Raw genomic sequence first — 213853 nt, 5'->3', positions numbered from 1 at the left:
GGCCGTGTGGAAACAGTAGAGGACTGCGCCCCCTTTTCCTCGTTTTGGGCCAGTCAAGACTCTCTCACAAACTTGTGTATTGATTTCTTGTCAGGAACTGTCTATGCCTCCTTTTTTAACCAGCTGTTGTTTTTGTAAATAAATTATTGTATCTTTTTATCATCTTGATTGAGACTGTGCACAATCCTTGCAGACTATTATTTTGGTATTGAGACTAAAACCTCTCGACCATTACAGAGCCACAGTCTGAAGTGCGCGGGAGCAAAGTGATTGGAGTGATTTTTCACATCTACCACCAAGCAGAGCATCAGACACAGAGAAAACCTGCCTTAACACCAACCAGGGGAGTTTGACAGTTCTTTTTTCCTAGCTACCAGGGTGTGTGGGGACCAGTGGTATGGATGTTGGTTCTCCAGAACCAGGGGTTCCAGCCAAGCTCCATGTGGGATTTGAGTGTGTAACACTTACGACGTGTTAACAGTTAAAACAACAATAATAGGACCAGTGCTAGGTTCGGCTGCTGGAGTGGAAATTGAGCAAATATATAAATGACCACAGACAAGGGAAAGTAAGTTTAACTGCCGGATTATTATTAGTTGAAAAAGGAGAAGAAAAAAAAAGAACAATAGACAATATAAATACAGACAATTGACAAACAATAACACAAAATCAATTCAAAATAATTTCCTGTTCTTCCAGATTAATCCCTATTTGAACTTTTAAACCTAATGTTACGTTTAAGGGATGCTGTTTATTTAACCTAAATTGTAGTTCTAATTTAGTTCTAGCTAAGAAGGTTAATCTAATTAATTTTATTCTTTTAAAATCTATTTTAGGTGTTTAGTTTTATTTTAAGAGATTATGATATTTAAATATATTTTTAATGTCCTATTTTAACTAACTCTGGTGTCTATTTTCACCCAACAAGAAAAATGTACAATCCACACCAATAATGCGCGTGAATACAATTCAAAAGAAAAAAATAAAACACAATAATAATAATCCAGTAAATCACTGAACAACTTGTGCTCCAATCAGTCTTTCCTTATGGTGATTTTGAAGGGTTGATTCTGGTTCTCTGGGTCCACTTTTCTGGGTTCCTGGGTCAACGGCTCGCCATCGTAGTCCAATTCGGCAATTTGGCTCGGAAATTCCCGGTCCGGCTTCAGTAGGACTTCATAAAAAGGCCTGGTTTAATAACCACAAGCACAAAAGTCCCTTTTAACTTTTCTGTGTGTCGCGCAAAGCAACACACTAGCCAACTCGGCTCATTTGTTACATTAACGGCTTCCAACGTATACTAACGGAAATATGTTGCTCCGTTTTTCCGTTTCGGTCAATAGATTAACTTTACAAATAACATTTATCACAGAAATAAAATACAGTCTTTCACTCACCAAGTCCAACAGACAACACTCTTAAAAAACTCCTCCAAAAATGAGGAAAAAGTTTTCAGCTGTTTTTAGCCTTGCTAATCGGCGGTTCGCTTTGATCTCCCTTAGCTCGGCACGACTCTTCACTCCTTCGCGCTCTCTCTCGGTCTGTCTCTCTCTCTCGGTCTGTCTCTCGCTCTCTCGGTCTGTCTCTCTCTCGGTCTGTCTCTCTCTCTCTCTCTCTCTCGTTCTGTCTCTCTCTCTCGGTCTGTCTCTCTCTCTCGGTCTCTCTCTCTCTCTCTCGGTCTGTCTCTCTCTCTCGGTCTGTCTCTCTCTCTCTCGGTCTCTCTCTCTCTCTCGGTCTGTCTCTCTCTCTCTCGGTCTGTCTCTCTCTCTCTCGGTCTGTCTCTCTCTCTCGGTCTGTCTCTCTCTCTCTCGGTCTGTCTCTCTCTCTCGGTCTGTCTCTCTCTCTCGGTCTGTCTCTCTCTCTCTCGGTCTGTCTCTCTCTCTCTCGGTCTGTCTCTCTCTCTCTCGGTCTGTCTCTCTCTCTCTCGGTCTGTCTCGCTCCCTTCCCCTAGCGCAGGGATGGGGCTAGTCACCTTGACTACACAACCATGTGACCCTTCAGAATAAGAGACTTTTTTCTTACACTTGACCGTTTTAACTGCTGACAAAATAAATAAACTTCACACAGTTTCAAATAAAACAAAATAAAATGCATGAATATAAATCACACTGTCTGTAACTTTTATTTTATTCTTTTATTATTATTTATTTATTTGAAACTATTTTGCCCTATTTATTCTTTCCTATTTATGCATTTTATAATTATTTATTATGAAATAGTAATTAGTTAATTCGAATGAAGGCTATTTTAACCTGGGTTACAAGTGCACTAAACCTGGCAGGATTAGGGTAAGGGTTCGGTGGCAGAAGGTAAGTCGGTGGTCCCTGGATGAGATCCAGGATCTGGGAACCGTGTACCCAGAATGAAGCTCACTGGGGCTTGGCCAGTTGCAAGGGGGCCAGGCAACTGGCACCGGGCTGGGCGTATCCAGGGGACTCCCTGGGACGGGGCCCAACCTTGGGAGCCGTCCTTTGGAGCCCCCGGCCGAGATCAGGTACCTCTGTACTCTGATGTTGGTCCACGAGGATCGGTACTGGTTGGGACAAGCCTACGGACCAGCCCTGGCTCTGGTTTCAGCCCTGGTTCTGGTCACAAGGCTTTGCGTCCATGGCAGCACAACACTCAGACAACCGGTTGGATGAGCTCAGTCTCTCATGTCTATGTGTGGGATAAGGCAGCAGAGGGACTACATGTTCTTAACGTGCTGCACCTAAATGGATTTCTTCAACTCATCAGGTTCTGGTTTTCTGCTGTGTAATGGTTCCTGTGTGGCCGGTTGGTTCCCCTGTAAGGGATGGACGTGAAGTCTGAGGAATCTGTGTTGCTGTTTCTTATTGGGCTCTTTCAACTTCCCCACCTCCTTCTTTGCTCCCTCCAGGTGGCCAGAGCTGCTCCTTTGGTGAGCATCTTCCCTGCTTGGTGGTAGATGTGAAAAATCACTCCAACCACTTTTTTTTCCTTTTTTTTTTTTGTCCAGGTTTCTGAAGAACTTAGGGTCCAAACATTATTTTCTTAATTACAGGTTCATTCACTCTAGTTTGATGGAACCTACTTTTGCAACAATGGTGCAATAAAATATTAAGGCTTTTATTTTGAAGAAGTATTTCTATGCCTTATTTTAAGAAAATTTGGCTGATCTAATGCAGACGTCCTCAGCATGGAGCTCCGGAGCTACAAATATCTCTTCAGTCCTTCCAAGGTTCAATAATAATAATAGTGAATAAAAATGTGAAATAACCAAATGATTTTTTAAAATAAAGACATAGGTAATGACAGCGGGGTGTCAGAGGGAGGGGAGGGACACATGCTCATCAGACATAAACAGGGACAGGGGCTCAAATGTCAAAACAATTAACTGTTTGTTTACCCATGTAAACATTCAGAGCCATCAGGACAAAGGACGTCTCTTTATGCGATTCTCATAGTTTAATACATTTGTTTTTTTTTTTTTGCAGGGTTTTGTCAGACTTTGAAGTAGAGGGAAAATAGTACAAAATGTTACCTCATCTCTAAGAATAAAGATTAAACTCCATGGGATCTGAGGGGTAGGAGTCGATATGTTATTCATTGATTCTTGAATAAATTTTAGGTCCAGACTTTGGCTCATGTTTAGGGTTGTTCTGCTGATGAAAGTCACTATGTGGATATAGGGTGCTCAGTTTGATGTAAAGTGTCGGACAGGCAGTCAAATTTTGTGCCTTTTCCCACATTTTGTGTTGCCCCCTTACACGTGGGAAGCTATCACAAGAGCTGGCTTTTTATCATCTGACCCAGCTCTAAACTTCACAACTTCATCCCTGACCCGTCTGGTGTGTTCTCAAGCAAACCTCTGAAACCTTCAGACCGCTGACAATAAACTGGCCACAGCACCCCATGAAAACTGCTTACCATTCAGGCAACGGCTTCACACACTTGATTTTTATTTCAGCATCTCATGGGCAATGTCAAAGATAACTGCTCACTTGGCAGGCATTTATTTTGTGGAAATGTTAGATCACATTGGATCAATTGTACAGAATCCCCCCCCCCCAGTCCCCAAAACATGGGGGGGAAAACAACAAAAACATTTGATCCATTTACTGAAATTAAGATTTTGTATTTTCAGGTCCTTTTTTTTTTCTCAGACAAGTGTAAAAAGTTAAAAGCTTGAATTTCTTTTAGCTGAAATGTCATCAGATTAAAACTGATTTTAAACACAATCCAGTTTAATATTTAACACATTCAACTGACAGCAAAAACACGTTTTTTAGGCAAAAAAGTGTTTTTGTCTAAGTGTTTAGAAATGATGATTGGACGTGTTTCTGTGAAGTTGCTGGACATTAGTGCAAAAACATCAAAGTTTGATCTCAGCCACATTAAAATAAAAGAACAGGAATCATATCATCTGATTTCACATATCAAGCAGGCAACAAAATAGCTCATCTATGGAGCATTACCCATTGTTTTTTTGTTTTTTTTTTTTTTGCAGTTAGCCTGGAAAATGCATGAGGACTGCAATAGTTTCCTTTGGTATCTTTGTGCTCTATGATCAACACACATCCAGAAAGACACACACATACAATTAAATCACAGCATTTGTTTCACACCTGCCCACATTAAATCAGTCAGTCACAGCCAGTGTCACCAGTGGCTCTTGCCGATTTCATACCAGGATGGGCAAAAGGGACTCAAAGTAGCAAGCAGAAATTTCAGACCTTCTTTCTCCTTGGCTCCTCCTCTACAGCAGGACAGGGCAGAATCAGGTCAACCACAAAAGAGATGAAGAGTTTCCACTGTGGAAAACTGTGTCATGAGTCTTTATGCAGACTAGGAAGAGACCTGCTGATCCCTCACCAGTCCCTCGACGGGAGCGGGTCAATAGGATCGTCGTCTCATGAATTACAAACAGATTGTAGTTTACGACAGGCTCCGCCTGCTTAAAGCGCCTTTCACCAGGCCACACCAAGGAGAAAAATGTTTAAGATGTTTTCCTTAGAAATCAACGGAAGACCAAAAGGAGAGAAAAAAACAAAAAAACAGCACAAAATGAAAGTCAAATTAAAGGTTTGACATCCCAGCTTTTTTGAAAACATGAGAACGTACTGAGAGCAGCATGAAAGTTGAAATGAATCAGGAAGGAAAACAGAAGAGGTCGACAGAGAACACATGAGGGGTCACAGGCTTTGACAGCAGTTTGTGTTCCCCTCTGCCCATCCATGGTTGGAGGGACACTGATGTCCACGACGTTGTTGCCTGGAGAATCGTCGTGCGCAGATCTGTCTGATATTTGCCTCTGAGATACAATCCGGTAGATTTCTGTGGGGAAAATAAAGAAAACAACAAGGATGTGACAGAGTGGAAATGGTTTGTATCAAACTGAATCATTGGTGAATCCCTTCTCCTACCTGTGAGAATATTCTTGAATGCTTCTTCTACATTAGTGGAGTCCAGGGCTGACGTTTCAATAAATGACAGAGTGTTCTTCTCTAGATATGAAACAAAACACAAAGAGATGAAAATACATTTTTAAAGTATGTTTACAGTCATGAACTCGGTGGTTTAAACAGGAATGGATGGAGTTCAGACAAGTAATAAAGTTTGAAACAATTCTGTCCTCCCAGTCAATAAACAATGCTCATTATGGCACTTTAGCATCTAAACACAGCTGAGCCTGTAATAACAAAGCTACTTATTAAACAACTAACCCGAAAAGGCCCGAGCCTCGTCGGTGGGCACGGCCCTGAGGTGGCGCAGGTCGCTCTTGTTCCCCACCAGCATGATGACGATGTTGTTGTCGGCGTGGTCCCTCAGCTCCTTCAGCCAGCGCTCCACGTTCTCGTACGTCAGGTGCTTGGCGATGTCGTAGACCAGCAGCGCTCCGACCGCACCCCGGTAGTACCTGGCGAGGGGGCAGAGTCAGCTTCTATCTTTGGAGGGTCTGAGGGGGTTTGTCAAGCCAAGCGCTGTGATTATTGTAACCGAGGCAACACTCACGCTGAGGTGATTGCTCTGTAGCGCTCCTGTCCCGCTGTGTCCCAGATCTGAGCCTTTATCGTCTTTCCGTCCACCTGGATGCTGCGGGTGGCGAACTCCACCCCGATGGTGCTCTTGCTCTCCAGGTTGAACTCATTCCGGGTGAAACGGGACAGCAGGTTACTCTTCCCCACGCCCGAATCTCCGATTAGAACCACTAAACAAACCAGGTACACATATTAAAAAGCCATGTTGTTATGTTGTGGAGGGCTGGTGGCAAACACTGGTTAAATTCAACTCCACCCATATCACATTGGCAGATTTAATGGGTTTTCTTGTAAAAGTGTGATGACAGCCTCGTGCTCATCTCATGGATGTGCATTTATCACAGCATGTAACATAGTTGAATTTAGCTCCACACTCAGAAACTGTAAAGCTTGCATGATGTGTGCTTAAATGCACCAATCAGTGCACAAAGCGATCAAAATCAGCTAATTTTTCTTTACTGCCTCTAATCTGAGAGCAACACATCAACTACTGGAAAAATATGCCAAAATTGTAGGAATAATATTGTAATTCCTTCCTTGATGCTTGGTTTACAAAGTACATCCTCTGTCGAAGAACGTGCAGCACACTTTCATAATGCATTACAGCCATAATGAGCAAAATCTGCATTGTGTCACTACCTGTCTCAATGCACATGAGAGTAGAAACAGACTTAGCAATTTTTTTCCCATTGTGATTTTTGAACCATTTCTGTGTTTAAAAAAAAACAAAACACACACACAAATGACTCATTAGTTATATCAAAATGACAAAGTTTGGCTTCTTGGAAGACATGAATTTAAAAAAAATGAAGGATGTGTCAGGACTTCTCATAGTACCGTAAGAAAAGATGAATCAGTCAGGTTTCTGTAACAATCTCTCAATATTTTTGAGGTTTGAGATGACAGCTTTGATTGTGACTGGACATATAAAAAGTGCCCCTGCTCATCTCTTTCGTTTCAGTTTCATAAGAAAACAGGACATATGTTTGGAAATTAAAGATTTTGTCCCTGACAGCATTAGCAAACAGCAATCTGGTTTCTTCTCATGTTGCTTTAGCAATAATGGCTTCTCTGCTGAATGGCAATTGGTGTTGGAATCATTCTGGATTCAATCCTCTTTCCAGTTTCAGCAGGAGAGAGAATGGATCTTTAATAGATCTTTTAACCCAAATTTATGGGTTTGATCCATAAATTTCACACCAAACAGAGAACACAGAATCATCTCCTTCCTGAACAGTGAGATGAATAGATTCTTATGTTTTCTTCTACATCTGCATTGTGGACAAATGAGTGAATAAAAACTTGATTTTGAAGAAAGTAATAAAATTCTCTCTCATTTCTCAAGTATCTGAAAATAGACCTATCTGACCTAGAACGGGAACTGTTTAATCTGTTTCATGTCAAAGATAAAAAGGTAGTGTTTGTTTTGATACAATGTGTGTCAATATCTAGTTCTAACTGTACATATCAAAGCTGATAAGATAACGCCTTAAATACATACTTTAATCATGCTAGTAAGGCTTATTAAAGGCGTAAAAACTTCACTGAGCAACAGCATGTTGAACAGAATGAGCAGTGTCGAAAATCGAAGCGTTTCAAAGAATTGTTTTTAAGATGAGAAGCAGCTAATGTGTTAGCAAACAGCTTTGCATAAAATAAATTACGACCAAACATAGGACATCACGGGACTTCCTTTACAGAGACGATAGCTCACTCTACAGCCAAGCACTTTGAAGACAATGTCGAGGCAAAGACTATGCGATTTCTGTCAGAAAATGCTAGAAACCGAATTACTTAGTTGTATTTTCTGATGTCACTTATAGTTCAGGCTAACTTAGCATCTCTACAGCTGACTTCCTCACAGTTTGCTAACATCATGGAGTCACAGTAAACACGGTCTGTTCGCCGCCTTTCACCCACTCCCCAACAACCAGTTACCTTTAAACAAATAGTCGTATTCATCATCTCGAGTTCCCATGGTCGACGAATATTTTTTTCAACTTTGTATTTCCAACAAATGTCAACAATTCTCTCCGTCTGCCGGGCAGCTAGCAACCTGGCACCGCCTTCAAAGCAAGCTAACAGCACGTGAGTCTGGAATCCTTCCGTTTGACCAATGGGAAGGCTAATCCTGTTGACGGACAAATCTATGAACCAATCAAAACAGTTCTTTTGAAGCTGCCACTCAAACTACGTAAACAACGGAGAAGACGGCAAGGTATTACTGCTTTTGTTCTGTTGACGTCCTGACACGTTCCTGTCAGTTTTTCCCTCAGATTAAATCGAGTTAATTATCTGAGAAGACGTGGATGTTTATATTATGACTGCTTTCTTTAATATTATATTTTATTTTATATATGTATATATTGCATATGTTACCCACTGGCAACCCAGTGCTCTCACTGAAAATCAAACATTTGGACCCTTTTCAAAATGACATGGTATTTAAAAGATTTTCACAGTCTTTAAACATTTTGGGACGTCACCACCACAAGCCTCGGTGATTTTATATACATTTAGTGTAACAGGCCAATTTACATGACATGACACATGATTTTGAAAAATGAACATTCACAATTCCCTCCTCCCCCCAGAACAAGCTTGAAAGTGTGGTGGGCAAATGTTTCTAGTGTCCTTTTAATGTTATACCCAGAAATAAAACTCAGTGGAACCAACTGCATTTGGTCTGTCTGTCAATTCATCTCAGCCGAAGTAAAAGCAAAGGTTCACTTCAAATAGTTCAAATCAAAACATGTTCATGTTTAAAATGGTTATGTCAGACCAATTTAACATCTACAGCAAGACCAACAAACAAATGTTTACAATCTCCCTCCAGCTTAATGTGAAGTATTTTACAAAGGAAGAAGAGGTAAAAATGTTCAGTTTCTGCAAAGCTGATTAGAGATGCATGCGACTTGCATTCTTGAATTGGAGCAAAAAGTTGGTTCCAAGAGGTATTGACTTTTGGGGTAGGTTGCAGCTGAGTAGTAGCACACACTTTTCATACCTTTTAGAAGTTCACAAGTATACAGCACTTTCTGTTGGTCTGTCACATAAAATCCCAATCAATTAAGTTTGAGGTAATGCAAAAAAAGTTCTATTTTCAACTATTTTATTTGCATTTGTATGAGTGCCGCTTGCTGTTGTTGTTGTAGTTACATTTTTCTACAATTCAGTTAGTTTTTTCTTCTGAGATAAAGAAAATCAAAATATTTTCAAGCATGCCAATGACTGTTGAAGAGACATACGCTCACAAATGTAAGATAACAATAATTCCACTACTGTTACCTTTGTGCTTTATACACCGTTTTCATACGACTACATCCCCCTACAACACTCTATTACAAATTAAATTATAAGCATCAAACCATCTATTGTGACTCTGAGCAAATTATTTCCCTCAGGAATAAATGCACAACATTTTCTCCATGGACAATTCATAGAACTGCTTTATTTCATATTCATTCTGATTGAGTCCAAACACACGCACACACACAGCCATCTATTTACTCCCATATATAAATAGATGAATGTACACAGATATACATAAAATACACGTTTCTGATATGCATATTTATTTGTGAAATCATGCTATGTCTTCTGCAACGGACTCTCCCTATCGGACGAGGGCACACGGCGATTTGAGAACACAAACACAACACGCCTGAACAGTTGGAAGAATCCCTATTTGATTTGCAAGTAAGATAAAAACCCACAAGTCTTTCAGTTTCCAGAAATCATACAAAGGAACAGCTGTGGGTTTTTACACGCCATGGATGTACAGCAGCTGCATCTGAACAGACACACTGAAGAATGTGGTTTAAATTATGTGGATTGCAGCCATGCAATCGCTTCTTAACCATCAGCAAAAATAAAACCAAATAAAAATAAGATTCTCCGATTCAAATGGAAAATATATTTGTATATCTTTATATATGTATTTATAGATTTATGTACATATTCTCAAGAAAACAGCAATGAGGAAGGAAAAAAATAAATAAATACAGGAATACAGGTGAAAAAAAAAAGATATACATAAACAATAGACCCACGTGTAAAACGTTCCAATAAGGCGAAAAAACAGACTGTACAAAAATAAAAATGCTGCTATGGTGTCTTCATCTGATGAACAGCACACTGATAACAACTGGCCACTGCACATCATGAGAACAAACTGATTTCTATTTTGCATCGCAGACGCTGAACCCTCCTTTACGCTCACAAGTGCATCTAGAAACCGACTGAAGGAAGGAAGTCGCTCTCGAGTTTGCACAAATGTTTTTAGTTGAAACCCAAAGATGTGAAGCACAGACCTTACAGCAGACACTAACATTTAGAATGATAAACACACAGTGGTAAAATAAATGTCAGCATCTGAGTGAGAGAAAGAAAAAAAAGAACTACAAGTGCATCTCAGTAAATCGGAACATTATGGTTCATTGATTTAAGCTGTGACTTTTGGTTCATTACATGAACAGTGATGTATTTTATGCGTTTGATGATTATGGGTCATAGCTAATGAAAACTCAAAAGTTCAGTTGGGAAGTTATGTATGTCTAAAAGAAAATTAAAGCATTTGATTCCCAACCGAACAGCTTCTACATGCATGTATGAGTGAAATGCAAAGGTTTTCTTTGCAAAAGTTACTGCATCGATGCGGCGTAGCATGGAAGCAATCAACCCCTGGCTCTGCAGATGTGAGAATATGTCAGAATACACAGAAACTAGATTTTTTTTCCCCAATATCTGCGAAATGTAACCTTCAAATTTAAACAGACAAATAGATGTAGAAGTAGAAATGTAGAAGTACATTTCAAAATGTACAAAAACAAACTCTTTGACGATGTACTGATTTACTGAGATGCACCAGTGTGACTTCTGCGTAATGTGGTGTGTGTTTTATTTGACCTCTATCACTGGTTCATCATTCAGGTCCCCCGTATTAAGTGCAAACAAAGTTTAGCTCATTCACAAACTGCGTCAACACGGCGATGTAGTGCGTTCATCCAAATATACAAATAACAGCTACAATATTGACTGCAAATACTACAACTGATAGTCTACAACTACAAAACGTCTAAACCGTTCACTCGGTGGGTTTCTGACGCGAGGAGGGGGATTGCTAAGAGGAACAATGTCACTGATATTTACCCCCGTCATCCGCCGTTCGAACTCTGAATCTTTTTTTGTGCATTTGTCCAAAAGGTGGGGCTCCAACTGGAAGACACTGCAATGGAGTTCATTTTAAAAATCCTCTCTTATGACAATATCTGTCGCTTCCATGTGGCAATTGACGTCGGCTGTGTGGAAGAAAAATCCCCAAATGTACTAACACTGTGTTTAAATGCCAAAAAATAAAAGCTCTTTGGGTGCATTTAAGAAAGTTTTTTGTGATGGAAACCGCCCTCCACTGTGGGCGAATCCTAAAGTGGAACACTTAAAGGAAGATATGGAGAAACTATTAGAAATTAAGTAAAAATTACATCTATTGTGTAAATTCACCAAAGACTTTAGCTAAACCTCCCGTTTTGCTCCTTCTCTTATGAACTACGCTGCATATTTTTCTCTTCTAGGAATGTGCGGGCGACAGATGGATCGATGCAGAGCCCGGCAGGTTTTCTCACTGAATTCTCTCAAATCTGTTCCGAGTTCACGCCATTTTAACCCCGCCACAACATTCGGAGTTAAAGAGGCTCTCAGCTGGAGCACTTGGATGGACACGAGGCTGCGGTCAACTTAAGAACCGTTTCGCTCGGAAACCGTCCATCGTGTGACGATGCACCATTTGGAGATGGTTGTTTTCTTTGTGTGATCTAATGAGGACTTTTGTTTGGCCGTGCCTGGCAAAAGTATGTACACTGAGATTAAAAATTAAATGACACACAGATGGGCTTTGTTTACATGTTATTTGAACATCTGATTACACAGAGCTAGGCTCACATGCACGCCACAATTTCCAGACTGTTATTCGAACCTTATTTTCTAAATCATGTATCAATTTACCTTCCACTACACAATATGCAATAGACATATATCAAATACCATCCAAGTAAAATTTTTGGTTGTTAAGACACAATGTGGGGGGCGGGAATGCAGTCAAATGGACTTCTGCAACCTCTGGAGGTTATATAAGGACAAGTCTAATCTTTGACAGAAACTTTGGTTTAATTCCCGTCCCTTGCCTCTGTAGGAACCTGCATTGGAAAAGGTTGATTGGTTTTGATTGGTTTTTTGTGGTTCTGATGTTTTGGCCCAGTTCATTCTTCTGATAAATTGCAGATTATGACTCCCTGATCAAATCAAAATAACCTAAAGTGACCTCCTCCTTTGGTAGATATTTCAATATCAGAGTCATGCAAACAGTTTTCCTTCCAGGAAAACCGGGGCTCGTCCAATTAATGGCTCTCTATGTCCTCCAAAGTGGCTCTTAGTAACTTTGGTGTTGCGATAACTGAAAGTTTTCAAATATAAAGGTAACAAAAAGATTTTTTATTTTTTTTTATTCAGTCATATATATATTTTTTTTTTGCCATTTGGTCTGAAACAATTTTTTTCCTTTCTCTATTTCCGTTATTGTCAAATGTTACATTCAAGAAAACTGCTCATTTGTCTCTGTTTAGAAATGTGTCTTGCAACCTAAAAATGTAATTTTGCAGGTGCAAAACCTGATGAGCCATCTATTAGAGGACGAGTTAGGTTTTGTCACCCTAATAAGCAAAATTAATCAAGGATCAAAACTGGCTCTTCAGAGTGCGGAGGTTGCTGAGCCGTCCAGAAAATGACCTTAAATCATCGGATTGAAGCAGGTGGAAATTAATATGCAAAACGGTGAAACATGCGGACCCTCGGTCATAAAAAAAAAAATTAAAAAATGGTGACATTGCTGGAAAGAGCTCATTAAATCTGTTAAGACCCAACATTGTTGGCTCAAATGTAAAACTGGTGCTTGAAGAGAGCACTTCTTAAAGGTGAACCCCTGAAATTTGTCACCTGCCTTCTTCACACTTGTCTTTACAAAAACTGTGCCTAACTAATTAGCTGTATTGTGTACTGCGGATGCCTAAACGCATCAGGGCATAGAAGCACGGATATGTAAACAAGGTAGGTTTCAAATGTTTCCAAAACCTCCCAGCCTCTGTAGATTCAGTGAGAAAATCTGTTTAAAGTCTAGAGGGGCCGATTCAGAAGTGGTGTTGCATGTATGTCAAACATATACTACTACAGCCTTTCACAGACTATGTCACACATACACAGAGATAGATCCTTAAATTGATATAATAAATTTCATCTGTCGAGGGTGAAAGGCAGGGATGGTTGGACATCAGTGAAGTCATCACTGTCAGGTGTATTTTTTTTTCTCCTCTCTCCTCAGGTGTTCATGTCACTTTTTCCTCGGAATTTGCTTACAATCCTGCCGCACGCAGAGATCGTGCTTCTGCTGTTGCCGCCTGGACTTCAGACTGATGAGTCTTCTCTTCCGAGACGTTCACTCCCCTCTTTCTCTCGCTCTCCGTCTCTCTCCACCACAAAACCAGGGTTTACTGCAGGAGACAGGCAAGAGACATTCGACATTACCTAAATGCGAGTCGAAGCATAATCTGTTCTGGGAAAAACAGGAGCAAAGAAGTCAAACGTTCATAAAACCTCAAGGAAATGGGAGGGTAGGAAGGTGAGCGCAGGAGCATAGTTAAAACGAGGCATGCAGGTTTTTGGTTCTTGTCAGAAAACTTTTATTAACCTTCGTGTGTCAACCTCTGAAGCATCCAACATTTTAGACCCGAAAATCATGTAAAGAACAAAGTCATGGAGGCTCATAAATCTGTGAACACTTAATTCAAATGGTGACTAAAACCAATTTGAATGATCAGTTATTAGTTGGACTTTTTGTGGCTCCAAACCAAAGTCCTGAAAGGTGACAATAACAGCATCCCTACAACTAGTGATCGTTTGGGCTTTACTCTGATATATGAAAGTTTTAGTAAAACCCTACGTTAGACTGACTCCACCCTCTCATATGGAGTCACACTCCCTTGAAGAAAAATAACCTAGAGTTGGTATCAGCAGAGATCAGGAAACAAAACTCTGATCTCTTTTCCTTTACTGTAATTATTGGTTACACTTGATACAATACTGGAAAGAGAAAGAAAACTTAAATATATTTATGTATGCTTTTAAAAAGGGGCTCAAAATGCCTTTAGGCGGCATGTTTAAGAGAAGAAGATGATAAACAATGTTGGGAGACACGTGATGGCTGACTGTGGACTAAATGATCAGGCAGGCAGGCGGGCTGTGACCATTTCCATCCGTTTATTAATGAGAAATGAATGTAGGGACTGGCTGGACACGTAGCAAGCCTGTTCGTCAGAGCCTAGAGACCTGTTCCAACTTTCAACGAGCCATCCTCTCCATCACCGCAACCAACACCTCATTGCTGATCTGAGGGAAATCCCTGAACTTTTATGTAAAGAGATTTTTCTTTTTAAAGTCTGATGCTTATCACTTACTGTCTCTCTTTCCCAATCCCCATCTGGCAGGGTCTTAGACTCTGAGCCATAGTGTAGCGGAGAGTACACCCAGGTCCTGTCCTCTGGAGGCTGTTTTTACACGCCCGCCACAGCAGAGGGGGCCAGAGGGACAGAGGAAAAGGCCACAGGCACAGAGACAAGCAGCGGGGGCAGGCAGGAGATAAAGACACCGGAGATCACAGGAGAAAAGACAAGACAGGAAATGAAAGATTAGGGATGCATAAAGGAGGAAATGTCTGAGACAAATCAGAGTGTGAATCTGACATGCTGAAAGAGCTAATCCTAAAAAAAACATGTCGATGTTAATAAGGTTGTTAGAGAGCAAGAGACAGAGAGAGAGATGCAGTAAAAGAGTAAATACTAAACAAAGCGTGTTTGAATCACATGTCTTTGTGGCTTTTGCCCTGATGGAGGGACACCAGGTTTAGGATGAGCTTCGGCGTCGTGCAAGCAGGCAGTATGAGGAGAGAGGAGGAGGAGATGGGAGGAGCCAGGATGCCAGGACAGTCAGACACAGAAAGCATCCTCAGACAGAGCAAAGCAAGTCAACCGGCGGCTTGTTTTGTTTTCCCTCCACCCCCCCCAAAATATCTTCACAGACCAGTGACTTTTCCACATTACAATCTCAAATGTATTTATTTATTGCTCCAACACTAACTCAGTGAACCATCACAAAGTTTTTATACGATTGTGAAGTGGACAGAAAATATGCTACACGGTTTTCCAACGTTTTCAACAACATGAAGCCTGAAAGGCACCGACTCACTAGAACTCCCTTTCACTTCAGGTTTTTGTGGGGAAAATGTCTCCGCTATGTAGAAACTGGACTTTTTACTCAAATTATGTTTGCAATAATGCTCAGGCTTGGTCAAGTTAAATGGAAAATGTCTTAGTAAGTCTTGCCACAAATTCTCAGGTGTATTCAAGTCACATGAACCGGTTTTAATCACTCCTCTTGGGCTTAAACGATTCATTGGATTAATCGTGATCAATCGATTATAGAACTAAAATATGATTAAATGCAGTTACTGTGTCCAGCTTAGTGATGGAAATCACACTTCTTTTTGTGACTGGTGTCCGGAAGAAACGTGTTACAAATGGGAATGTTTTTTAAGAGCCACATTTGTGTTGTGTAGTTATTTTACTGTGACAAATTATGAAAAAGTCACACTGTACATGTCCTGTTTACGGTATGTAAAGTCGCACTGAGTCCGATTCTTCTTGTCATAATGTCTAATGCACAGGAGGACGAGTTGTCAGTGAGTGGGGAATCAAGCAATCAACAGATGTGACGTGACTAAGGACAGCAATAAAAAGCCTGTCTTTTGTCTGCCTTCCTCCTACTTTTCACTATGAGGGGAGATGGCTTTGTTTTTACTGTCAACATCATCACCAATCCTCCAGCAGTGCAAAAAGAACAACAAAAAGGAAATCTGACAAGCAGGTCTCTAGATAACATTGTTTCTTCTCACCACATCCTGTATGAAGCACACAGGGTCAATCTAGGCTAAGGTCAGGGAAGCTACACGGGCAAGGAGGCTGCTGGCGCACTTACTGGCCAACGCGACTGGCATTTCCTCCTCTGCCTGAAGGGAACGACCACCCAGGTGCTCCCGTTGGGAAGCTGAGATGTGTTGCGCACGGCGGGCAAAACAAAACAGAACGCACGGCGGGAGACGGACAGGCAAAAAAAAAAACAAAAACAAAAAAAAAAACATAAAATAAAGTAAAACAGAAATTGATGTGAAATGAAGTGAGAATGGATGACAGTCCTGAAGGTGAGACGTCCCTGCAGGGATCCGTGGGATGAGTCAGTGGAGGGGTGGGGAGGGAGTGGTTCCCAACTTCAGCGTCTTTTTATATCCTGCCTTCGTTCATTATCGCCGTCTCGCTACTTTCAACAGTGACTCATGAGGACAAACACACGACTGAGACAGTGAAGACAAAGATGGAGTACGGTGCATTAGAAGGCGACAATAAATCTGGTGATGGCAGAAATAAAAAGAAAACTCAACTACAAGCCGTTCAAATTAACTCCTTTTTTTGTGGTTTATTAATCATACATGTTCTGTCTCAGTAGTCAAATGTTCTTTTTATAAGAACATCTTATAAGGTAAAAATCCTCCTTTAGCACAATTTGAATATAAAGGAAAACTTTGACCTGAAGGAATTTCTTTTGTTTGGTTTTTGGCTGGGATATGTTTTAAGAAATGTGAGGCACAATAAGATAGAAGATAAGACAAGATGACTAAATTGCTCATGATAAGGCATATAGCCAGTTGTAACACTCTCTTTTTACCTGTTGTCAAGGTAAAACCTTTAAAAGTGCAGTGTGCATTTGTACTGAGCCACTTTAAGCACTTAATGTAGGTAAAGTGACGGTTGTGAAGTTAAAGATGGAAAGAGAGCAGCAGCAGATAGTGGATTATAGTATGCTGTCATGAAAATAAACGTGACACTCAGATGTAAATAAATTACTGAAGCCTTTTGGTGCGTAAAATAAACCAAATGTAATAATGGAACAAAAATTTCCAGGGCAAATTAGGTTTACCCACAAACATCTGTCCACATTCATTTTGTATTTGTTCTTTTGTTTTAAAACATCCAGGTTTAGGGCATTTGTAGCAAAGGACGCACCTGCAAAAACAAAAAAAGAAAAAGAAAATATATAATATACTAATCTGTTTATTTTTTGGATTAATAACTGGGTATCAAAAGGTGCTTCATAGAAGATTTATTATTATTATTTTTTTTTTACAGAATTTGAAAGAGGTGAAACTAAAAATGTAGTTTTGGCTTGAACATATTCACAGATAAAGAAGGTTTTTTCCATCTCAAAAGCAAAATGCATTCAGTTTGGCCTGAATTTCTGCTCTAACTGTGTCATCCTTTCAGCAAATAGCCGATTAATCAAATACTATGATTAATCGTTTCAACCCTATCCAGGGAGAATCTATATGTGTGAAACATGTTTTCTTGTGAGCCTGCCTGGACTGACGCTGCTCCCAGAAGCCCCTCCTGAGCAGAAGGCCGCAGCATGTTTCACTGTGGTTACACTTCACTGTCAGTGTCACTTTGCTTCTTGCAGAAAACAAACTCCCCGCCGCCGTGCACGCAGTGAGCCTCTCTTCTCTCCTCCCACTGAAACACGAGCCGGCCGAGAGCGCTGTTAAATAACCGAGGAGCTCGTTAACTAACCTGCCTGTCATTAAGCTCTCTCATGACACATTAGGGGCGTTTGATTCCTGACAGAGGACGGCCAGCGGGAGTTCAGCTCAGGTGGGAACGGTCCTCGTCAATCTCACGAATATCTTTCAGATTAAAGCCACAAACTGTGATACAATTTCTCACAATAGTTCACAGAAAAAAGGGTGTTTACTACAAAGCCACATATTTTAGATTTTTGGCTGAAGAGAAGTATCCCCACAGGATAATGCTGCCACCTCCATGTTTTGGTGTTTTCTGGGTGATGTGCAGTGCTTTTTTTTTTTTTTTCCTCTTTCCTAACACACATACTGTTTTTTATGATGCTGTTTGTCTCCTAACAATCCTCTGAGGCATTCATATTCATAATTCAATGAAATACAGCTGGACCCTAATATCTAATGCAAGGTCTTCCAGCTGAGTTTTAGGATGCAGATCTGTCTAAAGAAAGCCTGTTGCTTCAACAGGAGCAGGCATGAAGACCATACATGCCCAGAATGCTTCAGCTGGTAATTGACGGTAATCTGATCAATTTACTGCTACAGCCTTGTTGGAAATCACTTTAGGGAGGAGCAGGAAAGTAGAAGTTATCACAATCTAGGACAGCTCAGATAAAGGAGCTGAACAGTTTGCTCAGAGACAATCTGGGGAAAACACTTCCTTGCTAAAAGGAGGGTGAGAAAACTGAAGCTGCCAAAACTGGATCTGTCGTGGGTTTTCTAACATTTCTCTTAGTGTAGAAAGTAAATTAACTAAAAAAAGAAGAAGCTCAAAACACAGCAAACAAGAGCTCAGCACCCATTTACTCCCATACCAGGCTGAACTTCCACAGCTCCCCTCAGTGCTTCTGTGGGACGGCATCACGCGGCTCGGTCAGTAAAAATGACTTCCATCGTTCACATGATAATAAGCTGATCAACTAAAAATAGAAAACCAAATGATGAAAGCTGATTTTCAACTTACAAAGTAGATATCTGAGACTGGCACGTCGTCATCATCGTCGACCGAAGCCTGGCTGGTGCAGCCCGATCCGGACATCTGGCTGGCCCCGTCGGGATCCACCACCACCACCACTTCGGGCCTGGGTGGGGCTTCCTCGGCCGGCTCTGGTGGAGCCGGAGCGGCGTCCTTCTCTTCTCCGGCAGCCGCTGCCGCCTCCGGACACGCCGACGAACTCGAGGGCGCCGTGGCCTCTTCTGCGACGGCCGCGGCTTGAGGGTCACTGTGGTGAGATTAGACGATTTGGATTAATCCCGCTGCAACTCAGTGAATCAAGATCTCACCAGAAAGTTGGTCTGATTCATTCAGTTGAAAACAAAAAGTAAAACTTTTATGGCGTAAAATATGTTTGACATATTTTTTAGAAAAGATCATTTCAGTTATCTTTGATGAGGTAAAAGTTTTAACAGTTTATGAGCTGAAGCCCATTTGGGGCTACTTAAAATCTGAAGTTACAAAAACCGGATTTCTCTTAACAGAGAAAACAAAATAAATTATTCTCAAAACTCTTATTACCAGTTTCTTCCACAAGGAGTATCAATCACAAAAATATTGCTAAAGAGCCCGACTCTATATCCACGCTAAAAACGTAGAACGTTTAGTGGAAGGAAAAAGTATAACAGAAAATGGAAATAATCGATTTGCAGATATTCATAAGGCAGATGAAGTCGGCGCTTCACACACAGACGTATCCATGTTTTAGGCTACATCGATCAGATTCCTTTGGCTACGCCATTTCTAAAGCAGAGATAAAGTCTCTGAATCCTGAGAAGAGAAGGACCGGGAAGTCCTGCTTCACGTGAAAGGACTTAATATCCTACATTTCTGAGAATTTTGGTATTTCAATAATCACTAACATATCCTTGTGTATAAGGAACCTATATAACAATCGAGATGACAGTTTTTTTTTTTTATTGAAACTACTTTTAATTATGTAATTTATTAAGTTGCATGTGCACCTTCTCTGACAGCTAAGACTTAAGATTTAGAAGACGATTATAAAAAGTAAGGAGCATTTAGGATTTTTAAGCTGCTTCTTCTGCCATTGCACCTCTCTTCATGACTCTCTTCTTTTTGTGTTACTTAAATCTACGTGGATACAGACAATCCATCAGCCGTTGCTGACATTAAGAGCTCCTCTTTTAGAAGAGCAGGGGAACAAGCCGTGAAAAGAAAAGCGCCGCCGCCGCCGACTAAATCTCAGCAGCTGTGTGTGTGGGTGTTTGCGTCGTAGATGTGTGAGCTCGTAGATCTGCCAGCTGGCTGCTTGCTGCCACCATCCTTTATTGTTCCCGGCCAGATCATCAACTATTAGGGAGGATTTAGGCGGTCCGGCTCCGGTTATCTCGCTTTCTGCGTTGTAGTTTAGTTGCGTTAGGGAGACACGGCGGCAAGAGGCCAGTAAATCAAGAAGAAGAAGAAAAAAAAAGCAAGGAACAAAAACAAACACTTGGAAAATCAAAGAGAAAACTGATTGGCTGAGTGAATGACCAAGACAGGCTGATGGTTTCCATGCAGAAAGACTCCTCTCATCCTGCTTTCGCTCTCCTTTCTATTCTCTTCTTCTTATGTCACCCATTTCTTGACTTTCTTTTAATCGATCACGCCATTCCCTTTACCCCACCTCTTCTCATGTCCATCTTTTTTATTTTTCCTCCAGCCCTCGGGCCATACGTCTAGCCACTGCCTTCTCAGCAACAAACCTGATTATTCAGTTGGTTTCACTTGAGCACAACTCTTACACGCCGCCTGACCCGGCTCAGAAAGACAGCCGAACCTCGCTCAAATGGCTGACTCTGCTTTTCCTCTGATCTTATTAGCTGCTTGTGTGTGTTTTTTAATGTAAGCTGACTTAAAGGTAAAACTAAACAACACAGAGATGCACTGATAGATCAGCAAGAGATTTAAATCAGTTCTCCTTTGACCTGCAATCAGCAGGTCCATTTACAAAAAAAACCCAAATTCTTATTTTCCTAATAATTGCTAAATGGATCAGTACTAATGCTGCGTTCCAGTTCTTCTAGAGAATGGGAAATTCTGACTTCTTAGTAGGAAAATATCAACTTAACCGTCCCAGGTTACGACTTGAAAGGCCCGACTTCTTGTTTTAATATGGCCGCTCCTCGCATCAACAGAAGTGAGCTGTTGTTCAAACATGTTTATTCTGTAAGACACACGTGTAAAAGTGCATCTAAAATTCATGCTACATGTAGCGCCTGCAGCTCTAAGCCGAACAAATTAAAAGTGGTGTTTTTAATTTAGGATTTAAAAGCTTTTACGCTTTATTTATAGAAAATAAAGCTTAAAATACCGTTTCTTAGCTAGCTCCTTCACTAGAGCATTATTTCTTAGGGTTTGACGTCAAATCCAGCTTCGAAGTTCAGACTTCCCAGGTAACAGGAACGCAGCATAAGAACCACCATGTTGATCAGAAGATAATCGACATGCACATTATTGAGTTCATTAGAAGTCAAACAAAGGTTAGGGACAAATGCTTTGCTGCATAAATTAAGATACTTATGTAAATCCTTTATTTTCTGCTACGTCATTGTTCTTGGAATTAAAAAAAAAAAAGTTTCCCTCAGTCTCAATCTGAACTGTCAGGTCAGAGCTCAAAGAAAACCTGATCTCTATTAAAAACCAATATCTGAATTGAAACGATAAAAAAGGTCGTCTTGGCTACATGGGAGCAGCTTCCCTCAGGCCTCCTGGCCCACTGTCCTACTTCTGCAGCCCAGCACAAATAGACATATGCCCCCTCCACCCCCATCAAAAAAAAAAAAAACGATTGGGGCCTCCGTCAGCCAGAGTCTGATCCAAACAAAACAAACGCACTCTGACGCAAATTTACATCCATGTATGCTGTTCCCTCACAACCCAATTACAGTAGAAGCCCCACACAGCACCTGCAGCATGTTATCCACTGAGAACAATGGACTCCTCACTCTAATAAACAAGTGGGCTAAGCAGATTAGAGATGTGCATGTGAGACAGGTGTGTTAATCCAGCAGCCGTCGGCTCTGGGTGAAACTCTGAGTGCGGTGCCGTGTCAAACTGAGCCACAAAGAGTGATTGACTGAGGTTTTATTTATCAAAGTTTCAGAGTAATGTCATCAGACGGTCTCTGCTAAACAAGAACGACAATGTTTTTAATGCTTGGTTTGTTTTATTGTTTCAAATATTGAGCACAATAAGTGTCAATATAGAGCCAGACCATCGTCTGTGTCGCTCACCTGGCTTCAGGTGAGTGCTGTGGGACAGAGATGGTCGGCTCGCTGTCGTGTCTCTTCAGCTCCACCTCCACTGTGATGGTCTGCTGGTCCTCCTCTCGCACACGCAGCTCCTCCTGGGTCCTGAGCGCACGCAGGACAACAGGAAATGAAATACGCAAGCAGAAATACACACGCAGCCACATCTTGGCAACAGGAAACAAGGAGCACCCTCGCAAACACACAAGCGTTCACATTTTCTCTGCACCACTCCACCCACCACACCCAGACACGTTTAATACTGTGAAAACACGCGGCTCCAAAGCGGTCCGGCTTCATAAAACTCACCTTCCGTCGTGGCTGAGAGACTGGGTGTGCCTCCTGAGGACAGACAAAACACAGTAAGCACGGGATTTAGAGGAAAACTGAAGGAGCCGGCTGGAGCGTGGAACTAGAAAACTATTTACCAAGCTGATAACCTGAGCAGACTTCTTCCATCGCTACTCTTTTAAAAAAAAAATCTTTACATTAATGTTTTAGGTCTTCAATAAAATGTAAATTGAGTAAATAAAATAAACACATTTGAAATGACTTTTGCCTTTACTCATAAAACATGTAAATATCATTAAAAAAATAAAAAATAAATAAAAAAAAAGAGTAAAAATGAGAGATATAAGAGGGAGTAAATGTTTCCAAAGCACTGTGGGTCCTTCAGTGGTCACATTAGAAACTGCTGACATCACAGCATACAGTTAAAGGTCGGTCTAAAGGACTTCAAATGACCTTTTACTAGGAAAGAGAAAACAGCTTAGCAGGAAAATAAAGGAAAGTACATTTCTCTGCCTCATTCATTTCAAATCTATGAAAAACAAAATTGTTCTCTAAATAAATTAAATTTGATAAACTATTATGGAGAAAAACCTGTGAAAATGTCTGATAATCCAAAATAAATATAATATTTTACAGCTCTGGGGCTCAGTATTTCATAAATCTTTTACACACAAACACGTGATCAAATGCTCTAAGTCAATCAACTTATTTATAAGTTTCAGTTGTTTAGTAGTTTTCTGATGCTTCTTCAGTCTACAACTTTAATACTTTAAAACACGCTGGAGAAAAAAATGGCCTCTGGCTGCTGATGTAGAATCAAATGTGTCTGAATACAGAAGGCTGGTGTTAGCGTCTGCCAGTGTGTACCTGTAGCGCGGATGCTCTGCCGTGTCAGACGGGGATCTTTCGGGGATGGACAAAGACGTTGTGGACGACAGAGTGGTGGCGATCGACGCAGTGGTGGCCTCCTCAAACGACGGGGGAGTACACGGAAGGAGATCCGGTCGACCTGTCAGGGAAAGGAGGCAGCTTGATGTACTGCACTAAACGTTTTTCTTCTCCAAAATCACAGGAGACAGAAGTTATACATTTTTATTATCATTTTATTTACCAAAGATCTCAGGAATCATATCGAATCAGTGATGCTGTGGAAAGACTTATCCATTTTAACCAAATTTTTTGGAGTCAAAAAGCTTTGATAGACTTTAAAAAAAAGGTAATTCTTCTCAAACCAATGGACGTGATTGCAGTGATTCACCAAAGTGATTCACAAAACATATTTGTCCATGTAAAGCATTTGTTGAAATGTTCCACAGTCATGAGATTTATACATTTATAAAAGAGACATTTGAAACACAAACTCTGAAATACATTTGATCAAAAAAATTAATGGCAACATCCCGACCCCTTTTATGTAAGGGAACAGGTTTCCACTTTTAATATTCCTGCACCAAACTATCTGCTCAGCAGATTTTTTTTTTCCCCAAATTTAATCTGCCTAATGGTAAAACCTGTGATTTTAGAGAATATGAAGCTTTTTGTTTTTAAAATACTGCACAAATATTGTTCGATTTGACAAAAAATGCAGGCGTGACATATATTTAAATGTGGGCAAAACAGCGCTAGTGCAGACAGAAGATATTTGCTCAGTAGTTATTTTAGGAGCTTGCGTGCTGCATTTGGGCGAAATGAGATAAAAGGACATGTTACCTCAGATTGGCTCAGATCGTTTAGCACTCACAAATGTCTTCATGAGCATTCACCTTCGTCCTCCAGCGTTGGGAAGCTGCGGGCTCCTCTCAGGTCGTAGATGTTCTCGTCTCTCTCAGAGGCGAGCTGGCTGGCGGACCACGCCGCACCGGGACCGGCGCATTTCGGCACCGACAAAGACACGCGACCCTTCTTAGACGGAGAGGACTTCAGAGCTGAGGCAAAAGGCACACAGAAAAGCAATCAGGACACATTCAATGATTTGTGTTATGAAAAAAACAAAACATCATCAATGAGGTCTACATAAGTTCATGTGATTAAAATATTGGCCCAAAGTTAGAAAGAAAAGAAAAAACCTGCAACAGCAATTTTACGTACATTTCAGAAAAAAACATCCTCTCTTTAAGTTGTGACAAAATCTTAAAATATGAAGCAATACACTGTAAAAACACTAAATCTTAGAACTTAACGCAAAATCTCTGCAAAACAATTATTTTTGTTGAATTTCTATGCAGCTGAAATAAGACAAAACTAACTTACAAGTAACTTTCTAGCAGGAAATAGAAACTTATCTTATATCAACAGCTGTTTAATATTGATGGAAAAAAATGCTACTTCCACTGGCAGATTATTTCACTTTTGGCATGGAAAAGTGTCTCGTTATAAGTGAAATAATCTGCCAGTGGAACTCGTAATTTCTCATCGATATTAAGGAATTATTAGCATAAGATAAGCTTCTATTTCCTGCTGAAAAGTTACTTTTAAATTAGGTTAGATTTTTTTCACGTGTACGACAATATTTCTACTAGATACTAGACCAAAACTACATGGTAAGATTTGTTGTTTTTCATCAAAGTGACATTTTCTCCCCTTCACACGACACTAAGCAGCACCTCTCAAGGCTTTCACCTTCTGCATCAGATGTTCATATTGAGAATCAGCTGGATAGAAATAAGAGTGTGAGAAATCTGTGTGTTTTTGTGGCCCTTCCCACACACAGCTCCATCTGACAATTTAAGGGAGTGTCTGGGTGATGAAGTGAACTCACATGAGCTCTTCTTGAACACCGTGCTGCTCATGAACTTGAAGAACCTGTCGGCGTAGAAACCCGGTCGGTGGACCGACACGGTGTCCTGAGGGAGAGACGAGGAGAGTTCATCAGATAAATGGTGTGTTAATAAAGTGATCAGAGCCAGATAAAGCCGCCTGTTTGTCCCTCTCCGTGTCCCGGTAATTTTTTTTTTTCTCTGGATCAAGCTGCTCTCCCGAGCATCGCACACGAACGCGTCTGCCACGAACGCTCTGAAACACCGTCAGACGAGGCAACAGACACTCTGCTTCATTATTTATGTATCAGCCCAGTGGGATAACACTGCCAACAGACTGACAGATGACACTTGGTGTTTGGTTTAGAGTAACAGGGGCCAGAAGGAGACCGAAGGAGACGGAGGAAGAGAGAATCCGCGCTATTAGGTTTCTGCTTCAGCATCACTTTTACAAGGCATGAGTAACATTTTTTTCTCACATTCATCAGCTGCGCGTAATATGAAGAAAGTTTGGAGTGTTCATCATAGTGACGCAGAGGAGGCGGCTTGCTCTCCTACACACGTCTTGTGAATTAGCGTGGCTCGCAGTGGGAGAGAGTGGGAGGGAAGACTGATGAGTCGGTTTAATCTGGAGCGTAGAGCCTAAACCCGAGGGCTGGATGACAAGCAGAATATAAAACACACGGGAAAGCAAAATAATCTGTCATCAAACTCATCTGTTTGACTTGCACTTCAGGGGAAAAAAGCCCAAGCAGCACACATATTCAAACTAAACAGAGTTTTGTTACATGGATTCTGCAAATACACAAAATCTCACAAAAATTTGTCTAATTTCTGGAGAAAATTGTCTACATTTGAAATAAGAGAACTAACTTACAAGTAGCTTTTCAGCAAGATAAAGGATCTTATTTTAAGTCAATATGTCCTTAATATTAATGAAAAAAAAAACTAATTTTACTAATTATGTCACTTATAATGTGGGAAAATGTCTTGTTATAAGTGAATGTCCAAAAATATTTCCACACGAAACTAAACCAGAAGTATTTAAACTTTGTGTTTTTGCAGTGAATATCAGTGAAGCTTTCTAGCTTGTTTTTAAGGGTTGCTCTTCATCCTTTGAGTCAATATTCATAGTTTTTTAGACCCATATATATCCAGACTTCTCGATCCACTTTGGATATTTTTAATGTAAAAAAGCTGAGCAGTAATTTCCATTGGACATCATTTACAGAGATCAGCCATAAAATCGCTATCAGTAACATTAAGTGCATCTTCTTTTAGGGCTGGGACTTTAACACATTCATTTCAATTAATTAATCACACAGATTGATTTTAATTGTTTAATCTGCAAGTAATTTTTTTTCCCTTTTTTTATGCAAAAATCCTGAGCCGGGATTTTTGTATTTTGTTTCTGGTAGGGCGGCAAATTTGACACCCGCGCGATGTCCGTAAAACAACGTTGATGGTTAAGAAAGCCGCTTCTCGGTTAACTAGAGGGTTCATTTTTGTTTCAAAAAAATAATCTGATGGGATGATTGAAAGAACATTGTTGTGTTCAAAAGGAGTTGGTGTATCTGACACATAGACGTCTGTGAGGACCTGATAAACTCACCCCGTCATGAACCAAAGCCTTCCACGTGTGCTCCAGTTTCTTTATTAGCCTGGAGAAACAAAGCACAGCGGAGGTCAAAAGATGTTAAGCAGGTCCAATATGGGAAACTCACCAGCAATCACCAAGTATAGCACTGTAAATGTGTGGCATAAAGCCATCAAGTCTGAGAAGAGACAGTGTAAGGCTCACTGACTTATGATTTAACTATTGATCATCGCTCGATTTCAGGGAGGATCACCTGTAAGATTGTAAAATATCGATGATCCCGATGTAGAGAAGCAGCCTTTCTCCTTTTCCATTTACTGCTGGAATGCCACCCATCCTGGAATCAGACAGGAAGTAAAGCGGAAATGAAACGTCTGTCATTAAAAGCATGAAAACAGATCTTGCTGGCGGTCAGACTGAGCGGCAGCCTCGGCTCTGTCAGTCTGCGTCAGGGCAGCTGCGGTGCACCTTGGTGCTACAAAATCTCCATTTAATTGCTAGATTGAAACCCGGCTAAATGTAGCAAGTGTTTTCAAACGACTTACATCCTGGTTTTTACTGCTGAGAACATACTAAATATATTTTTGCTGGATGTCTTTCAGTTAACAAGGAAAACGTATAAAACCATTTGAGGTTTTGGTGCTACAATCTCTTTCCAACAAAAATATTGGTCTAATTAAAGTAGATCATGCTACTTTATTTTTTTTTATTGTGTGGGTAATTGTTTTCTGCTTTAAATCATATTTTTGGTAATGTTAGTTTTTAAGTTCTTTTTTGGCTCTTTTGCGAGGACGGCCCTTTAATGGGCTTGCCGTTAAAACTTTAACCTTTAACAACAAACAAACAAAAACAAATGAATTATCTCATTTTCAGTTATCAAGCAGGAAATCATGGCTGATTTCCTGCTTGATACCAGGATTTACTTTGTCCTAAGCACTGATGAGAGAAAATGAAACTTAACTTTACATTGTTAATTTTTTAAAATCATATTAAAAGACACAATTCCACAAGTTTTTCTGATTTTTTTTTAAGCTATGGTTTTCTGGTACACTTGTCCTTCCATAGTACAAAGGCGGCCATTTTGTCAGTGTGCCGGTCAAACTCACGTGTCGTCGGTGTCGATGGACCCTCCGCAGGCGGCGCCGCCCTGGATGGACTCCATGGCGGTGGAGTAGAGGGCCTTCTGCTGGGCCACGGGCCTCTTCTCGTCGCTGCCGCCCTGTGACCCCTCCATCTGCCTCTCCCTCTCCGCCTGGTCCATGTTGTGGACCCCGAGCAGCAAGCTGTAGTCCATGATCTTAAAGCTTTCCAGCACCTGAGCACAGAACAAATACGGACACTTTTAAACGCGCAGCAGCTGATACTTATGTGACAATAAAGAAGTTGGGAAATATATTAAGCATAGGGACAGAATAAAGGCTCTCACTGAAAAATTTTGAAATATCAAACCAGGTAAAAATGATTATTTTACTGCAGACACATATATAATGTCTGTGGTTGGATTATCAGCAAAATGAGGTTTTGGAAATTATTAAAAGAAGGGATACCAGTAACTTTTCCACTGGCGAATTCATTTCAAGCAATCATTTCCCAGTAAGGGATGAATTTTCAGCAAAAGTGTTCAGAGTTAGAATGTTGCAGTAATAAAAGATTATTTCCATACACACCGGTACCAGAGGTGATGATAAATATGTCTGCACCTGTATATAAAAAACAATCTTGCACAGACACACTTTTCCAAACACAGAGACACTAAATGTAGCTGATAAAAATCCTGCTCATAAAAGAGGCTCTGTTTAAAATAAAGTCTTCACCTCCTATGGATGAAAGAATGAAGCATAAAATTCTCTCTCACCAGACAGTCTCTCTGTAGAGTTTTAACCATGGCGCTGTACGTGTCCTGGTCCAGCATCAGTCCGTCCGGCATGTCCTGCATGAAGTCCAGGTCTTTGAACGTGGGCTTGGCCTTCTCCCTCTCCTTCTTGGACGCTCGCCTCTTGTAGGTGGAGCCCTTCAGGTCGTATTTGAGGTGCATGCGGACCACGCGGGGCAGCACGTTGTTCATGACAACCACGCGGATGTTCTTCCCGCCCGACTGGACGCAGTAGAGGCCGAAAAACTTGGGCAGCAGCGTACGAGGGTTCTGATTCAAGTTCTGGAGAAGAGCAGAACGGACAGGGGGAGGAAAACAATGGGTGACGCCTTTGTTTTAGAGGATAGGTGATGAGGAAGAGGCAGTCTGCAAATAAGAAAAAAAAAATACTCCAAAAGAATAGACTTATTGTCATTAAGCCACTGGGTCATTGTCTATTTGAACAATATAGCAATATAGGTAGAAAACAACGGTGCGTTATTTTTTTAGGATGACTTTCATATGAGTTGTTGAGTTTATTCACTTATTTCAAAATTTCTGATTTCATGCATATTTTCTCAGAAGATCTCATTGTTCACAGGACCAGTTATTAGCTCCTCTTTTCACGCGATTCAGCCTTTTCTGTCACCGCGCAGCGCTCGTCTCCCGTCTGACCCGTGCTGAATATTTCAGTAGTCAGTCCACACAAATGAGGTTAGTTGGACTGGGCACGCCAAGAAAAGCCCTGTTTCGACCTTGGGAGCTGGGCCAGATCTGTCCCATTAGAGAAATGAGAGCTGTGAAAGAAAGCGAGAGCGCTGCTCCCATAAAGAGACGCCGCTCGGCATTAAGGAGCGGAGAAGGAGAGGGAAGATGGAGATGTGGCTAAGACTTCTGATCGCATGCCGAATGACTTTCATCTGGTGGTAGGAACCGGTGGAAAGAGGCGTCACGATGATGGATGAGAACACATGGGGAGAAAGAGCGTCCTCCGCCCTCAGCAACACACGACCCTTCCTCCGATGTTAGGAGGGTAGGGTGGTAACAAGCCACCAGCGGAGGCACGTGAGGAAGAGGAGGGAAGGAGGACCAGTGTGAGCGGAAAGATAGAGTGACAAAGCACGAGGGAGAGAGGATGGAAGGGACAAAGCGTGTGAAAGGAACACAGAGAAGCGGCAGCAGGGAGTCAGTAACTGTCTTTAGCCGGCTGCCCAGAGCCAAAGAACCGGCTCCAGATCAGCTCCTTCTCCATAAAAACAGCAGTTTGCAGATTTTACTCTGATGTTTCTGCTTTAAGTCTGCAGAGAGCGTGTAAAACAGGCTGCTGTCCGCCCACGTGAGGGCGACTGCCAGTGCGGCTCATTAAGCCGCCTCCTTACAACCCATTAGACCTGTGAAATTGCTTCAGAGCACGACCGCCATCATGGGAAGGTCGCAGTGACCGAGCTGAGCCTTTAACATCTCCAACTGATTAGTCATCACGTTGGTTCTTCTAGAGGTGAAATGATTAATCGGGTTAATCATGATGAATTATTGAAGTAATCGTCAACTAGTTTGGTAATTGATTAATCGTTAACTGGAATATACAGACTCAGAGAAAAAGGCCATTTGTTGAAAGAATAACAGGAGAGCTGTAATTAAGCCAAAACTGTACAAAAATACATACATTTTACATTTAAGATTAAAAAAAAACCTTTGCAAAAATGTTCTATTCAAATTCTAGTAAAAAAAAAATTCTATAAAGAATCTTTAGCCAACCATTAATTAGTTACCCTCAAAAAATAACCACCAGATCAGCCCAGACTGTACTGATATTCAGTCAAGCAGAAAGAGTTGAGTTCCTAAAACACCACAGAGGGGTAAAATTATTCCAACACTGGTTTTTGCCTGAGGCTGTCAGCACATGAATAAACACCAGGCTGAGGGTTCATGAACCTGAGAGGCTTAAGGCATCGCATGGACATACATGGAGCTGCTTCGTTCAGGAAGCAGCTCGTGGACTCGGCCACTCTTGGTCAGAAGAGTCGTGCTCTGTTAGGCTCGACTGGCGAGCAGAACATCCGGCGAGAGCAAAAACAGCAGCCAGTGGCTTATGAAACCGCCTGGCCGCGGGCCCCAGTCAGAGCTGATAAGAGCCGCTAATGTCTGTTTTGCATGAAAACCGACCGCCGGGATCTCCGGGATCTTACATAAACCTCTGATCTAAACTGCATCATCAGCTAAGATGAACGCATGAAGGGTTTAATTTGGTTAAACTTGAAAATTAAGGTTCTCCTGCTCCCTGTAAAGCAGGAGAAAAATACAGATTTTTGTTGTAATTCAGAAATTCAAGATCATTAGGCATAGTGTCTAGATGTTGTGGTTTAAAGTTCTGAAAGCTGGTTAATCTTAAATTGTGAGTTCATATAACTTAGAGCTGTGATTTAAACAAAATAATTGTTTCACATTATGAAAGAAAAATGTCCTCACCAACCTGAACAAGAACACAGTTCAGTATTATTGTGTTCACCTTTAAACTGACTCTGCTTAGGAAACTTTGCCTAGAAAAACAAGTTTAGTGATATATGTGCTTAAATCAGTGAACCAGATTGATTTAATCCCATGAAATGTGTCTCATTGATTTGAAAAAAAAAAAAAAAGGCACCAGGTCGGAATGGTCGGGGTTCTGAGATTTACCCCCACCATCTGTATTTTTCAAACTTTTCAGAGTCGTTCCCACACAAACGCCTAGACTCAGCTTACCATGTAGTATCCAGGCAGCAGCTTCTGTAAGAACTCAGCCTCCTTGTGCATCACGGTTTTGATGATGAACTCGTCGTCCTTCGTAAGGTAGAAGACGGAGCCGCTCGCTCCGGGGTTGGACAGCTCGATCAGGGGCTCGTTGCAGAGGGAATACTGCAGGGAGACAGAAACCGAGCGCACTAGTACATCTTTAAAATGTATCATTGTTCATATTCTGGGAAATCAACATCATTAAAGTATATCCTTAATATCTTTCATCCTTTTTTTTAAGCATAATTGTAGCTTGATTTGTTTTTTATTTACAAGTGTTACAGGACTGGACATGTGTATTTGATAAGGGAAGAAAAGACGTCATCCTTTGATAAAATAACTATATCAAATACTCGTGTATCATATCTGTATATATTGCGTATCATATCATTCTGACTTACAGCCAAGATTTTAATGGTTTCCATACGCTCACTGTCACGGCACCTGTTGCCACAGCCACGAAATATGTGAAATATCCATCAATGCAGACCCCTCGTCTTTATTTCAAACTGGATAATCCTGCTTTATCTAAATGATAGCCTTTCATCAAACAGGGTTTTACACAAGCTATAAAAGTCAGTACTCCATAAACTGTGATTAAAAAGTCTGATCTGGTTGTAGTTGTGCTTATGTACCTGAATATAATACAATGTAAATGACTTAATTTCTCTAAGATTTTGTACATGTTGCTTCCAAGGAACCAGATTTTATTAGACTCTGTTAACGTGGACCTTTCTGAAATTATTTAAAATTTTAATCCAAATTCTAAATTTCTAAATAAATAAATAAATGAATAAAAAAATAGGTGGCCAAAAGTCAAATTTAAACCTATTTATTTCTACTTTGAGGAATGACTTTAGTTAAGAAAGTGCAAATGTGAACCAATGCTGTTTACCGACTGCTTTGCTCATCATATTGTGAACTTTATGCCTTCATATTTTCATTTAGCTCTGAAACGATCCAGGTACATTTTACCTGTCTATTGGTACACAAAGGCTTAATATGCTGCATGTTTGGAGTTGCAGTAGGGGAAGCACTTGTAAAAACATATAGGCCAATTTATTTTTCAAGCTATATTCATCTGTCAATGTGGGAAAAAATAGAAACCATGTTTCAATCAAGCCTGTGTCCAGTCCGTTGGATCTGTGCTGTTCGGCTGTAATAAATGAGGCATGAACAGAAAACATCGGCCGTCTGTCAACACGAGCTCAAAATCACCCGGAGCGTCGAGTGAGTAAAGGTCAAAGTTGTCAACCAAGAGTCAGCGGAAGACAGAGGAAGCCTAACACGACGTTTATATTATTGGGATTAAATGATATTTAATAAACCTGAGCACTTTGCTTGGGGATGATGCTGGTGTGAGCCTTCCATCATTTTATGAAGACTATTAATATGAACAGCCAAAATATTTAAGAGGATTCCACTGAGAAAAAGAAACCAACCAGTTGTTAATGCAGAATCTATTGCCCAGAGAGCTAATTAGTTGAAATTCAGGAAAATAGCTGGTCATTTTAAAAATGACTTGCATAACCATAGCTTTAAACTAAAACCGTCAGACTGCATTATGTCCTTTCTTCCCATAAAAAGAATGTAAAAAAATCTGTTCTGTATGCAGAACATTAAGTTGTTCTGCAGGGCCACACTTGTCCATTCCTGTTGGCATCTTAACAACAAAGCTTGGCAGGCTTTATATTTGCTCCAATATTTTTCTTAATAGGACATCTGCTTTATTACTTTTGCTACATAATTGAAGAGATTTTCCCCTTTGCTTTGGATCATGTATTTCTTGTTTTATATATAAAGTTTTCATGATGAGAACAAAACTGAGCACGCTTGACCTCATACTGTCGATGGACGGCCTTGTTGCAACTCAGTCTGACAGTTTCAGAGCGAGAAGCATGACTGTGGATCTGTCAGAGACAGTAATAATGTGCAGGCCATCATCCTGTTCTGGCACACTCAAAATAATGTGTGTGCCAAAAGGTTGTCAGTTTTTAAACGGGATCGTCTGGCCCCGACAACTCACCCTGGACTAATGGGATGGTGCCTAGCTGTGCAAATACGCCGATAATGTCCGCTGGACCTACTTTAGAACCGATTAGGTGATACTGACAACTCGTGTTTTTTATGAAAAGCCATGATATTAACATAAAGTGCTTTGTCCATTCCTGCACAACTAACATTAGGGAAAGTTGACACGTTTTTAAAAGGAAAAAATATTTAAGAAATAGCCAGTAGAGGTAAATTTACTGATTGTTTACGCTAATGCTCATAACAGTCGTACACCATCTTTAATTTGGAAGAAGGCCCTGCAGGAAAATGGCTCTGAATTTTGTCTAGTGATGCTTTACTGATTCTCTACAAGCTTTCTGAACCCGCTGCCATCGGGCTTATCATACCGCAACAACTTGAAGCAGAACCACCAGACTGCAACACAGCTGTCTGCCAAAAGCTGATAAAATGCTGAACTGCTGTTAAGATCACACTCCCTATTTAATTATGCTAGTTTTGTATTCCGTATTTTTATTACTGAACAATTTGTTCTTACCAACCTGTTGAAGATTTCAAATTAACACCGTCTTGTTTGTCCATAGCTATGCAGTTAAATTACACATGTGCAAACAAGCAAACACTTAACTAAACAGTGGTTAATTGTGCTAAACAGGGTGGTGAATCAACATTGGTTTTTATACTCTGATGGAAAAAGACAATGTGTTCCTCTTGGGTTTGCAGCCTGACTGACTCTGAAACTTCGTCTTAATAAATCTCTCTCCGTGACTGAGAATGATTACGTGCATACGTACAAAAACAAAATCGACTACAACAACATTGGAAGTAAAAACAGCGGATCTTACCAGGTAGTCGTCCGGTCTGATGCCGAACAGTTCTCTGAAGTAGCGGAAAGCCACAGGAGCGTACGTCTTAAACCGGAAGTCTGGGAAATGATGGGCTGGAGTGAGGTTGCTCCCTTCACTGGAGAGCAAAACAAAACCAGTAAAAAAATTATTAAAAAGCATTTCAGATAACAGCAACTACAAAAGTGACATCAAGCAGCTGCAATTAAGGTCTAGTTTGAGTTCTGTGTTCACTTGTAGTTCTCGTTTTTGTTTGATAATTTGTTTTTACTGCACACTTCCTGTCCTCCCAGAAAGCCCTGTTCCAGAGTTGTGTTGATAGTTTTGGTCTTTTATTTCTGGTGGCTCTTGTGTTTGGTCAGGCTCTGTTTAGTCACAGTTTTCTTTTATCCTAGTGCTTCATTGTCTTTGCTTCAGTGGCGGAGCCAGAGGGGTGGCCGGGGTGGCACTTGCCACCCCCGACAGAGCCCTTGCCACCCCTACTGCCACCTCACTGGAAATGGTTATTTTAAAATATAATACTTATGAGATCGGCAAAGATTTGCCAGGAAAACTGTAATTTCCGACTGTCCCTGAAGGCAGCCCGATGCCCGAAGCTGTTCATTGGCTAAACTGACATGCGGTTCCTGCTTGATCCAAAACACATCCGCGGCTTTAGAGTTACAGCGTCGAGGAGTTTTGCAGGTATTTACATTTTACCGCTCAGCGTAACCGCTGTTACCTTCCTAATGAGAGGCGGCACTTGTCATACATTTCTAAAAAGAAAAAAAATGGTTGTGCACCGCTGCTTGGTGCCTCGTTTATTATATTAGCCATGCTAGTGCTGATAGGTCGTGTTTTAGACAGATTCTTTTAAGATATGTTTTAGTGACATGCTGCCCTGTAATGTTTTATATCTCCCAGCTCTTGCTTGAAATGTGTAGTAAGAATATGTGAAAAACCATTAAGTTTAATAATGACTGAAATGTAAGTAGGCTATGTCATATGAAAGCTTTGAATTATGACCTAACTAGTTATATTAATTAATTTTGAACGAAAGAAAAAATATATTTTTTTTCCTTTCGCTCCGTGGAACGGTCTATTTGTATATGGACCCTCTGATAAAGCCTTGCTCACCCTTTGGCCACCCCTTGAAAAAAAGTCTAGCTCTGCCACTGCTTTGCTTGTGGTTTGTCATGTTCTTTATTCTTTCTCGGTTGCCCTTTGAGCCAATCTTCACAGCCGTTTCATGTTCAGTTAACTAGTCTCAGCTGTTCCTTGTTTAAGCCATTACCTTCCCAGCACATAAACCTCTAAGTCTCGTCAGCTCTTCCTATTGTGATCCAGGATTAGTTGCCAGGTCCTTCAACTGTTCTCACGTCTCACTCCCAGACTCTCCATGTCTCTTGTAGTTTGTTTTTGTTTTCCCATTTTCCTTCATTTTCATGAAAACACAAAGTGACCTCCTGTCTGAATTAGGGTCCAACTCAGCCACATGAAATTGTGCAGAGTTCTTCTATTGCATTCTGGATTTATGAACGTTTAATTGGCATCTGGGCTACAAAAAGTTGCATAAAATATCTAGAAGTGCATCATTTTGTAAGTACTGACCTGGGGAAAAAGATGCTTTCCACCACATAGAAATCTTGCATCAACACATCTCTCTCTGGCTTGGAGCTCAAGTTGCCGACCGTGTAACCGATTCCCAACTGGATGGCACCTTTCAACGCCGATGATGTGGTCTGCAGTTGGTGACGGCCGAAGAAAAGACATAAATAATTAACTTGAAAACAAATCAAAATGCATCGAGGGGTTTTCCAGAGTAGCAAAGTAATCTCTTAGCATTTCACAGCACCCACCTTCTTGTACGTCGTTTCTCCTGATGCGTCCACCCCTCTGTGGCCAATCTTCTTTCCTTGGCCAGGCTGGCCAGAAGATGAGGGCATCTGAGAAAATGGACAAAGGCAAATAGGTCTAAGATTGGTATTTGTAGCATTTCAAACGTCAATAAAGGTGATCGTCATTATTTTTACAAGGTATAGGAGTGTAGAGGCTCAGGCAGAAACTATGATGACAGCCAAACTAACCATAACTCAGAACTCGGCTTACAGAACAACAATGTTTTCATTAAATACAGTTACAGGAACAATATTAAATACTTTACATCTGACATTTTTATGTCACAAGTTAAAATTTGAACTGGGTGAAGTCAAAGCTTTTCACAGGTCAGATTTTCCAAGTCTTAAGTCTTTCAAACATAATTCAAAGTCGAGACTTTAGATTTTAGAGGATGAGTTCAATTCATGTCTCGTCTTTCAAATGTTCTTTAGGTTCCAGTCAAGTCTTGAATCTTTTAAGAACAAATCCACGTCAAGTCTCTAGTTTTTAAATTAAAGGTAATCCTTCTGACTTTAAGGTGTAGGTGTAAATTATTGACCTGAATCTATATAGCACAAGTAAGTCAGTTAGTTTACAGTGCAAGTCAAAAAAAAGTCTTGAGGTTTTGGTTTTGGAGTCCAATTTAAAGTCAAGTCAAGTCTTCTATTGTTAGGGTGAAAGCCCAAAGTATTTGGATTGTAAGTCAAAACTCAACCATTTTTTTGTGCTATTTAACTGTAACCTGAGTCAAAATCTCAGACTCAATTCCCATTTGTGGTTTTGCTATCATGAAAGACATTTTACCACTTTAGTCAGTCACACCCAAACTGTGCATTGCATATTTATATAATTTAGAGGCTAAACTGGACGTCTTAAATGTTATCCAGGTAATAATATGTCTGACATTATTGCAGGAAATCCCAATTGAACTCGAGGATTTAGTTGGCATTTAAGGAGAATTAAACTCTCAGCAGAGTCCAGTGAGACGAATTGTGATGTTTTTTCATCGCTTTGCCTTAATGAACTGCGAAAGGGGGCTTTATTCAGAGAATTTGTAAATTTGACATGGAAAATACTTAACATGTCTGATGTTAGTCAGCGCTGATCACTATGGTAATAAAAAAATATGTATTTATAATACAAATGGATCTAAAAAGGTTGATTGGATATGTTACAATAAAAGATTTTAGCTCACCTCTGTGATGAAGGCTTTCCTGGCAGCTGCTTCTGCAGGACAGAAAAGAGAGAGAGATAGCTGCGTTAGCTCCTGCGTGATGAGGCGGTCAATCATCGTGCCCTATAAGTGCTCTCTGTGACAAAGTTGGATCCCCAGGGATGCAAGAAGCCACCTGACATTATGCAATAACAGCGTCAAAGACAAAGCGAGGCCTCCAGGAGCAACTACTGCAAACAAGAGACATCAGCTACAAGGACGCGCAGTCCTGTGTGACTTCATGAATTTGTTTCTGCTCTGTTGAAAACAAACCACACATCATACTGAGTCATTTAAAATAATCTCCAACTTTCTGACACTTCATAATTACTGTGTGAACTTCCCATTTGCCTGTAAAAAGCATAGACACCTTTTTTCAAGTTGGATTGCAGATATAAATGATATGACTGTTGCAGTCGTGCGGTCTTAACATCTGCTGTGTTATGATCATCCTTACTTTAATAACAGGATGTAAGCTGTAGAGAAAGGCAATCAGAGGACTGTTTTCACCAGGAAGCCCTGAAATAGCTCTATAATTATGGACACATAACACTCAGCATAACGGAGGAAAGGGTGAGGAAGATAGGAAAGAGAAAACGCAAAATGAGCAAAAGGAAAGAAAGCAGAAGAGGGGATGAGAGAGGGCTTCAGACAACGACAGAATTAACCAGCCTGTTCTGTTTTCATTTTAAAAACTTAGTGGGTGACATTTATGAAGGAACTGAAGCAACTGCAAGCTGACAGCGAAGAGGAGCGATCTGGTGATTGGACAACTTAAAGCATACTTTTCCAGCAACGTGACACTATGGACGATGCTGAAGCAGCCCAGGGCTTTCAAACTGTTAAAATAGTTTTTCAAAAATTTGCCAACATTTTATTTCTTAACTGGTTCAGTAGTAAATAACTTGTATTTCAAATAACATTTTTGAACTGCTCTTCCAGAGTCAAAACACTTCAAAAATGATATCTGAGCAAGACTTGTAACCTCTAATGCACCAAAAAAACATAAACCTAAGAGGTCGAAGATCGTCACGGCTTGATTCTGTTTCTGAATGAGCTGCTGGCCGGCCTCCTCCTTCTGTCTGCGGGCCACTCGTGGACGTCCATGTGACAAAGCTAAGGCATTGCCACTTTGCCACTGCTCAGCTCTCCCCTCGCTCTGCCTCTCGCTTTTCCACATATTTGCACAGAGGAGAGCAAACCGAAGCGTGCCAATGAAGCTCCAAGCCAACTGGAGCACTACAGGAATAAACGTGAAGCAAAGATGAAGAGAAGGAGGAAAAAAATTCAATGAAGGAATGCTTGCAACGCAGATAATTAAAGACACGCCTCTGCTACTTTCTACCACAGATTTGTGCCTGTGTGTACAACTGAGTTGTGTGATGCAGTTTCATGTTCTAACAGTTTTTCCAAGCTTCTTTTTATGAACTAAAAATGTCCATGTCTCTGCTCCTTTTAAGAAATCTAGCAGTATGTCTGTTCTAACCGAGCCTTTTTATCTGAAAAAGATCTTCCGGATTCATAGAAGTGTTTAAGCTGTGAATCAAGCAATCAGACTCAGCGATATGTGGAAATATATTTTGTGACAAATATTTTACAATAATAACCCATCCATTAAACATTGCATGCATTGTTGGATATAATTCATGGATAACATTCGTTCGTTCACTTCCTCCGCTGCCATTGCTACACTTACATGCAGACAACAATTCTAAAACAGTGTAGAAAATAAATGTCAATAGTTGAAAACTTTTCCTTCGGTTTGTTGATTGGCCTGGTAGAAAGTCTAGTGGGGAAATTCAAGTGACGGGGAGAAATCCCATATTTTGCTGTGAAGGGAAATGAGAACTGAGAGGAATTCAATAGGAAAGCTACGATCTTGACAATATTACACGACTTTCAAAAACTATTTGCACTTTTACATATTTCTTCTGTTTTTATTTTTATTTCAAATTAATAATCTAGCACATTTTGATGACTTAAGGCCACAACGCAACTCCTTTTTTCTGTTTTCAAGCGGTGAACCTGCTGGTCTGCTTCATATTATGGTCCAACCGTATAAACTACAAGTTAAGTTTGAGATGAGAAACTTCTTCCCAGATGAACTCCAGCAGGGTTTTCTGCATGAGAGTAAAATTCGTAATTTTACCAATTATACCAAGTCATTCAACTCCTAAACAAGCTTATCATACATCCATCACCATGGTTGACTGCGAGTATGATGCTGTCTTCATGGAATATGGTGTTAGTTTTGAAATAGCAAGTATAATTTGCCTCTTATGTATTGGGAATTATCAAGAGGTTTTTTCTAACAAATGTGAGACGGGTGACTGTGTTGTTTGTGGGCAACAAAGGATTTAATCTTGGCATTGATACTGTTTTGTCTATAGTCCTACGTATTGTTTACTCGACAATTCGTAAATTGAAACACAGGAATTTCAATTTATAGCATTTAGTTGATGTCAATACAATATGAGCCACTTTACTAGAGGGACACCAAACCAAACATCGGTGCAAAAAAAAGGAACCTGAGATATTTTGGAGCTATTAGAGAAAGTAATAACTGCTGCACAGAGACATTTACCAAATACATTACAGAAAGTCAGTGAAAAGCTGAGAACCAATATGTTTTATGAGCAGGAGTAAAAATATTTTATCATCATTTCTTCATTTCCTTTTAACAGGTTCCCTTGAGATTCAGTTATAGGAGTCCTTTGAAGGATCACATGAGGGGAAATGAATCCTCCTACACCGTTATGCGGCGGCAGGCTCTAAAGTTCTTCAGGGATGGGAACAGCAAACAGGACCTTTCAAATGAATAGCTGCTTGCACAGTGCGTTGCCTAGCTGGCCTGCTATGCCTTGGTTTACGACTCATTCTCACAGCCCTTGAGGGAGGAGTCCATTACCAGCTGGTAATGGCAACGCATGGCAAAGTGAGACCCAAGACTCACAACTGCACCATTCTCACATACAAACCCTGCTAGGGACACATGAAACTAATTATGTGTTGAACCTGTTTACAGTAGATGGACGGAAAAATTTGCAGATACACACATTGCCTTCCATAAAAATGCCTGACGAACCACAGAGGTGCTATATTTGCTTCAGCTCACCCGTTTTACTTCTCATGCAAGTGCTACATAACCCAAAAGAAGCTAAAACCATCTGAGCAAACACTCCATTAATCAAAAACAACTTTCAAACTCTAGAAAAGGAAAAAAAACCACTTAAAGTAATTAAAATGTGTCTGTGTAATGTTATATTACCTGCCAGCTACAGACAGAGGACAGGCACATACATGAAGGATGAATTCCTGTCTGAACTTGCTTTGCAATGTGCAGGGGTTGTGCAGGCCTCCATACTGTCTGCTCATGGATAACTGGGATCCTGCAAAGGAGGACAGCATGTTTCGTTGTTCCTACATCTGCTCCCTAATCTCCAAAAATCTAAGTGATCCGACATACAAATGTCTGAAAATCTGACATTATTCCCAATGTGCTGACATCGAGCTGTCAACATAACCTGCGGTACTGTCTGTGTCCTTGACAATTTACTCCTGCCTCACGCACGTTTTTTCCACTCACAAGCGCACCATTCCTCCCTCTTGTTACCATGGCGCCCTGAATTGAGGTCAACCAGCATTTTTATAACTAACGCACGTGTGCCCAGATTCAACAGACAGATGCCGTCTCCATGTCCTCACGTGATGCTGAATAGGGCATTAGCACAGCCACGGAGCGATATTTGGTACAGCTTGCCCATACACGTGGATCCAGAGAGGGACTGTTGGCTCACAGTTCAAAATAAAGCCAGAAGTGAGAAAAGAGACGGATGAAAGACAGAGAGATTAAATAAATAGAGAGCGCAGAGGCCTGCATTAGTGCAGTAAGAACCAGTGGTCACCAGTGGATTGAAATAAAACATATGTTGTCCACATATCCACATCTATATGCAAATTCTTTCTGTATAATTTCCCTGTTAGCCTATGGAAAAGCGTAGTGTTTATATTTATGCTTGCATATGACACAGCAGGATGAATCATGAGGTTTAAAACTCTTAATCATTGTTAGGATTTTTATGAAAAACATGCTGCATCGAAAAAATATATATGACGTGGATTTATGTCAGAAATCATTTTTTTGGTTGCATTTGACAACAACATGCCAATAAAATCCTACCAGGTGACGTTTCAAAGAATACTTTAGATTTTTTAAGTTAAAAAATCTGGAGTTTGTTTGTTTCTAGAAAATTTTTGAGCCTGTTGTCATAAATTTACCGTATTAAAATTGCTATCAAATTTGGTCCTAAATGGACAATTGTTAGGTTTACAATGACTGAAATAATCACTAAAATAAATATGTTTATTTATTACAATTTTATGGAGTTTATACATAGTATAAACAGGTCAATATTTATTTTCTTCAGCACTGTAAAATTTATCCTTCCCGTTTATTGATTAAATATGTACGTATCCTCGGCTTTGTTTATGTTTCTACTACAGCTTTGTAAACCGCAGACCCAATCGATACCGGGACTCTCTGAACATGAACCGAGCCGTTTATGTGTGCGTTATCTCGCTAAGCGATGGCTCGCCAGCTACTGATTGAGACTTCATTTTCTGACCATAACAAAGCAACAACTCATTACCGTGTAAACATATGTCCGACATAATATCTAAAACTCAGAAATAATTGTGCTTTCTTAAGACAGAGGAGAAAAATTAATCAAGTGAACAGAAGGAAAATAAAACAAGCAGCTCCTCTCAACTGTGTTCTGCTGCTTTAGCACGATCAATGCCAGCTTTCCAGAGGGCCTCGTTTGTTCTCTCATGTCCAGGATGCTAAAGAGAATCAGACAGACACAGCTACCTTCAGGAGCTCCCTTTGTCAGATGATGTTAAGTTATCTTTCACCTCGACTGAGGTCACTCCGCTCACAGCGGTTCTGTTCAGATAAGCAGAAGGCAAACTGATCCTGAATCAGTGTCACCGGGCTGCTCCACCCTTGATCCTTGGATCTCAGCTGCCAGCAGGGTGACTGCTTTTCCATGACCACACCAGTTCAGACTGGGGAGGTTCTCATCGTCTCTCTCTGGCCTCGGCCCAGAATGAGGAACAGGAAATGTCTAAAAGAACCACACGAAGGCTACAAGTCTTATTTTTCAACCATTTGACATGTTCGTCTCATGACTATGTTTGTGTTTCAGTTGGTTTAAACACAACAGTGCCTGAAATCTGAATGACTCAAAATGAAAAGAAAACATGAGGGAAACATCTATTTCTACATATTTGTAAGTTGAGGTCTTTACAAAAATAAAGATGTCATGTTATTATAAGACACCATAGAAGTCTGGTTTAAAGAATTTCCTTTTAAGTCATTTGTAGTCCCAAACTACAATTTTTCTCAATTCTTGGACAGGACCACACATTAAAAAGTTGGCAACTTCCTAATGACAAGCTTTAAAAGCTTACTGCATTTACAACACAGCAGCAGAATGTTTCTTCTGAGAAACTTGATGAGAAAACATGACCTAAACATCTACTTAGGCTTATTTTTTTCAAACCCACATAATAACAGGTCCATAAGCAGTGTGTTACCAGCACCAATCATCAACCAATCAGGTAGCCTTTTCTTGTGTGTCCAAACATTTTGCAACATGGGCCACATTTAGCAAACCAATATTAAAATGAAGGCAAGAAAACTAAATACTAAATTAAAAAGTATATATTATCTGTTGTGCCGAACATTATTTAAATATTTTTTTCTATAGAAAGTTCAAAAAAAAAAAAATACAATTACAATTAAGTTGGTTTGTGAAAGGAAATGAGAAATACATTTTTCAAAATGTCTTGAATAAAGAAATTTTTCAAAAGATGTCTTTTTGAAAAAAGACATCTTTTGCAATTTTTTTGCAAGTCATTTTCTTGCAATTAATGTAAAACCAAAAAATCACATGTTGAAAAGTAGCTACAACTTCTCAATAATCAATTGAAAACATCTTTCTATGCACTGCAGCAACCAGATCCTTTGTGATGACTTACACTGAGTCGGTCCCTCTAAAAATCCCTTCATGAGTTTTCCCAATGTTTGCTTGAGTCATTGAACAAAGCAGACAGTGAAAACACCATGGTCCATTATTAGCAGTGCATATTCTTCATTTTATATCACGCAGTAAAAGGGTAAGAGAAAGCAGACTGTTGGGAAGAAATCCTTTAACCATGCCAACCCATCCATTAGAGTCAATAGCCTCAGAATTAATAATAATAATAATAGACACTTCTTGGCTATAAATGGCTTATAAACTGATTCCTTAGAGAGGCTCAGATTGTAGTTGTGCTGACTAATGCAAAGCAAACACAGTAGATTGAGGAAAACAGAATTATAAGAGACTCTGAACTGACCGTAAGTCAATTCAGGCTTTCGTCCCTTCATGGTTGATGTTAGGGTTGATGGTCAGTGAATCAGCTTGTCTGATGCTGTGGATAAGATGGAAAAATCCCAATACATACTTGAGGAATAGTAATAAAATTCGGGACACAAATTCCTGCTTTTCCTGGGAAAATGATGCATGGACCCATAAATACAAGAAACTGGAAGCAAGTGCAGGGCAGTGCACTCTTTTCATCCAGGACCGGGACAACTGCGGCTAAATTCAGTCATCACATTACCAACGCTAAAATGTACATTTCTCTGCTGTTGACGAATCGAACATATGTTTTATGAAAAATAAATAAACACTACAGCTGCTACTATTCTGTATTGCTCTTCTCCAACTATTTTCACATTCAAATTGAGTGGAAAGTGGCTAAAATGACTACTTTGGTTGTTACTGACAGCAGCTAATGACTATACAACATTTCGCCACGGTTGTGAAGGAACTCTGATGATTACGTATTAATTTCACACCATGGAACAAACTAATGGACCAGGTGGGAATTGAAGTGTAATTATTTTTACCCTCAGCGAGGCTTGAAAGCTCACTGGACTTTAAAATGAAAATTTAAGTTGAAGGAGAACAGAGAGGGATGTATATGAAACAGAAACCTGGCAGTTCGTCGGATCCACGATTCGTATTGTATAATAATCAACTTGTATCCAGCTGACCGACACAAATCAGTGCTTAATAGTGAAGTGGAAGGAAAATGAGCCATCGTTTCCAGAAGCTTTGCAAATATCTAAATAGCGAGTAGCTCAGATCTAAAAAGTAATGAAAAAATACTTCTAAAAACGCAAAAGCTACCTGATTTAATAGTTCAAACACCCATTAAGTACCATTGCGCCAATCAAGTAAGTATCAGCTTCCCTATATGCCTTTTCTGTGAAATATCTCAGATATGCTGACAAAAAAAATCCACAATCGGGGGAATAAATAGTTAAGTTTGGCAGGGAAATTTGAGATAAGCTGCACTGGCAAATACTCAACCACGAACAGGCGGATGGTTCACTGTAGTGCGTTGCGTCACAGTTTTCCGGAGTTTTTAAGGATTCTCAATATGATTTGCGGAAGCTGGACCATCCTGACAGAATATTTCCACAAACTCCACCCGACTAGCAGCAGCAATAGTTTGTATGAACTTATCCTACAAACTACAAGGCTTTGTTTCCCCCACATGGAAAATAGCAAAAGGCAAACAGGACTTGGTTCAGGTTTCGTATCACCAATCTTAGTTAGTATACGGCCTTTCAGCTGCTTTTCTGATTGATCTAAATCTCTAGTTTAAAGACGTGTCTTTGTGGAGCTGCACATGTCCTGAGTTGTATGGAGGAGAAAAGTAAAAAAACAACCTTCACTTTACAAATGTTCCGGTTTTCAAACATTTTCCAATAAATGTATTTCCTTTCTTCCACTTTATGCACTATAATGTGTCGGTTGGTGAAAAAAAAAGAAAAAAAAAGTGAGGTTGTAATTTGCCAAAATGTAAAAAGGTGTTCAAGCTTTACAGATGTGTAGCTGTGTGTTTGTGAGACTGCGATACCCTCCCATGAGTAGGTCAGATCGTAAAAATACAGCTAATGAAAATAGACTCTCAGACTGATCTATTTTCAAAAAACCCACTATAACAATTCATCTGGACTACTGACTCACAGATATCCCCTCAATGCATCTTGATCAACAGCCTGGTTTTCTGAGCAAAACTAAAAACAGCAGCAAAACAACGCACACACGCAAAGGCACACATAATTATGTAATTTCACTATGTTGTCCATTACTGAGGTTGTGGGTCAGAATCAAGCTTGATCCTCGCTGATCCTTAAAATACAGCTGTCACTCAGCCAAGAGAAAGAGGCCCTTATTTGGACATCTGAGAGTAGAGAGAGAGGGAGTAAGGGACTGATAATAGAAATAAAGACAGGGTTGGTCAGCCTCAGCCCTTTGTCAGTGCTGAGAGCAGCACCTTCTCCAGCCGTGGTGACTCAGTAAGGTAATCTGCTCAAACTACAGAAGGAACACAGAGTCTGCACGACAATACGGGTTCACGTTGGCGCCATGCAGCCCATGCAGGCAGACCGAGATCCACGCTGATGGCTAATCGCAACCTGCTTTAATTGTGATTGAAATAATTGTTGGCCAATAGTCGATTAATCGCTGACCAGCTCAACTGCTAAAAGAACAACATGCTAAGTAATTAAACTAAAACATTTTCATTTAAGTTAAAAAAAAAAACATTTAAATCTTGTCTGTTAACATGCTTTATCCAGAACTCTTCAAGTGGCAGTTTTATCTTCATCTCGTACAATTTCTGTCAAAAATATCTCCTTTTAAGGATCTTTTACTACACAATCGTTCATCAGTCAACCCAGATCCGCCCTACACTGTACTGACGTTCAGTCAAGCCCGAGCCTTTCACATGTTGATGTCAGAAGTGAGTTTTTATTAGCTGTAAATGAGTCTTTTGCTACAAATTATCAACCTTTCACAAAAAAATAGTGTGAATACATTTCAGGCAATAAAATGATCATTTATTCTTACTGAGAAGCCAACTGAATTGTTTAATTGCATCTTTTAATGCATATCTAATATTGTAGGAAAAGGATTAAGCTCTCAAATGAAAAATCTGCAGAATGACGATTAATCGATTCATGTGATTAATCAATTACTAAAATGATTAGTTACAGCCCAACACTGTTCATCAAATTATTAACAGCCAACACTTTGGTCACATGCTTCTGGATCTTTCTCTGCTCTCGTCCCAATATCGATTGAATTCTTTCTTGCTTCATGTTCTGACCTATGATCGCTGACATAATGAGAACAGAGTGAACATGATCTACAGTCTCAGGTATTTTCAGGTATTTGATAGTAAGATCTGCACAACTTATCAATCTGTAATGTTCATCGCAACATCAGTCTGCCCGTATTTGAAGTTACTAATGTGACATTTTGTAAGTTGCTTTGGTTTTTAAGGGTCACGAGGGTCACACTCTGCATGCCGCTGATATATTTGTGTTCCTGGACAGACTCTCCCTATTCTTGATATCAATTTTATTGTCAAGATGCGAAAGCCAACGGAGAGCAGTGTGGATACGGTGATGAAGAAGAGGAGGAGAGAACTGTGCCGTGATGATATGGCAATAGCATGTTTCCCTGTTATTGTGCAGCATCGCATTGGCTGCCGAGCAAGATGCACTCCATGAATTCATCACTCCCCCCACTTGAAAGAAAGCTGCCTCTATCTGCCTCCGTGCAGAGTGCGGCTGCAGTAAGTGTGGCTTAAGAGGGAAAATCCTTCCTGCAGCTGCTGGAGGTCAAGATGAATGCTCAGAGATAAGCCAAGAGCAGCCGCCCCAGACTTCTGCAAAAATACAAAATAACCGAGCCATTAACTCGGTTTATTGCTGCTTATTTAGCCGTAACTCTACCCATAAACAGAAACTGACTGCAGAAAAGCAATAATCATATATACTGAGGTAAAAGTACAATAAAGCGGCACAACAACTTCATACCCGTAGAAGTGGTGGTTAGCTGAAAATATGTGATGGGAACATTTATATAAATTAGGGCTGCTAATTCCTGGCCTTTCTGCAGCTACAACCAAATAGCTAGCTACTTTCACTTATATTTCTAGAAAGAGATAGTCATGTTTGTCAAAGACAAATAGATGAAACTTTATTAAGCTTCAAACAGCAAGAAATGAACATATTAGCAAACTGTACGACAGATTTCTGACACAAAATGGTTTTTGTTTTGGGCCAGAGAGAGTACAACTGATATTACACAGGTTGGATACTTTGGTGAAAATGCAGGACTCCACTCACATCAGATACAGATTTGCCTGTTTCTTTGTATTTTTTTTTTCTGAAGTCTGACCTTTGAAAATCTGCATTCAGACAGGTTTGATTTTCTGCCTCAAGACCACAACCCAATAACTCAACTTTGCTTTAGGGTGCATTCACACCAGTTCTGTTCAGTCTGCTTCCATCGGACTCTCGTTTGTTTGCCCGGAAAGTCTGATTTGTTTTGTGAGGCGTGAACTCTAGTTTGTCTGAAAACCTCGGACTCGGAATGCAAATGTGAATGCCAAGCGGACCGGAGACCCGAGAAAACGAATCATATCCCCACTGAAGCGTGAACAAGTAGAATGATCTGTGTCGCTCTTTTCTCCCAATCCACAGCACCGTCGCACGAAATACGAGAAGACTAAACTTGCCAACTAGGCCCACACTGTTTAATGAATGAACATCTTCTGTCACTGCTCAGATCATATTAAACATACATGAACCCCGCAGCATCTTTCTCTCTATGAGCCCTCAACACTGCCAGCAGAGCTGCAGTCCAAACAGGCAGACTTAGTCGAAGATTCCCGTGAACATCTGAAGGTTTGGTTTAGCCGACCGGTGATGCATCTTAGTATGTTGTTGAGAAGTCAAAGATAATCCTTGTAAGAGCAAGAGTTGAAAACTTCAAAGCAATGTAACAAAACCAGAAACTTTTTCAAATTTGCAAAGCTGGACCTTAATGAGATTGAAAACGTTCCCTTAAGGTTAGAAATGCAGATCAAAAGGCAGAGTAGATATATTTTAGAGCAAGAAAAACTAAAAAATATTGAAAGTAGAAAGCCTCGATAAATTACAATTGACCTTTCGCCGTTTGTGCTCATTTTCCATCTTTCAAACTTTTCATGCATACTTATCTTGACAACGTTGCGATGGGAATGACTCCAATCGTCAAGATTTACAACCACAAAGACAAATGAAAAGTTGTACAAACAATGTGCGCTCATCAAAGATAGACTTATACTCTCTCTCGTAGCTTAAGCCTATCTTTACTTTGCATCAAGTGGCCGAGACATGAGGTACGAGGTACAGTTCACAGTCTAAGGGCTGAAAAACACGACCATGACCAAGTGAGGTTGTGAGCAGGCAACACTCACATAATTACTTTGAATTTTCTGTGGGTTGTTCAGATAAAACAACAGTCTTTGTGCTCCTGTGTGAATGCTCTTGTGCTCCAGGTGCTTCTTATGAAATAATAATAGCCTGCACAGTGGGCAAGTAACTATCCTAATTGAAAACAGCCGGCCTTCACTGTCTTTCCCCTCGAGGGAAGTCGTGACAGTGCAGCCATCTATGAGTGAAAAACTGAGCCGGAGCCTCAGTGGGGGTGCATTTCAAACCTGCAAAGTCCCCTTAACAGACATTAATACAGCCAGTTTTATTCACTTTCTCTTCTTTCTGATTTTTAATCCTTTTTTCACATCGGATCATTGTGCATCAAAAGCTGAAAAAGGTCAAGTGTGGCTCCTACTGGTTCGCCTCTCTTTGGTTCCTGTCTGCAGCACACATCCCCCCACTTACACTGAAAAACAGAGCACAAAAAATGTAAAGGAACCGCGTCATCGTCTACGTCAAGTATTCTGACGTCACATGCCCTGGCATACGGACAAAACTCCCAGTGCATGCTCCTTGGAATGAGCCGCTTGGATGCAAATTGATCCTGGTGAGTGTAGCCTCGAAGATGACAAGGAGCGCGCACAAAGACCTTACCGACGGAGGACCGGAAGGAGGAGTGAGCAGATGGATGTTGTGGCATCTTTGTGCTTCTGTCAGCAGTTCTGGCAGACCAAGGCTAAGGAGGAAAACAAAAACACCTCTTACTTCTCCCTTGTATGTGAGAAGTAAGAGGCAGAGTTTAGGGAGTCGCTCACCGAGGAGGAGGTGGACAAGATGCAGGGAGTAAAAGAGAGGAGAGTTTATAACGCTGAAGGTGAGAGGAGGTGAAGCTGTCAGTGGGGTTTGTGAGATCAGAGGTGTTCATGCTGTCAACGCTGGCAGAACACAAAAGGGACAAATTGCAACCACCTGAGGAGCAGAAGCCTTTGAGGAGGTCTAAATACCCCGGCAACTTTTTAAACAGCCAGCTGTGACTCTTACTCACTGCTGCATTCACACGTTCAGAGCAAAGTCATAATTACACATGAGAAGGACCTGATGTCAACCACATGCTCATGTCGAGTGCCGTCACGAGCTGAGTGAACGGTAACGGCTTTGATAATCATGTAAAACGCAGGAAGGACCTTGGCTATGAAAACTCCCGTTCCGTTCCACCGAACCGATTTCAAAGCCCAACCTGTTTCATGACAGACAGAAGTTGGGGGCTCAAAGAATAAAACAGAGCAATGTTTCCGTACTCGCTCTCTCTACACCTGAATGAGCTGCAGACGTACCTGCAACAGACGTGTTGTGGAAAATGTAGTTTTCTCTTAAATACCTTTTCTGTGCTTCTTTTGACTGAATCACTTCACAGCATCCATGCCTCTATAGTAAGCAACCGTGTCTCAATAGCCAAAGGTTCAGATCCTCTGTGCAAGCAAACCATAAAATATGGGGCTTGTTTTTACCAGGCAAACATCAAGGGTGCCACTGGCAGCGAAACAAACCCACAGAATGATTCTACCACCACCATGCCTGACAGCTGGGACGGTGTTTTCTTAGATTTCAAAAAGCCCTAACCCTCACTTTGACTCTTCAGTAAAAACATACTTTGAGAATCTGGCTTCCATAGCTCAATCCTCCAAGCACAAAACCTTCTACCAGAACCTATTTGGATGATTGTCAGCTTCAAACTTCACCATTGCTTTTGGGTCTGAATTTTAAAGCAGGGTTTTCTTGTGACAATGGTATTTCAACCACTTCCAGTTTGTGACTGACTTGATCGTTGGTGGTTTCCGGATTCTTTTGGATGTTATGGCAAATTTTCTTCATCCAGAGAGTGACAGTTTATTTCAGATACTTCAGATAGACCTCAGACATCCAAGATGACTTTCGGATGAATAAACAATGCCAAGACGAAACTTCGGAGACACTTCCCACCTCACCCTCACGGAAAATGTAAGGACTTTGCCTTGTGCAACTCAGAAAACAAACCATGTCAAATGAACTCCTCCAACTCTGTTGCTAAGAGCGGTCAAACATCAACAACAACAAACTGATTCGTCTTCCTTTCAAATTAGAAGTTACAAGAAACCATGGATTCTTATCTAGAAAACTATTGAGAACAAAACTTCAGGTCTCTGTTTGCTGTGAATAACAGCTTCAGTTAGAATCTGGGCTTCTCTCATAGCAAAACAAATGCATTGTTTGCTTTTGTTCATTGAATTGAGCACAAACAGACCTCATCTTACCTGACTCCTCATGATTTTACCTGATTCCTAACATGCATAATATGTATCAGAAACCTGCAGCAGAAGCGTTTCTTCCCCAAATCTCATCACCAAGCACAGGCATTTCTCATTATGAGGGTGCTGTGGAGGTCCCCTGCAGGGGGTAGCTGATTTTATTTTCACTGCAGTTGCCGCTGAGTTATCTCTAAATAATGCCTAAGAATACGCTTTGACTATGCAGCTTGGAATGAGCAGCCCAACAACAGAATTAATAGTGACAAAAAATATTTTTTTCCATCAGTAGATCTGAAGGTTATACGGCAAGCTGATAAACATGTAGGAGCTGACGTTTTTGAGTATAAACCCCAAAATGAAACATTTTAATATTGTGAGCGTCAAAGAGGAGGATTACAGAAGCCAAAGAACAATATGCAGGAATTATGGTGGATAGTAAAGTCACAGCTTACATTTAATTAATTATTACGTTTGTCTTTCTTCTTCCAAGGAGCTGCCTTTGCTACCGTGAGCAGCCGTTTGTTGTTTTTTCTGGTGTTTCTAGCTGGTTTGTCGTGAGCAAACCCCTACAATTAAATTTTTACAGTGTACCTGTAAAGTGTGCATTAGCTTCGGTTTTTCCTGGCTGCAGTAAGCATAAAACCTTAACCCCAACTCCCAATAAACCCATTATATTTTACAATGTACAAACCGCTGGGGTGGGGAGTTCTTTCGCAAAAAAAAAAAAACCTTGGGTTTATGTTGTTGTGACATTACACACCACAGCTCACTTTCTTTTTTGCTGGGTTATAATAAACATGAAAATGATTCGTTTTCAGGGAGGGTGGCGCAAATGTCCACACTGTTGCCTCACTGAGAGACGATGCAGGACTTTCCGTGTGAGGTTTGCATGATCTCCTTGGGTATACATTGGTTCTTTATGGGTACTCTGGCGTCCTTCCACCATGCAAAAACAAAATTTGTCACTTCTCACTTCATGCTCAGACGTCAGAAAAGCAGCAACACCTCCTCAAGTCGGAGCTCCAACCTGGAAGGTTAGGCTGTTTTCCAACTTGGACCCGAAACATCCCAGAGCTCTAACTTTTGAGTCCAATTGAACGCAGCTTGTCCTTAAGTGAGGACAGGCTCAACTGATGTGGCCTCAGTTTAGGCAACATCAACCAGCAATCCTGCAAGATGTACAGAATGAGGTGGATAAAAATAATTCATTTTACTTCATCAAGTGTTTTGGGTTGAAAATCTGAACCTATGGCTCAAATTCAAACCCTGCTGTGTTAAATCAAAGCGGGGCATATTTCACCCTGAAGTGAATCTGGGGAAAATAACACAAATTTGGTTCGTTTTCAATGCAGTGGCTTGTACAGTTCATGATAGAATGATCTTCTTCATATATATACATATTTTCTAATTAACAAGAAGCAGCAGAGTGAAACATGCAGCCCCTGTTGGAGAGGTGCTCTCATATCCTAGCAACGCCTCTGTCTGTGTTTTATTTCTCCCAGCTTTACTGGCGCGTTTATCAGCTCATAAATACATAATACCGGCCGTTTGCTCGTCTAATCTTGCCCGTGATTTGCTGTGTGTTTCTCGGCGCTCGGGACACGCAGACGACACGCTGCCCACTGCCAAAGAACTGCTTGTTCATAACTTCACCTGCTCTCCTCTCCCAGCGCCGAGCTGCTAGCTTAGCTTCCCAGTTCCTGAGGCTAGCGGAGATGAGTCGGGACTTTCTGCTCACAGCGGCAGAAAGACAAAAAATCTAACTAATGGCAAGAATACGGGGGGAAATAAGCGAACATTACAGAGGAGGGGAGGTGAATGAATGCGTGATGAAATACCCATGTCTGCGGCGTCCATCCCGTAGCTGACTCCCACTACCGTCTCCCCATCATCGGATGCTGTGGCCCCGGATAGAGGGCTCCCTTCCCCGGCCTCCGACAGCCCGACCGCTCCCTCGGCTGCTGCTTCCATTCAGCCTCCCGGAGGAAACAGAAAACAGGCACGTCCTCCGAAAGACAGACCCTCTGAGCGGCGGTGAAATCCCGGCGGAACGACGCGTCGATGGATGTGTCGCGGTAATCACCAGGAGCACTGTGAGACGGCTGTCGGCGACGGTCCCCTCATCAGTGCCGTGTTCCCTCACGAAGCAGCGTAGAGTCCGCTTGTCTCGGCTGCACTTGCTGCTGCCCACTGAGCAGCTCCCGCTGCTGGTGCCCGGTTGGTGCTGATAAAGGAGCTCTGGCTCCATCTGCAGGCGTGTGGGGGAACTGCAGCCAGGAACTCATTTTCAGTGTGAATCCTGGAGTTAGTGGCATCTTTAACTTTATTCATTGACTTTTTTTTTTTTTTATAAAAAGACCATCAGAAAACTGCACTGTGGATTGAAGTAAAGTGATTCTAATAACTCAAGTAAACACAAGAAGGTTTTTGTACAGTTCAAACAGTTTTTAGCTGTTTTTCCAGGTTAAGATTTGGAAAATCTCAGAGCTGCAGCTCCTCACATTAACAATATCAATAACAGTACAGTACAACTGGGATGGCACAGCCTTTCACAGATGATATTCTCATTGGTCAAATTGAGGAATTAAATAGATTCTAAAAATGTTGCTATCATTGCATTCTACATGCACGGTTTTTTTATATGTTGCAAGTCACTATATTCAAAATGGGAAATGTATAGCTTCTAGATACAGAAGTTCTGCCCACAAAGATTTCTGTTTCATATCCTGGTGTCCTACCAAGGCTTTAGAAATCTATTAACTGTTTTCTAAAATATAGTCAAGCAGTTTTAAACTCTTCCCTCTACACATTTAACAGGCACCCATTTAACCATTCATTCACAGAAAGTGAGAACCCAGCTGTAAGTAAACTAAAAAACATTCAGAGCCTGGTTTGGAGCAAAAACATTTATTTATGAGCTTTTTAAAAGCAATTATTAATTTACTTTTGACCTAGAATTGTTTTCATTTGACCTATTCGGAGAGGAAATACTGTCCAACACGTCCTAAACTGGTAGATTATTGTTCCGCTATCAGGCAAGAATGTGATTCATTTTATTAATTCAACTCCAAAGATAAATAGGTGAAACTGTTTTTACAGAGGCTACAAACTAAATGCCAACTTCAGTCTATAAAGAGACAATAAGCCAGTACTATTTAGCGAAATTGTAAGTTGTGGAAAATATTAAAAAATTAATCTATAATCATAAGATACACACGAAAATAAAAACTTTAAGAAACTGGAAAAATTTTAATATTTCCTTATCAGTGAAGTGTTTCAGTTGTGTTCATTTGTTTCACTGATATGTTTGAATTTTTATTTTTTACAACAGAGACAGTCAGCCAACATTTTCTTGCTGTCATTTATTTCTATTTCTTGTAAGGGTTCGTTTTTTTAGTTCTCGCGGCAGCGCTCCCTCCAGAAGTTGGCGTCCTGAGAAAGTGCCAATATTGCCATCTATGGCCGTCATTCAGTGGTAGTTATTTAATAAGTAATGTCGACTACACACAGTTGGCATGTTTTATCTGCGGAATTTGTAATCGATTAAGCCCTATATAAAAAATGTTAGTGTGTTGGTGATGGCGTCAGCTGTAAATATGGCCCCCAATAAAATTCTGCTTTGGGCCCTTTTTGATCTCTGGCCGGTTGTGAAAAAGGCAACACTAGACAAAAACTACAATTTGGATCTGAGCAAATTTATTAAGGAAAAAAAAAAAAGGAATCTCTTTGTATAGATTAAGAGAATTATTGATGTGCACAGGAAACCTTGTCTCTGTCTCTCCAGTGAACCAGATTCATATCAGTTTTGAGATCCTTCCAGAAGGTTGGCACGCCGTTTTCATCAGGTCTGTCCTGTCCGCAATGCGGGTTTTGGAACAGACCGTCACTGGTCTGGGACGGACCGTAACCATATGAATCGGTTCTTGGAGAGGTAGAGACACGAAAGGAAGCATTGGAGATGCAATATGATAAGCCTGGCATCAGTAGTCGAGGAATGATTGGGGTGTATTAAAGGTATTTGGGAAGATCCTTCTCCACCACCTGGAAACAAAGAAAGAGTAAAATGTCATCTGGAAATGTTCCAGTTCCTATGAATAATGTCACAGAAATTTGATCAAGGTTCCTGCAAGCCTGACAGATCAGATCAATTCAGTAACAGGATTTTGTACGTACACTTGGATCATCCAGGGGTCCGTATCTTTTCACCACCTGCCCCTCCTTGTTGATCAGAAACTAGGCACAAAAAAAATAAAAAAAATAGAAAACACAAAGTAACTTAGAAAAACCCAGAACAGTTAAGTAGTAAAAGAGTTTTCTTATTACTTTAGAAAAAAGAGGAGACAATTAGTTGGGATTACCTTAGTGAAGTTCCACTTGATGCTACTGCAGGATTGACAAAACAGGCATGTCAGAAAAATCATTTCTCATTTGATTGACCTTCAATTCAGCTTAAATAAATCCCTGGTACTAAAGTTGATGTTACGAAACATGATCATCTGCAGCTGTGATTAACTGGTCTCCAACTTTTACTGAAGTAGTTTTTTTTTTTTTTTTTAATCAACGTACTTTCCGAAGGTCCCCTTCCCGTGCGGCTGCTCCTTCATCCACTTCCACAGCGGGTGAGCGTTCTCACCGTTCACTTCGATCTTACTGAACATGTCAAACTGAGCATCGTAGCCCTGGGCGAACTGCTTGATCTGAGTCTCGTTACCCGGCTCCTGCAGATAAAAACCAGAAGGCAAAACGGATATGACGGAGACCGGTTAGTTTAAAAAAATATCAATTGAAACTGGTTTTCATGTTTTCATTTTGTGCCAGATTTCTTAAAAAGAACAGAAAAAAGTAAGTTATTGATTCCCAAACTATAAACTACAATGACGCTAATGAAGACTGTTCAAGTTGCTGACCGGTACTGTCAGCCACAGAACAGTCCTGAGTCACAAGAAATATTATAATGACTTCTTTCTTGACCTTGTTGACATAGAATTTTAAGTTAGCACAATACTGCACAGGATAGCTTTGACCATATAAATATAACATAGAAAGTTAAAGTACACTCTAGGTTCATATAAATTTAGATGAAACTAAAAACAACGGCTCAATCTCTGAAACGCAGATAAATTCTTAAAAGGAGGATCAGACAGAAGAAACAGAAAACATAGGCCTAGACTCCTTGGATCTCTTGAGATAAGGAGCCTGTATGCCAGGCAATTAACAAATTCCTGAGCATGGTTCAAAAGTTCACTAGGATCTTAAAACTTTTTATAAATAATTTTATCTATATTAGAATTAACTATATTTCTTTAAGCATGTTTTTAAATAGTTACTTATTAGATCCAAACTTATAGTCATTATTTAGCATTACATTGTGTGCAAGCTTGGTTAAAATACAAACGACTTTTTTGTAAAAAACAGCTTGAGGAAGAGATAGCGCTGCAGCTGCAATCATATATCAAACTGGACAGCGGCTGATACGAGAAGGGTTTGCCGTGTATCTGCTTTTGGGGCTCTTTAGCAGGAGGTAATAAAATTAACATTGAGACAGCCCACACAAAGGAAAAGAACACACCTCCTAATGCATATATTTAAATGAGGAGAATATGCAGTCTATAAAAAATGGTTTGTTTCACAGCAGAAGTTGGAATCTCTTTGTGCTGAGTGAGAGTTTTCCCGGAGGATGCATCTTCTGTTAATCTGTTGTCTTTTTTACTCAGTTCTTTGTCTCTGTTTTGTAATATCTTGGACTTTTGCTCTAGGTGAGAGGCTTATTGTAAAGTTCTTCTTGGATTGATTTTCTCTGGATAAAACTCTGAATATCTGAAGTCTGACGTCGTACGATTGCTCTTTTCTCTCTGCACACTTACACAGACACAGGAATTCGGGACTAAGAATTAATTAACGAGCTAAGATCAAGTTCTTCATCTTTTTAATTCTTAACAACCTGAACCTACACCGACTTGAAGGTATCTTTCTTTGTTTACCTTCTTATATTACACCGAGCTTCATAAAGCTGGCAGCTTCTGGATAATTCTGCTGACTAACAGGCAAGATCCAAAACAAACGCATTCATAAGAAACTGTAGTTGTGTAAATTGTAAAATCTGTCATCAAAATCTATTCATTGTAGCATTAAAAAACTTTTTCTTTTGGGTTGCAGTACAGCTGTGCGTCAATACAATACAATTGAAGTGAATTTAAACGTACCTGGTTCCCAAACTGGTTGGATGGGAAGGCAAGGATGCGTAAACCTCTCTCAGCGTACTTGGCGTGCATCTTAGCAAACTGAGAGTAGTTTACAGGAGTTTTACCTCATTTAGAGGCAACGTTGGTGATGATGACAACATTTCCTCTGAAGACACACACACAAAAACACATTAAAGAAAGATACTGTGGCTGTCACATTAGAAGAGAAATGATCAGACTTACCTGTACTTCTCAAGGGACACCAAATTCCCATCAATGTCTGTTGCGTTAAACTCATAGATGGATGTAGCTCTCTGCCAATCCTCGGTTGGGATAGACTATTGGAAGAAAGGGGTTCAAAATTATACAAGAGCCACGCCAGCATGTCTACTTCGAACTATGTGTAAATAGGGGTACAAGTACTGGAAAAAAACAGCAAAGTTATGAACAAAAAATGAGCATAAGATCCACCATTTAAGCCCTAATTTGATTCTGTCTTACCATCGCCTGCAGCAGGACAGAGAGCAGCACTGTGCACCCTATCAGGCGCATGACTGCCTCTTACTTTGTTCCTCTGAAGACAGAAAGAACAATCAGCTCCCTACGCCTCGCGATCTGTGACTAAAGCTTACAGCCTCAGACTGACAGACAGAGCACACACCAGGTTGTTCACAATCTAGAAGGGGGAGGGCGCAGATTTACAGAAACGACAAGCTGTGACTCCTTGGTTCTAAACAAATAAATCCAGATCAGAAGGGCACGTGTCCTGCAGTCCATAGTTCAGTTTTTTGATAATCCTAGGCAAAACCGAGCTGCATGCGGCCCCCGGGGCAAAGAGCGGTGGTCAGAGCAAACACACTCAGTCTGTTTGTGTAATGCGATTTAATTAAAAGAATCTAACTGGAAACCAGTCAAGTTTGGGGAATCATCTGATTGCCAGAGCTTGAAAGCAACCAAATCGTAAACCTAGACAACAAAAGAGTGTGTGTTTCAAGATGTTTTAAAGCAGCGGTACACAAGCTGACGTGGGAAATCTGCAGCATGAGTGCCAAGCAAAACATTATACAAGAAAAAGCTCAATTATCTTGATTTGGAAACATGCTCAAAAGATTTAGAAGGATTTTTATTATACCATGTTGAAGCAAAATTGCACCCATTATCAAATGGGTGCAATTTTCAACCATTTCATAACAGTAATTTACTAATACAGAAAAATGCATACAACTGGAAAAGCTGTACTGTTGGATTTTTACTTTGAAAAACCTTTTGCCATTCCAATTGCAATTTATTCCATCAAATATAACTGCGATAAAACACATTCAAATTTATGGTTGGAATGTGAAAACAAACAAGGGTCTGAATATCTGTACTCTGCGATTCTGTTATGCAACATGACAAAGGGCACATGCAGCTGTGTTTATAAATGAGGAGGTTATCAGCAGGTAACATGACCCAGAGGGCAAGAGGGATATTGACTTGAGTGTCATGAAGTATAATCCTGTTAGTTTGAATATTTGTCTAAGCCAAAGTGCACTGTCTGTGCAAACTGTTTACAGGGAGGAGCAGTACAGCTTCTAAACTGTGCAGGGGCAAAGCCAACCAGAAAACCAAAGGCTCGCAGCGTGACGACACCAAGGAAAACAAGCGAACAGAAACTGTGGTGTTACAGCTGTGGAGGTTAGCTTTGTCATTAAGCAGATTTGACACTCTCACGCACACGAAACACGTATCAGAGTTTTACGTTACCGTTGCGGGTAAAACAAAGTACAGTATCAGCGCCAGCAGCGACCCACTGGCCACCAGAGCCCCTACTGCAAAAAAGACATACAACGGCCTCATTTTGGGCAGTTTTGAACAAATACGGGGTCCATTTCCAAAGCAGCTGACCGTGACTCCGCCCTGCTGAGCGCTGAAAGAGCTGCAGAGGGCGGAGCTTATTATTATTATTATTATTATTATTATTATTATTATTATTATTATTATTATTATTATTATTATTATTATGATTATTATTATTATAATCATAATAATAATAATTCACCTATCTACCGTATTTATTCAAATATTGTTCTTTAAGCGCCTCTTTCGTACGTCAACGTCGCCGCCATACTGTGACTGTCATGAGTTATTTACATAACACCATTTTAATATTTCTTCGCAACAATATTGCAATAATAATGATTAATATTAATGCAATATAATAGCAAAGACCGTGACCCTGATTATAACTAAAACTGAACGGAACATAAGTGTATTGGGGAGCTGTATAAGAGTTTTCTGTATTACGAGCACAAGATAAATATAAAATGACTCGAACGTGAACTTCTGCGAGCCTTTTAACCAGAAAAAACATCCGCATATAAAAGAAAACGAAACAAGATACTGTTTCCGAACAATACGAAGCTGCCACTCACAATATGGCAGACGCACTGGCGTATCACGTCTCACAGCACGTGACGTCATTACCCTGCGTTGGTAATGGAAAGCGTGTGTCGCCTTCTAAGACGAGGATCAAAATTGTCTTATCCATAAAAATAAAAAAATAACTATATACTTTTTGTACATTTTGTTCAGTTGGGTTCTTTAATGCGATATGGATGACGAGGAGGAAACTTACAGGCTGTGGAAAATCCGCAAAACCATCATGCAGGTGCGCTATATTAGAAAGTTATCTTCCTTAGCATGTTAGCTTGGCGAGTCGCTCGTTTCAGTAAAGAGCTCTTCTTCGCGGTGGAAATTCCGGCGTTTCATACAGTTTTACACTCTTTCCTTGTTGACATTTAGCATTTTCAGAGAACGTAGCAACCTAATGAAATAAAGGCCGATAAAATGACGATACGGTTTGAGGTAAATATCCTCGCTGTGACGTTCCTGGACTCCACTAACCATCATTATTTGACTATTAGCTTATCCTGAAGTGATGGATAAGGTCAGACTTGATCTGAATAAATAAATCCACCGTTGCTTCTGATTCTCCCACAGCTCTGCCATGACAGAGGCTACTTGGTGACACAGGACGAGTTGGATCAGACTCTGGAGGAGTTCAAGAGTCAGTTCGGAGACAAGCCCAGCGAAGGCCGACCCAGACGCACTGACCTCACAGTGCTGGTGGCACATAACGACGATCCCACAGACCAGATGTTTGTTTTCTTTCCCGGTAAGATTTTGCGTTCACAGTTCAGTCTTTAAACGGTATGCAAAGTGTGCAAAGTATTGGATTTACTTTGAAGGATTCAGAAATTCTCTTAGATTCCTTTGAAGGTTTGTATTAAATATTATTTTACTCTGTCTACTTTTTGTACATTATCTTAACATTTATAAGTTGTCAAAGAAGGAACTGCCACTGATATCTTTAAGTTATACTTGCTTCCCACTATCTGCACAAACACACAATGTTAATTTGTAACCCTCTACTTATTAATTCACAACTGCTTTTGTCAGCATAATAATAATAATTTTAATAATAAGTTATCATCTTAAAATTCCTTCATTTGTTTGGATTAGAAGAACTACAAAATGTCTTTTCCTTTATATGTTCTAGCTCAAAAACCCCCCAGTAGAAATAAGCAGGTCAGATCTTGGCACATTCCAGGAAACGGCTGAGTTGACCAAAAAAAAAAAAAAAAAAAACGAAGTTACATCCTTTACATATTTCAAGTGACAGAAGAAATCTCAAGAAGACTTGAATCATAAATTGAGATATGCAATACTATTTTTTGACAGATTTATCTAATATTCATGAACTGGAAAACCTCCTTTCCAGATGCGTCAAACTGTCCTATCAGGTGTAAACAGCTCTAGTCTTTTCCTGAGAGAAAGATGCAAAGGTATTCAAATTCTAACTTCAACAGAAAAGAAACGAGGCCCAGTAAATATTATCGCTTTATTTGAAATTGAGACGCGTTTGATCTGATGGGTGAAAATATTGGTGTTTGTCGTCCCCGCCAGAGGAACCCAAAGTGGGGATAAAGACCATCAAAATGTACTGCCAGCGGATGCAGGAGGAGAACATCACCAGGGCCATCATTGTGGTTCAGATGGGCATGACGCCCTCGGCCAAGCAGGTGAACAACTTTCACACTCATGCGACGCTTCGCGCGAGAAGGTTTTTTTTTTTTTTTTCTAAATTTGTTTCTTGATATTTGTTGCAGTCTCTAGTGGACATGGCCCCCAAGTACATATTGGAGCAGTTTCTGCAGCAGGAGCTGCTCATTAACATCACAGAGCATGAGGTGAACAGCAATGAGTTATTTTATTTTATTTTTTGACATGAACTAAAAACAACAGCGGTTTCAGTTCTGCGTCCTGTCTTTGACCTTCAGCTTGTTCCTGAGCACATCGTCATGACGAAAGAGGAAGTGACTGAACTTCTCGCCAGATAGTATCCTGGTCGATCTTCCTGTGCAGTGTGCGTTGCAACGTGCTGACCGGTTTGATGCTTTGTTTTCTGTTTGTGCCTCTGTTTGCCTTAACACCTTTTAATTTAGTAAGTTAAAGGAAAGCCAGTTACCAAGGATACAGGCCGGAGACCCCGTGGCTCGCTACTTTGGATTGAAGAGAGGACAGGTAAACGCGCAGACAAGACAGACAAGCACAGTGCATTAAATACGAGTAGAAATAGTCTGCAACACCTCTGAGTGGGGAAACTCCAGCAAGGTGACGGGAAAATCCAAGCAAGATAAAATCATAAAAAAGCAGCTTTGACATTTAATCAACTGCACAAAAGGTCCAGTTAGTTTTGTACAAATGTTTTTCTCACAGCTGCAGCTGCAGACTAACAGTGCACACCACAAAATGTCCTCATTATCAGCCGCCACTCACTTCAAAATGAGCTCTCTGTTTACTGGAATGTTTATGAGCTGTACTGGTGTCTGATTTGAATAAATGTTTGGACAAATGCAAAACACCATCAGCAGTGTTATGGAAACCTAACAGAAATAAAAACGAATGGAAGCTATTTTTTGTGAATTTTACAGGTTGTGAAAATCATTCGACCGAGTGAAACGGCTGGCAGGTACATCACCTACAGGCTGGTCCAGTGACGGACAGGTGCGCCAAACAACTCTTAAGACATTATACATTTTTAAACTCTGAACCATCCATTTGTATTTTAGGTCTTTCAGTATTGAGTTGCAGAATCTGACACACGTCTGTTTTGTTTTCTAGTTCTTCTGAATCGGCATTCAGGACGGATAAAATCCAATTTTTGCCTGTGGATGGAATTTCTCTTTGTTTTTAACTTCTTCAGATTCCATTTTTGTTATTTACTGATTTTTGTAAAATAAAGTCAATTCAAATACGGTTGCCTGAGTCTTTCATTTAAAGCAAGGTTTTACCGGTGTGCAGAGCTGCATCAAGAATGCGAGTACCTACCTTCTTTTTCCTTTTAAAAGGCATGCTGTAGCTGCTGCAGGCTGGAGTTTCTAATGATCTGAATTCTTTTTTTTTTTTTAACCTCGTCTCTTGCACTTCCTCTTTATGCCCTCCCTAAAACCAGACTAGTGACATCATGACGGGGGCAGAAACTACGCACTTCCTGCTCTCCATTGGTTCATTTGATAGGTGAAAAATGCTCAACAGAAACACATGAGAAACATTTAAAAATAAAAATCAACTTTTATTAGAATAAGTCAGACATTCAGGGACAGATGGAAAACATGTCAGAAATTACTAAAGTTTAAAATTTCACAGCACTTTAAAAAGGAAGCTTTTAAAAGCTATTCAGTAGTTGAACTAAATACACACTTATCTGACCAATATTCACATAAAGCTTGTAGGACTACAAAAATGCCAAAAAAAGTACACAAAATAAAATTCCTCTAAGTGAGTTAATTCAAAAGAGCAGTAAGCGAGCAGAAGTTTCTGCCAGATTCATGACCTTTTACAAAACTGGAATAAAAACTCATTTTAGTCTCATTGCATGTCCTCGACTGACTTTAATGTATAAAAGCAAATTTATTTATTTGTGTCTCGCAGACGGTCCAATTCTGTCGATTTAATTTAAAATCCTGTGATCAGACAAACTCAGGCTCTGTGTCCCGCCTCTTCGTCAGCGGTATATTCTTTCTGCACAGGCAGGCCAGCGGGACGCCCGACAGGCTGGCTATGGGGGATCTCAGCTGGTTGTTGTTGTTGTTGTTGGACTGGCTCTCGTTGAGCTCAGCCTGCGAAGTCACGACTTCCTGCTCTGCTGCTGCTGCGTCTTCCTCTGGTGGACCGCTCTCCGGCACAGCGGGGGGCTCTCCCTCTCCGTCTCCTTCAGGATTGTCCTGATCCTGCTCTGTGTCCAGTTCCGGGTCGGTGTGGGTGGCGGAGTGGCTGGACAGGTCCAGGCTGTCCCTGTAGCTCAGCTGCTCGTCCTCCGTGCTCACCACGCTCTCCTGCTTCATCAGCCTGCAGGAGCTGTGGCTGCCCTCGTCCGAGTCGGAGTCGGGGAGCAGTTCGCTGGAGCCCAGCGATCCCAAAGAACTTCCTGGATCAGAAATGAGCATCCAAACTTAAAAACCCTCGCTTACTCAGAGAGGATCTCAAAGATTTCAACAGATTTGAGTTGATACAGAAACTCACCGCAGCCCTCCTCCTGCCTGTCTGAGTCTGGCTTGTTCTGGTCGTCTTTGCTTCCATCCTCTTCTCCATCTCCAGTGCTTTCCATCTTATCTCCAACACTTTCCTGAATGAGTGAGGTGATGCGGGGATGTTTGAGAGATTTGCTTATCTCCTTATTTAACACATTTTATCACATGAGACCATCTTAAAATAGTTTCAGCTGAACAGTAACTGGGATTTACGAGGGTTTCCAACCATGTTTATATGCATTTCAAATGGAAAATTGACGCTTACAACGGATGTAAGGTTGATTAACTTTCTGTGCTCCTTAGAGCAAGTAAATAAAAATGGATCATTTTCATTTCCAGCCGCACCACGAATGTCTTCAAAGAGGCAGAAATTGATAAACTGGTAAAATATTGTACCTCTATGAACAAAATTATATTTAAAGACCAAGTAATTCATACAAACAAAAACTAATTTCACTGATAAAATATTTAAACACATATTTCCCAGCACCCACCTGCTGCGTAGATGTTGAGCGCGCGTTTTTGTTGGTCTGGGAAGTTTTCGATTGGAATATTGAAGAATAGAAGACGATGAGGGCCTCCACAATGCGGGCCTGGTGAGGGTAGTCCACCAGAGAGGACAGGGATATCGTGGCCCCTGTGGGACGGGGACGCATCAGGGAGGGCCCAAACACAATACCCAAGTTGCTGGGGCTCATCTTGTTGTCCTCCTCCAGCTCTGCAATCCTGGATCAACAGAAACTTAGTTTTTAATAATTTAATAAAAGGAACTGAATTATTTAATAGCATTTTTTAATGTATAAATAAAAGGCTAAAACAAAAAATCTGCAGAATGTGGAAAGCAAATTTTAATTATCAAAATAATCGATAGATTAATTGAGAATGGAAATAATCATTAGTTGAAGCCTTAGTTGCCAGCTGACCTTCGAAGGTGACGAACGATGTACCGCAACGTAGCAGAGTTGGGCTTGGGCAGCTCCTTCACCAGCTCTTTCAGACTGTCCACCAAAACAAGGACTTCCGGGTCAGAGTCGGGCCCCAGGTCCACCAGCTCGGGCCCCCGGACCACTACTGGGTTGGTGCTGCTCGATTCGGCCTCCTCTCCCTCGGGCGCGTCTCCCTCGCTGTGCAAACTCTCCTTGGCCAGACCCATCAGTGTGTTGTACAGACGGAAAGGCATGATGGGCTCCGGCAGCTGGAGGCAACAGGAAACAGATGCACAGAACTCAGATAACATGGAAACGAAGACGACTGAAACTAAATACAAGGCAAACTGAGGGCCAAGCTCTCGGTTTTAACAGTTTCTTGAGGTTCCTGCACTGGAATACAAGCAAGAGTGGAGATTTATGCAAAACATATCTATACCCAAGTTTAGCTTAGAGGTTTAAAAATTGCACTTTATTATCCATTTTAAAAAATTGACAGACTTCTGGCCAATCCAGGCGAATAATATAGACACAAATTTTACCCCAACTCCTAACCCTAAGGTCAAATATTCAGTGACCTTATGGATCTAATGTCTTACCATTTTACCTCCGGTAAACACAATCAAACTATGAGAGACTAGAAGAAGTGATGAAGTGTGGGAACTTGTTCCAGGATGCTTCGCGTACCTGTCTGAGGTAAAGCTTGAGGACGTTGCTGATGTCGTGCGGTGAACACTGAGACAGCTCCACCAGCTCCTTGCCGTTTTCGAAGGCCTGACAGAGTTTCTCCACGCGGGTCTTCACGCCGTTCACCCTATAGATGCCCTGCCAAGAGGAAGCAGCGGTTCACGGCCGACACTTTGACGCCGGCCCAAACGTCTCGAACGGAGGGATTGGGAGCCTCCTCACCTTCATCTTGAGGGCGCGTCTCTCGATCTCAGAAATGCACTTTGTGATGATGAAGGGGATGCCGTCGCTGGCGCAGCTCGCCACATGGGTGAAGTCCCGGCCAAACAGCTGCAGGCGGCCCTGCAGCTTCTTATGGCCACACTGGATGGCGAGGGTCTCCAGGCAACGCTTGTGACACGACAGGAAACACTGGGAGGGGATAGAAAAATTAGCCTGAAAGTTTTGGTTTTTTACCGTGAAGGCACACAATGAATAGAAGTGCAGACAAAACCAGAAGTGCTTCTACTTATAATTTCTAAAACTGGAAGCATATGCATGCTCATTCAGAGCTCTCCATCATAAGCCTGATGGTGATGTATGAAAAATATTAAAGTAAACATCGCTGTCACTGCTGTACAATATTGTCTGAATATTTTAGAAATGGCTCATGTTTAAACTGAATCCATTTACTCAATGGGAAAAACAATAACTGAGGCATATCTTTATGCTTTATTTTTTAACGTTGATCAAATGCATCAAAACTTTTAATCATTAATTTACAAGCTTATATAACTTTGGCACTGAAACAAATTTGGCATTAATGTAGGTCTTCAATGTCTCTACATGTATCTCGTCAATGATGATAATATATATTTGTTTATTTGATATTTAAATTACATTTAATTAACTTGAGCTATAAGACAATGAGAAGGATTTTATTGTGTGGCCCCTCGACACCTTTTGTCTCCCGTTAAGTTTAAGAACTGAGCATTTTATAAAAATACATCATTTACAGAAGTTAAAAGCATAATGCCATTAATAGACTGTCACTTTTCCCCAAAAATGTTTGAGAAATCAACACAGATTACCTTATTGATTTGACAAATAAAGTCTAAAAGAACAACTCCTCAGAAAATATAGTTGTACAGCGCAAAATAAATTGCAAATAAATAAATAAAGTCCTGATGAAGGACTCACTTCCTCGCACTCGGCCCCCTGGAAGTAAACGTAGCTGTCACATTCCCGACACTTGGCAGGAGTCCTCAGCTTCCTCAGCTTGTGGGTCTGGGCCGCTTTGGACAGGCCGATGTTCCGGAAAGGTCTGGTGGAGACCGCCACGTCTGGATCCATGCCGTTGATATCTGCACAGAACCGTCGTCACACAGAGAACAGGAGAAGTCAGCCACAGAAAGCGCGGTGGACGGACGAGCCTGTGCTAAAACGTACTTGGAGTCTCGAACGATGAAACGTTTCCATCTTTCTCGTCTTTCTCATCCGCCTCCTCATCAGACGACATCGTTCCGGTCGAGGACGTTCGAGCCATTTTGGAAATGTCACCTAAAAGTTTAACAGATTTTTACAAAAATGTTATTTACCTTTATCCTTTGTAACACTAGATGTTTATAAGTCAGCACACAGAAAACGAACTTTCAAAGGGCTTATTGGTTTGCTAGTGGAACAGTGAAGAAGAAATCTTCAGGTTGCTGTCAAACTGTTCATCACAACAAATTTGTGACTCACTTGTGCTGGCAGTGGGAGAATCCAGCCCCGTGTCGACCATGCTGTCATTGCTCACTGTTGAACCCCACGATTTGTGACCCTGTCCTGGAAAAGTCAAAAACAACAGAATGAGAGGAAAAGTAAACATTGGAATAGCGGCTTAGCTTTAAAGCCTAAATAACGATGTCCATGGTTCTTAGAAGGCATTGCTTACTCTTACGTTGAGCCTCTGACTCTGCAGCAGTAGGATCCACAGTGATGGTGGGACCTTCAGTCTGACTCGTATGGTGGTCGGTGTTGAAACTGTCGTTTCTTGGTCTGTGGCCGTGACTGAAATCATTTGTTATATTTGGTTTAGCATTTTATATTGATGTCTGTTCAACAAATCTGATGCTTTTCCTCGTCTCTTTTCAGATTTTGTCAAAGATTTTAATTTATTTTAGTGGGAAGACAAAGAAATTGAAATCTGACAAATCTGAATTTGAATTCAAATTCCTTTAGTTGGAGAGAAAAAAATTCTGTTGCCCTCACACATTTCCTAATTTGTGTTTTTCTTTAGCATGAACAGAGAAGCTGGTCTCAGGTATGATGTTCAGCAATCTCCTGTGTGTTAACATACATGTCAAACTCGAGGTCTGGGGGCTAAATCCGGCCCACTGTAGCCGTTTATGTGGCCCTCAAAACTCCTCTCAAGACACGGGCATGTGAAGAGAACTTCAATATAACAGCTGTTATTTTGTCAAATCAAATCACTTGTTTTTGGATAGTTTCAAATTAATCAACGTGAAAAGATGCTACATTTTCAGAAATACTTCCCAAATACAGCGAAAGCCATATAATTCAAACAGTTCCGTCAAAATGTAGTTTTTTTTATAACATTCTGCCACAGCTAGATTTTGAAATGAGGAGGAGTTTGACACCCCTCCTCTAAAGGTTATTTCTTTTTGTTTTATGTGAGATGTTTGCTCTGAGAGGATCCACCACCTGGACGATGAGCTGGTCGGGGAGTACGTCTCAAACGAGTAGTGGGCCCCAGGCTGCTCGGGCAGCTGCAGGTCTCGTACGTGGGCCGCGTACTGCTGGCCTGGGTCGTACAGCTTACTGCTCTCACACAGAGTCTGGTAGTGGACGGGCAGCGCCACGGTCTGCATGTGCATGAGCTGGTAGTAGGAGATGGTGGCCTGCAGGAGTGAGGATAGAAAGGTAAGCACACTGTAGCGTCTGCAGCACATACGAGGCGGCGGTGGTGGCACTGCGGCACTGGTTCTGACCGATCGGAGCGTCTGGTCGCTCTGTTTGATGACGTCCTGAAGCTGCCGCAGCACCGTCACCTTGGTGTGCTCCAGCTCTAGCTGCTGAGTGGTGGCATCTGCGATACATGTTCTATAAGTGGCCTCCGCTTCGACTGCCTGTGTAGACATGAAAACACAAGTTTATGCTTTAACTTTTCTAATAAGTATATCAGGGGCATGCAGTTGCAGAGGTAAAGGTATGAATCAACAGAATGAGGTCATGAAGACCTTATTGCGAGCCTCTTCCTCAACACGCTTCTTCTTCTCCACAGACTTTGCTGTAGACCCTCCTCCCTCCTCTTCGGCTCTGCAGGCCGCCGTTTTGGCCTTCTCGTACTCCTCGCAGCGAACCATGTAAGCTTGCTTGGCTTTTCGCAGGTTTGCCTCGCACTCCATCTAACCGAGGGAAGTAATTTTCAATCGCAAGTTGAAATCCAAACCAGCCATGGGCAATTCAAAACAAAAAAAAGGTCCTACCAGTTTTCTCTTTGCTCGAATCCAGAGCTCCTTGATGTCTTTCCGCTTCTTCTCGTGCTCCTGCTTGCGTTGCAGCAGCGGCTGTGTGGGGAAGGCCAGACGTTAGGTCAAGGGTTGGATTGAGAGCGAAAGAAAGGTCAGAGGTGCAGAAGCTGCGTTTATGATGCAGAGACCTGAATAAAAGTCTGATTGTGCAGAGTGGTGTTGGCCTGCTGCAGCCCTACGCTTTGCTCCTGGTCCTGCTCCAGAGCGAGAGAGTAGGTGGAGTAGAGCGGCATGTGGGGCTGCAGGGAGAAACACAACGCTTCATATCAGTGAAAGAAGATTTAACGATACTGCCAGGACTTTTTTATAGCAATTTGTTATATGTGGAAATAGAAAGAATGGTACTTACGTGTGTTATACTGTGTTTGCAGGACTGGTATAATCTCTGAAGGCCTTTGGCGAACTCTGCCTCTGTAACACAAGAGCAGCAAAACCTGTTGGCACTGTAGCTCCCCCTTGTGGTTGTTGAAAAGTATTAGAAGACATAATTCCACACAATACAGAGAATCGTATTGCTGACAGATTAAGATTTGCAATATAGCTTGCTACTTTTAAGAAGTTAAAAAAAGTAGTTGCTTAAAATATTTCTGATTGTTACCAAATTTTTCTCCTGTTTCTCACTTTATTATAGTAGAACTTGCAGTAAAGACGTTTTTCAAGCAATGACTCATTGCCTAAAGAAAAAAAATTGCTAATAGTTGCATCAGAATTTCACGTCAAAGACGTGTTACCTGAACGTAAACATCTACAGTAACACAGTAATATTAAGACTTACTACATCTGATCAGGATTTATAAAGTAACACAACTAAACTTGAGAAATATGTCATGCATTTGTGTTCAGCTGATTTTAGAATAAAATACACAGGTTTTCCACACTTGCTAGTTGGCGAACTGCTGAAGATAGCTGGAAGAAGTGAAATTTATTTAAGAGCATCATAGTAAAGGGAGCTAAATAAAAATCTTTCTTCCACTTTCATAATTATCAATCATGTCAAATCCCCCAGAAAACACATTGAACTTTGTGGTTGTAATGTGAACTATTGTAAAGTTCCCTGTGAAATACTTTCACAAGCCACTGTGACTTCTAGATGACAGAAAACAAACAGAGACAAAAAAAACCCAAACTATTTCTGCTTTTAAATTTCCATGCAGGATATTTTCCTCTGAAAGCCTTAAGTTGAGGCATTTCCACTTACCCAATGTGGTTCTCTTTTCCACATAACTTATCAGGTCCTTCATGTACTTAGATATGGATTTGGCATAGACCAGAGCCGAGTCCACACCTCCCTCACTGCGCTGGAGAATCACATCCACTTCCTCAACTCGGCCTGTGAAATGACACGCAAACCTTCGTCAGTCGACAAAGTCAAAACAAAACAGTTTTTCCTACCAAGTTTGATTTGATTTAAGCCTCATTCTGGTACGTCTAGGTTTGAAGTAGTTTTTAAATATCTCAATGACTAACATTTACTTTAGTTGTTGCCAGTGTTTCTTTTTTTTTTTTTTTGCAATACTTTAAAAGATTTTTAAGCTCATATGACAGTAACAAGACATGAGCAACATGAAGGTTTCTTCAAGTTAGAAAGAAATCATTCCTTTCCACTGTTGCCTCACACAGCAAGTCTTTTTTAAGAATATACTTAAAAATCCCAAATAGTACTAAGATTGATTTTTAAAAAAAAAACAAACTCTGGGGTTTGTTTAACATTTAAAACAGATTCAAATTATCCAATCAATGACAGCTTCATGATGCATCAGCATGCATACAAATTGAACCGAGTTGAATTTGAAAAGTATGGAGGTAAAAACCTGAATAATGTAATTTTTTATAGTTATAGGAGACTTCATCTATGCAGCGCAGGACCAAAGAGCAGAGAGAAGAGGAGGAAGGTCAAACCACCTCTTCCATCGATCATATCCTCACGTCCAATGTCTCCAAACAGCCAAGTGGAGATTAAAAGAAGGTCAAAGGTGAATGAGGTGAATTAGGAGTTCTTGCCAACAACCAATTGTGTCATCCAGGACATGTTACTGTGAAATATTGCGTCTGTTGCCCAGAAATTGAGCTTTTAGCTCAACATGTCAGCCATGAAACTGTGACAGTTTTCAGTCAGAGGCTTCCTGAGATTCGTTGTAAGACTGACTGCTACCAGAGGTCCTTCCTGTCCGGTCAGTCTGAAGGTCACTGGATGTATTGAGTAACATTTACTTCCCTTTGGGATCAATAATTTATTTTTCAATTCATTCAAACAGTAGGAGCGTTGAAAATCTATTCAAACTAGCAGGGAGAGACCGACAATATTTCAGGCTTGAGTCGCATCAGGATCCATATACGGCTTTGAGTTGATTTTAGCAGCAATTGGAGCGGAGGAGCTTGTTACCTACCGTTGTCGTGCAGGTCACTCCTGAAGTGTCCCCCTTCCACTCCCTGACCTGCTGCAGCGTACAAGTTCTCCATCGACTGAAAACACAAAACATTTGGAGGTGAAACTTTCTAGATTTTGGTTTCCATTGGGAACAGTAGTAAATCTGCTTAAGTTGGCATGTTGGATGTAATGGATTCAAACTCACTCTGCTTTTCTCTGTGGGCAGCAGGGAGAGCAGCGTGCTGCTGTCCACTTCCCCCATCAGAAGCTCGGACACACTGGACAGGAAGATGCAGAGGGATTTCAGTAAGTTTTAAAATGATTCTTTTTGCCAATTTTATTATGACTTAGCACAAATAAATAAATAGCAGCGTTTTTTTTAAATGATGCAAAAGTGTTACGGTCTGACTTGTCAATTGTCAAAAGCTCTGCCTTACTAGAAATTAATGTCTCTTTAATAATAATACTTATTCTCTGAAATTACATTTTAGGGTTAACTGTCATTGGGCTGCAGCTACCAATCACTTTAGTGAAAAATTATTCAATCCATTAATCTGACAATTAATCGGATGACAAAATTGGCACATTCTGCATTTCACCATTTCAGTTTAAGTACAACATTAGAGACACAAAACAATTACATTTCTTTTTTTTTTATATGTGAGAGAATAAACAGCTTAGTGAATGCTTGATTGTTTTTAACAAAGAACACATCTGCAGCTAAGAAAATACGTCTAATGTCAACATATGAGAAGCTAAGCTCTTTTAGGTTGATGTAATGTAGTAGGGCTAATTTAACTGATTAATAATTTCTCTAGCTATGAGATAATAAGATGCTTAACAGGACATTTGTTGAAACAGAATTTGAGTAAAGTTTTAGTGAAGCTAAACGATGCCACTTCAGGACTTCTGTGAAGAACAAATTTACAAACAATTTGCTTTCCTAAAATGTAAAATGTCTATATTTTTTCCACAGTTTTGGCCTAATTACTGCTCTGAAAGCATTATTCATTCAGCAAATTGTCTATTTTTGAGTCTGTTTACTCCAGTTAATGATTAATGCATCATTAACTTAGTTGGCAATTAATTCAATTGTTTCAGCCCTAAGTTGTAATTGTAGTGCTAATCTATACAAGATTAACTTTTATAACAGTTATTCAAATACAGCAACTTTTAATAATATTCCCTTTTATTGATGGGAATGTCAGTGAATGAGTAAATTATATTAAACAACACACTGTAGCAGAGGTGCAGAAACTACGGCTCAGACATTCGGTTGGTTTTGTGAACAACTGAGCTTTTAGAAGAGAAAAAAAGGGAAGAGGTCGAAGCCTAATGTGAAACCTTTGCAGGTACAGCAGAGACAGGAAGTGACAAAGATAAAACTTTTGAACCAAGGCATCTCTATCAGGTTCAATCACTTTTCTGAGAACTCAATAAGTTTGTTTCCTTTGAAATCGGGGTCGTCTGGCAACATGTTGGACAGACGGCAAACGCACAAAAGCGGGTACTCCATGTTCGAGTTGTTTTGTTGTGACAGAAAGGTCGGTCGGAGGGAGAGCGGAGGAGGGAATGAGGAAACAGACACGTCAGGCAGATTTCAACTGTCTCTGCCAGCTCACTTCCTCCTAAAACCGACGGCTGTCTAAACCCTGAAAACATCACAGACACTTCAGACTCTTTTCACCTGCTTATTTTTAAGGAAATTAGCAAATGAAAACACATGAACTAATCTCGAATCATTTTTAAATCATTGATTTGATCCGCTTTCCTCCTGTGCATTTAATTTCCGGTGATCATTCTCACAACGTCTCGTTGCCTCAGACTGTGCAATCTGTGCCGTTAGATTTCAGGTAGTCAACAGAAGTTTCAGGTTTTGGTTTTGTGACGGTGGATGAAAAAAACAAAAAGAAACAAAAAAAAGAAGCAAACAAAAAAAACAAGCCACTTCCTGTTTTCAGCTTTGGCTCATGCAAATGTGTCACCATCAAGCACTTCTCTCTGCTTCCCAACATCAGACTCAGCTCACTACTAAACACACACACACCCCCCCACACACACACCATTAGAGTAATCTGAATGTCAAATACATGTGGACACCGTTATGAAGCAAGACCGTTATCTCCAACGGCAACAAACACCAGCTTCACTTACAGCTGCCAAATATGACATTGCTGCACTTACTTGCTGCTGAAGGCGACTGCAATGGTCTCGATGGCCTTCTCAAAGTCTTTCTTGTCCGTCTCGTTGGACGCCTCATAGTGGAACCCTGAAGCAACGTCCAGATGTTCACTTTGCAGCAGTTTCCCCCACAACACTGATACCCTCCTCCGCCTTCTCCTCACCTTTGACCTTGGAGATGAGCTTCCCAGCAGCAGTGAGGATCTCCACCGTGTTCAGGAGCGGGTACGTGTTGATGACCTGACGCAGGTTTCGCAGCACCTCTCCCAAACACTCGTGTGCCACGGGCCGCTGGCTCTCCTTACCTGTGTGAAGGAAGAGCTGGGTGAGACGAGCGCATAAAAGACCGCAAAAAAAAAAAAAAAAAAAAAAAAAAACGAAAGAAGAAAACGAGACGGTGCCACAGGTTGTGAATGTTTCCGTTAAACAATCAGCATCTCTGCCGGAGCCGCTCTCAGACGTTTGTTGTGACCGGTCTAGCTGAGACTGATGTGGAAATGTTTAGACTCTAAACCAAAAGAGGTTTAAAAATTGATTCTGGTACAAGTTAGCAAAGCGTTAAATGACATTTTCTCTTTCACTGTTAGTTTGATTTAAACAACTCGAGGTGAAGCTCATACAGATGTTTTCTTCATTGTGCACACACTCCCCTCAGCTCATTGTTCTATATAAAAAAAAGAAATCTCCTCATGTGCCAATCTCCAGCCGAGAAGACAAAAAAGAAAAATGAAAAACACTGAAACATTTTTAGCTCTAAAAAGGTGCTGGCCGTTCCACTCTGATTTCATTTTCTACTTTTACTTTCTGCTGTGAGGAAATATTGAATGTGAATAATATCCACCAGCAGGAGGTAACTCAATTATTCTAGTTGGATCAGGGATTATAATCTGTCAATCGAAACAAACAGGGATCAGAATTAATGAAAACAAGAAGCAATACAAGTTTGGTTCAATATTACATGGCAGTATATACCCAACTCTCGAGAAAAATGAATCGATACTGGTAAGTGTGTTGGTACAAAATGGTTGGCTTGTATTCAGGAAATGAAAGCAGGTTGGGATAAAATAGCAGCTCTCTGGTAAGAAAATGTGGCCATCAAGAGGCAAACAGACCCGGAGCTTCTCTGAAATCTCGTGATCAACAGGAAATAAGACATGAATGAACTGATTAGCATAAATGACTAAATAAACCCGCTTTACTCATATGTGATTTGTAAATGTGTTAAACGCTCCAACACTGCTCAGACTAATTAGACTCTGATTAATTGTTGACTTTGGTTGTTCTTGTTTGGCCTGGAAGCCAAAATACTCCATAAAAGTATTTATAGCCACTGAACTTTTTCACATTATAAATCAAACGCTTTGGAGAATTGCATCAATAGTCAAATAAGTATAAATCTGGAAAACAAAAGAAGCAGCGTTTAGTTTTATTCAGCCTCCTTCACCACATATCTTGATATAACATTTAATTCAACCAACTGTCTTCAGAGGTTAACTACTTAGCAAAAAGATTCAACCTCAGTTGCTTTGTGAAGCGTTCACAGAAAATTAAGAGCACAAGCTTGAAGAAAAAGGAGCACCACAGAGGGGTCAGAGAGAAAGTTGTGGAGAACTTTTTCAAATCAATACCCCAAGCTTTGATTATTAAATCCCACGGTTCCCGGGAAAATACGTCCACATAACAACTGTAAAGTCTGGCCTTTATCGGAGAGTAGAAGGACGCAAACATCAAGGAGTTTTCCACAATTCATGTTGAGGACACAACAAAGAGGAAGAAGTTGCTCTGGTCAGATGAGACCATATGTTATGTGGCCAATAGGCAAACCCACAGTGTGACAAAGCACACAGCCCTGAATGCAGCCTCCCCTTTGAAACATGATGGTGGCAGCCTCATGCTGCGGGTTGCTTTTTTGTAACACGGACAGAGAAGCTGCTCAAAGCTGATGGAGAAATTGCTTTGAGCTACAAATCCAGGATGCAGAGAAAATGATTTAGATTTTTTCCTAGATATGAATCAATTCTTTCCACTTCACATCCAGTATTAATGAAGAACATTAAACTTTATGTCATTTAATTTATATAGCACATTTTCAGCAACAAGGCAGCTCAAAGTGCTTTGTAATGAGAGAGAAAAGAAAAGCGAATAGTTTGAAGGGAATTTCGACAGAACAAGAAAAACCCCAGCTGTCTAGCTTAGCTTCACAACCAAAAAAGCCAAGGCAGCATATTTAGGAGGCAGCTGAGTGACGGCAATCGCTTTATTTCCCTTTTGACTAAAAAGCAGACACATACCCTAGTCACAAGGTGTTACAAAACAAAGATTACAGTCAGTGTGAGACATTCAAGTAAACAAAAGGTCAGCTTTGATTCCAGTGCAGCCACCTCTAATTACAATCGTCTTTTGCTGAAACTTCATTCTCCCCGTCAGTCGAATTCAGTCAAAGGTGGAGGAGCACCAGGTGACCCAGAAGGGAACAGTTTTGCAGCGGTGCCACAGAGGATGTGGCCCTTTCTCAAGATTTGCAAGATTAGTCTTCAGCTCTGTTAGTCTGCTGTAACTGCTTCCTGTGGCTCACGAAGGCAGGTCACCTTGATTGCAAGTGAAAACTATAAGGTGAGAACACAAAGTGGCACCATAAAAGTAAAATAAAAAGCTTCATAATAGTTGCAGGATTATGAGAATCAGAGTGACGGTGATGTAGGTCGACCCATCAGAGGAGGAAGTGTTCAACAAGGCTTTTCTGACTCTGAGTTATCCATCATGGCTTCCTGTTTAGAAAGCCAACATGGGTGGAGAGCGTGACTTAACAAAAGATAGCAGGAGACAGAATAATATTTCAGGATGTGCCATAATTAAATATGTTGTAACTAGATTATGAAGGAAGCTGGACGAGATGTTTTGCTGGTGCAGGCCGGTCCAACTGTGGGCTCTGCTGCGTAGCAGGCTGTTTCAGGCTTGGCTGCGTCTTGCAGGAGGGGCGCAGAGTGCACCAACACGACTGCAGTAAACAAGAAGCTGGCTTCCTGCAGGAGACAAGAGCGCGGTCGCGTCTGTGGGTGCAGCGGAAGCGCACTCGTCAACTCGGAGAGAGGAAGCTGCACACGAAGGCTCCGCCCGCCGCTGCTGCCACTCACGTAAAACACACGTGTTTGGGCTGATGTAAGAGCGACAGGAGGCCCTCCTGACAGATCGCTCGTGAGAAGTTGTGGAAAGTCACCAAAAACAGCAGTGTCCTGCTTGAGAACTCCCCACCTCCCCGTGGGAACAAACATACCTGTCTCCACAATGACACAAAAATGTATTTTGTCTGCCCCAACGTGAAAACAGACAATATTTCATAATATTTCATGCCGATTATGGCACAGGAAGCGGATATGCAAAGTTAACTCGAATAGAAAAGCTCCAAAATGTTTGGACCCCTCTCTCTCTTTGCTCGGGGGTCTGCCTCTTACCCTCAGCCAGCACGACATCCTTGAGCTTTTCCACGGCCTCGGCGAAGCGCGCCACGTCCCTCAGCAGGGCTGGGATGTCCTCCACCTCGATCACGGTGCTCTCCGGTACCTCGGACTGGGGGGACGGGCTCAAGGCCCCCTTTCCCTGACCTTTAGTGTGGACCCACGATGGCAGCGGGAACCCTGAGGAGACATGGAAACACAAGACGGTCAATTTTTCCTGAAATATTTCACCTCTGAGACGTTCTTAAGAGAGTAACTCCTTAGCGACGGTTCCAAGAAAGCTCGTCACAGTGGACACAAACTACCCTCAAAATTAGGGTTTAATTGAAGAATATACAGAATAAACACAGAAAATTTAAAGGTGCAGTTAGGCGTAGGATAGATTTGGGGTACAACGAATTTAAGAGCTTTGAATGTTAAGATTTCTTTAAGAAAAATCAACCTTCAAGGTTGCTTTCTGTTTAGAGTTTAATCATCCTATAAGAAATAGGATGCACTGTTGAAGAATGTCTACATTCGCACACATCCACTCTGTCCCCTGCCTGTTGTTGACATGGAGGGCCACACCTTCAGCAGCCAGGTGTGTTGACTTTAATGAGGCACTGTTTAAGAGTGAAAGTTGTCTTTGATGCTGACCTGCAGCACTGGCGTGTCGACTCAGAGCGGTGGGCCTCTTCAGAGTCTGGACGGGGGACGGACAGCCAACCCCCTGCATGGCGGCCAGCTTGGCGTGCTGGGGGCTCGGGGTCCCGGGGCAGGACAGGGACGAATCCTGGAGGCCCGCCGCGGCGGGGTTCAAGCTCGAAGAGGTGGTGGAGGAACAGGGCGAGGAGGAGAGGGCGGCGTCTCCCGCATCTTTCCGAGGCTGCTCCTGGAGAATGGACAGCTGGGAGAAAGAAATGCAGATTTTAGGTTTTCCACTGAAGGTTTGACCTACCGATGCCAGTGGTTTTTCAAAAGATTAGACCAGATAAAAGAGGTAGAAATGCTCCAAGATTGTTGTTTTAAATCAAAACATAAAGAGAACAGCATTACCACTCATTAATTCCTACAATAAGTTGTTCATAAATATACATAAATAAAGCTAAATAAATCTGAGGAATACGTTTCTTTACTCTTACTCAGCCAAAGTTCTGATTGAATCTGAATCTGTGAAGGTAGAAGATTAGGGTGATGGCAAGGAGGCCTTCCCACCTCCAAGACCTGGAGCTCATCAGCAAAGACAAAACATCCAAATATTAGTGGAAATGTACAAAAATATGCTCCACAGTTATATGGAGCAGGATAACCTTTGCAAGGATTATGCAGCAGAGTACAACTATTCAGACATGCCAGTCTAAATGTAATAAAAAACAGACTTTTTTTAAAATTACACCCTTTGAACATCGTCTCAAACTTCTTGGTTAAATAATCAGCATTTAATTCTAGATTTATCAAGGGTGTGAGTAAATTTGGGCCCAACTTGATCTGAATCTGTCTTTGCTTGCATTGTTCAATCTGTTTTTATGCTCCTGAAAATGAACCAGACCTTTAAAAGCAGGCCTTTGGTCTGAATTCATCCATCCAAAAGTAACTCGGTTGAATTCAGCTCGGCACACCAACATTCACCCGATTCTTAACGAAGCAAAATACGCATCCAAAGCTCGATGCATCTGTAGTTCTGATCAATTTATCGAACGGGAGAGAAAAAGCACGGAGCTGTGTTAGTATCTGATCGATGGCTTAGAGACCGTTAAGACTCCCTGCAGAGAGGAGTGACCTATGATGCCCTCTGCGGCCCCCGCCACCCTCGCTCTGCTGTTGGTAAACACACATAGGAAGCCTTTCACAAGATCCTGAGCTGCGTTGTGCAACACTTCCTGACTCCAAGCTGCATTGGGTGTGGCAATTTGACACATAGTGTCGAATGTCATGATGGCTGGAGAGGCCACAGTGGAAATTCCCCCAAATGAAACGAGACACACTGAACAAACTTAAAGATTAATATCAAACACATTTCTGATCTGACCACAGCGTCTGGGGCAGATGTTGCTCGTATCCGGATGGTGTTGAGCAGAAGGAGCCTCCTACCTGTTTGAGCCATATGTTGTGCTTGTTGGGCAGTATGTCCAGCTTGTCCTTGCCTTTGGACTCTGCTTTCTTAACTCTCTGAGTGGTGGAGTAAGGGTTGTAGCTGTTTTTATTGCTACGTTTCAGCATTCTTCTCGATCTAACTGCAGCTTCAATCCACTTTTGAGTGCAGTCTCTGAGCCACTGCAGAATGGTCCATACAAAAAAAAAAAAAATCCCACAAGAGATGGACTTCCTATGCAACACTTAACCAGATCTGAGCCAGTGTGGGATCAGGTGCCAGTGAGCGCATGTTGCCCTCATGACACTGCGTTTTGATGATTGCCCTAGAGAAGTTTCCACGCAGTTGACAGTTTCTCACCCCGCGGACACCATGCAGCCAGCAAAGCAGAAGAAAAAAATGACTTTTAAAAAAGCTGGGATCAGGTTTTTAAAAACCTCTCCACTCTCGCACACAAATAGCATCACCCCTGGTTTGGAGATCTGTCCAGCCTGTCCCCTCCAGATGAAGGTTATCTGACTCTACACACACACACACTCACAAGGGAGAAACCAGAAGTGAAGCGCTACTCACAGACGCCGCGCCGCTCTGTGGCCCGGGGCTTCCTGCTCTGCTCTTCTTTGAGATGGACGGCGTCTTGATGAGCTCCCGCGGCTTCTTCCTGAACATCTTCAGAGTGCCCTTCCCGTCCATCCCGACTTCTTTGAGTTTGACGCACAGAGCCCCCACCCACCCCCCGACTCGCCACTTGTTCCGTCTGCCGCTGGCGCTCAGCGGGAACTCGGTGCCATCCGGATCAGCTCTGAGCCACGATGACTGTCTGTGCGTCTTCCTGCTGCTGCTGCTGCCGCTCATCGAGCCGCGCAGGCTCACTGACGCACAGAGAAGCACGGCAGGGCTCACCGCAAAGCTGCGCGCTTCTGGCATCCGCTCTCTGCGCACGCGTGGGCGTGGGGGAGAACGCAGAGGTGCGTTACACCTGCTCTACAAACTTTCAACGGGAATATCTCAACTCGGAGGCAGACAAACCTCTCTCTCTCTCTCCCACTCTCTCTCTCTCTCTGTCTCTGTCTCTCTCTCTCTCTGTCTGTCGTCTCTTCTCGCCACAGCAATTAGCCCATCTGGACACAGGTGCGCGTCCAACACGTGACCCGAGCGCGTTATCTGCGCGAGCGAGATGAAAGAAGCAAATTAACGGAGGTCAGGAGGATCCGGCTGAACTGCGGCCACCAAACTGCAGCCTGGATGAAAGCGAGCTCTGCTAAAAGCTTTAAAGGTCAAATGTTTACCTCAAAAACTGTCTGTCAAATTAATTCAACTCGCTTGTTGACTTCAAATACTGTTCGAGTTATACGCATTGCCATTAAAAAAAATAAATAGTTTGATAATTAGCTTTTTCGGAAATGTAGCGTTATTTTCGGGAATAGAATAATTCGGTCGTATACCGGAAGTCTTTATGTTGGTCTCTAATTGGTCGCAGCTGGTGTCGTGACGCGCCTCTGACGTTCGACTCCAGAGAAACAGTTCAACCAACCACAGTCCAGATGTATTTAAGACTTTTAAAAAATTAATTTAAGACTTTCTAAAGCTGCGTAATAAACAAGCTAAAACATTTTCCCCGGTAAACAACCAGCAGGAGATAGAAAATGAACCCCGGATACCAAAGCGAAATGACCCCGGGGTGAAGAGGCCACCGACAAGGTCGAGGCCATTTTGTTTCTTTGCCTACAGAAAACACCGCTTGGATCATTTTCGGAAGGAGTCGTTCCAAGAGGAGGCTCATTGCAAAGGAAAATGGACGCGAGAACTAAGGCGAAGATACCCAAAGCGGCGATTCTTCTGAGGAGGAAACAAAACAGTCCGAAGAAAGAACCGGATTCAACCATGTTCACCAAAGAGCAAGTGACTTGGGAGGGGAAAAAAAATACTCAAGATGGAAAAACTTGAGTTTAATGAAAACGACGTTGGCTTATGCAAAAAAAAAAAAAAAAAAAGAAAGGATCAAATGCCAGTGAGGACATCCTGGGAAATAAAGGACATTGTTGAAAATAAAGCCTGACCCTCCAACATGCAAGACGCTTCCAGAGGCAGAGATGCCTCCAGAAAGAGCTGGACCAAGTCAAAGACGCAGGTCTAGAGATGGTTCAGAATTATGAAGTCAATATTTTAGCCCTTAGAGAAGAAATACAACCAATGGAGCAGGAACACTGGGATGATAGATATTGTCATGCGAAGGTTCTGAGATTCGTAACGGTAAGAGAGCCAAATTCCTCCACACCGAGAAGAACATGCCACAGAAAGGAACCAGATGAGGCTAAGCTCAAGCTCTTTCTAAATTAAGTAGAATATAAAAAAGCGCTGGATGCATCGACAGCTGAAGTTGAATGCCAACTTGCACGCAATCATAAGCTTTCTGAGGACGTGGAGCATGCAGAAGCAAAGGCTCCCCTCCCAGTAAAGAAGCCATTTCTGAAAAAGCTTCGACATGCTCTGGGTTTGAGGAAACCGGAAAATGGAAGAGAAAGGAGGCTGCTGAAGAAAATGTGTAACGCTCGTTTATGTTAGGGGCCAAGACCATCAAGCTTCTCACCGTTATGGATGGATGAAGATTTGTAATTCACTAGCAAGGACCACTTCATAAAGTTAGAAGTTTAAAAATGTATGAATGAAGGGATAAAGGGAGCTGAAGAGGTGATGGCTTGGTGTACATCCTGGACAGGTCGCCAGTCCATCACAGACAAACAGTCATATAAATCCCTTACACAGGGAATGAAGGGAGGTGAAGGCTCAGTGAAAGGGAATGGACTTTGGGAAAATTGCTCCTCTTTATTTTCCTGAGTCCACATAGGACCCCCCAGATGAAACCTGCAGCAAAAGGAGTAAAGAGGTAGAGGGTTGACGAAACGTAACGGACTGAGAAGAGTGAGTGAGCCAAGTACTCATTGGAAAATTTTGCTGTAAACCTCAGGCCAAATCGACGTTAGCAGGTGAGTCGGTGCTGATGAAAGTACATCATAAAGTGTTTGGGAGTTCAAGGAGCCAACCTCTGCTACGTCTGCCTGGGAGCTCTCCATGATGTTGACACCTTGGCTGCTGATCGTGAAATGAGAGGTGATTGTTAACTGTGAATGTATTTATAAGTGTAGTGTGGAGATGTTAACCTGTTGACTTCAAAAGTGGAGTTCAATATGTTGAACTTAAGTCAACATATTGACTTCATTTCACGAGCACAGACCGCGACACGAAGATATAAATTTAAAGATTTAGTGAGGAAGGCATGATGCAGTGGTGCAGCTGGTAGCACTGTTGCCTTGTAGCAAGAAGGTCCTGGGTTCAATTCCAGGTCTCTCCGTGTACTCCAGCTTCCTCCCACAGTCCGAAAAGGTTCATTGGTTTCCCTAAATTCTCCTTAGACATCAGTGTGTGTGTATGGGGGTGTGTGTGTGCTTGTTTGCCTTGTGATGGACTGGTGCCTTTTTCTTAATATGATTGGAAAAAGTCCCACCATTCTGTGCAGAATGGTTTTTATTCCATTTTCACGGAATGTTATATATACATCAGTTTCTTTTTGCCCTCCAGCATTTCTCCCTTTACTCCAATAGAAACTATTAAAGTAAACTCGAAACCACTTCTTTCTCGCTCTCTGCATCAGCGCAGCTACGTGCAGACTCGCTATGAACCTCGCCGCATGTCACTACGGGGCTTTAACATGGCAGGTGAAGCATCGATGTGTTAAACTACAACTGCATTTTTAGTTAGAAATGCACATCTTGTCATCATCGACACGAATCTCATATTGAACTTAGTCTTTTAATAGAAGACTGGAACAGTTCCTTTTTCGAGGTGAACTCATAAGGCAACAGAAAACACCTCTGACATTTAAAGCAAGCATTTGGTGCACCACTTTATTGGATGTAGTTGAAACCAGAAGTTTACATACACAGAAAAAAAAGACGGGTATGTATTTTTTTTTCTTCCTGAAGTTAAATCAGACCAAACTTCCTTTGTTTTAGTTCAGTTAGAATCAAGTAAACTATTGAGTCGCTGAAGGAAAACCAAAAACATTTGACCCAAGTTGAATTCAAATTCAATGCTGTCAAATATTGAAATGTATTGGTATGAAATAAATCTCCTAATACTGTATTCTCTCTGTTATTGTAGTATTTAGCAAAGCAACATACTTTGGGTGATTAACTCAAAACAAGAGAAGCTTGGTTTGCTTTAATTTCAAATGAGAATAAAATACTTTAGTGTATTTTATTTGTTGTATATAAACTTCTGGCATTAACTGTACTTAAATCCACCCCATTATGTCTGCTGTAGTTTTGCCTGGATATTTGACCTCTATTCCTATCATTATCATTTAATTTAATGTTTGAGCTTATAAATTGGGCAATTTCTGGCACTGTTTCAGATGATTAGTCTGATGTACAGCCAGATTTAACTCTAATGCATGTTGACGCCTACAAAATGTTTTGTCTCTTTGTCAATTGCAAATGAACATTTAGCCAAATATTAGTGAGGGCATACATATATTTAGCTACATGTAATTTTAAACTTCTGTATTAAATAAAATCCATTTATTTATTTATATTTTGCTTGGAAATAAAAAAAAAATTATGCATAATCAAAAGACCCAAATCAGTCAAATATTCCTGTTCATCATCAATACTTCTCAAATAGTGGGAAATGTCAGGGGGGCGCGAGAAGCAGGACTTTATTCAAGTTTAAATGACAAACAAGCCTCCGGTCGCTAGGTGGCAGCAGTGCTCAAACTAATCAACAGGCGACAAGCGCGCGCGTTTGAAATATAGCCGTCATCGAGGAGAGATGAAGTTTAACAGTGAAAAGGAAATCTGCAGCAGGTCAGTAAAGCAAATATGACGGAGTTTTATGGCCAAGCTAGGAGATTATTATTTGCAAATACAAGAATGCAGTCATAATACTAAAAGAAGCCAGTCGTATTAGCAGAATAATTTAAATATTGGCAGTAAAGACGGATTATTGCCGGAAGAAAGTCATCAAGTTAAAAAGCTTCAGAGAGTGACCCGCTCAGGAAGTCTGGTTCTTTCTGCTAAATAAAATGTTTAAATAATCGTTTCAGAGTCCTGGCCCTTCTAGTGCAACATAAGCAAGTGACTGTAAAGGCCAAGAAATAGACAAAACCTGTCTTTTTACTGTTAATGCAGAATGTTATGCACTTTTCAGCTCATCTGTCAAGCTGAAAAATAAGCAATATTTTTGCAGACTTGTGGAAAACTAAACCGAAGAAGCTAAGTAACCAATGCTTAGTTATAACAAGTTTTACTTTATTAAATCTAAAAGTGCAAGTGAATCATTTGCGGTTTTTCTTTCAACTTTCTGACTCTCTTCTTATGAACAAGCTCCATGTATGCAAAGCATCCAGTCACATTTGAAAGGGGTTGCAGAGATAATATTTATATTCCAGGGTTTTTCTTCGCTTTAGTTGGAGGAAAGTCATTCATGTCAAGTTGTCCTTTTTGCTGCAGCAGGATGATCTCTGGTTTTAAAGATTTTTTTTTGTCACATATTTGTCCTTATTACAAAATGTACTGTGGACATCATCCGCAGTGATCATGGTTGCGTCTTACACTTAAAAGACTTCATAAACTCACTGTGAAATCGGAAAAAACACTTTATTAAAACACTTTATTGTAGAAAAGGTTTAAAAACTGGTTTCTTAATTGGTCTCAAGGGTAGGTTGGGGGAAGGTTAACATTGCTGAATGATTTCTAAAAAAAAACTAGAATTTGTACATTACAGCAGTTAAAAAAGACTGAGTTGCTTTAAGTAATTTTAACATAATAAATATCAAAAGGAAAAAAAAAACAGGCACTTTGATCTAAAATGTTTTTGGTGATTTGTCATACCTTGAACAACATCGCCCTCTTTAGAGAAACTAACAATCTAAGAAAACAAGTTAAAGGAGTGAAATAGTTTCTGTCTGTCCTGGATTCGCTGTCGGCAGCTTTAATCCTCTGAGTATCTAGAGTTCAGTTGCTGGACCCCATTCAATATCGTCGGCCTCTTCCTCCTCGTCAAACTCGTCCTCGTCGGAGCTGTCGCTGCCTTGGATCTGTGTGCGTCTGTACTGGACTGCTTGGTGATGGGCCAACCTGAGGAGGTGACGGGCAGAGCGGCGAAGAGTCAGAGTGGATCAGTCTCGTTTTAATCAATGAATCCCACAGAGAGGGAGTCGGGACTTACACGATGTACGGCGGGCCTTTCTTTTCCTCAGGCTGGGTCTGTGGTTCTGCCGCACGCGTCTGGAGCAGAGAGAGAAAAACACATTTAAAACTAGAACAGATTCAACTTTCATCATAAAAGTTTGCTTTGTTGTGTTGAAATTCTGCAAAAACAGCAACGCACTCTAGTCAAGGAACAGCAATACTTCACAGGGAATTTGATTTATTTTCAATTTAATTGCACTTTTTACACTTTTCTAGGCTACAATATTCAGCCACTATTGTTCCAGAAGCTCGTTCAAAGATACATTTTCCAAATATTAGTGAAGTGTATATATATATTTGTGCCTATATTTTTTAATTTTAACCCTGTGTGGATTAGACAAAATCCAGAATAAATTTAAATATTGAAGCCATATTTTGTCTAATACCATTTTATAGAAAAATAAAAATTCAAGAAAACCAAAAAAGTCCCAAACTAAATGGGAACTTCATGCTCTCAGTGAGTGTTTAAGACCATAATAACTTTGTAAATTGTTTTTTTTCCTTTACATAGGTCTTTACTTTCTTATTCCATATTTGATTCCAGTAAGAAGGTAGTGGAGAGTTAAACTGTTTCTCAAATATTGTAACAACCATAACAATTCTAAACTACCATAGATTGACTTTAATAAATAAAACTCAAGTTTCTGTTTGGACAAACCTGCTCCAGTCTCTCCTCAATAGCAGACAGAGGGGCAGGTTGGAAGCTCTCCGGCTGCTCCTTGGCATACGATGGTTCGCGTACCGATTGTCGATTTGATGGGTCGGGGGCTACAAAGTCTGGCGGTCCGTCTGAGAGAGTGTTGGGTTCGTCTACATCGAGACCGTCAAAGTCAGAGTCTGTAAAGCTGCGTTGAGACGGCTCTTCCTGCTCAGCAGGGCTCCGGGGTGGGCTGTAGTCCGGGCGGGCTGACCTGGGCTCCGGCACATGCATCAACGGTGGGACTTCTCTGTTGAAATAGCCGTAGTCACCAGCCTCTTCATCAGCGGCCGGAGTGTCGTACTCTAAGGCGGGTTCGGATGATCGGGCCAGAGCAGCTCCGGGTCCCCTGGAGGTTTGTGGGAGCCTGGCTGCTTCCTGACCTGGATAGGCCTCCTCAAGGTCCTCGTTGTCTGTGTATGCCTCTCCGTCGGTGATGGCCTCTCCGTCTGTGTCCTCCAGATCGCTGGCAGCGCTCAGGTAGTCCATCTGGTTTGGGTCCAGAGCATCCAAGTCCTGCACCCCTCCGCTCTCCAGCTGGACACAAGAGAACATGAGTGGAGAGGTTTTAAGTGAAGCTGAACAGGAAGAACTTTAAAATTGCACCACAGCGCCCCCTAACTAAATCTGTTGTGTGTTATTCAAACTGTGTAGCATGCAGGTTATAACATACATATTTTTAAATGTATTTGACAGTAAGACTAGACATGATTTTGGGTATTTGATAGAAAAAACAAATTCCCCCACTGTGTGATTCTTAAACTAGTGCCTCACTTCAGTCAGTTTAAGATTTGTCCTTGTTTTCTTTTCGACAGGCACAATTTATAAAAATTAAAGTCATGAAGTCACCTTCCTTCTTCAAAACAAACAACCTGGCTTGAGAAACGCCTTGAACACACAAGTGTGTGTAACCACAGTGAAGATGTGGTCAACATGTGCAAACGTCAGGATGTAAACAAATCGCATGCAAACTGACGTTGGTGCAAACTGAGTCAACGTTTGATAATGACGATCATCAAACTGGCATTGCTATTATTGTAGGACAGACAAAATTCAGAAAGAGCTTAAAGGCATCAGAATGTTGTTTAGACAAACACCACAGATTGCTCAATGGTATCACCTTATGTACAAAAAGGAGATGAATGTCCAAAAAAAATCTAAGAGTCAAAGAGATTTGGAGAAGTTTTAAAAGTCCACTTCAGCCTAGAAGCTTATGGGTTGTTGAGCTAAGAGCAGCAGTCTATCCAGGACTGCAGAGCAGCAGTCTATCCAGGACTGCAGAGCTTTATTTTAAGAACACATGTGGTTGAAGGGATAAATAATACTTCACTGGTATAAGTAACACAAGCATTCACCTTAGAAAATCCTCAGATAAATATGTTTTTATGTATTTTCCCTTTATTTACTGCATCTACTTGCTTTTCATGCAGCCATTGGGTGATTGGTGGACAAGCCACCAATCTGTCACAGGATTACTTTGTATTTATTTTGTGTTCCTCTTCAAATGTCTTTTTAACCTATTTTTAGAAAAATGCTGGTATTAGTTCTTGTTCATGTCATTTGACAGTGAGAGAAATGTCCTGTTTGAAAATATTAAATATTGTTTTACTGAACAAAAGGCTGTTTGTTCGGATTATTGGGTTCACAAATGACCTTCCTGGTTGCAGCACATTGGTTTGGATCATTTATATTGAAAACAATTTATGAGTACTCTCATAAATATGAGTCATGTAAACTGAAAATAACATTTAAAAATATTAGATTTGATATTAACATCAGTTACTCTGTACTTAAGTAGCCTGTTTATGAAATATTCTTCACTCTTGAGTGTAACTTTCTCAGATGGTTTTTACTTTTACTTGAGTAAAAATGTGGGGTAATCAATCCACCTATGATTTTTAATCAAAGAATCGTTAAGTATTGGAATTTATTACAAAGTTATAGTGAAACTCGTTCATTTTTGGGTTGGTTTGGCTCAACTTGTCTATTAAAATCCAACTCTCCTAATCTTAATGCAAGCTTTTACTCATTTAAAATAACAGAAATAGAATCAGGAAAGTTATTATCTCATAATTTAGCCAATTTCCTGGTTCTAATTTTTAGTTCAAAGTTTTTGACTGAAATTGAAATACTTCAGAGTTTTCTTGTGTAAGGAGTGTGGAGAGGAAGAGCAGCGTGACATACCGTGACCTCTGACACCCAGACAGGTTTGGATTGCTGGTGCCGGATGCTCTCCTTCAGAGAGTCGTACCACTTGTGGGAGCCGGGCTGCAGGTCTATCCGAGCTGAAGGGCAAAACCAGGAGAAATACCGTGAACATTGCTGAGTCACAAGTGAGAGGAAATCACTTCTGTCCCTACGAATGCATCTTGCATTTAAACGTCTAACACGAGGCATACCTGCGAACAGGTGGTTGGCGTGTTTCCTCATCTTGACGGCCTGGGAGTAGAGGCGTCTGGAGCTCTTGTTGGAGTCGGGGTTGTACTTGTGCCTCATGGCTTTGACGTCTTTGCGGCTGTGGGGGTCTAAGAACAACACCATCGGGTGGTACTGGATGTAGTTCAGCCGCTCCACTGCAGTGGGAGTGATGTCCAGCAGGGGGTGCTTGTCCTGAGAGAAAACAAATAATTCAGAAGAAGACATGGGAAACCAAACGTTTCTACTGTTGAAAAATAAAGCATTTAAAGTTGAATTTTCATGTTTTCTTCTCACCTTCTCTGCTATTCTCCTAACAGTGTCCAGTTTAATGACGGTGGAGCTAGTGTCTCCGCTCCGTGGAACCATCTCTGAAAATAAAGTTCAACACAAATAATAATCAGGAGCAAACCTCAATGTGTGCAACGCCTTTCTGTTATTCATGAGAAAGGTTAGAAACGGTCAAACAATGAGCAGAAACTGACCTGCCACCTCATATTCATCAGGCATCTCATGGACCAGCTTCTCCATGGCGATGTCATTCAGGGGTCCCAGGATGACAATTGGTCGTTTGAAATTAGCTGGTAAAAAAAAACAACCAATCTGTTGCTTTAAAACTGAACCGCATGCGACTTTCTGAACTAACGGTGTCCACGTGTTTGCGTGTGAGAGACCAGTGCCCACCTTCCCTGAGCAGGACCCTCTCGTAGGCCGGGAATTTGCCCTGAATGGTGAGCTGCAGCAGGTCTTCCCGAGTTCGTCTGTTGTTCTTCTCGTTCTTCTTGTTTCCACGAAGTCCTCGCAGTTTCCAGAACTCTGCTCTCGGGCCGGTTCCCTGCCTTTCTCCAGTGGACCGCTGCGTTCGCTCGATGGTGGCCAGCTTCTCTGCCCTGCGGGAGGCGATTGTTGGAAGAAAATCTTAATCAGTCCATCTTCACAAAATCTCTTCGCATTTTGCCACATTACGCCCTCCGGTTTCAGCGTCTTTAATGAAACTTCATATGACATCGAGTGGAAGAAAAATACGGCTTGAATTGTAACTTTTTTTGGTGGCAAAAAGCTGGGAAAATGGAAAGATCAAAGCATGGAAATGCACCTGAACTGAGAATCAGGGAAGAAGAACAATAATCAGAAAAGCTGTTAAGAGACTGAATGCATCTCTGGAGGAGCTACAGAGAACCACAGCTCAAGTAAGATATCATATGTGTAGTTTTTCTGCCCTACCAAATTATATCAGTGTGAAAGGATAATAAATATTATTTAGCTTTAAGAAGAACTCATTGAATGCAGAAACAGTTATAATATTTTAACAGTTCACTTTTGTTTATACATCTTGCCACAATTTGTCTTTTGATAATGTTCATAAAAATGAGTTTGACCCAGCTGGCTTAGATCAAAACTGTTCGTGTTAAAATGGCCTAGTCAAAGTCAATACCTAACTCCAACAGATTTTGTGGTAAGAGTAAAAAAATTGTGGTTGATTGAAATTTCATGCCACACTATTCAACTTTTTATTTGCAAAAAAAAAAAACTACTAAATAGTGCCTTTGTTTTCAGTCTTGCTTTACTTGTGTTGGTTTATCACATAAAACCCAAATGAAATGAAGTTTGAGGTTGTAATGTGGCTGCATGTCAAAGAGCTTAAGGAGGAATAAATCGTGTTTCCTCACCGCTCCTGGTTGGGGATGGTTCCTTTATCCATCTCATGCAGGTCGTTCCCCATGCGGACAGCAAGCCAGTTGCCGATCTTCCCAGTGAACATGGTATCCAGGACCCTGAACACCTCTCCTCTGGTGAAGCTCAGACCCTTGGGGTTATCTGCCTCGTGGTCAAAGTGCGTCCGGACGTAGAAGTTGTCCCCCAGGTTGGACTTGATGATCTTCTTGTAAACTGAAGACAGTAGAAGTTAGGACTAACAAACACTAAAAGTAAATTATATCATGTTTAGCTGCGCTCCACACTTACGGTCCATCTTTTTCTGGGTGCACAGTTCCACTCGCTCTCCCGCTGGCAGATTGAGGAGGTGGTTGGCGGCTTCCTCTCGCGTAAAATGGGCAAAATCAACATTATTTACCTGAAAATAAACAAAGACTTTATTCAGTTTCAAAGCCGATTAAATCGCCAAACAAAAGCGTAAGCAACTCAGAGCAGGTTACCTTGAGGATCTGGTCTCCCTCCTTCATTCCCTCCTCATATGCCGGGCTGTTTGGCTGAACTCCGCCCACAAAGATCCCGACATCGTTGCCTCCGACCAGCCTGAGGCCCAAACTGCGCCCCTTGACAAACCTCACTGTGTTTACGTCAGAGCTGTACCTACAGAAAACAAAAGAATGACGCGCCAAACAGATCAGATCGCTAGAATTATTTTTATAAAGTTTAAACACAGATGGATTTCGTTAAGAATACATTTCTCACTCAGGATTAGACGATGGGTAAGAGTCAGGAGGTAGAAAATAAAGAGGCTCCTCTGCAGGTTTGGCTGCAAGAGAAATCGAAAACATCGCAGTTTAGCTGCTTCCATGGATGGAACGATAAAAAAATTAAAGAATGTTAATAAATTTTACTGTTAAACTTTCTCATCTGGAGGCTTACAGTAGAGCTGAGGGTTATTCACTGAAATCCCAGACCGGACGGTGCCAGCTCCGTTTGCAGCACGAGGAACACTGCAGTCAAAAACAGATCTTTATTCTCCAATCGCACTCCTGCAGCTTTTTTATTTGATTCAAACACATATGTCACGTAGTTTAATATTAATTTGATGGCTGATAAAGAGGTTGGAGAAAACAAGATTAATTAAATCACAGAGGATTTCAGAGAAGATGGATTAACTTCGAAAGAAAAAGATTAATTGAACAAAATAAAACCTAAATCAGCATCCTAACGAGAGTTGAAATATAGGGCAATTTTTGTTTTGTAATTTGTATTTTTTAAGAGGTACAAGAAAAAACTGGCATATTTGATTTAGAAAAACAATTATCACATTTTCTAAATTATCTGCACTTTTTTTTTTTTAACAATTAGGACACCAAGTAATCCATTATAACCTTTTATAAATCTGTCCAACTTACATTAAGGTGAGTGCAAATTAAAGGACTCAATGTATGAATGGAGTGATTTGATTTTTATTGATTAAATTAATTGAACTGAGAACCTGTTATATAACTTCAAATAAAAGTTATATTTACTTCCAAATTCTAATTTTATTTTACTGTAAAAATAAAATGGGTTAAATGAACAGAATGGGTTTAATCTGGGTCTGTTAAAAGCCACCTTTTGTATTAAGTTAGTTAATATATTGCTGTGTTATATTCTTTTAAAGCATAAAAATAATTAAAAATCCATTCAATAAAATGTGTCAAACTCACTAGAATATCAAATCTATTAAAATCAGTGAAGAAAATAATAGGTATGTTTCTGATTCGTCCACTTTAACTTGTTTAAAAAGAGGTGACACATTTTAGGTATATCTGATGATTAAAAAACAAAACAATCCAGTTTTAGTTTAATTAGTCCAGGTATTTGTGCGTTACCTGCGGTGGTCCTGCTCTCGCTCGGAGCTGCCAGACCTCCTGAGATGTGAAAGCTCATCTGACTCTGAGGACTCTGACGGAGAAACAAAAAGGCTTTGGTCAGCGACTGCTTTCACGGTTTGCCTGGTCAAAAACGACAAGAGCTCAACATTAAGGAGTAAACCCACCATCTGGAGGCGGCCTGGCGGGGGATTTGACTCGACGTGAAGGCTCCCTCCTTGCAGCGAGTGAAGTTGCTTTCTTAGACAGAACTCTAACAAAAAGAAACTTATTTGTCAGTAACATAAAAACTGTGGAAGAGAAATTAGTCTGCTTAAAATATTCATTAGTTGTGCTTCAGCTTCTGAAGACTGGGCAGAAATTTAACATAACCAAGATGACAAATACAGATCAACTGGAGTATCATTATGCGAGCCAGATATAATCTCTCTCTGATCCACTTTGCTTTATGTCAAAAAGATTTGGATACCGCTAATAAATATATGTTGACAGATGTATTTAGCAACAAAGACTAGTTTAGAACAGGAACAATTTGTTTGGACGATGGAGTGACGTAATCCTGGTGCATTTTGGATTCTCGGCAGCTGAAACGTAATGTGGTGCAACAGGAACAGGAAGCCGTATCATGTGTACCGGTGTGTGCAGTTTCTTCAATAACAATAATAAAAAAAAAAATAAATAAAAAAAAAGAGTGATGACAGATGACAAGAACCAAATGTTCTTGTTTCTTCTGCTTCAAGAAATGTACCTTCTTGGTTCTATAAGTGTACATAAATTAGGTTAAACGCTCCTGTGTTAGTTTTACTTAAAAATCAAATAAAAGTCTGAAATGGTGTTTGAAGCTGAAAATCTAAAATATAAGACAAAATATTGGTATTTTTGTTCTAGGATCAAGTTTCTGGATACTTTCACTAGAATCTGTAATAGCAGATTTTTCAAGCCAGTTCTAAAAAAAAATTTCAATTTAATAATAATACATTTTATTTAGTGATAATGGATTGAATATCACTTTTAGGAATTTTGAAATATTATTAAAATACACTGGTGTATATTACAAGCATAAATAAGTACAACAGGTATTGATACCTTTGCAGGCCCCTGTGGGGGATCTGACTGTCCACCTGCTCAGGTTTACCGTCAACAGTTAAAGTTAAATTTAGTTTCTTCGAGGAACTGTCAAGTTAATTGTTTTGGAAGGCTTTGTTTATACAAAAGTGCCATCTTATGAAAGCTGTTTGGTGCAGGAACCTAGTGCTTGATAGATTAGACATTGTAGAAAGTAGATGAAGCCCACCTGAGAGTGTGAGCTGTATCTCACCTGCGTCTCGACCCCTTGGCTGTGTTTGACTTTCTGCCCCCTGAGGAGTCCTTATGGGGGGCGGATGCATCGCTGGCATCTGACTCGGCGTCCGAGTTCGCTGTAAAAGTCAGTGAATATATGGAATTTGGTTGCAGAGCTACTTTATGCAATCTGCAAAAAAACAAAAACAAAACTGAGAAGGTTTTTCCATGCTGACCTTTCTTTGGCAGTTTGGTGGTTTCGCTCCATTGAGGCGGCTCGACGCGAGGCTGCAGAGAAACCTCCGGCAAGGTCCTGGAAGAGAAACAAAAAAAGAAAAAGAGGGAGGTGGGAGTGAGGGAGGAGGAAGACAACAAATCTCAGTTATGTTTGACGAGGGGGGACCCGTGGCTATATTGATAATAATCTGAGACTTAAGTGGTAAATATTCACCTTATTACCCTGTGAGGTGAGCTCTCTGTGTGAAGGTCAACTGCTTTGTGACCAATCAAAATGATCCATTTTAATCATGTGGTAGATAAAGCCTCGGGGCCAGTAAATATCTGAACTAACCTCATTTTAAACATCATGCTTTGAAACATGCAGATTTTCAGGTGAATGATCGGTTTATTGGAGCAGCGCTGCTTCATTGATAAGTACTCTGATCAATACAGCCACATACATGTTCTGCAAAGCCACTTTTATTCATTTTATTATTAGTTAACAAAAGTTGTAAACACAAGTGATACACAGTTGAAAAATAAAATCAAGCAAAAAAAAAAAAAAAGGTCCAGAATAAGCAAACGAATAAACGCACACAAAAAAACAAAAACAAAACAAAACAAAAACCCCCAGAGAAGGCTACTTCAATTGTCAAAATCAAACGACAGTTTGTGATTAGCTAAGGGTAAGAGAGGGAGAGCCGTGAAGTCTGGCCAGTGTCCGCTTCGTGAACTCTTGCAGAGTTTCAGGTTTGGGTTTTGGAGGACCATCATCTGTACCTGTATCTGCTGATGGAGTCCTGGCTGTACGAAGTGCTGTGCCTCTGAGGAGGCGCCGACGTGCTGTCCGACTCAGAATCAGAATCTGGAAACGAGGAGAACGTACTGAATAACTCTTATTACACGCTAAACCAAAAGTAGCCTAACAGAGCTCTGCAAACATGCTCACATTGCATGAAGTCCTTTTACATTTTGTGTTGTTGCAACTCCAGTTTATTTGGATTTAAGAGCTTGATTGATAAAGTAGTGCATATTTATGAACTGGAAGGAAAATTATAATGTTTTTTTTCTTGAATTTTTGACGTACATGCAAAAAAAAAAAAAAAAGACTACCAAGAATCTCTGAACAAAATAACAAAATAAAATATGCAACAAGGTGGAGACGGTATCATGCTGTGGGCAAGTTGGGGAAACTAATGACTCAGAGGGTTTAAACAGAAATGCATTAGACATTTTTTCAGTTTCGTTACTGAACAGTGTTTTTACATCATGCTTCATTTTCTGTTTCACTATAATGCATTACTTTGTTTTGGTTTATAATCTAAAATGTCAGTAAAAGATTAACATTCAAGGCAGTTGTGTGCCTTTTTTTTTGTAAATTATTATTCTAATTATAATGTTTTCATTGTGTACTGACAACTAGGGAGCTAATCCTTTAAAGTTAATGTGTATTTATTTAAAGGAACTAGTGAAACACTCATAGAGGTGATAAGCACTTGTGTACTTGGCCATTCCTTATAACACTTTATTTTAAACACATAGCTGGAGTAAATATTGTCAGGGAGGTGTTGAGCTGGATTATTGTGTGTGTGTGTGTGTGTGTGTGTGTGTGTGTGTGTGTGTGTGTGTGTGTGTGTGTGTGTGTGTGTGTGTGTGTGTGTGTGTGTGTGTGTGTGTGTGTGTGTGTGTGTGTTTATACAGACCTGGGGGTGGGATCCTCACAGGGGAGTTGACTCTTCTTGGAGGCTCTTGGCGAACTGTGACGGGGGAGGATTTCAGACTAATATGGGGAAGATCAGAAAGAGATCTGCAGAAACAATGCAAAGAAGATGGGGATAATTGATTTTTTTTAAAATATACATTTAAAAGAGTCACCTATTTCCTTATGTTCACTATTTGATTTGGTTATCTAAATTTTTCAACACACAAGCGCTTCAAATCTCTCAGTGAATTAAAACAGTCCGTACTTGTATCTGGTGTCTGGGAGGCCGCTCTCTCTGCGTGGAGGTGGGGAGGCGCTGCGGTCAGAGTCGGACTCGGACACCGGCTTGCGTGGCTTTGAGGAGGAGGAGGAGGGACGGGTTAAGGTCCAGTTCTGCACAGGAGAAGATCGTGGGTTTGGGAGGGCGGCCAATCCTGGAAGAGGTCTGCAAGAAGAGACAAACATCATTAAAGTCTTCACAGTAAGCATGTTGATCTCTTTACTGTACAGGAAGCTGATAAAGACACACTTTAGAAGAATTATGAATCAGCTTGTAGATAAAGCCAAAATATTACAAATATACATTTAAAAATAACATCTGTTCAAGAAGGAACTTAAAAAGTGAATGTCAGTGAAAGTCTAACTTCAAAGTACATGTCAGAAATAAATTTCAACCTAAATGAACTGACTTGTATTTGCTGGAGTCCTTCATTACTGGAATCTCTCTCCTGGCAGGAGGAGAAGTGCTGCGGTCCGATTCGGAGTCGGATGGAGCTGACAAGAAAATTATTTACATTTAGAAACAACAATGACAATAAATGTATTTCAACTTACTGCCTACTTTTGATTTGTTTAGTTGGTGGTCCTAAAAACTAACTTGCATACAGCTCAACTCATTTAGCTCAAAAGTTGTTTGATTTCCAGATAATCGTATTTATTGCAACAATGAAATGTGTATTTTTGAAAGGAAACTAATTTTCTGGAGGATGTACCTCTGCGGAGGGCGTAAGTTTTCGGAGCAGGCCGGGTCAGTGTGGAGCGTGCAGGCGATGAATCCCTGGACTTGTCTCTGGCTGGAGGCTCAGCTCTCGTTCTGGGTTAAAAATATTAAACAAGTTAAAATCAGAACTAACGAATGAAAGAAAATGTAAGAAATGGTATGGTCTGTACCTGCGTGTTCGTTTCTCTCGGGTGTGTTGACGTGATACCCGGCGAGGCGCGAGGTCCTCTTCAATGTCTGAAATGTCTGATCGGTCACAGGAAGCAGTTCTGATTAAAGTTACCCAGACAAGCTGCATGCAGAGATGATGAGCCCAAACTCTTTCAGATTTACCCTCCAGCTCTGAGTAACTCTTACCCTCCAGCTCTGAGCTGCTGCCCTTGCGCAGCTCGTCCTCGCTGTTTCGGGGGCTGTCGTCCACCTCCGGGATGGTGACCAGGAACTTGCGGTCGTCTCTGAGGACCGTCATGGTCAGCTTGCCCCTGCTCTTCTCCACCAGGTGCTTGGTCTCCAGGAGGGAAAGGTTCTCTGTCGTCATGCCGTTGATCTATTTCAACATGGATCAATAGAAAGCAGTGGTCAGATCCTTCATAGTAGATGGGGGAAGTTTTCATGCTTTTCCAACCAATCTGTACGCAGCATTCAGAAATCTTCACCTTTAGTATTAGGTCTCCTTCTTGCAGTGTGCCTTCCTTGGCAGCCAGGCCGCTGTCGGTCATGTGCTTTATAAATATCTGACTTCCCAGCTTCAGTCCATACTCTGCAAAACAGAATTTATCGATTTAAAGAACCAAGATTGTTTTGGTACTAAAACAACCTCAATATGCATTTTCAACTGGTGCTCCTACCGTCTGTGGCTCTCTTTTTAACCAGCGTGGTTTTGATCGGTTTGTCTGGAGCGTGGTTCTGCGGCAGCTTCTTGTATCCGGACATCAGCGGCAGCGTGCCAGCATGCCCGTTGCGCTGAGGCGAGGGGCTGCGGCGGGTGTTGTAGCGTCCGCCGTCCCTGTTGTCGCTGCCGTCTGAGAAGCGGCGCGCTCGTCTTGGCGGATCTTGATCCAGCAGGTTGGACTGAGAGGCGGCCCTCGTCGGCCTGGAGGTGGCTGGGATCTGGATCTTTCGAGGCCGTTTCACTGTCTGCGGAACAGAAAGGTCAGAAATGTAAAGAGGAGGTCAACCTGTGAGCATCGGCAGGTTATTAACATTTTGTCACAGTGTGAGATGTTCAAACTATGAGATATTGTTTTATAACTAAACTCTGCTTCCTCTCTGACCTTTATGATGCCAATTATTCACTAATGTTCTGCAGCCTTTACAGAGCAGTGGCTTTTATATTGGGTTTAAATTACTAATGATATCAACTGTGTAGAGTTTTATTTGGAGGTATGAGACTATGCTTTCAGTTTCTGCACCACTTTGTAGATTTTAAGTTATTTGAATCACTTAAAATCTTGAGATAAACTGAGGATTGTGGTTATAATGTGACACATTATTGCTATTGTATTACTTTAAAAAAACCATTATAGTTTATCCCAATAAGTTCTGGGACAATTTATCGTCCAGCTAAATTTGTCATGACTGGTCTAGCAGCCGTTTTACTTTTTGCCTCTGTAATTACTTACAATGTTTGCCATCTTGCCACATGACTTGAGGACCTGAATGGTGTAGTTGGAGTGAACATTTTCCATCGAAACTCCATTGACCATGACAATTTGGTCTTTGTGGCTACAAAACAAAAGCACAATAAGCCACATATAAGCCTGTTTCTGTAGTTTGATAAACACTTTTTTGTTTTATGAAAAAATACTTGTCAAAAGGAGAAACCTACTAGAGGCGTCCCATGGCCGGTCCATTAGGCAAAACATCCGACACCACCACAGCTGTGTCGCCGGTGTCTGGGTGAGCCTTGTCCTTCCCTCCGGATAGAGCAAAACCAAAACCCACCTTTGAGTCCTGCCATGAAGAGATAAAGAGGGAGGACTGAGATAAGGAGAAAATTACACAAAGCACATTAAAGGCAGAGAAGGAATGCAGCAAAATGAGAGGGAAGAAATGCAGGCTAAGTGGGAGATAGAGCGTAGCGATAGAGAGAGAAGGAGCACATTCCAGTGCCAGGATGGTGACGAGCCAGTTGGTGCTGCGGGGCGCAGCAGGGCGTGTCTCTCTGAATTCCTGCTGGGAAGCTAAATGTCTGAAGCGCGGTCCACCTTAGACCCCAGAGTTCCTCGCAACGGCCTTGACAAACACCGAAACCACAGCCTGCTTGTTTCCACAGAAGTAGCCAAAAACCAAACAGCATGAAAGCACAGCAGCAAAACATTTTTCATACTCATTCATGTTTTTTCCCCTCATTTATCAACGATTCTTCATCAGGATGACAAAAACAGGCGCTTACTTTGTTTAGTGTTACCGTGTGCTGCTCCCATATCGTTAACTCATCCATGCCTGGTTTCTGAAAAGACAAAAATAACACGCACACAAAAATTACATGAATAACTTGCTAAATGAAAACATGAGCAGTTAATTCAGTCACGTAATGCCGGACCTCACGCGGCGGACAGTCGAGCTTCAGAACAGAAAGGCTGTTTGTTCGCCTCAACCCGATATGAACGTGCTCACACCTGTTTCAATCCTGCCTGACCGGTTAGGAGGAGGAGTTACCTGCTATGTTCATGTATGTATGCACTACTGGACAACAGGCTTTTCAAACCAATAAAACAACATAAAAAATAAAACTAACGTCCTGATCTCCGAGTCTTTCAGTATTACTAATGTGGAGTCATTTACAAAAAAAATTAAATCAGATTTAAGTTTTATTCTAACCAAAACATAAGAAAAGTTTGGCAATCATAGATAGAAAACAATTGCTGGAACTTGTGCAATCGGCTTGATGACCATCCATTTACAGTTTCACTACGTCTCAGTAACGCAGCTTATTTCTGTGTCTGACTATGTAAACAGCCACCGTAGAATAACATTTGATCTCCTCCACAGCTAAAACTTTTGTTGGTTTATGCAAGCATTCATTACTTTTAAAAACACCAGAGCCTCTGTGACAGGGCTGCACATTGGTTAATATGGCAAATATCAATAATAACTGAAGTATTTACAGATCCAGATAATGAGCTCTAATCCAGATCACAGAAAAAAGTCATCATTTCCATTTCAGCAACAAAGTTTTATTGAAAAAATTGTTTCATCTGCCATTTTGGAATTAAAACCACTTAGTTGTTGTTTCCTAATAACTTCATCTTACCACAAGTTTAACTTTTAAATAATTTCAGGTTATATGTCACAATCTATGGTACTTGAATCATTTGCAAGCACTTGTTTGGGTCTAGGCAGTTCAAAGCAACATGTATTCTGTGCTCAGCGATAATAAATTGCAACATGTCCATTTCTGTCCAGTAATTTTTGTTGGGAAGCAGCAGCTTTCCAATAATGAGAACAATGGACTTCAACATCCTGGACAAGCGAGGTGAAATGCCTCAAATGATTTGCATTTTCCCAAACAGGCCAAACAAAGCACAAGCTGAATGTGAGGTAATTTGTCCCCAAGTAAACGGAGGAAGATGCTTGTTACATAAAAACAGGTAAAGCAAGATACTCGCCATCGATGAATCAAAAACAGGTTTGAAATAGAAGAAAAAATTTCACTTATCCAGTAGTTTTATGTTTATTTTAGGTGTCAAACATGTTTACATTTTTATGTCAAAGTGAAACAATTTTGGGATTCATACATGTGAAAGGCCCTGCATGAATTTAGCATACTCACCTAACCAGAGGTTATGCTTATGATAATTACCAAATGCTGAAGGATCAGCAGAGTCTGACCTTTGGACAGGTGGGCGACTGACTACGTTAATCATCAACTGTGAGGATCATCTAAATAAAAGCTGAATGTGACCTGATTTCATGCCAGGCTACTGTCTGAAAATAACCTGACCATGATACAGTTTGATTCTGTGGTTTTATCGTAGTTCATTAGCTTCATTCTCCTGATGAAAGCTCATTTAAAGGTCAAAATGTTTCTCCAGGGAGTCTCAGAACGGCTTGTTCAGCCCATCCCTAAGAAAAAGTACCTTGGAAAATGAATTAGGAATGACCCTCTGTAAAAATCAGAGAAGGAGCAAAGAGCAAACACAAACAGAGCATAAATCTCCTACTGAGAGGAGCGGAAAGGAGGCCAAGGCGACTGCTGAGCAGACCTACATTTACAGCAGAACTACTGAAGTTTAAATCCAGGCTGCGTTTTATCACTGTCCTCTGCTTAAAATAAAACCAACTTTATCAATAAGCTCAACACGGTTTGTCTGTCAGAAATCCAGAAAAGTTAAAAATATATAAGAAAGTACAGAAACAGAGCACGCTTTGTTCATCTTAAATCACACATCTCTGCAATAGGAGTAAAATTAGCAAAACACATAAATCTAAAAGTTCAACAATAATCCAACATATCCTGATGTTTTATAAAAATAAAAGAATGATTGAAAAAATAACTTTTCCTCTTTAGCTAATGAATCAAACATATTTTCTATTCACTTTTAATCCCAATTTTTAGAAGCCCTTCTAACATCACCGTGTTTGTTTTCCACCTCCTCCACTCACCATGTGATCCTTGAACCTTACTTCCATTTTCCACTGGGGTTTCTAACCTGAACCAAACACCTGCGGCCCCATGCTCTCAAGAAGCAGCTCGCTCTTCACGTTCCATCTGCTGACAAAACGCACGAGACGCTCGGGACTTGCAGCCGTCCGGCTGCAGAGCCTCGCCCTCAGATTCACTTGTGTGTGGACGGAGTCTGCAGTCCAGCAGAAACCTGATCCTCCCGCTGAAATTATCTGTAATATGACCAGCAGTTCTCTGCCTCTCCCAGCAAGCGAACGGGGAAGGATTTCAGAGACCTCACCTGGAGAGCGCTCCTCCCCCTGGAGCCTTTGCCTACTCTCTAGGTCTCAGTAGAGCTTTTTAGGGAGAGAGCAATTTAAGGTGGAGCGGCGCCGCCTTTAACCTCAACAGTCTGATATGAGATCAGTGAAACAACTTTAACTGAGACAGCTACTGTAATCAGAGCATTAATCCTGAGGAGGACTTGAATAGCTATTAAAACTTCACCAGAATTGGTTACCAACATTCAGGTATCTTAAAAAAAAAAAGTTCCTGCTTCAAAACTGCTGATGGTTTCTGTCTTATTGCTTTGAAATGATAAGAGCTTTCTCTGGCTGAAGTGTGAAATAATGTAGATTTCCTCCTTCCCCCACCTATTGCTGTGCACTGATTGTCAGCTGGCTGAAAGAAGGATACTATATTTATATAAAGGAAGACAAAGTTGTTTTTTGGCAATGCTTTTGGCAAAAAAGGATAGTCAACATCCATGTTATATTGTTTGTTTTTTTTAACAATAACTCTACTGTTAATTTTTTTTTTTTGCAGTAATAGAAATATGAATTTTTAAAAATAAAAGATAATGTTCAAGTTTGTTGCAACTAAGTAATTAATCACATGATAAATTATAACGAGCTTGATCTTTTCCATTTTGGTTTACATCATCCATTTTATTTATAGTTTCTGTTCTGTGTGATTTTCATGTTCGTTTTATCGATTATTTTTGGTTGTCATATTTTATTTTGAATATTTAAATTATCTTCCTATTTCAGGGTTAAGTGTTCTTTACAAATTTAAAATTCAATTTTCCTCCAGAGGGCTAAGCTTGCATAATTGTTCCAGGCTGAGTGAATTATAGAAACAAAATGCAACTGAAAGAAAGCTGAAAGTTGTAACTTTTAAAATAATGTCAAGTTATTAGTTTACAATTGTTGTGGAGGTTTTCCTCTGCATTCACCAGGCTGTAAATAACTTGTTTACCACAAAATTTAGCTGAGAGCTTGATAATTCAAATGATTTATATATTTTCAGTCTGGTAACAATTGTGTCACATTCTCATGTTTGGGTTTCAGCATTTAAACCGATATTTAATCACAACGGCATCATGGGTTTTGGTTGTGAAACGCTGCGGCATCGCTGTGGGTGCAGCTTGCTTAGAATGCAAATGTAGGAAGCAATTTCTCCCATGGATTTGAATTTGTACTTTTAGAAAAACACAGCAGTCGTCATTTACTTTTGTCAAGTTTATGATTAGATTTAAACATGTTCATGATGCAGTTTATCACAACTGTGATAAATTACACTTTCTAATTTTAACAAACACTAAAAGCTGTATCTTCTTAAAATAACCCTAAAAATAAATAGTAGATGCACTTGATCGGATTAGTAGACTGGAAGATACTTTTAGTTTTAAATCCCCGTTTTGTTCCTCGACTACAAACCGACCTGATCAGATGTTATGTTTCTAACATTTGGAGCGATCCATTCACTTACAGGCACCTCCAGCAGCGGTGGCGGCTCCGGGGGTACAGACCCGAAGTGCTTCAGCAGTTTGAAACGCTGCGTCAGTTTCATGATGAAAGCAGCGCGGCGGTCGTCTGCTCCTCTATGTAATTATCCCCACTTTGTGAAGGTCGGAGGAGAACCTGGTTACTGATGCCAGGATGCAAAGACACTCAAAAGTGAAGAAATTAAAAACTGAAAATCTCTTCTCAGTTTCTTCCATCAAATAATCCACATGCGTCGGCCAGTCCGGTCTAAATTCCCTCTCTAGAGCCAAACAGGTCCACTTGCTCCCAGTGTCAGCACTGCGTGGGCATCCTGGTCAACTTTTCAGCGGCTGCTGGTCCCAAGCTGCTGGCCGAGTTTCAGTCTGCTGGGAGCCATGGTTACAACAGAGGAATGAGACCAGTGGTCTGTTAATAATTGACGGGCTGTTTGCTACAATATAGATCCTCTGGCCTGGAGTTGGGTTTCCTGGGTTCCTACAGTGGCTCTGTTGTGTCTCAGGACCAGGAAATGGCACCGTGGCAACAGCGAGCTTTGATGTTATCTCTGCTTCGTGGTTAGCGTTTATCCACGCCCCGGGGCGTGGGAGTGCCGTCGAGGTGGTGCTGTCTGAATATCAGCACCCTGCCTCTTTAAAGCCACACTGACCTGTCCCTAACCTACATCAGAGGGGGGGAAATAAAGGTACAGAGAACGACCTGCTAGTTCCCTATTCAGAAGAGCTGCGTTTATGACAACACAATGTGTTGGTTGTGTATTGGCAACATAGCAGGTGCAGGAACATGGCGCGGGATCGGCTAGGTGTGACCGCTTGAGGCAAACATTAGTGCAAGTGAGTTATTAATCCGAGGTGAAGAAAGTAAGACGAGCTAGTTCTCTGACTTAAACCAGACATGCAATTACTTATCCCTGGTTTGTCCAGCAGCAGAATCACTCAGAGGATCGTAGGTTTTCTTTCTGAGCCATGGAGGCACTCCTGCTGAACATCCAACATGCAAACTACCTGCTCTCTCTCTAGACACTAGCCAAGAGTTCAACTCAAGACATGGAAAACAACAGTTTGTTTATGAATTTAGTTTGTTTATGAATTTATCGTCATCATAAAAAAGCTAACAAAATAAAAACCTTCTGAAGCATTAGAGATGAAGTGTTCCGAGAGAGATCGGGCTGTGACTGGCCTGTTAGTGGGCAGTGAGGGAAAGCAAGACCTCTGTGTAAATACACACCGATCCACCACAAACACTCCAGAGGTTTACAGAGTGGCTGTAATTACACAGAACAGGACATTTCAGCTTCCACTTTCTTCTGTGAAGTGGGAACTTCACAGAAGGAAACACTGGCAGCAGAGTAAACACTCGTTTCTCCAGCTACCTGGACTGCTTTACACAGGCCTTTATAGTGGTTAGCAGGTCTTGAAATTACTGTAGATATGCACAAATCAATCAGATCATTTCCCCTTGATCAGCTCCGAGAGGCGATTGATCAGTCAAATACATAAAAAAAAAAAAACTAATGGGAGGTACTTCAAGACAAAAATCAATGTTTTGGATCATATTCAAAAGAATATTACCAAAGAAATGGTTTGAGATGTTGTAGTTATTCTTACAGAGCAAACAAACCCCCCAAAAACAAAACTTTAAACTGTGAGGTTCAACCGTCAACGAAACAAAAGCACCAAAAAGCAAATTAAAGTCGGTATTTGCCAGGAAATTTTGAATAAGTTCATTTACTCTAAAAATGCAGCAAAGATAAATAAAAAAATCTTAATTCTTATGCCTCACAGCCTTTAATGCAAACTCTAAACCATATTCCAACCACTTTGAAATGTATAAACATTTACATTTGATTGAAATGTCTGTATTTTTCAAGCTTTGTTATATAGAAACCTTGTAGAATTAATGTAATAATATTCATTTATTAAACTGATCAGGCAACATCCTTTAAATTGAAATAAGATTGGGATTAAATGTTTTTTCTAAAATATAATGTTTTTTCCTATTCTTGAATTGGTTATTAAATTTAAATGCTACTCTCACTGTATTAACCCACACTGCATATATGTAGCATTCTTCTCCATCCATCCTACCAGGAAGCCATCTCTCTCCATCAACCAGTGGGTGAGAAAACTAGAATAAGTGGAGAAATGCATTGAGACCAAGTAGATTAACCAAATAAAGATCCAAAGTGACACTAGAACTGATTCAAACGTAGGACTGATGCTGCAAGGCAAAAATCCTAAAAACAATAAATCGGCTACACTCATTTTAAATCAGTATGTTTCAACATTGATTTCACTCCCTGCTGTCATTTCTGTTTCACTTAAATACCCAGACTTGACAGCTATGACACTCCTAAAAGAAAGAAGTATTGACACAAAGCAGCAATATTCACACATACATGTTTATATTTGTACATTTTATATATTGTGTTCAATGTGTTTGAATAGTCAATAAGTTTATGTTGCATATCAATTGAAAGACACCATCAGCCAGAGCCAAAAAGTCTTGAGCTAATCTAATTCTGATTTCATGTCAAATTATTATGCTTTAAAAATATATATATATGATTTTTCGTTTTAATATTAAGTCAAATTTCAGCAGGCAATTTTATCCAAACGCAGAATCCTCTTTATTCCCAGCGATGTTTCCAGAAACAATCATTGAATCGGATCCAGACTCTGGTCCGGATGGAGGCAGAGGAAGACGCAGCACTTTGGGAATGTAGCCGAAACTATTGCGAAACTCTGCGGCAGGCAGGTAGAAACCTGCACATGTGGCAGAACCAGTAAGGCGAGGGGAGGAAAGGAAAGGAAGAGGGGTGAGGAGGAGAGCTGGGCCTGCAGCTGGCTGTCAGTCAACACGCAGAGCTGCAGCGGGGCTCCACTAAACCCACCCGCATCAGCTCCAACCAAATGTCCGACTCAACCGCACCGGGGTTGAACCCGCACAAACAAATTAACTAATAATTTGGGAAGGAAAAACTGAAATTGGAAAATCTTTTCAACATTGTCTTGTCCAGGTTGGACTTTGTCAGAGCTGAAAAACACAAGACACCTGCTCGACTTCAAAGCGTCGAGACACCTGCGACATTAAAGGGTCGTTAAGATAACGAGCCTTTAATCTGCGACGACAGAAATCACCTGTTTCTTTAGCGCTCGAGTCTCCTTTGGGTTTTTCTTGAAACAAACACAAAAAGCTTGTGAAACACCATTTAAAATGACAAACCTGTTTCTTTCCGCCGTCTTTCTCTTTCTCAAGCAAAGTCCTGAGCTCCGGGCACAAGTCTCCTCCGCGGCGTCGGTTTCTCCCAGTGGCTGTTCGGTTTCTTGTTAAAAGTTTGCCTCAAATCTTCCTGCGCTCAGGTGAGGGCGAGGCGTGGCCTGACTGGACGCTGAGTTTCGCGATGTCATGACGTAGTTTACTGGCCGTAAAAAGACAGGTTTCCGGAAACAGATTAAACACTGGGCTTAAATTTTATAAGGCAGGACCTTTGACTGCAATCACGTTAATAAAACATCATTATGCGTCTGTTTCTGTTTTAAAGAAGAAAACAGGTTATCTAAAGGTCTGAATGGCTGTGAAGTTCACTTCTATCATTATAATAATAATTATTATTATTATTGGTATTAGTAGTAGTATTATTAGTGGTAGTATTAGTAGTTGTAGTACTTGAGTTTTTATGAAACACAACTTAAAATCTGTGTGTACTACAGATTGGTCACACTCCTGAACATTTTCACTTTTATTTTGCAACCATTGTTGCATTGGGACTTTGAGTCACGTGAAGCCAGACAAACCAGTCAAATGGATGGAAATATGTTTTGCAGCAAAAATAAAGAACATTAAAATAAAACGAAATAAACACCTGAAACATTTGGCCAGTGCTTGAACGAATCGTTTTGATTCTTGTTGTTGTATGTTTCCAGAATCTTTTTCCATATTTGTTCAATATTTATCTCCTCTAATCGACTAGATTTCCAGCTGTCCCTGACACATCCCCACAGCATGATGCTGCCATCACCATGTTGCACCGTTGAGATGTTGTGCTCATGATGATCGCAGTTATTTTTCCCCGTCAGACGCAGCAGTTTGCATTATTTCTCAAAATTTGTTGTTCTGCTTTGACCACATCAACTTATTCAACATTTGCCTTTACCTGGTTTCTGTCTTTCAACAACTTTCTTCCTGACACTTTTCAATATGCATCACATTTTCTTCCGTCTGAGCTGTAGTTTTCTTCTTTTCCGTCAGGTTAGACAGGTCTCTGTCTGTTTGAGGTTGTGCTTTATTCTTTACCTTTTTACTTCCTCCTCCAGTGTGGACTGAACAGATCGCTGAGATACTCAAAGTTCTCTGAGAAACTTCTGAGACCTTCATAAAAATAAACATATTCCTGCTGATTAAATGACAAAAAGTCAGCTTTAATGCAGTTGCATCATTTATCCAGGAGAGGGCGATCAGTGCAACTTCTTCTTCATGACCTAATTTAAAATATGAACCCAAAATAATATTGTAAAGTGCAAAACTCCAATAAACAAACACGACTCCGCTTCAGCAATCTTCAAGTTTTATTTGTTTACAAAGTTAAGATTGCAGTTTCATATAGTCCTTCCTTTAATGAGTAGAAAACCTTTTCTTAAAGAATTAGTCGAAAGGCACAAATTTTACAATATATACATTTAGATCTAAATTATAAATATATAGAAAACAAAAGCAAAACCCAGAATAAAAGTGCTGAACACAGTTTTTGTCGTATTTTTTTTTACAGAAAAAATAGGCTTTGTTTAAAAATACATACAATCAGTAGCATGTTTTTGTGTCATTTTTTTTCCGTTAGCAATAAATTATTTCAGAGTGATAACATTTATATAATAATATGCAAATGGTGAAGGAACGAGAAACATGGTTACAGTATACAGAGAACAAGTGTAAAGAACAGGGACGCCAAGCTTGCACTGCTCAATCATAGCCAACACAAACAGTAACTGGATTATGCCATTCTTAGTGCAAAATGATATATGATTAAAGGCCTACCTAAGCAAATAAAATAAGAAAATTGCTGTAAATATATATTTATATATCTATAAATCCCTCAAACACGTAAAGCTTTAACTTTTGTGACAAACAAACAAAGGAAAAAAAAAACGAAGGAAACACAAAGAAAGCTTTTGCAGACGGACGTCTTGGAATGTGCCTGAAGAGAAATACGAGAAAGAGAAATAATTGCTTTGAGTTTTAACCATCTGTGAAACGAGGTGCGAGATTCTTAGATCTGTTATTTCTGTGTTAAAATATATCCCAGGTGTGAATGAAGCTAGAAAAAAAAAAGAATAAAAATAAAATTGTCCGCAGAAAAGGTAAAATTTCTTAAACGAAAGAGGCTTTGATCTTTGCCCTAAGATGGCATAAACATTTAAAATCACTAACATCTTCACAAGGACAAATAAACTAATCACATTAAATCTCCAACATAAATACAGCAAGAGTCACAGCACAGAGTTAAGAAACAAACAAAACAAACCCCAGAAGCATTAGTTTCATCACTGTTACAAGGGGAAAAAACAAAACGATATAATTGTGTGAACGCCCTGACACGGTGGGTTTCTTCCTGAGATTGATAAAAGGTCTCGCTTGTTGGAGCCAGTATCTTTAGGGGTGTCTGTCTGTGGAACACTTTGGTATTTCTGGGACGAACGGGTCGAGAGGACAGCGGGAGCTAAAATAAACCCAGACACTGTACAGCAGTACAGAACAGTGCATTTTATTTGGTGGCAGGTTATAATAAAAATTTGTTTTACTCTTAAGGAATCTTGAACACAAAGTGACTTCCCTGACCAAAATATACCACGGATTACTATAAGAAGATAACATACGTAAAATCTAAATATCCCTTAAATATAAATAACAATAGGTTTCAGGAGAGCAGTAAGTGAAAGACCCAGAACTCGTCATGCTCACCAAGTCAAAATGTACTTTACAAAACGAACGTGACGGAGAAAAAAAGACTCAAACCACGACTACGACTACAGCCTCAAAGCTTTGCCAGCGCGAGAGTAAACTTTTCGGCGTTTTTATTTTATTTTTGTTTTGTTTCCTTTCAAAACTATTGGTTATTGCTTTATCGACAAGTTGAACTTCTGGCAATTTGTCACGAACCAGCTACAGTGCATTGTTTTCACACACGAATATCACCGGATGTCAGGTTTAGGAGACATCATACACGCTGAGAGCTGAAAAAGGACAGCGCAGCTGCTCTACCTTTCTGTTTTCCTATGTCCAAGATGATGGATAAAATGAGAAAACAAAAAACGCGACTTCCTGCGTTTTTTTTCCCCGGGTTTGGAGTCTGAAACGAGGCATGAGCTGGCTACAGTTGTCAAGGTTGCTGTAAGGTACCTGATAAACACATAAATCTAATCGATAGAATCATTTCATACAATAAGAATAAATAAATATTTGACTATGTTTTAGTTAGAAGTCGTTTCTTTTCTGTTTAATTGAAAATTTCATTGTCATTTTTACACGAGAATCTCATACCAGCCCATGCCTGCAGAGGGAAACTAATTCAAGAGGACAAACAGTATTTTACACATTTAAAAACACTCAAACAGAATCTGCATCGGATGAGTGCCACAAAAATCGAGACAAGACGGAGATTCTGAACAGGAAGGAGGCGGATGAAGATGAAGAAATGAGGAGGAGGAGGGCGACAACAGAGAAGAGATGCGATCTGGTGCGGCGGTCCTGGCGCGAAAACGTGACGGGGCTTCTCTGAGCGTAGTGTTTTCCGTTTCAGAGACCTGACAACCTGCGAGCGTCGAGCCAGGTGTTCGCCAAGCTGTCATGTGGGAGTCTGTCCACTCGCTTCACCTCTCGACACCCTGAAATCCTTCCCTGATTTGATTTCCAACCCAAGAGCAGCAAACCAGACAACTTTACACCAGCAAAGATCGACTAAATGGCAGCCGACTCACTCACTCACTCACTGACGCACTCATTCACTCACTCATTCATGGGGTCAAAGTTAAATACAAATACAAGTGTATTAAATTAAGAATAAAACCACCGCTCAAGAGTACAAATCTATACATTAGGCTACATGAAGTATTAAAGACTGCATTTATAGGTTTTTCTCTGAAGGCACTGTTTGTCGCAACAGCAGGCTGATCTTCCTCCCCTTCTTCTTCCTCGCGCTAGTGTTCATAGAAGCAGGGAGAGAACCAGGAGGGACGATGTGGAGGAAATAACAGAAAACGGAGGCATTTCGTGGCTAACCAGCTAAAAGATTTTATGTTTTCTCTTTCACTCTCTCTTGTTGTTTTGTTTCACCCAGCATACTCCTTTTTTCCCCCAGAAAAGTAACAGAAAAAGCAAAAGTTGTAAATGGTGAGAGGCATTTTTAGAGCTTCCAGCAACTTCACTCGTTACAAATCAGCAGCGGGATTTGTTGGGTTTTTTGTTTTTTAAAAAATATTTTCATGCCTCAGTGAATAAGTTTTGTGTTTCTTGACAGCTCCTGGGTTTTTTTTTTCCACTGAAAGGTGGATAGTTTTTTACTTCCTGTGTTTTATTTTTTTGTTTTCTTTTTTACTTTTAAAACAGCTGCCTTTTACTGTGTAGGGCACACTTTGGTGCAGAAATCTGTTATCGACTGAGTCTGCCATCACCTCAGGGGGCCGGGGGCGGGGAGGGGTCCAGCACAGGACAGGCAGTGATGTGACTATAGGCCCTGAGGGGGTCAGGGGTCAAAGGGTCAGGGGAGAGGAAGGAGGGTAGGACAAGTTCTAGACAGCAGCAAACAAGATGTGATCTGCTTAAAAAAAACAAACAAAAAAAAACCACAAAAACCAAAACACCAGAGAAAAAAACAGGACAGACAGTTTGTAACGATTTGAGCTCTCAGTCTTGCTGACGGTACTGGATGACGGACTTGCGGTCGGGTCCGGCTTGCAGCATGCTGTTCAGAGCCTCACGGACGTCCAGCGCCCCCGCGCCGCACTGGCCGTTGGGTAAAGGGTCCGAGAGCGGCAGCAGCGAGTTCGCCGGAAAGCAGGAGGAGTGCGCCGCGCCGGAGTACAGCGAGGACGAGGAGGAGGATGATGAGGACGAGGAGGACGGATTGGGATAGTGGGACAGGGCGGAAGACGACAAGACGGCTTTCTGCGAAGGCGGGGGCGGAGGCAGGCCTGCGCAAAGTAGCTCTAGTATGTCCTGGTGGTTGTTGACCAACAAGTCGCTTTGCTCCTGCGTCTGCTGGTCCTGCTGCGGCCCCGGCGCCCCCTGCAGGTCAAACTGGCTGGACGGCGTCGCCGCCGACTCTGACGTGTGCTGCAGGATGTGCTGCAGGTCAAGCTGGGGCAGCTGCGTCTGGCCCAAGAGAACGTCCAGGTTGAAATCATCCACGAACGCGGCCGGGTTGGCCGTGGTGCTGTCCGGAGACGAAGAAGGCGGGCTCACGGTCAGGTCCAAGATTTCGTCCAGGGGGTTCTTGGAAGACAGATGGGGAGCCGGCGAGAACTGGGTGAGCTGGAGCGGCGGGTTCTTGGATTGAGGGAACGACATGAAAGACGACGAGTTGTAGAACGGGGGGAATCTGTGGCTGGGCTGGCAGACCTGGCCGTTGGTGGCGGAGGAGGAAGAGGACAACGAGGAGGAGGAGTTGTTGGGCCAGCCATTGAGAGGAAACAATGACAGGTTGTGGGAGGACGGCTGGGAGAAGCTGCTGGGCTGAGTCCTCTGCAGAGCATTCAGGTTCTGTTTGGGGAACGGGTTGGACCCCAGACTATGGGCGAGCGACTGGTTTCGGATGGGCTTCTGGTTGAACAGGTTCTCCAGAAGGTGCTTGTTCTCCTGCTCCATTTTGCGCATGCGTTCCTGCTGCTCCTTCTCTTTCCGCCTCCGTTTCACCTCTTCGTCCATCTGCAGCAGCTCCTCGCGCACGCGCGCCACGCAGTTTTCTGGGATCTTGATGCCTGTGTGCAGCGACCGTGGAGAGAGAGAAACCAATGAGTCCTGAGAGGCCGATCAAACGCTTCTTAAACACATCATTAAACACAACTCTCTATTCAGCAACTCCCTTAATTAAAACACGTTACCTTGCAAAACTATTAATTTCACTGCAACTTTTCCACATTTTGTCATGTTGCAACAGCAAACTACATGGCATTGGGATCCTTTGTGATAAAATTACAAAAAGTAGTAATAATAGTAAATTTTTCTGGACAAAAAATAGTACCAGAAATTATTGTGATAAAAGATAATATATTTGTTTTGAGTCAATTTTCGGGTGATATATTGATAATGGTGCAAGTTTGCTCTCTGAAACTTTATACAGAAGTGGAAAATATATAAAAGATCCAAAAACAAGAAATAAAATAAAAACCACATTTAACCGAGTCCGCAAGTAAAATAAATTGAAAAGTCTCTGAAAAAAAGACTGGCCTTCAAGAATTATTTTTAAGATATTTTCAGCTAATTCTTGTGAAAATGAATGTCTTCTCCAAGGACTTCCACGCACTCATGCACACGGTGCTGTAACGTTGGACGCACTCACCGACTTGCTTGTTGTGCTGCTTGGTTTTGAGGCGGACGATCTGCAGAATGCTGGAGCTGGTGATGTCGGACACAACGTCAGAGACCCGCTTCCACACCCGTAACAAAGCTCCACACAGCATGTGATACTGGCGGAGACGCATCCCCGCCAGACACTCCTGGCCCTCCTCGATTTTCTTACACTTCCCATTCCTGGAAGAGGCAGAGAGGAAACGGATTAACATCCATTCAGTACTTGACAAACACTAAGGCAGAAGGCAATTGGATTTCTTCTATTTTTATTGCTTTTTATTTGCTAAGTGTGACATTTATTTATAACTCCGATGATTTTACAACCTGTAACAGTTAGAGACACTGGACTGATCAGAGGAAGCTTGAGCTGATAATCCTCAGGGATGTTGTGGATGTTTTTGTTACTCACCAGTTGGCGTGGCTGCAGTTCTTAAAGGAAAAGGTAAACTGGTTCTCCCAGCTCTCCCTGGCCTCCGAGAAAGTAACCTGAAACAGCACGGAGTCAACATGATAATCTGTCGAAAGTTCAGCAAGTGCAGACTTGCAAAGCACTGACACGGCTTTGGCAAAACAAGTCCACCAGGGGGCAGCAGACTCTAGGCTATGAACATCCATCTTTTTTAAAGCTATTTCCAGAGCTATTAGTTTTTAAATGGCAATGTCAGAAAAAAAATCAATATTTGCTAAAATTAAGGTGGAGAAAAATATAATAGACAAAAATATGATGGAAGTAGAAAAAGTTTGTTTAAGTGAGCTAAACGCAGTGGATAGGAAAGTAATATTTCCATTTAGTTGACTTCTTACCTTTCTGTAACGTTGCTGCAGGTTGCTGAGGCTCTCGGGTTGGGTCTGCTTGCCAATGTTGGGCTTGTAGATGTTGAAGTTTTTACCTCTTCCCTGCTCGGCCAGCAGCACACACGGGCTGTTACCTCGCAGCTGCAGAGAGAACACACACGCACACAATTTTAGTATTTGATCAATTTAAATAACACTTTACGAAGCTTTACGGAGCCTGGACAGAACTGGACAAACGGACCTTATGGGAAAGGTAGAATCCCTCTTCAGGACCGGTGAGCTTCAGTGACCTGCTGTACGCTTCCTCCCACGGCATTCCTCTGTCCACGCTGATCTGTAGGGCAAAAAACACGAGGGTCAAGTGTGTGACATGACTTTGAACTATCTGTAGTGATCTAACAAATATCCACACAATAAACTCACTTTTTCCTTAAAGAAATGAGAACACTACCCTGCAAAACTTAGCATTAAGATTTTAGGTGTCTGCAAACATCTGCTCAACAAATATTGAAGATTAATAAAGCAACACTCAAGAGGATGGCTACAAGTTAGCGCTATGAACTACTAAAACATCTTCTATCTTTACTTTTTCTTATGTTTTGTAATTTCTAACAAAAATGCAATAAACCTTAATATCCCGTGAAATATTTATTTTGGTTTTGCTGTGTAAAACGATCACCTGTTTCTACATATTTCTGCCATTTGTTTGTGTCTGGTTATTTGTTAATCTTTCATAGACACACAAATGCAAGCAGGTAAACCTTTCAGAAATGTCTTATAAATAATTTTTTAGTTCAAGTTTCAGTGGGTTGTAAATAGGACACGACGCAGCCACTGGGTCCTATGCTGGTTGAGGATCCTTATTTATATTGGCAGAACACAGAGTGAACAGGACGCTACGGGGAGCAAAACAATCCTAACAATCTCAATAACAATCACTATTGTCATCATAACTATACTTATAAATTTCGCGACACATCATCCACATGCCAACAACTTATTCGGAAGAGATACCAGAAAACAAAAACATTTCCTGTCCATGAAATTTTGCTGAACTGTAAATTTTCCCAGTAATTATTCCAGTAGACGATAACATTGCTTTGAGATCATTTTCAAATATGTATTGATAACGGCATAATAATGCGAAGACCAATAAACTTTAATTTACTCAAGAACATTTAACACCGGAACTGGAAGATTTTTTAAACATCTAAAAATAAAACCAGGCAATAAATAAAACAGAAACAGAAACCATAAGTAAAATGGATTATGAAGTCTCTACAAATTCACCTTAATTTTTCATTTGATTCATTACTTATTGCGACAAGCTTATTCCTGACCTATCATCACAATCATAAAGATGTAAACTCTTCTAGGACTAACGGGAGTTAATACACTTTAGTCAGATGAGATTAAAATGTTTTTTTGGTTTTTGTTTTTTTTTGCCAATGCAGACCTAAGGTTGGCTTTAGTTATGGTGGATATGTATAACCACATCATGAGTACAGCAGTGGCGCCAATAGATGTACCACCGGGAATATCTTATGCAGAAGCTCCATGTGCTGAAGCCAGACAGCAGAGTTTGACTTAAAAAAACTACAAGCAGAAAAAAATCATTTTCACCACACTGTTCTCTATTATCAGAAGGTCCTCGACTCACACAGGTGAATCTAACCACATGTAACTCCCTCTCCGAGCTTATTAAAACGGTCTCTGTCCGCAGGATTCAGTTTGACTGCCGACTCCAAAATGTCAAGTGTAGGTTAGCCTGAAGCTGGCAGTTAAAAGCGGCACATACCAGTAATTATCCTGTTGCCACCTACAACTAGAATCTGCATGGGCTCCACAGCCCCAGGCTAAGCTTGTATAATCACAGTCTTACTGCTTGCAAAGTGACATCAATCAAAACTCTAATACTGCAGTTGCAACTGCTTGGGGGAAGGCAGGTTACATGGAAAAAGTTCTTCTTTTTCCTTATAACAAACGTTGTTCTGATGCAAAATCCACCTGAAAGCCTTGAAATCTTGGCTGTTGTTCGTAATGTGAGTGGATGACAAAGTGGCTTATTAGAGCCCTATAAATTTACCTGGATTAACAAGAAGAGACAGCAAGAGATTAAAGAGTTTATCCAGATAAAATCTATGCAGAGAACAAAAACACAATTTTCTGTGAAAGCATGCTGGTCATACCTCACTATGACGTGTCTAACGTTATGTTACATATCTGAAACATCAACTCTTTATGATGGATAGCACAGTATTTCAACTAAATGATGTCACAGTGGAGTTTTCCCACAGGAAAATTTAAGCACTTTTCAGGGAACGTTTGAAAACTTTTCCAGCACCACACAAGATTAAAAACAACACAAGTGAATCTAATGAATCTATAGACACTTTCAAACTGTTATCAATAGCAAAGTGTGATTGTATTCTAAATAGCAGGGGCAATGGAAACTAAAATATAGGATTTTTTTGTTGAAAATTCTCTCTCACACCCTATACACCTGAATAATCTAAGAACAAAACACTAAATTAACAAAAACATTCCACAATTTCAATAACTGTAATGTACAAAATGTAAGACAACCTTTAATTCAATTACAAGGATCAATGAGTCAGTAAGAAAATGAAATATTCATTATGTTGAACAAATTGGTTTGCACTTAGTTAAACGACCTTCCTTGTCAAATTAAATGCTTAAACACAATATAAATAATCAATTGACTTACTGTAAAGATGCTTTGCTGCTAAAGGTTTATTATAATTTTATGACAAAACTGTGCAGACAGAATACCAAGCACTTTTGAAACCTTAAAAATACAATGGATAGGAAAATATTCCTATTTTATAGGACTTTAAGGATTGTAAAGTCATTGAAAGTGACACTGAGAAGAGTCTCACAGCAGAAAGCAGCTGATATAAACCATAACACACCGGAGGTTGTGCCGTACCTACCTTATAAAGAACAACCTGTCCATCTTGAGGATTTCCGACTGTTAGGAAAGTTTCCTGCTTCTCCTCATAAATCTCATCATTGCCGGGGGCCAGATCTGGGAGAGTCGCAAGACAACAAATAGAGGATTACACTTTATTACCTGTAAACCAACAAATTATAAACTCCACACCCACCAAAAGATACACATTCGTTGGATTTTATGAGCTATTTTATGTTTACCCAAAAAGTAACCCTGTTGAGACACCGTACCTAGGATTCCCATGTCGTATTTTCCCTCCTTCTTGTCCTTCTCAATCAGGTAGTCGAAGTTATCTGTGAAGTACTGGAAGAGGTAGTTCTGCTTGTGGACCTCCAGGCCCAGGATGCGGTTCAGGAACTTGGTGATGCTGCAGTCTGACATAACACAGCACAGCTTTGTGACGAAACCTGAACGCATGGTTCAAACAAAATGCCTTTTGGAAAGTCTTACCTTTCTCAGTACTGATACCGAGGCGAGGCTCCTTACAGATGATGCCCACGTCCATCATTCCAACTTTCATGTCTAAAATAAAAGACATGAAAACATTTTAGTTACCAGACAACAGGAGACTGTAAGCTGGAGAAAGGTGTTCTCTGAATCCAGTCTGACCTCTGAAGAACATGGCATCGCCTTCAGGGTATCCTTTGGGAGGAGGTACCTTGTTTTCTATGTAGCCATTGATTGATTTGGTGATTTTATCCAGGGCCTTGGTACCATACTGCAGAAAGAAAATGGTTTTTTTAATCTTATGAGTGTATTTCAAGAAACTACATCATTTTAATATATTAGGCTGAGTGTTACATTCCAGTAAACTACTGCTGAAAACACACCTTGTTCTCAAAGTTGTACTTGCTCAGGTCCCTCGATTCAGTGGCTCTTCTGTCACCGTGTGTCAAAGCACCCTGCACACAGGAACAGCAACAACAATTCAGTGTCATGAGCTTCAATGCTCCACCAAACAGCAACATTTTACCACCTTATGCATCTACCATATTCATTTGGACCGCACCAGAGGTTACCTCAATTGAACTGAGACCAAGGATTTTAAGCAGTCCAGAATTAGCTTTTCTGGTCCACATCAGACTTTGATTGTGGATTCACACCTTCCCAAGCAAACCAGATCTTGTAGACAAACTAACTAGAGTTAAGCAGAATAAACACGCCTGTTGTGAATACACCCTGAAATTACCTAAGTCAATGTATCAAAACCCAACTGATAATATTCTAAAAAGTTTAGTGTACTGAGCTCATACTTTGTTCAGCCCTTTGTTTAGCATCTCACTGCAGTTAATACCCACACCTGACATACAGATAACAATGATGCCTATCTGATGCTCTACTTTCTTTGTTTGTCAGAGGAACTTTAAAGTTATTCACATTTGTTCGGTTCTTTTGCTTTCTCTCACACTATAATCACGTTCAAACTAAACTACGTGAGGGAAATGTCAGACAAAGCCAAGTTTCAGGCAGCTCCAGCCAAAATAAAGGCATGATAGGAAAACAGCTGGACCTCTTTGCCAAAACTGATTCCACAACTATTCTCATGTCCATTGGCTGCAAAGCTGTCCAGTTGGGCTCACTGTCTTCGGTTTGAGCACACCGCCGGGTCAGATGCGAACTATTCTTGATACATATTTACCACACACTCAGCTGGCGAAAAGGCAGAAATGACTTCCTGGAACCACCGTTCCCTTTCCCCCCTCCTTACCCTTTTCCCCTAAAACAGCCGTCATGCTGTGTCACTATGGAAATAGATGAGTGCTTGCGCAGAAAAGCATCAATAATGATGGAAAATAACTGTAGTCTTAAATCATTCAGACAGGGGTGCTTTTGCTTTGCTCGCTCGGTTTTCCGTTAGGGGAAAGACCCAGAATGTGTTGAGGTTTGTGAAGAAACAAAGGATCCTCAGGCAAACATCCCAAAGGAACAGGAAGGACAAAGGGTCAAGTCGCAGTGACAACCCAAAGACTCCACAGAAAATAAACACAAAAAGAATATCTTCTTTGTTTACAGTAAAACAGTTTTTTTTCCACAGATTTAAAAAGAGGAGAATACCAGGAGAAGATTTTCTCTGGTGAAAGGAAAAATAAAGATGGAGTACAAACCATGACAAACACATCAAACTGGAGACACTCTGATTTCACCTTAAAGGTTATTACAGAAAAAATATTTCAGATCAGCATAAAAATTATTGCCTTTCAGCTTTCCAGTGGTTATAAAAATGTATTTGGGGAATACTCCATTTTTACTGTTATTTTGAAAACAACAAAATTCTCATGCAGTTGTGATTATCCATTAAATATTTCCAAATTAGCAGCGGCCAGGTGTGTAATCCTGACTAAAATTATCAATTCAGATTTCTAAAACACATTTCTTACAAAAGAACATCCATATTTAAAAAAAAAAAAAAGTCCCACATCCCGGCTACTAAATACAGCTAAGTCTAAGGTGTCTTCCTGCAGTAACAACTTCTACACTGAAAAGTGTTTCGTTATCACTGGTGCGGTCCAAATGAATATGGTAAATGCATAAGAAGACATGATGCTTTCACTGAGGACAAAGATGACTGGATATTTGAGTATCCAGCCAGCTGTCCAGTTGATCAAGCTGAGTTTTTTTCAGGCCATGTCAAATCACTTACCAGGCTCTCAAGTCTTTTGGCCACAATAGATGCGAAACGTCTCTCCCCAGCCAACTCTGAGATGAGGAAGATGTACTCTGGCGCTGTGACCTGATTGGACCGGTGAGTGCGACCTGGAAAAAAAAAAAAAAAAAAACACAAGACGAGGAGAGGTGAGACTGTACCTACAGCTTCTGAAAATGATGACAACAGACTGTTGTTTAATTTGTCCTCAGTGTCAGATCGGTCTAGGTGCATTGTATGTCATGTGTTCACAGGTGAAAAATGATATACAAGTCACAGTCACAAGACTGCAGATTTTAAGGTAAGACGCTCTAAATGGCAGAAACGAATATAAAACAAGTTGGGGATGTTGTTTGTTACATATTTCGGATTAAAAAAACAGTGAAAAAAGTTTTAGTGTGTAAGAGATGATTATGAAGCCTGAACAGATAGAGATGTTTTTTTTTCTTTCATCAACCTTCTGCAACTTGCACATAAATGTTTCATGATGAAATACACTATTTATGCTGGCTCTGAGTAGGAGTGGAAACTATCTGTGTGAAACGGCAAACTAAACACAAAATCCTATTAGAACAAATATATAGCTGGAAAAAAAATAAAGCAAATGAATGAAGGTATTTGTGGGAGTGTGCTCTTGCAGAAACCACAGAGGAGGAAGAGGACGTCACTATTCATCTTATGTATGAAAACAAGCAGTCAGGCCAAAACTCTGCTTATAATCAAAATGCAGAACGATTATAGAGCCACAGCTTTTATATTTTCAGAAAGTTGGGAGAATTTTTTCTCCTCATTTGGATATAAAGGCAACTTTTGTTTAAGTCTCTTAAAAAAAGACCAACCTACCAATTTGAGACCTTTGACCTAAAGTGGAGCTAACTTCAGAGAGCTGACATAACCCTGGGACAAATCTAAAAATTGGGTAGGCGGGCAATCTTTAACATAACCTATATTTGCTGATGATTCATAAACAAATAATCACTCTGAAGGCTGCATATGGGTTATGAGGTCAGTGATGACTTTCTGACAGAGACAAAACGATTCTGTGTGAATCGCAGCTAACAAACAACAAAAACTGCTTCAAAATGTCAAATTTTTTTCTACAAAGTTCCCCAGCTTTGTGTAGAAAGTGACTGATTCTGAGGTTCTTTTCTGACTTACCGAACTGCTGGATGGCCCGGTCTGCACTCCACGGCAGCTCCAGGGTCATGTGGACCCTTCGCCTCTGGTTCTTCACTCGTTTGTCGGCCTGCAATGAAATCCCTGAGCTCGCTGCTTCTGAGATGATGGCCACCAACTGGAACAAACAAGCCTGGATGTTAATGCACGACATGCAGAAGGACGTCTACAAAGCAGCGCCACAGGAAATCATTCCTCCCTGCAGCTATCAAGTAAAACAACAGCCGACTTTAAGTGTCTTTATCTCTAAGTTTACGCTGGAGTTATTTTTTTTATTTATTTATACACATTGTATATTCCTATGTACATACTTATTATTTAATTTATGTATCTTATATTTAGGTTATATTTAATAAACATGACCTATTTATTATATCATGAATTTGTCAGTAGTTAACACTTGAACCGGCGTAGCTTCTCAATAAATAAGCCATTTCCCCTTGAGGATAATTCTATTCTATTCTATTTGCAGTTTCAACAGTGATGGGCACTCATTATGTTAAATTGTCTTTGCTGACCTTTTCTCCATACATGAAGCGGTCCTTCTCCTTGATGTTGATTTGGTCGATGGTGGAGCCTTGCTCGGCCCGGGACTCGTAGCGAACGGTGCCGTCTGGACGCCGCACCACGCGACCTTTACGTCCAGTCATCTGTTAAAATACATATATTTTAAAAAATCAGACTTTCAATTCAAACATTTTCAGAAAACTATAAAAACAGACGAACTTCATACCTCAGAAACTTTATCTGGTCCTCCAAACCTATCTATGAGCACATCCAATGTGTTGAGAGGTAGTTCTTTTCCCAGTTCAGCAATTTTATTGAGCAGGCTGTGCTTCATCTCCTCTATCCTAGCTATGAACGCAAAAAAAAAAGAAGAGCACAGTCAACGTGACTTGTAAAATTCACCCTGTTTGCGAAGCAACAGTGGAAAGACATTGACGGTCAAAGGCTCTACCTGACTGGTGGCTAGTGTGATTAACAAAGATGACGTCATCGTTGTCTTGCAGGGAGTCTGGCGAAGAGTTGGAGTCGGTGTCCATCCCCTCAGAGTCACTGCTGCTGTCGTCAGAGATGTTGATCACACCGCCGCTGTCCACTGTGTGCTTGGGCATCTTTGCCTGGCGACCTCGAGGCTTCCCTGAATAGAAAATTGGATGTGATGATTCAGTAATCACTCGATTGTGCTTTACTTCAAAGATCTGGACTTAAGTCTGTAACTTCGAAACTCTTCAGGCCTTGTAAATAAGGACTGGGATTTTTGTTGTTGTTTTACACTAAATACAGATTATTTAAAGCCAAATTTAGTGAACATTGGAATCTTTGTTCTATTAAAACCAAAGAGTTTTGATGGTTTGTTGTCATTTTACTCGATCACATGTCCTGTTAAAACAGCATTTAAAGTCCAAAACAGTGATTTAATTTTTTATTATGAGTGTGAATTCAGTACCAAGTCAAAAAGCGGAAATACTGAAATGTTTAAAAACAATCATGCTGTTATGAAGCACAATACAGGCAAAAAAAGTTCTTTAGTGTGTCTTTTTCATACTTTTCCACACCCCGGAAATAATAAAACCTAATTTCTTACTCTTCCATACTTTGAAGAAACCCTGTCATGTGTGGTTTTGTGAGTCAAATCAATTCATTGTACTTTGTACCTTTTTTTCTTTTATTCCCTGGTGCCTTCTCTCTCCTTTGTTTCTCAGAAGGAAAGTGCTTTGTTACAAGAGACTGGAATACTCCCCTGGAGAGAAGAAGACAAAAGTCAGACAAGATTGTTTTGTGATGTCAAAGCAATAAAGACAATGAAAGGCAGATTTCCAGCACTGTGCATTCCTTCTCTGGGCTTCCGAAAGCTGGCAGGTGCCGACAGGCAGATGAAGATGCTACTGGACGACCTAATATGACCCGGTTTTCAGACATGTCTGCCGAAAAAAGCTTGGAGTCATCTAAGTTCAGCACCCAAAACTTCCTTCTTTTTTTTCATGAATGAGTCACTCTATGATTAAATACTTGCAGCTAACCAAGAGGTAACGCGTCATCCAAACCAAGCTGCGTGACGCAAGCCACTCACACACTGTGAGGCACAACCTCAAAAATGTAATCACTACGTGATCATTTGATGTAAAATTGACACAAAGTGGAATTAACCCAGACATCAAATAGTGAAAACAAGATCAATACAATAGCCATATACCTAAAATGAAAGTTCGAAACATTACTATTTTAATGCTGGTGTGGTTTTGACTATCAGAAATGAAACCAAACAGCCAGAAAAACTAGGACAATTTTTTACAATTTTTTACTCACTCTGCTGCAGAAACAAATCTGTCAAGATGCCCATCGTTTTCATCCAAGACCTCTCTGGTACGTGATTCTCCAGTGGACTGCAGCCCAATAACGATGCACTATGACGGAATAATGATATAAAAAATTTACATCAGCTTTTCTTGACTATAAACCAACTTAAATACAGACTAATTTCTAGATTTTGTTCATTTAAGGACTTGTTTTGGAACAGAAAGATGCAAAAATTGTGAGTTAAAACTCAGGACTTAAATTTTTTTTTGGTTCATTTTAAAATTTAAATTCAAAGATTCACACTAACGTTATAGCAAATGCCTCCACATTGGTGCATCTTTAAATATGGAACCCAATAAAACTGGACACCACATGTCCAAACAAACAAATAATAATAACAAAATATTAACTGATAATTATTTTCAGAAAATGAAAGTTTTTCCAAAATGTTTTCTTTTCAAATACTTATCCAGATCATAAAATTACAAATAATCACTCTCCATTCTGTTTCACAATGTTTGACAAAAACAACTTGTAGAACAAATTGTGAAACTGCCCCTGAAATTATTACGAACTTAAACAAATATTCCACCCTCTGTCAGTGTGCAGAACAGCAGCTGATGATTTAATCTGTCTCATAACAATAAGAAAATAAAACTTGTACTCTAGGGTGTGTTGTACTGACCTTTCCAGCCTCCAGCTCCTTCTGAGCCAACTCCACCAGGCAGCGCACCTTGGCAGCGATACAAAGGTATTTGAAGAAGCGCTGGTGAGATGACCAGAACTGTCCCCACAGGGACTTCCTGCTGACCAGCCCAAGCTCGTCAGCTGCCTGCATGAACATTTTCAATGCCTCCGCCCACTGCACACAGAGTCAAGATGTCAGCTGAAAAAGCTCAAGATGTTCGTAAAAGAAATTAAGACAAAAAAAAGAAAAGTGAAAGGCAGGGTGATCTGATTCACGTCTGAGAGAAAAGTGAAACTCACCAGCTTGGCAGCTTTGTTGTAGACCTCTTTGAAGTCGCTGTCCAGGCCGATCTCCTCGATGCGGAAAGAAACGCCAGAGAAGCTTAGCTGTCTGGCAATATACATGCCGCTCACTTTCATGTCCATGGCCACAATCTCCATAGCCCCAACCCCTCTGCAAATAAATCATTGACATAATTAACTGAAGGGTGATACAGTCATGGCTCTGTAAGGGTGTTTTACTCTCAGAACTAAAGCATCAAAATGATTTAACAGGGTATCTGCAGGTCAAAACTAAAACTTTGCAAGACCCTTTTAATGCCACATTGAATGAAATTTAAGATTGGAAAACAATACATATACGGGATGGTTGGCAGATTCTAGTGAATTACAATCATCATTGCAATAACCTCCACAGTGCTTAATGGTTCTGCAACTAGCCTCGCTTCGGTTGGCAATAGAAGTGACCCAGTGGCGAAAAGAAACTTTATCCAGCCAACTGGCAATACATTTGCACTTACCCAGGTCAGAAGCAGAAAAGCTGTCCAGGTAGTTAGCAAGGCTACATTAGTAGCTGGCTAATGTACCCTTCGAGACAGAGGCTCGAAAGCATTTTTCTTTCCAAATAAATAAATCACACTCTACGTACCTCTTCTCAATGGCATGCAGAAAGTCATCAAAGGTCCTGAAGGGTGTGCCCTCGCCCCAGATTCCCAGGCGGCTCATATAAATCATGTTCTTTGGCTCAGAGGCACCTGAAAGAGACGTACATTTTCGAACCCTGTCCAATATCCTTCTTGGCATCAGCTGGTGTTCTTTTTTTGACAACTTTACCTGTGGCACTGGCGTACACCACTCTGGCGTGTGGCAGCTTGTTCTGCAGGTCAAGAACTGCCTTGCCCATTTTTGTGGATGTGGCGTTCTTGGCTTTGTGGCATTCATCAAAAATAATCTATGGCAGCGAGAGGTCAAGGTGTGAACGACAGAGATAGATTTACAGTTCAGAGGAAAGCAGAAACAACAATTTGTGCAACATGGGCATCTGTGTGAAAGGATACAACTCCATCAAAGTCCTGCTTGCACCAGTCCAAGATCTGTTTGATTCTTGTCCGGTGCTGGCCTCCTGCCTGGCTCTCTCCGATGAGTGCAGAGTAAGTTGCAAACAGGACTCCTTCTGAGGTAGCTGTGTCTCCATACTTTATCTACAAGAACATTCAAAATGATTGAAAATAAAGAACCATCCAAAATGATGCCCATGTGGACAACAGAAACAAATCCTTTTAGTTTTATGCTCATTGCTTCCCTTCACTGACCTTGTTTAAGGCATGCACCGGGATATTTGGTGCATCTATGTCTTTGAGATCTCTCTCTGCGTCGTATTTCAGGTCATTGGATATGCTGAACCTGAGGGAGGGAGCAGGAGAATAATATGTAACTCTGATAAGTATTGTCTAGTGCACAATAAGTCATGAACTTACTTCATTAAGCCCACCTCCTCCTAGAACTACAGCTGAAGTCTTTTGGGGTATGTGTCTATTATCCAGTTTTTGTCAAATTGTGTTTGCAAAATTCCTTCAAAATATACCCACAGCATGTGTAAAATACCACATCCATCTATCAAAACTTTAAAGAAATTTCACTTAGACACCTTGAAATTGGCCTCTGTCTCTTTAAAGAGACTGGAGACTGCAGCTGTTGGGAGGAGCTTTGTAGAAAAGGGCGGTGCTTTGTCAGGACAAGCGTTTTGAATGGTTGCCACAAGAGATTAAAGAACTTCTCAAACAGGCATGGAAGAATTAAAGCAACTCTCCAGGTATGTCTTTGATGAAGAAATAATGTTATAACATGGTGTGAACAGAAAAAGTCAATTTTACATAATTTCCCCCCATTAAAGATTGCCTATTTATAATTTAATATAGAGCACCTTCACCTTTTTTGCACACATTGCAAACTCTTTTAAGCACACCCTGCTTTTTCTGACTTTTTTAGTAAAACATAAAAAACAAACTTTGACCTTGTTGAAATTGGTCTATCACATAATAGGTTTATAGTTTTAGAATGACAAAAAGATACAGCAAGGCAACGTATTTAGCACCTCTCTGATGTGTGTATCTTCTTACCACAGTGCTTTCTTTCGTCCCTTAAGGTAGTTCTCCAGAATGATTCCTGCCACGGTGCGTCCCTTTCCAACGCCTGCCCCATCGCCAATCAGGAAGCCTGCTCTCTGGTTGTTCTGGAGAATCACCTCGTGTTGCTGCACAGAGAGAAGAAAAACATGATATTAGAACTGAATTTAACTAGTGAGTGATTCAAGATGACTTTGTGCAGGTATTTTCACCTGACAGGCGTAGATAATGGCCTCTAACTGCAGCGCAGACAGCAGGCCACTGTTAATAGTTGAGTCCGGAATAGATAGAGTGTATGTGATGTCCGGAGGAGGGACGCTGGACAGCGTGTTGGTTTCCACGACAATGTCAGGATGTGAAATTCCTATTGTAGCTAAAATAACAAATAATAGTTTTAGAAATGCATAAAGGGCACAAAATGAGAAATATGAAGGGATCAGATCCTAATATTGAGTCTAGCAGCTCACATTTTGAGGGTTTGTACTCTGCGTATGTGTCAACATGGCCGAGCTCCTCTGGTTCCTCCTCCTCGGCTTCCTCTTCTTCCTCTGGTGGTGGTTGTGTTACTGGAGTCTGGAAAGACCAAAAAATTATGTAAGACACATTTTGACTGTCTGAATTTTGAGGTTATACTTGTTTAGTTACAACAGAAGAATGAAAAAAAAAGCAGTGAAACATGTAGGCAGAGAACTGTATAAAAAAGCAACAGGATACTAGAGTCTTGTCACGAAAATATTATCTGCATATCAGAGAGAGCAGAGGATTCTTTTCTGTCCCCAGGATGTGCAAGGATATTTATTTATGAAACGTGGAACATTTGTTACAGTGTGACTGATAAACTGCCGGGTCAAAACAAGATTTCTAGATAAGAATAAACAATATAGGAATTGTCCTGATTTTCAGACACACCCAAACAGGGTTGTATCTGTATGTTAGTAAGAACTGATAATGCTCATTTGGTTAAACCATCAGATGGATGGAGACGGTTGCTACCTGGAGTCCTAAAGCTTGCGTGCTGATTATAGCAGAAATATCTTCCAAACTGGTCAAGCCTTGAAACCTGTCGCCATTCTGCTGTCAACAAAACATAAAATGAAGAAATACTCAAAAACTCAAATGAAGAGCACAGAGCTAAATTCAATAAATAAATAAATAAAAACAAAGAAAGAAACGAAAAAAAATAAAATAAAAGAACACAAATCTGAGAAATGGTTGTACTTTGGGTATGTCTTTCAGAGAACCACTCAACAAAATGCAATTTGTACGTCTGGCGCTGAAAAGCCAACGACAACAAAAAGCAGATAAAGCGGCACGTGTCTGGGAAACATAATGGCTGAAATGAGGGCAGAATGAAAAGGAAAATATAAAAGCTTTCAGTAAGTCGGTGAACTCAATGAAGTCTGATCGTATCAAAAATATCATTGGGCTCATCTAGTTTCATAGGCCGCTAACAGGCAGCAGTGCATGACGAGCACGGGGTAGCAGAGTTGCCGTTTTAAGATCACTGACTTCATTAAAAGCTGTAAAATAAAACTGTAAAATAATTGAAAAATAAGAGAAATGAATAACAAACCAGCTCTTTAATATGCAGTAAAACAAGGTAATAACTCTTGAATCATAGAAATGCTAGTATTGGTAGCATAGTGTGGAAAAAGATTATTTGAATAATGGTGAAATGTCAGATAATATCTACAGTATATTTGTTTTAAAATTTTCCTTCTTTGCTTTTATTAGCTGGAGAACTTTTATCAGAGGCAGGACAGTCACAATCTGTTTTTTTTTTATACCTAATTAGTTGAAGTTTGCTGATAAACATGGATACAAATATTAACAAGTACTCTTAACAAGTACTCTTCTAGGGAAAAAAACGCAACTGAGTTTTACCTCTATTCAATGAACAAGCAAGGAAGGACAAATGGATTTCCTCAACCAGAAAAAAAATCAGTTTAGCAGAAAACTGATCCAATCAAATACTGATAGTCAATTTTTTTTGCCAGTTGATCTTATATCATTAGTCAAAACAGTTTTAGTGCATTTATTTAATAAATAATATTCATACGGATTAGAGTTAGCCTGTATATTGCCATTGACGGCAATATGTAAAAGTGAGCACAGCAGTAATATTTACAAACTGAGGGGAATGTGACAAAAACTTGATGTTTTTCCTTTAACACTGTCCTTTCCAGAACACTCATTAAGACACTCGTTGAAACAAATCTCTCATAATTTGCAAGTGGTTATATTAATAGCAGATTTCTTGCTACTGACCTCTAAATGGCTCTGTGCTTGTGTGGTGGCGGTGCTAGTGTTAATGTCCCAGAGTGTGGGAACTGGATCCGGATGATTGGCAGGGATGTAGGACTGGTTGTCGGCGTACTCCGACAGCGAGTCCGCCGGAGAAGAGAACAAAGAGTTTGAGAGGTCATCAATGCAGGACAGGTCCTGAAGACAAGAAGAAGACAGGAGGCATTCATTAAAACCTCGACATCAATGAACAAAAAATTATAAAAGCTTACACTTTAATCATTTGTATGGTTGAGGCAAACATACAAATGCAGGTGCAAGCAGCATCTCTAGCCCACCCATAAAGGTAAGGTTAAGCAAAAATGAATAAATTAATTTCAATGCAAAATGATTATAAGTGTGAATCATGGAGAATCTTTTAGATTAATATCAGTACAGATGAGCTAAGCGCTACTGGACTGAGCTGACAACAACAATTCATCTGAGTGCTGAAGTTGCTACTGAGTGAAGAAGATAAAGAAGAGCATGGAAGTTAGTTTTCAATTTTTGCTTAAGTGCATATCAAGCTATGTTTGATGTAGGAACTATTAAACCAGGCATGTTTGGAAACCCTTCTCTCCCTGGTTTACTGCATCTGGATCAAATGATGTCTCATTAAAAGGCCTAAGAAGAACATTGACATGCTGAAAAGGTTGTTACCACCACAAGGGAGAGAACTAAAACATGCAGGATGCCGGTCCTCAAGAACAGACTTTGGGCACCCCTGATCAAGGCTTTCAACCTCTTATTTGTCTTGTATGTTTGGAAATATAATCATACTTTTCAGGTAACGCTCTGCACTAATTATGCTAATGACTGACATGAGATGCTAATGAGAGTTTAAAACATCAACTTTTGATGATTTTGTCTTCAGTTTGAAATACTAACCTTCAGTTTAACCACTACTTTCCCACAGATGTGGTGTGACACGGCCTCTGCTCGTAATGTGAATAATTAAAATAATTGTGAAAGAATATCTTGAACAGCTCTCCCATTATCTTATTCTATTATTACAGCGCTTAATAAGAAATCATAACAGACAGGCATGTCAGATCTTTACAATAATTTAAAAAATCCTTCTTCAAACAAAAGTTTCCACGTGCAGATGTGTGCGATATGAAGCGGAGAAGAGAGAGCTTGGTACTCTGGATTTGTGTGTTATTTCAGCTCTGGCTGCCTAGCAGTTCACCCTCCACTCATAGCCCTTTCCAAAATCATTTGCATGCCATACTCTTAAACTAGACTCTCACAGACCACCATGGCCCCCCAGGGACATGTAAACATAGAAGTGTGTAGGTGTGTAGGGGGATGGGTAAAGGTTAACCAAGCTGTTTTTGGAGATAAATCATTATAATAATCTAGCATATAGTCCATGAGAGTAATTTGATCAAAGTCTACTTCCATGATTTGCTCTGAGCCATGTGTGGAAATTCCCACACCCTCTGCTCCAGAAACTCACACATGCAGGCATTATAAGCTTTGTAAATAATAGCCCATCACACAGTGCAGGATATCATTGTAATTATTGTGCCAGAGGGAGCAATGCACCACTTCCTCATGTGATCTCATGAGAGAGGAGATGTAAACAAAATGGAGACTCTTGTGAAACAACTTAGTTTAACGTTAACTATACTTTGCAGAGAGAGAGAAAGAGAGGAACAAACAAATCCAGATGATCAGAAGAATTATGACAGGAAGCAATAGCTAGGGAGACAAGAGTGACCGGTAGTCTTTAGCAAGAAAATGAAGACGATTATTTGGTTTCAATATTTCTCATGAACAGCTTGTTGAAAAGTTTGCTGATGCTTGACAAATGTTCAGCTGCTGGTAGATAAGATTTGAACCATTGTGTGTCTAGCTAAAGAGTTTAGACATTTTTTATGTTAGATTTACCTTTTAAAAGTAAATCTGGACTAAATCTAGAGTAGGCCCTATTTCTCAGTTTCGAGGCATGCAACTGAAGAAATCAGTGAGACAGAGTAGTTTTTTTCTTTCAGTACAAGCACAGACTAGAGAGGCATGTTACAAGGGATTAACCCAATGACTTAGAAACAGAGAAATACAAATTTTACATTGCTTTTTGAAAAACAAAAAGAAAAAAAAAAGCGATTTCTGACCCTCCATTATTATTATATCCAGCTTTCATAAACAAAGCTGTGGTTACAGGCGTATTCACGTCCATTAAATTCTTCCACAATTTGTCCAAATAAAGCCACAAAACTGACAGATCAAACCAAAGAGAGCTAAATGCGATTACCTCCTTTAGACTTACTTTAGCCGTATCAGACTGAACAAACTAACAAAAGAAAACAATCTTTGCACCAAATTACCAAAAATGGCCTTTAACAAAAGAATGACACAGCTCTGAGGATGGAAATGCCTTAGAAACTGAGTGAAATGGTCAGCCGTCACACTGACTCACTGTTAACAATATGCTGGCATTGAAGACTGCCGAGAAGCTGCTAGGACGATTGTCATGGCTACATGTTACTCACAGTTCATCTGACATAGTTTCACAACCATGAGAGGATGAGAGCGAGAGCTCCCAGTGTCAACATGACGACATCATGTAGGAATGGGACACGGCGCGGATGATATGAGGCAGCAACACTGTGAGTTGTTTACATGTAGCTTATATGTTGGATATGGTTCACAGATTTCAGGTCAAAAAAGCCTTTCCTTGTCGTGCAGCATTCAGTTTTCAGTGTTTTCTGGGAACTCTGTGACTGACTCTTTCCTTTTCTCCTTTTGTCTGGGTGTCAGTGTTTGCTTCCTGAGGGCAAGACCAGGCATGAAAGCTCCAGGAAGTCTGAAAGGTTGTTCTATACCCAGGATAAAACAAAGTGGGACAGACCACTTTTCTTTAGTGGTCCACATAACCTGTCGCGTTCTACCTGTCCCATGTCTGTTTTGTTAAAGTAATCTCTGTCTGTCTGTCATTGCAACGTATCCCTCTCTTTGTTGGCATCCACTGCCCTCAGTACTGTGTCCTTTTTCAAGCCTTCATCATGGAAAACGAGAAGAAAACCAGATATTGAATGATAATTATTAGAGGGACAATTCTTTTTTAAATAGGAGTTCAAGGAAAATAACAATTTATTCAGTTGGGAAACTAGTCTTAGAAATGAAGCAGTCAGTCCACATTTTCTTCAAATGAAACATCCACTACTTGACTGTCTGGGTATTAACTCTTCAGAGATTCCAAGTCATTGTTCTGTGCTCAGCGCTGTTATTAACTCGACCAACCTGATGCTGAGGAATCAGAGAGCTGCAGCGGTTTTAACTAAGACATGTCCGCGCTAGGTGCCATGCTAATCGGGTTGTGCAGCCGGGCGTAACAGAGGCAGCAGTGTTTGCCCCGCTGCAGGCCCGTACCCAGGGCTACTTCATTTACCGCCCCTGTGAGTAGGCCCTGCCAAGCAGAGATAAGGCTTGAATTCCAACTGGCCCGATGGTAATCTGTCTGCTTTCACAGCACACAGCTTGCAGTCATCTAACTGCTAATCCTGCCTCTCTCTCTCTCTCTCTCACGCTAAGACTTTCTTTTTTCTGTCCTGCTTTACACGAATTTCATGATCTGCAAATATATGCAAATGTGTCTTTCATTGTTGGGTTCTGGGAAATAATGCTGTCTGAAAGCTTAATGAATAGGTTGAGTTGTTGTGTGTCTGAAAGCCCATCAGCCTGGTTTTTCCTGTCGTTTGTTCACTTTGTTGTTTGGCTTTTGAGTTCTTCCTGTATATATATATATTATATATTATATATATATATATATATATATTATATATATATATAATATATATATATATATATATATATATATTATATATATATATATATATATATATATATATACACACAATGAGTTCATAAAGACAGCATTTTCCAAACGCTACCACCATTTATATGCCTGATGATGATTAATGCATGCACACGGAGACAAAAACAAGCTTGCAAGATATGTGCAAAGCTGCAGTGGCATTTTTTTTTTGTTTTGCTGTGGCAGAAGGTGTTGTTTATCAGATCTAAGAATCAGAGCTGGGACATAAATCACTTTAGTCATTTGCTGTGTAGTAACGGTGAAGCTGCTGAATTAGTACACACACATATAAATGACATAAAAAAATACATATGTAATGTTCTAAAGAATAAAATTATTATTTTTTGAGCAGATGATGCATTATTTTATTCGTCTGGGGTTTTAAGAAGATTTTGAATACAGTGGGAAGGTAACAGTTTCAATAAAACTGCTTTATATGAATAAATTAGTATTAGGTTGTAATTTGTTCTAACAAGTAGAAGATAAATTCAGGGGTCAGTCAGAATATGGAGCTTTATTTGAGAGGATATGTTTATTATCTATTTGTGATCTACTTTAATTTTAAATGAAACACAATTCTTGAGTTTGCTTAATTTTGTTGTATGTTCTTACAAAGACAATGAAAACTCTCTAATGACTGATGTGTCTGAAACCTGAATTTCAGTTCAGGTTTAATTAAACAGCAGCTGCATGGTGGCACATCTATCAGGACTGTTATCTTCCACCAACAGGTTCAAATCGTGGGCTGGGGAGTTCCTGCATCGAGTTTGCAAACACACTGAGAGCATGCACAATCTCACCCATTGACTGCTGGGAAAAGGCAGTTTACATTTAATCTTGTCTTGATATGACAGAAAAAAAATATATTTCATTTCGACTCTTCCTGTTGCAATAAAAAAAAAAAGTAAATTCAAAAAAATATATTTCAAAAAATTAGCAAACACCAAACTGGGAGCAAAGCTTTCAGTTGCCACGGGAGAAGCTGTCTGTCAGGACAAATGAGGGACAGACGTTCTCGATCCACTGACACCAGATATGACACAGTGGCTGTGATAAGCTCAGCTGCTACCGTACATGGAAATGCATCAGCCACGTCTCTTACTAAGTTTTCATAAACCTTTGTTCTCCTTCCTACTAGAGCAAAATTTGCAAGTGATATTTTAAAATTTACAACTGTCCTTTTATTCTCCTTTGCTTACAAAGATCTGTGTATGGACATGACTATATTCTTTCAAAATTGACCACGAGCTTGAATACAAACCCACCACTTTGAACAAGAAATTAATTAATTGTAATCACACAATTTCTTCATCTTAAATATTGAACTTAACTTATCTGTATTTGTGTATCAAATGCAACAAAACTCAGTGCACCTTTCAGTTGTGGTCTAAAAGCACATTACTAGCCACATCAACATTGATGTCCTTTTTCTAAAGTCAAATAAGGCTCAGATAAATGGTCATGATAAATGCTTTAATGGCAACAGTAACCTCTATCAAATCACTCTCAATTTTCTTTTGAGAGTCCTTGGAATCAGTCATATTTCTCAAAGAAAAATGGTAATCTGTACCAGCTATATAAAGAAAAAAGCTTGATTGGTATATCTCTACTGAGATACGAGCCAGTGTTTATCAGTCTTGAGCCACATCCTGTTAAACTCAATAACCTGCTTTGGTGCTCAGTCAAAGACTGAGGTTTGAGTCGTGCTTTGCCCAGGGCTTTCCCCTCCTACACACTGCCAGCTTGGCTGCTTTTCCAAGGTCAGGAAACTAACCACCCTGCCCCCGCCATCTCCCAGCACATCCACTCTGACACACAAACTAAGTCACACCTGAAATGACCTCGCCATTTCAGCTGTACGTCCCTTCATATTTTCATTCCCTCTGCCTTATAAATAAGGTCAAGACCAACTTGTTTTACTAATTTCTGTCCCTTTTTATCTGGTCTATTGGCTTCTCTTTGCATGTGTCTATTTTCCAAAGACTTCTGTCACTGCAGTATTAGACTTAACACTTCACTGGTAATATGTTGTAGTTTGGGAGGCACGGGATGTGAGTGACATCTTGGTCATGAGATCGATATCTAAAAATGCAATGAAGTAGCAGCTATTTGTAGGCGACTTGAGACTTTGAAAGCAAGCCACTTACGTGCCCTGATATCTCATCTGCCAGTTTCTGTGGTTTCCTTGTGTGTTTGAGAAGGACGGTGGAGCCTGGAGCTGAGAAACGTCCCACACCGCCCCCTATGTCCAGCTGACGGAAACTGCTCCCGTCTGACTCTCTGCCCTCAGTGGTCAGCTGTTGACCTTATCCATTCAGTCCGGATGACCCGACTGATGGATTTTGTGTGTGTGTGTGTGTGTGTGTGTGTGTGTGTGTGTGTGTGTGTGTGTGTGTGTGTGTGTGTGTGTGTGTGTGTGTGTGTGTCTTTATGGAGTGAGTTTGGGGTTAGGAACAGAAAATACTGTGTTCCCGTCAGGATTATGCGTTGGTCAGCTGTCGTCTCTGGTCGGTTAAAACTTTTTAGGACAGCGCATCACAGATGTGTCTTAATTTTCACCCAGACTGAAAGTACATCGCAAAGGTATTTATACATAACTTTTTTATGTTTAAAAATCACAACCGCAGACTTAAATTGGAAATTAAATGGCAGACCAACTATTAGTCATTATATCAGTTGCATTGAATGGTGATTGTCTGTGAACATCGACCTCTAAGTTTTGCCACAGATTCTCATTTATTTAGGTTTGGATTTTGATTGGTCCAATCAAACATGCACATTTGTTTCAATCCAAGACCTTCCTTTTATCTCAGACTCCATGTTTAGGATTGCAAGGGCAGCAACTTGCAATTATTTTAGTGATCGGTTATTGTATCCATTATTTTAATTATTAACTGAATAATTGGATTTAAAAAAGTGATGTATTCTGAAGAATACATCAGAACTACTTAAACCTTTTTTATGCAATATTTGATATACATGAACAGATTCAAATAAACAAATAGTTCAATTCCTTTTTCAAATAACAGTGTAAAAATTGTAATGCCTAACATTTAATAACACAGCATCCGTCTAATTAGTGTATGTTTGATTGTCCATAGTAAAGAACGCATTTGCAGCTAAAAAATATTTCTAACATCAACATGGGAAGGACTTAGACCTTTCTGCTTGTTTTTTTGTCTTTTTTTTTTAAATCCAGAATGTTGATATTTTGCGCAGTTTTGTCTGAGTTACTGCTCTGAGTTTTGTTCCTTCTGCAAATGGAATACACCAGTTAAAAATGTATCATTTACTAAATTAGTCTACAATTATTTTAATAATCCGATTAATCTTGATTAATCTCGATTAAGTGCTTCAGTTCTAGTGTCTTTATAGAAAGTGAACCACCACCCCTGCCTCAAATCCATAATACATTTTCTTCTAGTACTGCTTTATATTTCACTCCATCTATTTCTCATCACGTCTGACCAGCTTCCTTCACACCTACTGATGAAAAACACGCTCACAGCATGATGCTGACATCAACATGTCTCTTCATAGGAATGGCGTTTTCAGAGTGATGCACGGGTTTAGTTTTCAACCACACATGGCATTTCACAGCCTCAAAAGTTTATTGAATGTTGGTTTGATCTCACTGTAGCACTTTCCTCTATATGCTGACATTGCTTTTAGAAAAATGCAAAAAGGTAACCCAGGAGTTTTGGCTGCTTCTTCTGTTAAACCTGCCCCAGCCTGCCAGTTTATTTAATTTTGGATGACAGATTAAGTATTGCTCTCTAGGATGTCCAGAGCTAAAGAAGAAATTGAAGTACCTTAATCTGCTCTAAACCACTTCATATCTTTATTCCAGTCCTGTCTCCTATATTTTTTGATCTTTGTGATTTGCTAATTAAGGTGCACTAACAGTTTTCACATCTGAAACAACTGGTTTCATTCTAAAACTGAATTAGACAAAAGTGTACGTTATTTGCAAATTATGTTAGTTCTGAAACAACTAGTCGAAGTAGATTATATTTCAGAGTATCAGACTAAATGAAAATAAAGACATCTGCAGGTTACACTTTTCAGATTCATATTCATATTCCTGAATAATGGATAATTTTTCTTCCACTTTACAATTATTTGTGATTTTCTATAATGTCCTCAATTAAACATATTGAGTTTGCAGATGCATCTAAAAATGTGTAAAAGTTCAAGGGGTATGAATAGTTTTGTGAGGTACTATAAAACGGGGGCTGCTTGTATCAACCAGCTGCTTTTGGTTAACTTGACAGTAAAAGTAATAAAATGATTTGTTGTGGCTTGTGGCGAGTGTCACCCCAAAAGTTTCCTGGACAGTATGAATCATCTTTGATGTGACATAAATCAGGTTTTCCTTTGATGGCTTAAAAGAGCCAATTTGTCTGGCAGCTACTGTTTTAATACACACTGAAGGCTTTGGGTTTGCGCTGGCCCAAAAAAATCTATTCAAGAAAAACATATTCAAATACTTGGTTGTCGTTAATGAAAAGCCTCAATTTCAGCAACTTCAGAGATAAAAAAAACAAAACAAAACAAAACAAAAAAAACTGCTTTCAAATCCTAAAAATTAACACATTTTCATGGGAATAATGAGTGATTATGTTTCAATGTTTAAACTTTTCAAAGCCTAAAGAATCAAATAGTTTGTGTATTTGACCAACGCACAGTGAGTCCAGTCCATCCTGTCCCAGACCTGCTAACCTTAGCCAATCAAAGTACGGCAATATACCCAGTTCAACAACCTCCTGAGAAGCAGGCCTTCATGGTGTGCCAAATCTTTAAGCAGCAGGCCAAGGACAGCTTGCTGCTTACATTCCTCCTTGGAATTTTCCACTGTTTCCGTATGTTCTGGAAAATAAAAGGATTCCATGTCAAGTGTCCCAAGGAGCAGCCGGCTGACGAAGCAAGTTCAAAGACCAGTTCGACAAGTTTTCTAAACAGCAGAGCCCAAAGCCCATATGACAGGCCTTTCTAGCATTTAATTATCTCAAGGGAGGATTTTTAGGGGCAAATATCCAAAATTCAATTCTTTCCAGTGAAAATAAACATTTGAGACATCTTGAAATCTGTTCTTCCTTTTCGCAAGCGACATTTCAGCAATCTCAAACATCCTTTTGACGTTAAATGTGACATATGACGTCACATTTTCTGTTCTTGTGTCGGCTTGGATATGGCAGAAGAGAAACTGACTGTAAAGCAATTGCAACAAGTAGTTAGATAATTATATTAAAATAATTTCAGATAATTAAAATTAAAAACAATAACAGATTTCACTAAGCTAATTTTAGACATCCAAAGATCTTATAATAGTATAATTATAAATTAGATTATCTCTGATTCATATTTTCCATGAGTTAAAAAGCACCTTTAGACCATAGTAAATAATTAGTAACTTGCAACAATACATATATTGATTATTTACAGTTATCCACATAATGAGACTCTGGATAAGTTAAATTAGATTTTCTCCTGGCAGCAATTCTGTGGCAGACATCCACCGCATTCATTCTGGGTAGGATGGATGTATTTATGCAGCTGCAATCTTAAAGCACAAGGTTGGGGAAAGTGATGTCATTTCTTCTTGAAAGAATGATATTACAGCCGTCTGAAATTGGATTTTTAATATAAAAATTTTTACTTTGCAGTTCTGAACTGTTAGTTATTATGACTAAAAACTGATTTATGAACATCCAAATTGAATATTCAAACTGGCTGTTAAATGTTAAAACTCCATAAAACATTTTGGGATTTTCAGACATTCTTGAATGCACTTTGTAACTGTGACAACATTTACATGCTATTTGTACTAGTAAAAAAAGTAGAAGTGAATATCTTTTATTTTATTCTCCACCAGTATGAACGTTATTTCCTGCTTTCTTAGATTTAGAAACAAATTAAAAATCTAAGAAAGCAGGTTTTTCAGATTAAATATTATGATTAACCAGAAACCCACATGCTGTGAATGCCACCAAAGTGAAACGGAGAATAGGCATACTTCTATTTTGCAGTGGTTTCAACCAGTGGCAAAAATATATAAATACATTTATTTAAATAGTAAGCATGTTTTTCCTGACAGATAGATTCCTGAAAGCATCCTAATAACGCTCAGTGAGGATTTATAGATATCAGGGTTTCCACAGCAGCTGCTCTCCAACTAGCACTTTTTGTCACAGAGAGTGATTCCTACACAGTTTTATCTTAAAATTCTCAACAAAACGTCTAGCGATGAATTAGTAAGAACTGTTGCAACTAAATATACACCAAAAAGCCATATCAGCCTTCTCCAAGGATGTTTCACCCAATTAAAAAAAAAAAAAAACTAAGACAGAATCTCACATGTCACAATCTGTGCACCCCTAGAGCTGAAATAAGTGGATGTGAGAGGAGTGTGGACACAGGTTATGGAGTCATAGTCACAGTCACAATCATGCATGACATTTTAAGAAAGAACACCACGCAAAACTTTTGCAACACTGCGGCAACCTCTGCCATTTGTGACAGTTGCAGAGATCACAGAGGAGCTCTTGCATTAACTCTAGGATTTTTGGTGATGTTGAAGAAAACTAGTTCCTAATACACAGTCATTCAATTTTATCAGTATTTCTGGTGAAGCTATATGACAAACCTTATAATCGAAGGTTTGTCAGTTATACTGATAAACAGATACTTTATGTTAATCATTGTGCTTAGGAAATTTATTTTCATAAATTCCATCTTCATTGGCCTCTAATCTATAAATAGGATTCAATAGCGACACCCACATCTCTTTGCCGCTTTTCAGAAAAGACGACAGAACGAGGAACTCAGGAAATGGGTACAAGAAAATGGCAACATGTTTAAGTTGCCCCATATCTACAATTAGAGCAATAATTGGAACTGGAACAGCAAGACTTATCTCACCACAATGCAAAGAGAAAAGGATGGAAAGGAAAATATCTAAAAAGATCTCTGCAGCCGAGTTGCATCCTGGCATTATCATGACAACCATACTTTAAAGATTTTCTTTGTTGTTTAGCTCCATTAATATAGGAGTGTAATATGAGAAATTTATACTATTTAAAAATGTTAAGCATAAAAAAGAAATAAGAATAAAAATAAATATAATAAAACATCTGCTATTTTTCTCTCTCCCTCTAAATGTGAAATCAACACAAACTGAATTAAAACAGGTCAGCTTTAAATATTGCCTCAAATTCCCCTGAAGACTGTACATGGGAACACCCACATTTTCACACGCCAATGGTCAAAGATCCAATGTCTCTCCGTGACTCAGAGCTGTGAGGCCGGTGCCCGTAAGTTGTAACGTTGGACAAAAGCCAAGAATCGCGTGAAAATGGGCAAAGATTTTCTTTTACAAGCTGTTGACTGCTGGGTGTGTGCCCTGAATCAAACATTTTATCCCTGACGGAGCTGCAAGATATTAGATTGAAAAAAAGAAAACATAAAACCAATAAAAAAAAAGGCTTTGCAAACATGAACTGACTTTGTTTAAAACTTCCTGGCGCAAAGGAGGAATTTTCATATTAAAATGTTTTCTTACAGGTCAAGTGTGGAATATCTCACTGAGAAGTCAGACAAAGTTAATAAATGTCGGAGTTCAAGAGGCATCTCAAGCTTTTCAACTAATAGTCCACACACTGTCACCTTCAAGCTACAAGGTACTTCTTTATGTTGTTTGTTGTTTTTTTCCTCCATTGTGCAAACTATGTGAGGGGGGGAAACAATTCAAACACTGTATAAAATATTTCTACCCCGTTTCTGGCACATTTCCCTAGCAGCTGTTCGTTTCTTCTGATGTCAAGCAACACAAACCAATTTGCCGGTTTAACACACTGAGTGTGATTCACGTGGGAATAAAGGGGTTAATCCATCGCACAAATCAAGGTTACGACATAAAACGTTAAAAAGAATCAAAATACTGCTTATTTCACACCTATTCTCCTGACTTCTCTCAGAGAGCAGACCCCGCACCGGCCCCCCCTCAGCCCAATGCCTCTCACTCATCCTCTCCATTATTGTTTATTCACTTCCCGTAAGCTGCACGCACAGGGTCATGCTTGAGGTTTGAAGTAATACCAGGAAACTGACAACATGTGCCCACCTAGACAGTCTACCCTTGCTTTTAAAGATAGAAATTAAGACATTCTCACCACACAAAATGCAAGCAAAAAGGTTTGATTGAAAGTTTGCGATGGGCTACTAATAAAATCAAGTACGCTTTACAAATTGATATGATGTTGACAACTGAATGCAAACAAGAAGAAATTATGTTAAGCAGGAAAGAAACACATACAGGGACATATATGCTACTAATAATATACATTAAACAGAGACACCAACAATCAGCTTCACTTTCATATTTGTTTACTAAATGTATTTTGTACATGTTTAAAAATGTACAAATTATACTTTTTGTTTTACTTCACACATTATAAAAATATAAATGATGACTGTGTCTTGAAATGAGCAGCAAGGAAAGTAAAAATAACTATTGTATGAATAAAGTACAAATAACTATTCTTATTTTGAGAATATAAGAAGAAGAACTCCTTTTTTTAACCAGAAACTACTGTATGAACATAACACCAGACTGCACTTATTTAAAAAAACATTTTTATTGTCTGCCTTATTTATAAATGATTGAATGCAGAAAATTAAGCTCAAACAACCAATGAGAAATGTGTTAGTGTAACAAACACAGACGTGGAGGATATTGCTTAATATGCCGCATCAATAATTCTGTGGAAACAGGCTCCTTGCCCCAATGAAGTCGTATTACACAGATATGAACTGCTATCTAACTAGAATAACAGCTAATGAAGTGGTATGAGAAAAAAAGGAGGCTCTATTTACAACTCATAGCAAAAACAGCCACATTTAACAGCTGATAAGACAATGCACAAGAGTGCTACAACCTGATAGCGTCAGGTTGTAGCACTTACTGGAAGGAAGAAAGGAACAAAGCAGATAATTATTTGCCAAGAGTTCCTGTTGGAAAAGATGAATCTCAGTGGGGCAATGGAGGATGGACTGGCACAGGCTCTGATTACTTACTTCTACTTCAAATCCTATTTAACAAATAATAATAAATGAGCGCACTGTGTTCTTTTTCACAGGGAGTGGACCCACAGGAAAGCTCCGTGTCAGTCTGAAATGAAAACGGACTCTATTCGCAGACATCTACAAGTCTTAAACTGTGCCCTGTTCAATTTAAACATCAAGTAGAACTCAATCGATTCTGTCATGTTCCACTTGCCCTGTCACTTTTGCGGTGTGAGAAACCATAGAAGGAGGAATCCACTGGAAAACTGGAAGACTGTGCTGTACTTTGTTGTAATATGTCTTACACATGGGTTTTCCTTTGGAAAACTCAAAAGTTTTTCCGGCCTTTTTGATGACGTTAACGATGAAAGAAAATCAATGGAGAGAGTGTATTGGTCACTGCAGCGTTCTGTTTGTATGAAGCTATGCTTTTCACAGTTTATTCATTAAAATTAGGCAGCATTTCTTGCAATTATTGATTTGATTTGATTTTTCATGTGGAAAACATGTGGCTAAGGTAAAATTATAGAAGAAGATAAAGAGAAAGATTTTATTTGAAATATTATTTAACATTTATTGCTTGAAATTTGAGCATAATTATCTCAATTACAATTAAATAATCAGATTATTTCTTTAACTATGATCAGACAGCCATGTTTTACACATAAAAACTGCATGTCCCAGCAGTATAGTTTGTCACTACTATTGTTTTATAAACAGTATTGTTTATACCTGATGAGGTCAGGTAGTAAGTGTGGACTTAAGATAAAAGAGAAAATCATCTTGTAACACAGTGAGTATAAGGAAGTATGTCAACAATTCATTCAAGGAAGTTAAAAATTCAAGCACATGATAATGATAATGAGCCATTTCTTAAATGTAAGTTTCACCTTAACAAGTCCTTAACACAAGCAATTTTCATTTAGGAAGACAATGAATCAATAAGCTATACCATTATAGAGATGGCAAAAAGAAGAAGGAAAAAGAAAAAGTAATGAACAGAACCCGTACCTTGGGAAGCGGGCGTCCCAGCTGAGCATATAATTTAGTCCAGAGCTGCATGAGAGACATGGGTCCAACCGCTACGGTACGGCACGGGTGAAAATACACACAACATAAGCTCTTGCTTCACCTCAACTCCCTGAATCCGTCAGCCACTTCCATGAGGAAGCCAAAACGCCGGTGATCACCTCACAGCTGGAGGGCTAGCACCCCATCCCGGACCCTGACTGGCCCTGTGACTGCTTCCCCCTGGCTCACCGCAGACATCTGCCTCAGCGCCCCCACCACACACAGGTGCAGACACGCTCTCTCGCAGACAGAGACACGGGCACGTCTAAAACATGCTACCCTGCTTCGCAGGGAGACAGGCAGGTATTGGCAGAGAAGGCTCACTAATAATGATTGTGGACTAGTTCATTTGAGTGCAGAAAGGTGGTTGGAGAGTGAGTGAGTGAGTGAGCAGGGGAGTATAGGGGAGGGGAGAAAAGGGAGGGAGGAGGGGAGGAGCTTTCAGGAAATGATGCTTTTGTTGGTAAGTGACTAGAGTTACTGGCAGTCAGGCCCATTTTACTGTACATGGTGTAACTCAACCGCATTTGTAGTGTAAACAGTGTTGCGCTGTGGACCTGGCCGCTCCTCACACAGCGCTGCTTACAGCTATGTTTAATGGGCCTGGCCCACCATTTAATGATTATTATATTTAGAGACTGACTCCCCACTAGACTGTGCCTCTGCTTTTTGTTTCTTTGTTTTGTCTGCAAATATTCAATTTCACGTCTGCTGCTCTTGCAATTCATTTGAATTTGAATTTCCGTCACTAACTCAGACGCTGAAAGGCAAGTAATGCTCGATGAGAGTGATTTACAAAAAAAAAAAAAAAAAGTGAGTTTGTGTTTGGATGTGAGCATCCAAACACAAACCCAGGAGAAGATTTAATTTAGAAATAAGTGTCAAAATATTGTCTCATTAATAAAAATCTATGATTGAAGATAGCAGAGCTCAAAATGTGGAAGTGACTCCTCTAAGAATATTCTATGTGCCTTAAAATTGTGAATGAAACAAGTCGAGGCTGAACTGCAAGTTTCCTTTTGCGGAAGAGTTTTGCATGCATCAGCCAGTATACACAATTACAGACAAATCCATCATAAAAAGTCATTCCTGCTTACTGGAACTGAGGGCGTGATTGTAAAAGACATACAAGTGCACAAAAGCTTATTCTGGGAATCTTCTCTTTTTTTGCAAATTGGACAATTCAGACAAATCCAAGACGCTGATCAAGGATGACATATCAGTTTTTCTTGGTGGGGAAAGCAATTTGACTGTTTATGATCCTCGTAAATAAGAATTTAAAATAATGTAATTTGTCTCTTTCATACAGGAGTCGGTCCATTTGTGCAGTCAGCTTCCAGGAACAAATGATATCAAGCTGGGACGGTGAGGTCCTGTAATGTCCATCTCTGCTGGACAGAAGAGGAGTCAGACTCTTAAGAGGCAGCATGGCGCCTATCCATGGTGTCATCGTTCTATGAGTGGGAATCCTCTCAGTAGTTTGTGTGTGAGTGTGTGTGCGTACATTTGTGTGTTTGGAGGAGCACCGGGGGCCATCAGGGAACACTGAATCACTACTGATGAGATTCTTCAGACTCAAACAGCCAAAGCACTCACCTTATTGCATTAAAGAATAAAAATAACAGTATACATAGTTTGAACAAGGTTAAAAAAGCAGCTGTAATGACACTTTTCTATAAAATCTCATATACATTTCTTAAGTCCTGTGAAATTGTATTTTTGTTCAGATATTTGTAAATATGTTTTGCATCTGTGCAAAACTTCTGGTACTTTGTATTTTGCTGAGTAAGTGGCACAACTGTGAACACTTTGCTGTATTAATATGAATCATATTTTTTCTTTTTAAATAAACCCAGGAATATTTCAAACTCCAATTATAAAACAGTGCACAATAAGTATAGAAATTAACGACTTTAGAGTGTATTTTAAACTGGGATTGAAATACACTCTAAATCCACTTAACATACAGACAAGATATATGTCAAGGGTGGCAACTGAGATCAAATTCAAGATGTACCTTGAAGCTAAGTAAATCACGTGTAACTACATAAAAACAGGACGCTTATCAACTTTCAAATTAACCTTTAACTTCCTCCTTCAAACCTGGCCACTAAAAACACTTTCTGTTTGACTAACCTACAGGGAAGTAGCCCAGAATTACAAACAGATTCAAATCCTGACTGACTTGGAAAATGTGAAGGAACGCCCGTGTTAGTGTTCAGTTGGATAAAAATTTCTTTTCCACTTCAACAATATTTTAATTGCCATTACCAAACAATTTCAGGCTGTGTTAAGCAGACTTGAATGAACCCATCTAGCATCTTTTGAGTGAAGTTGTAGTTTTGAGTCCGACAGAAAACAAAGTCATTATAAGATTATCTAATTTATACATCAGAGTTAAATGGACGCTTTTGAAGGAAGTCAGGAACCTTGTTCTGAATGTTACTGTTTCCTGATGTTGTAACAAATGAGAAAAGGAGTTTTCAGTTTAATGCATTTACTAAATTTTTGAAAATTAGATATTTTTTTGTTTTCTTTGGGGGGGGGGGGGGTATTGGACCTGTGGATCATCAGTAAGATCACAAGATCATGCATGAATAATTGACTACTGCATCTAAAAAGAGATTTCTCCAAGTTGCATATAGAATATCTGCAGAGTTGCAAATGTTTTCAAATACAAACACTGTATACTGCTTTTACAGAAACCCCTGTTTACATATTCTCACAAGAGTCTTCCTGTTTTCTGAAGCAGTTTTCTCTTTTACTCCTGTGTGCGCTGGGATAATATCCCATTTTAAATCTATGTAGGGACATGGTAAGAGCAACTGTCACAAAGAATAACATTAATTATCTTATGTGGGTGATAGTGCGCTGTACAAGCAAGGTCAGCTAAAGACAAGCTGTTTTAAATGTGATATATCCTGTAAACTTGAAAAGAGCTGTAAAAAGATATCTGATGCAAATTAACTCTTCCTCAAACAGCACAGAGCAAAAGGATTTGTGTAAAAATGGGAGGAATGACAAAGGAGAAGAAAAGTTTGTAGAAAGACCCTAAAAGGACCATGTTTATATGTGCATACTGCTGAGTAACATGCAAAAACATACAGCATGCAATGTACTGCATATGTCAAATTATGTGCTTACAAAGTGCTCTTCACTGTTTGAGGTTAGCCAGAATGCTGAGTGAATTGCCTTTTTCAGCTGTCTTCCAGTAAATGTTGCAACAACTCTCATTCTCTGCAGAAATATTCACATTTTTAGGGTTTTTAAACCACATTTAAGCCTGGGCAGGTGTGCAGATGTGACTGGGAAGAAGTGTGCCGTTCTTTTAAAACCACAGAGGCATGTGATCGATTTTGCAGTTGTTTCTTTCAGAGTGTTGTTTTTGTAATTTACTTTTGTTCCCCCCTTACAACTGATTCTACATAAAATAGTCTCCTTAAAATGTTATGCTAAACATTTTTCTGCTTATAATTACTTTCCACTGTTTATAATCCTTTACTGCAATTTATAGTGGCTCCTATTTTAAAGGTTACTTTGTGCATGTGTTATTACTGGGGAATTTTCTCACCTTGTTCTGTACATTGGTGATTAAAATAATGTATGCTTATTCAGCTTAAGCATGAGGAAACAGTTTCAGGAAATAGTAAGCTTCTCTCCTCTCCATAGGTAAACTGTCTGAGAATAAAACTCTATGACTCCCCACAATGGCAGTGGGAATAACTATTATAGACTATTGGAATCAGAAAACAGCAGTCAATTGGATCCACTCCAAGCACTCAGAATGCTGAGGTATGTAATCCTTCATCAGTGCAGCTGGAGTGACTGCATAGTGTGTTATGAAATAAAGTGACATATTATTTCATCATTCCTGTGACATTTAAGTAACACTTTTCTCAATTTTATCCTAGAGGGTATTAGTGCTGTCAATAAAACTCATCTACTCACTTTTCACACCCTCCCCCTTCTCTGTGATCTGCTCCAGCTCCTGCTGTGAATGCACACAACAGTTAGCATGCAAAAACAGTTTTTCTGTGATTGCAAAGTATGTGCTGCTTATGTATGAGGAGTACGTACACTAGCATTACTGAAAGTGGTAGGACCATTCTCCTGACTGATCGGTTGTCTCTGGTCAAGCAGTTTATTTCTGAAGATAGCTCTGGAGAAGGCAGAGGAGCTAGATTTTGTCGGCTTATCTCTTCACTAACAAAATTTTGCATGTTTGTTAGTTTTAACAAATAGGTGAAAAAATAAATAAAATTTTTATAAGTTACCTATTGTAGTTTTAAATGTTAAAGTATTTAAACTCAATACCTAATTATTTTGACCATGCACGCAATGTATAATGTAGCTGCTTTTAAGCAGTCCACCACTACTGCTACTACTACTACTACTGCCACTTGAAATCATGATACAATACTAAGTTTGTTGCCTCATTGTTGATGTAGAGATGCACATAAAGAGCATGAACACAAGTGTTTCGACATGTACGCCTACTTAACACACCAAGACTCACCCCTACACAACACTCTGACTTCACAGAAGACATTAACAGTCAGCAGAGACGCTGTAGCGCCAGTCTGTCATGCTAAAAGTGTTTAAACAAGATGTACACTGGGTTCAACAGTAAGTAATACAAGCTGCACTTGAGAATAACTTGTTGATGTAAGCAGTGATGTCGATTGTAAAGATGAACCCAAAGTAGATTTTCTAAAGCTACTTGAAGCTAGCCAAGCTGTCTGCCTGCTACATTTCTTCCAGAAGACGTTTTCAGGGACGCATTTAGATCCACATTCACGGATGAATTATGTGCCAGTGTGTCAATGTGCAAAGTTTATGCAGATGACAAAATAAATGTAAGTTTACTCTCTTTTTGTAACTAAGTGTGTAGATAATGGTGATTTCTAAATGAATTAAGTAACCTTTTTCAGATTGAAAAAGAGGTAAAAAGGTTTAAAATCTCAATTGTTTTTTATCCTAATAAAATGAAGGTTTAATGAAAAAATAATACTTCAACCAGACAAAGACATAGGTAATACATATATTAAAAATAAAGCAATTTGAAACATGCATGGAAATACTAGAGTATCTATTACTGCATTTCAGGTAAAAGGTAGTAATAGAAAGAGATCATTTTTTCCTTTCGAGTTGCAGTTATGGGTGAAAAGCTCCTATTTTTGTTCATTTTCAGTTTAATCTAATGTATGAATACATAGACTTTTTTTATTTCAATATCAAGTGCACCATTTTACTTGTTTTTAGTGTGCTAATGGAGGAACCTTTCACATATTTTTGCATCCTTCATTTTACAGTTTTCTGCTTATATTTTATGTCATGTTATGCAGAAAAAAAAGCCTTTGAAGAAAAATGTGTAAATATTCAAAGAGTCAGTTGCCAGATTCATAAAAAATATTGGTAACTACATACAAAAGCTTTGATTTAGCTAGATGTTTGAATTTCTCTCATTCCCTTTTCAAGAAGCGGTGCTTAACACACTGCTGCTTGTTAGTTAATTAGTCGTGTCATTCTGCTCAGTTTTGAGCCACAAGTGGGTTGTTTATTACACGGTACCTCTCAGCAAGGGTTAATTTTCAAATTTTATCGTGATAGAAGTGGTGCACCAGTCAACAACAAATTAAATGTTTTGTTTTAAAAGTCACTTTTGGATTTTGAAACGTGCTCCTTATTCGGACAGTCTTTTATTTTCAGAAGAAACTAAAGTTCAAATGTTGAATCCAGAAGAGGGATTTCAGAATATATTAGAGTATAAGGGATCCCTGAAGTTTATATCTTTGATTAGTTTTGATAAACAGCTCAAAATGTAGAAACAATATGAGAAAAAAGAAAAATTAAGCGATTTTAAATCTTCTTCGAAATGGTTGTATACTTGAAAAGTAACTTCTGATTGGTGAATAAATGATCTTTAATTAGTTTTTCAAATAAAACAATCTCCTTTTCAATCAGACTTAGCAGAAACTTTCAAACCCATTGAATATTATTGCCTGAAATTATGGCAGAGTTGACCAACATCCCTTTATATTAAAGTGTTACGCAGTTTTACATAGAGATAACTGAAACAAATTTGCATTATCTGATTTATGTGCCAGTGTCCTCAGATGCCACTTCAATTATTGACTTGTTTATCTATTATCTAGTAATTCTTAAGGCGTATACATAGAGGGGAGCCTCTTCATTGTAATACAAAACAAACCTCTGAAAGCAGCAGATGTAAAGAAACACATTCTGTCCACAGACTGCAGCACCGTGGTTGCTAATAATATGTGGATATTCGAAATGAGTTCTGGTGCATGCATAAACAAATCCTCACACTGTGGGAAGCCATGCAAACCAAAAGAGATTCCCCTAATGACTCCATTGCAATAAATAAGACGAGGAGATGGAAGTAAACACAAAAGTCACTTGAGAAACTAAATAACCTCATAAACCAACCGACCCGGCCGCACAACTCTGAATATTTACTTTGTTACGATTCGGTGACTGAGCAGACAGTAGATATAATGCCACCAGACAGCAGACTGGAGAAGGAGGGAAAAATAGGGCAGGATTGGCACGAATGGTGGGGATGAAATGGAAGAAAATACCCTCAGAGGTGGGGCGTTATTAGTCATGATGACCCCATGACTTACATTTTCTCTACATGACTCACATGACACTGTGGGTCCAAATGCAGCGAGAACAGCTGAGAAAGCACAACACAAGCACAAAACGTCTCTTTTTTTTGTTTTTTTCCTTCACAGAGACGCTGACAGGCACAAGAAGGCAGAGCTTGAATGCACTGACCAAAATTGGAAAAGTTTAAAAGAAACTACACAACTGTTTTACAAATAAAGTCAAATGTAGAATACAATATGACTCAACCTGAATGACTAAGGTTTAAAATGACTTCTTTAGGAGAAAAAAACTTAGCCGGACACAACTACACAGGCTGATGCGAAACGAGGGAATCCCCACATTAACGATCCACGTGACAAGGGTGACGCGTTGCTTTTCTCCTTTGAAAACATTCATATGTTGCTTTTGTTCTAGAAATAACTTAGCACTTTGTTCCAGTCAAGCATCACACCCATTCACACACCTGGAAGCTAAAGTGATGTAAAGCTGCTCTTCTTCGACTTTGGAGACACTTCTCTAAACCAATGACAGTAAACAGTTTCAGTGGTTGCACCTGGAAATTGGATTTATTTCCTTTAAGTAAGAAATATGAAAAAAAACATTGTTGTGTTGGTCATATAAGGTTGTAAACAAAATATTTGGAACCTAAATTCTGATGCATTATGCTTCACTTTTGGATATTAGTATTGCTCAAATGTGAATAAGCGGGTTAATCTTGAAAAGATACCAACACACTGATCATGTTGACTGCATAAGTCAGATGCAACATAAACAGTGAAATCCTCTAATATTTGGTGAAAGACTTGTTAGATTCTCCATTACACAGCTAATTTAATAGACTTGGATACATTATGTAACTCACTGCTCTGATGTAGCAAACATGAAAAATATTGTTAGATCGTTTTCTTTTTAATTGAAATAGGACCTATTAAAAAATTTAATCTGAAGTCCTTTTACAAAGCAAATCAGTCTCAGTCATATTCATATAGAATCCAAAAAAGTAAACATGTTGGGAAAACTGGTCACTTTAGATTGGCTATGGTTAAGGTTTTTGGAATGTTCTGCATTATTTAAAGGATTAGAGACAATCAGGCAAAAAAGAGCACACATCAGTCTAAGATAACAGTCAGCTGAAGTGTTTTAATAGAAAAAGAAGCACATTTTACAGACCTTCTTCAGGAGTGTGAATGTGGTTCACTGAGGTGCTGGAATGACAGTGGGTGGACAGTTCCTAATCTCTGGGCCCTGACCAGCTGCTGTACTTCATTCATCTTATTTGTTGCATTAAGGTCCCAGAAATTGTGCTTTTTAATTTGTTTTGCTCACTTCTTTTGTCAGTGTGACTCAGTAAAACACAACTTTTCACGTTTGTTTAGAGGGAAGGAACTGACAATCACAACACAGTGAAGCTATAGTAGCCCCAGGATTTCCGTAGCTTTTCTCTTCATGGTGTTTTGGAGGTGACAAAGTGACCAGTGTTTCCACAGAAGCTGCCCTCCCCAACCTATTACTACACGCTGTAGGCACTTGCTTACAACAACTGGGAAAACATTCCCAGTTGCAAAAGCCAAAGATAATACTAGAGTGGAAACTAAAGAAGCATCCCTTACCATTTATTAAGGTAATCCTGCATTGAAAACTTAGTTAGAAAGTGGCATATCTATTCATTTGACCACTACACACTTTACTGCCACAAAAAGCTGGAATACTTGACCAGCTGATATCAGCTGGTTTTAAAGTTTGAAGAGAAAAGCGACAACAATATCGTCAGCAATATGCTTTTTAGGACTACTGCTAAATTTTGCAGCATCAAAATTAAGGCAGGCAAAAATAATTGAAAAAAATGTTACTGTAACGGCAACAATGAATATGTTGTAATTTCAGCAGTAGCAGAAATATTATGTTTTTTAAACACAAAAGCTGTTCGATTATAGTATAACAGCAAGAAACTGTGGGACTCACCTATATTTGACAAGAGCCTAAATGGATTCAGTTTAGAAATTTACCCGTCTGTCTCATCTCAGTAGCAGCTGTCAGTGTCACTCTAACTAAATGAGCTAAAAAGGCAAGAAGGCACACACCATGTCACACTTCAGTCATAGATGAACATGAAAGATGAGCTGCAGGAGGTGGTGGGTTGCAAGTGTGGCCCTTTCTCATCATATAAAAGTAAAAGCAAGCAGTTGATAGATAGAAAGGTGCTTTTTCACTGTTTGTATTGCTTACATAATCCCATGAAATGTATTTCATTTGCTGCAGATGACCAATGAATATAGTAGTTAAATGGAACCAACCTGGGAGAAGTCTCCATTCCCATTTTTAGGGAGGCTGGGAAAGTCCATGTCAGAGAATCCCGGGTACATGCTCATGTGCATATCAGGAATGTTGGTGGTAGTGCTGTTATTCAAGTGGTATTGCCTGTGGACAAAAAAAGAAAAGACATTTAGTTGGTTCAAAGTACATTGTGTGGAAGCAGAACAGCCTTTGCTGATGTTTTCATTTATTACAGGAAGTGATTTCAGCTAAGTTTAAGCTGCTACTTGCTTTATAAAGCAGTGAAACATAAACCAAAATCAGTTTTTGGTAAGTATACTTAGCAGCAAGAAGACACGTAACAGATCAGCTTCAAAGAATCCCAAACACAGTTTATTGTCACAGAAACAAAACTTATTTAAAAAGCACTAAAGTGTTCAGTTTCAATCATGTAGTTAAAAGGTGACTGGTTATCTAACGAATGAATAGACATAGCATATTCAAAGGACAGAGAGGCAAACAAATGAAACAGTGGCTATTTGCAAGCCAGACAGACAAGGCAGAGATGATAAGGACAACAGCCGGGTATCGACAGCAACCTAAGCAGAACAGAGAGTTCCTACCCTTTTTCACGGCCCACTTTTCCTGAACACCAAACATCTTCTGGAGCTTCAAGTTAACTTCTGCCACAAACGATCAGATCCTGTACCTCTAACTTGATTTGTTTTCAGTTTCCTACTGAGTCGATAAGTCACAAGCCTATGGAGAAACCCGCAGAGCAACAGGGCTGAGTGAGCATTCAAAGCAAAAGCAAAACTAAAGACGCGTAAAGGTGAAACTGTCCTGCTATCCAATCAGCTCCCAGAGCTCAAACAGAAACAACTGGAGCAGAGCCAAAGCTATTCAAAGGATTAGGCTCCTGTGTCCAAAACTCCTGGTCAGAGATCACAGTTACTGATTGATTTAGTTTCAAAACACACTAACCACCATGAGAGGACCACCTAACGCTACTATATGGAAATTTAATTTGACTGTAATGGATTTTTGAGTTGATATAAAAATTATTTACAATCATCTGAGCTGTTCAAATCATCAACTCTGTTCAAAATTAAAACTATTAAAATAACCACAATTTTTACAGTTACACAAACAAATTCTTTGCCAGCATACTGAAAAATCACTAACACAGGTGTTAAATGCTGATGAATAATTTATTTAAGGAGCACAAAGGAGGAAACGCAGTATGATTGGTAAAAATCATCCAGACTGGAAATCCCCTTTGTGGTTTTTCTTTCCCTAGCAGAGCATGATTATTACAGCAGAAGTCTTGGCAGACTTGGTATCAGCAGCTTTCATCAACAAAGCTGGTTAGGAACTCACAGGCACAGCAATGGACTGACCTCTCTGTGTCCCACCAGTTGTCTTCCAAAGTTTTTGAAACCCAAAATTCATTGCTTCAAATCCCATCATTCAGCAATGATGTCTCACTTGAGCCAAAGTAGTAAGCGTTTTATTTTCTGGTGGCGAACGATCTCTATACTTGGCACAAGCATCACATAATTTTAAAAAGCAATTATGCACTTCTCTATTTTTTGTCTTCAGAAATGTCATGTAGCAAAATTACTGCTGTGATTTCTTGGAACATTAATTGGAAAAAGAACAAAACCAAACAGGTTTGCAATAGAAATGACTGGGAATACCAGATAAAAATGAAACAGTCCCAGAAAATTTAATTTATGATTCCAGTGAAAAGAGCAGGTTTGGAAGGTGACAGCAGGAATGTCTTCCTTTGTGGACAAATTTAATGCCAACAATTATCGACAGTTAAGCACTGCTTCCATAGAAATGGTGATTATCAAGTTGTAGCTTATGCGTGACACAACACTGAAGGCGCACGCCCACACAAACTCACACATGCACACACAGAAACCTGCTAAGGTTCCTTGGAAAAACACTTCCTTGTAGCCAACACAAACATGAAGCTGTAGTAATAGAAACTGAATTCACTGCGCGAACCTTTGGTTTTAGCTGTGCAAAGCATGGGAGCAGGAAGTATTATTCTTGACTATTACACAGGAAGAAGCTTAAACCAAATGTAGGAGTTGTCACCAAGTTTCAACATGTACCATTATCACTACCGTGGATCAAAACTTTGGCTTTGTTATGTGAGGCTTTTTGCAGTTTGACCTATTTTTCCAAGATTGACTCTATGAGATCATCAATAAATGCGGCATGCACAAAATATGATTGAGCCCAGTCACTGAGTACTGTTTTGCAATATAGTTGTGGTCCTATTTTTTTTTTTTTATAATTTTTTTTTACATTTTTAAACACTATTTTTGTCTCACTGCATTTTATAATACCATAAAATATTATGCTAAAACTTTAAAGTCCTTTGTAATAATAAATTCAGTAATTTATTTTTTGTCATAATAATTCTTAACTTTAACAAAAATCTAAAATAAATACAGCTGCATTTGGCAGTAGCTTTCGACATATTACTACGCTGAATATATTTTTTTTCCCCCGTTTCTACACTTCCTACAGAGACAGGCTGATATTGGCTGATTAGTTTTGTCTGGCTGCCTCAAGTTGGCTACAGACAAATGATATTTGTAGCTTTCAAATGTAATCTTAAAATGTTTATAATAGTTTTTAAATTACATCATATTGATAGTTTTTAATCCTTATATACATTTCTTTAATCAAAATTTTACTTATGCTAAGATTACTATTCATTTAAACAATTTGGGAGAGTCTAGGTGACATCATAGCTTTACACAGTAATGATTAATTGGCTTTTTATATATATTATGATAACCCCTACACACACTGCTCCTTGGTGTTGCGTCATAGGAAAATTAACAACAGATCATCTAAGATAAAGAGAATTTGACCGCCACCAGTAAGGTTCACCCTTGAGTTCAATTCTAGATGTCTGAAGGCGCTGCTGTGTCCCAGAGATTAACATGCTTTGGTCCGAAATGTGTGACTAAAGCCCAAACAAAAGCAAAACACCATGTGAAGTTGTTGGGCGAAGCTGGAACGAAAGTGAAGTATTAACACATCAATACTACACCAACATGGGCTGGAAGGCTGCTCAGAGAGGAAGAAGCCTTTGCTCGGAAAACAACATAAAAATAGAGATTATGGTTTGCAAATGTACTCAGGAGTGTTTTATTGTTACTGATAATGACTGAAAAAAGGTCAACAATAATTCATAAACTGAATGAAATTGAATTAATCTGCTCAATATTCTGGCACATAGGAAATCTTGATCCTGACCGACCTAAAACAGAAAATATTTAGTCTATAGTTAATGTCAGAAAAAAAAGGTTACAGGTCTCTTTATAAAACTTATGTACATCTGGTTTCAACTGAATAAAAAGACATAATTTATTTCCTCTCAGTACCACAGAGAATCTGAAAAGGCTTGTGTGAACCCTAACCCGAGTTGTGGCGGTTCTGTTGGGAGGTAATGGGACTCAGAACTCCAACAAACTATCGCAGTATCAACAAATGCAATGGTACCGAATAATGAGGAAATGTAGGCAAGCTTGATTTTGAAGACATCAATAAAGAAATCTCTAATCCCATCAACGTAACTTTATTGGGAGAAATGTCACATTAATGAGTCAATATTAAATTGAAAAAACATGTAGGAAATTATCAGCCAACATCTGCCAAGAATTAAAAACTCTGACATTTATTTTACACATGGTATGTTATGTAACTATGTAAACTGTCAACAGTGTGTCAGTCTTTTGAAAAGATAGAGTTTGATCACATACAGTATGCAGAGGTTTCTTTGGTCTGTAGAAGTCTGGTGCTGGTTTCACAAAATACAGCAGCAGATCTGCTGCAGCTTCATGTTGCACAGCAAGTTTTAACACTTTCCAGCACGAAAGCAACGATTACATAATGTAGCATGATCTGCTTGGCTAGCAATTTGAATGCTAACACACAAATTAAGAGAATTAATTATGAAGAGACCTATACAGTTGGCTTTATGGTTCTTATAATCATTCATAGGAACAGTATGTGCTCTGAAGATGTGAGTGGGAACTGTAAGTCAACAATTTGAGCAAACATAGCACTTCCCATACATGTTTTCTCCTCACTGGTGTCATGTGATCATCTCACTTCTCTGCACGTTCTCAACAACAGTCTGAGCAGATTGCACTTTCGAGTCTAATCAGTTTTACTTTGGAGTGCAAAGTCACCCGGGCATCAGACGGCATGGGGGCATCAGACGGCGTGAGAAACAGAAAACCAGAAGTAAACACAATAAAAGGTAGTCATACAAAAATTACTGCTTTAAGTCCTCTGTCCTGTTTTGTGAAAACTTGGCCTAAGTGTTCCAGGAAATCTCTGAAAACAAACATTTTACACATGCAAAACCATTCAAGATAATGCAAATTTTAGGCTTTTTTTTTTAAAGGTTACCTCACTTTAATTGTGCTCCATAAAGTCTAACTAGTCCAATTCTAAAGAAATTGATAATCACATAATTTTTCTCTGAGCCAGACCCTTTTTTTGAATCCCTTCTGCACATAGTAAGACAGAAAGTGAGATACGGTCCTGTACAATGAGCTTGACATCATAAAGCTCCCCAATGAGTGAACTTGAAAACCACACAAAGCGCCTTCACGTCACCAGATGTTATAACTTTCAAAGAAACAGAGCGCACATCGCAGTAACAAAACGAAACATCTTGATGTTAAGAAAAAGTGCTTCATTCATAGTAAGAAGAAAGAAAAAGTTAGAATTAAAAAGAATTAAAAGTAATTTTAAAAAATGCAGCAAATGGAACAAAATGTTATTTATCACGATAATCAGCTTCTGGACAGAAAATTACAACACAGACAAACATAGGCAGAAATATAAAATTAAATATATCAAGTCTTTTTAATGCAAAAAATTCAAACCTGCATTGTGCCATATAAACCATGATCTTTAATACAGACTTAAATTAGCGGTTGGCCAACATTCACATCTGCAAAGCAGCACCGTTTCTGTACACTCTGGTTTCTGCAGTGTTTTCTTGTCGGTTCACAGGAAACAGAAACACAACAACTGACTGATAAACACTGTGTTTTAAATGACACGTCGTATTTAGTGGCAAGATCACTCAAGCAGCTCTAACTTGCAGGAAGTCTAACACTCAACCCCCTACCCCGAATGCAGGCTGACGTCAAGCCGCCCACAGCAGGAAATAAAAGAGGTCTCACAGATTAGACCAATCTGGAGTGAAGTGAGCTGGTGGTGTGGGGACTGCATTAGGTCACACTAAGTGGGCGAGTTTGTGAAATTTAAGTTGAGAAATTTTGTAGCCGTTTCATTAAAAGCTGAAGCATTCCCTTTCTGTGTCCTCACGGTCAAATTTTACTGCTGTGTAATGTCAAACTTTATTTCATTGGCAATGTTTTTGCTGTCAAAACTGGAATTTGAGTCGTGTGAAAGTGCTGTGATTTTAGATCGACTTACTGGTTTCCAGATTGCATAGGGCAGTATCCCGGCTGCTGAGAAAAGGATCCCCAGGTACCAGAGGAGGTAAATATTGAACTCTGAAAAATAAAGAGACAGTTAAGATAACATCCATTCTTTTTGGACTTGCTGAATCCACTCAGTTGTGACCGAGAAGTCAGAGCTGACGTTCAATGCCTGTCATTTTCCGATATGGTTGTTTGTTTGTTTTTTTTAACCAAAAAATTATTACCAGGCAGTTCCATGCTTCCTCTGTGTGACTCAGTGAATTCAACAGAATTTCACAGAAGCAATCATCCCAACATGGTTTCAATTTACTGAGTGGATATTTTGAAAAAATCTCAGTAGTTTCAGACAATAAAGCAGACATAGTAGGATTTTTGTTTTTTTTCTTTCTTTCTTCTTTTTTTTTTAGCAGTTAAACATTTTAGGGAATATTTCTTTGGTCGGGGGAAGTTTAAACTAAGTTTGACTTTGGCTTTAAAAATATTCTTTTTAATTATACCGAAACCAAATATCCACTTTTTATCCAAGCAAAGTCATGAAGAAATATGGTGCAAATACCCTAAAGGCTGCTGGCATAGTCAAATCAAATTATATGATAATTATATCTCATAATACTCTGCAAAGGGAAGGAAAACCCCTTCGTCTCAACTCTGCAAAACTTCCACCAAAGGATTGCTTCCTTTTTCTATTGATTTCAGGTCTCTAGTTTAAATTTTTTTCTTAGGAGCACAATTGATAGGCACACCTGACATTTTTTGACCGCATTGGATTTGACATAGCAGTTTCACAGGTTCACATTAAACAAAAGAATAAAAGTCACTGTCAATAAAGGCTTGTAAATAATCATTTAATGATCCAGCAAACATAACGCTCTCAGAATTGTACCGGATAAGAAACCTACTGAAAAGTGCTTTTGTGTGTTGAAATTTAAACATAAATACAAAAAAAATCTTTACTGTATAAAGAGCTAAAACCTTCACAGTGTCAGGGGGAGTTAGTAATTATACAAAGTGTTTGTCAACTAAATAATAAGAATAAGCTCAATCTGATACAGAATCTGTGAAAGCAGATGCAGATTATGGCGATGACAAAGAGGATTTCCAGTCTGAACGAGTCTGTGCTCTTCACTGAAGAAAAATATTGAAATACCAGCAAAACATGCAGAGATGGTCAGTAGCTAAAAGTGAACTTGAATGCTGTATAAGAACTTCGACATAACTTTTTAAAAACGTGCAATAAAAACTGTTTTTGCTCCTTTTTTAAAATGTTATATTTTGAGCCATATCTGTCATGTTTTCTGCTTATTTCTTGATCAAATTACTTGTGGTCTGCCAAATTCTGAATCATGTTGGACGTAACTTTATTCAGTTTTCATTTCACTACATTTTTGAATGTGATTTATATTATTCATTTTTGTTGTCTATCTCGGCACAAAAATGTTTCACAGGAATAAAGTTGACAGCTGTTTTTCAGGGATTTACTTAGGAAGGTGGGTTTTTGTTTCCAGTAATTAATTAAAGATTTCATGGTCAAAGTTTTTAGGCAGACTTGGTGTTTATTCTCTTGCTAGGAAAGGTGTAAAGTATAAAAATATAAACCACAAAGTGTGTCATCATCAGACATGTCAAACATGAACTACTTTGTTTCTGCTGGCAAATATAAATCAAAGCAAACAAAAGATCACATGAGGTCATATGAGAGGCTCCTCAAGGCTTCATTCTTTGATTTTCTTTATTCAGCATCTGCATGCTCCCCCTAGCCTGGCTTACTGAGCATTGCAACATTGTACTTTTACTATATTTATACTGATGACATGCAACTTTACATTTGCATGTCGACATTGTCAATATCAATGAGTGGATGGGACACAACTTCCTCAGACGCAAGTCAATGTTTTTACTTCTGAAAATTCAACTTTAGAAATGAATAATTAAGTAGACTTAGTAGAGGTAAATAAAAAAGAACAGACTAAAGAACAATGCTTTCCTCTGTACGTCAATGCTTACAGAGGAAAGCATTGACGTAAGCATTGTAACCTCTTACGTCAATGTAAGAGGTTACATTGACGTAAGACGTAAGTAAGACGTAAGTAAAGATTATTTTACATGTGACAACAAAAAAAATTTGATACATAAAATTTCTGGCTCCTACATATCAGCACTGAAAGTATTGCTGTTTATGTCAGCTTTCAAATATAGGCAGAAGCTTATTTTCTAATCTATTTTATTAATTTGAATTTAGTTTATCATGATTTGCTATCTTTAGATTTTGTTGTTGTCATTATTTTTTTAATGTGGTGCCTTCTCTTAGTTCTTTTGGATGCATTTTAAAATTGACCAAGACCAGATGTTTACTTGCAGTCTATCAAAAGAACAACTTTTTTTGTTACAATAATTAGGTCTAAAATTGCCTTGTTTTATGACAGAATTACCAACATTATTTCTGTTGCAAAATGCCCCCATATAATGGAACAGGGATTTTATTTTTCTATAAATTCAGAAGCTTGGTATGAAAATTTGAGGTGCTTCCACAAGATTCTCACAACAGTTTGCTGGAAGTTTATCCCATTACTTCGATAGAACTGGTGTAACTGAGTCAGGTTTGTACCCAACCACACACCTTTTTTCTTCTGCCTAGAATTTTTTTTTTGCTTTTCTGAGACTGGCATTGGGGATTCATGAGGGACACTCCAAACATTGACTTGTTTTTATGCCACTTTCTAACAAATTTTCTGGTTTGTTTACGATCATTGTGCAAGTTTAAACTTTCTGATGTCTTGAGATGTCAAAATTTGAACATATGGGACTTTTATGTTGCTATCTATTTTGAGAAGTCCACCAGTCCCTTCTGCAGAAATTATGGTGCCACTGCCGTACTTCAAAGTTCAGATGGTATTCTCAGCATTACAAACTTCTATTTTTCTGTTATTGTCTAGGGGTTTTTTTATATTGCTTTTGGAATATTGTCATCTTTATAGCTCTGAGATTTCCCTTATACTTGTTTCAACAGATGAAAGCGGCACCTTCAGCCATTTAGACATTGTACCCATCAGTGAACCAGACTTGTAGGGATCCACTGTCCTTCATCATGTATTTTACATGATTTTAACTTTTGCTTTTTTCAGGGTATCACAAAAGGAAGTACAATATTTGATAAGTTGCCTTAAAAAATCCCCAGCTGTTCTTTAAATAAGCTTAAACTTTAACTTCTTAGAAGCCAATTCAAGAAAAGTTGTTTGGGCTTTCCTAAATTATTCAAAATAACATCGATGTCGGTTTATAATTTGTAAGTAAACTTTTGAATTTGAAGAAAATAAAATAAATATCCAGTCTAACTTAATTTGAGACAATGATAGAAACTGTGTTGAACTATATAATGCATGTAAATTATTTTATTTTTTTTGTTTTTGAAACCACCTCTCAGTTCTCTGAACTGACGTCTGCTTGTGCATTTTAGCAATTACTTAAACGAAACCAAAAATTTCAACCAAAACACTTGACATGGATGCGATTCCTGCATTTCTCATTCCGGACTTCAACAACTCGAGTCTAAACAGCTTTCATGCGGATACATGACTTGCCTCCATGTTTGAGGCGCCCACTGAGAACACGCTGCTGTTCAGCTGAGGGCCTTCTGGATGCAGGTAGTTCTCCCCGTCCATGGCCAGCACTGAGGTAAGGGTGGACATCAGACCAGAGCTTCACACATGATGACCAGCAGACTTAGACTACGCACCCCTCTACCGCCACCCACGAGCTGGCTGTGTCTGAATCAGTACTTCAACAGGGACACGTGCTCTCCATGACCTGGGGAGGAGGGAGAACATAAGGAGAATGTGATGTTAGTCAATTATTTATGCAGTACACGATCAACATCATATTTAATACAAGTTCAATACAAGTTTTTGAGTAATTTTTGAAATTTTATTTCTTTCATACTGAGAAACCAAAACAATAAAGGTAATCAAAAATAAAAGGGTGTCAAGTCTCACTTCCATAAAATAGTTTTCGACACAACAGAAGAGTTTTTTTTCTCCCATAATTGTCTAAAATAGCAAATACATCAAGCATGTAGTCACCGACGTGTGTTGAATTTATAAAGCTTCGCATTTACTCTCAGAAAAACAAAGACATAAATTTTCATGTTTATGATCAGATCAAGTTGTAATATAACATCTAAAAAGATTAACCCATATTAAATTGATTAAAAAAATTTTTTTAAGCATAATTCCAGCTGTGTTTGATCTCATACATTAAACAAAGTTCAAAGGTTTACTAATTGATTGATATCCTTCATTATCTGACTTTACGAAACGTTTTAAATTAATTAGAGAATCAATACAAACCACAACAGAATGTGCTTTGAAATGTTCTATATGTTAACAAGCAGCAAGCAGGAACAGTGTGTGGTTGGAAAAATCTGCATGTACAGGATTGTTTCCATATGAAACCATTATATACTTGCCTGCTTTCCAATCCAAAGTGTGTATGTGTCAAGCATAAAGACAGGTTAGACCGGCCAGACAAGAAACAGTGACGCTCAAGAAGATTTTCTGCCATGCCATCAAACTTACGACTTTAACAGTACCATCTTGTTCCCCGCTTACAAAGACACATCATCTCCTAAGCCTTCCCACTGTTTTATTGCATTAATTTTGGTGAGATTAACAATAAACATGCCTTTAACATAAAACAAAATTAGCCTACAACATAATTTTTGATGCTGCACCATTTAAGACTACATTTTTATTGACTTGTGGCTCTGATGAGGCTAACCGAATGTAAATTTATATTTCTCTTGTCTGTGCGTTTGGTTGACTGGAAACTATTTATTTTTTATTGTGAGTTTAGAGAAACTATCTATGTGTTTCAAGTCAAACAACAAACTCCAAATGTCAGGATGACAGCTTGAGTTTCTGCTTCCTTAGTTGCAGGATTTATGAAATCAACTGAAACACTTTGGATTTCGAAATGTGTCTCTCCCTTAGACATAGTTGAGTTTCTCTTCTTTGTTATAAAGGCATTGTGTAAAATGCTGATCCAACATAAAATATGGAAGAAATACAAACACACACAAAAAAGAAAGTTCTGTGTGGCGACTATGTTAAGTGCTTGATAAATGCCAGTCTTCCTGTAATTTTCACAAGAAACTCTGCTTTTTCCCCTCACTATTTCACACCATCCTTACTTCAGTCCTTCCCCCAGTTTGCTCCCAGTCTGGAACACATGCCAGACATGTTCACTATGAACAATGAGGTAATAAATACTAATAGAGTTCATGTGGGTCTAACTAAGAGCTGCTTTGTGTGTCCAAGTGGGGGTGCATGAAATAGACCTGACCCAACATATTCCCCATTCACAATGCCAAGAGACACAAGGGGGAAGCCATTTTCCTAGCAGGCTGCCAGCATGAAGCAAATGTGAAGAAGCAAAGAATGGGCTGATTTCTAAGACAAAGGACCTAAAAACAAAATTGGTATATTCCAGAAATAAAAGGTTTATTTGAAAAATAAGTTGTCCTATGAAAAGTCAGTTTAAGAAGGCTCTATAAAGTGTAGTAGTACAAAGTTGTAATGGCTGGGACCGCTAACATTTCCATCATTAGCTTGAGGAGACAGACTTCACCACCCTCGGAGCATCAAAAGGTGAAACTGCATCTTGTTAAATGTGGTAATTTATTAGAAGCACAAATTCTTTCCAATACTTTGATCCGCAACCACTGAAAAGTTAGCTGCGGATTAAAGTCAGTTTTCTGTCACTGGGGACTATCTCTGTGACAGAAATTTGTGTCCCCTTGCTGTTCTCAGTTCCCAACACCCACCCCTGATAATCGGTACGGCTTCTCAGGATAATCAATACTGATTACGACGAGAGTTCTCCCAGATAAACCCCCTTCCTGTAACGGTTCTCATTACGGGAAAACAAGCAAACACCCCACCCCTACTACTCCGAACTCCTGCAATGGACGGAGACGGAGGTGATGAGGCAAGCTGTTACTGGGACAAAAACGAGTTCTGGTCTATGTGTGAGAGAGATAATTTAGTTTACACAAAGAAAAAAGGAAAAAAGCCTTCTCCAATGCCAAAGGAGAGGCTTGTAAGTTGTGTACATTTTGTAAATGATTGTAAAAGGTTCGAAATAATACCTAAATTTCCAGAAAATATCCATAAAACCTCTGTAAACAGGTACAACCAGTTTGAACTCATTTTAATTAAGAGTGTTCTGGATTGTAGTTTCCTCAGTTTGCTCATATTGTCAACGGTTACCTATCTTTTTCTTTTTTCTTTTTGTCCTCCCTTCTCAAGTCTTCCAGCCTCTCTCTCTCCCTGGGTGGTCTTATTCAGCAATGTGGTGAAACCAGATTAGTCAACTTCATGTGTTTTTCGCAGAATCTAAAAATTTAAAATAAAAATTGAGGCAACTATCAATGGGTTGAAAGTTTAAAATGTATTATGTTGGAAAAACCTCTGCAGACTACCTACTTTGGTTTAGGTCTGCATGAGTCTAGGAGGTTTGTCATCACAAAACCATGTTACGTGTGTGTGTGTGTGTGTGTGTGTGTGTGTGTGTGTGTGTGTGTGTGTGTGTGTGTGTGTGTGTGTGTGTGTGTGTGTGTGTGTGTCTCAGTTAAGAGCATCCAACATGTGCTTGCAATAGGTGGCAGGTAGATAAAAGTCAGTGTGTGGCAAGAAATGACTTCCTGATGTGTGCTGGTGGCCTTTCCTTTCCTGCCAGAGCACATGGAGATCACCCTGGGAAGTGTGACTTCCTTAAGCTGCTAAGTCACAATTAATGCTCGCGAGGATGACAATCGCCCTGCTTGGCGCGTGTGTGCATACCAACAAGCGTATGCACAGTCACATGTGCCTTCAAAATTGTGCCATACAATTGTCTGTTTGGCCCAAATTGATACTTTTTTGGTTTATTTAGTGTGACGGCTTTATTAAAATGTGGGGGCAAGCAACATGCAAAAAAAAATAAAAATAATTTTAAAAAATTAGGGTGAGTTAAGAAAGGAATATTAGGTCCACAAGTAGCTTTTTCTGTCTTTTTGAAAACTACATTAATAAACACCTATTCTAATTAGAAAACTAAATTTATAAACATTAATTCTAATTCACAAATAAATGTGTCAATGATATGTGTGTTGAAGCAAATCAACACACATGTCAAATAAATCTTATCATTTTGAAAATCAGTTTTATTTTGAAAAAGGTTGATAATTGAAGATGTCACCATCCACTCACACACATCAGACTTGAAGCCCCTGATGAATCTCAGCTTCTCCTACAGTTTATTGTATTTTATACTGTCATTGCTGTATTATATTTTGTATTGTCTAAGCATGCCAGACAAACTAACAAAGGGAATAACTTTTTGCTTGCCCTGTTTTCATTTGGCACAGCTAGAAATACTCTCTGATGAAGCTTTTTTGTCTTAATTTAAGTAGAACCTGTCAGCCTGCACGAAGGCCAAACAATCTCAAAGAGCAAAACATTTTATCCTGATCTAAAGAATTTCAAGACGAGATAAGAAAGTCACCGACAGCCATCAGTCTGGAAATGGTAAAAGGGCTTTTTTTTAAAAAAAAAAAAAAAGACATTTGTACTTCAGGGCTATTATCCACAAACAGAGGAAACAAGGAATAGTGAAATTATCACAACTATTCTGCAAGGATTCAACCAGAAGCTCACACAAAACTTAGACCACATCCAAAGCACTGTAGACATCTGTTGTCTCACTTAAGATCATGACTCAACAATAAAAAAAAAAGACTGATTTAGGTCTGAGGCGGACTATCATGGTTTAAGCCACTGCTCACCAGAAAGAAACAGAAACATTCTTCTTCCTCTTCCTCTTAAGTCTTAATGATCCTCCAGACCTTTGGAAAACTACTTTGTTGACAGTCAAGAGCAAAAGGAACTGTGTAGAAGGTGTGTGTTTCACTGCATCCTGTTTATAATTAGAATTTCAGATAAAAAACATCTTATTGACGCTCAAAAATGATGCGATTGTCTGAGGCTACTTCTCTGCCTGGAGACTGGGACACTTTGCCATGAATACTCCTCTCTACAGGAAATCCTCAATTAGAAAGAGTGCATCAAATTTGTGACCTTAAGCTCAAGCGAACAATCAACTGAAGAACAGCAACAAGCTCACCTTTACATTCTTTAGAAAAAAAACAACTAAATTGAGACTTTGCATTGGTTTACCATTCAATTTAGAAGCACAAAACATGTTTTCTACTTCCATTTCTGCCCATTTTTGTATTTAATTAAAGGACAATGGTCACATCAATCCATTTATAAACTGTCCTTTATTATTATTGTTTGTTGAAAAGTACTCTAGTCATACAAACTTATTTCGAGCAGAACATATGGCTTATTACGGGATCAAGTATCTAGGTCATGTACACTCACAGCCGGTACACTGTGTCTGATTAAATCAAAGAGTCTGATGAAGTGGAGAAAACATTTTTTTCTTAATTGAAAATAACTTTAAACATGAGTCTCGTAGTTTTAAGCATATTATTTAAGCATCTTCTTCAAAAACAAAATAGTTGAAGATGGAGGGACAGTGAAATCAACTGTAATTATGTACAAAATAATGAGACACAAAGCCAAGAATTCCTACATGTGAATTACATTGCCACTGCCTTGTTCACAGAGCATCAACATTTGCCTGACAGAAAGAAATGAGTCGAGTGACAGAAACACATAGTATTTGTTCTTCACTCTCTGTCACTTTGACTGTCTTTTTGCCTTTCTAGTCACCTTGTGTTTCTTTGAGGTTAAAAGAGCAATATTCAACTTTTATAAAGACGAGTCTTTTACATATCTGTTAAAACTATCTCCATTATGTGACAGTGTGATTGATATCTGTTGTGAAAAGCTTTTCTCGCGGCAGAGAACAAGCATGATAAGGAGAATGGGAGGTGAGCGGCATGCACATGGCGTGATTGGCAGTGCTAAGACCCGCCTCCTGGGCCTGATTGGTTGTTTGTAGTTAGTACAGGGAGAAGGCAGAGGAGCTCAATTTTTCTCAGTCTACCTGTCTCATACTACACTGTCTACGTAAAGAGAGTTTTAACACCTCTATAAAAATATATTTTTTATGGAAGTTACAGTGCAGCTTTAACGTGGGTGATCAGATTGCTTTCAGTCACTTTGTTCCTTTCTGCAACATTTCCAGGGCAAAGCACAGAGGTCCACGGGGTAACATGGCCCTGTTGAGCTGCTTTGTAATCCAACCATGAAATGAACACAGCTACAATTTTGACACACGTACGTCTGCTGCATTGGCATCAGCATCCACATTTTCCTCACGTGACATACAAGCCCTCTAGCATTTTCTGTCCTGTTGGATCTGTGTTTTCTACTAACAACCCGGCTTACTACGGTCCTTCGGTCCACTGAGCAACACTGAATCATCACCAGCCTGAGTCCATCTGCATCAAAAGTGAACAGGTCAGAAATGATGGCGAGGCCAGCTGCTTTAACATCGGAGCAGCAAAGGGGCCATTAGTTGGTTATAATTGCTGTGACCAGCTGGATTCATTATCTGCAGCAATGAAATATTTATAAAAGGAACAAGTTACTTCCTAGGGAAACACAGGGTTTCATCATTCAAAATAGCATATATTATTAATCAGCATACAAAAAGGTCTAAACCTAGGACACATTGAAGGAAAGTAAATTGAAGAAGGACATGGACATGAGCCTTCTTTCAGTCCTAATTTCCCCTGACTGAATGTGCATGTAGAATTACAGTCATGGCTGTGAGCTGCACATAAATTAGTAGAGTGTAGCGATCAGATGACTGTAAGTGAGTCTGGTGTCTTATCAAAAGCTGGAAAATGGAAACAAATTTGGCTTTAAGAGTCTGTTGTTATTGCATTTTCACCATTCAAATATTTATCGGCAGTCCCTTCGGACTGGAACAGAGCACACAAACAAACTGAAACCAGTGGCCAGTTTGTTGTTAATGTATATTACTGGGATTTTATTGAACAGCCCAGCAGAAAGTAGCACACAATTTTGTCACAAAATGAAAGCCACATTGTTTTCAAGATGTTTTCTGAATAAAAATCTAAAAAGCCTGACCTACAATTATATTCAGCTCTCTTTACCAGAATGTCACCTAATAAAATCAAACACAGAATTTCCTTCAAAAGTCAAAGTTAATCTACACACTAATTAACACTGGTGTGTTAAAGCAGTGTTTCTAACTTTTTGGCCAACGTGCACAATGGTATGGTACAGCAGAGGCAGAATCATGCAGTGGGATGAATTTCTTCACAAGGAAGGTGGTGAGATTTGACAGGAAGATGCATTGAGCTTAATGCAGGGGAATACCGGAGGGACACATGCTCCTAAAATCGAACAGCCTAAGTTACAATGAAACATTTCAAAACCATGAATCAGTTTTCTTTCACTTCACTCTATACACATTACATTGCACTGGTCTTTTACATAAACTCTTAAAAAATTTAATGAGGTTTGTGATTATAGTGTGGCAAAAATGTGGGCTAGTTGACGGTATACAAATATTTCGCGCCACGTTTCTAACAAATAACAAAGCGTAGCTTACAGCGAGGAAGTTAAGTGCACTGCAGGTTCTGACAACCAGGAAAGTTGTTGAGGAGCACAAAGAGCAAAGGATGAAAAACATTAGATGCTCTGCAGCGACTTGATGACACTGATTTCAGAGATAATACCCCTACTTCAAGTTCCACCACAATTACCAACCAGAAATAGATCAAAGGCTGAACAGATCAAAGAATAACCAATCCACTTCAGCTGCTTCTTTGCTCCAGTTTCCTCTATCATCTAATTTTCTCAGAACTAAGGGACAAAAACAGATGCTAGCTTTATGTGGCTTTTTGCTTTCCTGCTTAAGTTTCAGCTCGATGTTTTACAAAACTACGGGCCAGTTTATATGGGTTGTATTCAAAAGCAGAAAAGCTGTCTTATATTTAAACTTAAAGGATAAAAGCTCATTTCAAAATTTAAGCTGCAACGAGGTAGAATGTGTTATATGGAGGAAGTTGTGTGTTTGACATTAAAGGGGCTCTTCAACAGTTAAAAGAGCATTTTAATAGGTCACAAGAACAAACCAAATATTTCTCTTTCTTGTGGCAGGGCTTGCTTTCGGATACTTCCCACCCTTTGGTCTAATCTACTCATACCGGCCCTTTCGATTCTCACATGGACCATCTCCTTCTCCGTTTATGTCACACTCCCACGCCTTCATCTCACTTTTTCATCACACGCCACATATTATCTCAATGATATTGTGTGCCGCATCTTCTACTTTCCTGTTTGTTGCAGTTTTTTTTTAATTCTAATATTTCCACCACATTTCTTCCATTTCGAGAGCGCAGCAATGAGAAAGCAGAATGACAGGGACTGCTGAATTAGTGCACAGAAAAATCACATCGATCTTTGTTTTTAGATACAAGGGTGAGTGAAATTCAGTAAAATGCCGTCTATTTATACTGAAACCCAGACAGTGCTGTGCTCCACTCTAACTGACCTCACTTCTCTGGCAGGCGTGAGAACATCGGGCCACGTGCTCAGCGGCAGGGAACCCGTCTCAGACTATCTGTGGCACCGTGCTTAGCAAAGTTCAGCTCAGTTCATAGCGTCTCCTGGGCTTGTGGCTGGCGGATTAAATCAGATTGCATTCACACTTTTTAACAGAAACGTCTCAGTCAAATGGAAAAATAATTGTGCTCCTTACAATTGTAGAAAAAAAGTAACGTTTTTTTATTACGGCATGTTGTGTAGCTGTCTTTTTTTTTTATAACAAAAGTACGTTGAACAATGAGGCAGGAAGGGAGAAAAAGTATCAATATATCACTGTTGTCCTACATCAAGTGCATTTATCGTAAAATGTAATGACATAACCTTATAAAGAATTATGCTTAAATTAGCAAAATAGGACCTTCATAGTCCACCAAAGCCAAAGGACTGGGTGACTGAATGTCACTCTGGTTTTTAACACAAGCAATATGCTCTATGAGTATCTTTTTAGATGTCTTCTAAAAATCATTTCAGAGTTTTAAAAAACTTTTTAAACAATATTTCTATGCACCGATCTTTGAAAGAGACTGCTGTGATATACTGTAGAACTTCGGAAACGTGAAGGACTTTCAAGGCTGATTCTTTTCTCTTTGGTCCATTTGTGTTTTTACATCTGTCTTCTTTTTAGTTTAGATATTGTCACTATTTATATATGTATAAAAAAGCCCCATATATTCCAATGCCTGAAGAAGTAGTTGCTTTGTTTTCAATGCCTTAAGAGTTTGGTGGAGACATTTCAGATGAACCACGGTCATTGTGTTTAAAGATTCGATCCGCCTCGCATCGTACTTAAAATATTTCAAGCTTTATGTAAACACAGGGAACAAACAAAACATTTATCTCAGTAAATTTAGTATGAGCTCCTGGACTATTGTACATTATGTAGATTGTACTGTATTATTTTAAATGCATAAGTAATAAAACAAAGTAGAATTTGGATACGACATTGATATTAAGATCAATGTGAGCATCAATGGAGTCCTAACAATAATCCTCCTGATTGGTATTACCAAATCTTCCCAGTAGTTCTACTTTGAACTTAAACTAAAAGTTTTACCAAAACAAAGAGTAATCCCTTGCTATACTGGAAGAGAAAAAAAAAAAAAAACTTTAATCCAAGTGGAAAACGTTTTGAGTACCAAACCGCAGAAGATGGGTCGACATAGACAAACTGACTACCGATTTTGGAAACACGTTTCCAAAAACAGGATGAAGCAGGTTAACATTTGGCACAGCTAATATAAAAACAGACTTGCAGAGCACTAGGACAGACAAACCTGTAGTTTTAGTGGCACGATGTTACACATTCACATGTCAAAAACAGGATTTGTTTGTTACCTATAATATGCAACATGCTGACTCACAATGACAGCCAACTCGCAGATCTTTGGATAAAATAAGGTTATGAGATCATGTTTACACTGACACACAAAGACAGTGACTTCTAGTGACAACTTACTAAAATGGCAGTTTTAGCTCATTTTATTTGGACATTTTAACTCCTTTAAAGACCTTGTGAGCAACACAAACAGGTGTAAAACCATAGCTACCACTTACTTTAACACTGCCATTAACACAAAAAAACTAATGTTTTTGTATTAATTTTATAAATTCGTATATATAAAAGTTGGATATTTTGTTTAAAAATAGTTTTAAACAAAAATTATTTTGTTTAATAATTTTGAACAAAATTATTTTTGATATTTGGTTTGGTTACAAATATCAAGAAGCTCAAATTTCAAAGCCAGAAACTATTTTTATGGTTTTAAGCCCTCCTGATAAGGTCTGAGACAAGACATTTTCTGGGTTCAACCTTGTCTCTCTCTGTTGGACAAGGCTAATGAAGAAGCCAGTTCTTCATTACTATTAGTGGTTTCTTCTATCCAATTGTAAGCAATACTCGCTAAAGGCTTCCCTGTTTCGCTGTATTTCTTTCAGAAAACGCAATAAAAAAAATTACTGGACACTTTGTATTTAGAATAAAAACTAAGATGCTGAACCATGCCTAATCAGTATTGTAAAGGAATTTAAACAGAATTTCAAAACATTTTTTATTCAAGCAAAAAACATAACCTAGATTTGGAAAGTCCATCTAGCTTCGGACAGTGACCAAACTGAATTTGCAATTTTGTAACTGTAACACTTTAGCATTGCTTTTTATAAAGCATTGTGTTGTTGATCACTGGGTATATGAGACATCAGATCTTATGACCTCTTGTGACCTATTTAACATGGGTTCAAGTGTTCAAGTAAGCCCAGTTCATTGCACGCACTTGGCTATAAAACTCATCTAATCAAGGAAGCAATAATATACTCTGTACTCCTTCATCTCTTCATAAACACTAATAAGTCTCTCATATTTCCTTCCAGGATGAGCTCTATTTTGAAACTTCTGTTTGACTTTCCTGTAACAAATCTGACACATTTAAGAAGCTGAACTGGAACGTGTCGCAGTGAGGCACACCAGACTATAACCAAGTATTTCGCAACCTTTATTAACACACCAGGCACATATATATTTAAGAGACAGAACATGAGACATTAAGACAGACATTAAAAGTAAGTACTTCACAATTATATGTTCAACATTCAGTTGTTCCACTCATCTCTTCTAATTAAAAAAACTGTGCCTATTGAAGGTTAAATTCCTAGGAATCCAGGTCTAAATCAAAGATATTACTGAGGAACAATCCACTTCCTCCACTTCAGATTTTTCTGCCTCACTCTAATCAACTAACGGGCTATAAATAAGATTTATTACTGGCATCAGTTGAAGAGGGGAGAAGAAAAAAGAGCAAGCAGAGACATGGGGGGAAGGAGAATAGAGGCTTAGCCACAAACAGCAAAGGGGATGAGCTGTTTGTTCACCAAATATATTTAACCCCCCAAAAAGAAAGAAAAATTATTTTTTTTGTGTGATAAATTTATTAGATTTGTCAAACAACTCTTGAATATTGCTCCATCAACCTCTATACCAGTCAGAAGATGAATAAGCTTTCAAACTGAGTGTTCCTGGTTTGCCAAATGCCTCCACATTCACTGTACATCATCCCTGTTGTGTTTCATGACCGTTAACATCAGGAAACACAAAGTTATGACAGAGCAAACAATCATAGACTGTTTCACTGGAACGTTAGCCATGCAGCAGAAGCCTACATGTAAGCATGCAACACACAGAGGTTGGCCTTACTAATATTCCTCTGTTAAGAAGATCAGATTGTAAAAAAATGTTTTGCTACCCATTTATCAGCCTGTCGCTAGGATTGCACAACACTGACTGAGCCAAATATAATGAAACTTGGTGGAGAGGAGAAGCAGGAAGGACCCATCACATTTTAGCGTGGCTCCAGATAACTTTCATTAAAGCTGCATAGCAGAACATTGGCCTGGAGCAGGAAAAGGATGCTATGAGTTCCTATCTGGTTGCTCATACAACTGCAGCAGTTGCACATATGAGTGCAATAATTTAGGCGCTGCTTGTCGGTAAGCAACATGCAATTTTTTGAGATCCCGTTACTGAATCTCTAGTTATAAAAACATATAATAAGCTAATAGTAGTACGTGTAGAAAAAAAAAAAAAACAACAACACAAAGAAATGGTTTCCCTGTCTGTCTTATTAAATGTCTGGGCTGGAGAGGAGGAGCCAGACCTGACTGTAAGACAGATTTCACAAAAAAAAAAGAGAAACGCCACTGACTGTTGAAAGGGGGTTAAGAAACGTGCGTAAAACTGAGAGAGGGACCTTGCGTGTTATTCATTTCACAGCAAGGGGGAATGACATAATTAGAAAAATAGCCAGCCACCATGGCAACCTGCTGTGTCAAGGCTTGCAAAAGGCTTGGCTAGCCTTTGCTGCAGGCAACAGACACAGTGGAAACCAAAGAGTGAAAATTGCAGGAAAGAAAAAAAGTCCTAGAGGGGACAGCTTTCGGTGAACCATTTCATTCTAGTAAACCACTCACCTCTTCAAACATCTCCTGATGTCTTATTGTGTTATGTGTTCTTAACACATGAGGACAATCTTTTGGGGTTCAGTCTTTTGCAGCAGAAATACGTATCGGTAAAATGAAATGTGTAAAGAAATACACGCTTAATTTATGAAGGGTGATACGATGCAGACTATTAAGAAATTCTGATGGAATGACAATCTTGAATAGAAATACAGCAACCTAAGAAAACTACAGAAAATAAAAACGAAACATGAATAAAATGTGCTTTTTTAAAAATCAATAATGCAGCAATAACTTCTACATCAGAAATATACGGTATAGATATGTTATCTATACCGATTTTTTTAAAACTATAATTATTTTCCATAATTTCAAATTCAATTAAAATTCAAACTCAAACTGAAAAATACTTTATTAATCCAAAAAGAGATTCAATTTAATAATTGATTTAATTAAATTCAATATTTTAATAAAAGCATCCTGCTTGCAGACTGTAGTTTTAAAACAATGTTAGCTCAATGGCTCCACGTCTGTCTGCCCTTTTTGAACCCTCTCATAATAATTTTCACCTGACACACTTTTGTTTAATAAACTTTTTATACATTTTTAGCTTATTATCTCTATGTAGTTGGGTTGTTTTGATTAATTATTGAAAAAAAAATCCCAAAATGCTCCAATTCAATTAATTGTATATTGTTTTTTTTAAGAGTTTCCATTATCCTCTTTCATTTCTTTCCCCATGTAGCTTAGGTGGAATAAATAGCACAGACCAGACTTTTAAAGAGTTTCCAAGTCCTGACTGTCAATGTTTTTTCCACAATTGAGGACCCCTGATATTCACAAGACATAAGGACCACAGTCGACCACAAATACCTAAAATCTGTGAATACTAGAGACCCTTCGAAAGCCAGGACATCTTGACACTACTACATAACTTCATTATCTACAGTTTTCACTATCTCTGCTCTGAGAGGTAAAGCCAATCAGTGGCAAAATATGGCTGCTGCTCCTGCCTGGATTGGCTACTAAAAACAAAAGCACTTTAATCGCTAAACTTAAGACCTTAGTAGTTGTAACTATGTTTATAATATTGTAGTACACCCTGTAGATTGTATTCAGTCCAAGTTTGGTTGGCACAAGGCTCTAACTTATCAACAATGTACATCATTCTTTATATACATATATGTATATATAAAACACAATTAGTTTTTTTTTAACGGAAATCGATAAGTGTAAATTATACATATTACGGGCGTTGTAACTTAATTTATCAGGTTTCGAGACAGAATGATCTCCACTTTTCAGCCAGCAGCAGCTATAAGAGGTTAGAACGACTCAGCATGGCTTTCTGAGAGCCTGTCTATTCTGGAAGGCTTTATTTAAAAGCCACTAAAGTACGTTTTTTTTTTTGCGCTTGCAGTCCAAATATACTACTGCAAACTTTTAGTTTATTTTTTAAATTTTCTTTTCTTAAAATACCAGGGGAACCCAAGATTTTTAAAAAATCCCACCAAACACATTTTAAAGGTCCTGTGAAGAGTACAAAGCACAAAGGAGAGCAGCCAGAGCTCTACGTAGTGTTACACAGCTACAACTGTTAGCTTGCCGGACGGTTAACGACACATTAACAAGCTGTTCAAAAACAACCAAAGGGGCTTCAAAACAGCCACTGGTTAAACAAATTGTTCTCTTGAACAACAGTCGAAGAAGTCAAAGCGGGGCATTATTCTATATCAGTCTGCCGCAATAAGCAATACTTTTTAGATAAATAATAGAGATAGCTAGGTTAGCATCGCTCATAGCCTTTTTCAGACTTTGGGTTTGTTTGTTTTGTGACATCGTTGCAGCCGCGTTCAAACGTACAAGGGTTTTTAAAAAACATTTTCTAAACTGAAAAACTGTGACAAAGACTTAGCTTTCTTGTAGAGTTGTAGCAAAATAGGTTAAGCGATTAAACCTAACTTCAGTTTGTGTTTTTGTCAGTGCCGAAGGCCTGCTGATTTCTCTTGCTAAAATCGGATAATAACGTCGGGTAATAGTATTATTGTTAACATACTCTTGTCTTGAAAATGTATACGACACACAGTTTTTCTTATTTGATACAAAACTTTCATAGACTGAACCTCAACCAAAGTCGATCAATACCATTTAACATAATAACGCTGAACTAAAAAGCACCGCTTAAATCCCCGGGTGACCCGTTGTTAAAAACGTGCGCACCTAGGAGAGGCTGCCTAGAATGCGTCTCGTTATAAAGCCGATGTGTCGCTGGTCTGTGAAAAATATTCTCGACTGAGACTTACCGTGAGTGGGCTTTATGCAGTTAGTCTTATCCGTGAAGACAATGGCCTGATTTTGAACGAGCACACGGGTCGAAGTCGCTCAAACCGGGATATTTATCCAAGTTAGTCTTCCTAGTTGTTTTCCTTACTTCCTGATTGAGACGGTGCCATTTTGAATAGCGAAAAAATATTTCCGCCGCTGTCGTCACGCGCAGAGCCGCTTGTTGATCAAGAGCAGCAAACAGCCTGGCCAGAAATAGTTCACAGCAGCAATTAATGGGCCATACCTGCCTAAAAGTCTTTGCTTCACAACAAGCCTCACACTTCACAATGGCCACATTACAGCACATTCAATTATTATACCATAGTCATAAATTTAGTGATAGAGATGTTCACAGTGAGTAAACAAATGTATTGCAGCACACCCAGATACTGATTAATGATACTCAAATCTCTTTCAGTTGCACGATAGTTATAATAAATCGCATTAAGAAACTCTAAAAGAGGCAAGTTCATGTTTGCGTTTATTACTATGTTTCAGTTTCCTGTTGCCTATAATAACCCATACCAGACAGGTTTCACTGCGAGATTATCTTTAAAGCTGGACCAAAGCTTTCTGAACATTTACTTTATATAAAGTAAATGTGCAAATCTCCTTTATGCTGTGTACTCTTCAGAGGGCTATTAAATAGACATAAAAAGCTGAAATAACAAGATGTGTAAACGATTTATTGACTGTATAATTGGTATTGAAGTTTATGACTGCAGTAAAATGTAATAAGTAACAAATTAAATTGAAATAAAAGTTCAACGAAACCACAGGCACAATAAAATTAAAGTAAAGTTTAGGAATTAAAAAAAAATCTTAATTCCAAAGTGAATCTAAAGACAAGTTGAAAATTTGTTTAGCCTCAGTACGATAGTTCTAATGTTTCAATGCACCTGTCTCTGTAAGATAGACTGCTGCATCACTGTTTTATACAAGTTTATCATTAGTTGAGGCCCCCCAGCACACACGCATGACCTGTCAGCTATTGCTCAAATATTAAAAGAAGAGTTTAAAGTGCTCATTTAATATCTACATGATAGTTGAGTTTTTATTTTAAGAGAAAAGAGAAATCATCCAATCCAAGGCAAGAGGTTACAGTATTATCGGAGCTTAGCATATAAAGAAGTGACCAATCCATCTATTGTTGAGTAGTTCATCTTTTTTTCTTTTTTTTTTTGCTGCCTCTTTGTTTTAATGCTTCCCATTTATTTTAGCCAATCTAAACAATCAAGTTCCCCGCAGAAGTAATTATATTTAAAAGCACATGTCATCTCTGAAATTAAATGCAGCAAAATTCTGTTATCTTAAGCTCATTGTCTGATTTTGGCATTCATCAGTCCATTTGGTGATATTGAACAACAGAGCTGGAAGAGCTCCAAAGGCTTCCCGCAAACACACGCTGCCACCTCTTTCCTGGTATGTCAGTCTCCCCTTTTCCCAACAAAGCAGTGTGATTGTGAAAGCAGAGGGTGGTGTTTCCACGATGAAAGACACTCACAAGGTTGTTCTTAGACTCTCTGATTCTTCATCAATTTTCAAGTGTCAGCTGTCAACAAGGCTATGTGTAATGAAACAGAAAGTAAAAGCAGAGTAAATCCATTTTGCAGAGGTTTGATAATTTGTCTACGCATGTCATACATGTCAGACTTAAAAAAAAAAAAGAATAAACATACATCCGTCTACAAATAGCACATATTTTTTTCATCAAAAATATTCTAACCAGTGTATTTGTGTAAGAAGTGTAGATGAAACTGTGTTTTTTAAGCATTTGCCACACTCTGCTGGAGAGTTTCTGTAAATACACTGCATTCACACAAAGTGCAAAACAAGGGCACATAAAAACAAACATGCTTTTTATTTCTTTTGTTTTCAACTTTTAGTCATTATGAGTCACTGTGAGCAAGTTCTGTTGCTTTAAATGTCCTTAGCAGAAAGGGCATAATTAGCCCAAACACCGTTCTGTTTCAGTGGGTCAGATAGAATGATTGGGCAGATTTTAGTAAGGGCATAATTTTGTATTTCCCTTCAGAACATCTCCAAAGCTAAATCTCTTGTTTGGTATCCAAGGTCTGCAGGAGTCACTGTTTATCAAAAGTGCTTCTATGAAAGAAGAATGGTAATCAATGAAAGCACTAGAAATGTGTATTACAGCAACAGACAATGGAGCAGTGGATTGAGGTGAGGTGACTCATGTCGGTGCCTTCTTTGTGAGTTCTTTTGTCTGCACAAGATTTGAGACAAATATGTATTTTGGGAAGAAGGAAATATGGCAGAATCAGGCTGATGCTTTGGGAAATTTGATGCTGGGAAAAACCAGGACATGCCATTTTTGTCTCTAGCCTAAGGATTGCTGCAGACCTTATCCACCTTCACATGTAAATGGTATTCTCTAATGTCTGTGGCCTCTTTCAGCAGGATACTGCACCCTGCCGCTAAGCAAAAACAAGATTGGTTGGAAGAGCACAACAAAATGCTGACTTGGTCAACAAATAGTCCACATCTGAATCCAATAAATCTCCCACGTTGGACAAACAAGCCAGGTTCATTGCCTGATCGATTATTTTGCAGAACTTATAACATCCTGTTCTGGTTTGACCATTTTCTGGCCAGTCTTGGACCCTTAAAGGTCAGAGATTGCGTTCTCATTTCCCTCACATCTTAGCTCAATACTTGATTAAATTCTGGTATTTTGAAATTTTTATGTTTTCATATGGTTATGTTATGGTTATGTTGTTAGTGTTTTCATGCATTCAATGTTTTTATCTCTGCACTTGTTCTGGAGAAACAGAGATACAAAACAGATGGTGCAAGACAGAGCAGCACACATTCAGAGGGTTCTTCAGGTAGAGAGGAAACCCAATAAACTCATGTCACGAAAACACATAACACATTCCAGCAGGTATTTGAACACAATAAATAGCTCACTTATGGAACAACAAGAGCAAAGCTCCTTAGGGGGAAGCACTATGTTTACTATATAAGGTAGAACTGTAGATAGAGTCTGTAAATTCCTTTGGGAGCATTAACTCAAAGCACCATTTTTTTTTATATCAAACGCAGCATTGATTGTAACGCAACACAGGAATGAGTGTAACTTAAATCCTCTAATACGACTTAGGTAAATCTGTTAACACTCAGATTGCATAAGTTTGACTCAAGGGTCTCTTTGTTGACCACTTCATTCTTTTCCAAGCAAAATCCTTGTGTGCCTCCGGCCAGCTGTAGTTCGATTAATCCACCAAAAGGGTAGCCAGAAGGTAAGAGTCTGCTCTGCTTCCATAGTAAATCTTATTTTTTTATACCTTAATATGTAATAAATTATTCAGATATCTTATTTTTTTCCAAATATAGCACACTTAATGAATATTAGTTTTTAGAAACAGACCAATAATTTGATATTGGTTCCATATGTATAATATAATCAGCTTTTATGTTCAACTTTTCTCCGTATTCTGCAGGGAGGGGGCTGATAACCACTTGAAGAAATGGAGACTTTAGTGTTTTTATTTTCTTTTTCTGCTCTTGGTGTTCTTTATGCAATGAACACCACCCCTGAGTTTCAAGAGTAAGTAATAATATGTTTGGTCATTTTTATTTTATTTCTTTTGCTTCAATACACAGACAATTAGTCAGAGTGTTTTGCATATCTAATAATTTATTGTCTCACAAAGTGGGAAGTTTAAATGATTTTTTTTTTAAAGTGCTTGCAATACTTGTATTTATTAATGATTTAAACAGTTGATAATTTGCAATAAATCAAAATAGATTTTTTTTTGGAGAACAGTGTAATCCTTCCTTTGTCGCATGATAACATGAACTTTACTGCCAGTAGAGGACTCTGCAAGCTTACAATTGCCTTTATCAGTCGCAACTAAGCAATACATCATATAATTACTACTTTTGTGGGACTATTTTAATTGCCCTTCCAAAATACAAAAAGAAATTTGACTTTCTGGGGGGTAGGAAAGCAAATATGTCACAATAGAAAACAGCGAGCTGAACCTGTGGAGACATTCTGATATCATCTTGAACATAATTACTTCTTTCAGCTGCAAGGAATAATTTTCCCATTTACTGGTCACATGTTCCAGCCAATTCACTGAATAAAAGCTGCATAACATTTGCAGCTTTTGAAGGGTTGCCCATTGCAACCCTTCACTCTATGTGAACAAAGCCCTATTTGGTGTCCACACAATCCTTCTCTGCGTTTTTACAATGCATCTCTTATCTCCAAGGACTCTTATGCACCTCTTAGGTGAGTATATCAGCTGGTTCTGTTTTTTATTTTTATTATTATTGTTATTATTTCTTTTCAAGTGTGTGTGTGATGACAGTCAATTCGGACTCCACAGAAGAGTTTGATGAATTGCTCTTGACAGGCCATATGCCTTGTGCTCTTACACTCTGCAAACAAACAGTATAGTGTGCATAAATCTTCCAGTACAGTCGAGTTGGGGAGGCCTTCTTTCCATGCTGGTGCCATTTGTTTTCCTTCTGCGAGCAGACGTGGAGCATTTCCCTGCGGTTGTTGTTCTGCTTGCCTGGAGATATCTCGGCCACATTAATCTTTTCCAGCGGCTCGTTTGACCAGTAAACACTGAGAGCTGTGCTGAACTTACATAGCCTTACCTCAGCGTTTCCTCTCGTTGATGCTTATGATTGATTAAAATTTTTTAAAATGGTTCCTTGTGAGTTTGACGACACTCAAACTTGGAATTCTGGTTTAGCACAACATTCAGTAACCGTGTTGCAGAGATGATGCGTTTTCAGATCGATGTGACTAATTAACATGATGTAGTTTTATAACAATAGGTAGGGAATATTTCATCTGAGCATAAATATTTATAAGAAACACGGTACAAGTATTTTAAAGCTCCAAAGCTGCTGCATGTGCAAAAAACGCTTTTTATGAGCATTATGGATCTTTTCCCTTGCTCTCCTCTTTTGAAGTGTTATAAAGCTAAAAAAAAACGATATTTGGGTGTAAAGCTATAACATTTACCCTGAGTTGAAATGTAAATGTGCTTGACGTTTTATTATTATTTTACTACATGGCAAAACAAAATATGATAATTGTGAAAAGAAGGGGGAACAAAACCAAACAACCAGTTATTTCTCTCAAATCTCAGCATGTATGTTGTGCAATCTGGCTTCCGGTGAGTCGGTAATTCAACTTCGCAGAGAAGATTAGCACAATTCATCCGGAAAAAACTGTTCAGTCAAAAAGAATGAGGCAGAGAAATAACAGAACATAAATGTGTACTGTAATGCTGGAATTGCTGTATTTCCAGTCACATGTTTGTTTCCACAGGCCTTATGTGATCCTGCAGATCGGTGTCGCTGTGCTGGTAATTGTGTTTCTCTTCTACTACCTCATCACTCGTGGCAACCCACCTAAAGACTTCTTATTCTTTGGTAATCAACGCAACTCTGTGCATTTCTCAACCCATTTGCGTGCATACAGGGTTTCGAAATTCTCCGGATTTGAAAAACCTTAAATACCTTCTATGATTTGGTACGGAGCTGAACTCAAGGATTTCCAGAACCTTCACCCACTGCTCACTATGTCAGAGTGAAAAACAAGAATTTTACACAATATGATCTTGCTTGATATGTTCAAAGCTACTTATACAGATCAGGATCAGAGCAAAGCCTAATCAGACTTTTCTATGGCATTACTGGTTCAACTCCCCCCCCTCCACTCCTCCACAGTCTGGGAGTCTTTAGCCATTGTCTTAAGATTTTGTCCCCATATGACCGTTTATGTGGAAAATGTGAAGTTGTTTCTAAACACGCATATAACACAAACTGATACCACATTCAGCAAAAGGGTTCAAAAATGTTGGAGGCACAGCTACAAATGTCAAATAATTTGATTGAGATTTAAGGTGATAAAGCAAAATGCTGATGAAAGAGCGACACATTTCTGATGTTTTTCTTTGTACGCTTTTCTTACTTTCTGTTCCTGCGGGGATGCAGAAGAGAGTGGCTGCAGTAGCCATTTAAAATTAAAACCAAGGGGATAGAAGGGACATCATGCTGTTTACTTCTGATATTTAAAACACTCAGTCCAGCCCACATTATTATGGCTGTCAACATCGCAGTCGGCATGCGTCTTTAATGTGTCATAACAGCCCAACATGGCACTCCAGAGCCGCTTCATACATGCAGTGTTCACAGAATATGAACTATTTTTTTTTACATTTTTGAGGCACCTAATAATGCAAAAAAAAGCAAGGTGACACAAAATAGCAATTAAAATTATTACCTTTTCAGAGATTATGGTGTGAGGGCTTTAGCTGAATTCTAACACAGTTTTATGTTGCCTCCTCTATTAAATTGTGCCTGCAGGACAAGGCCTTTCAGCTCTGCTGGGTGTTAAACCTGAGGATAGGCTTCTCACTGTGATTAAAACATGCCCCCAGCCTGCCATTCTACTCAAGACTTAATTTACCTCCCCACACTGTCCTATAAATCAATGGCTTGCTAGTTGAAGGCAAACATTTCAGAGCTCAAAAACAGCTCACAGAAAAGCTGGATGAAGGTTGGTAGTCTGAATAGTTTTCCTGATTCCCAGTGGTATACATGAATAACATTTTTTTTTAAATAATATTTTTTCAGATTTTTCCCCCCCCAAACAGAATTGGATAACAAAAGATATATATCAATAACAGACCTTTAACTAATATTCTTTTTCCATTACAGTTTTTGCAGAGTTTTGTTTTACATGTGTCATTGACCTGACAAGTGCCTTGGAATATGATGGCATCATTTCTGGCTTTATGGATTTCTACCAGAAGACAGTAAGTTATATTTTATTATTGTTACACCAATTCAACAACACCAATTCGGAAATAATTTCATAAAAAAGAGCGGAAATCCATGTTAGGCATTTATTACAAGGATTTTTAAGGCATACTATTCATTAATGTTTTAGGGTGAGCCGTACCTGGGGACTTCATATGCCATCATGATGTGCTACTGGGATGGAATAGCACACTTTATCCTCTACCTGATGATGATCAGCAGGATAACAGACAGGTGGGGGGTCGTGAATGCAGCTCAAGTCAAGTTGTGTTCACTTATCTTTGCCTGTCCTCACAAAAAGCACTGTCTTGCTAAAGTAATCATACACTTTTTTATATTTTACCAGGTGACAATCACGAACATCTATTTTTTCTGTTGAACCACCACAGAGTGGTGCACATTTGTAACATAAGAGGGAAATGATGCAAGGTTTTTGACATATTTATTGAAATAAAAATTGAACAAGTGCAGTATACGTGATAGTCAGACCCTCTGAGTGAATTATTTGTATATCTTTTAGAGTTGTAGAGTAGGTAGAAACCTACCAGCCTTGCACATCTAGAAGTGGAAATATTTACCCATTCTTTTTTGCAAAATACCTCAAGCTAAGTTGGATATGATAGAAATTGTCTGTTAACTTTGATTTTTAAATATATCCATGGCTCTGTCAGTATGTTCTACAGGAATGGTAACATTCACTCCAGTCCTCAGGCATTTGGAGTCTCTAATAGGTTTTCTTTCAGAATCAGTTTTATTTTCCCATAAACTCTGACCACCTTTCTCATCCATGCTAAAGTAAAGCATGGATCACGTCATAATGCTGCCATCCCGACGTTTCACTATGTGTTCATGGGTTGTACAGTGATAGTTTTCTGCCAAACAAAATTTTGTCTGTCGGCCAGAGAATTCAGTTTTGTTCTTCTTGTTTTGGTTCATTATTGTCTCCTGAAACTAATTTGTTGTGCAGGATTTTGTTTAAGGATATCATATTTAAGAAAAAAGTTAAAAATAATACCTTCTACTCCTTCCACTTCACAATAATGCTCTCCTTAATAAAGTTAGCTGAAGTTTGCCAGTGTGATGTGACAAAAAATGTGAAAAAGAGGTAGTGATGACTTTCTAGACCAGTTTATACATGATTGGCTGCTGGTTGCCAAAAGAGACAACAAATTGGTTAGCTAGCTTTATTGAGCTTGTCTGAAAGTTTTGTAGAAAATCTGTTATTATGTGCGAGATCTACACAGTAGCCTGTTTGATTTATTGTAGATAATTAACTGGACCTGAAAACTGATTATAGTCTAAAATTGTAAAATGAGATCTTGTATTACATCGACCCACATGCGGAACGTTGTTGAATTCAGCTTAGAAAGCAGCGCCTTCAGTCCTTTAAATTGTTTGTGTAAATATAATTGAAGATCATTAAAAAGCATGTATCTTTTTGTTTCCTCCACAGGAGAGCCTATCGTACCCTGGGCCTGTTCTGGGCCGGCTCCTTGTGCGCTAACATGAGTGTGTTTATTACTGGGATAGTGGCAGGTGAGCCTAATATTCTATCCTGTCTCCCACCAGTCCCAGCTTTAATCAAGCAAACATCTGCGCTGCCATGTACCATCAGCATCACAGTTCAGGCAGCAAACAAAGCATGTGCACGCCTGCCTACACATCTCACAGAACAAAGCACAAAACCAACTTGAAGCATCTGTTCTTGGCATTTCTAACTGCATGCACAAGTGTCACAAGATCAAACTCCTCTGCTGGCAATGTGCTCTTCGCTCTGCTGTGCAATCCAAGGCAGACTGTGGAGCATGTTTGAGAGATTTTATCAGGAAGTTCAATAATTGGGCTACGTAGATATGTTTGGAGCCTTTGTTTGAAATGTTAAGCACAAGCTGATAGATGTGTGCTTCTGGCAGGTAAATATGGGTCAGAGATTCGTCCAGCCTTCTGGCTCAATTTTCTCTTTCTTTTGATGCCTGTGGTGGGAGCCATCACCCTGTTCACTCGGCCCAAGGACAGACCACTTATCGGTGGATACAATGTGAGTCTGATGCATTAGTGATTTGACCTTCGATGTGACTCTGAAGAGCTTTATAGATACAATGTTTATGCTATTTGATCAGCCTGACAAACTTTACCATCCTTTCTCTGTAATGGGTACTCATGATAAGTCAGATGCTGTATTTTATGTACACATCGGCAATGTGACAGTGTGAATTCACATTGCATTGACTTACAATGTAATGTTGAGTTGGTGAGCATGCGGTGCAAAATGTTATCATTGCAGTCTCGTCAATAAATGAAGACACCCTATTAAATATTCACTTTCTTCCAAAACAAGTGTTCAAGTATTAATGTCTAATCTTATTTTTTATTTATCTTCGGAAGTAAGTTTAATGGTTTTAATTGCTGGTTAATGCCCATGATCAATCAACTTTTCACTCTATTAAACAAAGGACTATGCATTCCAACCATAAAAAAATAACTTGGAACACACTACTCTGTAAAAGCTCATGTAGCTACAGCTGCAATAGCAGTGAGAGGCTTTTTATAGCAACCTCACTTTCAGCTGTGAAACATTTGATGAACTTCTTGCATGTACAGCCTCTCTGAAATAAATCCTAAGCATAAGGGTGCATTTACTGGAACGTTTTGGTCCATTGTCATGTTACTGATCCAATTCAGCTTCAGATTTAGAGTAAACTTTTACATTTGAGTGGTAAAATGTTGGATATAAAGTTGAAAATATGATCAAATATCAACCTGGGCTAAGCCCCTCTGTACTCTGCCCTTGTTTCACGCCTGCTCATAGGCCCAACACGCTCAGACCATGAAGCTAATCTGGCGTCCCTTGGACCTCATCCTGGTGGTGCTCCTGTTGGCTGCCATGGCTTTCACCGTCCTCAGAGGCTTGGTGAGTACGTCACAATTACTTACCGCTATTACCAGAGTTCAAGGAAGAGTTTTGGAAGTCAGACAGTTTTCAAATTGGGTCAGCGTTTACAAAGAGACAATGCACGAAACTACTTACGCAAACAAACAACAGTTTTGTAGTTCGTACTGGGAGGACTGGGAGATGGCAGAGGAGCTCAATTTTTTCACAGATGATCTGTCTCATACTATCTCGCCACGACATAGTGACAGTTTTAACAAATGTGTTAAAAGCATGTTTTATTTTATAAAAGTTACATACCCTAACTTTAAAGGGGAAAACATCAACATGTGAAATTATATTTTTATAAATATATTTTGGGCTTTCTCAAAGAATAGAAGAGAGATTGCCTGTGTTTTCAAATATATAATTGTACGGTAAAATTGAACGTCACTCCATCTTATTTGCAAAAGCTACTTATTATAAATATATCTGTGTTTAAATACATGAAAAGTGACTTTTTTGTTTTGTCTCAGACAAATGACTGCATGATTTACAAAAAATAGAAGTTTCATTACTCATTCTTTGTGTTACTCTAAAATCTAGTTTACATCATTGATAATCACATATATCAAGACATCTGTTGTGACAAGATATAGAATCCTTTAAAATTTATGGTGCAGAAGATGCAGAGTTTTGGTGGGTGTTTTTATTCTTATTTATGCTATAATTTCATTGTCTATCTGCAGGTGGCTCTGGACTCCCCACTTGAAGCCTGCTCTGTATACCTGAGTCAGTACGAACCCTACCTGAAGGATCCTGTGGGCTATCCCAAGGTGATGGTGGGTATTTTTCTCTCAGCCTCCCTATGCTGCTGCTGTAGTGTCTGAAATCTCTTCTCTGTCCAGTTTCGAATAACAAGCCACATCAAAGGCCTTTTTCATAGGTATCACACTGAGCGTACTGGAAACTCGCCCCAATCCCATCTGCTGGCTGAGCTGGCACCTGATCACGAGGCCATTTTTCATCATTAAAGCCCAGATGAAGAAGGGTCCAAAGGCCAACGCATCATTGTCGCTCTTTCATTTACTTAAGATGGATAACAGATTATACTCTGACTGGCAGTTGGTCCCCGTTCGGGCTTGCTTTTCTTCCTCTGACCCCTCACTCATTTGGGTTTTGTTTGTTTTGTTTCGCGAAGCGCTGTTTTGTCAATAGGTTATCCAAAGACATTGCCACAGCTGCAGTTCGGGCACAATTGCTATCATTGATCAGACAGACGAACCGCACGGCAGGGACTTGATAAGCTAATCCCCCCCATCCAAAGCCTCCCGTCAACATCTCCCTGGGTGGGAAAATGGTGTGTGTGTGTGTGTATATATGTGTTCAGCAAGTGAAATTATGTCTTGGTTATCTGTGTTTGCAGATCTGCGTGCCTAAATCATCAGCGCCTGACATATAATTGTATTTAAAGGATGAAAGAAACAAAATGAAGTTCGGGTTGTCGCACATTGTTAAACTTCTTCAAAACTCACCAGCCGCTGCATTCACTGATGATGAAGGATATTTAATAGATTAGCGTGGCTGCAATAACAAAGACATTTCAACAAAAGACTGAAGGGCATACATGATTGACTTTTAGGCTTTGAGCTGCACTCATTAGAATTCATCTGGACCTCAGGCCGGGAATGAAAAGAAACCATTTACTGCTGTAATTCGGGGGTTTTATAAAGTGCCAAAGTGGCTTTCATGCACCACTTTCAGTTTTTGACTGAAGGTGAAGAAAGTTTCTGCAGTGACCCTTGTTTGGAAGGAATCATCTCTGCTGAGTTTGCAAATTGGGGGTTTTGGAGAGCTGTAAAGGAACAAAAGATGCTGCTGCACTGATCGCTTCCAAGATACCAAGATGATCAGTGTTCCCGTTTGGTCATTTTATCTCACTTTTGATTGTTCTTTTTGTTCTTGGTAATTTATTGAACTCTGTACTTGATCAAATAAATTTGAGAACACAATGTTACATCCTGAATAGGACTGAAGGGATGTGAAAGATTACAATCTGCCAATACCCTGCATCTTATTGTTGATACCCTGAAAGGTATTTACTTTATACTACAAGGATAGTTCAGAAATTTTAAAGTGAGGTTCTCTTTAAAGACTCTACCTGTACATTAATTTTGAGCAAATCCAGATTAGTTGATCCCTGAAGATGTTGGTTTCTCTGAGAGAGACCAAGAACAACACATCCTCATGTTCCATTGCTAAAGATCCTCATAACTGTTTATGTGAAAGTTACTTTGACATTGAATATTGCTGTTTTGTTTTTGTTTTTGCTATCCACACATAAGTCAATGATTATCTATAAAAGAGATAGAGGTTGAAAGATGTATTGAGAACATCATATGTAATGTGTTTCCAGTCAGAGTGAAGCGGTTTAAGACCCAAAAAATATGATGGGGGTGTAGGTGCTACTTTAATACGTTTTACAGACAATTAGAGACGTTTCTTGTCCTACTATCAGAAGCTGATTGACATAGAAAGATTTGTAGCGAGCACCGTCCTAGTTCCCTTTCCTGTCTAAATTGTAATAGGCTTCTGTGAAAAACCCATGCAGTGGAAATAAGATAAAACTGTAAAGGTCCATAAATAATAATATACACACAACCATCACTTTAATAGTATCTGATATATAGTCCTATCAAATGACATAAAATCAAATAAATGATCAGACGGTATCAGGATTTCGAGCTTAAGCCTGCTGCGCTCTGTATTCAGTGAGTGTAGGTGAAGTGTTGCCAGGAGAGAAAAAGGATTCACTGTTTTAATGCTCTGCTGAAGTGTTGGCTGGCACTAAACAACAACACAGAATGACATTGATGGAGTCTGTTTTCTTTGGCTCGGCACCTTCCTCTTTATCCAGAGGTAAAATCTCTGACAACGGCCTGGAACAACAGTGATGAGTCGCAAAGTTTGGTACACAGTGAAATCAACATTTTAGTGTTAGCTTTAGATCAGAGTAAAAATATAGAACCATTAGAGAGGAATAGCAGAATGGGCATAACTAGAACAACGTTCAAATTATATGAAAAAAAAAAAAAAAGTCTGCAATGTTTTCCTAGATGCTGCATCTGTTCTTCTACGGGCTGCCTCTGCTGGGTGCGTTTGTCTATGGCCTCCTCAGACCTGGGTGTACGTGGATGTCAGACTGGACAACGTTCTTTGCTGGTGCCATGATCCAGGTAAAACCATAATGGCGGACATTCAATAAGCATGGATGGATCTGAATGCATGATTAATGATGTAATTGTCGCACGCTCAATTGGGTTGTACTGACAATTTGTTTTGCTGCATCAAATACCCATTGGACTTGCTGGTGTGCCAGTGAAACAATGTCACCCAAAACATTCTCTTCTACAGATAGAACATGAACCATATTTATTATTTAAAGCAAATTTTTTCTAATGAAGTCCCAGTATTGATCTGAATTAAGAGAATTAAGAGACTAAATCTTGTTTGACTTGCACATGATGGTTGCAGATTGCATCCTCCCTGCCTTCCAAACATAAGACAGCGGTTAATCTTTCTGGTTAGGGAAAAACATTCAAGACATTCTGCTGGGAAATGTATGACAAAAAGGGAGGCATGCATTCACCTACCATCAGTCTGAAAAGAGAACAAAACAAATCTGAATGGATTCAAATTTGTTTGTTTCATTTCCCTAAGGCACAGCTATTTATCTCACTGTATCTTCTTTCAGTGCCAGTGGTCTCACATCGGGGGGTCTCTCCATTCTCACACCACAACTCCATTTCGTATCCCGAATGATGCTTTCTGGACAGTTCTGGGAGCTAATCTGCTCTACGCAGCCGTCCCCATCCTGGTGGCCATGCGGGTTCACAGTAACCCCTATTTCTTTCTAAAAATTGCCCCCTTTCCTGGGCAGACTGGTTTGCCAAACAGCGAGGAGAAAGATACCAAGTACAAAGAAAAATAAATCTGAATTCTCACTGACCTTTGGGGATAATCACTTATGTCAAGGTTCATAAAGAGCTTTTTATCACAAATGTCATACTTGAAAATTCCAAAATAAAAGATTATTTTGCTCAAATTATTATTTTTTTGCCTTTGGATGTTTGTGTGCCTCAAATCAGTTTGCAAAATGATGCATAAGTTCAGAGATCAAGGAAAATGCGTCCCAATGAGCAAAACTGACTGAAATTGCAGAAAACGTCTCAAGCTCCAGGAGAATAGTGTTTGTTTTTATTAATTTTTTATCTCTGTGTGCTATAGTGAAGGTTTCTTTCAGTGATTAATGGAGACAGAGGTTTGATGATGGACAAGTAGGAGAAATAAGACGGCAAACTGCTGGGTAGAATGGTTGTCAGCTGTTTGCTGAGTGGTGATGCACTGAATGCTCTGTGTTTGGATACAGGAGTTTGGCACCAGAGTCATTACAGGCTACGACTTAGAGCTGACCTGGTCGAAACAGCTACATGACAGATTTCTCTATAGCAACGCATCTGAATCCAATAGTCCACATGTGTGTCTTGGTGTTGCACAATAAAAGGACACTATTTCTCTTTGAAATTGTGTCTGTCAGGAGTTTTCTGTCTCCTGCAGACTTCATCTGGAAAATCTTTTTCATAACCACTGAAGGTAACTGATGACAGTATGTGCCTGGAAAATGCATAAGTCCCCTCTTTTAATACAGGCCTATTGTGTCCTTTTGTTTTATGTCATTTTAATATTGAAATGACCATTAAACTGAGTTGTAGGGAAGTGAAAGACACATATAGGCTGTATAGAGGCACAATTGTTTTTAGCTCACTGAACTATCATAGCCCCAGCAGCTTTCCTTGGTGCCAACATTTGTCATTATTATTATGTCAACACAAGTCACCTTTGGGTGAATTATGAAGTGCTTTGTTGACTGCAGCGCATTTTGCTGCAAAGGTTAACTGATTTGCTCAGCTCTGTATTTGAAGGCTCACTGTGTTAAATGTTTATCACCAGTGTGTGAACCTGGAGATGTAAGCAGGTGTATGATGACTGAGTTGTCTCGCTTCCTGTGCTTCTCAGCACTATCGCCACCCTGTGCATAAATCCAAGTGCTCACAGGCGATATCATGTGTTTTTGTGATATCTTTTAGGGCTGAGAAGACACAATAGGTTTCCAGCTGTTAGTGTTGAATGGAAAAGAAATCAATATTTCACCCAGTGAAAAAACAGATATCCAAAAGGTAGGGGCGACAACGGAAGAGCTTAAAGTGAAGAATGGCATCATCCTTACCTTTGAAGGACTTTCAGTTGTTTAAAAGTAGCATATGAAAAGTGTTTTCAATTATATTCAGCCTCTTCCAAAGGTTTCTAGCCCTATACTGGTGGGGGCACAATGGTTAGCTCCATTTAACTTCAGTCGCATCTCTTCTGCTCTGCACATACACAGAGATTAACTCTGCAAAGACAGACTGTGGAGCCAGCAGAGATTCCTAAACCAGGGTTTCCCTCAGTGTATTGTAAGCCTGGCAGACCTCCAGGCTTTACTTGTGCCTCCAGGCTCAGCATTGTTAATTTATTAGTTTCTTTTTAATGGCTGGCTTTTTAAAAGACTTTAGAGTTGGCATTTAGGTGTTAATCTTCAAGTCTTCCAAAAATGCATAATTATCAAATGATATTTTTAAATTCCCTGTCAACTTTAAACATTTTTTAACTCAAAAACACAGATGACTGCTCTTGCACCCTGAGCACCAGGCTTAGAAGTTTTCTGGGGAAAACCCTGCCAAACTTATTTAAAAATGAATGGATTCACACATAATTTACAGAAAATATTTTTTTTCCTCCAGTCTTGTGACCTAACTTCATTAGAGGGTTTTGAGCTTTAGGTTTTGTACATGTTATTTGGCCATGTTGCAAATATTGAAAAAAATAGAAACAATTCACTCTTACTTGGTCTGCAAAAGTGTTCATCTGTTTCTGTAAATGTGAATTTTTCTGAACATATTTCACAGAAGTGTGCAATCATTTCTGTTCTTCAGACGCCTGCAGTCCACAACTGACGTTTGCCAACAAATGTCTTAACTGAGATTTGTACATGTTTGCACAGCACAGACGGACACACTGAATGCATGCATCACTCAAATAATAAATTGGTCCCGAAATTAAATATGTCAGCCCAAAACTACTTAAAAAGACAAATGACAATGACAAGGATATGCTGATATGATCTTCAGAGTTTATTGCGTTTGCCAAAAGCAGCTCTTGTAACTCTCTCAAATTCTACTCTCATCTGTTGTCTGCCTTCAGCTTTAGACCGAAAGCTTTTCTTATAGAGCTTAAGTAGGAACAATAGGATAGCTTTTGTTGTTTTGTTTTTTTTCTTGTCTGATTCTTGGTGCCCAGATTTTCTTTGGTTTTGCGATCATCTTTGTTTGCTTTCTGATGCTGGATGCAGCAGTTGTATGTGGGTGGCACAATAAGTGGCCTGTTTCAGTTCTCACCATTCTGTTTGACAAAGGCATCAAATGTGTTTGCACTTGCATGAAATGCAATGGCACATTCCAAAAGATTTTTTCCCTTTAATAGGATAAACCATTGTTGATGTATGACCATTGTGGTTCTTATAATCTTATAAAAAAGTGTTTATGACAATGTACCAATTACAATTGCCAAATACTTTTCATCTGATGACTGCTTCCAGCATTTTCTTCTAAGCACAGTAGAGTAACCCTTCTTTTCGTCCATGCAAATTAATTACCTTTGGTGGTTTGCTGAGTAATACGCAGACTTGAGCAGTTTGCTCTCCCTCAGCAGCTTTTTTTTATGTGCTGAAGTGTGCCTGCTCTCCTGCTTGTACAACTGCATTATGTTCATGTGACAGAGGCTTTAAATCAAAATATGGCCTCTCCAAAACAGCTCTATAATCATGATGAGAGTCATGGGGGATCTCAGCTGCAGATGTCTGCTCGGCTGTGCAGGAGGCCCCGAAGATCTGTGGAGCTGCGGCTGTGAAAAGTGCAACTCAACATTTTCGACTTCAGCATAACAGGAGAATCAAGTATGTAGTTATTTACGCAAACGGGACAAACGCTAGGCATGAGATCTGAACATAAATGAAAACAAGACCGACTGTATGTAAGTTTTAATCTCAATACAATCTCTCTGTCTCTGCTCCTATGTATTTTTGTGTCTCCTTTTTTGAGAATGAAGTAGACAATATGGCTGTCATTTAGTCAGAAACATAAATTTGAATGCAATATCCTTACAATTTCAGACCTTTTATTTTACATTGTATATACAAGGTATATTTTACATTATTGTCCATGTAAAATAATCCTCAAAAACACATTTGGAAATTTATGGCAGTAATTCTCAGTTTTTTAAAAGCATTTAATGTAAGAAAATGGCCTCCACTGATTTACAGGACAAAATCAATGTTTTTAATTGTACTCAAACAAAAACATGCCTTAAAATTGTTAGCTTGAATAATCACACAAGACGTTTCTTTATTTTGGTATGTGGGCTGTAAATTTGAGAAAAGGTACACACCTTGTTCAGTGATAACCACTGCATGCTTATGGCTCTGGACTCGAGTCTGTTTTTGTTTGGCTCACCGTCATAAAGCAACACTTCATCGTGAACGTTTTGTTTTGTTTGCATCTCATATTGATGGATCTGCTTTTCCTCAACATGAGTGCATGGAAAGAAACAGCTGCAGATCACTTGGCAGGTCCTGTTCACAGCTTTGTCAGAAGTTCTTGGTCAGATTAAATCTCAGCTGTAAAGAACCGCCAGAATGGTTCAATTTTGAAAAAGTTTATCTGCATACAACTCTTCGGTGGATTTCGCGTCTCTTCTCTTTGCCAGCTGCAATCATTTCAAGGGTCTTTCTCATCACATCGCATGGAAAACAGATTTACTTTCAGAACTTTATGCATATAACGTGTCAGAGAGTTGTCAGTGTTGAAATATCAATGAAAGTGTGATGTAGCTGAGAAAATATATCAGTTCTTTAAAGAACTGTGAGCAGATATACTTCTTCTCTGAAGCAGTAAAACAATTTGTATCCAACAACTCAATGACAAGATCATAAGCAAAAACCCACACTTATTGAAGCTTGTTTCATAATATCGGAAACATTCAAAGTGATGCAGGCATAAGACAATAATCATAAAACATGAATGATAGTTTTAAAAGAAATTATTTTAACAAAATTTAAACTTACTCTATATACCTGTCAGCAGTCACTTTACAAATTATTTTGCTTTTAAAAATGTAATGTAATTATAATCGCATTATGGTTCATAGATATATTTTGACCTATTTTCTCGGATACATACACTCCAAATACAAAACATTCTGATACTGCAGTGAAGCTGGAATCTGCTCTAGACCGCCCAATAAATTAAAGTGACCACTTTCAGACTTTCATTAATTTAATGCGTAGTATTTGTCAAATTTGTTTGGAACATTTTATTATAATGCTTGTTTTCTGTTTGTTGTGACATGCTTTGCATTGTCAGAGAATTATTGCCTCTTTTTCCTCATCATTTCCTGTCCAAACTTTTGTAAAGCAGCTATCCCCGTTTTTCTCACTATAACAAAAATAATGCACTGTTTTGCAATTTTTACAATTAGGTTTGCTCTTTAAGAAATTACCAAACTCTGTATTACTTAAGAACAGTTACGTTACTGCAAAAGAAAAAAGCAAAAAACAAAAACAGTGTTATTGCTCTTCCTCAGTCATCTATATTCGATTATGTCAATTTTATTAGCCCAAAAACCACAGACTGGACATAAAGAGAAAGCCTTCAATGAAAACAGCTTGACATCAACACAGCTAAGTGACTGTTTCATGTGGCAGACTTCTGCTATGTTTCACATAGACTCAAACAAATAATGTGCTGCGTCACTAAAGCACTGCGGGACCCACAAACGCTGGTGGTTCCCCTGCAGTGTAAGGGAGCAGCGATGGAGGGAGGGAGAGAGTCGAGTGCTGCAGCAGCAGAACAACATTTAACCCGAATGAGGACTTAAGCGACAGAGCATCTGCCTTAAATCGGGTTGACAGCCATGGTAAGTTGAAAATGACTTCTGTACTCTGCAAGTATGGCTGAGCTCCGCAGCTCTGCGCACTGCATGACTGTACAACTACTAGGATGATCTCTGGAGTAACCTCAAGAGGAATGATGCTGCAAGGTTGTTTGCAATGAGCATGCAAAATAGCAAATTTAGTACATTTGCCATCGAGGCCTCAGATCATGTTAAGCCTTCATATGTCGCAGCAGCGATTCAGTAAAGGAGAAAAACAGTCAGTTGCACTGGACCCACTTGGCACTGCTTTTGTTGTGGTGATGAATTTGTCCCCTCAGGACCTGCATGAGAAACCAAACAACGGACCTGAGCGCACTGTGTTTTGCAGAATGCCCTTCTCTCCCATGCAAGAATTAATAGATTAATCTGATGCAGCACCTTTACTAGCTTTATGTGCTGAGTCAAGCTGTACACTTGTCTGCAACTGCAGAGCTCTGTGCATCCAAAGCAATAACAGCTAGTGAGCATTTGAGTGAAATGAGTTGAAAGCACACGTTTAACTAAAAGAAGTTTACTGCAAAGCAGTCGTGTTGTTCCCCTTTTTGATAAAACGCATTATTAGAGTAAATGACAGGTGTAATATTTTGGGAAAAAAATCATGCAGTAATAATTATGATACAAAAAAAAATGCATACTCTTTCATGTAAAACATCATTATTTATTAAACAAAAAATAAAGCCAAAGAGAATGGGTTGTGTGTGAGAACCAAAGTATCTTTGTCCATTCATGGGATTTAGAAGGAAAATAGTTGCCAAAAAAAAAAGAAGAAGCTTTGGTTGGTTTGCTGTCCTGAAGCAAGCAGATGTGGTTTAAGAAAATGTAAAGAATCTTCTTTACATGAGACTGGAAAGGATTTTCTACCCAATCTGTCCTCCTAACTACAAAAGGAAAGTTGTTTTCTCAACATGAAGACATTTAAAGCTGTTTCCTATTTTGCAGGAGTATACATCCAAGCAAAGAACTCAAGTGCTTAGGTTTGGAAGGGGGTAAGGGGACCCTAACCCTAACTCCAACCCTTATTCCAAACCTTATCTGGACGTAATTCTAATCCTAATTCCAACTCTCCTTTCAACCCCAATTACAACTTTATTTCAACCCCTCCATCCGACCCTAATTCCTATTTTCCAAATTTTTTCTGAGCGATGTGAAATATTGAAAAAGTCCTTCAATAAACATCAATTTGAAGTTATTGTTGCTGATTGCAGTTGAGTCTGCAATCAACTAAAACATGAGGTGCACTTAGCTTTCCTACAGAATTTTCTTCATTTCATAAATGAGTTATCAGTGTCTGCTGTTCGTGTGTTACTGGGTTCATATGTGTTGGTGCAGATGTCCAATTGATCATTTGTTTTCTAATTGGACAAATTGTTTTTATGCCCAAACATTTTAGAGATTTCAAGTTCTCCCTGGCATTTGTTATAAAGGTAGCAAGGTAAAATTCTTGTCTTCTTCTTCTTTTTTCTTTTTTTTAAGGAAAGCTCTGTTTTAAACCAAACACAGTTAACTAATCCTCTAATCCCGTACCTTGAGAAGGCCAGAGTGATCTGCTGTCTGCTGACTTACTTTTTCCTCTGTACACATACAGTCAGTTCTTTTAGAAAATCTTTCAGAGCTTCAGCATTAATGCAAAGGTTCAACCACAAACTGTATTTTTGAGATCATTTATATCTTTAATAAATGCTTCTGTGACATATCCCGCAGCTTAACTCTTTTCAGGTCTGCTTAAGGGTTTTTCCACTGTAGGTAAGCCTTTGATGCAGATTTTTAATGTGCTCTCCCTTTTGCAGTCCTCAAAGCAACGTCAGCTTCAGATTTTTGGAGAAATGTTCTTTGTAATCTTCATCCTGACTTCTGCCCTCTCTGCATCGTCCGTGCCCGAGGATCTGATGGAATCCAGGAGACGAGTGGTGCACGTGCTCGGTAATGACACTCTCATGTGTCCAAAAGCAGCAAGACTGATTTGAGTCTGATATGCACTCAATTAACATTGGAGAATGCCTGGAACATTTTCCAGAACTTTACATTTCCAAAAGGTCTGTTCAGGTTCAACAACCTCTGCACAAAGTCGACTTAGTTATGCTTTAATCTCTTGAAGATGTTTCAAACTTCTCACTTTTTGAAGCAGAATATATTTGTCAACCATAAAGACAAAACAACACAAAATTCTCTTATGGTCTAATCAAAAAAAAGAGTGAGTGTTTTCATGTTCAAAACAGTCGTTAACACTTTCATGGCAGACACACACGTTTGAGAAAAACAAGCAGGGAACGGTCTAATTGCTAGGTGGCATGGCTAATTGTAGGTGCCGTTATCTGGGTGTCATGTAGCAAAAACCCACTTGCAAATTTGAATCAAACATTTATATGTTTATGCCACAAGTTAAGTAAACATCTGCCAAAAGAAATAATTATACTTGCCTGCTATTAGGTTATACTTGCCTGCTACAGTCACTGGGCCGTTTTGGTGAGTCATGCTGTGTAAGAGTTTTGGCAACTTCCTAGAAAGGATAACATGATGACAAATCAATGCAGAAGGATGGGGATGCTGCACAATGAAATGTTTGATGAGGGAAAAGATGGACTCTGGATATATTGACCAATTTAAGCAGATGTTTTTATTTTTCATTTGGGAAATAGCTAAGACCTAAACGGGGGTCCAAGGCTGCACAACATTAGAAAATCTTGCGATTTAGGTAATGCTAGTAAACGTTATGATGATGATAACAGTTGTATGGTTATTTTCTTGTTTCCTCTCTTTCCTATTGGTGACCTTTTATATTTTAGGAAATGTCATGTGTGTCCAGGTTGAGAATCTGCTGTCATGGGACTAAATATTACATCAGCATGAAAAATACAAGTTCGCAACACTTGTAATGTATTAGGTAGCAATTATTGCACTCCAAACAGTTCTTTGTGATATGAATTTTGCATACAGTGATATTGCAATGTTCATGACATATTCTGCAGCTCTAGTGGTACCTCACCAGTGTTGCTGAAATGAGTTTATTTACCAATCCTAAGTTGGTCCAAAACAACAACTCATTGTAAAGCCAGGCCCTGTTAGCAAGAATTGAACCTCGGGAGAAACGAATTACATGATGCCCCACAAACATACTTTCAAAATGTGAGTGATGTGCATAAAAGTGTCAAAGGTTATTTGAACTGATAATCAGAAAGCTTCAGATAGCAGTTCTGTGTCAAAAAGTCTAAAATAATCTATGAGATTTTACTACATAATCCAAGGATTTCATTTAAACTGTTGTTTCTTTACGGTGAGCTTCGCCCTCTTCCTTCTTACAGAGGATGAGACTGGAGCTGTGATTGTGCAGACAGCCCCGGGTAAGGTGGTGACACATCGGGGAGGCTCCATCACGCTGCCCTGCAGATTTCATCATGAGCCGGAGAACACAGATCCCGCTCGCATCCGGATCAAATGGACCAAAGTGACAGATGCCCTGCAGTTCGAGGACGTCTTTGTTGCGCTGGGAAAGTAAATTCAGCATCCTGCTTTCTAAATTTCTATGTATGTTTTGCTGTTAGAAAAGCTTTTAATCTTCAAGCAGCATCAAGGGATGACGTAGGATTTAATGAGATGATTTTGACTCCTGACACATTTTTTTTCACGCAGCAATAAATGCCAAGCAGAGTTCACTCTGAAAGAGCTGGAATATTGCCCTCGTTGATCTTGTTGCTTCCCCCAGGCAGCAGCGTGTGTTTGGCTCATACCGGGGACGTGTGTTTTTGGAGCGGGCAGGACCTGGTGATGCCTCAGTGATTATCCAAAATGTGACCCTGGAGGACTACGGCCGCTACGAGTGTGAGGTCACTAACGACATGGAGGATGATACGGGATTCGTCAACCTTGATTTGGAAGGTCAGGAATCGGTTTCACCTCCTGCTGACACTTTTCCATCTATAAACATTTTCAGCTAATGAAGATTCATAGTCTTGGCAACCTTTCACTCCAACACCATTTCTGTTTGGGTTGCCTGCAGGAGTGGTCTTTCCCTACTATCCACGCGACGGGCGCTACAAGCTGAACTACCACGAGGCAGAGGATGCCTGCAAACACCAGGACGCCATTCTGGCCTCTCATTCTCAGCTGCACAAAGTGAGTTCAAACTGTGGCGTTTGCTCTGTTTTGGGAGTGATTTTTGATTGGGATGGTATGGAATTTAGCTGGATGTTTTGAGGGAGCAAACCTGGACTTTTAGAAACTTTATTATGCAGCTAATTAGGATAAGAACGTTTAAATCTTCCTAAGATCTAGATGGCAATTGTCGATTTTACCCAATGGTTGTCCTGCTTGTCAATAAGTTAAAGCAAGACTCTTCCCCTACAGCTGTCTTATAATAACATAGTTACTCCATTGTGCTATGAAATGGCACCATATGCCTGGAAAATACATAAAACAGTCCATTTAAATCCCTCGGGAAGCCATTCTGCAGGGGATCCAACTGATTTTGCAGACTTTATTTCCTATCCCTTTATTGAAATCCTGTCCTTTCCTTGCAATTTCATCATGCTGAGGAGAGCAGAATCAGTTAACCTCTCCTCACACCGAGGTTTGAACATCGACTCTCAGGGCTGTTTTCAAACCTAATGTGTCTGCAGTAGATCGCCAACGTCTAACAAATGCCCAAAGAAAAATTAACACAGTTTCTAGATAGTTAACATGTGCATAGCATTTAGTGGGGTAGTTATTCACAGTAAAATATAAATGTAAAACAAGTAAGTGAGAAATAAGACTAAAGAGCTACAGAAAAAGTTGCCATATCTTCTATCAAAAGAGAACTGATGGCATGTGTTTCTGCCTTTGTTTGTACACATTTTCTGCCAGAAATTTCCAGAGTCGTCTAACATGAGCAGATGGCAACCCCTACGCTCTTTACTTAGCACTTCACATGTGTTCATGAAGAACAGGACAACATGTACCTGAGGAAGTCTTCCCCGCATCTGGACAAGTTTACTGTGATGTCTGGACAGCCTGGGAGATCAAAGATGCAGTCCTTTCTTTGGGATTTTATCCTTAAAAAGCACGTCTTTGTCACTCATGTGTGCTCTGGAGCAGAGATGGTATCCAGCTTGAGGTGCTCTGTTCTTGACACAAGCTGGTCAGATCAGCCTTCATCTTGTCGCCTGACAAAACCCTGCACATTGGGACTGTACTTCCATGTTCATGTTATCTTTGGGTCGATATTGGACTAAGACTCTTTGCCTTATCCGTTTTTTTTCTCTTATTTTTATTCAGAAACTCTTCCATGAAAGTGTCAGGTGTGAGGATAGATTTGTCACAGTCCTGTGTGAGAGACATACATTATGTCTACCACTGAAGGATGCAGTGAGATATTTGACTGACACTTCCTTCTGCACACCAATCATCCCACTAGGGCAATATTACAACATGTAGCAAAGTGTGGTGCCCACTGCACCTTGCGGGTTCTGCCGGTGTTGATGTGCAGTTTTCGCCTACATGCTGAGGAAATGGATTAACATCTATGGCAAAAACCGTCTTCGGTGTCAGAGTGAACTGACATTTACTGTGTTAATGTCTCTTTCTTACCTTGCAAGGATTGTAGGTCTGCCGTACAAGGCTTTTGGTCTGTTTAAATCTTGTAATGTCTTGAAACTGCAAGGAAGGAAGGACAGCATTTTGATAAAGGAAAAGGGAATAAAGTATGGAAATATAAATGTTTTTTTTCCCCTTTTTTCTCCCTGGAAACCCATCTAGACCTGGAAAATGGTGAATTCACATTCAGTTTGGATGTGTATAAAAAGAAATACAGCTTTGTTTCAACCCTGTACACACGGAGACCATTTATCTGCAGAATTTAACCTCCCATCACTCAATTTTAAATAGTCACAGCAAAACAACACTAAATGATGTTAACATGCAAAATTAACATCAAAGAAAGGAAGACAGGAAGAAAGAAATGTGAAACTCAAGTTTTATGTCTACATTGAACTTTGTCACCAGGATCAGTCAGATATAACCATCACCTGGATAATAAATAAAAATAAACTAGATCAGTGAAGTGTATCCTTGAAGTTGTACCTAATTGTCTAAAGGTACAACAGTGTTTGGTAGTTTTTATTACAGCTGTTGAAAGTCTGAATCATGTGAGAAATTTTACTGCAGGTTCTCCCACTGAGTCCAAAAAAGCCTCAGGCATTTAAGTGTAAGACTAATGGAGTCATGACAGAGGCAATAAATTCAATCCCCTCTATTGGTTCTAATGTCTTTAATCCTTCACTTTGGCCCACTGGCCCACATTGTGCTCCTCAACAGGCCTGGTTGGAAGGACTGGACTGGTGTAATGCTGGATGGCTGGAGGACGGCTCAGTCCAGTATCCCATCTCCAATCCCAGAGACCAGTGTGGCCGCAAGGACACCCCGGCTGGTGTTCGCAACTACGGCTACAGGCACAAGGAGAATGAGCGCTATGACGCCTTCTGCTTCACTTCTAAGCTAAATGGTGAGATGAAACAGTCAGAAACTAAAGATGCGTAAAGAAGAAGGGCGGTTTGATGATGGGGGAACTGAGGCTTATTTTGATTTGATCTCTGACTATGATCTTGGACGCCTCAGGCTGCTAGATTTAAATCAGGCTATGGGTTCTCAGTCCTGTAAGGGACACGGTGTCCCCTGGGTGCAAAGCATTGCCTTTCATCTCCCAGAGCTTTAATTTACATCAAATACCCAAACCGAGTCTGAGCACGGTCCTTTCAGGTTCATAAACCCAAACAGAGTTTGAACAGCCAAACACTGGGTTCATGTTTGCTCAGTCAAAGGCATGCACACTCCCATGGGGGGGTTTAAACGTGACATGACCCAAATGTATGACAAGAAAAGACTGGAACATAATAATTTGATTTCTGCTTGCTTTGTGGAGATACAGAAAATATTTAAGCATATTTTACTGTGATCTTCATTTAGACAATAAAATTATATTCTTGCAGAGTTAGATGAGAACATTTGACATCACAGTCATTATGTTTGTTAAAAGGCATTAGTTATGATCTGGATTAAGAAAAGCTTTAAGATGTCGAGTGAACTGGACTTATCTTAGCGTGGAACAGGTAAACAAATACAATTTCTGTTCATTTTAAAATAATAAATCCAACTTACATTTTTTGGTTTGGTATGGATGAAGCATACAGTACCTTTCTAAAGGATTAAAACTGTCCCTACATGATGAGAGTCTAGTGGGAATGGTACGAACCTCTGTGGGTCTCCTGGGTTTTGCTCTCTGACCTCAGTGTGGTCCACGCTGCGTCTCCTGGCCATATTTGCCCCCAGACTGCTGTGGTTCTCTCCATGACAGCAGCCCTGGGGGACTGTTCCCAGATTGTTTTGGATGTACCCTCTGAAACCTCTCCGTTGTCCTTTCTCCACAACTTAATTACAGATAACCTCGACCTCCACATCTGTGCCCCCTTTCACACACCTACTGAGATACTCACAGGGCCTCTAAAAAGGTTCTCCAAACCCATTTTTGGATTTTTGCTCTCTGTCCTTGACATACAGCTTTTGCACTGCCTTTTATTTTATAAAGTCAACTGGATCAGGATGAATATCCTATTTTCCCCCTTTTATAAAGCAAATCTACCACTGACACAGCAGGGTAATTGATCATGCCCTTCAGTTTGCTTAATCTGAGTCGTAAAGATCTCTGAGGTTTGTTAGAGAACATTGATCAACAAGAGCTTTATGAAAAGCAAGCAACAGAGTAGGGGGGACAGAGTAGATTAGAGATAGTGGTGGTGGAAATGAAGGGAGGGCAATAAAACATTAATACTAATCTTTTAACATCCTTTAGGGCATAGTCTGTGATTTGAAAACAGAAAGCGTACGGCAGCTCCAGACTGTTCTGTTCGTGCTTGATAAGAACCAGACGTTGTGCTTCTTCTTAGATGCTTTTATTAAAGTCGCTCTGGCTCGTTTGCTCATACAAGTTGCACACCGGTGTCTCACTAATGACTGACTCCTTCTGTTGTCCTATTCTTGACATTTATGCAATCACCTATGTTCGCGACTGCCATCTAGTGGACATAAACAATTCATTCAATCATCACATCCTCCTTTCTTTAAAGTTAGAATGTTACATGAATACTCTTTAAAATTAAACAACCATTGTATGAGACAGATAGCACATAATCACATAGCTATAGTAAAATTCACTTAACCTATCATACTTAGTACTCATTAAAAAACATGAATTACAAAATACATACATTTCAACTTTTTTTCTGTTTTTTTTTCCCCCTTTTTTTTTTTTTTTTTTTTTTTTTTTTTTTTTTTTACATCATCAGTCTATCAGGTTTCTTTACCACTCTGGTAGATCTTCTTAACACAGGTGGTGTATTGTCCTTAATACTGTCCATGTCACAATGCGTTTCAGTTGTAGGAGTAATCTGAGAGTCCTTAGAATCTTCACTCGACTCATCAACATGTTCAAATGGAGTTTTCAACAAACTGCGACGATTTCGTCTCAGAATTTGTCCATCTTCAGTTTTCACTTCAAATGAACGTGGAGCTACTTCCTGCAGAATAGTTGCTTTCGTTTTCCATCCCTCATCATCCTGAATCCTTACTGGGTCCTGGTATGACAGTGGGGGTAGAAGCTTTGCTGATCTGTCATAATATGACTTTTGTTTTACTTTCTGCTTTCGTAACTTGTACTCCAACTTTGACAATTTCTTTGCTCTTTGTCCTTTATTGTCATAACTTGGTAAAGTTGTACGACGAATCTTTCGATTCATCAAAAGTTCAGCAGGTGAATAACCACATTGCAATGGTGATGATCTATAGCTTAATAAAGCTAAATACGGGTCAGAGTTACTATCTGCTTTCTTCAGAAGTTGCTTAAGAATATGAACTCCTTTCTCCGCTTTTCCATTTGATTGTGCATAATGTGGACTTGATGTTACATGCTTAAAATCATATTGTTCTGCAAACCTTTGCATTCTCTGCTATTAAAACATGGTCCATTATCACTCACTACAACATGTGGAATGCCATGCCTTGCAAAGATTGATTTTGCATGTGTTATGACACAATTTGATGACATATTAGCCAACAGAGCCATCTCAGGATAGTTTGAATAGTAATCAATGATCACTAAATAGTCTTTTCCTTTAAGATGAAATAAATCCATTCCAACTTTTAGCCATGGTGATGTTGGAATGTCAGATATGATCATCGGTTCTTTGCTCTGTTTGTTTCTAAATGTCTGACATGTTTTCACATTTACTTATCAGCACCTCAATGTCCTTATTTAGTCCAGGCCAGAAAACAGATTCTCTAGCTCTTCTTTTACATTTCTCAATGCCAAGGTGACCCTCATGAATCCGCTGTAGAATTTCCTGTCTTAACTCTTGTGGAATCACTATTCTGTTGTTTTCAGTAACAGTCCATTCACAACACTTAGATCAGCTTTTAACATTGAAAAACTGTGAACATGAGCCTATTGGCCATCCTTCATCCATATTCTGTATGACCAACTGTAACTCTGTATCCTTAGCTGTTGCATCAACTATTTGCTGTAACTTCTATCTGATACAGGCAACACATTGGACACCAAATTCACATGACATTGAATATCCTCTTCAGTTGAACTCACACTATCATGTGCAGGGGCTCTAGACAGAGCATCAGCAAGAATCAGTGTTTTCCTGGAGTGTAGATGAGTGTAAATTCATACCTCTGCATCTTCATCATAAGCCTCTGAATCCTGGGTGACATCTCATTCAGATGTTTTTTAATGATGGCAACCAATGGTCGGTGATCTGTTTCAACTACAAAAGATGGTAAACCATATACATAGTTATGAAACCGTTTTAGCCCATAAGCCAGCCCCAAGCATTCTTTTTCTATCTGAGCATATCTGCATTCAGCTTTTGTCATGGCTCTGGATGCATAAGCTACTGGTTTCCATTGGTCATTCTCAGCTTGAAGAAGAACTGCTCCAAGTCCATCTTTTGAGGCATCTGTCGACAGTTTTAATTTTTTAGTAGGGTCGTAGAAGGTAAGCACTGGTTCTGAAGTCAAATATTTTTTTAGTTCCTTCCACTCTTGTTCATGAACTTCTGTCCACTGGGAATTGACTGTCATTGTACAAGAGTCTGCGAATGTTAGTCATCCTTGCACTCAAATTGGGAATGAATTTTCCTATAAAATTAATCATGCCCATGATGCGCAGAACACCCGTTTTGTCAGCAGGTGGTGGCATCTTTAAAATGGCTTGTATTTTGTCTTCATCTGGTTGAACACCTCGGCCAGATAGTTTGTCTCCCAGAAACATAATTTCTTTGACACAAAACTCACATTTATTTTTATTGAGCTTCAGTCCATTTTTCCGTATGCGCTCCATGACGCGTCTCAATCTGTCATTGTGTTCTTGAACAGTTGATCCCCAAATGATGATGTCATCAATGTAGACTCTTACTCCATTCAAGCCTTCTATGATCCTCTCCATTGCTCTATGAAATATTTCTGGTGCAGATTTTATTCCAAAAGGAAGTCTTAGAAAACAGTATCTTCCAAAAGGTGTGTTAAAAGTACAATACTTGGTACTGCTTTCATCCAACTTTACTTGCCAGAATCCTTGTGATGCATCCAACTTGGTGAAATAACTTGCTCCGGACATTTCACTGATTATTTCCTCTCGAGTGGGTATTTGATAATGTTCTCTTCTGATGTTCTCATTTAGATCTTTTGGATCCATGCATATTCTTAATTCTCCATTTTTCTTCTTTGTAATCACGATGGAATTAACCCAATCTGTGGGCTCTTCCACTTTCTGAATGACTCCCAACCTGATCATTCGATCCAACTCATTTTTCAACCCCTCTCGCAGTGGCGCTGGAATGCGACGTACAGCATGAACAACAGGCTGCGCGCCCTCTCTTAACTGAATCTTATATGTGCAGGGTACAGAACCTAATCCTCGAAAGACATCCTCATAATCCCGAAGCATTGCATCAATCGGGTTATTAGATTCATTAAATTCAGTGTTTATGTGGTAGACTCTTTTCACCAGTCCAAGTTCTTCACAAGATTTATCACCTAAAAGTGATTCTCGATCCTCTTTTACAACAGAGAAGAACACAAGATGTTTTGTTCCTTTAACTGTTACATTCAGCTGACATGTTCCAATGCATTCAATTGATTGTCCATTATAGTCTCTTAGACCTGACTTGACTTCTTTTATGTGAGGTTTTACTTGCATTTCTTTTATATCAGATATGCTTATGAGATTCGCCTTCGCACCTGTGTCCAATCTGAACTTAATTGTGGTTCCATTTACTAACAAAGGAATTGTCCATTTATCATCTCTGTCAACACATTGCACTTTTTCTGACTCATTTTCACAATTCACAACACCGACAAAGAATGTGTCACTTAGATCAGTTTCATCTACTAAGTTTACACAATTCCTCTTCTTTTCTTCTTTCCTCTTCTTAAAGCATTGCTTTGCAAAATGATTCTGTCCACGGCAATTTAAACACTGCTTACCATAAGCAGGACATTGTCTCACTTTATGCCTTGATCCACAGCGCTTACAGTTGATAATGGCTTCCTCTTGCAGCTTCCTGGTTTGTGCATGTCGTTTCTTGTGGCAGGACACCGCTCCCACTGCCGCTGCTCCATCACTGAACTGTGAAGTAGTTCCTGTTGAAAGTTCAGAAAATGTCCTCACTTGCTGCAGAGACAGTTCGCTTGCCCGACACATCTTTACAGCTGTTTCCAGGGTCAGCTCCAGTTCTCTCAGCAGTCTCTCTCTGATCTTCCCGTCACGTACAGCAAAGACGATCTGATCTCTGATCATCGAGTCCTTCAGCAGGCCAAAATTGCATGACTGCGCTTTTACTTTCAGATCGGTCAGAAAGTTATCGAAGGGTTCATGCTGAGTCTGCATCCGGGAACGAAACACGTATCTCTCGTAGCATTCATTCTTCTTCGGTGAACAGTGAGCATCAAATTTACTCAGCACAACGTCCAACTTTTCTTTGTCTTCAGGTTCATCAAACACAAATGTGTTGTAGACTTCCAAAGCCTGCACTCCCGCTATGGTCAGCAACATCGCTACCTTTCTTGGCTCCGGCTTTGTCTCCAAACCCATTGCGGCGACATACAGTTGAAAGCCTTGTTTGAAAGCACGCCAGTTTTCATCCACGTTTCCCGTCAGCTTCAAGCTCTCCGTGGTTTCAGCTCCATGGTCGGCTTTTCAATTCACCCCTTCAGTTTACTTCTGACACCATGTTCTGTTCGTGCTTGATAAGAACCAGACGTTGTGCTTCTTCTTAGATGCTTTTATTAAAGTCGCTCTGGCTCGTTTGCTCATACAAGTTGCACACCGGTGTCTCACTAATGACTGACTCCTTCTGTTGTCCTATTCTTGACATTTATGCAATCACCTATGTTCGCGACTGCCATCTAGTGGACATAAACAATTCATTCAATCATCACACAGACCTACCAAGACAATGTTTTCTACCCAAACTAGGAATGGAGGGTGTTAATCTGAGAAAAAACGAAGAGCTCGTGAAAGATTGTGTTGATCACATCATGTTCCTTGGATGCTTTCTTCGGTCTTTACAGGGAAACTGGTGGCAGTTTATGGCCGAGTTTGTAAAGGAGCAAAAATCATATTTGGAGTGCTAAAAGTTCCCAGCTGATAGAAACTTGTTCCGAATTGGTGCAGCTGTAATCAGAGTCGTTTCTAAAATACAGAAAATTCAAATTCAGTTTAAAAATATTTTATTACTCCCAAAGGAAAATTAAATGTTACCGTAACTCATATTGTCCAGATGTTGAGTAAATTTTGAGTAAAAAATTTGATTTTTATTCGGCAAAATGCAGAACAATGCACTGCTTGCAACTGAACCATCTCACGCAATTTCCATAAAATACATTAAAGTCTGTTGCTACCACATGACAAATCATGAAAAAGCTTAAGGGGAAAAGCTAAAAGGGGATAATACTGTTTGTGCTTCCCAAAATGTTGAACTTTAACAGTTTTAAAAACATCATTTCTGTTCTAAAAAAAACCCCAAAACCCCCAACAAGAATTCATGTTTATATATTTTGACCGATATAGAGGTTTGAAAACATTTAAAAAATAGTTCAAACTAAGTTTGTTATAGGCTTCATAATTGGCGTTCAGAAGGAGCATCCATGTTTTTCCTCAGACAGGAAAAGCTGATTTGACAGGAAGCTGATATAACCGCTCATTGCTTCCCATGTGTGTTAATTACTGTGGACAGTCTGTTGCAGGCAGGAGGTTTCAGCGGTGGCCCAATCAGATACTGTATCTCGGTCCAGCTGGAAGGCATTTTACTGAAAGTCCCCTGGGGGAAAATGAGACAATATTCTGCCACTCTAATAGTCAGCAGTCACATAAACAAGCAGAAAATCTATAGCTGAGCCACGAGTGAGGCTGAGGTTGCTGACATGATCTTTACGGTCAGATTTGGGGTGAAACTTAAGGTTTTATGTTTGAAGGTTATTTTTTTCCCTGTAATTTCATTTTAAAAGTCTGTTTTTTAATTTTTTCTGGCACCACCCTGTCACGGTGGCCATTTTTAGTTGATGGTTAGGCGACTTCTGAGACCAGTTGGTTGCTCTAAGTTTTAATTGGGGTAATCTATGTAAAAGTATCTGAATGCAAACCGCCCTTCCCAATGTTTTAGCTTTAAAATATTCCACCTATTTGCTGCTTTATGTTTTGTTTGCCACGTAAAATTCAAATAAGATACGATGCAACTTGTTTACGGAACAAATTGTAAACAGGCAATTATGAATATACTGGCAACCCACTGTGTTCAAATCTCTAAACAAAACCAGGCACAGGGGAACAAAATCTGCCTCCAGGCTCAGCAAAACTGATCTTAATATGTCTGATTTATTCACATTTTGCCTTTTTAATGCCTGGACTGTGTTTCATCCACATTTCCACACGTTGACACAACCTCTCCTTTCTGAATGTACCTTTAGGCAAAGTGTACTTCCTCAAACGCTTCAAGAAAGTGAACTACGCCGAGGCTGTGAAGGCCTGCGTTCGAGACGGATCGGCTGTGGCCAAAGTGGGTCAGCTCTACGCGGCATGGAAGTTCCAGCTGCTGGACCGCTGTGAGGCAGGATGGCTGGAAGACGGCAGCATTCGGTACCCCATCGTCAACCCTCGCTCTCGTTGCGGAGGCTCCCACCCAGGGGTCCGACACTTGGGCTTCCCTGACAAAAAGTTCAGGCTGTACGGGGTCTACTGTTTCCGCAAGTACATGGACGAAACAGCAGGTGGTACCAAAGCGACAAAACCCCTGAAAGACAGTTTGATACAACGGAAGAGCAGCAACAGTATCCCACTGAATGCCACAAACGCTATTTAAAGCTGACAGCCTGGCAGCCGAGGGGCGTACGATTATAGATTTGACTGCAACCGCTCAGTGTCCATTCACTGCTTTTAGAGTTAAACACCCACCAACGTGACGTAGTCATCTCCTGATTTGCCAGAGCGAAAGACGGGGGCCGTGCAAAATCAAGGGCGACGTCTTTATTAAGGCGATTTTCCTTTTGTCTGCAGTCAGTCGATTATCTTAGAGAGCGTGTTAGCACAGATCTGTCATCTGGAAAATTGTAAGATTACACAGCAGCTTACTCGTCAGTCAGGCACACATCAAAATCAATGGGCTGGGTATAGTTGTTTACGTGATGTTTTTGAGGCAGGGGCTTTCAGTCTCTAAATTGGGGCCTTGACGCCAAGGTGAAAACGTGAACCACCTGAACGTTGTAGAGAAGTTCAAGTTTACAGTGCCTGTGCTTCACATTCGGGTGGCAAATGTCCTGCAATCTCATCTTTTAGAACTAAGTGAAGTAAATATTGCACTAGCACAAAGATAGTTGCACTTCAGATTGAAAGAGCTCAATTTTATAAACGCATCCTAGTTACAAATCAAGCGTGCATGACATTCATGGCTGAGAGCTGCTGCTGCTGCTGGGGCTGAATTTGCAATAATTTCAAAGCTCATGATAGTCATTTGCACTCCAAAGGTCAAAGGTAAGATTATGCACATTACCTTTTCGACAGCGTATGCTTGCAAAGTTGTTTGTGGTGCTCGAAAAGAAAATAAAAAGTCCTGAACTTGTTTACTTGATCAAGAGCTGGTCTTGCCTCATTTTGTCTCCGTGGAAACAAAATAATGCACGGGTGACATTTTTTAATGTTTTTTGCGTATTTTTATTTATTTATTTTTAAATAAAAAATGAACATCTGAATGCATCAATAACTGGGTTTTGCTACTGGAGGAAGTACTAAAAATAAGTAGATTTCTATCCAAGAAAGTTTCAGTTTTTTCATGTTCTCCACATATTAAGATAAACTATCAGACATTCACTTGTCACTTTTTCCAGGTAACATCACACAAACCATGACAATTATTATTGAAAAAAAAAGGCTATATGGCTTTTTACAACCAGTCATCTTCTAATATCTCTCCCTTGATGAACAGCATTGATCAAGACGCGCTGTGTTTCTGTTTATGACCGACTCCATAACACTGTTTCAGAATCCAGTTGCTTTAATTCATTGCTTTTCTGTCAGAAAGCTGTAATGAAAGCAGTGCAGTCTACCACCATTCATCAGACGCATGCACTTTGATGATCACCAAAGGTAATTTGACTAATTAACGAGTCGATGAAAAGAAACGAATACTGGAAGACATAAATCAGTAAAATGACTTGGTGAGGCTGATGTAAATGCTTGAATATGAGTGACTTGTGGCTCTCTGATTGACGTGTTGTGATGTTTGCCAGTGATTGTGTGATTACTGAAACAGCACTGGAAGAGCAGGAGCTGCTGGTTTCTCGCCAATACAGAAGAACAAAACTGCTCTGTTGTCATAGCAACTGCCTGCACAAAACACGGAGAAGTTCACAGAAAGTCAAGAAGAACGACGGTGATGAGTTTAAGATGGGGGAGGAAATGCTGCTTATTGTGTTAATCTCTGATTATTACACAGGAAAGAACCTTGATTATGAAACCTGACGGCATTGATACATATTTTTCCTCCCACCCTTCACGCTGCAGTATGAAAATAAAGTCCTAACCACTAAATGAATGAGCAGCAAATTTTCATTGATAAATGATGCATTTAAAATGTGTGAAGGATTCACATCAGTACAGAAAAGAAAAGTCAGATTGCGGTACCGTTCACAATACGTTTTTGACATTGAAAGTGCAAACTGGAGCTAATGTGATAGACAAGTTACATCAACAATGTGACTTGATCTGCAAAGGCAACTTATTGCCAAGTAGAAATGTGAAGAGTACAATGTGCTTGTAATGGGATTGAGGATAAGACGTACCTACATAGCAAATCAGCAAACAAACACACAGTTGCACTGAGTGAAAACCTTTTTCTTAAACGAGTAGAATATTCGAGTTCACGTGAATTTAAATGCTATTTTATAATTGTATACATTTTTTTTATTTGTTTTATAGTGTCTCACAAAAACATTTGCACCTTTTGAAATTTTTAAAAATGTTTTGTTTAATTTACAAACTAGTAGGGGTCTCTCTGGATTCTTGTTCTGCTAAAACTTGACGGTTTGTTCTAGATTTGCAAAATAACAGGAGTTTCTCTAGGTGAGGGATGTATATTTGTTCCTAACTTATGCCTGCTAGAAGTACATTACAGAGCAAATCCGGAGCACAACGCAATGTTACATTTCTGACAATGAAAGGAAAAAGGATTTGGATGGGATCAATAGCCAGAGAGAAGAAGAAGAGGAAGCGCAGTAAGGCTGCATGGCGGAGGAGGCAAACAGTCTCACAATGACCGAGGCTGGCCGAAGGGTGCAGCCAAATGTTGGGAGAACAACTGTGTCCTCATTGACACAATTATTTAGGATTGTGAGAAAGTTCTTGTTATTTATCAGATGTCTTACTTTACTCATTTCAGCTGCTTCTTTTTAGGATTTTTCTCTCAAAATGATGTCACCTGCATCGCCCCCCCGGGAATCCATCCTTGGCTGCTGTTTTCTGACAGCCACAACCTTTCAGCCTGTTTATCTGCTCCGCTTCATTCATTTTCCTCCTGAAAAGCTCCAAAAACCCCTCGCTGTTTTTACTCACTCCATCTGTTTCTGCCCTCGGGTTCCTCTCCATTACCTGTAATACCAGCATACTAATTAGTTGAGCAGCAGCAGAATTTGAACACATCTTGAATTAATGTGCACAGGCAGCAGAGAAGTAGGCTAAAAGTACAACTGAACAAGTTAAATGAGGCAAAACAAACCATTATTGTCAGTAATATGGTTTATCAGCTCTGTCATTGGCTGTGCCACTCATTATTTATATGAGCCCCATTGTTTTGTCTGTTTCCCAGTGATTGGCCACTTGGGAAATTTAAAGGCATATAAAAACAAGTAAGAAAAAACAAAGGATTTGCCTTTTGTTAAATAAAACTTGTGTAAATGCCTATTGTGGATCTGGAGAAGGTGATTCCACAAGGGATTTTGCATTGGGATGATCGTAGCTGTTTGAACCTCTTGACCCCAACTCTGCTGTTGGTATTCATGACCAGTTCTTTGGATTTCGTACAAGTAGAAAGCAATGGCTGGATGTTGGGAACCCTTTGGGAATCACTCTAAGATTCAAATCTGGAGGATGTTTTGCAATTTGCCTGACTCCATGATTTACTTACAGATTACGCACTTTAGATAACAAAAGCTACCAACTCGGCATCATTTACATCTGAATCACATCATTAGATCACATTAGGATGCCACATTGTTAAGACCTAGTGCACAAGTAAACCAAACACCATTAGCTCATCGTGGGACACAGCTAAAGAAATGACTCTGCCCCCTAAACGATCTCCATTAGCGTCTTATGCATTCTGTGTGTAATTCAGCTGCAGTAAGTTGCTGCTGATGGATATTATGCATGGGAAGAAATGGGTTTGTGTGACAGGCAATTAGCCAATTTGTGAGGGGCTTCTCTAGTGTCAGGGGTGCATGAAGCAGGCGTTCGTGTTGAGTTAATTGAAAGTGGTAACCATCCTAATGGAGTGTGCCGGGCTAAATAATGGGAAGAGTTTTGACCTGATATCCACGGATAAGGAGTGTAGCTTACTTTCATCATAATACGGGCCATCTATTGTTCCTGTGGGTACTGTCTTTAGCAGTAAGCCGTTCAAAAGAGGATTTGGTTTTATTTCCCTGGAAAAGGAAGAGGTCAATAAAGAGTTTTAGCACAGCAAATTTACAGCATAGCGTCTAAAAGGAAGCAGAGAGCCACTGGAGAAGAGGAATAGTAGAGCAGAGATTGCACGGACGGAGAGAAACATTTGTTTGGAAAATATGAGGCAGAACGACAAAAAATGCAGAAGGCAAGGAAGTCTCTAAAATTCAGAACTGAGGCAGCTCCAAGAAGACCTGGATATCCAACCACTGACAGGCTCTAGAAATCGGTTGGTCAGGAAGCCATTATGGCCCGGCTGAGAAAATATGAAACCGAATAAATTCAGAAGTGTACAAACCTCCAAACTTTATCGTCTTTTAGTCAGTTACAGTTTAACACTTGGCTTCTGTTCACTTTTCTCTTTTAGTAAAGCTGAAGCTGCCTGAGGCCTACATTTGAGAGTAGTTTGTGCTATTGAGACGTGGAAACACTTTGAGTCATTCAGTTTGAAACAGACGAAACATCAGAATATAATTAATTGATCAATTGATAGATAAATGGACAGAGAGGTGGACAGACAGACAGTCTTAACATTGCAAAAAGCTTTAATTTATCTTTGTCAAAACATTGATGTCTTGTTGATTTCATGCCTCCTCATCTCCATCTTTAAATATGCAAGTTTATGCTGCTGCCTTTACCAATTAAGGATGATAAGAGGCACCATGCTGGCTGAAGCACAAACTGTAAAATGTAAAATCAATTAGGAATGTTTGAGCTTACTTAAAACCCATTTCTGAGTTGGAAAGGTTTCCCATCAACATTTTTTTTAAATGTGGATTTGGCATCATGTTACAATCCTCATAATAATCTACTTTTCTGCTTTTGATTATGTAAACTATGTGCTCTGTAGTTTACAGAGTAGTTTTTTGGCCAAGTTTGTGCAAAAAAAAAAAGCATTTGACTTTGGTTATTTAACTTACTGATTACAAACTTTATGTCATCTGTTTATGTCATGGTCAATATACGTCAAAGTCATTTGCAGCATCTCAATTATGCTATTTTACTCTGACTTTTAAAATCACCCCTTTGTTTTTATTTCACGTTTGTGAAATTGCGCAATCAATCTTTTTTCTTTGCAGCTAAGTCTCCAGTTGTTCTTTTTTTTTTTTTTACATAAGAGAAACACATTTATCAGCAATAAATGCACCAACTGTGGCACAGAAAAGAAACACAATTTACACTAATCATTCTCAGCAGGTTATTTATTTACTCTTTAATGTTATTTAAATGTAGTTTTGAGAATTAATGCTGGTGGGTCTTTAATGAAAACGGCTTTATTACTTTTAGTTTTATAGTGCTGAGCTCTACTGTACAGCTGTCGAACATTACTTTTACTGCAAATTAAAACACTGAAGCCAATGGATACTAGCCATCAAAAAGTTGCTTTTATGACAATTTCATTATAACTTGTTAATCTCAAATCAACATACTTAAAGACAAAGAAAATGGTAGTTTTTGCCCAAAATGCAAATAATAGATGTCACATGACTACACGTACAAACTGGACGGCAGCACATGAAGTCAGCTACCTTTCGCCTCTCATGACAGGCTTGCAGAAACCAACTCAACCACGCCAAATCTGCAGATCATCAGATGGGGTCATAAAACGAAACACTGAGCAGTGCACACACAGCTGGGAGAGCAGGATGCTGGACCGGCGGTGTGTGAACGACCTGGCTGAGTCTGAAGCTTTTTCTGCCTTTGTTCTTTGTCTGTTTCCTGCACACAAAGGCACATCACAGTGTAAAAAAAAACAAAACAACAACAAAAAACAAGTCAGTAATGAGTTGACGCTTCACCATCTGCAGCGTGCCATCGTTAAGATTGGTGCAAATGCAGATTCATGGGTGAAGCTATTCAACAACCCGACTGCAATAAAGATTAGAAAAATAAACGGAAATAGGAAGCAGATTGTCTTTTTGGGTCTGGATACGCAGATTTGTGCAAGTCTCTGCATGTTTTTCTCTCTTTCTTTTTTTTTTTGAGTGCAGCCTTCAAGAGATTAAAAACAGAACTTATTGAGGTGTCAGCGGAGAGTTAGTCACTGTCAGGCGCTAAAGCCAATGTTGATTACCATAATCTTCTTGAACTTTAGCAGCGCCATTAGGCAATAATGTAGGATAATACCAGCGATCCACATTGATTTGCCACGCCTGCCAGATGAGCCCGATATTGATCCAAGAACAAGGTTATGAAAAGCAGACTTTCCAGCTCTCTAATTCATTTACACAACAAGAAGCACTGCACGTTTTGGGTATTTAAGCATATATTTGCATTGCGTATTGTGAGAAAATTCAGTTGAAAGAGTGATGCTCTGCAGGGGTTTCTGTTGCATGATGCTCCTAAATGTGATGACAATGCCTCACATGTGTGAATACTTCTCATTTCTCACATTTTGTAATAGTACAACCACACACATTATAGTTTGTTTGGATGTTATTCAACAGATCAACAATGTAAGACAATGTATTTCTTATTTGTTTTCTGCATTATGTTAACACATACAGGCCTGGCTCTGTCAGTTTTGATCTTTTTTAATGTTTGAGGAAAGATATTTTTAAAACTTTTTAGAAATGATAAATGAAAATGTCATTTAAATATATATTTTTTTGTTTGGACAGGAGTCATGAACCTTAAACCTGATCAGTTTTTTTTTTTAATTTGCAGTATGAAAAAAAAAAAAAGATGTCGCTGAGGTAACAAAGTTAGATTTAGTCCAGGGATCCAAAGTCTGTCAATTGGATGTCTACCATATAACAATACCAATAATATATATATATATATATATATATATATATATATATATATATATATATATATATATATATATATATATATATATATATATATATATATATATATATATATATATATATATATATAAAAACACTGAAGGTTGCAGATTTAATGGGACAAAATGTGGAAAAGGTCAAAGTGTTGGCATAATTTTTCATTTTTAACAGCGTGCATTTTATTTCCTACGGTGACAAAATCCAGTTGGAACACATTTGATTCTGCAGAGGTCTGGGCCTGAATGTGAGTGGTTGTGACACGTTCGTCGTAGCTGCAGAGCAGCAGAGGATAGAGCTGAAGGTCATTTCGAAAGGGAGAGATTGAGAGAAAATTCCCGTTAAGCAACGCTAATGAGCGTTGTGCACAGAAACTCACCATGCTGGGCTGAAATCGCCGCGCAGCCGGCCAGAACCGAGGGGGAAGGAGGAGGGAGCATTAAAGAGATGAAACAATAAGTGTGATTGATTGTCTGATCCAAACAGAACCCAATACGGCGGCGTCTTCAGGTGTTTTTGGAATAATAATGGAATGAGTCAGTCATCTATTAAAGGGCACGGGTGGGACGGTAGAACAAAGCAGTGGGGAAAGACAGAGATACGACTGTATGATTGTTTTGCAGGAAACATTGCAGTGAGGAGATGAAACCATCCATTCATAAGTGAAGGCTCTGTGGCGGACCTTCAGGTTGAGCTGAAGGTTACATAGCTGAACAGTAGCTGTATTCACAGACTGTTTGCTGCCAAAATAAAGCCCCCCTCCCCTCCTATCGCATGTCTTTTATCCCTCCCACTT

At 39.6% G+C, this 213853-nt stretch overlaps 8 protein-coding genes and 1 pseudogene across 21 annotated transcripts; 3 read left to right on the top strand and 6 right to left on the bottom strand.

Moving 5' to 3' along the window:
• Window positions 1–3903: 3903 nt before the first annotated feature.
• Window positions 3904–8074, bottom strand: LOC129377645 (ras-related protein Rab-11B-like; annotated as a pseudogene).
• Window positions 8075–13347: 5273 nt separating this feature from the next.
• On the bottom strand, window positions 13348–53038 carry pip5k1ca (phosphatidylinositol-4-phosphate 5-kinase, type I, gamma a). Of its 3 annotated transcripts, XM_055048176.1 has the most exons (19): window positions 52624–53038; window positions 37151–37182; window positions 35937–36023; window positions 35689–35819; window positions 34099–34216; window positions 31214–31366; window positions 28475–28774; window positions 27726–27934; window positions 26873–26956; window positions 26635–26683; window positions 25025–25109; window positions 24030–24191; window positions 23134–23275; window positions 22285–22317; window positions 21961–22080; window positions 18692–18950; window positions 16080–16148; window positions 14504–14593; window positions 13348–13540 (listed from the first exon to the last, which is right to left on the bottom strand). In XM_055048176.1, the coding sequence occupies exons 1-19, from the start codon at window positions 52754–52756 to the stop codon at window positions 13538–13540; spliced, it is 2259 nt and encodes a 752-aa protein (XP_054904151.1). In that variant the 5' UTR covers window positions 52757–53038; the 3' UTR covers window positions 13348–13537. The 3 variants fall into 3 exon arrangements, with proteins under 3 accessions (XP_054904151.1, XP_054904161.1, XP_054904169.1); XM_055048186.1 differs by lacking the exon at window positions 16080–16148; XM_055048194.1 differs by lacking the exons at window positions 14504–14593; window positions 16080–16148 and having other exon boundaries at window positions 52624–53037.
• Window positions 53039–54459: 1421 nt separating this feature from the next.
• On the bottom strand, window positions 54460–58851 carry gpx4a (glutathione peroxidase 4a). 2 transcript variants are annotated; one of them, XM_055048155.1, is made up of 7 exons: window positions 58714–58851; window positions 57211–57305; window positions 56989–57133; window positions 55352–55503; window positions 55144–55168; window positions 54959–55018; window positions 54460–54826 (listed from the first exon to the last, which is right to left on the bottom strand). In XM_055048155.1, exons 1-7 carry the CDS (start codon window positions 58804–58806, stop codon window positions 54794–54796), a joined length of 603 nt encoding a protein of 200 aa, XP_054904130.1. In that variant the 5' UTR covers window positions 58807–58851; the 3' UTR covers window positions 54460–54793. The 2 variants fall into 2 exon arrangements, with proteins under 2 accessions (XP_054904130.1, XP_054904139.1); XM_055048164.1 differs by lacking the exon at window positions 58714–58851 and adding an exon at window positions 57469–57647.
• Window positions 58852–59430: 579 nt separating this feature from the next.
• On the top strand, window positions 59431–62268 carry polr2eb (RNA polymerase II, I and III subunit E, b). 2 transcript variants are annotated; one of them, XM_055053986.1, is made up of 8 exons: window positions 59431–59617; window positions 59950–60124; window positions 60916–61031; window positions 61119–61199; window positions 61290–61348; window positions 61455–61533; window positions 61944–62016; window positions 62134–62268. In XM_055053986.1, exons 1-7 carry the CDS (start codon window positions 59561–59563, stop codon window positions 62007–62009), a joined length of 633 nt encoding a protein of 210 aa, XP_054909961.1. In that variant the 5' UTR covers window positions 59431–59560; the 3' UTR covers window positions 62010–62016; window positions 62134–62268. The 2 variants fall into 2 exon arrangements, with proteins under 2 accessions (XP_054909961.1, XP_054909970.1); XM_055053995.1 differs by lacking the exon at window positions 59431–59617 and adding an exon at window positions 59675–59814.
• A 295-nt stretch (window positions 62269–62563) lies between these two features.
• On the bottom strand, window positions 62564–79715 carry arhgap45b (Rho GTPase activating protein 45b). 2 transcript variants are annotated; one of them, XM_055056195.1, is made up of 24 exons: window positions 79319–79715; window positions 77311–77560; window positions 76672–76854; window positions 73384–73524; window positions 73223–73307; window positions 71244–71316; window positions 71058–71133; window positions 69869–70000; window positions 69020–69081; window positions 68799–68909; window positions 68626–68706; window positions 68377–68544; window positions 68128–68265; window positions 67841–68037; window positions 67077–67186; window positions 66878–66961; window positions 66584–66694; window positions 66335–66498; window positions 65378–65566; window positions 65156–65293; window positions 64466–64737; window positions 64037–64268; window positions 63535–63637; window positions 62564–63439 (listed from the first exon to the last, which is right to left on the bottom strand). In XM_055056195.1, exons 1-24 carry the CDS (start codon window positions 79670–79672, stop codon window positions 62982–62984), a joined length of 3912 nt encoding a protein of 1303 aa, XP_054912170.1. In that variant the 5' UTR covers window positions 79673–79715; the 3' UTR covers window positions 62564–62981. The 2 variants fall into 2 exon arrangements, with proteins under 2 accessions (XP_054912170.1, XP_054912166.1); XM_055056191.1 differs by having other exon boundaries at window positions 67071–67186; window positions 79319–79714.
• A 4668-nt stretch (window positions 79716–84383) lies between these two features.
• On the bottom strand, window positions 84384–105580 carry tjp3 (tight junction protein 3). Of its 4 annotated transcripts, none has more exons than XM_055052362.1 (30): window positions 105459–105580; window positions 98236–98292; window positions 97669–97793; window positions 97463–97565; window positions 96689–96977; window positions 96497–96600; window positions 96198–96387; window positions 96011–96086; window positions 95833–95933; window positions 95530–95614; window positions 95106–95285; window positions 94842–94945; window positions 93919–94003; window positions 93156–93232; window positions 92957–93056; window positions 91806–91891; window positions 91639–91711; window positions 90701–90771; window positions 90524–90587; window positions 90265–90421; window positions 90074–90182; window positions 89779–89998; window positions 88793–88998; window positions 88594–88689; window positions 88406–88479; window positions 88093–88303; window positions 87878–87978; window positions 85655–86230; window positions 84974–85032; window positions 84384–84882 (listed from the first exon to the last, which is right to left on the bottom strand). In XM_055052362.1, the coding sequence occupies exons 2-30, from the start codon at window positions 98281–98283 to the stop codon at window positions 84753–84755; spliced, it is 3900 nt and encodes a 1299-aa protein (XP_054908337.1). In that variant the 5' UTR covers window positions 98284–98292; window positions 105459–105580; the 3' UTR covers window positions 84384–84752. The 4 variants fall into 4 exon arrangements, with proteins under 4 accessions (XP_054908337.1, XP_054908318.1, XP_054908328.1 ...); XM_055052343.1 differs by lacking the exon at window positions 105459–105580 and adding an exon at window positions 102220–102751; XM_055052353.1 differs by lacking the exon at window positions 105459–105580 and adding an exon at window positions 100449–100710.
• A 1198-nt stretch (window positions 105581–106778) lies between these two features.
• On the bottom strand, window positions 106779–173378 carry si:ch73-63e15.2 (protein strawberry notch homolog 2). 6 transcript variants are annotated; one of them, XM_055048427.1, is made up of 33 exons: window positions 173234–173378; window positions 159131–159201; window positions 158976–159064; window positions 155390–155469; window positions 149944–150067; window positions 127048–127221; window positions 125773–125853; window positions 125247–125352; window positions 124992–125152; window positions 124774–124907; window positions 123967–124057; window positions 123712–123855; window positions 123488–123605; window positions 123303–123408; window positions 122675–122828; window positions 122373–122549; window positions 121697–121794; window positions 121045–121130; window positions 120345–120527; window positions 120120–120241; window positions 119905–120036; window positions 119369–119504; window positions 118208–118320; window positions 116397–116468; window positions 116176–116284; window positions 116017–116088; window positions 115797–115940; window positions 115547–115641; window positions 112834–112926; window positions 112602–112733; window positions 112207–112283; window positions 111787–111977; window positions 106779–111205 (listed from the first exon to the last, which is right to left on the bottom strand). In XM_055048427.1, the coding sequence occupies exons 3-33, from the start codon at window positions 159054–159056 to the stop codon at window positions 110133–110135; spliced, it is 4659 nt and encodes a 1552-aa protein (XP_054904402.1). In that variant the 5' UTR covers window positions 159057–159064; window positions 159131–159201; window positions 173234–173378; the 3' UTR covers window positions 106779–110132. The 6 variants fall into 6 exon arrangements, with proteins under 6 accessions (XP_054904402.1, XP_054904383.1, XP_054904393.1 ...); XM_055048408.1 differs by having other exon boundaries at window positions 158976–159201; XM_055048418.1 differs by having other exon boundaries at window positions 125773–125850; window positions 158976–159201.
• Window positions 173379–176364: 2986 nt separating this feature from the next.
• Window positions 176365–187045, top strand: tm6sf2b (transmembrane 6 superfamily member 2b). The gene is made up of 11 exons (XM_055060536.1): window positions 176365–176518; window positions 176720–176826; window positions 178573–178676; window positions 179967–180064; window positions 180199–180302; window positions 181522–181604; window positions 181982–182106; window positions 182878–182979; window positions 183687–183779; window positions 186054–186173; window positions 186692–187045. The coding sequence occupies exons 2-11, from the start codon at window positions 176747–176749 to the stop codon at window positions 186926–186928; spliced, it is 1146 nt and encodes a 381-aa protein (XP_054916511.1). The 5' UTR covers window positions 176365–176518; window positions 176720–176746; the 3' UTR covers window positions 186929–187045.
• A 4821-nt stretch (window positions 187046–191866) lies between these two features.
• Window positions 191867–207179, top strand: hapln4 (hyaluronan and proteoglycan link protein 4). Its single transcript, XM_055058499.1, has 7 exons — window positions 191867–192006; window positions 193812–193944; window positions 195324–195513; window positions 195725–195897; window positions 196019–196134; window positions 198313–198499; window positions 206023–207179. Exons 1-7 carry the CDS (start codon window positions 192004–192006, stop codon window positions 206412–206414), a joined length of 1194 nt encoding a protein of 397 aa, XP_054914474.1. The 5' UTR covers window positions 191867–192003; the 3' UTR covers window positions 206415–207179.
• The last annotated feature ends 6674 nt before the right edge of the window (window positions 207180–213853 follow it).

Source organism: Poeciliopsis prolifica, unplaced genomic scaffold (assembly GCF_027474105.1).
Source record: "Poeciliopsis prolifica strain line A6 unplaced genomic scaffold, Auburn_PproV2 SCAFFOLD002, whole genome shotgun sequence".
Taxonomy (NCBI): domain Eukaryota; kingdom Metazoa; phylum Chordata; class Actinopteri; order Cyprinodontiformes; family Poeciliidae; genus Poeciliopsis; species Poeciliopsis prolifica.
The sequence above is the reverse complement of the archived record's forward strand: the minus strand, read 5'-3'. Positions and strand labels throughout refer to the sequence as shown.

Bases quoted from the DNA above. Each gene is read 5' to 3' on its own strand.
- pip5k1ca (XM_055048176.1), bottom strand. From the start codon at position 52,756: ATGGAAGCAGCAGCCGAGGGAGCGGTCGGGCTGTCGGAGGCCGGGGAA. The intron at 35,820-35,936 runs GTGGGTGCTGTG...CACCAACTGCAG, and splicing joins GAGAAACGACGTACAAGAAG to ACCACATCATCGGCGTTGAA. The intron at 27,935-28,474 runs GTGAGAGAGAAT...TTCTGTGCTCAG, and splicing joins CTCTACAGAGAGACTGTCTG to GTGCTGGAAAGCTTTAAGAT.
- polr2eb (XM_055053986.1), top strand. From the start codon at position 59,561: ATGGATGACGAGGAGGAAACTTACAGGCTGTGGAAAATCCGCAAAACC. The intron at 60,125-60,915 runs GTAAGATTTTGC...CGTCCCCGCCAG, and splicing joins GATGTTTGTTTTCTTTCCCG to AGGAACCCAAAGTGGGGATA. The intron at 61,349-61,454 runs GTATCCTGGTCG...CTTTTAATTTAG, and splicing joins ACTGAACTTCTCGCCAGATA to TAAGTTAAAGGAAAGCCAGT.
- arhgap45b (XM_055056191.1), bottom strand. From the start codon at position 79,672: ATGCCAGAAGCGCGCAGCTTTGCGGTGAGCCCTGCCGTGCTTCTCTGT. The intron at 69,082-69,868 runs GTAAGTGGAAAT...CTTGTGTTACAG, and splicing joins GGAAAAGAGAACCACATTGG to AGGCAGAGTTCGCCAAAGGC. The intron at 65,567-66,334 runs GTGAGTCCTTCA...ATCCCCTCCCAG, and splicing joins AGGGGGCCGAGTGCGAGGAA to TGTTTCCTGTCGTGTCACAA.
- tjp3 (XM_055052343.1), bottom strand. From the start codon at position 102,300: ATGAAACTGACGCAGCGTTTCAAACTGCTGAAGCACTTCGGGTCTGTA. The intron at 97,566-97,668 runs GTAGGTTTCTCC...TTTGTTTTGTAG, and splicing joins CCGGCCATGGGACGCCTCTA to CCACAAAGACCAAATTGTCA. The intron at 88,480-88,593 runs GTCAGTTTCTGC...CTTTATTTTCAG, and splicing joins TGATGAATATGAGGTGGCAG to AGATGGTTCCACGGAGCGGA.
- si:ch73-63e15.2 (XM_055048408.1), bottom strand. From the start codon at position 159,083: ATGTCCACCCTTACCTCAGTGCTGGCCATGGACGGGGAGAACTACCTG. The intron at 116,285-116,396 runs GTGTGTTTTCAG...TTCTTTCTGCAG, and splicing joins AGTACAACTTTGAGAACAAG to TATGGTACCAAGGCCCTGGA. The intron at 116,089-116,175 runs GTCAGACTGGAT...CTTTTATTTTAG, and splicing joins CGATGCCATGTTCTTCAGAG to ACATGAAAGTTGGAATGATG.
- tm6sf2b (XM_055060536.1), top strand. From the start codon at position 176,747: ATGGAGACTTTAGTGTTTTTATTTTCTTTTTCTGCTCTTGGTGTTCTT. The intron at 182,107-182,877 runs GTGAGTCTGATG...GCCTGCTCATAG, and splicing joins CACTTATCGGTGGATACAAT to GCCCAACACGCTCAGACCAT. The intron at 182,980-183,686 runs GTGAGTACGTCA...GTCTATCTGCAG, and splicing joins TCACCGTCCTCAGAGGCTTG to GTGGCTCTGGACTCCCCACT.
- hapln4 (XM_055058499.1), top strand. The intron at 195,514-195,724 runs GTAAATTCAGCA...TGCTTCCCCCAG, and splicing joins GTCTTTGTTGCGCTGGGAAA to GCAGCAGCGTGTGTTTGGCT. The intron at 196,135-198,312 runs GTGAGTTCAAAC...GCTCCTCAACAG, and splicing joins CTCATTCTCAGCTGCACAAA to GCCTGGTTGGAAGGACTGGA.